Here is a 255,487-nt window from a genome sequence, read left to right on the forward strand (position 1 = left end):
ATTACATACACATTCACACAGACATGTACAAACCGACAAAGTACTATACATTGTCGTAGGTCAGTGTTATCGTGTAATGAACGGAAAGTAAGATTTATCACATTTGTATAATTTACATATTGACTTGGCGTTATATTTTTATACTTTAGTTTGTGTTTTACACGGGTTCACTGACATTAATAAAGATTGGACATTTATGTACATTTCGTACCAATAAAAACAGAATTTGATTAAGAAAAAAGAAAGAGTATTGTTCCATTACACTCACAGTGTGAGGATTTTCCTTCATTTCCGATTCCGTTCTTCTCCACGGGACTTAAAACATAATTGTCACTTTTTAAAAACAGTTCTGTAAATATAACACAATAATTATTTGTATACATGATTTTGAAATTTTGAAGTTAAAATATTTATACATACTTTTTCATACCAAACCAGATATTACACATTTCAGCAATAAAATTAACCATACATAAGTATTAAGTTACGAGCAAAATATTTATTAAATTTGTAAAAATTATTCCAGTATATATATATAAGATTTCTATATATTATATTATATAATACTTTACGATTACTGGTTTTAATACATATACTTTCCATAAAGTAGCACTTTTTGAGTTACGTCAATTTTATTTTACAGCGATAATTTATTGTTTCCCGATTTCCTACTATTATAATTATTAGTAAAAAAATAAAACGAAAAAAGTTTTATAAAAAAATATTGGTTTTTGTATCTTCCAGTTATTACAATATACAAAACAAAAAAAAAATAGTTAATTGCGACGATTATGAAATCACAAAAATTGCATTATCTGTTTTTCTATATTTATTATATTTTATATTTATATCTATATTTATTACATATAAAATTATTTTCTATAATCTATTTTACATTATAATATAACATATAAAATTTATAATATATCGTATGATATATATCACATTATAATTGATTTGTCCAGTATCTAGTGTCTCAAACAGGAATAGTGATCGTAAACAAATCGCAAATCGTCTAGCCTCAGTGATTTGTATTCATTTATTTCTGTCTGTTACGACGATACAACCAAATTGCTATTGTTTGTTAATTCGTCGACAAAGTATATACGAGTACATTTAAGATATAAACGAACAAACTTCTTATATATTAAGTTTAGTTAAAGAGTAAAACGGAGCACTATAGGCGATTGTTCATCCGAATGAATTACAGATCACGTGATCTAAACCGAATAACGAGTTAAAAATTCAATTTCTTGTTCAATTTTGTTTAGTGATCAACCTTCGCTTTTTATTGGAGATTTTATCCATGAAAATAGAAAAAAAAAATACGGAGCTATATGCATATATTACTCATTAGCAAACCGTCGTACCTTGGGGGGAAAGGGATTGTTAGTAATGGAGACTGAGAATCCCATTGCTAGCAATATACCCAACCAGGTCGGCCTCCTCGCGGTTCTCCCTGGAAACTATCATGATTAATACCAGATGAATTCATCATGATTGGCTAACTGGCCTGTTTTCATCCTCATCGATCATCCTTCACTGGTGTCCCGCCAGCGTAACCCGTTAACGCAGGCGGGGTTACCATTCCATTTCATCCAATTAAAAAAAACCCGTCGTACCTGGGGGAAGGGATTATTAGTAATGCAGACTACCCGTCCCATTGCTAGCAATATACTCTATTAGATCGACCTCCACGTGGTTCCCCCTGGAAACCATCGTGCTGGATTCTGTTTGTATTTATCACGATGGGCTAACTGACCTTCTTTTTTATTTTCACTTATCATACCTCATTGGTGCCCCACCAGTGAATACCGTTAGCGTAGGCGGCTTACCATTCCATTATCATTCATTAAAAAAAAACCCATCGTACCTTCACAAAAAAAGATACATGTATCATGAGTAGATAGTATGGGGGGGGGGGGGGGGGGTATTCTCTCATTTTTTTTAAAACAAAATACAGCAACTAGCTGACAATGTGGTCAAAATTTCTCTAAAAGGAATAAATGTTTAAAATTGGTTATATATTTTTTGAGTTAATCACAACAAACAAAAAACGAAACTTTTAAAATATTAGTTTAGAAGTTTAGTGCACTGTAATAATTTATTTTTTTTGTTTTCATTAATAAAAATAATAACACTACTTAAGTGTATTACAGGAAAAAAAAAACTGTAAAGTAGTTTTTTATTTATGATCTAGTAGTTTAGAAATATACAATAATATTTTAAATATCTATAGAATTTTAATCTAAATGTATTGATATACATATATATAATCAACTACATACAGTAAACAGATAGAGCATTTGCGAGATGTAACTCATTAGACAAAAACAGACACCAGGCTTGCTTAAGGCCCGCGCGCAAAGTGGTACAACCGGTATTTTTTCATTTTTCCAACCGGGTTCATTGACCGGCATATAAAGGTACCTATACGTGGGGCAATTCATCAAACTGCAATAATGTGTGTAAACGCACGGGATGGGACCTAGATATTGGACTAGGGGAGCCGTGAACGCTCGCCCCGATAGCGGAGTAGCGCTGCATAGACACACCACTTTAGCTTCAACTTTGGCATATTTATGTTAATTTATAAATCTTGAGTTCATAAAAAAATATTTATTTATAGCTTTAATATATTTTAATTAAAAAAAAAATGGTTTATGGACTTTTTTTATGATTGTTTATTTTTATTATTATTATTGTATATTTTGACCCAACCACTTTTTTGGCATTTAGGTACTTCTTTTTGTTACTTTTTTTTATTATAAATATTAAATCGAAGTTCGATATTATATTTTTTTGCAGATATATGTCCATATGTTGACTTTTATAGAATAAAAGGTATTCCTTTTGTCACAATATTCTCTACATCAAGATACATTTTATTATGACTCAAGAAAAGTTAAGAAGAAAGTTTTTAAAAAAAGCATTACAAATTTTCAAATAAATATTATGAATGTTTCATTCATATATTATAAATTTATTTAGGCATTATAATTAAACTATAACTCACATCTTAAGTAAATATAATATATTAATTATCATTATTCACAGATCGTAAATGTACTTTAAATTAAACAATTGTATAACTAATTAAACCTGTCTTCTATTTTATGAACTCATGTTCATAAATATGTCAGCAAGTTGATACTTTGCCATTGTAAATATACGTTCACACTACTCCTGACATTATATTAATGTTCAACAGAAGTAATTATGACAAAGTACTAAAATAATATTATATATCAATATATGAATTAAATTTACATTCCATTTAAAACTGTAATGTATTCCTAATTATTTTGTAGATATGTAAAATAATGTAAATACATAAGTAGATATCTAATAAAAATAAGTTTCATCTGTTCTGGTAGATAGATATAATAAATATACCTACGATTTGTCATTGGAATATAATATTTCGTTTATGAAAAGAGTAGTTACAAGACTTGCGATAAGTTTTTGATTAACATGAATGTCAGCTCATTAGACTATTCATTAAGAAGTGAGAACCTGTCAGAAATACTTATTGTTTAGTACCTAAGAATACTTACATGAAAATGTTCTGTGCATTTTCATCTTTTTATTGTATAAGTCTGGCAATAATATTGCATTTTGACTGTAAATAATGCGTGCTGGTTTTTAGATAAATATTCCTGAAACAACAATATTTTTTTTAAAATATCTACCTATATTATTCAAACATACTTTGTTAAATAAATATATCTATATCTTTGTATAAATAAAATTTAAAAATACAAAACGACTAGTTCATTACTATTTTTAAAATTAAAATAAAACGGTTTATATTATTATTTTATTTTGTGGCGTAATGTGCTTTTACAAGCGTACCGTTTGTCTATGAAGCGCTTACCGCTTGATTATACAAAATCATCCCCTATCTATCGCTGAGTAGGACGTTGGCTATTGGCTGAGCCCCAACGCCGTTTTCTAACTAAAATCATGGAATACCACCCTTTATGCCAACACTGGTTTTAAACAAAACAATACGGCCATTTTTGTTTTTACGTTGCTAATCTACGAGGGTCCCACTGGGGCAATGACCCATGATTCCTATGAATAGCAATTTGAAATGATGTAGCATTTCATTTCGAATGGTGATTTCAATAATATAGTGAGATTTAACGTTTCTTTATAAGCTTCATGAAAAGTATGTCTTTAGAATTACATTCTTAATAGTGTTTCCCCATAACAATAAAATAAGAGGCTAAAATAGTCTATTTGAATGGAACTTAATGAGAAATTGCGAAGTGTTGTTGTAATTATTCCAAAAATACATCTATATGAAATTAGTAATAAATCGAAGCATTCATTTAATTAATCCATTTTTTATTTATATTGCTGTTGGACATCAATCGATTTTCTTATGCCTGATAAATTATCCGTTTTTTTTCATTATTTTTTCTTGTAGTTCTATTGAAATTGACTATTATAAGTGTCGAGGTGGCTCGATCTGCTATAGATTTTTATTTCAAGTATTCATTTATAGCAGTAGTATATCGTGCTCCTTTTATTGTTACTCTTATGTTCCACTTTCCTTATGTTGCTCTTAAGGACAGTTTAAAGTTAGAAAAAATATAGCCATAGGTAAATGGCAAACAGAATTATCGGGGGATACATTTTCGTTATCGTTTGAAAGAACAAGACGCTGGATGTCGCCGTTTCTTTCTAACTCATACATGTGATATCGAAAAAGAATCTATTGCTATATTCAATCTCGTCTTAACAAGGGAAACAGTAACTATTTTTCCATATAAATATTCTTTAAAGAAATCGTCACTTAACCATAATTTGCTTAATGATAATAACGGAACACTTCACTGCGTGACTTGACAGTGACTTAGCCGGTATTAATTACGAATGTATGCTATTTATACTGACCATTACTGCTCTCGACTACTTCGTCGAACTTGTTTAGCCGAGCCGACGACTGTTTGAAAAGTTATTATCACCAACTGTGATATAATTGCTAAAACCCATTAAAATAACGAATCTATTTTAGCTTAATTAATACTAGTTGAATTATATAGGAATATTCCTAGAAATCTAATAACAAGTTTAAGTCAAATATATTTTGTTTTGCAGTTTCGATTATGAAAAGATTAAGATTGTAAATAATAACTCATTCTCAAAAGAATAGCTTCAATTGCTTTTTATATTTTTTGTTGCCCTTAAACCATTGTAACATCAGTCGATATATTTTAAGAAGAATTCTAAGAAACAACTTCATTTGCGGCAAAATCAGTTATTTTTATTTAAAAACTAAATTACTCAACCGATTTTAATAACATTTCTATTGGACCAATGTGTAAGTATATCCTTTCAGATTAAAAAAAAATCCAAATTGGTTCACAATTGATAAAGCTATGAGGCAACAAACACAAAAAACATTCAACTGAATTGAACATTTCCTTTTGGAAAAAGAATCAATTGAATTGTAGTTGACAAGATACATATGGGTGGTAATTTTTCTGAAATGAACATGGATCGATAAATTATAGAAAACTTTGAGCCTCCCATACTAACTTCACGAACATCTGTAGTTAAGGGAGGCTCAATTTTTTTCGTTCTTCGACCTATTTTTGGGGATTAATATACCGTTTCATTGGGATACTGATGAAAGGATACTGATTTATCCTGACTACAAAAAATATAGTTAAAATAAAAAAAAAAATTAGTTTTCGAAGTTGGCTAATGAAATCCTGTTAATAATAAATGCGAAAGCTTGTAACAATGGATGTTTGTCACTCTGGTAGTACTGGATTCAAATGAAGTTAGGGTGTAACCTACCCGTGTACCAACGGTTAGGTTACGAGTACATCCTAATTTAGCACAGAAAATACTTTATCTACAGATTCACGCAAGCGAGGCCGGGGGATATAGATAGTATAGTATATAAAAATAATTCGAATGCCTATAATGTGTCTAATTCTAAAAATCGTAATCATTAAATCGGCGGACCGGTCCGGGGCGGGGTGGACGGCCGGACCGGGTCGGGCGGCCGCGTTTTTGTGCCGAGCGGCGAGCAGGTGACGGGATATGGGATCTTCTTATTGTAACCCCGGTCAACCACCTTACAGCCGCAATGGTTACACGCATAGATTTTGTTGTTAAATCGATTCTACAAAATTATCACTGATCCATTAATTATTTTTTTCCTAGTTTATATAAAAAAATCTCACATTTTATAAACAGACTTAAAAATAAGGCAGGTCTCATTTCTGCTGTATCTTTTGAGCGATATTTTGTTAACAATGACAACAAAATGGTAACTCCACCTGCGCTGTCAGTATACGTTGGCGAGGCACCAGTGAGTGATTGTAGGTGCGGATGAAAGCAGGTCATTTAGCTCATCTTTGCGACTTCCATGAGAATTAACGGCGATAGTTTCCAGGGAAAATCACGTGGAGATCGACCTGTTGCTAGCAATGGGGATTGAATCCCCGTTATCAACAATCCCTTTTCCTTCTTAAGCAATATTTGTTGGGCTAATTATATGGAAATAACAAAATTGTGTATTTTTTTTTAAATAGAAAGGAATCATCAAAGCTGGAGTTAACATTTTTTCTAAAATAATCAGAAATTATTTATAACCATATATATTTATGGTTTCCTATATTATATTTGTTTTTTATTATTTTCTATTGGGTCTTGCGATTGAGAACGATCTCATGATTATAATTATAATTAATTGCAAAGTTTAGTTTTCAACGATTACTTTTTCACTTTAAAACTACTGAACGGATTTGAGTGAAGTTTTGTACATTGATAGTTTATTCATAGACACAAATACTACAGTATTCCAGTTAGAGCTACTTATTTTTGTTTCTGTGAATTTTGTCACACTCTCTGTACGTATGTTGATGCTAGGTCTGTTATAATGTAGGAAAATAAGTATCAAAACTTCATTTAATTATCTTTATCATCATCATCACATTAAACTTTAACTGTCCACTGTTGAACATAAGCCTTCCCCTTGGGGGGGTTTTGCCAATAGTTGTCATGTTTGGCAGGTTGATTAGCAAATGCAGTTAGGCTTTAAAGATGTTTAAAGAAGGACGCTGCTGCCCATCCCTTGCTCTCCCTTAGTCGCCTCTTACGACACCCGTGGGATAGAAAGGGGTGGCCTATTCTATGCCGGGACTACATTTTGTTCACATTTTGTTCTATTTATGTCCATCGTAATATATCTGATAAGGAAGTGTAAAAATCTATAAATTTAACAAACAAACAGACAAATTCTTCTTTTCATGATATTAGTAAGGATGCAGAATAAATATATATAGCAAAAGTATTATGTTTGTAATGGGTTTTTTATACTACTACTGTTATACTTATCTATACAATCTGGACACTGTAATAGAAAAATTTTAAGATTAGCAAATATTCATTTTAGTAAACTGTAGATTCATAAATTCTTAACTCATGCCCCCCAGAAATAATTATTAGAAGCTTGTAGCACCTGACAATTATTTCTGGGGGCACGAGAGATTGTAAATAATGGGGATCGGTGGCCCCTCTGCTGTCAATACACCAGTATATCAACGTGTACAATTCTAAGTGAATTTATAATGATGGGCTAACTGACCTGCCTTTTCATTCTCACTTATCATCTGATACTGGTGCCCCGTCAGCGTATACCGTTAGCGCAGGCGGGGTTACCATTTCATTATCATCCATAAAAAAATAATGATTTCTGTGTAGGTATACAGTTCTACATGGATAATCGTGTAATCAGATAAGGTGTTTTTATAATGATTTGAACCAATAAATTATGTTAAATTGTTAATCAATACCTTAAGATAGTAAACCTAATTAAGTAGACAACATCTAGCTTCACTATTTTTATTCACAATTTTTTACCCGCGACTTCGTCCGCGCGGCCGGGATATCTTGATTAACTATCTTTTTTATTCAAGTCTGCGTGAATTGGATTACCAGATTAAAAATTATCATTTTAAATTAAGACAAGTAGATATAGGTTACATAAAATATTATTATTGTTATATATCTAATTCTCTATAATATTTAATTTAAATACATTTAAATATTTTATTGTACTTAATTGTTATTATTTATATATTATTATATTCATTGTATTAATATAAAATTATTAAAGCTAATGTTATTTAAAAATTAATATTAATTTATTATCAATTAAACATTGTATAAGTATATATGGGTAGACTGTGTAAATTTCATTCAAGACAATATTAACATTTTGCGAATCATTATAATGTACCTACTCATAAACATCTATTCAAAAATAATACAATGAATTTATATAGTAAAAAATCACCTCATTTGGGAAATTCCGAATCTATTATGAGGATTTTATTTCGGATATTTGTAACACTGAAAAATGGCACTAATTCATTATTGTATAGAACATTGTTTAAAATAAAATTATGTTTTTCAGTCTTGACACTCGATGCTCTATATAAGTAGGTATGTACCTAATCTAAGATCGTGGGAAATTGAACTATCTACTAAATAAGGAAGGATTAGAATCAGTCAGGTTGGTTTATTTCTTAACCTAAGCTTTAAATGTGACAACCCGCTTTGTGAAAAATAATTAACATAATTTATTAGTATCCAGCCTATAAATGATGAGCCATTTGTATTCAGGCTTTTGATAGCCAATAAAAGTGCAAGAGACGTGCAAAAAGAAACAAAAGCAATAACTGCTTCAAACCGGTTACATTGCTACCAAAAATCGTGCGCAAGCGCATCAAGTCCGTTGTCCAGGACCTACCACAATGAAAAAGGCGTTATCAAAAAGGTATTATTAAGTATGTGAATCATTTGATTATTAAACATTGATGTGTGAGTTTTTATTACGAATAAAAAAGTAATGTAATTTCATAGAATTATACCTATTTTTAAACGGCAAACCAAACACATTTACATTCAGGACAAAGCACAAAACAGATAATTTTTGTGTTGACACACACAGAGGTACATACTAACACATACGAAATTTCAAAACGCGAACACGCTGAATGATATAATCGGTATTCATCACGCACACGAAATTGAATGGGGCTAGTTGAGGGTGTGAGGAGGACAGCAGTAGTTGCTTCGTTTCGTTCAGCCAAAATGCGGCCGATATAAGAATGACGCTTCTAAGGCCATTGACCTTCAGGGTGGAGTCAGTTTGGACGACCGTCGAAGCTTTTTTATTTTTATTAATATGTCTTTTAAAATAAGATAGGGCAAGATACCGTATCTGTATACGGTAAAAACGATAAGATTTTATTTTTTATTAATATGTGTATAAACATTTATTACTTATCATGTAGAGAATTTTAGATTTTTATTATATTGTTTTAAGACAGCGAGTTTGTTTGTTACAAAATTAATATAGGAGTAACTTAAATTCTATTTAATGGCAAAAAGAATTACATAAATGCGTTTGAGCTATATACAAGAATGGATCCCAGTTATCTAAAAATAAATAAATAAAAAAAAAATAAAAAAATACAGTTAATATACCTATTGAAAACCTTTTTCTTCCAGAAGTCATTTAGGAGAGAATTCTTTGCAATTTTGTTTCCTTTCTTTATATTGTAAGTAAGCCCTTTCACTGGGATGTAGGTAAGTAGGTAGCACCTGATCTGTTAAAATACAGCGAGTGGTTACTTTACTTATTGTATAGCAGACACAATTTCCGAAGAAACTAAATTGGATACAAATAAAAAAAAATCCTCTAATGCCCGTTTATTTCTAATAAGTAAAATAATATGTGCCAGTCTGTGTTCATCATAGGTTTCATTTTGAAAGTGAGGGATGATAAGTAGGCGAAGATAAAGTCAGGATAGTTTGCGTATTGTGGTTTCCAAGGGATATCGTGTGGAGATTTTTTTTTTATTGGATAATAATGCCATGATAACCCCACCCGCGCTATCGGTATATACCGGCGGGGCACCAGTGAGAGGTGACAGGTGAGGATGAAAAGGCAGGTTAGTTAGCCCATCGCGACGAATTTAACGATAAATTAATCACATTCACATTCGACCTGACAGGGTACATTGATAGCAATGGGGACTAACCTACCCATTACTAACAATCCCTTCCCCCCCATCCCGTGTGGAAGTAAATATGGCAGGATATTTGAGTGGCAGGATAACAGAGCCTATACTAGGTTTTTGTATTCTGTATCACTAGATTCCCGCCGCGTGGTCCCTGCATAGAATAGACCACCCCTTCCATTCCCGTGGGTATCGTAGGAGAGGATTAAGGAATGGTAGAGGGATGGGCAGCAATGTCCCTTTTAAAACATCACTAAAAGCCTAACTGCTGTTGTCAAGCAGCCTGCCAAACGTAATAACTACTGGTAAAACTTCTCTTATGGGGAAGGCTTATGCAATTTTCTTCGATAGATAATAAACTTATGAATAACGATGTGTTAAAAAGCATAATATTTTGCCCAGAAATTCTAATTAATAACTAAAGCACAAGCTATAATGTTTACGCAGACATCGTGGGATACAGTTTGTAAGACCTATGTCAGTAAAACTTAATAAAAACTTAATAAATAAATAATTGAACTGTCTCTAAGACAGTGTACTGATGTTCAATAGTGGTATAAATAAAACATCGATTAATCGATTGAACGTTTCGATTCGAATTAGTAATTTCATTTAGGAAGTGTTTCTGTGGCAATGTTAACATAATTAGGTTATTTACATTAAGTTATATAGCATAATTCGTACAGTGTGTATGTATATATATATTTTTGCGTATGTCAGTCGTGCGATCATTTAACTTTCACGAATAAATGCGCCAGTCGACGACCGGCGTCAAGGCCGAGGCGAATCCGCGACCACTTTGACGCTTATTACAGGCTGATAATATTACCACAGAACTATATAATCTTTTTTGTAAAACTGCAATAATAATATAATATTTATTCGAAGGAGATAAAAAATCACTGTTTTCTAGAAATTGGATTGTACATGCATATGAATAAAAAAATATACAATTGAAAATAGAACCTCCTTTATTTAAGTTGGTTTAAAATTTGAACATCGATAGGCATACAGAAAATGTGTGACAGGTACACTTGATGACACAAAACACTTGACAAGCGCAGTATTTGGTTCTCCTGATATTTTCTTTAAATAGTGCATTTTCACTCATTTCTACTTACCACTAATGTTGCATCCTATGTTTTGTAAATTTAATACATTTTAATTTTAATTTATGATGGTTTCATATGTAACTAAAAATTCTAATTTCTAATTCATTTCTATTCGAATTAGACAATTTTTAGTAAATTAATTAATTATAATAGAAAGGAAAAAGTTCTTTTACTTATTAAAATATCCATAAATAAGTATGCTGCTGCTATGCTGTTAAACTCTTAAAAGATCCTTTTTAATACATAGAGAGAAGTTATACAGATATTTTACGTCCCGTATTTTGTTTCCATTGAAATGGAAGTTAACGGGTTACAAATTTTGTTTTTAATTTTATCAAGACGTTTATTTATATTAGATATACATCTATATTACTAAAACAAATGTACGTTAGAATTGGAAATCTAAAGCTTTTACGCTGAAACTACGCAGTAGATAGAGTATGGAGTAGATTATCAGTTTCAACTCCGTGATTAATAAGAAGTGTTAAAGCTCACGCAGTATCACAGATAGTTATAATTTTTAAGAAAAAATGTACTTTTAAAGAGAACGATGTATATGTACGTATTCATCATGACTTATTATACTATATTAAACGGGAGACTTTGTATGAAAGTCATTTGTACTTCTGTCCCATTCGGTAGTAGTAGGTACACAGTGTTTGCATGGCTGTGTTTCGGTTTAAAGGTTGGAAGATAAAAATTACAGGGTACAGACACAACACCTTAGTTCTCAGGAATGGCAATTTATGAAGGGTATCATGGGCGATACAGTATACTCTATTGTGTCCATGGTACTTTCATTTCAGTTCATGTCTGTAGGCGACGGTTACAACTTTCCATCAGCTAAGCCGTCATCTTGTCTGCCATACTAAGTTGTATAAAAAAAATATAAATATGACAGAATATCTACTTAAAAAAAAACTTAAGTAATTTCGCTGATATTATAAGTAAAATTAAATTTAATAGCAGCCTGCTGTTTAATATAAATTATATCTTGTTTTATCTATCAACTTTAGAAAACTATTAACCGCTTTCCACTGAGACTACCCACTTTACGAAACCACACTCCAAATATCCGGTGAGAACCGGTTTAAACCGCTTTTCCAGAGAATATTTTTCCCTACATGTACAGCTGTAAACGTCTAATCATAGTTCCCTAAAAAGCTTATTAGATACATAGTAATGATGTTAATGTAATTGTTTTCCGATAGGGGGAGCAGTGAAGCGGACAGCTGTTGTAAAAACTTAGCACATGTACAACTTAGCGATGTGCAATAGACGAGTCATTGACGTTATCATTTTCAAGCATACAATTATATTTCACTAGCTGTATCACGCGGCTTCGCTCGTAATCATATTATATTGAATAGTCTATAACTTTCTATAATAATTGAGCTATTAGGTGCGAAAACAATTTTTCAAATTCAAGTGGTAATTTCAGACATTAGCGCGTTCAAACAAACAAATTCATTCACTTTGTTTTATTAATACAGATTAACTGTAATCTAACGGTATACTTATCCCGATCTGTTGGTTTACTGGATTTGACAGTTTATCCACGACATTTCCTCTGTAAGTATAGTATACATATATATTACCAGAGGGAGACTTTGCACAAAAGTCGTTTGCTTGGGTACCTCTGTCCCATTCGTTAAAGCAATTATATATATATATATATATATATATATATATATATATATATATATATATATATATATATATATATATATATAAATAGAATGAATGATAACTTGTTTTATTTAAGTTTCTATAAATGTAAGTATGTTAGATATATTTAAATATGTAATCAATTAGTTATATTTTTTTAATGGCTTAAATTTGACATTTTATTTATTAATGTTTGACATTTTTTTAATTCATTAAAGTTGTTATTTGTAATTTACAGATTTTATAGAATGAAATTGATATTTGTTTATATGTATATAATTTAGCTATTGACTGTCTGTGACGTGTTGAAGTACGTACTCTGTTAACTATACGTATTATTGTATAATAATAATAATTAAATTAAATCTCTTAATAATAAAAAAATATTGAAAACGCACTTTTAACTATAATAGTTTACAACATACGTTAAAAGTTATGTATTGTTATGAATTATGTATTTTAAATAATTATTGTTAACGTGAAATTTAGAATTGTTTGTTACGTCTTTTAATTTATTCATATTCCTCACCATGCCATATATGTGTATATCAAATTTCAAAAGTTCAAAAGTGATCGATTCAGCTATTAAGGTGTTATAATGTAACAAACACACAAAGCCACTTTCACATTTATAATATTAGTAAGGACAAAAATAAATTTAATTATAAATATATTTGCATAGTTATTTTTTTTTATAAATCTACCATCCAGTTCGGTATGCTATTTCAGCTGAGAAGAATGGGCAAGTGGTTCAACTGTGGAGTTTACAAAAAAAATGTAAATGGATAAAATGACTATCACGAACATCATATTGATTGATGTTGCAGTCAAAACTTTTAACCAGTCAAAAGTACTATTGACTAGCAAAATCAGACAAAAGTACTTTTGACTGAACAGGTTGGTCAAAAATGGTTTTGACTGAAAATTATTGGTTATTAGTATTTTTGACTGCAAATTTTGACTGGTTAAGAGTTTTGACTGCAACATTGATATATTGATAAAAACTACAATCATTTACAATATTCTTGCACATACCAGTCTGTACTAGAAACACCTGTTCACGAGTATGACGGATGAGCCAGGCATCGTTGCGTTCAACCATATTGTAAGGAGATCAAAGACACGACCTACCACGCCGCCATCAATCTGCGTGCTATAGTGAGTATTACATGTTTCAAAGTACGCAAATATATCAAAAAATATTGATACCAATTTGCATATGCCGATCAGTATATTAACTATTTACAAAATTAAAACGTAATTTGTATTTTATATAATTAATTCAATAAATTCATATCTGCTAGTGTAGTATTTGAAGAGGAAGAAGGATATTGGCTAATTCTTAATTCATCATTATATACTGGTGACGTGGATAAAGTTAAATGTTCAGCTAGTCATACATAATTATGATCGTTATATAATAATTGTGTATATATAATATAATATGTGTGTATATATAAGACCAAATAAAAAATAATAGAAAATAATTAAAGATTGTGTCTCACAAAAAAAGCGACTTTAATCGTGACAAAACTAGTTGTTTTGATCTAAAAACTATATTACTAAACCGATTTTGATAAAATCTCTAAAGGACCTTTATCTTTAGGTATATCTTTACAGATAAAAAAAATCCAAATTGGTTTAGAACTGGCGGAGATATGAGGTAAGAAACATTAAAAAATATAATAAAATTGAGACCCTCTTTGAAAACCTCTTTGAAGTCGGTTAAAAATTCAAAAGAATTGAGAATCTTTTTCTCTTGTTTTTTTTTTTATGGATGATAATGGAATGGTAACCCCACCAGTGCTATCGCTATACACCGACAGGGCACCAGTGAAAGATGATAGGTGAGGATGAAGTAGGTCAGTTAGCCCATCGTGACGAATTCAACAAGAATAGTTCACGATGGTTTCCAGGGGGAACCACGTGGAGGTCTACCTAATAAGGTATGTTGCTAGCAATAGGGCTGTCAAACTCCACTGCTAACAATCCCTTCCTCTTTGTTTAATTGGTTTTGAAAATTAATACTCAATTATAATTTATGAAGACTTAATTGCTCGCATGTTTGCTCAAGTTCAAGTTAGGCACTTCTAATGCAACCTGCTAACTTGGGCTATATTAAAGTTAGGGTCACCTGGGGCAGGTGCGGGTGTACCAACCAGCTCCTAGTTAGGATAACCTGTTCCGATAACTAATGTTTCAATGTTTAGATCTTTTTTTGCAATAACGTCACTCGAATAAATGTAATGGTATGCAATTTACGTACCATAACTTACACCTTTTATTTTTATTTACATTTGTTAACGAATAACGTATTCATTATTTCTTTTATTTTTTTTTTATATTATTGCAAAACACATATATTCTACAGGCAATAAAAAAAAGTGACATATTATTAAGTAGATAAAATTATTGAAGCTGACAGTTCGACAATTTGTATTCATATGTTTCTAAGGTAGGCATTTTGAAGTAGAGAAAAAAAATGAAAGCTGTTGGCACTTTGGAATTTGAAATTCATAAAAACACTTTATATTAAAAAAATCTTAAAAAATATAATTTTAGTCGTTATCTGTCCATTCCTGAACATAGGTCTTCTCCATAGACAGCCATAAGGAACAGGAGCGTTTCTTATGACAGTCTGCCATTGGGGGGATTTTAAACAATATTACGTGCTATAAACAGAAAAAAAAATTATACTAAATTGTTCTTGGTCTTATTAACAATGGAATGGAACTAGTCGACTTCATAGAACAGAGGGTCTTTTTGTTTCTTCTTATTTTGCTGAGTGTTTCTACGTTTATTCACTTATTGTTCAATAGAATGTTGGTGCAGCGCATTCTATAGATTCACATAGCTTCTGATTGCAAATCGACCGAGTTGATTTTGTAAAGACAATAATGAAATTTTGGTATTTCATTACTTTGTACCAATATAGTATTATATTATCTGTGCCAGTACTAAGCATTATCATCATCGTCATATCAAACATTAATTGTCCACTGTGAACTCAGGCTTCTCCCATTAGTTAGCCATGATTGCATAAAATTATTGCGATACCAAATTTCATTTATATCAGTTCAGCTGTTTGAATAGCAAATAGCTATACATACTAACATCTGAATATCTTTGCAAACTTTCACAGAATAGTAGTAGATTTTGCTCCACAAAAACATTCTTTAAATATATCTTCCTGTTTACTTATGTACTATGGCAATTTATAATAACATGAATATAATATTATTCTTTAAAAGTGATAACTTTATACTTTTAGTATGGTATGGTTTAGAGTAGTTTTAGTCAACGTTATTTACTGTTAATTAATCTAGCAGTATCTTGGAGCGAATTTATGAAGAGTATTATGGTTTACTTACATGGTGGCCGAGCTAATGCTCACACGCGTTTGGGTCGACGTACAGACAGCAGAACAAATTTTCATAATAAGTTAAGTAAACGTAAATATTGTTCAGCAAAATAATAATAATAATAAACGTCATATGATATCATTTTCATAACACAGAGTGTGTTATGAGCAACTAGACAATGAACATCTCGGGATAAATTCTGAACACCCAGATTAAAGTCAATTCAGAAAAGTTTGTTTCCTAAAGTGACCAGATCAGGAATCGAACCCGGGGTCTTATTTACGCAAAGCATCGTGCCCACAGAGCGCAGTGTCAAAGTCATCTAAATATTATTGAAATAATTGTTTTTAGATATAATACTTTAGTGTTAAATTTAATTTTTCGGTTTGTACTGCAATAAAATATCTAGATCTAAAAGATATGTAAATGACGTTGAGTTGCAGGCATAGCAGATAGCCTACAAATACAATACTAATACACTGTAGCAATAATTAGGATCTAAATAAAAAAAAATTGGTTTATAGAATTATATGTATTTCTCTTATTCTAGTTAAATGCAGCTGTTAATCTCTAATCATAATAAAGTCTCTACATTGTTTAGAATAATAATCGGTATTTAGACCAATTTATGAGACGAACATGAATTGAAAAAGGCCATCTACATTTATTTACAATTGATAAAAAAACGCATAGGTACTATAGATAGCAATAATTTTGTCCTACAAACAACAATAAAGCGGTTTCAAAAATTTAGATGAACCCATACCTTTATGGAAACGATAGGATAGTATCACGCACTCAACATGCCGTTGCTGACGGTACAACATTGATGTTCAATGAAATGATACTTTCGATTGGGCAATAACGTCCGCAGTTTGATCATAGTGTTCACTGGCCACTGCGCAGTGTTCATTGCGCTGTTCACTGTTCACCTCACGGTGTTCAGTCCGTTTGAGGTAACGCAGCCAAATTGAGCGTGGCGGATTCGATGTAATGCCTGTTTACGAGAAAGTTGCTTGAAAATTATATGTTTATCATATTTAGGCATTTTAAATTTCTCTCAATTCGTCTCTTTGTTACAATATGTATTGCATCATAGTTGTATTTAGTCATTAAAATGGTGTACTTAGTCCTTAGTTTGTCATTGCAAGATGCTCATTTTAAGTTCGAGCTCCAAATTAAAAAAAAAAAAAACCTTTGGTCACCTTTGGCCGACATAATAGGAACTGATTAACGACTATTGTTTATAACTTAGTCATGAATAATATAATACTAAGGATGTCACAAAAAAGCTGAGTGAACTCAGTCACTGAAAAACATTTATAATATACATATAAAACATAACTAAGCCCTATAAAGTTCTATAAAGTTCTATATATAAAAACAGATCAATTTACAATCGAAACAATAAAAAATAATGCAACAAAAAAGTTTTAGTACCTATTATTTATTTATTGGGGTTTACCTGTGAAGAATAAAAAGTATTTGTCTAGACTAGGGTCCATCTTTGTTTAAATCAAATCCTGACCGTTTTATAAAAGTGATGAAGTAAGAAAGACCCAACTGAAATGAGTCCCATATTGACAAAACAATAACTTTGAAAGGAAAATAATGAAAGTTCTCCGTAATCTAGATTCAGTGAATGCAGGTAGCACAGTACTAGACCAGATTAGCCTAATCTCGAACATAAAGGTGCGACTAGAGATGATTTGGTACAAATTAAAACAAAAGTGCTTCAATATTTTTTATATATACATATTTAATTTGATTTTTATTTTGATTGAATTAAATTTTGGTTTATATGTCTGTAACTAAGACTAAATATGCATCATTACTACTTACTCTAAAATTAGGAATTTTAAAATTTAGGATTCAAACGATATTGGTACTTGATCGAACTTTGTTAAGTATTAAAGAAGTTATCGATCCAATCATTGTTTAAAACACAGCCACTTAATATCATTGAATCGAAAAGAATAGAAAGAATGTATTTTAAACACTTATCTGTGTTTACAGATTTTATCCCAAAAATCTACTGAAGTTTTTGAGTAGATTTTTGGGATTTGCCATTTTAAATTAGATCCCCTGAAAATTTAAAAACGCAATACAATGTAAGTGCTTAACAACATGAATGAAGGTACAGTAAAGATAGGCGCTTGGAGAACTGAATTTGAGTGCTACGTCCAATGCCGCCATGTACAATGCCTTGGTGTTAGCGGCTAGAATTCTTGATATTAGAGGACACCATCATCACATGATAAACAGTTGTAACTAAACAACAAAGACCATATAACAATAGTTTACTTTTCGATTTGTTAATATTTAGTACCTATGTAAACAATCTTGGCAGATGTCCGAATATGTTTTTATTTTTTTAATAGAATAAGTAAAAGTAATGTAAAGTTGTATTCATGTAAGTATACCTGTATTTTATTTTTATGTTGCAGTGTAAATGACGTAAAACTTTTTACTCACACTATAAAACAAATGTTTTGTTATAAATATCTTACTTTATGTAAAATTATATAAACACTTATTCTTACATCAATATCGGCTTACGGATCCTTAATAACTATTATGGATTAAAAAATACTGATCTATTTATTTACTATGAAATTTTAATCGATAAGTACTAAATTATTTTCAAAATGTATGTTCATTTTAAACTGGAATGAGCGAATTTAATGTACTACATTTATCATTGCCAACAACATAGATTTTCTTTAAATTCCGGTTATCTATAAAACATATTTTTTAACGTTTTTTAAGAAGCCCGTATTCATGGCCAGTTCAAACATTTATTAAAAAAAATTATACCAAATCATAGACTTATCTTTTCATATCATTATTATAACTTACCATATTTCTGGACCATTTGGGCGATAATAGTACTGGAGATGATAAGTTATAGTACGGGGGGAGGGGTGGGGGGTAAGGTCGCCTTAGTACGACTGAGCGTTCGCAGTTTATGGTGCCCATAAATACAGAGTGCTCGTAACTGCAGCATTAGCTCTGGGTGTACTACTGTTTGTTTTCGACTAGCATTTAAAGATGAAATGGAGTATATTATAGTTACAAGGTCAGCTTGTCTGTTATTACAAGCTGCCATGACAAAAATAAATAAATAAAAAGAATAAAGCGAAAAAGAAGTAAAAAATAAACGCATTTAGTGAGCTGGCATACTGCGCTTGAGTGCTGCCATTGAGTGTGGGGGGAAAGGGATTGTTAGTAATGGAGACTGAGAATCCCATTGCTAGCAATATATCCAACCAGGTCTACCTCCTCGCGGTTCCCTCTGGAAACTATCATGGTTAATTCCTGATGAATTCATCATGATGGACTAACTGGCCTGTTTTCATTCTCATCTATCACCCTTCACTGGTGCTCCGCCAGCGTATCCCGTTAGCGCAGGCGGAGTTACCATTATATTTTCACCAATCAAAAAAAAAACCATTGAGTGTAGAACAGTCTTTTCTCGGTTGGTCGCATTCATAGACCGCTGGTGTGGGTGATCATGAGCGGCGGTAGTCACTTACCATCAGGTGAGCCACATGCTCGTTTGCCCCCTGTGTAATAAAAAAAAATGTTTTCTGTTTGTTCTTTATTAAAAAGAATTAGACGTGGAATAAAAGAATATATTGAAGTACTTTCATTATGTCAGAATACTTATCTACTTTTTTTGTTGTTGTATATAAGTAATTGAAAACAGAGGTAATATTACTGATGATCGTATTATTTTTTCGTTATATTAATGCCTTGTGTTATAAATTTCTAGTTATGTTTAAAAATAATTAAGACTTTTCTCAAAGGACTTGCTTTCAGGCCAGTAAAGTAAGTACAAAAATAGACAGGTACATATTTAGGTCATTCTGGTTCGCGTTTTACAGGCCAATCCACGAATGTTCGTAGGAGACTGTTAAAACTTAAAGTTTGTGTTCGATTTCTAACAGTTATTTCAGAATTGGTAACAATTGGTAAATAATATGTAATAAACAATTGGTATGCGATCTCTTTTAGTAACGACAACAAGGAGATCAAACTATGCAGTTTTCACTTATCGTAAATCTATGGTAACACTATAAAGTCGTATAGGGGGCGCTGTGCTGTATGGCCAGTGCTAAAATTTTTAACGTCCATTTTAAGGCTTCTACCGAAAGTTCAATTCGAATTTCGATACAGTATAAGTACTTATTCTGTGGTAATAAAAAAGTAATATCCCGGTTTTGATCACAACTTGAGGAGGGGGAGAGAGTCAAATATTATTGAAACCACTTGATTTCTCTTATCATATATTACTTGGTTCTAAATACCTAATTAGTTGGACCACATAGGCTTAATATGCAATTTAAGATATAAGGAACTTTATAAATATTAATTATTATTTAAAAAAAAGGTAAAAAATGTAAAAGTTAAGTCGTAAGTTTAAATTACAAAAAGTACAGTAGTGTGTATTTAAGTCCAAAACCACGTGATTATCTATATGAGTAGGTAGCATTTATAGCACATATAAACAATTATTATTTTTACTAGAAAGTTAGTTGTCGATTTAAATGTAAATTTTATTTTTGGTGTCTAACAGAATCGAACTCACAACCAGTGTCTTTAATACAGTGTACTATTGCAAACTACTATGCTGCAACGTTCTCAGAAATAAATCTAGAAATACAGGAATAACTGCTATTATCCCATAAAGGTATCTGACCTAAATCTATTCCTACCAGTTGCTAGTTGCGTCAAAGCGTTAGAATATCAAAAAATAATAACCATTTATTAGTATGTTGGCATCTGCCGCCCCCTATACTCCACCCCCACGCACGGAAACACACGAAGTTTGCCGACAACATCCGACAGATGGCGATAATGTCTAACTAAATTGTTGCAGCTGAACTGTAACAATGCATTTACAAGGATTAGTAAGCACACTGGATTAGAATATATTAATAGAAATAAAATATAAGAAATAAAAAAAGATCTTAAACATTGTATCTATATTGCATCATCAATATTTTTAATGAGGTGTAGAATAGCAACTTATAAAAAAAACAATCAATTTATTTTAATACATTTATTTATAATATGATTTTAACACAAATATAAGTTGTCCAATATATTTTAATAATTAATTGCAACAATTTAAGCATAGCATCTTTATTTTTAGAAAGTATATAATAAACTTCTAGTGATGAAAATTAACGTTAACAAACCAAATTATCAGATTCAATTAAATACTTGAGTGAAACGAAAGCAAGTCGAATTATTACGTTCACCACAACGCCAAATGCTAATACCGCATTTGATATTACAGGTGTGAACATATTTTTATACATACATATATAAATAAATCACGCTTTATCCAAACTTCTATTATTATTCTTAATAAATAGTAAATTATGTTCTATACATATATTTGAATATTCCCCATATTATGTAGAAATACATATATTGAGTAACTGTAGTACGGATTCGATGCCGCTAATAAGATTTGTCGCACAAAATACTGATAAACACACCGACTGTAGTAGTGCAGTAGTAGAGACGTATTGAAGACAGTACAGGTTCGATTTTTGGGAACAAAATAACGCCTTTATTTGTTAACATATATATTTATATATATGAAAGTGGTTCACATACATTTTATAGATTAATATATAATATGCTTTTAGTCCATGAATCATGTTTACAAAACCAGAAAGAATACAGCTAAGCCCATTAATATTTTGTATTTTGTGTAAGTTTGAAAACTATGCGTTATTAAATAACCATTAAACCTTTGAAAGGATTTTAATGAAATTAGATAATGATGATTTAATGAAAATGATTATATCCCAGATTAACATACAGGGTATTATTATTTGTATTATATTTTTATTCTAATTCATGCCGATAAAATCACGAATTATAGGTAGATAGCTGTAATTGTATTCTTTAATTCTCTTTTTAGAACGAAATAAAAAAAAAAGTAAATAAAAAAACAAACAAGAGAACTCTTACAGAGTTAAGCTCGCCTGTTGTACATCTTTATTTTATATATATTATATGTTGTAATTTTTTCTGTGTACAATAAAGAATAAATAAAATAAATAAAACAAGATAAGAACTACAGCTAAATGTAATACAGAATCAAGTATCATTAAATTAAAGGAACACGGTTTTGATAATGAAACAGTTTTTTTTGGTGCATATGATGGCGAACAATAAAATTATACACGATAAGAGATATTTTGTCAACGGTACATTATGTCTGTTAAAATTGAAATTCAAATGTTCATCATTTAGTAAACCTTGGAATGCTCCAACATTTACGCATGAAGCGATAGACATTTTAATATTACTGCTAACAAAGTATACTTCATTTCATTTCAAAAATTGGATAATTAAGGGGTATAATGACTTCACGCTTCTTCTGAATTCTCTTTAAGTTTAGTTTCACATAACTATTATTAGGGAGTGGTGACCGCCAATCGGCAAGCGTTGTGTGAGCAGTTAGGTGGAGTGACGACATACGTAGAGTTGCGGGTAATAACTGTAATAACCGTAAAAAAAAGCGAATTGCCGAAGATTCTGTCCAGTGGCGTGCCTTGGGAGAGGCCTATGTCTAGCATTGGACAGCAGTAGGCTAATTGTGATGATGATCATCATGATAATTATTAGAGTACAATTTTATGTACATTAATATATATATATATATATATATATATATATATATATATATATATATATATATATATATATGTTATATATATGTTATATGTTATATTTAATAACCTAGTCATGAAAAATTCCTTGATATGTATATCACATAATATGTCAATATATTTTGATTTGTATTGAACTGCACAAGAGTGAAGCTACCATAAGGTTCGGAAGCTCGCGAAATAAATTGACTTAGCGCTGAAACTGAAGCCTGAAAACTGCTAAAGCCGTCGGCAGCGCCCGCTCCTGCTTCAATATGGTTTGCAGTAAACAAACCGTTTGCTTTACCCACAAATACGTGTACGTTTGATTATGTTACAATGGAAAACAAAGGGTAAATTTACTAAGTGATTTGCAAGTATAAATGTAATATAGGTAGGTACTACGGTCTTTTGATAGGTTCTACCTCAAACTTTATACAAGAGGATAGAATAACAGAGTGAATAATTCGGATACAATTTTAGTGTCTTCAAATATTTTGATAAATACCTCATTTATATGCCTAGTTTTTGAATAGAAGTAGGTAATACAGCGGTATGGTAGACTATAGTCAATGTGCTGTTCAAATCTAGTAATTTAGCAGTCTGTTGACTTTTCTTATCATGTGGGCCGTTAACTTGTTTTTAAACTCGTATAAATAATTTAAAAAAAGAAGTGTACCTAATTTTTTTTTTAATTGTGGTCTTCAAATCAGCATTGAAACACCTTCTTCGATTTATTTTTTATAAAAAAAAGCAAATTTTGCTGACTTGACCAAGAATTGTAACAGGGACCTGCTGTACTGAAACTCATATTACTCAGAAATATACTACAAAGGTCGATAAAAGTAGTCTATACCAGTTCTCGAACGTAGAATGCTTATAAAAGGAAGCACCTTGACAGTAGATAATTTCAATTTATCAAATGTTCTCAACTAAAATAATGGCGTGCAGACAGACAATTCCGTGGAATGCGTCTGGCGCCCACACTGGCCTAATAAGCGCGTGGATATCTCAGAATGGCGTTGGTACTTTGAATTTGCTGTTTACTTCACAAATATTATAATTTAAATTGCGGTTTATTGCTAACGTTTGATGGTTCCTCAAAGCAGATTTTTAGTCGAAAGTATCATTTTGGTTGATATTTTTGGTCTTATACAGGTGAAATTATTATTGGTACGTAAAATAAAAATCCGCCATGTGGTCCCGGTATAGAATAGACCACTTCTTCCTTTCCCGTGGGTGTCCTAAGAGGTGACTAAGGGAATTTATAGTCGAGGTATAGGCAGCGTCCTTCTTAAAACATTTCCGAAGCTTAACAGCGGTTTCCAATCTGTTGGTTGGTTGGCCAGTAAAGTAAGTAAGCAGGTATCTTCCTGCCAAGTGTGGCAATTACTGGCAAACGCCCCGAAGAGAAAGAATTATGTTCAGCAATGGACAGTTAAAGACTGATACCATGTTGATGAAAACTAAAAATCGACCCATACTGTAAGACACATTAAAACATAAATTTCTTTCATCAAAAATTTAATAACAACGAAAAATGTTAAGTCTCCCATATTAATTCAACATCTGAACGCACACTATGACGAGTAGATCAACGCGTCAAATTTAGGAAGATGTTACAATGAAAGGTAAGGTACCTTAGTAACAATATATATTAGTCTATCATCAACACGTGTGAGGGTACCGTAATGCGTGGTAGTGTGGAATGCGCGCGGTCGCCGCAACTAATTGGGCGGTTGTCAGGACTTTCACCTGCGTTGTGTAGAGACACCAAGATTTCGGATGCTGCTGAGACATTTATTATACATATAGGATTTTGTTAATGGAGTATTACGTTGTTTTATACTAGTGCATTACATTTGATATAGCATTGTAAATATAAATATTAGCGAAAGAAAAATATATGTATATGATATTTTCGTTATAAACACGCACAATTATTAAAATTATTTGGGTAGGTTACCATTTCGAAATGCGTCCAATGAATACTTTCGAGGAACTGGAAAAATACATTGCATAGTTTTCTATAATATATTTATAGGCCCCTTTTTTCAGACTCAACATATAAAGTTATTATTTATTACTTTTATAATGTTAATTGCCCATTACTATATTCAACTGAATTCAAAGAAGGAGGATCTGTTGTATTTTTATTATGTTTGTTACCTCATAACTCCTTCATTTATAAACTGATTTGGCAAATTCTTTTTTTTTTCTCAGATAGGATATACTTTCAGATTGATTTCATAGACATTTTATCAAAATTTGTTTAGTAGTTTAGTTTTTAACAAAATATCTGGTTTGGTCTCGATTGAAGTTATTAGTTATTCTTAATTATTTAAAGTTTCGTAAGTACACATTATATTACAATATAATAACTACCGGTATAACTTACCTACGTGTAATTAGGTCGAGAATGCTTGACTAGTTTCGTGACCATTCCGGGCCCTTAATCTGGAGCGGCTATGACGTGAGCGGTAGTCTAGGCCCGCTAAGTGCGAGTTGTAAGCATTCGTGTCACTGCCACAGATAAGAAAGATAGCATTTGGAAATCTTCGAGTATGAATGGTTGGGCTCCGTAGTTTTCCTCTACCATTAAAATCTTAATTGGTTGTTTTTACAAGATTTTATAGATATTAGATCAAATTTGATCAGATTTGATCTACAAATATGATCGTACAAATCGTACATCAATCATACAAATCGTTACAAGTCTAAATATCTACACCAGAATAAAGCCACGAAACGAGTGTGTTTTAGTTAGAGGGATATAAAAGCCAGTAAAACTTGCTATCATATACTCGTATAATAAATACTATAAATACAAAACAATTTAATTATTACTTATCTATAATTACTAACGTTTTTTTTTTTAATTTAGAAACCTCAGCCGCATAAGATATTCATAAAATATACTTATTTATGTCTGTTGTAACAAAATAACCTATTAATAATAAAAGCATTATTCAAATAAATATTAATTTGCTACGATAAACTTGTGCTTGTGTAGTAATGAAAAAAATATAATTTTATGATACCATATTTTGTAAGCATAAAGGCATCAATGCTTTTGTATATATATAAATAAAATTGATAGACGACATGATCGATTATTCCTTATCGTCGTCATCATATCAGCCGTTATCTGTCCACTATTGAACATAGGTCTCTCCAACTGACATAAAGAACGGTCCAAAGCTACCTGCATTCTCTGACTTCCTGCAATGCATATAATGTCAATATTATTATTACTTTTATATTATCCTAAAAACGTACAAATCATAGTCACCGTACTATCGACTGTGACACAGTAAACATGACCCCACAACGGGCCCCCGTCATATACATTAACTATTTTCACCAACGTACACTTTCCTAACAAATTAATATTTTAAACATGTTATAAAATATTGTTTACTATCACTAATTCTGGAAACAAGCTAATAAATTATAACCCTCGACAATATTGTATACGCGAAAGTAAACGATTCACACATACCGTGCTTCTCATCCAAATTTAGTTTATAATGAATATCATATTTTATTTGCAGTTCATGTGAAATATTGGTCATTTCCCACAGTTTTGGACATGTGTATTATTAATACAATAAGTACTACAATAAATATATTAATACAATAAATAATAATAAGCTAGTAAGCACAGATAAATGGCAAACGGGTATATTGATAGATATATATATATATACGAAAGCTAAAAAATAAAAAATAATTGTCATAAAAATAAAAAAAATAATTTAGGGGTGGGTTACCCTTATCATTGAGGGGTACGAAAAATAGATGTTGGCCGATTCTCAGACCTACCCAATATGTACACTAAATTTCATAAAAATCGGTAAAGCCGTTTCGGAGGAGTTTGGTAACAAACAACGCGACACGAGAATTTTATATATTAGATATATATATATATATATATATATATATATACGTATACATATATACATATTAAATCTGTTTGCCATTTGTCTACAGAAATAGATTTGTAGAGTATATTAAACTACCAAAACTGAAGGAAAGAGATTGTTAGTAATTGGGTCTAACTCATTGTTACCTATTTATCCCTATCCAGGTAGATTGCTATGCGGTTTCTCCTGAAAACCATTATTGTTTCTTACGAAATTTGTCACAATGGGCTTGATCTGGTTTATCCTCACCTATCACCCCTTACTGATGCCACGCCAGTTTAAATCGATAGCGCAGGCTAATCTGAAAGTGTATCCTTGCAGATAAATAATACGAATTTTCCAAATTGCTTTATACACGAGAGACATATCTGATATGTCGATAAACATATCTGATATAAATATAAATCTGAGGTAATAAACATGGAAAAAAAAATACAACTGAATCGAGAACCTTCTTCTTTTTTTTATGTCTGTTGAAAAACTAGTATTGTTTATAAATATTTGTATCTTCAGTCAACAGCGCAGTCAATTGCATTGAAAAGGTTATAGTCGAAACAGCTGAAACTCAATTTACTCGTTCACTGTACTGTAAAGAAGACAACATAGTGTCCAATTGTCTATGGGGAATCTATAGAAGTACAGGGAATAGTTTAATTTGCTTAAAAGCGTTAGACATGCTGCGAGTTACAAGCTAATAGCGTTAATAATTTATTCAGTACAATTAACAACGTAATTTTTTATGCAAATAAGAATGGTAAATAATTTAACGACCTATTTGACAGAAAATGGTAACCGTCGCTTATAGAAATGAACAGCAATTATCGTCACCATTATATCAGCCGTCAACTGTCCACTGATGAATATAGTCCTTCCATAAGGGGGGTTTTGCCAGTTGTTGCCACGCTTAGCAGATAGGTTGGCAAGCGCAGTTAGGATTTAGAGATGTAGAAAGAGAGACGCTGCTGCCCATCCGTCGATCATTAAGCCCCTTTAGTCGCCTCCTACGACAGCCACGGAAAAGCACGGGGTGGCCTATTCTATGCCGAGAGCTGCAATTAACTGTTGCGTGATACAAACATTTTTAAACAAATTTTTAATTTAATATTTTTAGATATGTGTTAGTAGATATTACCCTGGTGATTCGGTATAGAAGAATGTGTTTAAAAGTGGTTATATGAAAAACAAAAAATTGATGAAATACAGAATCCCTCTTTTGAGAGGCAATTTTAAAAAAATTGGCTAAACAGAGAATTTTTCTATAAGTGACGGTTGCCACGTTCCAACAGGTAGGCGGATAGTTTGTTTGCCATTCTAAGTTGCATAAAAAAAATTACTCGGACGTCATTTATTCTATTAATTTTTTTAAACATAGAAGGCAAACGAGCTTTTGACTCGCCTGATGGTGAGCGACTACCGCCGTTCATGATAGCCCACAACACTAGGGGTAGTGTTTTGCCTGCCTTTTAAAAAGGAATATGTTCTTTTCTTCATAAAATTATGAACATAGTGAGATTTATACGTTCCTATTTACTGTAGTCCGTTCTAGTTACCTCCCACAAATACAGAATGTCCTTAATTAATAATTGCTTCAATTCGGCCAAAATGCAACTGTCCCGACCCACGTTTGTAAACGAGACAAGCAGTGGGCGTCGATGACAAACAGGTGTTTTTAAGCGGCTTTTAATAATTTTGTATTCATATAAAAATACAACTGCATTGAGAACATCCGTGTTTTTTTTACGTCGGTTAAAATGTACGTAACAGCGATACGGAAGTAAATCGATTGTTAATGGAATTATTAAAAACAGTTTAAAATTAATAATGTAATCGCATAACCCAAAAAAATATAATTAAACAAATTGAGAACCTCTTTCTCACTGACCTCTAAAAAAATGGAGATTTCCTATCGATTGTATTTTTTGTGTTTATAACCTCATAACTCCGTCAATTATTATATAAACCGATTTTTTTTATACCTGAAGGGTTTCTTTACAGATTGGTTCCATTGGAATTTTATTAAAATCCGTTCAGTAGTTCAGTTTTTAAACCGAAATAACTGATTTTATTACAATTTAAGACTGTTTTTTTGTGGAATATAATCTTAAATTATGTGCCAATTTAAAACTCTGCGTTTCTTTTTGGAACATTTCTGCTCGTTGCGAAACAAAATCTACACATGATTTTGCGTTAAAATGATTTGAATCTCATTATTTGATATATTGTCGCCTTTATAACTATTAATAAAATAAAAGGAAGAAAAAGTAAGAATGATAGAAAGCATTGTGTTCTTATGGTTCGAATCTAGCTAATATCTAGAACATTAACACTAGATTTTACCATGCAAGTATTTAATATAAGGGCACATTGATGTCCTCAAACACCGAATTCTTTCTCTATCTGACACAGCGTATGTTTTTTAATAATTCTATGCAAGTAAATAGGTATTTAACGTGATACATCTTATGAGTCGAGTGTACCAGTACAGTGTGTACAGTCAGCGACAAATGTGCAACATCACCGAGCGACACTGACGGACGGCGATAATTAGTCTTAAAAATTGCGCCCACTGTACTTACTTACACTGCGAGCTCATGTAAACTATACACCTATGGGTTATTAAAACTTTTATCAAGTTTATGAGGTTATCAGAGAGTAGTGGCAGATTCCTACTTTATACAAATTTAATTCGCTAATTGTTAGGAACCAATAAAATTATAGTCTGTCTTGATAGAATTTAATGAAAAGGTAGGTAACTAAGTTTTCATTATCATCATCATCAACTCAGCCATTATCTGTTCACTGCTTAACATAGACCTTCTCATAGACTGCAATAAGGAAAAATCCTGAGCCATCTACATCCACTGACTCCCTGCAATGCATTTGAAATCGTCACTCCATCTAGTGGGAGTCCGCCTATATTGCATTTGCCCATACGGGGTCGTCGTTCAAGAATCTTTTTTCGCCATTGGTTGTCGGTAGTTAGAGCTACGTGATTAGCTTATTGCCACTACAGCTTATTTATTCTACGGATCCAAGCCGAATTTTGTTAAAAATATTACAGAACATTAAATAAAATTTGTAATAAATCGAAACATTCAATTAGATAATTTTTATTTGTACGAGTACCATAATTCATTCATTTGTTTAAAATTAATTGAAGCAGACAATAACAGTAGGTTCATATATATTCCACTTCGATAATTCGGTATTCGGCTGCTGTTGTATATCGAACCGATCTATTTATTCACAGTATTTGATGAATACATTTTGATAATATACTTGGAAACAAGTCGCCATCGACAGGAAGTTCACCCTCATATCCTACAGTCTAAATGGTTGTGTACAACGTGGTTTCAGAGATGTTTTTACTTTAATTATAAAATGGCCCTTCCCTTCCTATCCTGCGGGTGTCGTGAAAGACGACTAAGGTAACTTAACGGTCGAAGGATGGGCAGCAGTGTCCCGCTTAAAACACCACCAAAAATCTAACTGCGGTTGCCAACTCGTTTGCCAAACGTGGAAATTACTGGCTAATTCCTCTTTACGGGGAGGCCTAAGTTCAGCAATGGTCAGTTAACGACTAATGTGACGTGATCACAGTTTAACTCGCTATAGTAATCATTCAACAAAATCAAAACTTATAATTGAAAACTTACAAAAAGAATAATTAATATAAATTATATTAATACAAAATAATATTGTATGTCTATACTTTTTAGTGGCCACTAGAATGTGTTTTAAAACATCTGCACGTTTCATGTATTGTGTTTATGTCGGAGATGGTGTGCCTCTGTAACTCTGAAAACAACTGTTGGGTTCGAACTTTTGATATTATATAATTCACCAGAGGGAGACTTTGTACAAAAGTCGATTGCTTGGGTACCTCTGTCCCATTCGTGTTTCAACCGTGAAGCAGCTGTGTTTGCATGGTTGTGTTCCGGTTTGAAGGGTGGGATATAGCGTGAATTTACTGGGTAAAGAGGGTGTTCTACGGGGTAAACACCTGAGTCCTCAGGAATGGCAACGCATGGGGGGTATTATGAGCGAAACAGTATACTCTGTTATGTCCATGGTACTGCTCATGTCTATAGGCGACGGTTACCACTTTCCATCAGGTGGGTGGGTGACGGTCCAAAATGGTAACCGTCCATTTTCCATCAGGTGGGTCGTCAGCTTGTTTGCTATTCTAAGTTGTATAAAAAAAATTTAGTAATTGTACGTTGGTTGGTGGTTGACTGGTACGTAAAATTTTAGATAGTAATAAATAAAATAAAAATATATAAATAAATAAATTATAGATAATAATTTTAAGTATTAGATATACACTACGTAAACTATATAAACATACAATTTTCATACTTTTTTGCAAAAAGGTTGACTGTGAGATAATGCCGTAGGTTGGTAGGTATAGCATTAAGTCTGCCTTTTGTACCAAACATTTTTTGTTATCTGGTCATTAAAAAAAACAAATAAAAAAAATACAATTGGTGAAATCTACATATATCTTAAACAACTTTTTAAGATAATTTTTTACAAGATAAACTTAAGAGTTTATAAGAAAATAAAAGACTGAGTCACCTGTATTAACACAGTGCGTCAAGTTATCAAGTTAGTATGGGAGTTTCATAATATAATGTCGTTTTCGACCCAGGCATGTTTCATTAAAAATGTTTTACATTATGACAGAATCCTGCTATAAATTTGTTACTAAAGATTTCACTCTGTATAGATATATTGAGTAAGAGCATAAGTATATGTATGTAATTGGAAATGGAAAGGAAACATACTGCTTTAGGAAGGAATATTTACCTAATCTTGGGATTGTAGATACTTAAGCAGGTAGTAAATACTCTATACCTACAATAGTAAAGATTATCTAATTAAACTATTTTTATAACAACTTGTAATCACTTGTCTAATGCCTATAATATAAATATATAAAATAGATATTATATCTAATACAGTACCTAGTCAAACGGCTGTTCTATGACTAAGTACAATATTAAAATGGTGTTTTATTTACACAATAACATAAAGCAATTAAATATTTATTACACACATAACCACCGAAAACCGATCAATAAATAATTCAACACACAATTCTTGATCCTTCTATTCACTAAATGCTAATGTCACGCACACACTTAAACGTATACAAAAACGCAATACATCATAATGTCTCTCGCACACATGCGCGTTGTCGATTAAAGTTGTTGTAGTGTGCGTCTAACTCGTTTAGAATTGGGCCACTCAAGCGCATCTTCAAATTTGGGTGGCCTCTGATTGGTGGATTTGAAATTAGAAAAAAATAGAAGGTTGTTTTAGGCGCACGTGAATGGCTGAATATATTTGACGTTGATAAATTGTATCTATTTTAGATCAAAGATAAATAGGCAGTTAGGTACAAATGTTATGTTTTTAGAGTTGTATTCTCTAACTGGATATGTTTTTAGTTCAGTATTGAATATAAACTATTGAATTTAGTAGGAAATTGTATATATTGTTAGAATAAAATACGATAGTTTCCAGGGGGAACCACGTCAAATTCGATCTGATAGGGTAGTTATGTTGCTTGCAATGTAAAAATATTTCGAGGTCTGTAGAGTCATCAAAATTTAATAGTTTATTTATATATAGTGATCACTATTTTTGCATCATTTGACATTAATTCATAATAATTGATGCCTATAGATATATATATATTGTTTTTCCATAGATAACGAATGATTTTCTCATAATTCAAAAGTCAAACATCGTGTGTACATTCTATCTATGTACTTACCTATTAACACAAACCCATGGATGTGTGCGTTTCTATTACTCATCCCTACCTACTCCCCACTCGGCCTGCCGAAATTTGAATAGCGTTAGACGATTGGTTACGGCCATTTTGTGAACTTTTTATACTAGAAACCAGTTTCTAAAGTGGCCGAGCTTAGAATTTGGTTGCATTGTATGTTTTATTGTTCATGAGAGTTTGTACTTATAAAGGTAGGGATAATATTGTTTACAGATACAAGATGGTTGCTTATTGTGATTAATGCTATTGTATTGGTATTGAAGTAAAACTTTTACTCGCGTAGTGTACTACCTTCAATTTAATGTTTTACGTCATTCGACTTCTTGAATAATTACCAACATTGCAATTAGGTATTCGTATTTTATGACTCTCGTTATAGGAATTGCGCATTTATCAATGATTAAGAAAGTAGAAATATTATTAAAATAACTGCAATAAATACACAATATTTATGGTTATGATTTAAAAAGGTAATTATTTAATTAATTGTATTTTCGAAGGATAAAAAACTATAAATATTGCTAAATATAAGTGGGTATGTAGTTATCACAGTAAATATCAGTGTCACATCTCGAAATGAAAGATTTCAGTTACTAAGGAAATGTTAAAATAGATATAAGCAAGTTTCTAACTATGTAAATTAATGTCTAAATAGGCAGATGTGCACCTATCTGCAACGGTCGACGACATTTCAATTCGTACGTCAAACCTGATAATGAAGAGTGACAGAACTCTGTGAGTTTTATTGATTGTCAATCGGTCGGTTACATTGATATTTATAAAGATAAAACTTCTATCATAGTACGTAGGCACCTACTATTTCTTTGAATATTTCTGTTGCTTATAGTATACATATATAAAAATTTTAAAATAATACACAATCGGCATGCAACTTCGACCAGGAAGCAACATAAATAACCAGGTGGGCATTTTTAAAATGAATCCGGTCAAGGCAAAGGAGAAACAAGGAACCAGATTTTAAAACAAACAGCTTTTGAACATTCATTGTTTTCCGAGACTTACAATAAATAAAAAATGAAACCCCAAATTGCGTTACGCACACAAAAACGGCATGTAAAACAAAACGAGTTTACGAACACGACGAACGTGTCATTATGTATATGTAGGAACACCAAATCGCACGATTCACGCACACAACAACAAAAGGCCCCAATTCGAATTCCGAACGCGCACAGCACAGTTTCCGCAATGGCGGCGCGGTCGTCGACCCTCTGTTTTGGAGGGCGCCAGTGACGTCACGCCACTGACCTGCCTCACTGCGACCTTGGGCGCGGCGTTACGTTTTCGGCGGGTGGCCAACGACCGAATTTTGGGGTTCGATTCAACAACAACTCAATTTGAATAATACGAGCGCGGAATATTTATAACCGAACTCCACTTTCGTTCGTAACACATTGTTAACTTTAATATGAGTATAATTAAAAATCTTATTTTTAATTTTGGTGTCATAAATCGTATTCAAATATTGGATTTTTTATATTTCTTCACATATTTCATTTCTAAAAAATTTGATACTTTTTATATCAAACTCTACATTCATGCTATCATGAATGTAGAGATTGCCAATAGTAAAAAAAAGCTCTCGAAGTGAATAAATCTCTAATCTCTAAAACAAAATTTGTAAAGTTGATTCATACCATATGTTAAAAAAATTTATGTTTATTCATTTTAACTAACTATACCCACGACTCTGTCTCGTATCACAATTTTTCTTTAAGTGAATCTCCAAACGATAAGGATCTCAATTTGTTGCATTTTTGTGAATCTGTTACGCGATTCTCTTTGATGAGTCCTTTTGAAATCGTTAGTTACTCCCGTCTATGGGTTGATTTGATGGGTTACCTATTTATTTTAATTTCAGGCAAAATCTTGCACATATACTCAATTCCGAGTTCGCAATTCAAATAATTTCTATTCATCGGTGTGTTTTGTCGGGATTGGAGTCGATATTCTTTTTTTACAAAGCAAAATTATTTATTCTTATTATTACTTATATACTCCTATACTATCATTTCATAGACAAGTTTGGTAATGTAATGGTTTAACATATCACATCACATATCTATGGCTGCAGCTTCGTACACCGCACGATACAAATATTTATTGTATCCATGACTATTATTGCAATACAAATTGTTTTAGGTATTTTCTATTTATCATATGTATATATCAACAAAAAAATAAAAAAAAGTAAGTCTATCAGTTGTCTAGTATCCACTGTAAATACAAGCTCTACTTAGTTTGGAACTAGATGGCGCCGTGTCCAGTAATATTTGAAAAAAGAAAACTTAAATATTACACGCGTATATGTATACAGCTGTTAATTCTGAAACAGGCCACCTGAAGCGTTATCAGGGCACGAGGGTTGTTGACCCGGCGACCGGATACCATGTTTTCTGTTGCAGCTCTATGAATTGTTGTTGACTCTACCTGAAATGATTAGCTTGCGCTTTGGGCCCAGGGGTGTTGTGTTTGGCAATGTTTAATTATTTTTGTTTCTGAGAAAAGGTATTCGTTAAATATAGTATGGAATCGCAATCATTGTTATAAGGTATTCTCTAAGTGTGAAACAGATAAGTTCTTAAAGAAAAATTTTAAGCCTCCCATAGTATTATTATCTGTATTTGACATGTTATTATATTAACTGTAAACTGTCTGTAGCTGAACGTAGCCTCTCAATTGAGGGGAGTTTGGCAGGCGGGTTGACAACCGCGATTTGGCTTTTGGTAATGTTAATAAGGATAATCAAAATCAGTATCTTAAGACTGACTTTAATCAAATGTTTTAGAAATAATTACTTACATCCTGGCCACATACATATTATTATATCAAGATTGATTTTTTTAAATGACGTTAATAAAATTTTCTTGTAAATTCACGGCTCAAAACGAAATTGAAATTGACAAAGGCAATACTATTTCACAAATATAAATTTGATACATAATAATTGTAATTTATAACAATCATTTTAAAGTTTAATTATTGTAAAAAGAGTGTATAGAATTATATCTAAATTAATTTATTGATTTACCAAACTGCTGATGCATTTTCAATACCAACAAAACTAAAAGATTTACTTATATTACAAATAACAATTATTACATAATAATAGTCTTAATTATTAATTTCAAATTAAATAATTAATGTAATTGTTTAAACAATTACATTTATTGTATTACATTTCTTGGAAGTTCAGTACATGCTTGAAGCAATGGAATTGTCATGTCTACGAACAGTCAATAAAAAGAATATGACAAAAAGTGCTCTCCCCAATATCCAAACATGAATTTCAAAAGTCAAATTGTTTATGTTGGTATTCGATCTTGAGATCCTCTAACCGCATTCAACCGCTCTTCGACTGAGCTGTCAGCGCTTTCTGTATGTCATACACAATCATAGGTATTTGTGCCTCTTCAATTCCAAATGTGCATCTTACTGTTTCTATTATTTTTTAATGGATGTCAATGGAATGGTTATCCCGCCTGCGCTATCGGTATACACTGGCGGGGTATCAGTGAGGAGTGATTATGATGATGAAGCAGGTCATTTGACTCATCAGGACGAATTCAACAATAATACAATCACAATGGTTTCCAGGGTATAAATCGCGTGGAGGTCGACCTAATGGGTATACTGCTAGCAATAGGATTGCTAATTTCGATTACTAATAATCACTTCTTCGGCCCTATTTCTATTAGGTTCTGATTTATAATCATGTTAGGATAACTTGGAATAAAAGATGTCTTCTTAATTTGATACAATCGAAAATGCACCCGAGAAGAATTTTTGTAACAACTAGAAATATTTAAAAGACAAAGAAACTAAACGCCTTTATAAAAATAACCACAAATATATAATTTGACATTTTACAAAGAGGCCCTGTTCAGTTTCCTCACAGACTTGTTTATAAGTAATCAGTTAGAAGTAGACGGCAAAATACGTGATAAGAAGAGTGCGAAAAGGATAATGTCATACAAATTTCAAATGTGCAGACGTGATTCAGACCGGGTGCAACGAACTTGCGTTTTGATGATGCATCGCTTTATTTGTGTAGCACCTACTTATAAATGGTACTGTACGCAATTAAAAGGGATTTAAAAGAAAAAAAAAAGTAGAACACTGAATGATAAGAGTACGTGATATTAATAGCACATGAGATCATATCAAACAGAACAGTGTTTGCACTAAGAGTTTTTTTATATTCCCAATCCTAAGTAAATAATTCGTTGCGTATAAATTAATGAAGTTAACTGTAACTCTATGAACAGTCATATTTGTAGTATTTTGTAAGTTAATACAGTTAACAAATCCGAAAAATATGTGGTAGAAAAGACGGGGTGTTATCTTTATCATAATGGTAGCAGTTGAAAGTTTTTATTGCTCTTGATTATCTTATCTAGAAATATATTATTACCAGTAAAATAATATATATGTATTATTTTAATATTTGCTTAAAAAAATATAATATTCAGTCAATTAATTTACAGATTTATTTGACAAACATCGACACTAAAAGAGTAGATATAACAATAAAAAATATAATGATTTGTTAGAAAAAGTACACTTTAATAAAAGACGTTATATGGTTACTATTCGTTACGAGATTTAGTGTAGTATTGTTCCAGAAAGACACCAAGTTTTTTTTTCTGGGAAGAATGTCTGTCTATAAAGCAATGTCGTGTATTATTGCATTGTAAATGGAGTTTATGTATGGTATATCTATTTTTAGTAATGTGGTAGATAGATGCTGTTTATAAGATCTAAAATATGTTAAAGTGGTATTTATTTACAATCCCTAAGGAGTTTTAACACAACCTAATCTAGATTCCAGACTTTGAGAAGAATATTTCAGTTTGGAATGCAATTAAACAGGATGTGATTTAAATCATCAACATCCTTTTAAGCTCTCCCAGCTTTGTTTTACAGTTTAAATAAAAATTTTAGCAAAAAGAAATTTTGATCTCTCCAGTTTTTTGTCATTTTTTGAACCATGTTGTGATGGTAAAATTATAGCATCTTTTGATTCCGATTTTGTGATTCATTTCTGATTTTTACCATAATGCTTTACCAATTTCCTGGAAGCCTAAAATTTATCACTATTATTAAATATGTGTAATCAAAAAGGCAAGTCTAAATTGTAGATAAATAATTTAACGATACGATACAATTAGTACCGTGATAATTATCTAGGTGTCATTCATTCAAGACTTATTTATTTTTAATCAATATTCAAGATAGGTAAAAAAAAATTTTAAAATAAAATCTTATCTAGACTCTTTTTTTATATTTTTTTTGCAGAGTTATGGTGTCACATATGTGTGAGACTAGGACGTGTGATTATGGCATAGAATAGGCCACCCCTTTCTTTCCCATGGGTGCCATAAGAGGTAACTAAGGAAACCTAATGGATGAGACATTGGCAACAGCGTCCCTCTTAAAATATCATCAAAGCCTAACAGCGGTTGCCAAGCGTGGCAACTATTGGCAAAACTCCTTTTATGGGGGAGGCCTATGTTCAGCAATGGATAATTAACGGCAGATATAAAAATAATATAATAATATAGAGTTTTATGTTTATTTAAATTTCATTCGCCTAACAACCATTTATTATTTTTTCTATTATCGACCGTGCAACGATTGCGATTCGTTTGAAATTACACCAAAGAATGTTTGAGTTAATATTTCAGACGACAAGAGCATTTTAAGTGCTCTGTAATTTGGCCTCGACTGTATATCAAGTGCGTTGGCATACAAAATATTTTCTAACATTTTTTTCTATATAATATGACAAACTGGGATTTTTTTATTAGGGTTTGGGGAATATAGAATCCAAAGATCATTTAATTTAACAATATTATTAAGCTTCGCTGCTGTAAGTCAAAATTTCGTGCGTCGAATATTAATGTTTCTGTGGTTATACAGAAATGGCAAACTAATGTGGATACTGTAATAAACGTTAAATGTTTTCTTTATTTATCAACCGACTTCAAAAAGAAGGAAGCTCAATTCGGTTACATTTTTTTTATGTTTGTTACCTCATAACTTCGTCAGTTGTGAATCAATTTGGAAAATTTTTTCTTTATCTAAAAGGGTATATTTACAGATTGTTTCCATAGAACTTTTAACAAAATCGATTCAGTAATTTAGTTTAAAAATCAGAACAATTGTTTTTGCCACGCTGAAATCATTTCATTCATCGTACATTTAGTCATTAGGAATCTAAATGAACATCTCAATCGATTTGTGCAATAATATGTACATTTCTGATAGCACTCTGTCTGCTACTAATTTTTATGTTTTTAATAGTTCTGTAATAAAATTATACTGAAGAATTATACTGAAGATTTGTTTTTGTGGAACGCAATATCATATTTTATTTAATACATATAGACATATGAAATGTACACAAATCATTCTTATATTATTATAAAAAAAAAAAAACAAAAATTATGGATGTAACAGCGCATCTGTGATATTCATGAGGCTGTTGATATTTATAGGCGACGATTGCAATCACTTTTCTTGTAAACCAATTCAATAGTTTATACGTAAACGAAGTTACGAAAAGATTTAGACTCCAGACTTCTAAAATATGTTTAGGCATTTTAGATCGTCTGAGCAATTAATTAATATTCTATTTATTGGCACGAGTCTCTTTATATAAAAAAGGAGATATCCTTCAGGACGTAATATAGGATACTAGTTTTAACACGTGACTTCGTCTGTGTGATCGAGATACATTTATTGAGCAGAATGAAAAGTAGCTTTTCATATCCTTTCATATCCCAAACTTCGGAAGAGTTCTTAAGGCACCGTGAACTAATAAATAAACATAAATAAAAAAGTTTGTTTATTAGATTTCACAAGTATAATATTAGTTATTTTCACATTTAAATATTAGTAAGGATGTCATTTTACTTTTTATGACTTTTTTGCAATCCGTACCGACCTAGATTCGCTGAGTCGTTCGGTTGGTCGGTTGGGAACCTTCGAACGTTATCGCGCGGCACTGACCTGCCCAATGACAAACCCAGTGCGCGCACGCAGCGAACAACAAAAATATATTTTCATACTCAAATTACTATTGTAGGTGTTATCAATAACTGTTATTATTAATATTGTTATATAAAGATCATTGCACTGCTAACGGGGTTAAGGATAATGATCTTAGGTTTGAGCAGAAGACAAGTTATCTAGAATGTTGCCAAAATGTTATACAAGATAAAATAAATACATATGTTTAAACAAACATAAACATAATAAATACCTACTTTGTGTATATCTTTAAGCAGAATAAGTTGACCTTATATAAATGTTGCGTAGCAAACAAGCATACTACCAATCTAAGAGTAAACGATTACGGAATATGCTTGCAATTTCAAAACTCTGTAATAGTTATTATCTACGTCTTCTAGAAAGCTTTAGCAAAGTTTTCTAGGTCCCATATTTCTAGTATCTGTAACTACTTAGTGATGGGTCGAGAGATTGGTCGATACAATGATATAACTATTACAATTTACAGACTACGCATGTCTAGGATATGATTCTGGCCATTGCCAAGAAAATTGTGTGTTAATTGAAATTATCAATTAGTTCTCCGATAATGGAAAACATCGATAACAAACTAAATTAATAACAGTGATAGTGATAGGCACGCCTCTTATAATGTTGGATTCAAAATATATGAATATAAAATATGGCGGGAAATATGAACATGTCGAGTGTTATGTATACCACATCAGTAATACACAATAGCATAAATAGCATAACTATAAACAGTAGGGGGGAAAGGGATTGTTAGTGATGAAATTTAACAGCCCCATTGCTAGCAATACACCCCATCAGGTCGACCCCCACGCGGGTCCCCTTGGAAACCATAGTGGTTAATTATTGTTCAATTGGTTACTATGGGCCAACTGATCTGTCTTCATCCTCATTTGTCACCCTTCACTGGTACCCCGCCTGTGTATACCGATAGCGCAGGCAGGGTTACCATTCCATCTTCATCCATTAAAAAAAAAAACTATAAACACTATGGCGTTCTTCATTAAGGTTTCTTTATGGCCGGCAACGCGCACTTGATACCCCTAATGTTTTTTATTGAGTGATAATGGAACCCCACCCGCGCTATCGGTATACACTGGCGGGGCACCAGTGATAAATGATAGGTGAGAATGAATGCAGGTCAGTTGATCTACCATGATGAATTCGACAAAAATTAGCCACGACGGTTTCCAGGGGGAACTGCGTGGAGGTCGACCTAAGAGGGTATATTGCTAGTAATGGGGCTATTAGACATTATTACCTATATAATATAATTTTACCTTTTGCTACTAAATTGGTTACACAGGTTACACTCTGGGTTTGTTGCACGCGTCCGTGTAGCCTTACTTCAGGTTGCAGCTGAAAATCAGTGCTTTGCTTTTAAGCAAAAGTATCACTAAGCTGTAGCCTTTTTGGGTCACTGCGACACACTTGGTGAAAAAATATCTCCAATATTATTTTTTTTTGTTTTATATGTTGTTTTATATTTGAAAAATGTAAATAATCAGATTGTATAATTTTATTTATTAATTTACGTGTGTCATAAATGGCTCAAATAAAGTGTTTATCTATCTATCTATCTTTATCTACTACTAACAATACCTTTCCCCCCGATACCCCTAGTGGTGCAGGCGTCCATAGGCTACAGTGATTATTTATCATCAGAAGGGCTGTATACTTGTTTGATACATTTATTTCTAAATACCCCATTGGAGACTATCATCGTGAATATACATATTTATTTTATTCAGTAATATTTCCTTTTTAATATAACACCTTACGTACTATGTATCTATGGTATTTATTTACTTAACTGACTACGTAAGCTTTACAGTTTCCCAATATGCATGCCTAGAAAAGTATTAGTACAAGAATAAATACTGAAATAAAGATAAAATGTAAACAATAAATAATAAATGAGTATGAAGCAATACATAACAATGTATGCATGTATAGTATATTAAAAATATTTTTATAACAGATAGTTCGAACTGAACAAAAAAATCGTAATAAAATATTGGTGCGTACTATCTACATTCTATCCATAGGTATATGTACTATCTCGTATAAAGTTCACAAAATGTACTAATGACATAATACCAATATTACGTGAGAGCAATTTTTACTAATTCTGAAAGGATTCGGAAAGGATAGGATAGGTTTACTCTCGTATTTGTCTCAAGTTGATTTTCTTACGATTTACGAAAAATAGTTTTTGAGAAAAAGATTTTCAAATGATTCAATATCAATAGTAAATATAATATATGACGTCGTAAATATAGGGGTGGATTAGATTTAAAGTGTTATCATATCAATATAACATAAATATCATTCCTTGATAAAAGACAGACGACACAATGTGTCAATGACCTATATTTTATATATACCTATATTTTATACACGTTTTATCTATATGCAAGTAACCTTGTAGACACTTTTTATTAAATTAAACTTGATACGAATGTTATAATAATTTTCTGCTTTTTAGGGCCCTTTAAAAATGGTAATAATTTTACATGAGGTATTTCAAATTCTTCATATGGTCCCGACACAGAATAGGCCACCACTTCCTATCCCGATGGTGTTATAAGAGGCGACTAAGGGAAGGCGAGGAATAGGCTGCAGCGTTCCTCTTAAAACACCTTCAAAGCTTAACTGCGGTTGCCAACCCGCCTGCCAAGCATAGCAACTACTGGCAAAACTCCCCAAAGAGAAGGCTTATGTTCAGCAGTGGACAGTTAAAAGCTGATATGATGATGTTGATGATTTCAAATTCTGATTCTTATAATCAATGTTATAATGAGAAATGGTCCTATATATATAACACAGAGGTATTTAGTCCCAAATTCTATATTAGGATGAACATACAAGTACATTATATTGTAATTTTTTATGCAACTTATTAAGGCATTTTCTTCCATGCACAATCATTCTTTGGAATCAACTTCCAGCAGCAGTATTTCCGAACCGATACGACAACATACCCTTTAAGAAAAGAGTATATTCCTTTTTAAAAAGCCGGCAGCACACCTGCAATGCTGTTGATATTGTGGGTGATCATGGGCGGCGGTAGTCATTTACCATCAGGTGAGCCGCATGACCGTTTGCCCCTTGTGCTGTAAAAAAAATGCAACTTGGAATTGTAAATACGTTTATGGAAATTGGTGTCCGTTGCCAATACATATGAAGGGCACGTGAACATCACAAAATATACTTTAATTTACATAATCGATTACAATTCTTCATGATTAAGTTATTGTGGGAGGGCAAACGGTTTAAATTTGGAACATAGAAGGTGCCTATGAAAAATTTCATTAGGTATACAGTTTTCTAATTTATTTTATAGATTTATGGGCAATGTGCAACCAAAACCGATGGATATAGAAATACGAAATTTTATATGGGAGTTCCTTACATAATGTACTATACCAGAGGAAGAATGTAAAAAAATTGTTTTCTTGAGTACCTCTGTTTTATTACTATTTCTGTCGATGAATAGTTATGTTCAAATGGTTGTGTGTCGATTTGAATTGTAGCATATGGCAGAGAAGTTATAAGATACGAAGACATAATATGTCATTCCTTGGGAATGTCAACGCGGTTTATGATGGAGGTGTATATTTGGGATGACAGATAAGAATGAAATCGGTCAATCAAGTCAGTTACCCTTTTGCAGGGCCGTAGCTAGACCCAAGTTTAAGGTAGGCAATAAGAACTTTTTGGTGGGACACAAGCCTGATTGTTGAATTTTCTTGGCGCCTTTCATTTTAAGGTAGGGCATTGGGCCTTTTAAGGTAGGGCATTGCCCCTCAATGCCCCCCCCCCCTCCCTCTCCACGGCTATGCACTTCTGTGAAGTATATTCACTAGAAATTAACCATAATGTTTTTCAAAGCTATTTGTATTTCTAGAATCTATACTTATTCCCCTACTCCTCATGGTTGATTTGCAATTCCCTCTGTAGTTGATTGGTCTTTTTATGATAAATATTTAATTATATTATATTTTTCGTAACGAAATCATGTATTTACACAAGAGGTTTCTATGAACACATATTTTGTTTGTTGTTTGTTACAAATAGACGATTTATATTGACCCAGTTGCCAATACGTGTTGGGTGAATGCACTCTTGACTTTCTGTGCTCGGTCGTTTTGGTGGATTTAAGGATTCTATCATAATTTTCTTATAGTTTTTTTTTTACAATTTAAAATGGTAATCAAGTTGATGCGAAGTGGCCATTGTTGTCTATAGACATGAAATAATATCTTATGAGTGGTTAACTGTCCATTGCTGAACATATACCTTCCCCATAATGAGAGTTTTGGTAGTAGATGCCACGCTTAGCAGGCAGGTTAGTAATCACAGTTGAACTTTTAGTGTTGTATTAACGCTGCTGTCCATTCGTTGACCGTTAAGCTCTCTTTGTCACCTCTTATGACACCCAGGGGAAAGGAATGGGTAGCCTATACTATGCCAAGACCACGGCGTCTATAGACATGAAATATTAACTGTAAAATTTAACCATAGATCCAGTGGTCATATTTCACACTGGCATATCCCACCGCCAACCGGATCATATCCAATAACCATAGGTAATTGTGATTGGCAGATTTAGTTTTGATTTTTGACTAAGTGTCAACTGTGACTTTTTTCACTTACCCATACGTAACCACAAAGTGAACGACAAAAAAACCCGTTCCCTACGCTTGTTTTCATTTTACCCTCTGTTTAGAAATAAATTCCTAAAATTTATCCACGCCTATTTCATTTTCACCAATAATTTCATCTCTCTAAAATTTCGGGAACAGAAATTTATTTACCTAAAATTACAGATAACACCTAATCTGGCAACGCTGTTGACGGCAGAAACATGAGTAGGACAAAGGTAGGTACTAGAGGCGTGCAAATGACTTTTGAACAAAGTTTCCCTCATGTTTATAGACGAAATTGGAATGGTAATGATAAATAGTTTACGTTAGCAGATTACTAGTGACTGGAGTATAATGTTGGCCATCACCGACTACATAAATTTTATATTAAGAAGCCTGTGTAGATATCATGTTTTAATAGAATATATCTTATTTCACGCCTGTAATGGCGTACGAATTTATTTAGAAATAATATACATAATTCCTATGTATTTGCTGTTTGAATTTTACAATAGACGGTTCGTCGTAACTCCGACAGGACATAACTACTATGGTTTCTAAGACGAACCGCATGGAGGTCGACCTGACAGACCTGATTACTATCAATGAGATCACTAGTTCTCATTGTTAATTGTTAGAAATGCGAACTACCTGTCTCATTACTAGCAATATATAGTAATAGGGGTTACCATTCTATTATCATCCATTAAAAACAATATACCCTGTCAGTTCGACCTCCAAGTGGTACCCTCTGAAAATCATCGTGCTGAATTCCAGGTATATTCATCACAATGACCTAATTTTACACTCTCATCTATCATCCCTTACTCCTGCCATTTCACTACCATTACATTATCATTCATTAAAAAAAGTTCCCATTACTAACTTTCCTCATTGACGCAATGGTAGGAAAGTTTCTTTGGGTAAATAAAATACTATTCTAATAAAATTCGATTCGATTTTCTGTCGAGCTAATTTAAAAAGTTCGGATATGCACATTTTGAATTACGCTCCCAGATACTCGTGAGTTTAGTTTCTCATAACAGAATGCATATTAGATAGGTATGGTTACTAGTTATTTCTTATTATATGAGATATATAACTATCTAGTTATATTGCTATCTAATCGCAAAATATAGTTAATATTTCAGCAACAAATATGAATTTTAATGTTGTAGGTTTTTATGACTGTTCCTTATCTAAGTTCTATGACCGATTGCTGTGAGTAGTCTGTAGTAGTAGGTCTCGATTTATGTGCATGATTTTTATTAAATTATATATTACGAAATGTGTCTAAGTTCAGTCCTATGGAAATGTAATTTGATATCTTTTCTCTAAGTATATTATTTTACCGGTGCGTATACGAAGCGTATACCGCGCAGGTGAGGCAACCATTTTAATATCATTCATTAAAAAAAAATCACATCACAAGATGTTATAGGGCGAAATGAAGAAAATGGGTTCATAATTAATTAAGACGTTACGTCAAATATAACAGTCGAATTATAAAAACCTTTTCCTTTCCGAGAAGTCGGATAAGAAAAAAACTTTGCCTAATTTGTCACGCAATAAACAATGTGTTTTAACCGAATTTCGTTGCTAACAATTTGCGGTTTGGTAAAATCCATGTTTAAATTAAATAGGTACTAATATAAGGATAATTGAGCTGTTATTATGCCTTAGTTAACTAAAATTTTGGTGCTAAATAATACAATAAGGAAATGTAAATTATGTGGCATGGTTTCCTATACTTTTTTGTAAATGCTCACATTCACACGTTTCAGTTCAATATTGTATAATACCTCGGACATTCAATATAAGTAAACTAGTAAGTAATAACATAGTCTAAAAGGCGATTTACATCAACATGCAGCAAGAAAAAGGGCCAAGATTAAATGTTTCGTAAATAAAGAGTGTGTATGACATGATATATAAATATGGAGGAACCGAAGGAGTTGGAACTGTATTTGTTTAAACTAATTTTCTTCTTTCTACCTACTCCATTGAGATACAGACGTGGTGTGTGTATGTATGTAAAATATATATACATATTTTATAATAAAAATGCATTCGTATCAATTTTGGACAATGCTCAAAAGAATTATCTTTATTCACATGAGAAACGGTCCCCAATTGTGCAAATATAATTTGTGCATTGTTCTATGGAAAGAGATGAATGTATATGGGATCTCCATGTGTAAGATAGAAGGCACGATGCCATGACCTTAGACAATTTACGCCGAATTACTGGTCAGTGATACGATAACAGTTTATCAGTGAAATTCAGATGAATACCGTATTATAATTTGGCAACTTCATATCAGTCTCGTATAAAAATACAGTTATTTAGCAGTGATAGATACGTTATCGGTCAACTGTGTTTGTTTTGTATTTCGTGCACATAAGAATAATAGTTTACTCTCAGAATATGCAAGTTTCAAAGTAATACATGATGCGAATGCATGCAAAATATGTATAATTAAGAATGTAAAAAATCTCAAAGACCTACCTAATCTTCAACAGCTTGAAAGGGATTGTTAATGGAGCATTGCAGTCCTATAACTAGCCATATACCATATCAGGTTGACCTCCACGCGGTCCTACTGGAAACTATTGAGTTTAATTCTTGATAAATTTGTTAATGATTGAGCCAACTGACTTACTTTTATCCTCATCTGTCATACCTTACTGGTGCTTCGCTAGTGTATACCGATAGCGCGGGCGAGGTGGGTTATCATTCCATTTTCACCCATTAAAATATTAAAGTGTTACGGCCGGTGACCGGTCGTCCCTCGAATTAGGGACCGGTAGACAGCAGAGGTCGCCAGTTCGGAGGCCGACCACATACTCATTTGTTGCAGTATCCGGCCGTTCATTTATTTTCCTAATACTCCTCAAATATTGCGTCTAAATTGCGCCCACCAAGTACCCTCTTATATAGGCATTCCGCTACCCGTATCCAATAGCGAGGATGGGATGCCTTAAATACTGTACCGCAAACTATAAAAAAAAATTAAAGTGAATTACCCACATTAATTAGGATAAAAAGTAGATATTTTTATCTTGACTTGATATATAGATAATTAATTTACCTATGGTATTATTTATTTATACCAACTATGTATGTACCAAATTTGATATACACCCATGCAGTAGTTTAAGTGTACTGAGTACCAAACAATCATTTAAACATTTTTATGTTTAAATATATTATATAATATAAGTAAAACTATAAACAAAATTTTAGCCATCTGCAATATTTAACCATGGGCCCGTTATTTCAATGGTAACAGGATGAAACCAGTTACTGTTATAACCGAAAAAAAAAAGCTATTTTAGCCCGAGTGTATGCATTTTTATCGCACGCCGTGTAGCTTTGCATTAATTTAAGTACATATATCGTATGTCCCGCTTTAAAGGCTTTTCATTTATATACTGGTTTGCCACCTGACCACAAAATAACAAAAGATTGTATCCCATAAAAAATCGACTTTAATTGTGACAAAATAAATGTAAAATTGGAAGTTAACACGCTAGGTTTATAACATTGATTTGGCTTTTGCTGTCATGTTGTAATTATTTTTAACAAATAAATAAATAAATAAATAAATAAACAAAAACCATTTACTTTGATTTAATAATTAAACTAATGAACCGATGTTGAAAAATTTTCTATGGGACCAATCTGTAAGTATATAAAAAAATAATTTTTCTAATCGGTTTAGAACTGATAGAATTATGAGGTAACAAACAAAAAAAAATACGACCAAATTGAGAACCTCCTTCTTGAAGTCGGTTAAAAGATACTTTAGATGTAACTATTATTATTTATTTCATATAAGATTCGTAATAATCATTTCAGATCTTATTCAAAAATAATACCTACATCCGAATACATCCTTTTACTTATAGGGTTTCTTAAAATATTTATTTATTTAGGATTACCAATATTAGTTACAATAATATGTTGGGAAAGTCGTTCCATTGCAATTATATCATTAATTGCAGGTATGTTATAAAAATTGCACTAATAATTATTAGTAAATACCACATGTATAAAGGAAAACAAAAATAGGTAGGTACCTATACAAAAAAAAAAAACAAATTTAACAACACTTAAAGGTAAAATTAGAAAAAAAAGAAACACTAATAATAATAATGATATATATATATATATATATGAAAATGGAATAAAAAGCCCGTGTACGCTAATTCATCCGTGAGAATAAAGACGGGTCAATTATCGGCGGCTCATCATAACGAATTCACCAGAACTTAGGTAATCTAACTATACAATAGTGAGGGGAAACGGATTGTTAGCAATGAAGTTTGACAGCCCCATTGCTAGCAATATGCCCTATTAGGTCGACCTCCACGTGGTTTCCCCTGGAAACCATCGTGAACAATTCTTGTTCAATTCGTCACGATGGGCTAACTGACCTGCTTCATCTTTACCTTCACTGGTGCCCCGCCGATGTATAACAATAAAACCCTTCCGGGATTTATCATTCCATTATCACCTTTAAAAAAAAAACTATACAATGGGCTTCAGGAGAGACCACGCGAAGGTAAATAGATAGACATCTGATAAGGAATATTGTTAATAATAATGCCATGAGGTCCCATTACTGTTAATTCCTTTTCTCTGTATAATAGGTAAAGGGTGCGATCTGTATACTACATTTTTTTTATAACACAAAGGTGGCAAACAAGCGCACACGCACAGGCTGTCTGATAGTAAACGGTCACTGTAGTCTATGGACGCCTGCCTATCCTGAAGAAACTTTAATATACCCTTTTTGAAGAACCCCATACTGTATTCTCTAGGAAAAACCTCGACAGGGAGTTCATTGCACAGCCTGAACGTATACGTAGTATATGAGAAATAAGAAATTCATATTGTATTTCATGGTGCTACAGAACTCTCCAACGATGAAAATACCAACACATTGAAAACATAATATACATATAGGTATCTACTTATATTTGGTGCACAGAGTTCAGATTTCACAAAGTACACATAACGAAAGTAAAAGCTTACGCACACATGTAAAAGTCGCACATACACAAACCTGACCTTTCTCAACATAATGGACGTCGACGCCCGAATACTGGGGGTCAATGACACAGAATGCACCAGCCCGAGGCTGAATGTGCAATGCATCCGACAGGAGTTGTTTAAAAAAAATAATAAACGCGCCGAAAGATCACTTTCGCTGAATTTAAATGAGCGTGTTCGATATTCCAGTTTTAAAAATCGTATTGATTTCGGATTTGAATTGTTCATGTGAATAGAATTTGAATTTGTGAATGATATAAATTTTAATATTTGAAGGTCGGTATGTGCATGTAAATTAAATTACATAATACGTATTATATTGTCAGATTTTAATTAATAATTATACATTAATTTGATAAATTATGTAAGATTCAATAGATTAATATTTTGTTATCTAAACATGCAAGTAGGCAATAGGTATACTCGTATAATTCGACAAAATTAAATACAGACCTAATAATAGATAATTTTAAAATTGTGTTTCACAAAATAATACCGATTACAATGATGATGAAATTGATTATTTTAATTTAAAGAATTTTAATGTAGACTTGAAGATTTAAATATTTTGATGTAGACCGATTTTAATAAAAAATATGGGGCCAATCTGAATACCTTTTCAGAAAAAAATTTGCAAATCGGTTTATAGCTGAGCTATCAGGTAATAAACATAAAAAGAAATTTCCTTTTTTTTCTTATATCGTTTGAAAATGAATGTTGGTCCTAATCATTTTTCCCTTACCAGATAAAAAAAAAATAGTTCAAATATTATTATAAATTTCACAACACATAGTATGGCTCAGTTTAAATATTATAAAACAAAAATTGTACCTATCTAGCTAGGTACAATATTATCAATTTCTTGTTTTCGGCAGAAATACAAACGATAAACAACGATATCATTATATAAACATTCACTCTACGACGTAATTCTAAGTATTTGAGCTAATGAAATGTCCTTTAACAAATATATTTTATTCCACAAAAACAATCAGAATACAGCTGAATAATGAAAATTGTAATAATTTTTTTATACCCCACAGGTGACAAACAAGCATACAGTGGGAGACTTTGTACAAAAGTCGATTACTTGGGTACCTCTGTCCCATTCGTGTTTCTACTGTGAAGCAGTTGTGATGCATGGCTGTGTTTCGGTTTGAAGGGCATATCCCATATGGCGTGAAATTAGTGGGTACAGAGGAATAACACCTGAGTCCTCAGGAATGGCAACGCATAGGGGGTATCATGGGCGAAACAGTATACTCTGTTATGTCCATGGTACTGCTCATGTCTATAGGTGACGGTTACCACTTTTCATCAGGTGGGCCGTCTGCTTGTTTCCCATTCTAAGTAGTATAAAAAAAAATACAGCCCGTCTGGTTATAAATGGTTACTGTAGCCTATGGATGCCTGTGACACTAGGGGTGTCACGTGCGTGTTGCAACCATTAAGATCATATAAATTAGGTTGATAATGTTTGAATTTAGAACACGAAATCGTGTGCTTTCACCTAAATTAAGTTTTGCTTCACTTTCATCATCAAATCACTTTTTTCTCTGCGAATATAAACGGTAACATTAATCGCCCTAGTATTAATTTGAGACCAATACGAGATGAGCCTTTATCGTTAGTAAAAATAATTGTCGTATTTAGAATTGGCGATGTAATCACATATAGGCATAAAAACAAAAAAACAAAACAGACGATTTGAAAGACTACGAGAATTTTTTTTCATTTAATAAATTAAGATTTTGGAAATAAGAGGATAGGATTCAGTAGCTAATACACAAATGAGTTCAATTCCAGAGTCTGAGATGTTATTTGGTCGACAGGTTTACCTCACAACTTAACTGTTACAATCTTAAACTAGTTTACATATGTTAGCTTTTAACGCTAAAAATTTGAACTCGGCTTCTAAAGGGGGTTATGTCATATTAATTGAATGACTCAACTGAAATGTTGTCTTTATTTATCCTAAAGCAAAAATTTCTAAGAAGTTGCATGTATATACTATTATAATTCGTTCAATTAAGACTGATTTATCATGCATCAATGTTTATGATGGGATAATACCTATTTGACCAATGATAAAATTTCGTTGTGATTTGTTTCGACATTTTCACTGTGCGCTGTAATAGACAGACTGACATTAATTTTATAAATTGTTAATTTTGTGTTCTTAAGTTTACAAATATTTTATACTTCGTATGCAATTTTTGCGAAAAATATTTATTGTACTAACCTATTTATTATACAAAAATATTTATTTGTTGAAACATTATTATATTATTTTATTTATTACATATAGCGTGTAAATAGGTAAATAAAACTATTAACTAACTAATTATTATTATTTCGGAAACATACTATTTTTGACTGATACATATTTTATTATATACATTTATATTTTATATAAATACGACAGAATTTGTGGTTTGTCTGATAATATTGTTAATTTCATATTATTAGTACTTATACGTAATATGAGTATATTAAAACTAACGTATGTGGTTTATAATATATATAATATATATATATATATATATTACATTTAACAATTATGATAATTATTAACTGAAATATAATACAAATTAACTAATTGTTATAAATCAGTTATATCCTGCTGCATTACCTGTATTTCTATTTATCAATCTAGAATGATTACATGACCGTATCGGATTTCATGCAAATCTATCGAGCAGTTTAAGTGTGATTGAGTAATAAATATACAAATTTTCATACATGTTAGGATTGTATAATTGTAAAATATATAAGAATAAAGTTTCTTCTTGGTCGGCAACAGGCACGTGACACCCCTAGTGTTACAGGCGTCCATTGTCTACAGTCGCCGTTTTTCATCAGACAGGCTGTATGCTTGTTTGTGTACCTGTGTGGTATAAAAAAATTAATATTAAAGTATTATGTATAAATGGTTTTAGTTAGCGATAAGGCCATATAATAGATTAAAATACAGGGAACTTTTATACCTTTCGCTGGTAAAGTTATGGGATACAAATGCATTGAATTAGGATAGTATGAAATTTTGTAAATTATGAATAATTTTTATTCTGCTTATATTTTTGGATAATTATTTTGCAACATTCGCTTTCATTTTATTAAAGTTTTTACTAGAAATAACTTATCACTGAGCTGTATGGGCCATGCTTTTTGACTGTCTAATTTTGAACAAATATTGAAACGACACCAACATGATTACTAAAAAAACTATAACGAGCTTTGTATATCTTTCTTTATATGTTTGATAATGATGAAATAATAATTGTGGGTAAAAAATTTGGAATCATTTGGTGCATTCGATATGTATTTAAAATTTACGTATTAAAAGATACATACGTTCATGTATGTTCATAATATTGATATTAGTATTGAAATTATGAAATGTATGAATGTTACACATTCAGAATTATTTGAGTAAATAACACTTAATTTATATACATATATAAGTATATGGCCCAGAATTTGGTTGTACAATTATTTCTCGTATTTTATATCTCATAAATGAGTAAATAAAGGTACTATGCTAACAATAAACAATTAAATGTATTGTTTCCCTGATATCTCTACGTTTCGTATAAAAACATGTGAGTAAACTACATAATTAAACATACGACACCTGAAGTTTTTGTCTATGATACAATATCTAAAAGTATGAAATTAATTTCAAAGATGACTTTATTTGTAATGAGTCGGTAACCGATATAAAATTACATCGGAGCACTTTACGAACTACGTCGGCCAGTTTATTGACGCCGTATCCGTCTGAACTTGAGTTTAAGCCTCTGTGAATGTCATCTAGCCTCAGTGCAACTGCAGTTCCGTGCACGTATGCACGATCTATGCACCGCGCGTTAACTAAAACTAACCTAAAAGCCACAGCTAATCAGATTTGAAAAAAGAAAACATGACAGTTCCAATTCAAATTCCAAATGTTCCAATTTAGATAAGTAAGAAAAGCTAACTACGTCACAGTGTGAGAGAAAGAGACGACTATGCATCCCCGCGTCTGCTATTTCGGTGACGTCGGCCGGTGCATAGCGAAATAATTTAATGAAAAGTGGCATTCAGTAAATTCGTTGTGTTTACGCGCGTTGCAAGTTTGTTTGGTTAGCGGTGTATTTTTGTGTGCGATCCCGGATCCCGGTACTTTTTCCAGTGTGGGTGGCGCCATCTACTATGTGTCCTATATTCCCGCGGTTGCGTGTTACACATGGTTGTAATTCATGGTGTTTTCAAAACAATAGTAGCGATCTACGTAAACTATTTTATTAGTGACATAAACTTTTATCTTGAGTTTATAAGTGGTGATGTCCGACTACTTGGCTTGTTTTTGGCGCGGTAAAACTGTGCGGGTCCGTAGCGGAAAATTGAGCTAGCGGTGTTTTTTCCAAACTTAACCTACGACAATCTTCAGTTGCGCGCGAGCTCTGTTCGCACACGCTTCGCGTTTATACGCGGAAATTAACGAAAACCCGCCGAATGGACACCGAAAAGGAAACGACAACCACCGAAATCACATTTTGAACTTCGTGTGGATGTGTTCGAAACGTTCCATATTCGAACGCGACGGAATAGTCGCGCCGCGTTCGATGACCTCATAAAGTGAAAACTATTTTTTGATCTTTCACTTTGCTCAATTTTGTGATGTAGACATAGTGCCTTCCCCGTACAAACTAATGGAATATTGTGATGTTAAAGTGCAAAGTTAGAGACTAGGTTATTGTAAAGTGATCGTGAACTATTTTTTTTTTATGTTGAAGGACACACTTATATAGAACTGAGTGCTTATGGACAAATACTGCAACATTCATAGGTAAGTTTAATGTATTGTCGAGTCATAATAAATAATTATAGTCAGTCTACGAAATGCCAATCTTAATCTATGAACTTGATTGAGTCGAGCGAAGTCAGCCGCTAGTCGAGTGCATTGCTGCGTCGGAATTGCAAATTCACTTATGTGTCGTTCGCTAACTTCGCTAGAAAGGGTGGGTTTGCTCACCGGAGATTCGTCCTTATTGTCGAGAGTGTCTAGTTGTTTTCGTATTGACATTTGTTTGATTGTCGAGTTTTTTGGGTTGACGAACTTGCTGGGGTATTTTTGTATCTTAAAACTCACATGAGCGGTTTTGCGTCGTTTTCCCTTGGGCCGAGACCATTGGCCTTCGGGCTATCACTAGTTGTATCTATACCTACTTTGCCTAGTTTATGTTATTACATCGATAATTGATAATGCAATTTGTACCTACTCTATTCGTATTATTAAATTTAATAAAATTATTTTAAATTTTCTTTGTTAACTTTTAATTTGAATTAGTAATTATCATTTAGATTAATTTTGTCTGCGATATTTATGGTAGCTATTTTACTACCAACATTACCAACCATTTATTGGTAAACATTGTTAACACTAAGTTAATTTATTCATGTGAAAGTGGAAGCTCTTTACTGATGCGATACGTGCGTCTTCTAGTGATCATTATCATCATATCATCCGTTTATTATCCACCGATGAACATAAGTCTTCCGCAAAAGGGGGGTTTTGCTAGTAGTTAACACGGTTAGTAGGCGGATTGGTAACTGTAGTTAGGTTTTGGTGATGTTCTAAGAAGGACGCTGTTGCCCATTCCTCGACCATTAAGTTTCCTTAGTCGGTTCTTACGATACGTACGGGAAAGTAAGATTTTCCTCTTCCATACTAGCTCCAGTAATATTGAATTGAAATATGCGAAACTATTCGACGAAATGTAACTAATAAATATATATAAAAAAAAAATTCGCTAATATATCTTAAGTTAATACTGACTACACACACGCTACGATTAGTCGTCACTATCGAACTTTACAATTTGAACTCCAACGTCAAACCGTAATGCGGGCTACACATGCTACGAAAAGTTTTACGAACGTTACGATTTTGTCGAACAGTTTGATGTAACGTCAAATTGTATTGTGTGTAACGGAGAGATGTAAAATGTATATAAATTTTAATACGTTACGACTTATCATTGTAGTTCGACTAGACTGTGCGACAGTAGCGATGTATCGTAGCATGTGTAGTCAGCGTACCGCATTAATTTATACCTACCCTTTATTTTTCTTTGTTTTCTCAATGTTTTCTACCCAAAGGTTGTCTGGAAGAGATTGCTTAGCGATAAGACCGCCTTTTGTATCATTTCTTATTACAGTTAAATGTGTTTACTATTCTATAAATGGTGCAATAAAGTGTACATAAATAATTTAAGTACCTACTAGCTGCGCCCGCTACTTCGTCCACGAGATGTAGATACAGGTATCTATTGATCATATATCTATTTATTTATCGATTGAGATACAGAGGAACCGATTTTTCTTACTATTTGCAAACTTGCAAAATTCACAAGGATTGATTGACCCACTAAGGCACTAAGAGGTATAAAATAGGCAAACTAAAATTAAAATCAGTTTCATTTGCAAAATTAGTAATACAAGTAAGTGGTCGTTTGGTCCCGGCATAGAATGGGCCACCCCTTCCTTTCCCGTGGGTTTCGTAAGAGGCAACTAAGGGAACTTAATGATCGAGGGATGAGCAGCAGCGTCCCTTTAACACATCACCAAAACCTAACTGCGGTTGTCAACCTGTCTGTCAAGCATGGCGATTTATCTTAGCGTGTATGGTTGCTTTATTATTATCACCAATATAGTAACAGATGGCTTTGCTTAGAGACGTCAGAGTATTATTTCTTATTATGTCTTATTCATATAAGAACTTATCAAAATATTTAGTTACCTCTAGTACTTATTTAATTAAAACAAATTTAATATTGCAGTGGCATCCAATTAACAAATGTATATTAATAGGATTACAAGTAAGTGGTCTAATCTTTACATTCTACAGATGATTGTAACTACTGAGGGATCACTGATTAATATCACTTTTATATATGACCCTTTAGAACGTCACAACATGAAATAGCAGAAACAGGATTTAAACAGAACTTTGTACTAAATCTCCCCTGGGTCGGAACCTGTGCACTGTTACTCTTGCCTTTTATTATCTTTAATTAACATTATTAATTATCATCATTATATCGGCCATTATCTGTCCACTGCTGAATGTAGGTATACCCCATAAACTGCCATAAGGAACGGCCCCAAGTCACTACATCCACTGACTCCTTGTAATGCATCTGAGGTCGTCAGTTCATCTAATAGGGGTCGTTTTACTCTGCGTTTGCATACCAGGTCGGTACTCAAGAACCTTTCTTTCACATCGATTATCGGTTCTTTCATCCCCTCCTCTTTACTCATAAAGTAATGGATCACTTATATAATTAATGTTGTATTAAATTAACAGTACTAATAAACTCATAATTTTCGATCACAAGTAATAATCTTGAAATAAATTTAAATACATTTTCAAATATCTATCTTCTTAAGACCAGAGAGACGTAGTGGCTGATCGTAATTATTTTTACTGTGCGTCGATAGATCGCGCATGACATCTGTTATTGTATGATTAGTGAACGTTTTATTGCTTTACAGGAGCACTAACCTCTTGAATAATCTAATATTCTATTCACGTGACGTAATCATACAATCGTATTCATAAACCGATTTGGATGATAATTGGCTATTGGATGTTAGTTTGGTAAGCAAGAAATTGATCGTGTACTATGTAAAGCTCCACATACACGGGGCAATTTAGTTCTTCAATCAATTTTTTAACGAATGATAATGGAATGGTAACTCCGCTTGCCCTAACGGATAACGCTAGCGGAGTACCAGTGAGGTATGATAAGTGAGAATGTAAGGGCAGACCAGTTAGCCCATCGTGATGAATACACCTGGAATTCACCATGATGGTTTCCAGTGGGACCATGACCTGATAGGGTATATTGTTAGCAATAGGACTTGTAGTCCGCATTACTAACAATGCCTCCCCCCCCTCTTCGATCAGTTGAAATGATAAACAATAATCGTGCACCATTGAAGGATTTTAATGAAAGAAAGTATAGCGGAGAAGGCCGAGCATGGGATTGTCATGAGATCGATGTAAACAATCTGTTATTTAATGAAAATAATTTCAAAAATTTGTTAAAAACTTCTAATCGTTGTCTTTGAAATTAATATCCACTACATATCCCGGATACGCGGGGGAAATCTTGAAACAGCTCGGGTGAAAGTGAGTTTGTATGTTTGTTACTTCTTAATGCGTTAAGGGCTTAATCAATTATGAAATTATAGCTTTTTATTCGACTAGTAATGATATAATACACACGTTATGGTATATGTAACACGTATTGATATTTTATTTTTTTATTTAATTATATTATATAAATATAAATAATATATAATGTAATGAATACTTTATTGTACACACCAATTATTTATAAAAATATGACAGAGGTAATCAAATGTATAAAGGCGAGCTTAACTCTAAAAGAATTCTCTTCCAGCAAACCCAAAGTGGAAAGGAATCTATGTCAGTGGATATAGTGGTGTACAATATTGTGAAAATTTTCAAAAAAAGAAATTAGATAAACTATTTATTATAATTCTTAAATGTGGGTAAAGTGATGTAGGTAAAGATAGGTAGAATCTGTTAGATTGTCTCTCGTCCTACATAAATAATCGAAATGTCAAATCTACTTTACATTATAGTCCGATCGACTCCAGTCACAGTATAAGATTAGTTTACACACAGTGTAAGACTGCAATTTTGGTAAAACCTGTTATTTTGATTTAAAAACAAAACTATTGAACACGGTTTTGATAACGTTTCTATGGGTCTTATCTATAAGTATAAATTCTTGAGATGTAAAAAGAATTTTCCAAATCGACTGACCGAGTTATGAGGTAACAAATATAAAAAATGCATACGAATTGAGAACCTCGTTATTTTTGAGGTCAATTAAAAATATCTAAAATTACATGCCATACATGTACACTCAGAAAAAGCTCATCATTTGTGCAAGTCTTAAAGCGATTGCGCGAGAATAAAGTAATATACAACGGTATACATATGTATATGTATATTATTATTATACGAACACGTCCTTAATATTTAGAATAAAATTAATACATTTATCAAATTTAAACATCCGTCCTTTGTTTATGAATAAGTATACATACATTAAGGAAAACAGTCAAAATATTAGATAATGACCGAAAACCACAAAAAAATCACAAATTCGGCTGACAAATAAGGTAAATATAGTTGAAAAACAATTAATTATATACGGATTTTCTAGTAGGTACGTAATTTACTCGTAATCCTATTAAAAACAATTAGTGTTACAAACATTCCAGCTTGCCAAATTTTGGTCGTGTAATTCAATATTTATTTATTTATTTAACTCACTATCACACCAAAAACGTAAAAAGACACAATGGCTATTAGAAAATTTAAGTGAAATATAGTAGTATAAAGTACAGATTAAAATATATAATTCGATTTGTACCTTTATATCTTTATACATAAAGGTAACAATAGGCGGTCTTAACGTTAGGGCAATCTCTTACAGACTACCTTTGATGTTATGTTTTTTTAACTTTAATCGCTTTACTATTTGTGAATAAGAAACATTTATCGGAAGCAGGTATCAATTATTAGATCGAGTTTCATCGTCAATAAATCCTTTCCATAGAACAAGGTTCCTAAAAACGATATATTATATATAGGAGTCTTAATAAGAATAATGGAAGCTAACACTATAATTTTTAGAAATTTTGTCTGTCTGTCTGTATGTCAGTTCCAGCACCACGCAAAAACTATTGCACGAAATAAATGCGGTTTTCATAGGTGTGGTCCTAATGATTTTGATACGTCATCTAGAAGTAGTTACCTAATTCCAAAATCCACGCGTACGGAGTTGCATGCAAAAGCTAGTTTAATAAATTAATGCTTCAATTGTAATCCCTGATGGGATATAGCCTCTTAAACCTCCATCTTATTTGACGAGTTCCGTGGAGCAGTGGTGGATTCGTTGCTTTACGTGGATGAGGGTACGAATCTCGGTCGGGGCAATTTAGGAAACGAACTTATTTCTATTAGATTAGGTCTGAATATTGTGGGTTGTGCTCCTAGATATTCAATGCAAGATATTTATACTAATATTATAAAGATGAAATATTATATTTTATTATTATTATTTTAGCCGTTAATTGTCCACCGCTGGACATAAGCCTTCCCTTTAAGGGGAGTTTTGCTGCTGCAGCCCATCGCTCGCCCTCCCTTAGTCGCCTCTTATGACACCCGCGGGAAAAGAAGAGGTGCTATTCTTTTCCCGCGGGTTGTCCTATTCTATGCCGGGACACACACGGCAATTTATTTATAATATTAGTAAGGATTTATTTACCGACATTTGTAAAACATAACATCCGACATGCTTAAATTACGTTGACTATATTTTAATCCAATATATAGATGAGTATATAAAAATAATTCTACATCAATACAAAGTATGATAAATAAAGGTTTTATATAATGAACAAATGTCGTTGAACACATATACCTATGTCTTTCATCTATTTTTGTCCCCAAAACTATTTTCATATTCGGCCCAACCGCATTTTAGCATACAATAAAACGTAAAAAACATTGCATTTAACACACAATGCAAGGCTGCAATGCACAGTACATGACAGTGGCTAGTTAGTATCGATTGCTGTGGCCGAATTGCGCCGTTTGAAATATTAAAAACCCGTTTGGACATTTTTGTACTGGTCGATATTTTAAGTTGGGTTGACATGACACGGACGTCATGTCATATTTTAGGGGCATTTACCCGATTACTGAAAAAAGGAGGTATAACGTTTTTTGGATATATGGCCGAATATTTAGCTCAAAGTGTACTGTATACGGTTTAAGTATTTTATTCACATACAGCTTTTTCCCCGCTACTTTGTACGTGTGGATTTTAGACTAACTAATGAAAAGGAATATATTTTGGATGGCGCATGAAGATGAAATAAGTACTAGACTTTAAGTTAGACTTCCAGATATACAATTGTGAAACCCGCATTTAATTTAGTGCAGTAGTTTTTGCGTGATGTCGGAACAAATATACAGATAGAAAAAATCAGGTTTCGGCATCAATTTGTCTTTTTAAGACCTGTCATATTAATTTTTATTAAATATTTCCTATGACATAGATATCGTCTAGTTACAATTTTATTATATTACTCATAATAACATTTTGTTATATTTGTTTTATGGGAGAGTTGTATATTTACTACATGACGAAAATATAAAATAACCGGTGACTATAAAATGACACAAAATATTAAACGAATTGTGCCTTTATCACATTCATTTCGTTAAAATTAATATCAATTAATATTAACAATGAAAGGAAAAAAATTGAAATTAGTACTAACAGAACTAAACCCCGTTGATTGTGAAAGGAACAATGAATATCTATTTAAAATTGGCTAAAATACCGCGTGGCGTAAAAAAAAGCTAATTAAAAACTTTTAGGATGTCGCTTGGAACAAAATTACCAATACGAAGACGTCACAGTAATGTATGTTTCGGTTCTTAGACTTCATTTATACGTTATAGTGGTAAAAAGATCGGCCTTAGAAATTTCGCCCCATTAAAGACTTGGGAAAGTTTTTGCAGGTAGGGAGAAGAGGAGTAGGGCAATAAAGGTAGTTGCGGGGTTTATCCCGATGAGATTGGATATTTGTCTACCCTCTAAGGGGCCTAACTTGAAAATATCAAACATATAGTAAATGTGAATACGAATATTTTACAATCTAAACTTCGCTTATTTAGACCCACCCTAATATTATCGCGGGAACGATTTGGGGTAGCCATTGTGTGGTATTTTATTTTTTTTACGCTAATATTGGGCTTTGTCACGGAAGCTAAATGTCTGTATTGTACCCATATAGGTAAGTATATTAAGTTAATAAGTTGGTCAATGTACTTTATGAAATGGTTGTTTTTTATGATTTTGCCATAACAGAAGTTATTATCTGTCATTCTCATAGAAGGTAAATACCAAAAAAAAAAAATATTAAATCCAACTTATTTTTTAAGCCAATTGCCATTGGTCTTGACATAGAATGAGCCATTTCTTCCTCTCCAGTGGGTATCGTAAGAGGCAACTAAAGGAACTTAAATGTCGAGGGATGGGTAGCAGCGTCTCTCTTAAAATATTACTAAAACTTAACTGCGGTTGCCAATCCGCTTGTCAAGGGAGCAACTACTGGCAAACCTCTCATTATGGGGAAGGCATAAGTTCAGCAGTGAACAGTTAACGCCTGTTTATGATGACGATGATGATAAGTTATTAAGTTATGTTATTTAGATCAGGTTATTCAGTATTGTTTAATTTTATCTTTAAATAGTGACCCAGTTCGGCTTCATATGAGTAGATACAATTTTTGAAAATAATATACAGCGAGTAAAATAACTCGCAGTTAATGTATATAGCTAAAGAATTTTCAAAATCGGTTGAGTAGTTTTTGAGTTTATTCGTTACAAACATATAAACTATAATTTTTTTATGCTACTTAGAACGGCAAACAAGCTGACGGCCCACCTGCTGAAAAGTGGCAACTGTCAGATGTGAGCAGTGCCATGGACATAACAGAGTATACTGTTTCGCTCATGATACCCCCCATGCGTTGCCATTCCTGAAGACAAAGGTGTTAATCCTTTGTACCCTGCAAATTCACTACCATATCCCACCTTTCAAACTGAAACACAACCATGCAAACACAACTGCTTCACGGTAGAAATACGAATGGGACAGAGGTGTCCAAGCTAACGACTTTTGTACAGTCTCCCTCTGGTAAAATAAAATTTTACATCTTTAAGTAAGTAATGTACATAGGCGAGTTTAACCCTAAAAAAAGGTTTTCTTCCAACAGGCCCAAAGTGGAAAGAAGCATCAATGTTAGCAGGCAGAGCCATGTATAATATTGTGACAATTATATAATAGTTGAAGATTGACTTGGGTACATTGGTAACCAATGATCGGTGAGATTAGACCTAACAATGGGGACACTAATTTCCGTTATTATAACTCCTTTTTCCCCATTTTATAGCCGTTTGTCATAGTTTGCCCATTGTATTTTATTCACGAACTTATTAAATGGTAAATCATATTTTTTTTCCTTTTTCCTGTTTTTCATCTCGCAGAAAAAAAAATATTCCACTAAAGTTAATATGTTAAAAAATTCTTAATTAGTGTGTTGTTTGTACTGAAATCCAAAATACTTTATTTCAGGAAATACCGAGAAACTATTGTGTCATAATTTTACAATTAAAACTATTATAAATTAAATATTTGACTAAAAAATACGAATAACTATAGTACAGTACAAGTACTGTTCTATACGAATTATAACATTCGTTCCTCACTCCGCGTGCGGTGTTTTTTTTTTATTGATATTTCCATTGTATCCATGTAAATAGCTTTCCAAATTCTTCATATTATGTATAATTTTTTATAACCAAAAAATCCTTTTTTAAAGCATAAATTACATTGTCATTTTGTGCTCTTTAAAAATGTAGAAAATAATAAATACTTATTTAAGCTTTCGAGCAAATATTAATGAAAAAGCAAGAAAGTCGATCATCATACGTGTTCCAAGATGGTCGCCTCCATTTTTTTTTTGTTTATGCGTTAACGGCGGTTGAGCGAATGTTTAGAACCAGTTTTATATACTAACCTCGTCATTAGGCTAGTCAAGTAATTTGTTATTCAATAACGTCTTAAGTGTATTACATGTCTATTTTCAATTACCACCTTGTTGCTTTATTAAGAAAGTTGAATATTAATATCATTTATTAATATTTAATTTAAGGAGGGATGGGATTGCTAGTAATGCGGACTACCAGTTCCATTGCCAGCAACATATCCTATAAGGTCGACCTCCATGTGGTCCCTCCTGGAAACCATTGTGCTGAATTCCAGATGTATTCATTACGATAGGCTAATTGACCTGCCTTTTCATTGTCACTTATCATTTCTTACTGGTGCTCCACCAGTGTAAACCGTTAACGCAGGCGGGGCTACCATTCCATTATCATGTATTAAAATATATTCAAATTTATTAATAATGTTGAAAAAATAAATATAAAAAATTGTAAATACGAAACGTATACGCTGGCGAGGCACCGATGAAGGATGATAGGTGAGTATGAAAATACAGGTCAGTTAGCCCATCGTGATAAATACACCTGGAATTCAGCATGATGGTTTCCAGGGGAAACCACGTGGAGGTCAACCTGATTGGGTATATTGTTAGCAATGGCAATCCAAATTACTAACATTCCCCCTCCCCCCAGGCGTATATCGTTAGCGCAGGCGGGGTTACTATTCTAATGTCATCCATTACAAAAAATCTTTATGTGTAATCTATGTGCAATGATGAGTTGCGTATCTTATTGTAGATACACTAGGAATTCTTAATTCAGTTTACAGAAACTTCCTGGTAATTCGGCATGTATTAAAATAGAATCAAAGCTTTCTGTACTTGTGGTAAATGTTAGGTGGTAGCTTATTTATTATTTATTTTTCGATATTAATAAAAGTATACGTTTGTTTTTTTTTATATATATTTTATGTATTTTTAATTTATTTTATTTTTCGTGATAGTAAAATTGTGTATTATTTTCTGTTTTGTGTTTGCCAAACCTCATTCGGTACCATTATTGCTGGTCAGCCAAGCCTTTTATCTGTGGTTATATTCCGCCACGAAAGTGATATGGCGCAAAACTATGTTCTGTGGTAGAATAGAGACATTTTTTAATTGTAACTATCTATGGCCACGAACATCGCTTGTTTGACTTCCGTTTGTATTGTAGGCTAGGTATTTTATTACTCAGCACTCAGTAAATAAACTATAATGATGCCTAAATGTCTACTTATTGGTTAACCAAAACCTATAGTCTAAATAGAAATTTACAAGTTCCGTCACAGTAATGGTTATATTTCGATAACTCCTTAACGGTTATAACAATTACAAACAGGGTCCCTTCGTCTGTAATTGTTATATAGGGTTTGTTAATAATAAGATTTAACAACCTCATTGTTAGAAATATATCCTAGCATGTCGACCTCCACGCGGTTCGCCCCGGAAACCATAGTGGTTAATTCTTGTTCAATTGATCACTATGGGCCAACTGACCTGCCTTCATCCTCACCTGTCACCTTTCACTGGTACCCTGCCAGCGTATACGGCGAAGAGAGCAGATTTTTATCGCATTTAAATTCAAATTTAAATCATCTTTATTCAAATAGACTTGTTTACAAGCTCTTTTAAATCGTCATTTTTATGAATCTATTGCAAAGGTCGAAATTTTATTATCTGCTGAGAAGAACCAGCAAGAAACTCAATAGTTACTCTTTTAAATCTCGGTTGACATATAGGTATATAAATGGAATTTGAGATTATTATTAGATTTCACTTTTTTGTCGGCTCTCATATAATAAAAGAAGTGAAATATAAAAACGAACTTTATTTCTATAAATATAAAACGCTATTTTAAACGCGATCACAGCATGTTCTCCTTTCTAAGCTCGTCATTTGTACTATACGGATACTAAAATGTGAAATTTTCAATAGATAGATCTATTCGAGGGTTTACGTTTCAAATTTTAAAATAATACGGTATTTGTCCAAATACAAACGAATATTTATTCTAATTAAAAATTTAAATATGTAACCTAAGGCATAATGACCGATATTTATAAAACATAGCTAATCTATCTGATCAAATATGCTTTCAAATACAATATGCAAATAAAATAACCACATTTAAATTGATTCTTATTTTTTTTGGAATCTATAATACTATGACATATATGTGTTAATGAAATGGTAACATAGTCTGCGGTAAACTCGCTTAAATATCACTTTCACTTAATTTAAATATTTCAATTTTCATATTCTGCAAGTTTTGGCAATGAGAAGTGAAGTGAAATGACTATTGAAAAATAAAGTGAATTAAAGACATACTGGTATACACGTACTAAATGGGATGGAGAAGAATACAGGCTACTTTTTATCACAGTCAGTAAACATATCTCGGTCATGCAGACGAAGTCGCGGTAAAAGCTAGTACCATATATAAATCCCTCACTACTGCTAGTGAAATTAGAGTTTGTCTTCACAGTATATCATTACAGTTTACGCTATCTGTTTATCTTTGGGGTCAGTAGGTATGTATACATGATAAAAGTTAGAAAGAAGGATGAGAGATTTTTTTTAATGGGTGATAATGGAAAGGCAAATCCGCCTGCTCTACCGGTATATGCTGGCAAGGAACTAGTGAGGGATGATTAACGAGGATGAAAAGACAAGTCAGTTAATTCATCGTTATGAATTCACCTGGAGTCAAACATGACGGTTTCCAGGGGGGACCGCGAGGAGGTCGATCTGATAAGGTGTATTGCTAGCAATGTGTAAGCTAGATTCCATTACTTACAATCAACAAACTGACAGATAATTGCGACGTTGCAACACTAGCTTGACGAAGCTAAAGTTATGAACGCTCTTAGCATTCAGAGTAGGCTTTCAAATTCTAAGGCATCCTTTTCCACAGGACTGCATACTTCTGACAAAACTATCTAATCTAATATGACTCATAAAATATACTTCTAATGTATCTCACAATGATCTAATACGGTTAGAAGGGGAGACCAAGTTAAATTTGTCACCGAGTGTACGACGAACTATTACGAACTTATCCGAATATAGGTACCCAACTAATATGGCGTCAAGAGTCAAGACTTCACGGTTTTGAGGTTAAGGTTTGACATTTCCAACCGTTCTAAAATAAAACATCCTATCTTGATCTCTCTTTTCACTCTTAACGTAATAATTATTAAGTCTATTATCCTTTGTATCGCGTTTCTCTTTATATTGGTTCTTTTCTAAATGGCGCATAGTCGCTTGTCATTTTCCAACGCAGTAATAGGGGGTCTTGATCTTTACATTGAATTCGCGGGCTCCTGATGTTAGCAGTATTATTTAACTATGAGTTTCGCGCATGCGCCGTTCCCACGGATCCGTTCGTTTTGCTATTAATGCGTTTTAATAATGGACTAATGATGTAGGGGAGTCAAATGTCTTTTTTTCCACCGAAGGTTGATGTACTGACTTTATAAAGACAAAACGCAATAAATAGTAAGCTTAATCTGGAATGCGATGCGATCCGTTTTTGCTTACAATGAACTAAATGTCATTTATGTTTGAACAATTGTGAATTTACTGTTTACATTTCAGTATATACATTTGACATAATAGGTAATACGTATTATTACTTAGGCATTATTTTTTATTTTCAAATATAGTTAATTGATTTATTGTATTTATTAATGGTATGAAATATAGGTAACATCATGGGCGAAACAGTATACTCTATGTCTATAGGCGACGGTGATCACTTTCCATCAGGTGGGCCGTCAGCTTGTTTGCCATTTTAAGTTGTATAAAAAAAAAAATATAGGTTTTAAACAAAATAAGATATAACCGATAATATAACCGAACGGTAGTTCGGTTCTACCTACGAATAATAATGTATTGATTATTTAAGGTTGATTCTAAATTATTTCAAAATACTTAGTCTAATGTTGAATTAGGTATTTTATGTCCTTTTATAATCACTATACAATCACATCTACACACTAGAAACTAGAAATTCTATTTTCGTGTTACCATCCAATTAACTGGAAACAGTTGTGAGATTGCAATCAATAAATCAAAACTCAATTGATCTAAAATCTATTGATCGCGTTCGAGAGCGTTCGAAAATCGAGACGTATTATAAAACAATGCGCTCTTATCACTGTCGATTATAGCCGCAATTTCAGACCGGAGCGGTAAAATCCCACTTTTTGTATTACACATATGCCTTTGATTTTGTTATTATAAAGTTTTGTAGGTAAGTCATTCAAAATAATAAAATAAATGTATAAAACTAATTCCAAATGGGATAGTCAGTAGACTCTTTAAACTTAATAAAGATTATTAAAGCAAAATAGCATTATTAAAGTATCTAAAATGTATACATAACATTGTTTTTTATAGTTATCCGTTATAACCTTCAAGTATGTTATTGACCTATCTTTCTAGAAATAATAGACAATAATTTGAGATAATAATGTAATTATGTATGGTGTACATGTATAATCTTGAGAAAACATTGTTTCTGGAATGTTTTTAATAACTCAATGTGAAAAAGGCCCAAAAATTCAATTGTTTGTTTAACAGTTTATGACTTTTACATTTATTTGAAAATTCGATTAGACATTTAAGCATGATTGAGTAACAATCATACAAACATGGCAGTGAATTTATAAAGGTATAGAGGAATAACACCTAATTCCTCAGGAATGGCAACGCATGGGGAGTCTTATAGGCGAAACAGTTATACTCTGTTATGTCCATTGTACTGCTTGTCTATAGGCTACGGTTACTGCTTTCCATCAGGGGGGCCGTCAGCTTGTACGCCATTCTAAGTTACATAAAAAAAAACATTTTTTGTAAACTTTCATATTAGTGACATGTCGTTTTTTGCCATTACTTCTAAGTAGTGTAAGGTATTAATTAAGTAGGCGGTAATTAAGACATTTGCATCTCTAGTATTTTTTAAACAAGGTCAAGTATAGCAGTTTCACTTTCTAACGACGATGTAGATTATAGACTTATACTACACTGCCAATTAAGCAGCGTGGAATGGTGCAGCAACTTTCTAATAGTATTGGTTTCTGTTTTGGCTGTGTGATCAGTTTACGACTGGTATCTCCATCTGCCATAAATACATAGTGTTAGTTCAATTTGTAAGCATTTTACTGCAATTTAATAATAACTGTCATCTATATATAATAATTGTAAAATAAAGATATATGATTGCATTAACTGTTTATTACCTTCAAATTCTTGTTACAATGAGATTAGATGACGTAACTAAGAATTTTCAGAACTCAAATTATTATTATTTTAGAGATTTATTAATTCCACTTGTTAAAATATTTTATATTTAATACTATCAACTTATTTAAAAAATACGAATTATTAAATACTTTACTATTAAAAATAAAATTAGTTACTATATACTTATTTCTTAGCACCCCCTGTTCCACTGTTAGCGTGACCGCTACCGTGATCAGGAATAGCGGAGCCGCCGGGGACAGGGGGCCGTTTCTTTACGGTGCTTACCATTGGGAGGCTTTGCCAGTAGTTGCTACGCTTGGCAGGCAGGTTGTCAACCACAGTTAACTCTTTTGAGAGATTTTAAAAGGGACGCTGCTGCCCATCTCTCGACCATAAGTTCCCTTAGTCGCCACTTACGACACCCATGGGAAAGAAAGAGGTAGTCCATTCTATCTCGGGACCGACACGGTACATATACTTATTAAAACTTTCAATTTCGTGAATAATTTAAGTATAATTCAGTATAAATTATTTAGGAAAATGTGTACTATTACAATACTATATAGTACAGGTAATGTTTCAATGTTGTTTGTTTTCACCTGCATTGTTCGATTATATAATGAGGTACACGCTAACCGAAACGATTCTTCAAAATTCTTTGGATAGCCTAGATCACCAAGAGCGATATGAAAGGCATGCAACGAACGACAAACACGCAAGAGAAGTCTTGAGTGAAATCTAATCTGTAGAAATAGTGAAATATAAAAAGTCATGTCTGTAGAAGAAAAATCATTAAACGAATAATAATAATGGTTTACTGTTTTTTGTTGCGACGCATTTTTTTTAAATGCATTTCGTAAAATATTGTCTCTGTTACGTTTTTGGTATCGTGAATAAGTTCTCTCTTCTTATACTTTTATGAGTTTATGATAGTTCCAAATTTACTAATTAGTACTTGTTTTTTAAAATTTGACTAAAAGCAACGTGATAATAAGTTTTTACTGAAACACTTGCCAATCCATCACATTGTCCATCGAATTCTAGCAACTTGGCTGCGAACATTAATCCAATGAAAACAAGCTATGTATTAATGTTTTAACAATCAGATTACTAGATTCATTATTATACCAGGACAATCTTTTTGTATCTTCTTCTGTTGGACAGAATCATATTTCTTCTCACGCACTCCTTCATCTCTTATACCATAATTAGAGTAAACATCGTCGGAATGTAGTTCTATGTCCTTTTTTTTATATATATTCCATTCATTTTTTATTTAGAAACTATCTAGCTCAGGGGTTTATATTCAAGAATATACTAAAAACATTACTTTATTGCCCCAGCCTGAAATAAACGATAAATTTCTTCATAATTTCTTGCTCATAGGAGTCACTATCAAATTTAACGACTTATTTCTTACTAAGTATAATATTATTTGTTCTTGTTTGTAAAATGAGAACAATCATTATGTTAATGTCGTTAATATATTCGTTATTATATGTAATATGTAAGTTTTAATTATTATATTTTTTTTAAATTGTACTGACGCAACAAGTACCTACAAACTAAATATGGTTCAACAATACATCAAAAGCGTCATCTTAGCGTTCACAACATTTGTGTTCTCAATTTAAAATCCGTTCGGAGAACACGAAAAGATAACAAAAATTTCCGCGCCAATTCCGGAGAAGGACACTCGAGCTATTGTTTGAATTCAGAACGCTTTCGGCGAACAGTCAGTGCCAACTTACGTTTTGTTACTTAAATTTTTCAGCTCAAACTATTCTGAACCTTACCCGTTAGTATTAAAGTAATGAAATCATCAATTTTCAGTTTTAATAATTTGGTTGATCGAAAAGAAAGCTCGAATTTCTATGAGCTCTACGCTCATTATTTTAATTTTTAAATAGCCCTAAAGTCTTGCCAGAACATATTGCAAGGTGAAACAAATAAAAACTTCAAATAATTTGTAAGCTTTTGGCGGGATTGGTTTCGTGAATCCGACTAAAATGTTGTCGTTGGTACTCATATCTTGCATTCTTTATTTCTGTGTACGTTTTTATATCATTACAATATTATGTAGTTAGAAGGTGCATAATTCAAGGAAATAATCAAACTAAGAATTAAATAAGACTAAATAGCATAGTAACTACTGGCAAAAAAGGAATTGGGTTTCATATCATGTTTATATTTTAGAACATGTATGTATAGATATAACACACGACATAGAATATAGGTGCTTGAAAAAGAAATACAATGTATAAACATTTTGTAAAACCATAATATCGAAGTTGTCAAGTAATATCTAATTAATATGATACTTACTAGTTTTTTTCTGAACAAAAGGATTAAATATCAATTTTATTCTGTTAAATGCGATAGAAAGTTAGGATATTATTCTAAACCGACTAGTATGTACATGGTTGTATTGTACCTATGTACATATTCTAAGGAAAATATTTTAGTTTTTAATGCCTCATTACGCAGGTCAAAAACGGTTGCTATGTTGTCATTTTGAACCTAAAATAATTTTATATGAAATTTTTGCAACCTGTTCATTGAATATGAAGATTTTACAGTACAAATTACACTTTGCTATTCTAAGTTGTATAAAAAAAAAGAAAAGAAATAGTAATAAAGTCTTTTATGACACCTATCTATATCGATATTTTAGATAGAGGTATATTATATATAAATATATTATATTATAATATATATTCATATTTATTTTGTTTTGATACTTCTAGATTGTTACATAGAGTAATTTTCTTGTTTCGTCAAAACAAACCCACTATCGACCCTTAAATATCGCAGTGATGTATCACTACTCACTACAGCAATCGTTTCCCAAAAATGAATCAGGTTTCCAATTTAAAAATTTAAAAATCGAAACCTAGTTCGCGAGAACATCCAACAGCCTGTTGAGTCCGAGGCAAATATAGTCGTGAAATAAACGGAACTTTCATTTCCTAACGCCAGCACTGACACCTGAAGCCAGAACAGTACAGTTTATTTTATAATTTTCAATTTTATTACAATTGTCTGGGCGATGTCTGTGTCAGCTTTGTTTTCATTCCAGTGTCCATTTATAATTAACTGCATATTTTATTCAGTTTCTTTTCTGTATTGATAGGTACTATAGTGCGTTTGTTATTCTGCTATCCTATTTATATTTTACTAATATTATAAATGTGAAAGTTTGTAAAGTTATTTGTGTTTATACAAATTGATCGGTATTAAAAGAAGGTGGAATTTATATTTGGTATCTTTATACTAATTTACGTGAGCGAAACGAATTTTTAGATCTTTGTTTCTCAATAAAGCTGAAACAATTGAATAAATAATGAAATTTGTTTTTTTTTGTTTTGTATGTAGTCCATGTTCATCAAATGCAACTTTAGTGGACCCTTCTGTGCTTTCAATTTTATTCCCCCAGAAAAGCAGATATTCCTGAAATATGGAAGAAAATATTTTATAAATCGATTAGTGGAGAATGCTACTAAGTCTGCCTTTTGTATTATATTTTCTTTAGGTTAATAAAATTATTTACATAAATAAATAAAAAATAAAATACTCTCTGGATATATAAATTTTTTTGAAAACTTGAAATTAAAAAAGTTCATTGAAATTAGATAGAAATCTCATATGCTGAAAATGACGATATAAATGTAATTAATTACAACAGAACAGATTATTTAAAATTCATACTCAGGTTTACATTTTTGCAAGATTGTGGAAATCTATGCAAAAGCCGAAACTATAAAAAGCTTGAATGAATATTGCCTGTAGAAGTTAGCGGCATTGAAACAGGCGTAGACATCGCCGGAAACTGTGGGTATAGTTGGCGAGAAAAGTATTATTATTGCGAACATAACAATATCCCCAATATGTAGTAACAGGTAACTGGAAAAAGGTAACAAAATATAGAAGTACAAGACCGAGGAGTTTTGAACTTACATTGATGTAAGGATTCATTTTGGGCTTACATATTAGGTTAATAGGAAATTCTAGAAAAGGGCAAGGATTTGTTAGTAATGGACACTATTGTTCCTATCATAAAAAAATATTCTTTGTCAGGTCGATTTCTATATAGTCTTTTCTGTATTGAGAATTAACTAGGCATTAATCGTCATGGTTTCTAAAACATCGTGCTTAATTCTCCGTGATGGGCCAACTGGAGCCGCGATTTCATTTTCATCTAACATCCCTCATTGAAACCGTATGAACGTAATTACTGGGTCATTACTGAACTGATAAGGTATTTTTCATTACGTCAAACTTTTAAAATAATATTTATTTATATTGTGTCCTGAATTTTATATATTAATAAGTGGATCTGTAACTATTTACGCAAATGGATATCTAATGACGCTTCAAAAAACATTGATTTAATTACTTCAAATTAGCTCGTTACTTTTATTGCCACTTGTAAAGATTTATTTGAAGGTCTGTGAGTTATTTGACCCTGGACATACTGGTTAAGGTAAACGTTAACATTTTCATAGCAGTTAGTTTTCTAACGATTATTTAAGTACCAATTATATTAGGTATTTACAAATTCAATGTCTATAAATCTCTCGTTTACTGACGGCTTTGAGGTCTAAAATAACTTTGTATTATTATAAATGACAATTTTGTATATGAATTGCAAGTATAAAACACCACAAAAGCCCTTTCAGTTACTATATCTGCATTTAATATCTTTTTAATTTAATAAAGATCAAACTTTGCAGGTCATGATGATAAGATTATTTAATACGGAAGCTTCAGAAATTGCAATGCTTGTGGTATAGATCTATTTTTCTGAATTAATGGTGCTGTTTATGTTTGCAAATAGAGTATATAAATTACCAAGACGAGCCGCATTACTAACAGATTTTTTATATTACTATGGTGACCAACAAACACACGGCTCATCTGATGGTAAATGGGGTTACCGTAAGATAAAACATGTTTAATATAAATGAAAAACAATTTAAGCTTTTATTAAATTAAAAAAATATGAATAAGAAAATTTACTAAGTACTTTTGTATGCGGTTATCCAAGTCGGATAGTGAGCTGGCGCGAAGCGCAGGAACTACAGTACGCTGTCAACGAAATCTGCGATTATACAGAATCGAACCGAAACTACACAACCGTTCACAGAGTAACTGGCATTGATAAGTATACAACAACTTACGAGTAGCTTTGAGAATCCTTAAATTTTTAAATGAAAATGTCGTTTCAACTGTAGTTTGCACCTGAAAATTGTTACCGGTTTGTTTTAAATAATACTCACACTAATACTATTAGTAATAACTATTTAGTCGAATCAAAAGTTTAAAGATCTTTTTAAATTCTGTTTTATTTGCATGACGCATATACTTTTACATAGTAAAATCCGACCTCCTAAACCTAAACCTAAAATCCTTTTGCAACGAAATTTTAGTGGTATGAAAATCGAGCAGCTTCGTGAGGATGCGTCTAGAATTGATTGGACAATCATCAATGAGGCTGACACTATGGACGCAAAAGTTGAAATTTTTAATTCTCTTCTCATACAACTTTATGATGTTCATGCACCAGTTCGTCGAGTCAGACTCAAGCATCTTCCTGCTCCTTGGCTCACTGATGATATTCGCCAGGTTCGAGAAAAAAAGAACCGAGCCAAGGCATGTTATAAAAATGACCCTGCCAATTCAAGAAAACGGGATAGATATCATCGTGTGAGGAATCATTGCAACATGATGTGTAGAGATGCACGGCGGCACCATATTCATCAGTCCGTTGAAAATGAAGACCAAGCTAAAGTTTGGAAATTTCTTAATTCAATGGGAGTTGGCAAATCTCGAAATACAAACATTTCTAATGATCTTGATCTTGACATGATCAACAGTCATTTTTCTTCTTCCTCCTGTCTTGACAATGAAGTCAAAACTAATACTATAAATTATCTTTCTTCTTTATCCACTCCCAGTCACACTCCTTTTGTCTTTAATCGATTTACCGACTGTGATGTTAAGAGAGCTACATTATCTATTACCTCTAATGCTATCGGAGCTGACGGTATTAGCCGTAAAATGATCATTCCTTTGTTAGATCTCCTTATTCCCATTATATCCAGTATCCTTAATTTTTCCATTTCTTCTGGTTCTTTCCCTCAATGTTGGAAAGATGCCCACATCGTCCCCATACCAAAAAAAGCTAACCCATCTTCCTTTAGTGATTATCGACCTATTTCATTACTCCCTTTCCTATCTAAAGTACTTGAACGATTAATTCATTGGCAATTGAGTTCTTTTATTTCAGTAAACAGCCTTCATAACATCCTTCAATCTGGTTTTCGTCCTGGTCATAGCACGGCTACAGCTCTAGTCAAGATTTCTGATGACATCAGATTTGGTATGGAAAATCGGCAACTTACTGTGCTAACATTATTGGACTTCAGTAATGCTTTTAATACTGTCGATTTTGATGTCCTGCTTGGAGTCCTCAGCTCTCTTAACATATCTCCAGCGGTAATTGATTGGTTTCACAATTACCTGTATGGACGTCGGCAACGTATTAAGATTGAACAAAACACTTCATCGTGGTGTGACACTATGGCCGGCGTACCGCAGGGTGGTGTGCTGTCACCTCTTTTATTTGCCATCTTCATCAGCTCGATAACTCTAGAAATATCTTCTTTCTACCACATGTATGCAGATGATTTGCAAATATATTCACAGACTGCTTTTGATAACCTTGCTCAAGCTATAAACCAAACTAACCATGACTTGAGGCGGATTCTGGAATGGAGTAGGTGCTTTGGCATTCGGATTAATCCAGATAAAACGCAAACGATTATTATTGGTAGCCCCGCTTACATATCCAAGTTAGATATATCTAAATTACCTTCAGTGGAGTGTAATGGTGTTTGTGTCCCTTTTAGTGAATCTGTCAAGAATCTTGGTATTTACTTTGATTCCACTCTATCTTGGAGGTACCAAGTGACCGAGGTTAGCAGGAAGATGTTCGCTGCTTCTGCGTCGCTTCGAAGACTTAGAAACTTTCTACCTACAGCCACTAAAATTTCCCTAGCTCAATCCCTCCTACTCCCTATCCTTGACTATGCAGATGTCGCTTATCCAGATCTAAATATTGATATGCTAAATAAATTAGAACGACTTCAAAACCTCTGCATACGATTTGTTTTTGGTCTGCGCAAATTTGATCATGTATCGCACTATCGCTCTCAGCTTAAGTGGCTTCCCATACGCCGGCGAAGAGATTTACATACCCTCTCTTTGTTACATAATATTCTTTTTAACCCTGGTGCACCTGCCTATCTTAAAGAACGTTTTAAATTCATCTCCTCTACCCATACTTTAACATTACGTTCTTCCGAAAACCTTTCCCTTATGACACCTGCTCATTCCACTAAATTTTATCACAATTCCTTCACTGTTTCTAGCATTAGGTTATGGAATTCATTGCCTGTTGTTATTAGAAGTACAAAATCCATTGATTCTTTCAAACGACAAGTGAAAGATTATCTTTTCTCTATCTGATTTTTCTTCATTTAAAAAATTGGCATTCTTTATTTATGTATTTATATAATTATTTATTTTATGATAGTTTGTTTTCCTTGTGCCTATAATTATTAATATGTATCTTAGCATTGGGTACATATTTGATATATATGCATGGGATTATATAATTTTGTTTGATTGATAGGTATATGTATGTGTGTATGTATATATGTATGTGTATGTATATGTATGCGTGTGTATGTGTATGTATATATTTGTATGTGTATATGTATGTGTATATGTATGTATATATGTATATAATTTTTATATATTTTTAATTTGCAAAAGATGCTTTTTTTAATTATAAAGCACTATTATACCTACTTGTACAACAATTAGTCCATTACCTTAAGGTTGTCTTGAAAAGATTGCTCTCAGCAATAAGACCGCCTTACTGTACTTATACAATCGTATCGTTATGTTTGTAAATTGTCTTGTTTATTTCCTATATTGTATAATGCAAATAAAGTATACTCATTCATTCATTATACTCATTCAAAATGACTGCTGATTTGCTTTTCTAAAATATTTCTCTTTTTCATCAACGTCACCACAATTTATTGTGTATATTTAATAAATATTGAGTTTTTCATAAACTTTTTATAATTATAAATATAATTATAATCTTTTTATAAACTATAAAGGGTTAAAAAATGTATTTAAATATTAGCTATATTTATTGTTGAGAATTACTTTATAAAGTATTTTATATATTACGGATATAGTCGTTCGGCATCATTTATCAAATTACCCTCAAAACTGTTCAGTCGTTTAAGCATGATTACGTAGGTATTTGTTTTTATTATGCAACTTAAAACAACCCACTTGTATGTAAGTAGTAAAGACATTCTTTTTTTTTATGTATGTATCTGTATATGTATGTATATGTATATGTACATATGTTGTACATTGATATTACAGAACACTCTGTGATCTCTATTTGTATTGACTATGGTGTTATGCCTCCAGTTCATTGTCATATTCTAATTAACTGCTCCTCGGTGTTAGCATCTTTACATTTAGTATAACAATATTTTATTATATTTGTATCATAATTGTTGTCAAGTGCCACCGTTGCTGATTTGATTTAACTTCCTAATGGTGATTTGTCATTTCCGGAATAATTATTTACCCGCTAAAAATAGTCAACATAAAAACTAGAAGTAACGGCCAACAGTTAACAGTTGTTGATTGAGCATTGACCAATAAAGATGTATAATTTGGCAATAATACAAATGTATTTTAATTGCGAAGTTGTGGAACTGTTAATACATGAGTTGGATTCCCCTATAATGACACGAGTTTTATTTCATAACCACCGACCTCTTAAATTGTTATGAACATGAGTGGACTACTTTTGACTAGTCTAAAGGTTTGACTAGGGTTTTGTCTGTCAAGTATTTGTTAATATAAACATACAAACATAAAAACATCACATTTGCCGTTTGGTCCCGTCATAGAATAGTCTACCCTTTCCTTTCCCGTGGGTGTCGTAAGAGGCGATTAAGGAAGGGCGAAGGACGGGAAACTACGACCCTCCTAAAATATCTCCAAAATCTAACTGTGGTTGCCAATTCACCTGCCAAGCGTGGCAAGCACTGGAAAAACACCCCTAAGGCGGAGGGTTATGTTCAGCAGTGGACAATAAAGACAGTTAATAAACAACACCAACCTTCACATAAGTAGAGTGTGGATAAATATTCCTCGTAGTAAACTATTTCAATTTACGGATATTATTGCTGGATTACGGATTAGTATAGGTTTCCTCTTTACCTTGTGTCCATCTATAAATATTTGAATTATTTTGAATGCTTTCACCTAGACATATAAGTCATATAATACTTTAGTCATTTGCAGTCATTTTTTTCTCATTTCAGAGGGCATTTCCCCTGAAATTTTCAGGGTAATTACGGATAGTGCAATTTCGCAGTTGAGATCGGGACTTAAACGGTCTAGTTTGTCAAAATGAGGCTGAAAATGTTGGAAGAAAGATCTAAAAAATAAAAGGTTTGTGGACCTCGACCCGGCTCGCAATCTAATATGTTTCAGGTTCAAAATAAATGATGTAGTATGTACTCGTAATAGGGACTGTAATAGGGACGGTGCGTCTCGTGGCCTATATGTAAATATATACGGATATAAATTATAGGTTGCTGTGTATTATAATATTGATAGTGAAGAAATGATCGTCACCCATTTCAGTATAACCGATAACATTCACTTATTTATATTCATTTTAATCGAGTTTTTCATTTCTGATATTATGTATTGGATAACCGATTTATAAAATCTTTATTATTAATCTTTGTTACAGATATTGTAACTACAAAATATAGATATTGTTATATGTTACCGATCTATAGTGCGTACTTTTCGAAAACTCGATGAAAATAAGCCCGTCTACTGACTAATAGCTGGAGTAGTATTTAGGGTTGATAGTTGAGGATGAAGTCAAATCAGTTGGAGTATCGTCATTGATTCTACTGATATTATAAAAGAGAGAGTTTTTAAAGATGTTCAAATATTTGGTACTCAATAACGCTTAAACGGTTGAATGTTGTTTATAATATAATATTAAGATATTTTATATAATGTACCACACAACTAAAGCCATGGAAATCAGTTAATGTTAAAATAATTTGCAGTTAAATATCTACGAAATATCTCCGTGTTCGTTAGTGTATTTTGTTATGGTTGAAGTCGCTGTACTTTTTATGTGGATCAAAATGTATATGTTTATATTCGCATCAAGCTCACTAGCTAATTGTTTACTTAGAATTAGACATTTAATACAATTACTAATACTGTAAAAAACATATGTCAACGCCGGCTCTATATCTAGCTCTGTCCGTGACGACTTTTTCACAAATTGACATTTGCACCGCACAATGAATACGTGGAAAAGATCGTTTTCGCAGCCGCATAGAAATCGACGAAAACAAAGCGAAAAAATGTCAACGTTCCATTTACATGTAATTATGGCTGGGTTTTAGCTCTTTGTTTCAGTTCTATTTTTGCCGGCGATTCAAACCGAAAAAGTTATACTGGACTCGAAACGTTCGACATAATTGAATGTATTTGTATTTGAATTTATGAAATCGTAGTATCGATTTCATCCTCGTGATTGGGATATTGATTTAGTGGGATAAAAAGTACCTTGTATCCTTCTTATCCGTCACAAATGATAAGCTAACTAGTTCTATATTATGCTAGTATATACCTGATAGGGGAAGGGGATTATTGATAATAGGGCCATCGACGTCATTGCTAGCAATATACGTTGTCAATTTTACTTCCACGTAAAAGTCAAATTCCTTTGATAGTTATCGTAGTTAATTCTTGATGAATTCGTTAATAGACTAATTGATTTCAGTACCCTGATACGCCTCCGCCATATACCGACAATGCAAGCAGGATAACCATTCCATTTTCATCCTATAATTCTGTGTTGGTTCTATATTAGTTTTCATCCAATTATTGATCAGACGTTTCGGATATTAATAATATTGTTATCCTCGGCTTTAATATTCTACGATATTAATAATATTGCAGAACATTAAGGCCGAGGATAAACTATGAAGTCGGATGTCTGTTAAGAACTTGGAAACGCGTGGAGTCGTGCTGCACGGAATTTTTAATTCCTAAAGAACCCAAAAGAAGAGAATGTAAGCATTATGTTCACTACTTAGGCGGCATTTAGTGCCAGTCAGCGGTTAGGTAACCTAGATAATGCATGCGTGCACTCCGCTACACTGCTCCGAATGTACCGGCCTACATCCCACGTGACCTTGCTCTCGATCCCCCCTCTATATTGTAACCATGTAATTTGATACCTAATATTTTTTTTACATATCTATACGCGACTGCCTATTGTGATTAGATCTTACGTAACTTCTATGCAGACTAAGTTTTTCTTTTTAGTTTTTAAAAATAAAAACAGAAAAAATCTCCGTCTATTACTGACTGAAAACAGCTGTTACAACAGCTGTTTTTAAAACTTTACAATTTTTTTTAATACAAGTTTTAAAAATGTTGTATTTACGTTCATTAATTCATCAAGACTCCTTTTTTACAAACGGCTAAAGTTATCAAGCTAAAAAATATAACAAAGGAAAAAATTTTACTAATGAATAACACTCATACAGTTATGGCTTATACACATAGACAAGGGATATTCTGATCGCTATATCCTATTTCAATTTGCAGTCCTATTTTGAATTTAGAACAATGGACCCCTGGCTAAAATTATATAAAAATGGGTCAATGATAATTAAAACTACTCCATATTTAAATTTGATATTATTAGTGATTACTAAGATGGATTGCGCTGTGACAGACGGATATATAGAAAAGATATCATAAAGAATAATTTTATACCACTTTGATACGGACCTTTGTAAAAAGAGGCATCAACACTTTAATTTTCAACCGACTTCATAAAAGTAAGAAGTTCTCAATTCGATGAGATATTTATATTACCTCATAACTTCATCAATTCTAACCCGATTTGGGAAAAACTTTTATATCTTGAATACTTTATACTTATATACTTTCAGAATGGTTCTATAGATTTTTTTGCGATCGATTTAGTAGCGTAGTTTTAAATCAAAATTGTTTTGCATAAAAATAGTCGGTTTTTTTAACACATATAATAAACAAATCTTATTAAGGTTTGCAATACAAGAGTTCATATCAATTAGCGACAGTTATCATTTGCCAACTAGGTCGTCAGATTATTTACAATTCCCAGCGATGTAAAAATGCAATTAAGTCAAAAATTTAATATTGATGCACACCAGAAAACAACAGGAAATAGCATAATCAGCGTCACTTGTCGACAAAATTCCGCATTATGTGTCCAATTTCACTTAGCTAGGGCTACCGTGTGAATTAAAAGTGAAAATATTTCGCATGTAATAAGAGTAATGAAATAAAATCTTTATGATATAAGACGAACCTAATTCCACAACATACTTGTAGATAGGTATTATAAATAAGCAAAATACACCAGTGTAGGAGAAAGAAAATTCTACTAAGCAGCATAACTAGTGTGTTCTTTTTTATAAGGTAAGAATGAAACGGTAATCTGGTCTGAAGTATTAGTGAATAATGGTAGGTCTGAATGTAGTCAAGTCAATTATTTGATTGTGATGAATTCACCAGAAATTAACGACGATAGATTTTGGGGCAATCGCGCGGAGGTTGACTGGACAAGATTTTTCATCATCTCAGCCATTGTTCGTCCACTGCTAAACATAGGCCTCCCCCATCGATTGCCATAAAGAACGTTTATGAACCACCTGCATCCATCCACTGACTTCCTGCAATGCATTTGAGGTCATCACTCCATTTAGTGGGGAGTTACTATACACTGTGTTTGCACGTACGGGGTCGCCACTCAAGAATCTTTTTTTCTATGATTTGTCGGTTCTTTAAGCTTTGTGACGTCTAGTGTATACTGTTGGCAATGAATTATGAAAAGCGAATTAGTCATGGACAAACTGACTTAATTTCATCCTCACCTATCATAATGAACTGGTATCTGACATTTTAAAAAGAATGAGAATCGAATAGTAATACCGCCTACTAATAGCGACCGCCTTATACTAATAGGGTAGGCGGTATTACTATTTCATCCTTTCCTATAAAAGTAGGTCATCATCCTGGTATTGCTACTGATTTCATCCTGGAGATATAAGGGCAGTGTATTCATATTAAGTTGGATTATTTAAACAAATGTTAAAGCGTCTCTTAAATTGGAAAGATCGTTGAGTCACCAATTTCAAGCAATCCTTAAATTGGTGGCCTGCCAGCTTCGTATTACCGATGATTCAACGTACTGATTGGGCACCAAATGTGATTCATTTGGTTGAAACATCGTTCCAAAGATCTAACAATTTCTAAGACTAATTAATAAGTATTTGATCGATAGCGAATTAATTATTATATAGTAAAATTATATACATAAAGTACATATATATATATATATATATATATATATATATATATATATATATATATATATATATATATATATATATATATATACATGCACCGGTAAACTATATTTTATGGTTTACTTGTATAAATTATTGGTAAATATTTGAATTTAGAATGCAAAAGGTTGTTTACATATATATTTTGCTTGATAACAAGCAACCGTGCTATTGCTCTGTAAAGAAAAATTACAGGACCTAGAATCTCTTTCTTCTAAAATTGTTTGACAACACAGGAGTAAACCCTGCAAAATATAATTAAAAACTATTCTTCTTATGGAAATCACTTAAAAATGGGATTTTTTTTTATTCATTAGTACATGTATGTGTACAAGGTGGAATTAATGGTTTTCGCTTCGACCACTGGCACAATATTAAAGATATTTATTGATACTAAATTCCGTTCTGCATTAAGCTGATGTGTAGATGTCACTTGTAATGCTGTTATATTACTTGCTTAAACTTTTTTTATGTCTACATCTATTTCATCAGAGTCCTCTTTTGGCTAGATTCCAAGATTCTCGCAAAAACTACTGAACGGATTTAAATGTGATTTAGTATTTACATGTGTAGTTTCATCCTAACTTAGCGTACTTATGTACTGATTCACACGGGTAAAGCCACGTGATATAGTTAGCATCCAATGTAGATTTTAACATTTCTATTCACGTGTTAGTCAAGTATGTCTGATTTCATATTTTTGTGTGTCAAGGTGCCGGTCTATTTACCTAGTTAAAATTTGGCTAATCACTTGATTATTTGATCGTTTGATTTCGTCGGCATTATAGATCAAATGCTGATATATAGTCATATTTTTAGCAATTAATAAATAAGCTGAATGTGCAGTTATAGATATACAATTTCATAAGAATCTATACTAATATTATAATGAGAAAAATTCGATTGTTGGTTTGTAAAAGATAAACTCCAAAACTACTAAATCGATGTTAAATTTTTTTCACGTATAGGAAGCTACATTATCGACAAGTAACATTGGCTATATTTTTCGAAAATTATATCTACCTGTGCGAAGCTGGGCCGGATTGCTAGTTTACAATAAAATGCTTCAATAATTATTAATATATCAGAACAAATGTTCTTGGATAAATTAGCGAATTATGATCGAAGGAGCGATGTTCTTCAATATTTTACTATGTGTCGATGTGTGTTAGTCATTTCTGACTTTGTTTTCATAAAAAGTACTTTTCTTTCATCATTATTTCAACCACTTATGGTGTACTAGTAAAGAAAAATCTCTCCCATAGACTGTAGTGCAAAATTATATATACATTAAAAAGAGAAGTACAAATTGCTGCTTCTAAACAGAGTGAAAGTATGATGATGAACAATATTTCGTAGACCTTGGAGTTTAAAAATATTTGAACTTAGAACATGGAATCGTGTTTTTATAAGTGTTCCTCTATGGTTGTAAAAAGTATTATCAAAATCGGTTTAGAATTGGCGATGTAATCTTGTTATATAGCCATAAAAATCATAAATAAAATTGTGACCTCCACCTTTCAAAGATAAGTGTCAGATGATCTTTTAATATTTAAATTACAAACATAGACGGTAACTGGCCAATTCTTAACAATACCTAGTTTAATAATATACAAAACATTATCTATTCACTATTATAATTTATAAGGTCATGACAGACTTTTGTTTTAAAACCTAGCCGCGTGAGAATTGTCTGTCTAGGCTTTGTTTGGAGGGTACCTATCAAAAGTTATGCGATTTAAACCTACTCGTATTATAATGGTTGTTTACAATAGTATGTCCGTTTAGGTTTGATGGGTTAGTTAGGGCTGATGTCATAATAAGTACCTACTGCAAGCGACGACGGCTAAAGTATATACTTAACCAATTATAATTAGTACTATTAGTGTAAGATCCAGCAGCCCCATAGCTAATAATCATCATCATCATATCAGCTTTTTACATTTTACTACTGAACATAAGCCTCCCCCCCCCTCAGTTTTGCATCAAGTTTACCCCAGTTTAACGCTACTGTCCATCCCTTGCCCCCCCTTAGTCGACTCTTACGACACCCACGGCAAAGGAAGGGTGGCTAATTCTATGCCGGGACCATACAACCGATAGCTAACAATAAAATTCGTGAAATCGACCGCCGTGCAGCCCATTTTGTGAACCATAGTGTATTCATGATGAATTCAACACAGTGGGCCAACTGATTTCATATCAACATCGCCTCGCATAAATTGCTATTACACAGTTTCAACGACCATCTGAAGAATTGTAGGTAGGTACCCACTACCTAAATACACTAGCTTACAGTCTTATACGAATATATATGTCATAAATACTTTCCAATATACAGTTTGCGACTTGTTTTGCTAAGGATATTCTTATATTAAATCGTATAAAGATATCCCTATAACATAACGATCAAACACCAATCCAAATATTTATTACAGTGATTCTATCTGCATTTAAATGACATTTCTGACGGTACAACACGTGATACTTTTAATATAATTCCTCACTAGTACTTTGTCAGCAATAGATAGCGCCGATGGCAACATTGAAAAATAAAAGTACTCATACATTAAAAAATTAAATAATAATTCATATTGTTTGCATATGAGCTAAATAGTTTTATTTTTGTTTTAATTAATGAAATAGTAATTCATATTTTTTGCATACGAGGTAAATAGTTTTATTTTTGTTTTAATTAATGAAATAGTAATTCATATTTACTGCATACGAGGTAAATAGTTTTATTTTTGTTTTAATTAATGAAATAGTAATTCATATTTACTGCATACGAGGTAAATAGTTTTATTTTTGTTTTAATTAATGAAATAGTAATTCATATTTACTGCATACGAGGTGAATAATTTTATTTTTGTTTTAATTAATAAAATAGTAATTTATATTTTTTGCATACGAAGTAAATAAATTTGTTTTTGTTTTAATTAATAAGGGTGTAATTGTAATCTTGTGCTATTAGTTGGTTGCTACTTGTGAGGAATTGCAAGTGAGGATAAAGTCAGATCAATTCCTAATCCTAGTAAAGTCCTAGTAGGTATATTCGTCACGATGGACCGTGACGAATATACTAGGTTTCCTGGAGAATTTGTTGCCAAAGGGATATTACTAACAAAGAACTGTTAGTGCTGATTAATGCAGGATAAATAAATAAGAAATTACATATATCTATATGTTGCCTAATACCCAAAAAATAAACTCTGCAAAATGTTCTATGGTAATTGTTAATTAATCGTGTACTAAAATTCATTTAATTTCGTTCAGCGACTAACTGATTGAGTAATAAATATCTAAAAATCTATTCGAATGAAATCTAAAACTCAGAGAGAATATTATTATTTTGGATAAAACCATGGGATACAGCTAGTAAAAGTGAAATTTAATTTTAAAACGTATTACTAGACATTGTTACTAACCTAGGCCACATTTTGAATTTATTATGTGTTTTTTTTTGCCAGTCTGTGGAACTTTATTTATATTTATAATATTCGTCTAGACAAAACTGCATTTCGTCAAGGTCGCTGCATTGTCACACATATCAGCGTTTACGTTATTATGTAGGTGACGCATTCATACATATATATATGTGGATTTTGCTATTAAAAGTTTCTTATGAACTAATTTATATCAGGTAATATCTATTATTTAAAAAACAATAAATCAAAATAATGTTTATAAGATTTTGAGTAATTACCGATATCAAGCATAGTCTAATCGTCAGCCTCCATATTACCAACGATATAACACATATTATAGGATGTAGTTAAATATTTTGAGATAAATATAAAAAATAAAATATCAAGAAAGTTATTTAAATCAACTATTAGACATTTGAAGTAAAAATAATTACACACTGCAATACATTGTGCACAAATCTAAATACTGAATAGATTAATAATTATTAATTAATCTACTAGTAAATTAAAATTTTACATAATACCTAATTAAAACCGAGTATCTACTATAATTTGAACAAACAAGACATAGTTTGCAATTACTAGCTTTTATCCGTGACTTCATCTTCGTGACCAGGATATTTTCATTGACTGGGATTAAAAGTATTCTATGTCCTTCTCCAGTCTATATAGTAGATACATGAATACCAAAATTTATAATAATTGGTTAAGGCGCTAAAAGATAACAAATAAACCCAATTTCACATTATAATATTAGTAAGGATTTATTTATATTTGATAGAAGGAATTTTCCTAAATAACTGCATATGTCTACTACTATTAATGAGTACATAAAACACTGCATGGTTAATTATTAATCTATTTAGAGCGAAGGGTTAGGAAGCCATTTTGTGTAAAAAATCCAATATAGTATTTACGTGTGTGAGTGTTCAGTGTAGTAAACAATGTAAATATTAATATTAGAATTTTGTAATGTGTTTTAGATTTAAAATGAGTTAATTTACGTTTAGTTTTCTAGTTTATAGTCTATTGAATGTTTTCCATATTTTGAAACATTATTATATTATTAAACTATGTATCAAGTTTTTGATAAAAAAATAATTTATTCTGGAATCTTAAATATCTAGTACATTTTTTTAATTGAAATTGGACTGCGAAACTAGCTGATGGTCCACCTGATAGAAAATGATAACCTTCGTCTGTAGACGTGAAGGTAGCATAGACATTACATAATTCACTTTGTGTCTGTAATTTACTTATAAAATATCCTATACCTAATATCATTGCCATTATCACAAATCAAAACACTGTTAATTGCACTAAGACATTGCACGTTGCCAATAAACCTATATTATTTATTTATATCACCTATGTATTACTATTCTCATGGCATATGGTCATTATAGCATCAAAAATCATTAACAACAAACAAAAGTGTGAACAACTTCGTCAGACATAAAGACCGGTGTCCATTCCATATTCGTGGGTGATCCGTTTCACTCACTTAGCCCCCCACCGCCCCCTATCGATTTTGCTCGCTCCACTTTCGCACCCCCTTTAAAATGTCGACTCGCTCCACCGAGACAATGGGAGACTTGACCAAATTTCCATATAATCCGTGTTTGGGTTGTGTTTTTATGTAGGGAAGTCGATTGAGGAAGGCTGTGGTTTTAATTTTCACGTCATATGTATAAGTATCTCTATTATTTTTGACTTTTTAGGAATTTGTGTAATAAGTATAATAGTTACCAGAGGGGGACTGTACAAAAGTTGATTGCTTGGGTACCTCTGTTCCATTCGTGTTTCAACCGTAAAGTAGTTGTGTTTGCATGGCTGCTTCAGCTTGAAGGGTGGGATATGGCGTGAATTTACAGGGTACAGAGAAATAACACCTAAGTCCTCAGAAATGTCAACGCATGGGGAGTATCATGGATGAAACAGTATACTCTGTTATGACCATGGTACTGCTCATGTTTATAGGCGACGGTTACCACTTTCCATCAGGTGGGCCGTCAGTTTGTTTATCATTTTGAGTTGTATAAAAAAAAAAGTCCAATCCATTCATTTGTTATACATTTAGTAAATAACCTGGAGATCGTTTTATCAAAATGAGGAATCTTAAAAAAGATAAAATAATACTAAAAAAACTTATCTACTGTTTTAGATAAATATTTTAGTAATTAATTCAAATAAAAATATTATTTCTAGCAATTTGTACACAACATACATTCGTAAAAATATTTATTACATAATGTGAAATTGGAAAAAACAAACAACTTAATGCCTATTATGCCAAGTACTTACGCCGTAATCGGTATACATAAAATCGCAATGTTTGTTTGTTATTCTCGAATTCTCAGCTTGATCCCCTTATTTCCTATTTGATATTTTTGTTTCAAATGCGAATGAATCGTTAAAAATTTTTAATGTGTAGGTATAAATAATTACGAAAGGTTTTAACTCTACAACTTGAACATGCAAATTGTTTTTGTCTCTTGTTGTTTGTGTACTCTTTCTGTCTTGTTACATGTTAGTCTTAAAATTGAGAAAAATATAATAATATGTAAGTTTCTGCATTTTCATTCAAATATTTAACGCTACTTGCAGCAACGTTCGCTTAATGTACATACGTACGAATGTACATAAGTATATTGGTTATATTAATTACACAGATTTAAATAATTAAAGAGTTTGTTCACTAATTGGTTAAGCTACCTATGCAATTTTCAAACAATAACAAACAAAATTTTACAGAAGACATTGGAATTATCTTAATTTTTCATTTATTCCGAATACAATGAACCTAAAAACTACAACAGTTTTAATATAAATTCTCAATACAATAATATAAAAGATCCTTTTTCTATGTGATATAAAAAGGGGAAAGGTAAGTTAGGAAAAAAATGTCTACGACTATTTGATAAACAATAATATTGGTGCTTCAAAATGTAATCTAGAATTCTAGACACATATGGTGCACTAGTTTAGGAGCTGTGTACAGATGACAATACTCACATACATAATTACAAGCTCATATTTAAATACTACAAACCATGTGAATATTACAATATGATTCAGTGTTTGTGTTGCAACAAACTTACGTCTCACCCGCTTAGGATCGAACAAAATCAATACAATAGAAGTGTTTTTAACGTACGTCTGTCTGTGCTAGCTATATCTACGTAACCGAGGAGCAACAGTTAGTGCACACCCGCTGGTAGTGTTGGGTAGAGCTTAATAGAGGTTTTTTTGTGGAACAAAATCTTTTATCTTAACGCGTACTAGAAATTTACGAATGAGATTTTTCGTACATTTGTTAAGATTTATTAATGTTTATATTTCAAATTGAATGGTGAGACCCTTCAAATCGAAATCTACGTATCCTGTATTCAATGCTATGGCAAACTATCCTTGGGAATGGTAACATAGTACTTACCATAGGCCTCATTATGTATAGCAAAGTCCATGGTGCAGTTCACGTTTATATGCGACGAATACAATTCCAAGTTGAATAAAAAATAGGCTGAAATTGTAATTTAAAATTTTAAATTACCTGATAATAATCTTACTAATACAATAGTTTTTAATAGTTTACAAAGGTATTTAGATATTGGTACGTTGCAATTTCAGTATCTTTCTTCCGAAGAAAGGTTAATTGGCCTTAATGTTGATTTAATTAAATGATACCTTTCATATTACTTTAAAATATATGTACAACTTTGCTGTATTTATTAAAAATAATGTTATATAACTGACATGTTGTTGGCATAATAATATTATTCAAACGGGGACTAGGTCAGTTATCAAATATTTATGCGGCATATATTTACTACTACATCAATAAAAAATTCTAGAATAACAAAAGCAGTATTTACCTCTACCTTTTGACATTGTTCCTAGACAAAATTCTAGTTCACACTGATACTGAAACTGCATAAGTCGCGAATGTATGTATATCGGTCAAGGGATGACGTAACTCTTAAACTGATTAAAGCAGTTGATACACTGGGGGAAAAGTTGCTACAGATTTTGCAATTCGTAATTTCTCCCAGATTAATATTAGTCGAAAGTGGACCAATAAACTAGTTTAATCTATAACAATTACAAATAATATTAATTAATACTATTAATATAATAAACGATACGTAGACTGACTCATGATAGGCTGTTACTATATACAGCTGTGCCTATCTGTATGATCAGAAATGACCCTGAAGAAGTAATTTTAAGAAACTCTGTGCTATAGTAATTCAAAAAATTTTAATAGAAAGTTAAGACTATAGGATTTACAGTAAAGGCGATAGAATGCACAGAGAGAAGGAAAGAAAAAAAGATAAATAGTTAATATATAGATAATTTATGTATAGAAAGACTTTTTTATATAAGTTATGGAGATAGTATTCCTAATTACGAGTAATAATCTTTAATTAATATTTAAGCATATTCTTCATGCACTAATGGAGTAAAAATGTAATGTGTCATATTATTTTCTTCCAAAGGATAAGGCGAATGGGAGGATATTATAGAACACATTAGTATAAGGAAAACTCGAAATAATGCCTTAGACCAAATCACTAGACTAGTGCGATTAGTCAGCACGGCCTCTTACTTATAAGCACTTTTATCATAATTTTTTAATTTACGACCTTCGTGGTAATTATGCCACCATTGGGTGGCATGTGCTTTACATAAATGAGGTCTCAGGCTCAATTCCGGATCGAGTTAATTTAGAAAACAAACTTTTCTGATTTAGCTCGGATTTTTGTGTGCCCCCAAGATGTACACAGTTTTGTTTCTTATAACAAAAGGGCATCTTAGCTTGAGGGTCAGGTAATTATATGGCACTTGGTATTTATCATTTATAGTTCTTAGTACATTGTCTAAGTCTTCCTATACTACTTGTTCTTAAAACTTGACACAAGTTCTTAGTCTGAACACAACCTTAAGCAAATTCCAGCATGAATGCATCTCTCATTGAAATTTAATTAGGCCTAGTTTTGCCCACATTTACATCTCTCCAATGGCGGCGGAGGTGCGAAGGTTGTGCACATAATATTTGAATAATTTTGTCTCATGTACTGCGGAATGTTAGTAATAAAGTCAATGTATTAAGACTTCGTTTTGTTTAACGATATAAGGGGTTTCTTCAGAGTCGGCAACGCGCGCGTAATGTCGCTGGATTTGCTGTCATTCAATCAGGAGGGCCACCTGCTGTTTACCACCCCTATGATACAGAAAATAATTAGGTATTTACAATAAATCAGTAAAAAAAACAAACGAAAATTATAAATTGCATAACAATGCAATATTGTTGCTATAGAGAGACAAAAATAACAAATAACAAGAATTCAGAATGATTAGTAGGTAGGTACTTTAGTTGTAACATACTCGTAGGTATATTGAAACAATCAGACAGTTATTACGAATAATCACCATGAGTACGCTTATTTACCACCTCAGTGGTATAAAAAGAAGAGTACCTATATTTTACGTAAATCTATGTTTTATATGATATTAGTGGCTTAGTGAACACAAATATAGACATGGTACAATCAAAGATGAGCCCAAGTATGAAAACAGCGGAAGAGGTAAGTATACTGCGTCAACCTCAAATAATGAAATTAAAGTAAGGAAATGATGATTATAGGAATAAAAGGTTTTTTCTTATTTTGGTAATATTTTATTTAAAATCTGTCTGTTTTTTTTTCTACTATTTCGTATTATTTGCCTTTTTATACTAGAGCCAACTGATGTCATTGGTGTATGAGACGGGTATACTTACCATGTCTCAACTCAACTGTGGGTACAACAATACAACATATGGATATAGTTAGGTATGGTAATTAAATTTCCAATAAAATATTTTATAGAATATTATAAACATACTAGTATTTTAATATTTAATAACGGTAAAAATGGGTTGGACGCAATTAAACATTTGTCCCGTTCCCATAGAAGTTTTGTATCAAATCAATATGTTGATTATGAATTACTAGTCGTAACAGATTATGTAATTACATGTACTTTTAATGATAGTGTAAATTACACAATATATTATCTTGGTATCAGTTTTTACCCGCGACTTTGCTCGCGTGTATGGAATACATTGATTGATAAAACTGCATATGTTCCTTTCGATTCTAAATATTACGCAATAACTTAATTTTCCCTATGTTATTTCTTAATTTTAGTTTATTAATTAAGTAATCATACATATACAAATATTATAAAAATCGAATTTTTTGCTTCGAGACCAATGTCGCTGTTATACGTATAGAATTATTTCATCTTACAACAATGGCATGAGATCATTAAATGTGTACTCTTAATATCTCGTCTGTCTCCAATATTAGGTCTTGAAATACCTATTATTGAAGAATGACACCACGTATAGATAGATATTTGAGAAGTTAGATAAAAATCAGACTGTCGTTGTTACAACACAAATGTGAGACTTAAAAACTCAAACTTGCGGTAGACAGGCATTTAGTACATGTTTAGTTTTACTATAGAAGCGTGTCTGAATAACAGATGTATTATTAAAAATAAAAGCTGTTTAAAATAATAAATCTTGCTATGATAATACAGATTCTATCACAAGATAATAAATATTATTGCACTAATTAAACAATATTTAATAATTTAGACAGAATTTACTTACAAGTAAGACCGTTAGCGACTAAGTGCGGATAATGGAGTCCTATTACATTGTAAATTTTTAATACAAAGCCTTACGGTAATTGGAAAGTACATCTGTATAAAGGAATTTTATAAGCGTTAGCGACTACCCACCTAACAGGTATGACATAGATTACCTAATAGGTCAGTGTGATGTGTTACGCCCATTGTAAATCGATTGATTGTAACAGAAAATCGTCACTTCAAAGGGAAAATTGAAGGACTGTAACAACGTTGAGTAATTCTTTTTATTATTCAACTGTTCAGGATGTATGAATTTTGCAATTTGTATAAGTAGACATATTATGGTTATATCAATCTGTTTATTAACATTTATTTTTATAAATAGCCTAAGCTATTTGATTTTGGCGTGTAATATGTTAATCTAATGTTATGCCTAAAAGTAAGAATTTTTTTTAATTTTAATTTTTTTCGTAATTTTAATTTATTTTTACATCTTCAATAGTGGACAATACGAGGATTTTTTTAATTAATTCGAGTAGCAAGCGTATTTACATTTATTTATTTCTTGATTTCTTTTCCCGTGGGTGTCGTAAGCAGCGACTAAGGGAACTCAGTAATCGAGGGATAGGTTGTAGTGACAGCTTTTAAAACATCGCCAAAAGCCTAATTGCAGTTGTCAGTTCACCTGTTAAGCGTGGCAACTAATGGTAATTGATTAACAAATATTTAAACATGTTCAGATCAGTAAGATAAAATCTTATAAATTTTTAAAACAACTTGACTACTAAAAATCCTTTTCTATCCAACCAAGATTTATTATTTATCAGGTATAATACCTGCGGTGTACAAATTGTCTCAACGATGATTATTGGAAGTAGAATTGAGGTTTAGTAGGTTACTTGCTATTTTATTTTAAATAAGACACTAGTGGACCCTAATAATTTGAGTGAAGGTATGTATGTATCTTTACTTTTATAGGCACAAGGGACAAGTCTATTGGCGCATTTTTAGTCTTGTGCCAACATCGCCTGCGTCTGTACACGAGGTACACCACCTGTGGCTTCGTAAATTTAGTATATTTTCCTCTCTTTCGTCCTGCTCGAAAGCCCTAGATGTTGTCTCTTTTACTCATGTTTTCACAAATAAGTTGCATCCGAAAACAACATAGAAAACTCAGTCACTACCGTATAGGAATTTAGACTCTAAGATATATGTGTTAAAATATAATTTCGTGTGCTTCTATTCTGGCTGACAATTCTTTGTTAGCTGTACTGAAAGTTTCAGGCTGGTGGCTGGTAGGAAGTGTACCACCGCGTTGTATTCTCTGATTGTAACATAACGCGATTTAAAATAAATAGTGGTGGAGACAATATCGATAGTTGATTATCGATAAATGTCCATTTAATCGTCATTAGATAATATCTTCTCATGTCAACAACATTTCAGGTATCTGAGGAAACCTTATAATTACTAATTAAAGATTGTAAATACATTTTATTCATTTACTTCCTACTGATGATTGTAGACAGGTTTTCCTTCACAGCCTCTCATAAGAAATGACAAGACTATTTTTGTCCCGCTTCCAATTAAATTTCTTCAATAAAAGTTCCTTTACTGTCTTAACTGTTTTATGTCACATTTAATTAAAATCATTTTAATAGCTTATAGTCACAATAAACTAACACATAATCATTTTTGCTGCAAAAAATGATAAATATTTGGAAAGAAACTAAGAAGACCCAGACTCATCTAAGTAAAAAAAACATAAAAATTTCAAATTCTATTCCTAAAATTATATACATCGTAATAAATTTGAATAACTTTATTACACAATGTGCTTACATATATTGTCATTAATTTCTTTCGACGCTTACAATAATTATAGCATCGATACCTTATACTATTCAGTCACTATTCCCTAACGCGACGTATAAAATCTCATGGATCTGGGCACATGAAGAGCAAGGCACCTAGGCGGCTATGTCGATAGTTATTATAATAATACCTATCGATATCGCATCTTATCACTATCCGGTTAACCGGAGCGCATTTTATCCGTGCTAACGTAAACTGAGTCTGCATTTAATCCTTGGACGAGAATTGGCACAAATATGGTGGTGCCATCTGTTAACCAATTTATTGTTTTATTTGAAAATACATTTACGTTTTTGGTTTCAGGGAATGTAGGACAATGGAATTGTAGTTTAATATCAACAATTATAAAATCCACTGACGATTTATAGATTTTCATTATGTTATTTATTAGTAATTGTATACCGAATTATTTTAATATATGTCCTAATAGATTAGTTGAGGCTTACGTGACGAAATATTTAATATTTCGTCACGTAAGTATTTCTCTCTATGTGTGAGTAACAAACATTCAAACATCTTTACAAAACTTTGACATTTATAAATATTTTTTTTTAAAACACATATGTAGATGCAGGTAATATCTAAGTGCAGAGCATCTTTTGTGGAAGAAAACTGCGCTGGAATCTTAACCGACTTTTTAGACTGGTATATTAGCTGATAGAATAATTAAAATTATTTCGGTGGATTATTATTAATATTTATAAATACATATTTGTGAACTGAGTGAAATAAACATCATTACCACCCTGGTAACGATTTTAAGCGAGTATTCTACTTTCTGCTAAAATGTAAATTTTTCACAGAAATATGAGTCACGCCGCGTCTAATTATCATAATTCATACAGAAGATTCAAAATTTTTGTGCCCCATTTTTTTGGAGTAAATATTCAATTTTACTTGTAAATATTGATTAATTAATTAGTATGGTATAATCGATCTTTAACATCAATACTTCAGTTAATAAAACTATGTAATTATAAATACAAAACCTTTTGGCATAATATCAAATGACATGGCGTTATTGTTTACTTTTGTATTTTTTTTTACCTTTAAGTTTGCAACGTACCTACGTTACGATAAATCGTGACGTATTTATATGGGAATATGTACAGTACAATCGTAACTATTTCGCGTAGTGTGCCTTAAATTTTTACATGAACATAGTAACTACAATACCCAATCACGATTTCTAAGGGCAGGGTCAACTTTCCCTTTACAGACGTGTTTGTTTTTGAGTTCAGCCTGGTCAACTCTTGTAGAACAATCCCATCATTATAGTTGAATCGCTAAGCGATTTGCAACTTTCGACCACAAAGGTCAAAATTAGTCGAATCACTTGTAGTAATTTTCGGTATCTATTTATTTATTACTAACAATAAATAAAATTAAAAAATAATGACTAGTTGTTTTTAGTATACATTTAAATGATATAGAGAGTAAAATCCTACTAATACCCTTTTTTTATATAAAAAATATTGCTTATCAATTTAAAAAAAAAAATCTAATAAGTAGTAATCCTGCCCTGGAGTTGTATCAGTGAGAATGAAGTCAGCTGGTTCATTAAAATCAATTCACCAGTAATTAATCGCGGTGGTTGAACTAAGGGTTTTTTTTTAATGTACAAACAGAATGATATGCGGGGCACAGTGAGGAAAGTACTGAGAACAAAGTCAGATCAATTGGCCTATTGTGGCAGATTCTTTAGGAATCAACCACTGTAGAGTCCAGTAGGGACCGTACAGTGGTCAATCTGTTAGGATATATTGATAGCAATGGAGACTACCCCCTTCTCATTACTAATATCCCTTCCCCCTGGATTATAGAGTTCTCATTGTTAGATAATAATAAGTAGGTATACACGTCAGCGTATATTATTAGCAAACAGTAACAGTTGACAGTTCCACTTTCTAGCAGTGGTACCCCTATTACTCAGTGTCAGGTCGGCCTCTACGCGATTCCCCTGGAAACCATCTTAATTGTTTTTTTTTTTTTATAAATTCATAACTGACCTGCTTTCATTCTCACCTATCATCTCTCACTAGTGCCCCGCCAGTGTATACCGTTATCGTAGCGTAGGTGGGGTTACTATTTAATTATCATCTATTAAATAAAAAAGTACTCATAGCAAAGAATCTCTTCCCTTCACAGTAGATAAATATATCATAGACAAATATTAATCTAACAGCATACATAGGTGCATATCACAAGTAATAACAACAGCTAACTTATCAAAGCGATAACAGTTCATATCATAATGAAAACACTGTCAAACTAGTTTATAATAGGTTACTATGGCCTAGACAATTTGCTAGGAAGAGATTACGTTTTGTTTGTGACATTGCGGCCAACCTTGCTGCGCGTGCGTTGATTGGTCTAAAAATCAAAATGGCCGCGACGCCCGCGCTACCAGTGTCATTGTTTCTATTAATTAGATGACCAGTTTTGTATGTTTTTAACCGTTCTATGTAAATTAAGATGTATGGCGGTAATTACTAGTGCGCAATTAGATTTTATACCTAAATACAGTGACGCTAGTAATTATTATAAAGTCATTTTTTTATAAAATTATTTAGTCATTTGTAAATAGAGTTATAGATCTATAGTAGGTACTTTTATATTCAGTTATAAAATAAATCATTTATATAGAATTGAAATCTAAGTCATTAGCATCCTTTTAAGAAAATCTATTTAAAAATGGCTATTAATGTTTCCCTAAAAGCGCAATAGCCGAAATAAGATAAATTTTAAGCCTCGCATACTAACATGGAGCAAGAGTTGGGCACATTTTTTTTAATAAAAATGTGTAATGACAAACATATTTAACAGAATGTTAATGATTTCGATTTGTAATTTCAGTCTGCATAACTTGTAAAATACGCTACATTCGAGAATTGAAAAAAAAGTCAATTTCTGACAAAACTTAAATCTATATCTTTCAGGATACAGGAAAATTACACAGTTTATGTTTTCATACGAATATTTCCGTCAGATTAAAGGGAATAAGGTATAACAAATAATACTATTTAAAAAAGTGGCTGTTCTTAATTCCGCTATATTTTTGTATACACATAAGTTATGCCATCTAGACAATATCTTCGCTGATTATATATTCAATATTTTCTTAAGATTAAAGTTGGTTTGCTAATTTTTTGTAAAAAAAATAAATTTTTAGAGCCATGAGCATAAAACTTGCCAGCATCGGCTTTTATAATATAGCCTCTAAGGATCGTCCAGATTCTAGAAAAAAGAGGAGTCTTAATAATTCGCCACAGAGAGATTTTAATGGCAAAGGAAGGGTGCAAGTGATGGTAAAAGGAAAACATCCACTTTAACTCTCAAAGTGTTTCGAAGGATAGCATAATTCGTAACATCCGTGTACTATACTTTCATATTTATGTATTTGTTTATTACTTTTTCACTGTTAAACGATAAATAGTTTCTAGCAGAATAAATATGTTACTTAAATTATGATATTATATAACAGATACATTGCAAAGAATAAAGCAAACATTCTATACAATATTAAGTAAAGGCCACGAAAGACTTCTAGTGACTTGGCCTTTTAAATATTGGAACGAAAGGAAATGTTAATTATAGTGAAGACTATCTAGAAACTGTTTAATTCCGAATAAAATACACTACGCTGATATACTTTATCGCCATTAAATTCCAGACTGGTCTGCTCTAGATTACTCATGTGATTTCGGCCTAAGTCTGTATAGTAATGTCGTATTAAAAATTAACTAGTCTAAAAAACATTTTTCTGTCAATCTTTCAACTAACTCGTCTAGATAAAGTAATGCGTCCCGAATTGTCATGTAATCTTCCGGTTGTGTTAGTTGCTTTGCATTTCGAGCCACTGGTTCCTGCTTACGCTGTCCTTTCATTATAGGGCAATAATTCTTTTCTTCAGAAACACCTACTGCACTATACATAATTTGATTATAATCTTACGACTAATGGCAAATTGAACAGTGATAAAAATGTGTTACTTTTGTCCTCAGATCCACCCTATATCTGAAAGAGACAAAACTGTACTGACTTATGGGTTCGATTTTCAGAAATGTACAAAGCGAGATCATGTGCTATCATCTAAAATAATTAAAACTCAGGTACCGTATAATAAGGAAAAAGTGAAGCACGAAAAATTGATAAGGGGTGGGCGCCCTCTATTGATCGGAACCCACCACCCCCGCTATATAAGTATAAAAAGCGTAACAAATTTTCGTCTTAAGAAAAGGAAAAGAAAAAATGTATACAGCCACCCCATCGCGGGTGGGGTCGCCCCCTGGATACGGGGTGGCAGATGCATTTTTCTCGTGGCCCTCTCACTCTTTCCTCCGACTTGGACGTAAGATGTTACAAAGGGCCTTTGTTAGCGGTGCACTTAATTACATTTGGGATATGCATTTTTGGCGCTGCTGTTCGTTTGTCCCTGGTGCGGTTATATGATTATAATATACATCTATAGTAGCTGATAGTCTCGACTTTATCTGGGTATCATACATCATCTTTTAGCTAAATTTTACTGTAAATTCATCGCATGTTTTTTAACAATTTTTTTTTTGTTGATTATTTTTGATCAAATGTTTTATTTGTGTGTAATGTTTTTATTAGAAAGTGGGTCGAGAACGGTGAATCCTGGTATGAAGAAACAACTGTCTTTATGCCAAATTTAGAAAAAGGTAGGCTGTAAATGGAAAATATTATGAAAATCAGCGTAGATAATTATTTTATTTTCATTTACTGAGACGTACCCACATGAATATCAACTTAATAATTATTACTAAACAAATTTGATTGTTGATTTAAAAGTAACTCAATTAATAAGAAAGTACTATAGTAATCAAGGCATGCTGTAATAGGTACAGGTTCAAACCCTATCCGGTTAAATTTTTTTTTTCAATGACTTAATATTTATTATAGTACCAGCTTTTACCCGCAACTTTGACCGTGTGACAGGGATATGTTCATAGATTGGGATAAAAAGTAGACTATCTCTTTACCCATTTCATAGAGTACGTTTATATCAAATTTTATAGTAATTCTTAACCTATTAAGGGGTTATAAAGTAACAAATACACTCACTTTTATTCTTATAAAATGAGTTTGGATTATAATGTAATTTTTATATTTTAATATTAACTTTTGAATGTGAAAAATGATAAATACAAAGCAAAAAAACTTTAACTGTACATAAAAACAAATATAACGGGTTCTCGTGTATATCGCAGTGATACAAAATGCACTAAAATACCTCTGTATTGACAAATTAAATCATATTTAATGCGTGTCTACTTTCAAGTTTCCAAGTTGCAAACGGCCCCAGAGCACGTAAACATCCTAAAACTAACTTTTTACCAACTTCAATTCTATTTATTTCAGCTTGAAGGAAATATTTTACTGAAACCTTATTACATGTCGAAATACATTAAGAGCTCTGATGCTTATGCTATATGCTTACAAATATATTTGGAATGGCAACCAAGCTAATGGCCCACCTGATGGGAAAAAGTAACTATTTTGCCTATACATATGCATATTGCCTTATAATAATGTTTTAGGCTTTATAAAAACACTATGCCGCCTTTGATGATCCTCATGCTATTCTTGAGGATTAAGGTATTGCGACTACACTTTCATTATCATATCCTACATTTTAAACCAAATCCCAGCCTAAAATGGACAGAGGTTGGGCAGCAAAAACACGAGTAACTAAGGTAACTAAATGACTAAGATACAGTATAGTCTGTTATATCCATGTTTATGTCTATAGGCGACAGTTACCACTATTCATCAGGTGGTCCGTCAGTTTGTTTACCATTCTAAGTTGCATCAAAAATATTGCTACTTAAAAAGGTCTTAAACTTTTGGAGATAATATTCAAATAATATATTCACTGCTTAGGTGAAATTTTTAAGTCAAGTAACTTGCAGCAGTCTGAATTACATATAATAAAATCTCTAGATTCACATTTCCAGATAAAAGTAATCCAAAATTAAATAAAAAAAATAAGTAGTTACTCTAATTATATATATATATATATATATATATATATATATATATATATATATATATATATATATATATATATATATATATATATATATATATATATATATAGAATAAGTATAGTATATTATATAATAGTTGATTACTATATACATAGTATATAAACATATTTTATACAAAATTGATATGAGAATTTTGGCACAATTGACAAAAACATCCAGTGATGTTTAAAATGAGTGCATAATTTGATCGAATGCACTATATTTTTCATTTCTTTTTTGTCTTAGATTATTATATTTTTTGCGTAGCTTAGGTTATTGATATACAAAAACAAATTACGTAAATATGAGTACTAAAATGTACTTATTAGTAGAAAACATCTGGTTAAATTACACAGCGCCCTCTAGTCCCAAATTAAGCCAAGTTGTTACAATGAGGAAATAATATCACAGACAAACTGAAAATTGTGTTCAGATGTAAATATTTATAGCTTTATTTACCTATGCCCTATAATGGCTCAAATTATATTCCTAAATCAACCTTCTTTTGTCTTTTATTTACTAATTTAAAAGTAATTTTTTTTTGTAAGTGATAATGAATTTTGTGTATGATCTTATTGGTGCTAGATGGAACCAGTGAAAGACGTATGAAGTCGGGTCACTTAATTAACTAACACGTAATGCTTTTAGGTCAAAAGGCACACCCTTGGTGTTAGGTATCCATATCCATAGGTGACGCTAATTGTTTACTATCAAGCGTACTGTACGCTGTATTTTACCTCGCTTTGTAACAATAAAAAAGACTAGTAACAATCTACGTATCGGTATTAATTCATAATTTAGCCATGTTAATCTAGAATAATAATCTAACCAAATTTCATTCAAATCTGTTTAAAACTGATCGAGTAACATACATCCAAACATCTTTAAAAACTTCATGTTTAATATTAGTAGAAATTTAATATTGAATTTGAAGTAAGCTAAAGATCAAGATCCTTTAGAACGGGCGCGCTTACATGAGACGAACTAAAACGTGTACGAAGCATATATGAAAAGTAATAAGGATAGAGTTGGTCGGATTTCTCTACTAACCCCGTAGCGGACTCGGCGTGAAGACGTGCCTAGATATCTAAGACGCAATGTCAATATAACACACTGGTCATGCGTAATTAACAACCCCCACCACCCCCCACAAGCGATGGAGCGCTATCTTCGAAACACACACAAACTAATAATTAATCATCCGGCGTCTTCCTTCACCCTACCCTTTCCCAAGTTTAATTCCTTCCCCCCCATTCCCCCTACTTTTTTCCGAAGCGTGTTTTCATTTTGTCCGTCTACGCGAAGTAGAATTCAGTACAAATTGAATTTTGTGGTCTACGTGAATATTTAAGAAGCAAAACAGAGGATATTGGGTGGTTTTCAAACCCATTTCCACTGTTAATTTAATTTTTTTATAGCCTACAATATGTTTTTCTGTTGTTTCCTTTATGTTTTGCTTTATTTGTACATTTGCTGATTTATTATGTTTATGTTACTTGTTTGTACATTTTAATTAAAATAAAGTTCGCATAAACATATATATATATATATTATTGTAATCATAATAATTATTATCATACGATTAAAAGTACTGTGTTGTTATTACTCCCTTCTGTTCTTAGTACGTTGTAAGACACTACTAAGGGAAAAGTGAACAAAGCAAAATTCACCATTTCAAATGAATAAATAAAAAACTTTACCAAGATGCCACTGTTTAGTAGCCCAATATTCTTTTATAATGAGAAGAATCTTCTCATATTGGTACAGGTAAAGAGACTTGTCCCCAGTACAGTAGTGAACATTAATAAGTCATTAATAAAAATTATGAACCAAGATCGACTTAATGCATTTTCACCTAATTAACCTTTAAGAAATAGGTAATAGACTCCTTGAATGCATACATAATATTTTTTATGTACTAGACAAACACATAAATTAAGCATTTTATGGATCATCGAACTAATAATAGAATACCTTATAAGTATTACCTCTACGGTATTCTATTATTTAGTTCAAGGGCCCATAAATTGTTATAGGAAAATCAAATAATATTCAAAATTAAATTATCTTTATTCAAATAGACTTGTTTACAATCATTTTTAAATAGTTTTTTTAATCTACTGCAGAGTGTTGTTACAATAAGGGCACAACTTAGTTCATCCAGACCTAAGTTAATATGGGATTTTTGTGTTTAATATTGTTCCACCAGATAATCGTGTTCACTGCCTATTTAATGCTACTAGCATTAAATGATGCGAGAATGATCTAAATAAAAAAAGTATAAAGAAGTTTTGATATTTGATTATATAACTATCTAACAAATATTGGATTCATATATGGATAAATTTTTGAGTTCTGAACACTATATTCATTATTTATCTTAAATTAACAAACATCAGAGCAAAGCGCCAATCACCTCTCCTATAAAAATATTAAAAATAGGGTTTTAGCTCATTATTACTATGCTGGCCTTCTAGCCAGCGCTATACCAAACCTTCAGGCTTAGTATTATTTTAATTTTTAGTTACCCTTCTTCCGATTGTCTGTATCGTGCTTTGCTCTTTAGCTGTCAATATTACTTATCTAGCATCAACTATTTTGAACTTTATTCATAATTCCCTTGAATCCTAATTCTACCTATAAATAAGGTTTTTATTCGTACAGTCGGACAAAATTTTCATTTAAAATATAAAAAACAAAACTTTTCGGTTACCGTTAAAAATAATAAAAACATAATTACTTGAATTAGGAATATAATTATACGAATAGAGAATACTATAATTTATAGAATGAGATGTCATACAATGGGTATGGAAATATCCACTTTCTACAGTGAGCCAACAATCAATTTGTACATTCTATGTTTCGGTCTGATAAGTGATAGCTAGTGCAATTTATAAGGCCGCGTTTACATTTGTAAGTTTTACAAAAGGACAATACATAAAAGTTAATCAATTAATCCATTAATTAATTGTAAGTTATTTACAAAACTAACAATTGTAATAAGAACCAGTCTATTAAGTATATTAAGTGTATTTTTATATGATGAATGGCAAATAAGATGACGGTTCACCTGATGGAAAGTGATATAAAGTGGTAACCATGGTCTAAGAACAGCACCTTTACAAAATACACTTCGATGAAGTAATTTAAGTAAGTAAAATCTGCATGTGTAAAAACGGCTTAAAACGTATAAGGATTTAGTCCTCTGAAGCAGCAACAATTAAGGAATGCCAAGGGTGATACAGTTCATGGTATTATCTACATATGAAAATCTGTAATAAATTTTAGTATGGACCAGCAGAATATTTCTCACTTATAGTATAAAAAAACGATGATCAGCAGTGAACTAACGACGGCTAAAGATGATGATGATCCCCGAATGAATCATGAAGATGAATGAGTACTTTCTACATTTCAGTATACAAGAAACACTGTACTTAAAAACACCACGTAGTTGTACATTACGCGAGGCTTTTTTAAAATAGATATCAATTGGTAAAATATGTTTTGATCTATTAGACTATATAGGTATAATATAAACAGCGTCATGACACCGCATTTTGCCTTTCCAAAGGACTAACGTGTTACGCCTCTACGTTGGGTATTTTCATTGCCTTTTTGTTTTTGGATTAAGAAAACAATAGTTATAAGTTTTATTAAAAGTTAATACAAATTAACAATAGACTTATTAATATTCCAACAGTGTGTACTTTGCTCAACTCGCTCGGTGCACACATTTTTGTCTTTTTCACGGCTTCAATTTAAAATTTTATTTCCCGCTTGACCCAAAGGGGAAGGTGGGGCGATGGGGGTGGCCGGGCCGAGGAGAAGACACTCATTATGACCAATTTTACCCCACTGTTTTTCCTACCATTGTTATTATAGTGATGGCTCATTTCTGTCGCCTCATTCAAGTTTTTGTTAAGTTAGTAGCGAGAGAACTTGGGGTAACATTTTCTGGGATATTTTTTGTTGAGGCAACAATTAAAGTGAGTTGAGGTAAATGGGTCGAGATTTTGTTGTAGGCAGTCGGTTATTTAGTGATTTTAGGGTTCAGTACATAATTAGGTTCTTTATTATTTCGGACCTTTGTTATTTTGTCTTTCTATTTCTACCTCTATAATCTCTTGACAAATTCTCATATATACTCGTAATATACTTAAAAGGGATATTTTGTCCTATCTTCTTACTTCCTCCTTTTCTTTCCTTAGTGTGTGGTTCTTAATCGTAAAGATATCGTAAATAATTTTGAATAAATAATAATGAGTCAGAGACTGAATTAAAGAAATCGATTCCTTTAAAAAAATATAATTATCGATTGTGTTATGTTTTGAGAGAAACATTTCAATTAATATATAATATAATATATACATTTACTTAACCGCTGCATAAATTTGATCCACATGATTCTAATCACTTTTAAGTATCTAAATTAAGCTTCATTATTAGGTTTTCTTATTATTTGGAAACCTCTAAAATTGCTGCTTCCATTTCACCTTAATTAATTAATATTTTTCTAATTTGTAATTTTTATTTTTGTAAATAGTACTTATTTACTTATACACTCGTGCAGTGTAAATAAATACGTGTTAGATATTCTTTAATTAAGAAAATAGGTATTTACCAGAAGAATAAGATCAAAGTTCCCATCGACTTTTAAGTTGATAAAATTTTTACATTCTGAAAAGAATTCTGTACTGATTATGTTTTTCATTTTAACTTTATTTCTTGCTTGCTTTCGCTACATTGCGGCTACTAAAATATTTGCGCTGCGATTTTTGCTTATTTTCTGTTACTTAAATATCCAAGTAACGATTTTACTTTGAAAGTATTAAGCACTAACTGTGCCCGCGACTTTGCATGGTACTTGACATTAATTCGTTAAAGTAATAATTATGATTATACTCATTTTACTTTATTGCATTTAATGGATGTTTTTTTTAATAATGTTTTTGGTCCTCATTTTTAATATTTCGCTATTATTTGAAAACGGAGGCCATTGTGATCTATATAACATTCGATATATTCGCTTTTCGCCGAGTATAGCCAACGCCACAGGGAGCGAATCTACTGTAGTCACCTGGATTTCTTTGATTAGTTATCCGTGTTTTCCATAACCCGAGAGACCGGACTTTTTTATATATGCACTTATATAACAATTAATATTTTTATGTAAATACAAATTTATTTTTATGTAACATTGTTATTTTAAAATATTCTCTAAGTATTCAAAAATATCGAAGCACTTGGTGTTCCATTGTTTCTGCCTACCCTAATGAGAGACAGGCGTGATAGATATAATTGTACCTAGGCGTATTCAAGAACATAGCCGTGCCTTATGGCTACCGAGTTATAAGACATACCATCATTGCTATCGTATAAAGAAGATAATTTCCCCCCCGAAATCCCCAAAAAGGGGGTCAAGCGTGTACCCAGGCCAATTTAATGTGCACCGCTGTATTGATTCTCCGGCATTCTTTCACACAGGCGCGGAGGAGCACCCCACCCCACCCAGCCCATCGCCGCCCCCTCGGAACTTGGGATAAACGAGGATAAGACTTTTCGGGGTATCGATATCATATTGAGCTCATTCTGACAATTAACCTCTGAGACTCAGAACGTGGCGGCTGTTACTTATTTTTTAATGAGAATAAACTTATTATTCTATAGAATTAATAAAGTTGTTGTTTACGTATTTTAAATGTTTCATTATTATACTATTTTTTTTTATTATTTAATAAAAATCTGTATTGATCTAAATATCACTGACATATTTAATTTGATTCGATTGTTGAAATAAAAATGTGGTTTGAAACTTGTATATTGCACATTAATATGGTTTTATTTATTATTAATATTGTTCAATTTGTAAAATATTTATTATTATAGGATTTATATGCGTATACAATGATTCGTTTATATGTAATTAAGTGACAAATATCCAAACATCTATATAGTCTTTCAGATATATTAGCTATATAATTTTTGCCTATATTATTGGTTTTCCCAAGAGACTACAGCATCGGGTTCTTCAAAACGGGGGTAAAGATGTTTTTTCAAAGTCGGCAACGCACGCGTGATACCTCTGGTATTGCAGGTGTTCATAGGCTACGGTAACCACTTACCATCATGTGGGCCGAATGCTTGTTTGCCACCTTAGTGGTATAAAAAAAAATGTCTTTCAGATATTATTGCTTGTACATAATAGGTATAAGCAAGTAAGTTAGTTAATATATTATCTCGTATATAAGCAGGCTCGCTTATTCGCTCATAACATAGTACAATTTACATTAAACATTAATACCTACCAACCGTAAGAGTTGTTTATTTTTTTAAATCTATTTTCGTAATCGACTCTTACTCTAGTAAATCGCATCTATTGACCAAATAAAAAAAAGACAGTACATTTTGACCAAAGCAAGTGATACCGGAAAAATGATTGTTTCCGATTAATCGATTGATTCAGCAATAGCTGCCAAATCACTGTTCACGTGACGCACTCGACGATTTGAATTTCGATGAAGCGAACGCTGCGATATTAGATTTAGGTGAGACTGCGATAGTTGGAGCAACACTTCAAAACTACGATCGTGATAAACATAGATATCATAAAATAATGTACTATAGATTATACAGTATTGGCAATAATGAATATATTGTTGATAAAGAATTCATTCGATTTGTGCTTTCATCTGATTATTTTATCGATTGTAAATAATTACTTGAATATTGATCGATAAATCGATTCAATAAGCAAAAATAGGACATTTGAAATAAAAATTAGTGTTATATTATTTGTTGTTAGAGAAATGTTTATTTTTTGTTTATGTAACATAACATGGCAAACAAGCTGACAGTCCACCTAACAAAAAGTGGTAACCATCGTCTATAGACTTTAAAAACACTAGAACATATACACATATACATTATGAGTCTCATAGTATATAAACCTCATTTGTTGCCATTCGTGAGGACCATTGAGGTGAGGGTATTTTCTGTACCCTGTTATCTCAACCCTATATCCCATCTTTCAAACGGAAACACGACCGTGCAATTCATAGCTTAATACAATTGACAAATCATCCGAACCAAAATCTGTATAGGCTATTTATTTCATCAAAACCCATTTTAGCATTCCTTTGTTGTAACTAGGTAGGTACTGGATGTTCTTGAAACGCAGACTGTCTAGACTCGTGTCATTACAATAAACCTCTTAAGATAGATTAAGGCACTTAAACAAGGTCACTGACACTTTATTAAAAATAATTTCATGTTTTTAAAATAATAGTCATAAATGATAGACTATTATACTAATTGCTTGATCTATTTAAGATATTCAGTCTAAGGAAGAAACTAGACAATAAACATATACAATAGGGCAAGTAACAGTAAATTTAATATCAATTTTGAAAAGTATATATGCAATACTGTCTCGACCGGGAATCAAATACGAAACCTCATTAGCGTAAAAAGCAATCTCTTTCCATTTTGCTACGCTTTAATAAAGCTAATTACTATGAATAGTTATAGTAATTATGTATTGAAATAAAGTTCTGCAAATTCGGTGTCTTGATTCTTAGATGATGTCATTATAATTATTTTTGCCAAGTTTCATAAAATTAGGTCTAGTTTTGAAAATAACTGTATAAAATACTGACATTTAACTATAATTAACTGTATTTAAATAGAGCACTAAAAAGTTGGCTTATTAATACCAGGTTATAACATCGCACTGTGTTAAAAATTAGAAAAAAGAAGAAAAAAGCTCACTTCTAAAGCCTACGTACGACTCCACGTGGCTTCATAATAAACTCGTTCAAATCCAAACAGACGGCCAACTCCGAAACTAGCAAACGATCAACAAAAACAAAGGCTCGTGTACCAAGCAACAGGTACCTCCACGTACAACAAATATACAGCCCAGGGCACGTACACACTGAGCGAACAACGTGGCATAGACAAGGTATTATGCACCCAAACATCCCGCAAACTGGCTGTGTAACAAAATCTTTCAGGATATTTATTTAGTCTATGCAAATGAAATTCCACATGACTCATAAGTCACAAGATTCGAAATTCCAAATTTAAATTCAAATACCTAATCCTGCGCGACGAATTTTAGTAACCATGATCGGAATTTAAAATTTAAAAGATTTATGTTGAATTTAAAATTTGTATTCAGAAAAGAATTCCTGTAAATTGTGTTATTGTTTTATTCGATATTGAGGTTTGTAATATTGTCCTTCAACCTTCCAACAATGAGAAGCGGCTTGTGTCGACGAGAATGAACTTCCCGCCTATTGAATTTTCGCTTACAAAGGAAAGTTTTCAGGAAGCGTTCCGGGTCACTAGCTCTGCAGTTTCGTTTTATATTTAAGTGTAACTTTGACGAAATTGTTAAAAGGGAATGGAGTATTCAATTAAAGTTTTAAACCCCTCGATCCGAGCTTTTGTGGATGAATTAACTATTTATAACTTCCCTACGTTAAGTTTGCATTACGTGTGCACTTTTTGTTTAAATGAAACGCATGCATAGTAAATGGGTAGTGTTTTTAACACTCTTAATAAATTAATTTTATGTGTAATTTTATAAAAACGCGATACTGGCCAGCTACGAAAAGCGTTGGAAACTAATTAAAAACATCAATTCCGAGCGCTACGCTACGGGGGAATATTTCAAACTCACACACACACGGTTAACCCCATGCACACATCTGCGCGTAAGACGCACACAACAGTTAAAAATAAGTCCCGGGCCATATCCGCGTGAGAGAATGGTCCCGTTATCATAGAAAGCCAAAACAAAGTATCTGCCAAATTAGGAACTACCTTTGAACAAAACTGAAATATCTGATCCGTTTATTTATTATTATAAATTCGTCAATAAAACTTGATGATCAGACAATTGGTGTGATTATGTGACATTTCATTACTATTGTTCATCCATTTATTTCATATCCACAGTCATTAATAATAAAATTTACATTCTTACAGACATTAATAAAATTCTCGTAATAAATACAATTTTAAAAATTATAATTATTCACTTCATTTTATATCTTATGTTAAAAAATACTATCATTATAAATGAAAATAATTTTCAGTTGAAATTCAAACTTTATATTGATGAATTAAAGAGTAGTGAAGTTATTTATGTTTATAAACAGTAAGTCCCATTATTTTTAACAACTACTGTTATATACGAGTATAACATGATTTTGGAAGAAATCATTTTATATCAGTTATCTGGTTGTTGATGTGAACGGTTGCCCAGTTCTAGAACTTATCCGGGGGGAGACGGGGATAGCTGGGTGTCTTAAGGCGGAGCGGGACGGAATGCTGAAACCGAGTTATCGTAAATTGATCTGGGGCGGGGTGGCGCGCCAGGGTGGCGGCGACGCGGTTCCAAATTTGACAGCGATGGAAATTGGCGGGAAAGATTATTGGTTGCATCGCGTTCAATTTTTTTGTTTTAAAGTTTCGAATTCGCATACATTTGTCTCGACGATACATACTGTTGACTGAATGTGAATTGAAATATCAAAGTTAAATTTGGAATTACAATTACGTAATTCGTATTTCTGTAGAGTAACAAGCATATCTGGGTCATGTAGGTCATGAATAAGGAAAATTTTAATAAATTCATTTTTTCATTACATGACAGTCTTCTAAGACGCTATTGTAGTTTCCAATAGGCTAGATAGCTTTAGATATGTTACATACTTATTTGCGAGTGAACTCCTTTGTGTCTTAGACGTTCCTAGCTCACGTTCGAGCGGTCTCATAAAAGCGTACACACACCAACATCTTAATAACAGAATCCGAACGCTTCGAGCGATTTTAAAATAAGAATATCATAACTGGCCACTGGGAGGTAGGGGGGTGGATTTCGGAAGAACGTTCGCACTCCTCTCAAGTTTTTAAAATAAGAAAATTTCGGTGGAGCGTGATATTTTTAAAATAAGAACCTCTTTCGTGGCATATTCCGTGGAGAGAGATTTTAAAATAAGAATAGTTTTGCAATACCCCCCGCTCCTTCGTCTGGAGTTTGAAATAAGAATTTGGGGGCCAGATTCGGGTGGTTCGGGCATATTCGGTGGGTGTTGGGGTGTTCCTTGATGAGAACGGAGGTTTTTCGTAGAATTTCGTTAGCTCCTTTCGCCGAGGTCATTGACCGTCGGAGTCGATACTTGTTCGATGGATGTTGTACTAATTGGTTTTCAGTTTTTATTTGTAAGATGTTTGTACAGGTTTCGTCTAGTCTCACTGTTGTGTTTCCAGTATCGTTATCAGTTCTAACTAATGAAATTTGTATTTCAGAGACGACGCTTTTCAAAGTGTTGTGTTAGCAAATATAATTTGGTTTCAGCTGTGAAACTCGTTATATGATTATTTTCATGCCGTCCACAGGATGTGCTGAGGTTGCATTTTATTAGATTAGTTCCTTCAAATCTATATCGTAATAGAATAGTTAACTTACCTGAAACTCAAAAAAATATTTTTATAAATAAACTAAGTACAGTCAGAAACAAACTTTGGCTTAATTGAAGTCGTCCCTTGGCATACCTTTCTGGGTATCTTTGTTCCCTTCGTGTTTGTACAGTGATGCTTTTAATTATTTAAGAGTGGGCTATGTTAATGAAATTGTAGGATACAGAGGCGTAGCATCTTAGTCCTGAAGAAGGCTTTAATAATACTATGGGCATTATCATGTATTTATTTATGTAACTTGAATGGCAAATAAACTGACGGACCACCTAATGATAACTGGTAACTATGGCCTACAGAGTATATTATGTCACCCGTGATAACTTTCATGGTCTGTCTTTCGTGAGAACTAGGGTGTTATATCACCGTACCTTGTAATTTCACTGTCATATCCCATCCTTCAAACCGAAATACAGCCATGCAACTGCTTCATGGCAGAATCACGAATCGGACAAAGTTACCCAAGCAGATGACTTTTATACAAAATTTATTTAGTATTCTATCATATCTATTGGGCTTTTAATATTAAATTACATATTATTAAGTGAAAATATAATATTAAATTATTATTATATGCAAAATTAGCGATCCCACTCGGCTTCGTATAAGTAAACAGAATTTTCATAAATCAATACATACACCTAATAAAAAAAGTTTCAGCTCATTGCATGTACAGATAGCGAACAGTTACGAATTTATTATATGTATTGATTGATTGATTATCACTTTATATCATCCCCGGAAGCTTGTTTGCTATTCTAAGTTTAATAAAAAAATAAATCTGAATATACTTTTATGTTGTAGGGTTGCCGCACGTATGCCATGGCGGAGTGCTCGTTCGCACGCTGCCAACAAGAACGTCGCGCGATTCGTAAAGAACTACAGCGTTGGACCAAGAACATGGTCTACATACTCGGTAAGTAATACCGTTGCCTTTCAGCCAAATTGCTTTTCAGAACTCATTTCCGACCTCCATGGTGCAGTTTCAGACGTTTCTTTACGCAGATGAAGTCCCGAGTTGGATCCCTGTTTAGATCAAAAATCGCGTATACTGAGCAGCGTTGCCAGATGTTAATCACCTGGTACACTGTACCATGCACCTTAGATAGAGAGCCAAGCAAATATTCTGATTGTGAGTCACTTACAGCAAAAATTTTAACGGCACAAAAAAGTTGTAGCATGGTAAGTCAGAATGAAGTAAAATCAATTGAACTATCATGAGCAATTTATTATGATCACCATCGCCTATCATAGCCACAACCATGATGTTTTCCAGGAGAGACCGCTTGAATGTCGACTGGATAGAGTATATTGCTACAAATAAGTCCGTTGGTTCCTATTACAATACTAGTGCATACATAGCACATTCAGACTAAACAATATTTGCATTATTCCAAAAAAAGATGAACGCGCTTTAATCTTGACCCAATTAAAGACTCGATGGTGAATTTTGAATTAAGAAAACATCATCACTAACGGTTCTAAATCTGTGAAGATATCATGTATCATACATATAGTGAAACAAAACAAATACGGCTGTATTGAGAAATTTTAAAGTCATTTCAAAAGTTGGTGACCTATCTCCATCTTGATAGGTTTAGGTTGGATACCTATCAAAAGATTTTTTTCATTTGAAGTCCATAAAACATATGCAGCTTGATGCACTCTTGTATTTGTTTGTGTTTACGGCCTTATTGCGTCAGTTTAGGGTTCCGCAGTGAAACGAAACTCCGTCCAGCTCGAGAAGTGTTTATTGCGTAAAGTTTGGTCTGAAAACATTTGGAAGTCTGATAACTTGTTGTTTGTACTGGAAACTCGTATAGGCGGGAGTGTATGTACATGTATATTAAAACTTGCATGATGATAAAATATGTATCTAATGCTATAGTTCTTTTTTGCAAATGAAAATGGCATGGTAGATACACCGTCGGTATTATTTTACGCTGGCCGATAACCAATAGCGCAAGCCGGTGAAATTCCATTTTTAAAAATGTGTCCTTTAATGAAATCTAGTGATCTAGTACTTTTTGTTTGTAAATAAATCACGTAGAATTGCATGGCGTAAACAACCTTAAGGGACTGAAACCACCGTTACAAAAAATTACAAATACTAAACATCCGTATTAAAATATTGACCTTAAGAACTGTATTCTCTAAGGTGAAGCCATTAGATTTGACCATATTGACTACGAAATTAGGATGGTTTTTGTTTTTGATGCTCTTTCACATAGACCGGCTCGAAGAAAAGAATAGATTTTGACCGCGTTTAAAATAGCTTTTGGTTATTGAAATAAAGTTTATTTATTTCATATGAAACGGATTAGGTTGGCTCTTGAGGATTCTTATATAATAAAAGAAATTAAAAGTCAAAATAAACCATATTTTAAATAAGGTTTATTGTTTTTGCAACTAAACTCTGCTCTTCTCTCCGAGCCAGTCTGTGTAAACGAACACTTAACTTTTCATTGTGTGTTATATAATGCAGTTCATAGACTAGTCTAGTACAGTCCAGTTTGAGGGGAAAAATTAATATATCGATCACTGTCTCTCCTCTACAAAATTCTTCATTAGACATTGTACCAAAATCAATAATTTATGAGGTAATTGGATCTACTTTCAATGTAAGTTATAAAAAAGATTAGTCACGGAGTTCATTCAGTGATCACAAACACTATCAAAGTATCAAAAAGACAAGTACAAAAATAATGTCGGAGAATTTGTTACAAACGACGTTTTGTCAGTCGTCACAGTCATTAATGCAGGTTTACATTTGGTTAGTTACTGACTAAAATTCGAAACAGCTTTTGTGTGTCGCAGTAACTTGTAATATCATTATTTGCACTAACCTGCTGGTGGAATTTTAACGCAATTGTGTTGGTAAGATTATAATTAAATCGAAAACCGACTTTCTTTCAAATAAACGTTAAATAGTAAATGTAATATCCAAATAACGTAGACAACTTCTATGGCGCAGTAGTGAGCACGTTTTTTTATGTAAATAAGATCCCGGATTCTAGGTCGGGTCAATTTAGGAAATAAAATTTTCTGAATCCACTCGGATTTGGGCGTTTTGTTGTGGCGCCAGATATTTTTTGCCTGGTTTCTTATATCGCGAACTATTTTACCTTAACTAGAAGGCTTACCATGAAATGTTTTCCAAAATTTCAGAATCAAACAAAACACAAATTATATGTTAAAATCACATGATAAGTACTGTTTAAAAATATTAAAAATGTTAAAATATCATCTTTTATGGTAGGATTTATGATGAACGAAAATTTAAGCTTCTTTTACTGGGTCGCTTTCAGTATAAATAAAAACACGTAATTAAGTCCGAAAATTTGTAATTTCATTTCATTGTTGACCCCCTGGTGATTGGTATGATTATGCACACGTTTGTTCGATGTGATACCAGATTGATTGCGTCAACGTCAGCTAGCTTTCTCCAGTTTGGAACAGGTAACTCTTCCAATGTAAACCTGCACTTGTGAGTGATAAAATTTTTGTATTATCGTAAATACAATTTGGATGTGCAACTGATAAGGCTCTGCGGTGTGGATCGCGTTGCGCCTAATTCCGTACGCTTGGAGGTCGAGAGTTGCAACCTTGCGTTCCACAATGGTTACACTTTAGTTCCGCCTTCTGGAATTTGTACACCATTTATTGTTTATTTAACATTTTGTTGCATATGATAGTTACATGTTAATTGATTGGTAATTCTTTGGCTAATTGTTAATTATTGATTTGAATTAAATTTGTTAGATATATATAAGGAAAACTAGGTGTAGTAAACGGAACTCTCAGATTACAACATTTACCTAAAAATGTCTATGTTACCTTCTTGTCTAGCATTACAGTCATGAGTATATATATTTTTATTAATGTATATTTCTATAACGACGTGGCGTAATGTAGTCATATCTAATTAAAATACTGTAGACGTTTAACTTAGCATTTTACTTGGGTTTACATATTGCACTTTGCATATTACATAGATATACATATAGTATCTTACAAAAGAGCAAATATATTTAAGTGAATTATATTCTTGTAATGCTGAACATATATTTTGAATGCATTACGACTACCATAACAAACATTATAAATATTTATAATCATATGTGATCTAAATTTGAAGATTTCTATGCTAATATCTCTGGTTTGCGTTGCTGCATTTGATCAGTTCTTTACTATTTTACGTTAAATCTTACGATATTTCGTATCTATTACACTACCACCTCTTAAAACCCAAATACAATTATGATCAAAACGGCAGTGCGTAACTTCCGTGGCCACTGTGGCGAGGTGCATCGGTCGGCCGCAACGCGCAAGCGCCCTGCAGCCGCTCCGCCAAACAACCTGTTGCAACTGGGCCGGCGTGCACAAATGCAACTACTCTCGTCCGCAATCAGGAGCAAAATTGTATTATCTAGCCGCGTTTCGGCTCAATTTTGGCATAAACAAATTCCAAATTCAAAATCCAAGTGCAACATTTCAAATTTGAACGTTACAATTATAATTTAAAATTGTAGCCCTATCCGCTAGCTGTTTCTTGCAAATGCGTTCAATGTCTTGAGACTTTTAAGACGCTTTAGTGAAGTGCAGTGAGAATTGATTAAAACAGGTGCTCCAGATTGATTGTATATTTTATAAGTATCTATATTGTTAATGTTTCATTAAGTGCATAGTTGATTGTTTTACGAAGTAACGGTTCCTGTTGACAAACTTCTAAGTACGAAGTTACTGGTTATTATGTTTTACTATAGAAAATAAAACATTGAATTTTAAAAAAAAATCTTAATTAGTGAATCAATTTTGAATATTGAACTGTTAAGTCAAATTAAAAATTCTAATTCGAACAACGGAGTGGAGTAATTGGTCGGCTGGGTGACTATCAGAAGTTTAGCGTCCCCGACGGAGCGAGACTTGGAAGCAACAAGTGGTCGACTGATGCCTTCCCCGGTAAATGTGCCACTGTTATACGACTTTGCATGCCCGCTTTTGCGGGATTATGTTGCGTTTGGTACGTGCTGCCGTCCCGTTTCGAGTAAATTCGGGATATCTGTTTGTTACCGTTTGTTTATTCGGCATTTGGCCGGTGTCGTTGTTGATTTAGTTTGTATTTTCTCGTATAAAGTTTGCTTTGTTTGCTTTTTTAATTTCATGTGTTTTGTACATTCCATATTTGAATTTTGCGTTGGACAGTGCAAAGAGGGTGGGCGGGGCGGGCGATCGGTTTCTTTTGTTTTAAAAGGTTTCCACGCGCCATCTTAGGTCGATGACAAAAAAGTGTCATGGCGGCTCTTGGATACTAGTTTTGTTCCAGTTTCGGAAGAAAATTTAAAATATCAAATATTTCTTTTTAATTAAATATCTGCCAGTACAATTTCCAAATGTTATCATTTTAATAAATTAAAATTAATAACTATAAAGCAATTAAAAAATATCAACTCGAGCAGGTATTGATATTAAGAAAATAAATAAATTAATAATAAATTAGTTTTCTATTGGGTATGTTAATAAACTAAGAATACCATTTTTTAATATTTCTTTTTTTTTTTGTTTCGTATATTGTATTGTATGTATTTTCAACTAGTAGTAATGACAACCTTATTAAAAAATAAATTTTAATATCAATCTATTGATGAAATATATAACACAGAAAAATAATATTTCAACATAATAATAGTAATCATAAAGAATTAGTTTCAATGAAATCCTTTTTTGTTATTTTTATTCAACCCCAATGCAACCTTAATAAGGTATATACGAATAATTCAAAAACATCTGTTTTTGCGTATAATTTTGTGACATTTTCGATTGTGACAAGCCGTCACGGTTCGGTGGGTGACGTGGGCCGGCTGTCGCACGCACGCGTCTTCGATTCCGCTGATAAAATGTATAAAATAGGCAACGCAATATCATTTGGGACTTTGGGAGTTATAGCTGAAATAATATTTTATGGCAAACATTTTAAATGTTTATTTTTGAGTCTGGGTAGCTATAATTTTTTTTATGCTCCTGGAATTTGACGAGTAGAATTGACATAGTAGCAGTGACGGATTTTCTAGCAGGTTAAGTAGGTTGAAGGGTGATAGATTTTAGAGGTAACAAATTTGGGACTAAAATTTTATAACCATAAAGTTACAATTTCAATGACAATTTTTTTAATTAATATGAGTGTGAACTAGAGTATAGAATTAAAGGTCGGTGTGTGCAAGAAAATTTGAAAAGCCTGTTAGCAGCAAATGTATAAATCTGTCTCTGTATACAAGTAATTTAAGATTTTGCATTGTAAAATATAAACTACTGTTATTATAAGACTCGTAATATTGGTGGAAGTAAACCATGTTGATTTTAATAGAAATGATCAAAACTCATTTAGAATTCACGGAGATAAAGCGTAAGGTGAGCAGTACCTGTATATAATTCTGTATTACTTTCGTTAATAATTATAAGTAGTCTATGGTTAACCGGTGTATTAATTGTCATTAAAGTCTATTCAGTCTATTCAGCTGCTTAAGGGTCATTAAGTAATAAACATGCAAACATATATACAAGTAAATTTAGTGAAAATACAATGTTTTTTTATACAACAAAAGTGGCAAACTAGCATGCAGCTGGTCTAATGGTAAACGATCACTGTAGCCTATGAACGCCTGCGACAATAGGGGAGTGTTTAATAATTAATTAATTAAAAAATAATTTATTCAATCATGTTACAATTTTATTTGATTAGTACCAAATATGTCTTGATCACTCGGTGAGTAGTAATTTGCTTTACTTACAAAGGTGAAGAATGAATTTATTCCCTTCAATATTTTTTTGCATTTCGGTATTGCAAACCTCGGACAATTGTTCGGGTACTTATTTTGTGATTTCATTGTTACTATTACATAAACAGATGAAATCTGCATCTACTTATACACACGCAAATGTTAAATACGAAGCGCGGTGTGTTCTTTGCAACAGCAGAAATATTGTAGTCGCAGATGGGAGGCGAGGTCAATTTGAGAGAGGGGCAGACAGTAGCTATACTGAATGTAGTATTATAAGCATCCTTTGTTGCTGTACATATATATTTATTGAGAATTGACAGCCTTCACAGTTTCGTGATGAAACCCATAGACAATCCTAATCGAGATAGAAAAAGCTGTTGTTAACCAATTGGTTATCTCTGACAGGAAAATGGATGTCACCAATTATAATAATTATGAAGATTACGGTACTTGTATAGGATTTAACGATCTACGATTAGATTTTGTTACTGGAAATGACAAAAAGATTAGGATGTTAGTAAGCTCGTTTCCTTTTTATTTATTTTTATACCACGGAGGTGGGAAACAAGTATATAGACCGCTTGATTGTAAACGGTCACTGTAATCTATGGATGCTTGCAACACTAGGGATGTCATGCATGCTGCCGATCCTGAAGAAATCTTATTGTACCCTTTTTGAAGAACCTCATATTGTAGTCTCTAGTAGTAACCCTTGCTACGTATAATTCTAATATGCTTGTATTACATTCTTTATGCGTGAGCAAATTTTTATATTATGTAAACTAATAAGCATACGTTACAGTTTATACTAGATAGCATTAATATTCCTGCAAACCTCGCTATGGTTTGAAAAGTTATTTGATCAATTATGAGAAAATAACAATATTAGTTTTTGGAAGACACTAAGTCTAACATGTTAGAACAAGGGAATATATTGCCTCTCTTTTAATGTAGCAAATTTTAAAATGTTAAACGAAAAGGAAAAAGTGAATAAACGAATGTTGACTGCCGTATCTAGTATCTGATCTGCATGACATATTATTGAAAACGCGGAAGGACGTATTTTAATTCCAAACATTTAATTTATTATAGATAAAAACATGTATATTTTTTGTTCTATTTCTATTGTAATCGGTAAATGAGTTTTATTATTCTAAGATTTTTCTAAGAAATATTAAAAGTAGATAAATCTAATCATATTTACAAGAAGGTGACTATAATAAAGTTATCTGCATGTATCTTATCTCATTCTCATATTTCTAGAAATTATTTCGGTTTGAAAGTCAGTATAAATAATAATTGTAAAATGATCCTTTATTATAAACATATATTTATTATAATATCTTAACCTATAAGTAATACCTTAGTCTTCTGTCAATAACAAAGCATGATGGTTTCTTTAATAGATAAAATTGGTATTGTAACCTCAGCGAGCGATAACGTCAAATTCAACGGGAATCAGACATAATGGTTTCCAAGTCGACCGTGTGGAGGTCGACCGGACAATATTATATATTATCTATATTCTAAATTATAAAAATATTTTTCAGTTTAGATTTTTTCCTATTAAATATCTCGTAATACTAAAAAACGTATTTTTTATTAAGAAGAAAATACGTGTCAATTTTTGCCATTTAAGGTTCTATCTAAAACATGACTTGAATATATATACTTTATATTTTATTTAATTTATGCAACTTAGAATGGCAAACAAGCGGACGGCCCACTTGATGGAAAGTGGTAACCGTCGCCTATAGACATAAGCAGTACCATGGACATAACAGAGTATACTGTTTTGCCCATGATACCCCCAATGCGTTGCCATTCCTAAGGATTTAGGTGTTATTCCTCTGTACCCTGTAAATTCACGTCATTTCCACCCTTCAAACCGAAACAGCCATGCAAACACAACTGCTTCACGGTAGAAACACGAATGGGACAGAGGTACCCAAGCCACATGGACTTAACAGGACATAAGCCTCCTTCTAGAGAGGTTTTGCCAGTAGTTGCCACAATTGGCAGACGGATTGACAATCGCAATTAAGATTGGTGATATTTTATGGAAAGGAAAAAGTGGCCTATTCTATGCCAGAACCACGCGGAAATGCTCATCATATATCATCAATATTAGTATTAGGTTATGCTATGGTATAACTAGTATCTAATAGTAATAGTATAACGCAGCAGCGTCCCTCGCCAAAAGTTAAATACGGTTGCCAACCCGCCGGCCAAGCGTGGTAACCACTAGCAAAACCTAGTCTACTGCTAAAGATATCTCCATTTTGTGGAAGGCTTATGTTCAGCACTGACTATATTTTTTTCTTTAATCCAATTTCTTTAATTCTCCATCTTGCATACTCGTATGGCAACACTAGTTATGAAATACAATCATTTAAGATGTGTTCCGCAAAAAAAAAAAAACAATTTAAATTGTGGCAAACCAGTTATTTTGATTTAAAAACAAAACTACTGAATCGATTTTAATAAAATTTCTCTGGAACCAATCTGTAAGTGTATCCTTTCAGACAAAAAAGAATGTTTTAAATCGTTTTATAACTATGACATAACAAACATTAAAGAAAACACAATCAAATTGAGAATTTCCATCTTTTTGAAGTCGGTTGAAAACGGTTCATGGCACGTGCTTTAATTAAAACAATAAGTTCCGCCCATCGTATCAGACGTACACATCTACTGAATGAAGGTCGGCATCGGATTGCGAGCTCGAGCACTTTGGACCCGAATGTCTGCTTGTCAGCTGTCATTCAATTAATATCGATTCGCGGATTCGATTTTGACGTGACTCGTTTTCAAACAAGCCTTTCAATTTTGCAATCTTAGTAGAATCTTATAGGTAATATTGTCATTCCTGTTCTAAATTTAAAATTTACTATTGGCTGTAGTTGTTTCCAGAGTGTTTCTTTGTTTTTATTTATTTTTCAATGCAACCTAGAAAACAAACTTGGCAAACAAGATGAATGAAGGAATAAATTTAATGTAATGTATAGTACACACTATCTGAAAGAGAACTCTCGAGAAAGGTCTTTGGAATCAAGTTAAATTTACATTTCCAATACTTTAACAGAACGGTAATAAAAATAATTAATGGTTCAGTCCCACAAAAAACCGACTTCAATTGTGACAAAATCAGTTATATTGATTTAAAAAATACTAAATTACTGAACTGATTTTGATAAAATTTCTATGGGACCAATTTGTAAGAGTATATATATCCTTTAAGATAAAAAAGAATTTTTCTGATCTGTTTAGAGCTAAGACAGTTATATAATAATAAACATAAAAAATATTCGACCTTAAAAACTTTTTTTTTAAGTCAGTTAAAAAAAAAACATTATCCCTCGTACAAGCATAATTGAGTAACAAACATTCAATATTAGCAGGATAAAAACTTGAAAAGGATAAAATTCTTTTGTAATCGTCGAAGTACCTATAATTTAATTCAATTTAATGATAAATAGAGTCGACTAGTGTATTATAAGCAATACATAATTTAATTCACACATAGCGTTATAAGACCTTGAATAAATTTAATATAACTAGTCATAAAGGAACACAGCTATTGATAAAATGTTAGTTCTGTAATCTCAAGCACTATTTAAGTGTATGCTATGTTTATCTAATTTGAATCATAATTAATGTTATTCCATCCATATAAAAAACAAATACATCTTTATTACATAAGTAGTAAAGGTCAAAGTATACTGAAAAACACAACCGAAAACAGAACCGACAATAGAATTACGTATGCGAATTGTAAAAATGACTTCAGCACAAAAAATGTTCAAGTTTGTACTGTACAAGCGAATTTAAGTCTTATGGTCTCAAAAATAGTGATAAAAGTAGAAAGTCATCAATCAGAACTAATTTTTGATGGGATGTGCAATGTGCATCATAGTTACAGCGCCATCTCTATGGATTCCTACAAAATTTTTCAACGAACCATTTTCTTACAAGAACTGCTGCACACATGCAATACTCGTGCAATCGCAGCGCACACTGACGCAACACCGAACACAATCGAACGCACCCACACGCCGAAGAAAAAAACGATAAAAAAACCTCCCACACAAACGCCATAGAATTCGCGCGCACACTGTCAAAAGTATTTCTAATTTGATGAAAATATGAAAATAAAAATTTTGAATGTTTCTAAAATTTTATTACGCGTACATAATGTCATTCTGATTATTAGAAAAAGCCAAGATAAGCGAGTAGAACTCAAATGCACAAGGTTCATACAGACGCGGGCACTCACACAAGTGCGCTAGTATGCAGACGACATTGCACTTTATGATAGTAGTGGAGTATACTAGGACTGCGAAATCTTGATATTCGTGAAGCACTTTTTACAGAAAAATTACTTTTTCATTTATTATTATAACACTTCAGAATATTGAGTTAACATCAATATTATATATATAATATATTTCGGGGCTAAAATATTATCATTTTAAAAGTATATATATTTATGAAAATAAATATGTCTATTATTATTCTTTATTTGACATCACATCAACATTTATTATGTCCATACGTTACAGTAACTGTTTACCATCAGACGGGCTGTATGCTTGTTTGCTACCTTCGTGATATAAAAAGTCCTAAAAATTAAAATAGCTTCATGATAAAATAAAGTATTGTAATCACGCATATTAATATAACAAATTAGTATAATCCTTTACAATAAACTGTGTCACCTGCAATCTCTAAGTATAATCTCTATAAAGTTTAAAAAATATTTTCTGTTAAATTCATTGTTTATGTTTTTAAACAGAATTTAATATATGTTTTACATTAATCATACATTTATACAATTTATACACATAAAGTTACTGTTGAATTACTTTTTAAGCGTATTTTTTCAATTTTTTCTCTTAAGTGCGCTAATATCAAGACTGCATAACCCCTCGTTCTCGGTCGCAGTAAATACAAGGTAATGGCTAAGTACGCACGCGGTCTAGTACGGTGTGCGCCGCCGGTGCAGTCCCGCCTATGCACAATCGGTAGAGAGTCGCATTTCCGTTCTCAACACACCACTGGACCACAACACGCGACATAACCGCTAAAAACCTCCGAAAAAAACAGGAACCCAAATTAAATAAAACTATTTTGATCACAGACTATATTTTATAAATAAAAAAATTAATATATTCATATCATTCGCGTAGTGGTTTCGACGAGAGATAAAAACAAAAAGAAAATATTTTGGGATTTAGTGAGTTTTTCCGAATTATTTCGTCGTATACAAGTGCGGTTATAGCGCTCTGCGATGCAAGACACATATCAGATGGAAACTTAGGACCCGAACTATATTTTTAGTTAGTAATAAATATTATAAAAGGAATATTTTTGTGAGTAGTGACTGTCGTGATGTGTTACATTGTTTTATGCTGTGACAGTGTTATCGCGCTCAAATACGGCTGAATGGATTTGTGAGTGTTACATGACGAGGTGACACCGTATTCGAAATTGAAACTTTTTATTTTTTTTTTACAAAATTACCACCGAAGTGTCAAACTGGACCGAAGAAGAACCGGGCCCCTCTGACGCATGTGAGTACATTATAAATATTGCAAGAGCGATGAAATGAGTTTACTATATTATAAATAACATTAATTTAAATAATGATTTTAACATTTAAACAAAGAAGTATTTATTTCTTCATCAAAGTCAATATAATGTGCCCTTAATCTTCTGTTCTCCTTGACTTAACGCGTTTTACATGCGTCCGTGTGTTGCATATGTAAACGCACGCGTGATCGTAGCAGTGTGCGTAGGGTTCACGCACATTTTTTGTATTTTCTTACGAATCCCCTACCATCGCGCCCCTCCTATAGTCGTTATCGTTTATCTGTCCCACTCTTTTTCTATAACTACGCTATTTTACATTGCATCGGTGTTTACGTGTGCGTGTTCAACACGTGTGTGCGTTAATAAATTGCAACCTATATTTTGATCGAAGGCCAATGACGACATAGAGAAACGTTAGATATACTTTTTTATGGTTATTTTCTTTATACACCATATATAAAACGTATGGTGAAACAATGAAATATTTTAATTTTTTTTAATTCGAAGTTAAATTAGGTATATTCATTTTTAATATCATTATTAAAATTAAAAAAAATATTTTCAACATTTTAATTAACAGACGAAGAGAAGAAAATGTTTATTAGTAAATAAATAATCGATAAATTGAAAGAACTTGTAAAACTGTAAGTTTTTGATTTATTAAACAGTTTATGAGTGATGCTACGAGCGTCTACGCGCTATCGTAGGCTAAAATATAGCCGACGGAACTTGTCAACTTTCGGCGGCGTCCATTAATAAACCATTAAAAAATTTAATTAGTTTATTAATTTCGATGTTTCTTTTTTTTAATAAATTCATTGCATTAAGTATATTAACTAATATCCCGTTTTTCTAATCTATAGTACAAAGCAGTCAAATTAAAGGAATAATTAATAAATATCGTATTAAGTAATCTTTAAAATGTGACCTAATATTGACGCAATGATGATATCCTTACTAATATTATAAAATGTGAACACGAGTTTGTTTGTTACTTTAACGCCTTAATAGCTAAACCAATCACTATGAAATTTGGCATACACGTATTATATAGGACGGAGAAGGAAATAGACTACATTTTATCCCGGTCAATGAATGTATCCCGATTATGCGTCAAGTCGCGGTTAAAAGCTTGTTTATTTATATATTATAGTTATTCATATACTGATACAAAAGGAATTATTACTGATGCAATTACAAAAGAGGTACATGAACCTACTAGGAAAACGTTGTGTATAAGTATTTAATTTATATTTAAACATAGCAAGGAAATTCTGAATTAAATGCTACGCAATTAATTAATAAACTTGCGTATAATGTTTGAAATTAACTTGCCATAAGTGGATGAAATTAATTTATTTGGTGAAGTTATTTTTAAACAAAAGGAGGTCATCTGTACACTCAGGAAATGAGATATATGCTCGGATGACTCGTCACACGATCGTCTGAACTTTATTTTTTAGTTTTTGCTGTTCTCGTTTGTTCCTTTTCATTTCAAAAGAACGTTAATATTTTTGAATTAATGAATCGGCGCACATTTTATAATAAAAAAAAACAAAAAGTGTTTTGGTGTAGCGGTTTAACACACTCCTTTGCATTGTGATCGTTGTATATTAGATCTTCGTATAATACCAAAAATACAATATATGTATTAATATGAACATTTTTATCTCCTAGGTATAGTTTTTATACATTAAAAAAAAAATTTAAATATGTCAATTAGCTGTCAAGCAATCGTAGTGGATTCATTTAAGACTAGATGGCGCTGTGCGATATATGTGTATACAGCTATTTATCCATAAGTGTAACTGAGTACCTAGCATTTATTTTTTCTAAATGACAATTTGTAAAATTTTATTAATTAAGTATAAAGTTGTTATCCCAATAAGCTTACCAATTCAAATCTATGTATTTTGTAGTTATAATCATATAAAATGTTATAATACCAAGATTATTTTAGATTAGACCAATTCAAATTGTCAAGTACACACCCTCGAACGTAATACTAATTCTGTTACGGCGACGCCATTACTCGCGCGGAGTCCTTGCGCGCATGCGCTCGGCCAAGGCGAGCGTTTACACAACTCAGGCGACTGTCAATGTTACTACACAACCTACAACCTGTTGGTAGTCACTTCGATCGCGGCCGCCATCTTGCGTTTAGAAGCCGTTTGAAGGCTGCGCACGCGTGTTCGATGTTTAATTTGTCTATGTTACACATGTATGGGGCGTTTGAAAATGTTCGCTAGGTTTTTAGTATCGTGAAAATGCTCTGACGCATCTATTGTAGGTACAGCTTTTGTTTAGATATCTGTATACATGTATATGAGTATCTATTTAATATCAGAATAAGATTTCACTATTATACTAAGTCCACCTTTCTCATTAAAGATGACGTAATTGTAATATTAAATATTATTAATTTTTTTATTAATTTATATAAAATTACTGAAGATATCTTCAATAATTTTGTATACTTAGGCTTAAGTAGGTACTCTTTATACTAAAATATAACACACTTCCTGAGTTATTCCATATATTTTAATTTATAACGTATCAAAGAGAACGATTTAGGTAATTAATTTTTAAATAATTTTTATATAATTTGTTTAGGGTACATTGAGTTCAGTAACCACGGTAGCTACACTTTTCCATTAAAAATTTGATCTTTGTATACTATTTTGATAATTTGAATAATTTAATTTGTTAATATGAAAGTTCATATTTTATTTGTTAATTTTCAACCCATTTTTCTTTTATTTTTTTTTTATTTATTTTTTGTTTTATTTTATTTAACAAAAAACACAAAGTTACAAAAACAAGATACAATGGGCCCCACACTAGGCGAACCTGTATCGTGGGCACCCGACAAAGATTAACAAATCACAAATGTGTCGTAATAAAAAGTACATAGTGGGCGGGTATTAATATAAAAAGGGATATAAAATTGAAACAGTGAAAAAAGTAATAAAATCAACAATATAGATACAGAAGCAATTATAAAACACTAATAATACTTATATGCATGCATGCATGCATGCATCTTTGGGGAAAACATTCAGCTTTACTTGTAGAACACTTGTCTAAAAGGATACCAGTAATTTTGATTTCACTCTATATACCTACAAAAATATATTTAGCGTAATATATAAATAGCTTTAAAAATAAAACCATACTTGATTTCCCTTATATATTGGTGGCTTTTTATTGGTTATATCCAATTTACAATTATAACGTAAATAAAGAAATGATTTCATGATATTCAAACAAAAGAGTTAGTGATGTCACAACCCCTCGTGGGTTACTCACCGCTTTTGAAGATAGGAAATAATGTTTCTCTACTTATACATTGGTGGCTTTTTATTGGTTATATTTAATTTAAAATTACAATGTAAATAAAGAAATGATTTCATAAAATTCAAACAAAAGAGTTAATGATGTTACGACCCCTCGTGGGTTACTCATCACTTTTAAAGATAGGGAACAAGTTTTCTCTACTTGGTTATATTAGTTGTTTCGTTCATAACAATTATTTTTTATAACTTATATAATACTTACAAACAGAGTAGAAAAAGCACTCCGCCTAGTTATATGTGAATCCTAGCGAAAAATCACTCGCTATCTTATGCCTCGATGTGAAGCCATAAGAATAATAAAACAGTTCTTATTTTATAAGACACTAGCGACTCGCCTCGGATCCGCTCAAATGAAATGTAGAAATAATGAGATGTCAGTATGGAGTGATAATATTATATTGTGTTCGTCTAAGTAGCTTTCTAAACTCTACATAATTTGTATAATTTTTTTAAACATCAATATGGCTATAGAAATCTATCTGTATAATATAGAATGTCAACGTTGACTCTTTTATAATCATAATAAAGAGGAACAACTTCATTATACATTATTTGGCTATTATTGCACATTTTCAACGAAAACTTTAATTCGTTTTAATTTCTTCCGACGTCTTAAACAATTATTCGCATATTTTAACAAATTAACACAAAATAATATTAAACTATGCCTACGTAATTTAATTTTAATTTAATTATCTTCCTTGTAAGTTTTTTTATTGATAAAAACTACATTAAAAGTCGTTGCGTAGTTTAAAGGATCTAAGCGTAAAGTCTACGGGAAGCAACTTTGATATATATAGTATATACGTTACGTAGTACGTTCTATACTATGTAGAGATGCAACATTGCCGCTAGCGTTCCAAATTCTACCACCGGTACAGATCTGTCCGACTATTGACTGAAAACGTGATACCTTTCAAACGTTAATCGAAATTAATATACTTAATACTTAGCTATATGTATGATTAGTACCTACTATTACTAGTCGTGTGTGGATGTCGCCCTCTTGGGTCAAAAGTTTCTAGACCACCTTGTTGTAAATGCTTGCCTGTAACATGGTTTACCGTACGGCTTTATGTGCCCTCTGACGTATGAAGCGAGTGACAATTACTTTTAAACAATCTAAACATATATATAAGAGAGAGAATGGAATACCAAAGACCTCTATCTTACAGATATATCTTGTTTCCTGCACTTACATAACTAGCCTTATACATGCATGCCGTTTACGGAGATTCTTGACTTCTTCCTCAGAAAAAACATGGTCCATCTAAGCATAATAGATTAGTCTAGGTCTCCCCAGTTAACTGCATCTATACACATTCGTATTGTATATCTGTTTTGTCAACCTTTCATCTGGTATTCTTTCCACATACCCGAATTACCGTAGCATGTCCTTTCTTATTTTAACACCGACTCTTTTTTTTCAGACCAGCTTTCGTTAGTCTGATTATTTAGGTTTGAATTCGACTTGGGATTCCAAGACCGCAGTCAAGCGCAGTGAGAACTGTAACCGCATATATGTTTTATAACCTACGAATATATCGCTTTTATATCGCCCTGAGGTCCTGGCATAGAATCGGTCACCTCTTCCTTTCCCATGGGTGTCGTAAGAGACGACTAAGGAAAGGCGAGGGATGGTTAGCAGCATCCCTCTTAAAACATCTCCAAAGCCTAACTGTGGTTGCCAAACCACCTGCCAAGCGGGACAACTACTGGCAAAACTCCTCTTCTGGAGGAGACATGTTCAGCAGTAGATAGTTAAACGAATATTTAAAATATGCATTTGCTTAAAAAACCGGACAAGTACAAGTGAGACTCACGCACCGAGAGTTCCGTATAAATTAGGTACGTATGTTTTTCCCCTTTATATATGCTGTACGACATTGCTTCTTGTCTAATTTCATGATTCTAGGTCAATGGGAAATACCCTATAAGTTTTGATTCCCTCGCAAATGTCCCTTGACTTAGAAGTTTGATGGTTTCACAGTTTCAAAAAGTTGCAAGCTGGAGTATTTTATATTAATTTCAGTATGATACCTCCACGTATTATTGAGAAAAAGACGACAAAGTGGTGTTAAAAGGGTCCCCTTTTTTCTTTTGAGGTACAAAGCACTAAAAATAGCTGAATAGACCTTAATACTTTTGTATTATTTCTAGTATGGGTACAAATTATTGAAAAAAGTTCAAAAACATTCTTAATTCAAAATAATTTGAAATATCATTAACACTACAAGGTCTAGTGGAGTGCGGTGTGTGGTTAGTAGTTGGTAACAAAATACGTACTCATAGTCTGCTGCTCTCTGATTACAGTGTAGGAAGTTCGTCTGTGTGGAACGATGCACACGCGTGTACTCATAAAGCGATATACTTATTTTGATCATTTCTATGAAGTTTACGCTCAAATAAAGACCATTTTGTGAATATTGATTACTTGAGCGTAAATTTCTTAGAAGTATGCAACAGTTAAGATTTAATGTTTAGAAATTCTAATTTACTCAATAAGTCACATGTAATATCGTTGCTTAGAAAAAATAAAACAATTTTTTTACTAATTTCATAAATATGAAAGTAAATTTGTTTGTTAACTTTTAGCGTTTTAACGGCCGGATCGATCGCTATGAAATTTGGTATTTTGGTACTAGTGCAGTACTATATGGACTGATAAAGAATAGGGGCTATTTTATCCCGATAATTGAATATGTCCCGGTCACATACATAGATGACGTCATGTGGAAAAGCTAATAAAAAATAATTTTGTATTTTTTTTTTATACAACTGTACTGGTCTTTAGAATAATTACTCAATTGTAACATCAAATTGAAATTTTAATGAATTTCTGAGACACAAAATTGAACTTCGAAGTCAACTAAATATTTTCAATTCCTATTTGTACTGTTTTCTATCAAGTGTGTACAAGGGTACTTATTTGGTTTATATATCAGACACATTAAATTTTGAAATTATTATTAAAAATAAGTAATTTATGTGGTATCTTTTATGATTAAATTCTAATGTTATACAAAGAAATAGAAAATAACCCCCTTATTCACGAAAACTAAAACGTCCTACAAATCTATTTTAACTGTTTTGTCATTGTCTTTCAAATTGAGAAAATAGAGCATAAGAACAAGACAAAACACTTCAATAGCTAAAATAGGTTTATAAGAGGTTTGACATTTTTATAAATAGGGGGGGGGGGGGGGTAATTATATAAGAAGGACATGTAAGATAAATAATCAAATAAAATGAATAATCACACTTTTCATAAAAAGTAATAATTTTTAAATATCTATCAATAGAATGATTAGAACAAATATAGATTTTAAACAGGTTAAAGCTTTTAAATTCAACGTTATTATAATAAACTAAATACATAATATCTTGTTTCGATGTTCTTTTACGCTAATCTGTGAAATCGTTCAACCGATTATAATATAATCTTCTAATTATGTAGGTATTGTTTATAAAAGATTTCATTGTTTTTATTCTGTTAAGAAAGAAAACTGTTTAAAAAAACCGTTATAAAAGGGTCTAACAACGAAAAATAAAATTATAATCTTTAACAGAAAAATAAATCGTCGAAGAAAGAAATAAACTAAAAAATTTAAAAATAAATTTTTTTAGTCTAGGTATGTTCGTACAGTAGGCGATGGCAAGAAGCAAAACAATGGTCGCCACGTCAGTTTGGTATTATATAACAAGATTGCATACCATAAAAAAACCTACTTCAATTGTGGCAAAACCAATTATATCAACTTCAGAACTACTGATTTTGATGAAGTTTCATCAAAATCAGTTCAGTAGTTTGTGACATTCACTTCATATGCGACCAATCACTAAAATATCCGTTCAAATAAAAAAGGAATCTTTCAAATTGGTTTATAATTGACAGAGTTTGACAAATGTAATAAATATATACAACCAAATTGAGAACTTCCTTTTTTTGAAGTTGATTGAAAAGCTCTGTCGGTATACACTATAGAAGTATGTGCAAATAAGTAGAATTAGGGCCTGGAAGATAGCAACAAAAGCACAGTTATAATCACTGATTCTGCGGCAGAATACTATTGTATCTAGGCCTACTAGGTACGCGATATCAATGACGGGGAGCTGTGACTTGGCTGTGATCTCGTTCCGTGCGCGCGAACTGATTGCGCTGCAAACGGTCAATGTCACCCGTCACTAGTTACGGTCGCCATCTTGGATTTGTTCTTCTATGAACTAAGTTGAAGTTTAAAGATATTTTATCATTTGTACCGTTATACAATTTATCATTTACTATATTTTATGTCAACAACAAAATAGATAATGATATATAAATTTCATCTAAGTACTAGTCCTGCCTTACTTATCAATGTTCGGGCTTTTAGGAAATACTCGTGCAGTTTTAAGCCTGTCTAATAACTGAGTATGCTGCATCGCCTCAGGATTAAATTTAAGGAGAATAATAACACTACACTTACAGCTTTTAATTTTAGCGTGAAAGTGATCAAAATACGTTTAAAGGATAATGTCACTGAAGTCGTCTGTTCAATTTGAGTCGAAACATCTGTCCCGTACAGTCTGTGGCCTCCAGACTGCTATAGGGTTGCTACAAATTCTTCTTTTTTTATTTTTTTCTGTCTCTGTAGGTATTTTTTCATAAAACAATATTTATGACTAATAAAGAATGATTTAAGGTTTAGTTTAATAAAAAATCGACTCTAATATTGGTAAAAACAAAATAAGAGAATGATCAAATTTTTTGGTTCTAAATTAAAGAAAAAGTAACATAGTATATTAAAAATATCTGCAGTCAAATTTAAAACTTTATCTTTACTTTATCTTAGGTAACTATTTAATTCATTCTACACTAATACATTATTTAAAACCAAATTACCTTTTTTAAATCGTACCTTACTAGCCCGATTTTTAAAAAACTTATAACATTGATTTGATATATTAATTGGTACGCCTATTTAATTATTTTGGAAAAAAAGAGTTTTTTTTTTATCAGATAAAGATAATAAAATATGTAATACCTTGAGCACCTACTCATAGCTGTTTTACAATATTAAATGGAAGTAATTGACGACACCCCTAAACGAAAGTAATGAGAGAAGCGAAAAAAGCCGATTCGCTTTCGTTGTCGGCCGAAATTGAATGACCTCAATGTTTTTGTTCTGTTTATGTCTGCACTCGGTCAGAGATGACTGGCGGGCTACAAAGAATAACAACTTCCTTTTGGTAACTTTTGTGCCGTTATTGTTACCTAACCACTTTAATTTCTGCCTTCCTACAGCAATGGCAATATTCTTTCGTGCTGTAGGTACTTACATTCAAGAATAATTATGTGTGATACACAGTTTACTTTTATAAATTTCATAATTTGTTTATGCTATACAATAAATAAATTGTGTTGTATCGACTTTCAAATTTGTCAGATAGCCTCTAAGTTTCTAAATAAGACGCTATCTATGCAATTTGTTGGCCAGAAAAGTCAGTTATTTTGGAATGCATAAGAAACAGCTTACAAGGTTGTTACACTATACAAATTATACATATATTACACATAGATAGTGCATTCGAAAATGAAAAATTTTACTAACAACTAAAAGGATATAAGATTGTACTTTTTGTACCTACAGATTTGATATTATATTAAATGTCAGTCAGACTACTGAGTTATTAAACGAATTGTTTAGAAGCGTGACTGTTTGCTGAAAAAAAGGAGGTTCACATGTCGATAGGTATATTTTTTTATTAATTATCATAAATAGTTTTTTGCCGAATCCCAATTTTGATGAATATTTTTTTGATAGATAGATAAGATAAAGATCGTTCGTTCTATTTCAATTTATAGCCGATAGAAAAGAATTTAAAAAAAGAATGAAGTCTAGAATCAGGAAGGCATAAGCGATATCATCTTAATTTAGTTCATAGGATAGAAACACATCATATAAAGATGGCAGTTATTATTTTTTTAAAGGCAAATTATATATGTTTACGTTTCAGCATATAAATACATGAGCATTATCTAAGGTTTCATAAATAAATCTTTATAAATAATGAACGAATATGTTTTGTACTTAACTATATATAAATTTATGTAATGTAATTCATTCTTTAATTTATTACCAAAAATATAGTCATGCCCGACAACCCTACTTTAATAAGCAAATCGCAAAAATTACCGGCTTTCCCTGTCGACTGGCCAAATTGAATGACCCAAATATTTCATTGTTTGTCTGTAAACTCGGGCACTGTATTGTATTTCATAACGAATATCATATTGCAGCTTGTATTTCTTTGTTTTTGTGTTTTTTTTTTCTTATTTTCATTTTTAAACGTAATTACTTATATCCAATCTTATATTTAGCCTTAAGGATTTCTAGAGTGCATTTACTTATGGACGATGCTTTTAGTTTAGGGTCTTATATGTCCTATGAAGCACGCTGCATGTGACAATATTTCTCTAAATAGGTAATGATAAAAATAAAATATTTTAAACCTAAAAGTATTTATGTGTCACATAGTACATTTCATAATCAATTTTGTGTTGTTAGTGGATTTAAGACAAGTTCGAAATTATCTAATTCTTAATGAAGGAAATAATAATAATACGCTTTGAAATTCTTGACAATGGATAGAAATATATGATGATACAGAATTTATGAATATTTGTGTTCATTCAGAAAACCTTTCAGCTACCTTCAATCATTATTAAAATTTATTCACTGAATTATTCCGTAAAGGTATATAAGTATATTTGTATTTATAAATATGATGTGTAACGTTATTACTGTGTTGATGGGCTAGTTCTATGCCATTTGAAAATCTACGACAGTTGGCAAAATATGATATATTGAGTATTACTTTTACCATAATGAGAATAGTGGACAAGTTCCTCTGACTACCCCATGAGGGATTGCAATTGTTAGAATATACTTTTTTTAATATTAGTAATGTAATGAAAGAAATATTTCAGCATATCATTGCCAGAAAATGTAATAAAGGCGATTACGTCATGTAAAAACTTAATAGATGAAAATCTTGTCAAATACTTTAAGAAAGCTATGTTATATTTAATATTAGTAATCCAACCAAAAATGAAATATAACGAAGTAATGATAAGAAAAAAAAACAACGAAAAGAAAAAAAAGTAAGAATTGAAACTCCAATATAATATCTTAAATGACATAATAATTCAAATCAATCCACTAAAGTGCCTGATGAATCTTTATGAGCCAAAAATTGCACAGGAATTATTTAGCAGTTACTTAGCGATTGTCAATAGTGATGTCGAGTAAATAGCAATAAGCAAGTAGATCTTATTACATTTTCAGTTTTCTAAATCATTATTAGCTTTGCATTTACTTTTAAAATTATTGTAGTTACTTTTACTCGATAAATCATCAATAATCATGATAAATCCTTACTAATATATTATAGATATATAAGAAAATGATTTTGTTTGTTTGTTTATTTCCATCTGGACGAGTTAACCGTTCATCATGAAATTAGGAATAGTACGTTTTATATGGCATGAAAAAAGAGATAGGCTACTATTTATGCCTGTTAATCAATATATCAGTCGCAGGTAAAGGCTAGTTTGATACTATGTTTTCGTATATTTTATTTAAGTTACTTGATTCTTAATTATTACAAAATTAAAATTATATCAAGCGCTTGTAAACTGTAATTGCAGAATATTTTCTTAACTACTTTTACACATTATATTTTAATATAATCTTTATACTGTCATTATAAGCGATTTACTTACATTTTATAAGGTATATCATAAGATAGACCACAGGCGTGAATTTAATTATAACTCAGTAACTAACCCACACGACATTATACAATTTCTTAGGTAATATAAAAATTAATTTATAACTTCCATGGAAAGAGTACTGAAAAAGCAATCTTTGAACATAAAAAAAAATCTGTAAACAAGTTCGAACCATCTAAAAACTTAACATCTTCCTGAGAACACTTACAAACAATAGGTCGTATATTGTAACTACGGACTTGGCACTACACTCGGCCTAGAGATGGTCATACGCACGACTAGCAACAGCTTTAGCCCGTATTATCTGCTGCCTAGCCGTTTACGAGTGGTCCACTGGCCTATTGCTCGTTATTTGCTTGTTTCATATATTTATTTAGCTGTAAAATAGATAGAAACTGTATAGGATGTTGTATCTGTATTAGTAATTCTAATCTGACTAAGAAGAAATAGACTATAGAAATTTGGTTCAAAAATTGATGTTCTATGACTTTACAGTCAACTAGCTATTTTCTGCAGCTTTACCGCTCAATAATATTTTGGCCTTAAAACGAACAAATTTTTTTACGCAGTTATTCTTATGTCTACTTTATACTTCAATTTAATATTTTTGACAGTCTCTCTCGTTCAATTCTATTATAAATTTAGTGTACAAAATCAAATACAGTGTTTTTGTAAGGAATCTGAGATAAAGATAAATAAATCGTCCGTATACAGTTATCTTCTCCATATCACATAAAATGTTTCTTCACCTTGGATGACAATTTGTACTCTATTGTTTTGAATTTTTGTGTTATAAACAATCATAAACTATTGTTTACTATTGTTGTATAATAAATTGTAATTGATTTATGTTTGAGTAATATTGTTTTGACAACATTTAAAACAACCGATTGTAACAAATTACCTACTTGTTAATAATGTGTAAATATTCTCTCTACTCTTAGTGTTTTCTATTTATATACAATTTGTTTTTAAAGTTTTAATACATATGAATACGCATAATATAGTGATCTAAATTACTACTAACGGCAACCAAGTATATACTTACTAAGTACTATTATAAATAAATATTTGATGATTTTCTCCCATAATTAGAGACATACCTAAGTTCAACATATTGTTAGAACTTGGAATGGCTTCTTCAGAAGCCGCATGTTGTACTTTAAATAAATTTTAATTATTAAATTACAGAAGTACATATAGTTTAAAATAATTATTATAATATGTCTTGTATATAGCAAACAAATGTATCTACTTAGATGAACTATAAAAATAAAAGTTGTTATAAATATGTAACTATCGTACTCAGGCAGTCATCTTTAAGCAATTTATTTTAAAATATAAAAGCAGCATACGCGAACGCGAGCAATAATTTCTAGTAGCAACTAAAATCAAAATGGCTGCCGCGGGGTAGATCAGGTTATCTATCGTGCAACCGCCATAGAGCAAAACAAATTCAAGTAAAAACTGATGCACCTCATCCTTCTACAATTTAAAACGAGAAATAAGACTTGACAAAAACCTTTGCCGTGTTCCCGACGCGCTATTCTATGTCGACCGATTTATCCCACCATTTTATTTTGTCTATGATTTGTATTTATAACAAGATTTTTTATTTTGTGATTTGTCTATAATGTAATTTATACACAAGTCAAAGACTTGTGTATAAATTACGTTTTATGTTTTTAGACAAAAAATGATACAATATAGTTTTAATAGAGATACGCACAAATTTTTATTTTGTCTTTTTAATATTTACAACAAATAATTTAGAATAATCCAGTGTATACTTAAGTTTATTTATTTGAAATCGTAGGTAATTACATGAGAAATCAAGAATAATTAAAAAAGAAATGCATTATTATTTATTAATTACTTTGTTTACAAATATTGCAGATACGATATAAAACTTGAATGTGAAGATACCAACGAAGTTTAACCAATTTTAAAAATTAAATGAAAACTCAACATTAAAGATAATCGCAGTCTATGGTCAGCCCAAAGCTACCGAACGCAGGAGCGCAAGAATCCAGTTACGAACCAGTTTCAAACGTCAGATACTAGAGTTATGTTTTATATTTATATCTACCACGCACTTATTACGTCTATATACGTGTGCATTTAGTTTGTATGCGGGTAAAAAACAAAATAAATGTCGGGTGAATAACCTTAGCCCGTCGCGGTTGAGGCAGGGCAGGTTTCCGAACGCGTTGTCAGCGCGGGCAGTTTGACAGCTTTTGAGGAGCGTTCTCCTTTTGAATTGTGGGCGTCGGTTGCTTTTTTTTTAAATTTGATTGGTTTAAGTTACCAGTCATATTCGCTTGGCTGCTTCGCATTTCTATTTGTGTTTGTCTTTGATTCTCTGTTCATTTTGTTTTACCTGTCATACTCGTATTTGGTTGATCTTAATTTCTTCAAGATGTATATCAAGTCTTAAAATATTTAAAAAGCAAGATTTGAAACCCATAATCTTTTTTATTAATGAAGATTATAAATCGCAAACTACAGTTCCAGCTACTGGCCGTAATAAACCCTTGGACCTAAGTACTAGGTTTATGAATGAAGTCAATGAAATGTAAGCATAAAGTATAGGTAAAGTTTAAAAGGATGAATATTAAGTTTAAACTGATGTAAATATGAAGTTTTAAATGATAGGATTCTTCTTTGAAATATTAGTAATAGATACTAGTGAGTATAAATTTATTTTTATTTTATGCTACATAAAAGTTGTAAATAATGATTTATTTTATATTATCTCATTTTTGTTTATTATTCTGATCAAATTATAGTCAATAATTGAATTATATCCACATTCTATAATTTACATAACAACGTCTTGACAGTTATAATGTTATTGACTCTGTTATCGATGTACGTATGTTATTTATTCTTTTGTCTCCTCTTATTTGACAGAAAATTAATTTATGTTTTTAAAATTGTTTTAGACTAAGAACTACTTCGCAATGCCATATACGCTAACAATGCTCCAATTATAAATTTCTTTTAATGAAGTGAATAATAAATAAATAAACATGTTTTGTCGTTGATATTGAGTGATTAAGGTCATATCGTCAGTTTTATCAGTTCAATACACTTTTTATGAGTCACATATTATTATATCGTAATGAATAAATTGAACTATTGAAAAATGGCGACGCTGTGCAATTATTGACTGCGTTACTCTTTGAATACGATGTATGTAATATAAATAGAGTTAGAGAGGCTATAAATATTGTGAATCGGAGTATATTACGGCGTACAAGGTGACACTTTTTATTTCATAAGTCAAATTAAAAATTTAATGGTTAGCTGTTATTAAATCCTAACTGCCTTAGAGATACTTTTACAGGTATAACAAAGAACGTCCTAATTCTATATTTATACTAGATTATTATAATAATAAATATCAATATATTGAATTAAAAATTATTTCACTATGTAATATAGAAAAGAAGATACGTAAATTAGAAAAAAAATTATACTATTCTTTAAGTATTTTATACCAATTAGAAAGTCTTAGTGGTTTATCTTCGTTATGGTATTTTAAGTAAATATACCTAATACTAACTATTTTTATATGATTTGTACACACCCTATCATAAAGACTATAGACAGATAATCGAAAATCTTTGTAGTTATATTATAAAACTTTAAATTTTGTAGAGGCATTTATTCGTCAGCGAATGCTACAGAGTAGGGTAGATAAACAGAGAAAATGTTTTTGAATGCAGACACGCGAGAAAAGAAACTTCTCTTTCTTTTTTAATAACTCATTAAACATTTCATTGCTGTTTAATACCTCACCATAAAATCATGATTTTAGACTATTACCATACTGGCCAGGCGATTCAGTGTATAGTTTTTTTTAACAAGTTTTTTTTTCTTTTGAATTCTGTTATTTATGTTTTATTCCTTTATTCGCCTATTATGACATCGTAAGTATTGACTGACTAGACACTGATTCAGAATCAGTGTCTCGCCAGATTCTTAATCCTTACCTTATAAAGATTATATTTAAAATATTATAATTATTAATCTGTAAAATATTATAATTATGTATAATTACATACAATTATTAAAATGAATAAATCAAATATGGATTAAAATTCAAATACTGTAACATCATCATTAATTAGAATAAAAATTTGAAATGAAAACATCATTATTACTCAATAGCTATGGCATTGTAAACAATAACATTTTGTAAATGAGACGCGGAATTCCGGTCTTGACTGTTTAATAATATTTTTATACACATAAATAAACAGTACTAATTTGTTTTTATGAAACAGTCATTATAATTTGATTAGTACACACAGACACAAAGCATTTCTATCAGAAAGCGTTTTTCTACAAAAGTGATCGGCGTTACCATTCCATTGTCATCCTTAAAAAAAACTATAGAAGAATAGCAACGCATGATAAGCATCGTATGCATCACAGTGTATACTGTAATATCCATGGTATCATTTATAGGCGACGGTTATCATTTTTCAACAGGTGGATACATTAGATTTTTTATAAATCATGTTGTCTATAGGCCTAATCGTTAATTATTCTACAAACGATATCGCTACTGTGAAGGATTGTTGCAATTTGGTGCGTTTTCACAATTAAAATTGCTAAATTGATTTTGCGCGAACCCCAGGAGTACCTCTGGCAAGTTGTATAACAATGTTAGTACTCTAACTCTATTAGTATCTACCAAGTTGGTACGTAAGCCAAATAATCTTATACAACAACCGATAATAAGTATCTGAGTCAAATTTTAAAATGTAATAATATTAAGCTATTTCTGAATTTATATTAATAATATTTTTTACAATGGAAAAGAGTTTATTTCTATCTTGATCCCTTATTAATTTTGAGATAAATCCTGTTTATTGCAAAACGAAATCTGTTTGTAGATACCCTCTTAGTCGATGATAAAAATAAAAAATTTCAAGATTTTGTGTAATAGAATAATAAATCATTATAAACATTTATCATTACGTATATTTCTTTATGTGATTGAGTGTAGGCCACGAAATATGCCTGCTTTATAAAAAAATTAACATAATCTTGCAGCTGCTGTTAAGGTCATTTAACATCTTGTTGACAGCCATCAGGCCTATCGCAGTTGAATTATTAATAGTTCGTTAATTATACATTATTAATTAGACACCTGTAAACTCACTTTAGTTTCGTAAAATTTTTTTCTATAACTTGAAATGGCAAACATGTTGACCCCACCCAATGGAATATGGTTACCGTCATATACAGATATGGTAAATACTATAAAAATCCTAGATACCTATGGTGTTTTTCGTGCTTTGCCGTTTTAGAGGACTAAAGTATTATATCTCCCTGCCATACTCAGTCATATCACTGCCATATCTCATCCTTCGAACTGAAACACAGCCATGCAAGTAACTTACTTGTTCAAATTAATTAGAGGTATTTAGTCTCGATAGTCTGAGATTCCGACGATCTCTTCGGGTGGTATGGTCTCAAAAATATTTGTAAATGAGCTAAATAAAAATAAACTATGAATATACATATAATTGTTAAAATTTATTAAAATAAATCATTGTCAGTACCTATTTCAAATTGCTTTACAAAGCAAGCAAGCTTTTTGCTTTCGCAATTAAAACTATCGTCTATGTTCAAAATTCATTTATGAGTATCGAACAAGAGCGAAGGAAATATATCCAAATAAAGCTTTGTGTGATGCAGTTGAGATTTCTCCGAGCAGCATTTTAGTGAGAAAAACTCAGTGAAACTCGTAAGCATCGTTTGAATGGGATCGATAGCGACCGCCGAGTGGACGTTCCGTGCCGACCTATAAAACTGCTAAGACGGAGACGAGTCATGCATTTGTGAATTTATGGAGATGGTACTTCAATATCAGTGCGTGTTGTATTGATGTATAAAAGGAAATATATTCAATGAAATTAACACATACTACTACATACCTGTTGTATCCAGACAATTGACAAAATAATCTATTTGTACATACATACATATGAAATAGAACGAAATGTTATAATCAATGTCTTCTTATCCATTCTCTTGGTTGCTGTAGCGTAAAATTAATTATAAAGAGACTCGTGGCTATTTGTTTAAATGGTTAGAAATTAGGAAGATGTATATTATGGTATGGTCAAGTATTGTACTTATATTCTATATTAATATCAACGTGTAGTAAAGTTTTGTATAACTTGCCTATATACACTACTTTAAAATTATTACAGTTAAGAGACAGAAAAAATAATCAGAAAACAACAAATCAACACACTTTTTTAACAAACTTGTCGTTCAGGTAACAGAAGTAAATAGATATTCTGCTCACACATATATATACACACACACATACATTATAAAAATTTAATCATTTGTTAAACTTAAGTACAATACTTATTTATACATATTTATTTTTTAAGTCCGTGTATTTTTATATGGTCAATGGATTAGTATTAAAAGACAAAATTAAAAACTGTAATTGCCATATCCAAAATAGTAATTTTATGAATCCTAATGCCGTTTCCAGACGCGGTCAAAGATCCCGCCGGGAAATGTGTTCTACAATGTTAGGGCTGGATTGTCAGTGCCGCGCGAAATGTCGATTATATCAAGTTAAATCATTTCAGACGATAGCGCATCCAAAATTTGGGCTTTTACTATCTATATAAATATTTTTTTTATTTTTAACCAATACGAACCATACTTATAGAATATTAGCTATATTCTATAATCTATATATCTCATAATGAAATTTTTGAAACAATTGAAAAAAATTTTTAGAATTAAAATGGAAAAATGTAACGTTTACTTAAAATTAAGTAAGTATATGAAACAAATAAGTTAATTGTATCACCAGTAAGGAGAGGAACTAGATTACAAAGCCAACAAAAATGAAATTCGTCGATACCACATCCATATTGTAAGTTTTCATTAATCCCGTTATATAGACGTTGATAGAGATATGTACAGGAATGTATGTTAATACTGGATTACGAGACAGGTGGGTGGTACAGTCAGCTTCACAAATATCTCTCCACCACAGAAGCTTAAATTGAATATCTCTAATCAATATATATCTATGTTAATACAATAAATGCTTTAAGTTTGTGTAGCTTATGTTTTATATTGAATTAAGAATAAAGTCCTAACTTGAGTAAAAAAAAGAATCAATATTATTAAGCACTACTTTACCAACAAGCTACAAAGATAATAATTATAAATCTGTTAAACTAACTTATTTGACTTTTCGTGTATTTTAGTTGAGAATACCTACTCGATTGTGCCGCTTATGGTTAAGAGTTTTGGATGGTTCCAAAACTAGTTGAGAATTATCGACAAAATACACGTAAGTAAATCCGATTAGTCATATACTTAGTTAAAATTTAATATGTACTTATGTAACTTAATAATAAATGTATAAGTCTAATCGGATATATATTGTGTAATTATCCCCTAACTTCATTTAAGTTCGTTTAATCCTCAAATATAAGTATATGGGTTTACCAATGAATAGACTAATACTATATTCAATAGAGTATTTATTACTTTTCATTCTGAGACACCTTTGATGTATCAAGATAATGAATAGCGTTGATCGCTAGTTCGACGTGTCAATTTGTGTTTCCGTACTTAGAAGCACATTATTCATCGGTTGCTCTAGCTAGATAAATTAATGTAAATCAAGACTGAGACAAAATTTTATACATACATATCTGTCACGCCTGTCTCCCTTTAGGGGTAGGCAAAAACAAAAACAAAATTTTATAACTACAATAAATTGGTTAGCTAACAAATAAACATATGCAATCCATAGTAGGAGTTCGCTTGATGGTTAAAACTCTACGTATTTTATGTACGTATGTATAATTACATATAAAATACTGTCTGTTAAGAATGTATGATTGTATAGACGAAGTGAGTATTTTGCAGTCAAAACTCTTAAATAGTCAAAAGTACTATTGACTAGCAAAATCAGTCAAAATTCCTTTTGACTGAACAGGTTGATCAAAAGTAGTTTTGACTGAAAATTATTGGTTATTAGTAATTTTGACTGCAAATTTGCGGTTAGGTTAGGTACTTTTAACTGTTATTTTAGTCAAAAGTATTACTGACTAAAACATACGATCAAAAGTACTTTTTTGCTAGTCAATAGTACTTTTGACTAATTAAGAGTTTTGACTGCAACCAGTATATAGAATTCACACATTTCAACATAAATAATGTAAGATTGTGTAATGTAAAATTTCTCTAGGACCAATCTAAAAATACTTATATCTTTACAGATAAAAAAGAATTTTCACAATCAGCTTATAAATGATAGAGTTATGAAGTAACAAAGAAAATAAAAAACATTAACGGATTGCCCAACCTTTTTCTTTTTCGATGTTTGTTGAAAACATTTTTTTTTTTTTTGTAATTAAGAGCTACATCGTATGAATAGTAAATCCTTTATTCAAATGGGGATTATAAAAATACTAGTTTATTACCCACTACTTCGCACGCGTGGATTTCAAAAATAGAACCACGAGTGAAACAGACTACTAGATAACGTATTAAGATGAAACATACAGATTTTAAGTTAGACTTTCAGGAACACAAGTGCGAAAAGTGCATCCAGTTTGGTGCAGTGGTTTTTGTGTGATATCGAAACAAACATATAGACAGATAGACAGACACAAAGTTTTAAAACATTATTGTTTTGACATCTGTCAGTCTTATTAAGACCCTTCATATTTTTTTTCTTAAATATCTCCCATGCACAGACATCATTTAGTTACAATTTTATGTTCTTGCATAGAAATTTATTTCATGTCAACAAGTGATGACCTTTACAATGGAAAAATTACATATATATAAATGGTACTTATTAACCATTTTACAATTTACTATCTAGTTTGTTTGAATGTATTAGTACCTTGATAATTTCAATTCTATGTCGATTTCTCTAAAGTTTATATTCAGACATTTGGAGCTATTAATTTTATAGACTCTCACCAGAGGGAGACTTTGTACAAAAGTCGATTGCTTGGGTACCTCTGGCCCATTCGTGTTTCAACCGTGAAGCAGTTGTGTTTGCATGGCTGTGTTTCTATTTGAAGGGTGGGATATGGCGTGAATTTACTAGGTACAGAGGAATAACACCCGAGTCCTCAGGAATGGCAACGCACGGGGAGTATCATGGACGAAACAGTATACTCTGTTATGTCTATGGTACTGCTCATGTCTACGAGTATAGGCGACGGTTACCACTTTCCATCAGATGGGCCGTCAGCTTGTTTGCCATTCTGAGTTGTATAAAAAAAAAACTGTGTTACTGTTAATAAACGTGATCGTTTAAATTGTTAAACACAAAAGTCTCTAATATTAGAACTAGCCACACCTGAGGAACCTAGGTCTATGATAACAGCAAATGTTGACCATTTATTTACTGTTGGTTTTTGCGGTGGTATACTCGTATTATTGATTTTCTTAGAGAGTAGATTTAACCAATAAAACTAGTGCATACTTAATAATAATGATTTTACTTATGCAGTACAATTTTATATAAATATGAAATCAAGTATCATTGTTTAAAGTAATAACCTTTCACCTTCAGATTTCACCTTTAACCTTCAGATCTTGGACCAAAATATCTATGTGGATAATAATTTCACTGTCATATAATATTTCATTTATTGCCGGGTGGTCCCGGCATAGAATGGGCCCTTTCTTTAAGGAAAAGTTCCCCACTAAGGGAACTTAATGGACGAGGGTTTGACAGTAGCGCCCTTCTTAAAATATCATCAAAGTCTAATTGCGGTTGCCAGTCTGCCTGCCAAGCGTGGCAACTACTAGTAAAACCCTTTAATAAGGGGATACTTTTGTTCAGCAGTAAACAGTTAACGGCTGATATGTTGACTCCATATTTGAAGTCAAAATATACGAGTTAGATTTTCTAGAGAGCTACGTTTAGATTTTTTTCAATTTACTTATTTTAAAGAAAGGAATATAGTGAGGTCGATTCTGAGGCGTCAATCCTCTAAACCTATCTCTTATCCTAATATTTTATTTTAGCGAAATCACTGTTTTATGAACTAAAATTACAATAATTTTAACTTAAATCTATAAGAAAATTAGTTCATATTAGTCCTCATAATAAAAACTTTGCTATAATATCAAATTGAAACTTTAATTTTAGAGAAATGGTGCCTCAGAATTGATCCCATTTATTGTAGGTATGCCTTTTTGATACCAAATAATAAATTCTTATAGAGTAACATTGCTTTTGTATTTTTTTTTTATTATTTCTAAAAATATTATAAAATATTGTTTTGCTAATAGTTTAACGTAAGTACCTACCTAAGTACGAGTACCTATTAAGCATAACAACATAATATCACTTAACCTAAATCCACATAGCAAGGCTATTCGAACGATAAAATCCGTCATACATAAAAACATCCAAATTGAACACGCCTTACTGTAATTCATATGAATCACATGTAATTTTATAGATATGACATGCATAATTACACGATTTTGTACGCTACAGCATGGAAATAAGGACAATAATCGATTTTTTAATGCCCGACATAAGTGTTGCTATGTAAGGATTTTATCTATGCTGATAATTTTCGCTTCCATATTTCAACAGTCCCCGGATTTATGTAGGCACGAAATAACGTTTCACGATTGGTTTAAGTCAGAAGCAATTTGTGTTATCTAATTTTTAATACCGACGCCACTCGATTAGATATCGCGTTTTTTGTCTATGACAAATTTATTTAAAAAACTAATGCATTCATGCCTTTAGAAAAAACAAAGGAGCAATAAATCGAATTCCAATTTTAAAATCGGAACGTGTCGTTCTTTATTTAAATGCGAAGTTAATCGAAACAATAACCGTGCGAGTCTAGCGTTGTATAAACAAATAGAGCAGTCGGCCATTTTGGTTCGTTAAAAACATTTTAGAAGGCGGAACTAGGTTGGGGTTTTTGTTCAAATTTCGAACTGCGGCCCTCCAATAGCGTGCGCGGGCGGGGCCTGTCAATTCGACTGACTTGATGTAGACAATGACCTTTTTGTTTTTTTTTGACGTTAGGATGATTCGGAATTCAACGTTAGAGATAACAACGGCTTGCTTCGAAACATGTTCCTTCCGTTTCCGTTCCGTTGGTATCTATAAATGTAATGAATCATTTTTATTACGCATTTTTATTATCTGTGATTGAGTTCTTTGATATTAACGCGATTTAGATCGCTAATAAATTCTGTTTTTATACAGTTAATGTAGCATGAAGTGTTATTGTTGTTTTTAAGAATTCAAAATACATTAAGAGAACAGTTTAACATTATTAAGTGAACTGTAAATTATACAAGAGTTATTTATGGCCTATAAAGTCCTTATTCGAGCGATAAAGAGTGACAAAGTGCTTCTATTTTTATCTAGAATGAACCCCATCTGGTATAGCAAAGCAATACATTATTTTTGTTCGGAAAATAGGTATCGAATTCAATTTATATTTTTGACCATTATTTTTTTATAAATGTTAAAATTAGAATTGTATTTTTTTTCCTACTTTTTTTGCGTGGAATAGTGTTTATATCTAAGTAAATTAAGATTATGTTCCACAGAGAAAACTCAGTTATTTTAATTTAAAAATTAAACTACGTAATTTACAGATGAAATTTCTATGGGACCAATTTGTAAGTTTCAATTCAATCTTAACTGATTGATTTGGGATGGATGTTAGTTCTAGATTAATAATGAACTTCGAATATACTGATTTTTACACAAAAAAAGATTATTAAATTTTCAGCCTTAAAATATTATAGTTAACAGGTAAGCGATGTAACGTTGTTTGAATTCGATCGCAATCGACTCACTGAACACTAGGAGTGGGTAATATATAGCAATATTGCAATTATAATATCTATATATTGACCCAGTAACAAATATATTAAATACCGATTATCCAATATAGAATATTGAAGTAAAGAACTCAATCGTAATTAATATAAATATTGCATTGGCATGGGTGATATTAAAATGGGTGATGACTTTTCTCGCCGTCTATGTCCAGAGAAATCTCAATATTAGAAATGAGTAATACCTGATATCTATATATCGAGTTCTCCTGGACATTAATGACCACCCATTTCGATATCGACAATACTAGTCCGATTTCTATGTTTATTACGAGCAGGTTCTCCTTTTAGATGTTATACCTATATCGGATTTAATACATCTGCTATTGGGCCAATATATGTATAGATATGTAATGACGAAATATAAATATTGCTATACATATATTACCCAGTTTTACTTGCAACATCGTATACAGCAATCAATCAATGGGATTCGTAGGTAACTAGTCAGGTATTTAATAATTGAATATCAGTATTTTCTACTTTAATATAGATAATTAAATATGCTCGTATATATATATATAAAAAAACATGTTTTTTGAACATTTAAAATGAACCGAATAAGTGGGTTGGCACCTTTATTTTGTACTTCCTGTTGACATTATAAAATTTATTTTGACTGCACTGTTGACATTTTCAGATTTTAATCGTGACCAAGGTTTCTTTTTGGTACCGAAACCTTTTTTGAAACCTTGATATCATATTATTATAAATATTACAATCTATCGAAACATTTTATCAATTAGCTGAATAAAAATACTCTGTATTATAAATACCATATGGTTTATCCACGTATCCAATTTAATTCAAACTTGTTTAGCCTTGTGAGCGTGTTTTAATATCGAAACATTGAAAATTTGAAATATCTATACACTTGAACAAACAAACATTTGGACGTAAGATAGTAAGGTTTCGTTTAGCTTTAGACCTATATTTTCAACCGACTTTAAAAGAAGGAGGTTTATACTTTTTTATGTTTTTTACCTTACAACCGTTAGTTCTAAATCGATTTGGACCAATTCTTTTTTATTTAAAAGAAAACATAAACTGAGCCCGTAATAGAAATTTTATTAAAATTCAGTAGTTTAATTTTGTAGATCTAAATACCTGATTTTGTCATAATTAAAGTAGACTTTTTGTGGGACACCATCTTTAATAATTTTATAATATAATATAATACAAACATTTGGTGGTCAGGGTATGACTATATTTCCTGTGACATTATCCTCTCTTACTGATTGTTCTAAAAATATATGCTTGAATATTCATCTCTAATGAACCAAACGGTAAGCTCCAGCTGTGATGTTCCATTTAAATATACTGACAAAATAATGGCAGGTCGGGAGTTACGTTCACAATGGCATCAATAAAAAAAGGCCAAGAACGTTTTGAATACTCATTGTTAAGGTTTCGAAACATATAAAAAGAGATACGGAACTCTAACATGTAATATATGAATGTAATATTATTATTTTATTGATTTAATACTGTGTTACCCAAAATTCTCTTAATAATTTTTTTTTCAAAAACTTCTCCAAGTGACAATTTAGCAACGGAACTAAATATTTTTACCAATATTATAAATATAAATGTGATGTGAAGTAAATATAAATAGCCTTTATCTATACCTATACTATACATTATAATAAAGATAATAATAGAGCCATTAAGATGCCAAGAGACAACAAACAAACAGACATACTTTCATACTTATAATACTGGAATATTTAGTGTCATTGCTAAATTAAATCATTTGAAGAAATTTTAGAGAAAAAATATACTCAGAGAATTTTGGGTATTTTTTTATACAACTTAGAATGGCAAACAAGCTGACAGCCCACCTGATGGTGGTAACCGTCGCCTATAGACATGAGCAGTACCATGGACATAACAGAGTATGTATACTGTTTCGCCAATAATACCCCCTATGCGTTGCCATTCCTGAGGACTCAGATGTTATTCATCTGTACAATGTAAATTCACGTCACATCCCACCCTTCAAACCGGGGGGAAAGAATTGTTAGTAATGAGAAGTTTAGTGCCCATTGCTATCAATATACCCTATCAGGTCGACCTCCACGCGGTTCCCCCTGGAAACTATCGTGACCAATTTATCATTGAATTCGTCACAATAGGCCCCGCTAGCGTATACTGATAGCGCAGGCGAGGTAAACATGCCATTTCCATGCATAAAAAAAACACCCTTCAAACCGATTATAATATTTGTATCCTGGTAATACGGGCAAAGTCGAAGACTAAAAACTAGTATTTTCTTTTTATACAACTTAGAATGGCAAACAAGCAGAAGGCCCACCTGATGGAAAGTGGTAACCGTCGCCTATAGACATGAGCAGTACCATGGACATAACAGAGTATACTGTTTCATCCATGATACCCCCCATGCGTTGCCATTCCTGAGGACTCAGGTGTTATTCTTCCGTACCCTGTAAATTCACACCATATCCCATCCTTAAAACCGATTATGATATTTGTATCCTGGTAAAACGGCAAAATTATAAAACATAATATCATATTTACATTGAACACTTCTATGACTGTAACCATATGCGTCGCCTTTATTTGCCCGCGCTGTTTGCGCTTGGTGAACGCACACCTTTATCCTAATTGGTGTTTAAATAAATTGACGAAGTTTAAATTTTGTTTGTTAATTTACGGTGTAATTTTCTAAAGGCAATAAAGCCTTTTAAGTATAAAATGTTAGCGTACTAAATCCATATGTACAACAGCTCGACAACACGCCCGTAATACCGCTAGTACTGCAGGCGTTCATAGGATACAGTAACCGCTTACTATCAGGTGGGCCGTATGCTTGTTTCCCATCTTAGTGGTATAAAAAAACAGCTCTACTTTACTTTTTCTTTTTATGGATTCCTTATTTCTTTCGACCATTGCCTACTCGTATATGAGATTTGATATAAATATAGCTGCCGAAATTAATTATGGAATATAATTTATGGCTATAGATAACTTTTATACAAAAAACCGGATAAGAGCTGTTCAGACGCTTGTTTAAATTTCATCTTATCGAATTTTATATTGTTATAAGTCATTAGGTACTAAAATATTGCAATGAAGAAAAAAATTTGACGTTGTGGTATTTGCTGAAGGTATACTGATTTTTAAAAGGAAGGTCGTCAAGCAGGCGGCCGGTTGTAAAACCAAAAGCTAATATTTTGTTCAATATAAATAAAAACATACAATTATATTTATTAACATCATTGTGACATCGTTCTTTTATTCTTGCCTGACAATTATTATTTATTTAAATGTATTTAAAATTGGAATGTGATGACGATTAATGGTATAAAATGGACTTGATGTATAATGTGAACTATCTGTGTAACCACATATTTTTGTATGCCGTACAGGCTAAACATGTCGAACGATATTATATTGTCAACAGCTGCATGTATTTATACACAGGTTTTACAAACAAATAAATCTTGAGATAAATACAGGAAGATAGCGATGATTCTTATTTAATTTACTTATTTCAATACACTGAATAAACTAACTTAGTAACGTACCCACGAAAAATAAACAACGTCCATTTAACTCAATTATATTAAATATAACTCATTATGTCATTTCAAGACTTTCCCATCACTAGAACAATTTTAACTTAAAAAAAAAAAAGTAATAACAACCCGTCACCGGCAATTTCGTTTACAATGTACACGGACGTAATGACAAAATTAAGAGTAGAATGCGTAACCTGTGCACACGCAATGCAACTAGTGATGTGCGTGTCCACTCGTGAATCACCACACTGCGAACTAACTGCATCGATCTGATGTAACTCACTCAGAATTTAATTCAAATATTGATTTTCGCATTTCCAGCGAAGTTTTTTTTTATTTCAGCATTTAATGTGATATCATTATAATACTAGTAAGTTATTATAAATTAGGGATCCGCCCCAGTTCCGTATTAGTATATATTGCCATACAAACTTTTTATAGAAAAATACTTGATTGTCAATAAATCCAATATTAAAATCCATCGAATGGTTTAAAAGAAATAAGTGAAGAAAAAACAGACGTGGGCAACGCTATGTTTTATATTATTAGATATACTATTAAAATGTTTTTTTTGTTGTTATTATCTCTTTGCACCTATGGTCTAATGGTCATGGAAATTAGTATGCACGTAGTATTTTTTTAATAGGCGAGGAAATGAAATGGTAACTCCGCTATCTGTTTACATTGGCGGGGCACCAGAGAGATATAGATAGGTGAGGATGAAACAGGTCAACTGGCCCATCGTAACAAAAAAAAATTAACAACGATATTTCTCAAGGAGAATGGCGTTGAGCTTGCCCTGAGGGAGTATATTGCTAGCAATAGGACACCTCATTACCAGTAATCCCTTTTCCCTCTGCACATAGTATTTGGAATGGTCAAGTATGTGCTATTCTATCATGGTTAATTCCTGATGAATTCATCATGATGGGCTACTGGCCTGTTTTCATTCTCATCTATCACCCTTCACTGGTGCTCCGCCAGCTTATTCCGTTAGCACAGGCGGGGTTACCATACCGTTTTCACCCATCAAAAAAAAAAGGTATGTGCTATTTTTCAACTGATTTCAAAAAGGAGATTCTCAATTCGCATGGATTTTTTTGTTTATTATCTTATAGCTCCATCAGTTATACCCAATTTGGAAAAAAAAAAATTATCTAAAAGGATATACCTACTTACAGATTGGTCCTAAAGAGATGTCATCAACTACAGTTCAATAGTTTAGTTTTTAAATTAAAATAACTGGTTTTGTCACAATTAAAGTCCGTTTTTTTGTGGGACACAATTTTTAATTATTATTCTGATCAATTAATATTAGTGTTGCCAGGTGTCCCGATTTGCGCGGGACGTCCCGATTTTCATGGGTCTGGGGACGCGTCCCGATTTGTATCTGATCGGAACGCTAAATGTGCCGATTAATCAAAAAAGGAAAATGTTTTTTTATAGAAAAAATGTATATTTACGCTACGTATCTATTATGTATATTTATACTTAAAGTACGATTTTATTTTATAATTTCTACTAGTCCAGCAAGACTGATTACTTGTTATGTAAGATTAAATACATATTTAATTTAGGTAATTAATATAATAATATACTTACACTAGTAGGTTAAAACTCCATAAATTGAACCCAGAGTTAAAAACCCGTTGTTTTTTTACTGTCCCGATCTGCAACCCTAAATCTCGTTTTTTTTTACCTCATGTACCGATTTAAAGCAAATTGGACCTGGCAACATTACTCAATATATTATTATCCCGGTCATAGCGATGAATTCACGAATAAAAGCTATTGGAACAATATTTTATCTATTTATATTAAAAAAATATAATCTATTTATATTTTCAATTTCATGTCGATCGGTTGAGTCGTTAAGGTATCAAAAGGTAATTAATAGGTATACAAAATTAAATTCATATTTCAGATGTTAGTAAGAATGAAAGTAGATACCTTCAATAGTTTTCTATAGTACATTAATACCATTAAATTGTGTAGGTATATTAATTAATTTCATATTATAATATACTTTGATTATAAAAAAAAAGACAGTCCCTACTCTCTGCAATTGAAAATTGTTTGTATGACAAAATATTTAAACGCGCTAATTTCTTTTTAATCTTTTTTTTTTTATTTAATCTTTGCACGCTACAAACATTTTCCATGTATTATTTGTATAATGCAAAAAAGTATCCATATATTTTGTCCTAATGAATTTAATATTGTCTCAAATTTATGTTAACACTGTTAACAGTATTTTATAATTGTAAAAGTTAATTGAATAGATGTTAATTACTATTAAACTAAATCAAGCTACTATGTCTAAAAGAAAATTATCTAATATTGACACAGTTGGATCAGAAGACAATTTGAACGTTTATTCAAGAACTACTACAACGACATAACACTAACCTAACACAAGCTTTTTTTGCGTGCGTGTGGCGTGTTAACGCACTCAAAAACATCCGTGTTACGCACACAACAAAAAGTGTACGCGAAAAATGCGAACTGTTGACTCTGTGTGACGTACGCACTCACGCACACTGGTAGAGGAACGAAGGACACGCGGCGAGGTCGTTAACCCCCGTTTTTTGCGAGCGAACGCAGCCGCACCGCGTACTGATCTCAGCGTGCATTGGCCGTTGGTTATTTTCCTTTTTTTTCGCGAACTCCGAAAGATCGTTCAGTCGATCGCGTCAGTTGATACTCGAGCTTGCTATTTTTATATGCTGTGGGAATAGGGATATGATGTCAGTATTGTTTTTGTTTTGTCATTTTTTTCGCTATCCACGACCGGTTGCGAGATGCCTCTTTTTATATCCCGTTTGTTTTGATTGTATCTCGGCTTTTGCTCAAAGTTTTGTATATTATATATTTGATTATATTGCTTTTGTTACTTTAATTAGGTTTGAGACGAATATGTGTATCATGGAAATTGAAATTTAGTGGTTCATGATAGGTATTCTGACTAAACCAGAATGAACCGGTAGGTAACAGCGAGATTTTCATTCACTACCGTTAACTTGTATCTATGTAACACGTTCAACGTCTGAATACGAAATAGAATGAAATCGTTCGGGTAACTGAACTTTTGAAAACTATCGGAAAATTGCATCTTATTTTCTCATTTGTAAGATAAAAGCGTATGCACGTACGTTTAACACGTTTACATATAATGAGCACTTATGTGATTCACATCTATTTCAATAAAAATGGATTTCACGATAAAATTTATAAAAAATAATAATTTCAGTAATAATATATTGAACATCTTTAGTTATACACAATAATAAATATGTATGTGAAATTTCAATAGATGTTAAATTTATTCATAGTTCATTTTCAATAAATATGAGTAACAGTAATGCTTTCGCTAAGTAAATTCTAAGCGTACCTAAGACTTATCTATAACCTAGGTACTTGCATTTACAAGAAAAAAGTATGAAAAATATTTTAATAGTCTAAAATATAAATAGGTAAGTATCTGATTTAAAGTATAAATAGGTAAGTATATAATATCATGTAAAAAAGTTTTATCATTGAAATATATTCATGAAAAAACGTTTGTATAAGAAGTAAATTTATAAAAGACTATGAAAACTGAAAACAATCATTCCTTAACACTAGCATTTAACGTGACACAGACTTATAAATCATTTGGTGATGTATTCGAAGCGCGCATTTATTTTATAGCTCTGACTGACAGGTTGTGCATTTATTATCAGAAAAGTATGTGTCACGAAAACGAATAGATACGATAAGAACTATCACTTATGTATAAATATTTAACAATATTTAATTATAAGAAACCTTAAAATAAATAAGTATTTATATGAGTAATATTCATATTCGTTAGTTATATTTATATAATAAATACCTATGTGAAAAATCTAAACTATACAAATTAATAATATAACCATGTGATATAGATAGTTATGTACAATTTTTGTTTTATTATTTTAATATTATTTATAATAACCGTCATTCTATAGAAAATCAAACAACACTCACTTTTTAATTACAAACGATAAATAAGCACTTTTTATAGTAACATAATTAATTTATATTGATTATAATTGACAGAATTCGTTTATTGTATAACTAATAAAGTTATCATAAGAAACCACCAATACGTGCATTCACAGTATATTGTTCAGGACCTAACACAACATTCGGCGAGCAGGCCCCCAATTCCGTCCCTAACCTACCCCAAGTGAAGAACGTCGACAGCGAAGTGTGTGTGTGTGTGCTGTACGCACAAGGAAAGCGTTTTTCTCGTGTATGCGGCCACCTTGCGAATTGAAACATTTGATTTGTCGTAATTTTTAGTACTTGCCTACCTACTAATACTAACATAACTACGTTTAAACTTCACTTCCTAGTTTAAACAATTTGTTCAATATTTAGATAGGTATTAATTATGTTAAGAAAATTTATTAAACTTTATTAATATAAGTACTTAATGCACCAGACTATCGAAATAGAATCCGCCAAATTACAAGTTTGTCGAATTCGTTCGAATTAAAAAATGAGATGAATGATGATGAATCTCTTTTCTAAGTTATTAAAAAAATGGAAAATAAATTGTGCCACGGTTCCAAGTCTATAAATCAGAGATTATACAAAATATGTCAAATTCGTCCTAATAAAGTGTATGTACTTGTTTTTTTTTTTTTAATGGAATGGTAATGCCACTTGCGCTATTGATATGCTTGGCAGGCATCCCTAACCCATCGTGACGAATTTCATAATTGACCGCGATGGTTTTCAAGGAGAACCGTGTGGAGGTCGACCTGATAGAGTATATTGCTAGCAATAGGGCTGTTAGACCAAACAATTACAAACAATCCTTTTCCACGCGCACTTATTCAGTAGGTACGTACTAGTAAATAACTTATATTTACTAGTTCCAGCTGTAACAAAATAACCAAATCGTTATATTTGTAGTATTAGCTATATAACTACAATCAGATATCCAATATAATGAATCACTTCGAATGAAAGACGATGGTCTTATTCTGACCAAACTGTTTACAGGCTACAAAAGTAATTATGTTCTATTCCTTGTCTTTATAGGCAATGAATGACCGAACAATTGTTATATTGTATTGATTGTTAATTACAATACTAAATTAAATGTCTAATGATAATTTTAAGAACATAAGATGGCATAAAACTGCAGCTACCTACTAGGTGCAACATAAGAAAAAAAAATTAAGATACAATATAAAATGCCACATCCATTAGTTATTGTGCTCATGTGATATTAATAGTTTCGCTCATAATCAATACTTTTACATTGAACCTCTGATGTAAACAAACATAGACATAAACATAAATAAACGTCCATTTTAGTGTCGACCTTTTATAAAAATCGCCTTTGTGTTCGTGAATCGACCCATATAACGCGTGCGCGTGTGCGTGCCCCACATAAATACAACAAATTAAATGCCTAATTCGTGTGCGTGTCGTGAACTTGTGTGCGTAGCTTCTTCGCTCGGAATTCCAAGTTTGAAATTGGAATGAATGACGGTTTAGGTCGCTGACCTACGCCAATGGCAATTTCTTTTTAAAATTATAAAGCTTCTCTTTGCAAAGTTTCTTTGATTATACGAAATGAAACATTTTTTCTATAAGAATGCTATTTATTATTTTTCTTTCGTGAATTACCCACACGGGATTGGAAAAATAATTGTCGAATTTCAAAATCGTAATTTGGGAAGTAAACACCTAAGCGCATCTATTTGATTTTATCATTGATAGAAACAATTTGTATGAAAAACAGATTAGTTTATAAGTGTTCATTCTCATGAATTGGCTGTAGATGAAAGTAAATTAAGATTCCGTTTAAAACAGAGTTTTAAGATCAATCAAATGATTAGGTAGGTAGTTTTTTTCTAATGGATGATAATGGAATGGTAACCTCGCCTGAGCTAACGGTATACGCTGGTGGGGCACTAGTGAGGGATAATAGGTAAGAATGAAAAGGCAGGTCATTTAGCCTATCATGATGAACACACCTGGAATTCAGCACGATGCTTTCCAAGGGGAACCGCGTGGTGGTCGACCTGATAGCGTATATTGCTAGCAATAGAACTAGTAGTTCACATTACTAACAATTTCTTCCCCCCCCCCCCCCCCTTAGGTAGGTAGTAGGTATCCTTACATCTCATTTTTTATGTTACATAAGAATACTCGAAAGCCGACAATGGAAAAGTAAAAATCCGCTAACCTCTTTGAACCAGACTTTTAAAAACTTAAACTTTTTGGCCTATAATAATTAAAAAAAAAAACTTTATGATACAAATGAACACATTTGAAATAGCAAAATTACCAAATGGCAGGCTAATCAGGGTGTTGTGGACTACAAGAGTGATAATTACGAAATTTGTTGCAAAATACGTAAATCTTTATGTACCAGGTAGAAATATATATGTATGAAAATAGTTTAGCACCTTAAGGTTGATCATTTAACAAAATTAAACACAAAATACTAAAACTAGATGGCGCTAAAAACGCGACCTATGGTTTTTGTTGATTATTTTGTAATTAAAGACAATTTGGGTAAAATTTCTACATTGGCGAGTGGTTTTATTGATTTTTTGCCGATATAGTTATAATTTATCATGATTTTTATCTTAATTCTCTTGTATTGTATAATTTTGTAAAAAAACATACTAGCAAGAAACATTGTGATTATGTGGGTTATAATTCATTCAGGAAAAGATCACGTATTATCTGTCATTTCACATGCGTACATAATAATAAATATAGTTCACAAATTTAAAAAATGTTACTTCAAATTGTCTTAAATTACTAAACAATTAACAAGGACCACAACACTCGATTCTAGCGCCATCTAGTATTTCTTGCCCAATGTTGTTTATTGACCCCCTTGAACGGCTTAACGAATCACTAGCGTACAAGTATATACTTTCACATTCATAACTTGGTTAGGATTTTTACTGTAAATTACACTTTTAATGTATTTCTTTTTAACCGTTGCATAGTTTTAAATAATTAATCAAAAATACGAAGGGTTTAAAGGGTTAGGTCCTTCGTCAGAAAAATGTAAGTAGATAAATAATCATTTTCAATCAATATCCAATTATGCAAATTTTAAGGTTTTGTCTTATGTTTGATTTGGGGTGAACATTAATAGATAATGAATTCATTTAATTATTCTATTACCCAGAAGCATGTAATCCATGATTAGATTAATGCTTAGCAAAAATTCTTGTCTGTTTGGTCCGTCTATTAGTTGTTAGACTTCTTCATACATTTTGTTATTACATTTTCTGCAAAGACAAATTATAGTGCCTTTTAACACAACATCAGCGCCATCTAGCGAAACTAACCCGGAATTGCACAACAGATCCGAGGCATCTTTTATGAAACAATTGATTTTTAATAATATGCGATAAATACAGAACAGTAGATAAGTTTTGCGTTTATACCCGAAATAAAACACTTTCAAGATAAGACATGGGGTCCAAAATATTCATATTTCAAAATATCAAAGTTACACGATTACGTTGTAAAGTATTGAATCGATTTTTTTCGGCAATCGATAAAGTTCGTTTCCATGTTGATCCCGTTTAAAATTTTGTGAAAGTCGATGCTGCTGTTTTTCTTTATAGACCAAAAATGCTTGTTGCAAAATAAAATCTATGTGTAAACAAACATTTAATATTTACAAGGTATTTTCGAAACATTACGTTGTAGGGTATCTTTTTAATCTCGTTGTGTATTGGTGCGTTCAATATTAAAGTCGCTCTTAGGATTCTGTACCAAAAAGGTACTAAGGAACTCCTATGGTGCAACTTTTTCCGTTTGTCTGTCCGTTCATCCGAACGTACGCCCGTCCATTCGTCTATCTGGCTGACACAGTACGACACTACTACTTCTATTGATTTGAAATTTTGAATAGTTTTGCAACACATATATTGCAATGGAAATAATTGTTTTTTTTTTATTATTTCCTTTGATAGAGGTCTAACAGTGGTAGTAAAAATTAAAAAAAAAAACTTACTAGGCCAATTAGGGTATCATATGAAAGTGCTTCGTTTGTTTATTTTAAAACTGAATTCTAATTGTTTTAATTGGCAATGTAGACTTTTCATAATGTAACTTGATATAAGTTCTGATATATGTGATATTTTGATTACGTTCTGAAATCTGAAATAATTATAGTTTACAAAAGTATATGTGACCATTTTTTTTAAATACTTTTATTCAAATAGACTTGTTTTATCATATCATCATAAAGGTCGTTAACTATCCACTGATGAGCATCAGCTTCCATGTAAAGGGGGTATTTGCTAGTAGATACTACGCTTAGCAGGGGGGTTGACAATCTCATTTGAGAGTTAGAGTTTTAGGTTTGTTTTAAGAGGGAAGCTGCTGGCAATCATTTGATCATGAAAATCCCTTAGTTAGCTCTTAGGACACTCATCGGACAGGAAAGGACAGCCCATTCTACGCCAAGACCTAGTCTTATTTCTGTGCTTATCATTATCTGTTACGATTCTACTGCTAGGTTCAAAATGTTATCTGCTGAAAAGAACCCGCAAAGAACTCAACGCTTTTTCTTTGAAATATTAGTTAACAATATTTGTGTTTATTTAAATGTACTATGTTTAAAATAACATGGTCTTTCAGCCTGTGCATGATAAAATATCATGCACATTTGTCATTCAAGTAACCATTTAGTGTATAATAAGCTTTGCTTAATAAGTGTCTCTTAATGACACTGTTAAATTTATTAAAAGACAGATATAAAATATTCTTCGGTATCTTATCCAAGTATACTGTCTAAACGATACTTCGAAACAACAAGTTTATGTTTGTATTTGTATTTAGTGTTAAGATTATTTATATCGCTGTTTTTAAGAGACAGCTGAAGATAGCCCTGCATTGCGTAGAGACGTTGCGACTCTTTGCGTCTTTTACCGCATACATTATGGGAAGTATTCAGAAGAATTGTTCGGATTAATACTACATGCTGAATTTTATCACTGTGCAAACCGCCACAAGTTTCAATCAGACCATTTTGATAAGTGACGGTCCTTCACCGTGCGTTTGGCAATGGCATTGACATGTACAGACGGGCATTTTCTTCCTCATACAACCAAAGTATGCAATCACCTCCCATTAGTAATATTTCCGAAAAAATATGACACTGAAATCTTAAAGAAAAAGAACATATTCCTTTCTAAAAAGCCGGCAACACACCTGCAATTTCTCAGAAGTAGCGAGGTAGTCATTTACTATCAGGTCAGCCACACGCTTGTTATCCCCGTATCTTATAAAAAAGACTCTTGCGTATATGCAATATGTATTGTGAAGCTGCGGTGAGAATATTTGCTTCTTTAAATTTCTCTCTTAGTAATTCACAACTTTCCATAAAATAAATCGAGAGTATTTCAAGTTTTTGTAATACAAATATGTTTCGGGCGTCGGCTGCTTTACCCCATAATAATATTTCGTAGGACAATACACTAGTAACTAATTGTAATAAATTACTTTGGTAGTTTCAATATTAGTATACAGTTGAATCCTGCATACACCATACACCGCAGAACTTAATTTGGTGGCAAGGTTTTGAATATGACAGTCCCTTTGAGTTTTATTATCAAAAATGATTTCAAGATAGACAGTAGAACGTATAAAATCAAGAGATTCATTATTAAATTTTACAGTAGCGTTGGTGGAATTGTGATTTTTGTTTAATTTGTCAAATCTTTGAGAAATATTAAAAAAATCTCAAAAGCAAACTTAATTATGCAGTCCAGTTTCTTAATTTTCTGTCGAAATAAAAAGTCGAGGTACCAGATATTAAAATCAAATAGCTTGAACTTAATGGAAAAATGTTACTACGAGTACTTATTGGCGAAAGATACAGTTAAATTGAGAACACTTTCGTAAGTCTTAAATTAAAGTTTTATGTTTAGTGAAAATTCCGAATGACATAATCAAATAAAATTACAATTTTATAATATCAAATTTTACTTTTCCTATAACTAGATGGCGTTATGGTAGTTTTAAAATGCGATATCGTGTGAACCTGTAAAAGACTAATAATCAAAATTAAAAAAAGAAGTTTGAGCAGTTCTGCATCCATTTCTGAAAACATCAATCAGTCAACTCTATTTACTATAATTTTTTAATTATTTGTTCTTAATATTTATATCTATTAGATGTTAATTCTAAATATAATAATTTTGTAGATTTATTATATATAATCTTAGGATATTATTGTTTTTTTTTTTAACATTTAACAAATGAAATGATCAGTAAGCAATGCTGATTAGACATAGGTTAATTAAAGAATTAATATTTTCAATCGGTATATAGCACTAAGTATATCTATCGAGTCAATATTTTACCCTAACAAATCAAATTTCGATATTTTTCTACGTTTATTAATGTACCTAAATAGTGCGGTGGAAAATTTTTAACAATCTAAATTTGATAAATGTCTTTTTTATATTTATAGTTAAAGAAAAAAAAACTTTATTAAGAATTATGGTGTGTTTCGTTTTCCATAATTGGAATTCAATTTATATTAATAATATAAACTCCAAACTTTTTTTTTTTAATAATTATGAATAAACGAATCGTCTACAAAGTGGGACATGGCTACAAATGATGAAAGAAATTTAGGTTAAAAAAATATGTGCCTAACTTAAAACTATTTAATATTACCGAAAATCAAAAATCCAAACTTCCGGTTATTAAAAAAAATTGTAAGGCCCTTCCTTTGTAAGGTTCCGTAGGCGTGTTTCCCCATCCGCGTACGAGGGAGACCGATGATATGCGTATTACAGTAATAGAGAGGGATGGGGAGAGGGCGATGACCTCTAAAACAAATCGTTGGTAGAGAGGGTTCGGTTTCAGTACGGTCAGCAAATAAAGTTGACTTTATTATAATTTTTTCGCTTCCCGCCCCCGAGGGAAGTTATCGGATTACTAATCAAAAACTGAGTTATGATCGGGGTACACCCACTTAATATTACGTTAGTATATACATATAGAAATGTCTCTAATACTATTATAATGTAAATAAAATCAACCAAATATAAAATATTTAAAGGGAATTACAACAAATTTTTCAATTAGTTTATTGTTTTGTCATAAGTTGATGGAAATAATTATATTATTTGTTAAGTTCAAAAGTACAATGATATAAAAACTATTTTTATAATTGTTGCATAAATTGAAAATAGTATCTATTACCTATAGACATAAGTAAACAAAATCTTAGATATTATACTTGTGTACCATGCTATCTAGAATACTTTGCACTCCAGAGAACCAAGTGTGTATTGCATTAAGTGTACATCTATTGTTATTCCACCGCATTTTCTACTCAAATGTTTCTGTGCTACTTAGAATGACAAACTAGCTGACGGCTCATTTGTTGAAAAGTATTAACAATTACCTAAAGATATGAAAATCTTCACAGAGAACATATATTATCTGTAACATCTGTGGTATCCCTTATCTATAAATTAGTACAGTTCCATAGGGATCACATGCAAGCAAAGCTGTTTCACAACAGAAATATAAGTAGAGCAGTGGACTCAACAGTTTCCCACTGATGAATAGACCTCTACCTTTAGTAATTGAAATACTATTTCAGCTTTCTATTAGCATCAATATAATTGTTGATAAATTAGTAAATTCACACATAGAGATAAGTCCACCCTTGCTCACAATATTTATAAATGCATTAACAATGTAATTTACAAGTGCAATAAAGAATATATATAAATTCTAGCTAAATATTTTATACTTTTGCATTTGTAATATTAGTATTTCAGGAGGATAGCAATCCTCCTAAAATACCATTATAGAAACACAAAGTATTATTAGTCAAATAATTCTATTACGTGATTATTCGAACAATAAATATTTTTAATTATATACTAAATTACACAGATTATAATATTGAGATTATTCGTGTTGTTGCTGTCTGTACATTATCTAGGCGCACCCTATTCCCTAGGCTCGTTACAAACCTAGACAGGGACCTAGGCGAAAAATTGCTAGGGCGCACCATCACATGCAAATTAACGTCGACACAATCCTTTTAATGTGTGTCATTTGGGGTAAACGACGTATGTGTGCGGAACACTCGCATGTATACCACGACTAAATACTATTACATTTTATATGCAAAGAATATTTTAAATTTGGAGTCGTTTAAATTTATTTATAATACATTAATTGTAGGTGTTAATCTTATAGAGGATTAGCAATAGATAATAATTCCAAAAAATCATAAAACTAGGAAAATTACATATAAAGTAAGTACGATTCGCTAGTCTACAGTATGAAATAATTTATGACAATTGTGTATAAAATTTAATATTTTTTTTTTTTATTATTAGATGTCAATTAAAACAAAATATTCATATTAATAATTCCAATGAACGAATAAGGTATTATTCTCATACTGATAATTAATAAAGAAAACGTATTTCGTCAAATAGCAGTAAATTATTCAACTGCTAACCTGTTTAAATGTCAACAATTTTATTAATGTTTGGGGACCATAAAGCAAGTTAGATTCTTTTTTTAATTGCATGTATAAGTTTTATAACGTTTCCTTTTTTAAAAAATTGCACGTACTAAGTACAAATCCAGTATCGAGATGATACAACACGAACGTTCAACACGTCTGTAAACAATTAATCCTTCATGCTTAATAACCAAACAGTATGGGTAGTTTGTGAAAAATTGGGTCATCATTTAATACCGGTAGGGAAATAAAATGGCAATTTTTTTTAATAACTTCGTATGGTACATTTAATGAAATTGGATGGCCCACTTGATGAAAAGTGGTAAAAGCATATGGGCATGAACAATATCATGGATATCAGGACATACTGTGACCTCAATAGTACGGCTCAAAGATTGTTTTTCCTGAAGACAAGGACGATTTATCTCCTAAATTGTAAATTTCAATTTACAAATAGACAGAGGTTTAGTAGACTTTGTGGCAGGCCCAAAAAACGCAGACTGACCGTCGTGAACGAATACCCAAGCCAATGCTTTGTTCGTGAAAAATGCACAAGATCGGGCAAAGTGGAATAGAAACAGCTGGAAAGCTGACCCTGGCTATAGTCGGGATTAAAGTTAGCACAGAGAAGAAGAGAATTATTGATTTCACATATACTCGTAAACTTTTAATTAAGTTTTAAGTTTAAGTAACTTTGTTCTGAAATAAAACGATGTAATGCCATTCAATACGAATTACGATAAAAAAGGCATTTGTTTATAATTATTGGCACGTAGTAGCACGTGTAGTTTATGGTCTCTATGATGTTATTCATGTAACAGATAATTAAGGTAACTATTAAGGTTTTATTAAGGTTTTATTCCATAAAAAATATTTATTATCATGGGACAAACTCTTTCTAAATAATAAATGTGTATTTACAAATGAAATGACAAATTTCAAGATATGCTTGTTTATGTAATGTATTAAATATAAAAATTTATTATTATATTAATTTATTTATTATATTTATTTTCCACCATTGCCGATGTAGCCAGTACAGACCACTACAAAGAATCGTAAATTCGATTATGTTGATCCTGTATGAATGTATTTTTGTAAAATACTTTCGCTTTCTTTTTCTCTTCCAATTAAACCAACTGCAAAGCATTGTGAGTGGAATACGGGATGAATAGAGATTCCTCCGCTCTCAAAAAATCGTGATATTATTTAATAAGGAATAACTATAGCGGTTTACGAAAAGACATATTAATATTCAGGTATAAGATTTCATTGTAATACTGTCATCAATTAAAATAAAGAAGATAGTTACAGTAAGACAAGGCATGAATAGACTCAAATATTTATCGTAAAATACGAACAAAAAGAAAAAAGATATAAAACATAGGTATAATTCTGAATTGAGTAATGGAACGTGCCAAACATTATAAAACAAAATATTACTTTACATTGTTCACGTTACTATACATTAAATGATTTTTTATTGTGTAATTGTTTTATAATCTTAAAAATAATCATTATTAAAGTTCAACTAATGAGTATCGACTAATCGTAGCATTCAAAATATTTTAATTGAACAAACAGAAAATAGGTCATCTCTACGAATAGCCTTGTTCCAATTCTGTTTACTAAATTGGCATTTGTTAATTAGATGAGAACGATTTATTAATGGAACTAGTGTGCGAGAGGGACCTCTATAGTGTTGGAGTGGGAAATAATTAAAAAATGTTCTAGAACTTATCTACTTAGTAGTTCCATAAATTATAAGACCGGTTTGACTAAGTGGTATGAGTATTGGTTTCCAACACAAAGTTCACCAATTCAATTCTGGTGTCGGTACTAATAATAACTTGCTGCAGATTACAACGAGGTCCTGATGATTTCTCAACATTTAGTATAAAAAACAAATATATTCAAAACCAGCTATATATCGATTAAAATAAAGAATATGTAATTTGCCTTTTGCAGTATAGAATCTACTTAACGGAATCCTATAAGGGTTTTAGTTTTTCCAATCCAACTAAAAATGAAGTCTGCATCGCTGAACGAATGTTGCATCGAAATCGGCTTATTATACGAAATAGATACCGTTCTTTCGATACAACGGACGATTAGCATAATTTTGTATATTTACAAATAAATGTTTAGGACTTAAGTTTGTAGCTAGTCGCTACTATAAACTCATAACTAGTTAAATCCCTTTTTTATTTTTTTGTAATATTTTTATACTTGCTATATCACGAGACTTAACCTGCGTGTTACAGTATATAAAAATTATATATGCTAAATTAGGATATAAGCTATTTGTATAACAAATTTCATTCAAATCTATTTTGTAGTTTTTGCGTGAAAAAGTAAAAGACATTCGTCCTTTCATCGTTATAAACTTTCGCATTTATAATAGTGATTATAAAGTTGGCTCATAATTTTTTGAAGTAAATATTAAAATATATATGTCTCATATTGTATTAAAATCCATCAAAATAAATAAAAGACATCCAAATATATTTACAAATCGTCTCATTTATAATGTAACTGTTTACCATCAGGTTGGCCGTATGCTTGTTTACCACCTTAGTGATATATAGAAAAAAAATGTACAGTGTGAATAATGTTTGTAAGTTTATTATTCTATCTATATTAAGCTTAAATATCTGAAAAGATTTTAATAAAATATGGCACCCACATCTTAGATTAACACAGGCCACTGAAGAGCCGCAGATTAGAAAGGTAGGAGTTATTAAGTCCGAAGATAATTCGAGCTATCAGAGACGTTCGATTTGAAATTTTTACTAAACACCACTGAAATATTTTATTACATTAAAAATCTTTCATATGACATATTATTATTAATATTTAAAACAAAAATCTTTTATGAAAACTTAGAATGGCGAACAAGTTGGCTTTAGGTACATGTAATGCAAAATGGTTACTGTCACCTATAGACTTATCACAAAAATATTCTTATATCCATAAAAACCTTAACAACAACCTTATAAAAACCAAAACGGCCTATAAACCTCTTTTAACCCTTAATGTGTTGTATTAGAGTCTGTCAAATTGAGAAATTAGTGCAAAAAAAAAGAATAAATCATTTGAATAGCTAACATAGGTTTATAAGAGGTTTTATGTCTTATGAATAAGAGAGATAAAGAGCACCATATGTTAGATACACCATGATACTTATAGCTATCCTCATACGTTGCTATTCTTGAGAATTAAAATTATAACTTGATGCTTTGTAATTTCACAATCATCACGCCCAATAGCTTAATTTATATTCTGCTTAAAAATTTAACTTAATTATTATTAAGATTCCACATTTATGAAGAAAAATGCTTTCTCCCCAATCGATTCTTCCAGGCTCAGACAAGAAAGAAGTCACTTTGCAAAACAAAAGACTAAAGTCCAAAGAAAAAGTCCCAATTACGTTTTCTAGACCACCCACTAGCCCCCGCACCACCCCAAAGCGGGGTCCCTTTTACAGCGAGATGCGAGGGTGGGGTCTCTTTAGCGGCGAGCGTATTAATCACGACCCTTTCGCGCGATTTGCATAGCGGTTTGCCGTTTGTAAGGATGATTAAGCAGCAATACGTAGTAACTATAATGCTATTAGTATTTTTTATTGTTAACTAACTTTTTGTCTGTTAATTCGTACGGGTGTTTTCAAAAGTAGCAAAACTAATGAAGTACATCTAGATGCCGTATCCAGTTAAAATATACACCAGATCTAATTTAAAAATACCTTAAAAAATACGATTGGACGATGAAAGTCTCATCCAATTTAATACAATTATTTTTGGGTGACACTGGAACAAACCCACAGACAAATAGATTCTCTCCCACAACAGATTGTTTAGTTACTTTAATAATAATTTAAAAATAATAATTTTATTATATATTTGTAAGTCTACCTGTAAATCGTGACTTTGGACTTATTTCTACGCTCTGTTAGTACCCCAGAATACACTGACCTATCATGTGTTGCTTTTTTGTGTAATTTTACATTTTTGCTCTTCAAACAGAAATGTAGCTATGCAATAAATCAAGATATATTTGCCAGTGTCTTTTAAATGTTTCACATAGAAAGTATTATTATTAAAAATATAGGAACTAGATTCTGCATAAGGTATACAATTTTTTTATGATAGGTCTTTAGAAAATAATCATAAAAATTTTTAATAGTTAAGCATATTTATTTAGGCTTTATTTTGTATTCGAGCACGATTTTTATATGGTTATCATTAGTGGATACGGCACGATTTGCACGCTGTAATTTTTGTTGTCAAGCTTTAGTTTTGAATATAAATCATTGCACGGTTATTTACAACGTACCACCGTATTCTTCGTTCCGTTACAAATTCTACCATTAAAAAATATTATAAATAAGCCATACATTTGTCAACTGACTTCAAAAAGAAGGCGATACAATTTTTTTTTAATAGAAGATAAAGGAATGGTAACTCCGGCTGCGCTATCGGTATACATCGGCAGGTAGTGAAAATGAAAGAGCAAGTCAGTTAGCCCATCATGATAAATACACCTGTAATTCAGCACGATCGTTTACAAAGGGGACCACGTGGAGGTCGACCTGTCGGGGTATATTGCTAGCAATAGGACTGGTAGTCCGCATTACTCGACATTATCCGACCCCCCCCCCCCCCCCGGCGATTCTCAATTAGGTTGTATTGTTTATATATGTTACCTTATTATTTTGCACCTTATTACTTTGTCACTTATAAAACATCTATAATAAAACGTTTATAAAGCATTGTAAAGAGATTAAAGTTGATTTAATTTAATAGCAAATATTTTATTTATTTGTAAAAGATCATAATAGACATAAGGTGATAGAAAACTTAATCGTCAACATCATCATCTTAACTTTCTACATACGTTGACACTTATAAGAGAAAAATATTATATCAATATCAAGGAAGAGAAAATTTCGTACCATACGGAGAAAATAACTTCTCAATCAATTGAAAACTCTTCAATTTAACACAATTATATGTACGCACATATCTAGTAGAAAACATAAAAAGATAGTGTTTAATTGTGGGCTTGTAATTTCTATCCTCTATAAGCTTACAGTAAGACCACACATTTCGCCCAAAGAGTTTTATTGCGCTGTCCGAAGGAAGTAATTTCGTAGGTCCGACTTTTAGTTTTTAAGAAAGTTCATTCTGCAGCCGACATTTTTCCAGCAATATCCCAGCTCTATCCTAATTGAGGTGTTACTGAGTTTACCGAGTTTCTAGTTTGAGAATTGAGTTTTTTAGTTCAGAATCTGTTTTTTAACTGTTTGACAAAGAAAATGTGCTGAGTTTTGCTTTGTATAATACAGATTATTTAAATATACAAGCTAGTGTAATTCTTTTCCATTTTTCTCGAAAACCTACCGACTACTAAAAATTTAATAATAACAAATATATTCCATCAAGCAAATAGTAAGAAAAATATATTGTAAACGAAGTCTTTGAAAATTAATAATTAGCCATAGAAGCCTTATAGGCTGAAAGATTTTCTGGTACACGTAAGCATAAATTGTACCTACATTTAAAGCTGTTCCACCACCATTTGCTTGCAATCGATTAGCTGGTGGCAAGAAGTTTCCCGACCAGCCACCTGAAAAAAATTGTATATTGTAGGCTTTATATAATTCAATAATGGCTTTTTTGTTAACAAAAATAGGTTATTTAGTGATATAAAAAAATTATGTATATGTAAAGGAACTCTATATTATCTAGTTTATTTTTAATATGCATAAAATATCTAATATTGTATCCAAAATTACATTAGTTTATTAATTGATTCACTAATTTAATTTATACATAACGTAGCGCAAACTGTAAATTATAAGTTTGTTTTAGATGGATATATAGTTTGTATTTGTTGCCATACATACATATACTAGCAGAATATTAAATAGGTATAGATAAATTCTAAAATATCTAATGTGCCTAGATATAAAACTAATAACAACTAATTCTGCACTATCTCTATGTGTTAAGTTATAACATCAACATGCTAATATCCCTTATCACCCTCTGATAACAGTTGATAACGTCGATTCAAGTGCATCGTTTAGATTTGTCCATAGTCCGTACCCGAATTGTATACACAGTCTTACACAAACATGCTCAAAAAGTAGGGTAACAACTTTTTCGGTTAGTGCGGGATAAATGTATTTATGTAAATAAATATAACTGAACATATTATATAGCTATTTAATTTCATAATAAGCAAAATTTGTACCATGGATACTAGTTAACTGATAGACATACCTATTTATTTTTTTTATAAAATGTTAACATTCAAAAAGAAAACAAAATATTGCAAAATTAGTAATAATGGTGTATTGATATGAATAGTGTAGTATTTTTCTCAAATTATTTATTAGTGTTTTTTTAATTTATTAAAAACCAAATAATGAATAATAGTGACTTACTGAGTTATTGAATTTGAATTCTAACTCAAAGGCTACAGTTACGAAAAAAATTATGTCAACTGTTACAGGTAAAAAAAGCTGTGTCAGGTAAAAAAAGTTGTATCAATTATAAGCATTAGAATAATATCTTCGTTAGCGATAAACATTGTTAAATAAATGTACGAAAATCATATTAATCAAAATTTCTGTTGATTGATAATAAATAATTGGAATATGATTTTTATATTTAAATAATATTTCTATATAAATTCGTGATTAGAAAATTACCAAATATCTTATTATAATATTATTTAACCATATCAAGTATTTACGACCTTATACAAACATATTTAAAACACTGTTCTAAACTCCACTTAAATGATTAAATATCATTTAGTCCATATAATAATGTTTATTTTGAATTTAGTTACGAACTTAATAAATTTTTAAATTAAAATATTAAGTTTTCAATGCCTGTAATAATTGAAAACTGTATATTTTTACCTAATGCAGTTATCGCTACAGTAGCGCCACCGCTAATTTCGGAGTGTCTCTTATTATAACGAAATGAAATACACTATAGTGATAAGATATCGTAAGTATAGCCAATAGTAGGTAGGTACGTACTACATGGGTCGTAGTAGCAAGGTTCTCGATAAGTATTTAATTTTATTTCATCAAGTATTAATGTATTACCTATATCCGCTATGATGAAATATGGTTACGTACTACCTTATAGTATTACGTACTTATATACATATTTAACGGAATATACACAACGGAATTAGGGATATATTTTAATGTTTAATTTATGTTACAGAATGTTTTGGTGGAATGGAAGGAAAGTGGTAACCGTCGCCTACAGACATGAAATGTAACCATGCTATTGAAAATAATATGCAGCTATCAGTACGTCATCTAAAATATATTTAATACATAACTCTAAACTAAACATCAGTGCCTAACAAGACAAAATCCTTGACGAGTACTTGAGTATATTTTCTCAATAAACAAGCACCAAATGAACTGACATTTTCCTTAGACATCATTCTGTTTGTTTATTAAAGAGATACGACTGAAGGTTGCTGGTAATCGCGTCACGATGCGCCGAACTACGCTTGCAATGTGTGACATTGAACGACAGACAAATAATTTTATTCAAGTAGATAGAACTTAGATTTAAACATATTTGAAAAGTCATTTTTTCATTACAGCCCATTCGGAATGCAATTTCAGCCAAGAAGAACGGGCAAGAAACTCAGCAGTTTCTTTTTTCAAAAAGTTTAACTATATAAATAATAAATTTGTGTTTATACAAACTATTAAGCAGCCTCAGTTCATAAGAATATATATCTAATTAGCTTAATGTTATAGCTTTTGCTACATATCAGAAATAGGGAAATCACATAGGCCTTTTCTAGATAGCCTATCAAGATAAAACATACACCAGATTTTAAGTTAGACTTTCAGGGATATAATCCATATCCAATGATCTTTCCTTCCAGCTGTTGAATTAAAAGTAGGTACATATTATTAATAGATCCTAATTTAAAATACATAATAAGTGGAAATACGTACATTTGGTACTTACAAGTTTGTGTTTGGATGTGTGTGCATACGTTCCATATTGACGCAGTAGATTTTTCTTGATTCCGAAACAAAGAGACAGACAAAATTACTAAAAATTATTATTTTTGCTTCTTGCACAAATATCTAACATGTAAAAACATCTAGTTACAATTTTATTATATCAGTAAAATTGGGGAGTCTACCACAGAATAATAAAAGTTTTATTTCAGCGATTTTCTTCTAAATAGAACGAACTGCATCGGATTTAATCGCTCGGTATATACTTTGCGTTTGATTCGAGTGAATTATGTATGAGGTTTAATATGTCGTAAGCCCTACTCCAGCAAGAAATTTGATGGGACCATCAATTTGCGTTACACAAGGCAATACAATTTTCAATCGAGTATCGTTCGGAACCTAACATTCTGATTTGTAATTTTTGAGTAGACTCCACGTATTTCTACGTGATTTGTGGATTTAATTTTGTTACAACTTTATTTATTTACAATATAGACATATATTTAAGTTACTTTGCTCCCTTAATACTTGTATACTTAGCCCTTGATTACGTATGCCAATCAGTTCGTAACAGTCAAAATTTGCTCAATATTTGCTATCAATCTTAATTTTAACGAATTTTGTATGACTTAACGCTATTAGTGATCGAATAACAATAAAAGTTGGTACTGCGTTTGCAGAACGAACTTTATTTATTTATTTATTAAACTTTAATATACTTAGAATGTGTAAATGGAGGAATTAACACCATATGGCGTTATCTACCTATCGACCATAGACAGGAATAACTAAAAGTATAATTGACGGTGCAATTTAATGAACAATATTAAACAAAAACAGTAAGTAAAAAATGACATACATATAATACCCATATTACCATTACCATTATGAATGATTTCTACACATTGTTCCTTAATCTCTAGTAGTGATGTTTATAAAAGAAACGTCGATAGAAAACTAGTCCGTCTAGCAATTATAAAACAATTATGTTATTATTTCTTCATCATTTCAACCGTTAATTATTCATTGCTGAATATAAGCCTTCCCCATAAGGGGAGTTTTGCCAGTAGTTGCTGCGGTTGGCAGGCGGGTTGGCACCCGCAGTTAGGATTTTGGGACTTTTAAGAGGGATACTGCTGCCCATCCCTCTTCCATTAAATTTCCTTAATCGCCTCTTACGACACCCACAGGAAAAGAAGGGGTGGATAGTCTATGCCGGGACACCATATGGTCAGTCGTGTTATTTATTGCTTTTGTTTTTGACAACTAGCAATAGATATTAAAAAAAACCGCGCAGTGTTTGTTAAATTGCTAATTTAGAAGTTATTAGCCTGCTATGTTTGGCGAATATAGCCTACAATTACTATTTCTAATATTTGATATATCTATAAAAATAAATGATGAAAGAAGGAAGGACTGATACCACATTAGAATGGAGCAAACAAACAAACAATATTTTGTCATTGTTGACAAAGCGTCACCACTGCACGCTTTTGTATCATCAGGCACGCTCTGATTCCTCAGAACTACTCATTGTTAGTGAACAACAGCTGTCAAAGAAAACCTAACGACACAATGCTATAAGCTTACAACCGATTTCACATTTAAGAATTGACGACCCTTAAATTCACACTTAATGCATATCAAGCATTCTGTTACTCCATGCCTATAGCCAGAGACACAAATAGAAATAGATGACGCAAGTAGGTATCTCAATCATATAAAAACTAAGTGTGTCAAATACTGTGATTTGAGTTAAAGTTATAGATTCATATTTACATAAATGCATAGCGTTAACTAAATCATATCTATCTTTTTGTTCACGTTTTACAAATAAAATCGCAAAGAAGTATAAATTGAAGATAAAATAAAATTGTCCTTACTTAATGCGATATGTTATTATGGAAGACTCAAATTTTTATTTTATAAACAATAACCCATATTTCTTTGGTAATATGTTAGTTTCTCTGGTTGTATGCTCCCTTAAAATGATGCAAATATAAGTTTTTTTTTTCATTTGGCTTCGGCATTTTTGTTTGCTATTAATCGATATAAGTAGGTAGTTATTCCATTTTATTATATATTGATATTAATCAATCGATCAACCAAAATCACATCAGTGACCCCAAAAGTTTTTGAAAAAAATTAGCTGTAGCTTTTTTTTCGAAAGGTACTCATATCCATTCTCGAATAATAGACACACACCCAAGTTACTTATTTATATGAAGGTACCTCAATGTTTTTATTTGAGCATTGTGAAGTCACATAGATTTAATATTTTATGCACAAAAGTAACATTCAAAGTAACAAACGTGAAACCGTAGTATAACGTACTTGTGAGTGAAACAGTAAACAAAACAAGCTATGTCAACATCAATTAATTTATTAAAACTTCCATTTAGGCCATGCGACTACCGGCTCGGTAATGACGAACGCACAAAATTATAATGTATTCTTTCTAGTTCACGCAAAACCCGCTATCCGTCTCTGTCGCACGATCGAAATACCGTAAGCGAGAGGCAAGGTGGGCGGGCGCGGTGGGTATTTTTTCACGGTTAGATAACGGCTCAAACGGTTCACATCTAAGCGTTTTCCGCATAACGATGTTCACTTTTGGCGACGATAAAATAAAGAACATGTTTTATTTTTTTTTTTAAATAAAGTTGTTTGGAAATGAACAAATTTTTTACACAACACTGGCCAGTGTTCAGTGATAAACAATTGTTTAGTTAGAATTTAATTATTTGAAAATGTCATTTTGTAGTCCATAAAAAGATTTGTGTATATTGCTACTTTATAATATGAGAAATTGTTTAAATTTCGATTGAAGTTTAGTCAAACTTACATTATTATTTAGGGTATTTATGTTGATAATTACTATTATTAATGAATAATAAATTTAGGGAAAAATATGGATTTTTTTATTACAATTATGCAAATTTATGTAATGTTTAGACCTTTTTAGATAAAGTATTTGTAATTAAGTATTTATTCAAATGGTGTAGTCATCGGAATTATTGAATTGATTCTTTTTTTGAATCTACCTTACTTCTGAATAATAGGTTTATTAACTACAGGTTATTAGATATTTCAGGTAAACTTAAGTTATAAGTTATGCGTAAATTAGAAAATAATTGCATTCTTAATAAATTTATTTACTCGAGAAAAATGACGCGACTTTTTATATTTACCTATTCTAACGCTTCTAATTCTGACGAAAAACGGGTGGAGCGTTGCCTACGTTTTTCTAACTAAATTTCCTTATCCGCCGCCATTTTTGTTAATGCATTAATCATATTAGAGACGTGCCGTTGGTTAACCGCACAAGTGGGATGTTATTAAATTTAATTGGTCACTTTTTAGTCATATTTGTGATTAACAACTGAACTAGCTACATGCAGTTTATATGCATTTATTTTATTCATAAAAAGTATTTAAAATTCGTTTTAAAAGTGAAATATTTTCGTATTTGAAATTTTTTTTTCTTTTGGGATATTATTCATTAAATCTGTCTAAGTATCGTTATATAAATATACTGGTAAGTAGTACGTATTTTTATACTCATAAGGTAAGGTATATATTAAAAAAAAAGGAATTTGCAAATAAACGATTACATTTTTTTTTTAATAAATAATTGATCTACTACGCGCAAACAGATTATTTTAATAAAGTGTATGTACCTACTAAATAATACGTAACATATTTTTTAAATCCTTGTTCAAAAAACTTAATCAATGGATACACTTTTTTTTAATAAAATTATAAGGGCATCAATAAAAGAGTATACATACTCTTTCAATAACTATAAATCTCTGTGAGAGTCAAGCAATTGGAAGAATACAAGTTTTCTCATTTATAAAGATACAGTTAATTAAATTATTCCTATTCGAAATAAACACAACACATAATATTTTGTACAATTACATTTTATTGTAAATGGAAACGACATGACTATTTTTCCTTATAATTATACAAAAACTAGTTAGGCAAGTATTTGCTGCAAAACATACCAATAATATTTTCCGCTTTACCATTTTGCGCTATAAGGTAAGTACTAAGTGCAACATAATGTTTAAAAAAATACATTATTCACTAAAGGTACTTGTTTATTACGATCTAGAAATTTATTAATTATTAATATACAGTAAAAGATTTTTAGAGTTAAATATAGATAGATACTCTTTATTGTTTCCTCCAGAAGATTACAGTAGTAAACTTATTGTAGATATAAATATACATATAGGTATTATTTTTATGCAATTTAGAATGGCAAACAAGCTGACGGCCCACCTGATGGAAAGTGGTAACCGTCGCCTATAGACATGAGCCGTATCATAAACATAACAGAGTATACTGTTTCGCCCATGATACCCCCCATGCATTGCCATTCCTAAGGACTCAGGTGTTATTCCTCTGTACCCAGTAAATTCACTGACAAATATATTGCCTTTCGTGTCAATTGTATGCCTCTTGGATTGAAATAGACACTAATTGACACTGACATAATTTTGTTAAATAGAATTTTTATAAAAAGAAATTACACAATCCCCCATTGCATCGGGGCAATTCAAATTACGAATAAGAACACGCCCGAAGCCGAGTTCGAGTTATTCATAAATATTAAAATATTTAAAATTGTTCTATTATTTTTGAATTTCAACAAGTAATCTAGACGTTGTATCTATTAAGAACCCAGTATAACATAGACTTGGTATCTATTATGTTAAGTACCCAGTACAAAAAATTACCTACAACATACCTAATATGATTAATTGGACGCATGCTACGCTATGTAATTCATCAATCAAATGTCACGGTCGCGACGATTAAACTGGGGTTAAATGATCGATTATCAAATCGATATTTTATAATGTTCAAAGAAACTTTATAAAAAAACCAAAAGGGAATATATAATGCTTTGTAATAAAGAAAACGTTTATTAACAACAATTTATACTTGTACATAAAATTTGATTAAATTAAAAAAGGTCCTAGATACGTTATTACCGAGACGTATGTTATCAATGAGGCGGTAATCAGTATAATTACACAGCGAAGCACACTTTCCTACTTTTCTCTTTTTTCTTTTATTAACTACGTTTAAAAAGTATACTACGTTTAAAAGTATATAAAATATCCATCAAAAATAATTGAGTTTAAAATATAAGAGACTGGTCGCCGGTATTCGTTAGAAGCCAAGTGTAATAAATAGAGCCACGTATAGTATTTATAAAAAAAAAATATTGAATCCAAAACATTGTTATTATTATATTATATTAGTTGTCAACTATCCACTGTTGAATCCCTCTCGGGGGAAGGGGAGAGTTGCCAGTAGTTTCCATGCTTGGCAAGCAGGTTTGCAACCACAATTAGGTTTGGTGATGGTTTAAGAACGATGCTGCTGCCGATTTGGACAATAAAATACCCTTAGTAGCTTCTTACGATACCTATGGGAAAGGAAGGGGTGGCCAATTTTGTGCCGGGATTACACGGCTATAATATATGACAAACAATTTTGTAGTTATTTATATACTCTATACAAATACTCAGTAACCGGTAATGCAATCCAAACAACAAGGTTGTGGCCTTGCTCCAATAGTTGTCTCTATTCTAGCAATCGACAATAATACCTTCAAAAGTATGTAATTACATAGCTAATTGACAATAGAGTAATTAATAATATGAGATAAACTGCCTGTAACCCTGTATTCAAACAAATATTTCGTTGTTAGATCCGTGCAGGTATCTAAAATACGAAGCCATTTTTACTACAAATTTACAAAACAGTTTAAACCCTTAACATATATATTTATTTTATTTTATCTTTGTACCAGAGAAAGACTTTGTACAAAAGTCATTTGCTTGGGTGCCTCTGTCCCATTCGTGTTATTACCGTGAAGCTGTTGTTGGTATGGTTTAAAGGCTGAGATATGGCAGTGAATTTACAGGGTACAGAGGCATGATACCTTAGTCCTCAGGAATAACAATGCATGGGGGGTATCTTGGGCGAAACAGTATTCTCTGTTATGTCCATAGTATATACAGCTCATGTCTATAGGCGATGGATACCACTTTCCATCAGGTGGGCCTTCAGCTTGTTTGCTATTCTAAGTTGCATAGAAAAATTATATAGTAATAATTTTAGCCTCAAAAACTCAATATAACTTCTTGTAACTGTATATGTGTAATAGTATTAATTTTACATAGAATATTTTTTAATAAATACATTTTCTGTTTATTATTTCTTTATACCACAATAATCACAATCAATGTAATAAATCAGTCTCGAAACATCACGGTAAATAGAAAAAGGTTTTCAAATTGAAATTTTTCAGACTACTCGCATGTCTGTGGCATCAGTCATAATATTTGCAGTTACTATTCTGAATCGATGGACTTAAGTTTCTGATATCCCAGCAAATAAAATACAGTATTTATAACTAGATGGCACATGCCATTTAATTATATTGTCAGCTGCTTCCGTTAGCAATATCACCTGTTTTGATGCATATTAGACTAGACACTTCTGTCTTGAAACTATTAATGTAATTACGTAACGTGGAATTGTCGATACAAATATAATGACGAGTTGACAATCTCTAAAATAGTTGCTAGCTCTTTTTCTTATCTAATAATCCATATATTATTCCTAGAATTTAGGAACAGCAAAAAGTGTGTTGCACATTTAAATAATTCCAACTAGTAATTTATTATATTAATTCATTCTTAATATGAATAAATTAGATTTAAAAACATTTTGAAAAGTCGATCAATGCAGATGGTTTAAACCAGTTTTAAGGTGGGTATGTCTACGAAAAATTTTTATTCTTTGGAATAAACGAAATTTGAAATATAATAATGTGTAAGACAAAGAATTAGTGATTTGAATGTTTCTGGTAAATATCTACAAAAATTTGAAACAAATACTGGAACCGAAACAGAATAAAAGAAGAAGAATTCAAAACATAGGTTTTTCCAAAAGTTTACAGCATGGGATTCTTAAAAAAAAAGGTATAAAAAGGATTCTTCAGCATAATGCCCTAGTATTGCAGGCGTTCATAGTCTATGGCAATCACTTACCATCAGATGAGCCGTATGCAGAAGCCACTTCAGTTGTATGAAAAACATAACAAATTTATCTAAATACCATTAAATCTGATTATAATATTCTCCTCTTATGGGAAGAGGCCTTAATCAATAAAGGGTTGTTAATGGGTTGTAATGATAATGGTAATTATAAACGAACAAACTCTTCGCTTCCTTATTATTATCACTATGTACCTATCTTTTATAAATAGATTAGATAGTTTAGATACTTTATAAATTGTATTGATAACCTCGTTTTTTGCCCGTTATATATAGTATTATGTAATTGTTGTGGAGTATGATGGATTCCCCACTTTTATGGTGAATATTAAATAAATAATTGTCTTTTATAATAAATTGATAGAAAATTATGCAATAAAAAAACAAAGGAACATCAGTCAGATAAAATAAAAATATATGCCCATTAAAATAAAAAAGGTTCAACACTAATAAATGACTTTAATATAATTTTGGTTTCATATAATCCTATTATCCTTCATAAAGTGGCCAAAATTAACTCCACAATTTTCCAAATATAAAATTGTCGCCTTTAAAACTTGCACAGTTATATTGCACTCGTGTCAAATGTGCCTACTCAAATTACCTTGTTTTGGAGTAATTAAATTATGACAGTTTAGTGTTTATTACGTATACTCAAGCTGTAACTCAGCCGTGTGACAGCAGTCGTAAAACGTTGTTAAGTTGTAAAAGTGACGTGTCCCTTTTGTTGTTTTATAAACGCAATTTGGATGGTGCACTCTGTAAACGCTCGTTTGGTCGCACCCTACAATACTGTTATCGTATGTAATTTTATCAATTTTCTCTTGAAAGGAGTGGTAGTTTACTTAGTCGTAATCTTTCAATTGTTTTAGGAGTATATGACGATCTTATAGCTTATTGGTGGAATTGTTTTGAATTGTAATAATTCATCGAAACAAAACTGTATGTATTAGTCATACTTATGCATAGATATCTATAGATTGGTTTCCATTTTGAAGTAGCATATGTACTCTGCTGTTATTATATTTCGGTCGTTTCGATTAGAAAACAGTTGAAACAAAAAGACATAATAAAACATATTTTTTTTAATCTTTGAAGCCGTAATTTTTTCTCACTCTCCATTAGTTACATTGCTACCTACCTGTACCTCAGTCAATCAAATTTACTTAATATCTTTTATCACGATATACACTAAGGATATTTCCTTGAATATACAACCCATTGTATTAGCTATTTACTAAAATGTTCTAACATCGGAACACGGAATAGATGACGATACGTTACCTTGTAAAAACAGCCTTTGGAATTTCCTAGACGCAACTCACAATTGCAAAAGTAAAATTATAAAAGTTTTACTGCTAACTATACTTATAAATTTAGTGATTTTGTCGATTTACTAATAACTGGCAATGGTAATAAAACTTAGATATATATTTTAATGTAATAACTAGCGGTTTAACTTACGTGTAATTAGATTAAGAAAGTTCGACTAGTTTAGGCATCAATTCGAGACCTTTAATTATGAGCGGCTGCGACGCGAGCGCGTACCTCACGTCACTCAGCTTAAACTGGTAGTTATCACATTAAAATATTATATGTTCTTACAAAACTTGTAACAAGATATATACTAATATGAACTATATGTATAATAACAATCGCTTATTTCAATTGTCATGCATATTATAATATGATGCATGGTACGCATTATGGTAGATATCTTTAGTCCTTTCTTATACTAGGAAAGTTTAAATATGCTTAGTGTCTCTTGTGTTAGATACTTACAAACTATTGCTAATTTAATAGTGTTATAGCATATATTTGTATATATATACAAACTGAATTCCTGATATCTGATGTAGTGCAAGTAACTTGCATTTTATTGTTGATTAACATTATACGAAATGAGTTTATATTTATAAAATGTGACCATAACAGTATTGCGTCATATAACAGAGTAATGTGTCAAGGTGAGTACTGCGTTTGATGCATGCATCTGTTGCGAACTTTAGATCTCTAGGGTCATTAGCAACCTTAGGACCACTACAGTACTATATTTAAAAGCATAATGCCACTAATTACATAATGCCAGCTTCATTATATTTACTACTAGTCCCGATTTATTGATCGCAAAATTCTAATTAGATCGACATTTAACATTAATAACAATTTCAATTTTTTATTAACTTTCCAATATCAAGTCTAACCAAATTACCTAATCTAAAAATTGTCACCAACTTTACTAGTCACATTGAATTTAAATATAATCGACTAAATCAACAAAGTACAAGGTATATCTTTTTACAACAAAAAATAATGCCACTAAAATAAAATAGTGGGTCACTATTGGCATACACTAGTAGAGCACCAGTAAAGAATGAAGCAGGTCAGTTGAGCCATCGTGACAATTTAATGGCAAGAGAGACATGATAAAATATATTGTTAGCAATGGAACAAGCCGTTGGATCTTATTACTAACAACCTTTTTCTCTCCGCCATTAACTAATTGACTATACATTTAATGTTCAAAAATTCGCGATGATGATGACAGCGCGGGGTGCAGGTGGGCAAAGTTCAGGTGGGTTTGATCATTTCATTCTAATACTGTTATTTTGATTTATCCCAATTTTAAAATCGAATATCAATATTTTTTTTATATGCTTGTAAATCTTTTCTTTGAATTATACTCCTATGGAAATTTAACAACATTAAGGTTTTTATTTTCACGGCCCCTACTCTGAAAAACAAGAATAATGCTTATCTTTATTCCATTGCTAAGTCCATTCAAGCCAAATCGTTATTGCCAATAAAATCTGGACCTAAATACGTCAGCGCGTAGTGTCAACGAGCTTGTTTATCCGTCTATTCAAGTGATAAATGAACACTAATAGCTTGACACCACACAAAACTGAACAAACATTGCCAGTCGCCATATTTTAATAGGTTCAGTTAACAAACTGTATAAATCTAGTCATTTCTATTGAACTTTCCTTTTTTCTTTTAGAAACTCATTAATGACCTATTGATATTGAGGGAAAGGGATTGTTAGTAATGTGAACTACCAATCCAATTACTAGCAATATATCCCATCAGGTCGACCTCTACGTAGTCCCCCCTAAAAACTATCGTGCTGAGTTACAGGTATATTCTTCACGGTGGACTAACTAACCTGCCTTTTCATTCTCACCTATCATCTCTCACTGGTGCCCCGCCAGCGTATACCGTTAGTGCGAGCGGGGTTACCATTCCATTATCATCCATTGAAAAAATAATAAGACCTATTGGTATTTGCATGAACTGCTCGACAGGTTTAAATATTTCCGTTGAAACAGCAAGACATGTGTTATTAAAAACTGGTGGTAGCTGACGATTTCAGTGATCTTTTTTATCTTTCAAAACTAATTTTATATTTATTACATTACAGTTGTAATTACTTGACATTTTTATAATCATTAGTAGTCTAAATAAGTATGACAAGTTGAATTGACACGAATAAGAACCACCTTCAGAAGACTAACATCCAATTCACGTAGTATTTATCAAATTGTTAATCAATTCATATAAATAAACAAAACCAAATTCTATTATAACCTATTATGGCGCAAAATACAACAAAACCTAATAGCGAACATAGTTGCAGCATCCGCGTGTTCGTAACTGGTCTGGGAGCGAGAATCAAATGTGAATCGAGTGTAGGCCGCGCCGGCGCAAGGTCACTGGGGCCACCATGATTTAGTAAAATGTAGGACGAGTCCTAAAGGTTGTACATTTCTATCACTGTATGTAAAAAAATGTATGTATATTTGTGCCATATCTATTATGGGATAGGCAGACAAATTTAATATGATAAAACATCAGTCTCGGAGACTTTTGTGATTATTCCATTATAGATCATTCTTTTATTTAATACAAGAAAGGTCCATTTATATAATTTTATTCGAGTTTATTTTTTTTCCAAGTACAAAAATTTTGGATGCTACCTACTTGTTTGTAATATATGATTGGGTAATTGATCTAAAGTTAAAATTTGAAAAGTTGGTTGGATAATGCTGAATCTTATCTGTTTTCAGAACTATGTAATTAGCTTAGCTTTTCACGTAATATCCAACAATATAATATTAGCATCAACTAAACTAAACCAATTCAATTTATTTCTATCATCGTTAAATAATAAAGTCAAGCATTGGCTGCGATCCATGTCGCCGCAAGGTTATTGTGATCTCATTTTATCGCTTATAGCTGGAAAATCGTGGGATGAATTCTAAAAGTTAGCCCGCACAATCAATAATTCGCAAGGTTACTGTTTTCACGAGTCAAGAGAAGTATATAATGTATAATTTTTTAAAGTCTAACATAAATATTCAATAAAAATCATCATATCAGCCGTTAACTGTTCAGTGGTAAACATGGCCTGTCCCTATTAGATGGTTTTGCCATGCTTGACAGGCAGATTGGCAACCGCAATTAGGCTCCGGTGAAATTTTAAGAGGGACGTTGCTGCTCATCCCCTAACTACGAGTATTAAGTTCCCCAGTCACCTTTCAATACACCCACGGTAAAAGAAGGGGGTGGCCTATCTATACCGGGACCACGCGGTTTCACACATTTAATAATAATACATGATAGTATATTTTAGTAAAATAACAATATGTTGCTTTTTGTATAATATGCAGTAACGAACATTGACTTTAATACGAGTACATTACTTTCTTTAATTTAATCACTGTTTTGCTGTCTGTAACATTTAGTATAGAAAAGAATGTAATAACTAACATAATGTGGTTACCCTAACTGCGCCCGCGCATATTCTAACCTAGAAACAGGCTGGATTTCGTGACATTCGAGGCACGTGTGCATGTGTGCGTATCCATTCACGATTGTGTTTGTTGAGTCAACACAACCGACACGAATCGCAGTTCCCGGCTAGCGAACAACCATTTTATTTAAAGTCTTATTTCCTTGCAATAGAATCTACTGTTTTTTTTATTATACCTAATTAATTTTGTTCGTATTTGACATGGCATTGGTGGGCTTTTGTATGATAAGATGGGCGTAGCTGTTATTTTGTTCAGTTAGACGATTCGTAGTCGCATTTTTAGTGTTAGAAGTTATACCTATCATATAATAGAGTCATATACATATCATGTTGAACACTATATGCTAAAATAAATATAATTTGAGATATGCTGATAAGGATAGTCTTTAGTATAATTTCAAAATGTTTCTAAAGGTTGTGAAATTTAAAATTTTTATCGACTGTATAGTTCAATTCTAATTATGATCGTGATGTGAAAAATATACTATTTATCTGCCTTTCAGTGTTTACCATGAGTAGTAGTAAAAGATAGATTTCTCCCTTTTATTACCTACCTCTCTTGGAAGTACCTGTTTTGGTCTTAGTGTACTCCCAAAATCTTGCAAGTTTTAAATACTTAATAAGTATGTTGAAGGTAAGAATACTGTGATTGCAGATTTTTTCTTTCTTTTATCAATACGAAGTTTGTGATAGTCATTTTATCCAGTCCCCATTTTTTGTAGGTATACTTACTTAACTCTTATTTGAAAAATATATCAATTTTCATTACATATTAAATCACTTTTTAAATAATTTAATCATTCAAAATTATTGAAAAAAAGCAACAGCTGTGTTTCTTTTGATCGTTATTATCACCGGAAATTGCATTCCTCTATTATTATTCATCCATTAATTACCTCTGAATTTCGTCATTTATAAATCGCTTTAGAAAATTCCTTTTTAACTGAAAGCATAATATTTTCAGATGGACCAATATAGTAATATTTTTAAAATCGATTTAATAGTTTGATTTTTAAATCACAGTATTTGGTTTTTCTACGATAAATTCGGTTTTTTTTTGTGGAAAAAAATCTGTTATTGTTGAAACATTTTGAGGCAGGGACTCTATCTAAATATTATTAATCTAAGCGTCACATTTATTGTCACATCTTATTTAATTAAATTCAGAAGTATTTACGACTTATGTACTTATTTAAAAAGTAAACGGTATGCCTACTTCCTCCATTGCCATATTTTACTTATACCAAAATATAACCTATAAAACCTATTTAAATTGTTACAGTGTTTTTTCACTTTTTTCAAATTGAGAATTTAGCACAAAAGAAAGAGACAACACCGTTTAATAGCTAAAAAGGGGTTAATTAGATGTTTAACGTTTTTTAATGAATATAAGCGTAAGGCTATGCTAAAACCTATGACGCCATCTCATGCCTTTATTACCACACCCTAGATACAAATACTCATTTAGGTATTATCAGTTAATTATTGAACCTCTACTTTAAGATGAGGTCAAATCTATTCAATAGATCTTATAAATAATCTATTTCCACTTCTCTCTGTATCGTATAAACAAATGCACGACATGGTGAGATCATGTAATTAAACAAAAATTATTAATTGATCTGAGTAGACATGGAACTACAATAATGTTTCTATAGTTCGATTCTTTTATAATTATGCAGTTTATTTGTTAGTTCTGTATATAATTTACCCCTAGTACATACTTTATTCACATTAATTTACCAACAGACATATAAAACACAACATACATCCAAAAAAAATACACATTGGTACATGCAATTTTAAGTAGTTAAACAATAGTATAGTATAATAATAAAATAAGTACGGTTTATTATATTACTTATAGATATTGTTGTGTTGATAAAATCATAACATACTCAATATCATATTTACACCGTGGATATGAAAATTTATGGAATTTTTGTGTTATCTATACTAATTAATGTATAAAGAGGAAGTTTGTAATGGATAAACTTAAAACTGCTTAACTAACTTTAAAAATTCTTTCACCTACAGAAAACTTCATTAACAGCGAGTAACATAGTTTATTTTATTTTTGAAAATTATATCTACCCGTGCGAAGCCAGGCCGGATCACTAGTTATAAATATTTAAGATTTAAATATTTTTAATATGTACGCATCTAATAAGATATTATCATGTTATGTAATCTACGAGTAGTACCTCCTATAGAATATACAATAATCCTACTATTAGCACTGACTATAACATGTTAATTTGGCGACTGTTTTAAATTTATTTGTGAGTAGTGAAACTAACTGTATCTTGAGGTCTCACATTATCTCGTTGCAAATTATACAAGTATTAATTAAACATAATTTAAATTATATGCAAGAGAAACTAACTGTTTCATTTCCATATCTTTAACTCAAGAAAATCCATGAAGCTTAATGCTATACAGTCGCTGGCATATTTTTTCTAGCTTGAAATTTGCTAAACTAAACTTAACTTTTTCTAACTTATAAAAAAGTTGGTATTAACCATAGACAGCACAGAATCATAGATAATACTTAGATATGACAAAACGAAGACGTTCATTATACTCCTTCTGTGTCGCCAAAATATACATAATTTCTAACTCTCTTCATTCTTTCATAATTCTGTACCTCTAGACCAAGTGCCTAGATTAATAATAATATAACGTTTTTCAAATTTGTCTTTAGTAGAAACAATAAGGCATGATGAAAAATAAAGTAAAAATAATCTTGTCAAAATCGCTAGGTAATTTTGCAAAGAATCTTTCAGGCCTTATTAAAAGCTTGGCAAATGATTCAAAATATTTTTTTATACTACTGAGGTAGCAAACAAGTTTATGGCTCACCTGATGGTAAGTAGTTGCCGTAGCCTATAAATGCCTGCAATACCAGGGGCATTGAGTACGTTTTCCGAACCCTGATGTAATATTTATATATTTATAATTCTTTACCCCTTTTCAACCGACTTTTTTGAAAAACCCCATGCAGTAGTCTTAGCAATGATTCCATAACTTAAGTATATTTAGTAGATCCAATATATTTATCTATACACCCGCAGAATCATTTTAGAGTAAATACATATATGATATTAGGTAGGTATGCACATACATGGTGCATATAGCATATCAGCGCACGTTCGTATTGACCGTGACACACAATTCGCTCGCTGAATAACCATTTGATATAAATAAACATGGCTATATGATATTTTTGCACTTACATGTGAACTCCGCTTTTAGATAACTGAAGGATTTCGTTTTAAATAGGTATCTACCTATCCTATTGTACCTATATTATTTACCTATATTTATTTTTATAAATAAAAATTAAATAGTAAGCCAGTACACCATCTGAGCTGGTATACCAGTAAAAAAAAAGGTGAAGATGAAAGCGACACGCTTAATTTAAAAATCGATATCTAAAAGTCATAAACAATGCGTATCCTTATCATAATAAAAAAATTACAACTACTACTTTTTTTTATATTAAAGTTAAAAAAAATTTTAGTTTTTAAAATATATTTTATTAAAAGACACATTTTCAAATGTATTATATCATAATAGAAAAATCAATCTCATAAACTCCCTTAATGATTATGTTTATAGTATTCTATATTCCTAGAACGAATAGATTTACCACAATATAGACAAAGGTGTAATAAATACGGAAACTGACAACAAATATATGTGTTGGTTTTTCCTTCTAATTGGAGTATAATGTAGCAATAAATGTACATATTTATGATATTAATAGTCTATTTGTTTCATTGTAAAATTATATATTTTCTATTAACCACATATCTTAGAGTTTTATAACAAAATATCGATATTATTCTTTATGAGTTAAGTACAGATCTTATTAGATATTAGCTTCCATCACTTATGACCCTCACTCTTCTACAAATAATACAATTTATAAATGTATATTTGCGAACTTGAAATATCCTATTAATATAATAACTGCGAAAGTTCATAACGATGGATGGATGTATGTCTGTTACTCTTTCATACATAAACTACTGAATAGATTTAAATGAACTGTGGTACAACGACAGGTTGTATCCTAACTTAGCACAAATAATATTTTATGTGCTAATTCACACGGGCGAAGCTGCAGGATACAGCTAGTAGAGAATATATTCATAAACGTAGAATAGCACTTGAAATATAGTCTCTTAATAGCGTTTATATTCATGTGTAATTTTATAATCATTTTAAAATAAAATCAAGTACCTACAATTTTAAATATATCTAAATGATTATTTAAGTACCTACATTATACTAAATTTATGATTTTTTTTTAATGGATGATAATGGAACGGTATCGGTATACGCCGGCGAGGCACCAGTGAAGGATGATAGGTGAGGATGAAGCAGGTCAATTAGCCCATCGTGACGAATTCAACAAGAATTGTTTACGATGGTTTCCAGGGGGAACCACGTGGAGGTCGATCAAATCTATGATTTAAACAGTAATTTGAGTGAATAGAAAACTAAAATTTTGATTATCTGTCACAAAAATATTGAATTGTATATCACAATTCAATATTTTTGTGTGTACAAACGTATTTAGAAATTTTAAAAATATAAAGTATAATAATATATTAACAAAATATACTATTATAGATATTCGTTTGCTATAAAAATACTTTTTAAATAATTGAATAATTCAAGATTATTGAAAATTATTAAGTTATTACCACCCTGACGAGACGACTTATTGCAGCTTTTATTTTGAGTTTAAATTAATATTATAGAGGTATCTACTAAATGCAAAACTACTCAAGCAAATTATCAAATACGTCACTAGCCATTTTCTAATGTCTCTATCCGACAGCCATTTTATCTGGCATCGTTTCCTGTATTTAGGTAGAAAGTTGACCCTCGACATTGGAATCTTTGATATCTTATTATTTTGTATACTCACTAAGATAAATTTCCATGAGAATCTGTTATAATATCTATGTTTTCTAAGTTCTTAGTCTGTCTATAATCATTTTTGTTACTTTCTCTGTAAAACTTGCATAATTATAATTGTGATGAAACATACTAAGCATAATTTATTTTAACAGGAAATAAACAAAAACTGAACTTTGAAAATTTATTACTAAAACACTTAGGTCTCATTATTGCCTAGTTAACTGAAGATTATTAGTAGTTCATAATTTCTCAACATAATCAAGCCATTATCTTACGCAATCTACTCATTGTCTCCGACATATTTTTCCCATCCATCTGCTAATTTAACTCGAAAGACTTCTTTCATTTTACAGGTTTCGACTCAACAAAAGAAGTTAATTTGTGTGATTCGAAACGCGTCATCATTTTGTTGTTTCGTCAGCCATTTTGGATTTTGCGCGCACTTCCAACTGTCATTAGCCAGTAATGCCAACTTTATAAAATTGCTAGCTAAGGCTGCGTTCAGATATTAAATTATGGACTATTACAATGTCAGCAATTCAGTATATGTAGTTATAGTGTACTTAATTATATCGCTTATAAAGTAATCTAAGAATTTTTATTCAGAGCTATTCATTCATAAATCAAGAATAGATACTTCAGCTTTTTACAAGTTATTGCTTTTTTTTATTATTATTGTCATAAAAGTTTTAAATTTTTTAATATAATATATAGAAACTGTAGGTATAAATATGATAATCAATACTTATTTATCAGCTCTTACTGAGTTCGTCTCATTAAGGACTAAGGATAAGATCTACTGTTCTATAGTAGGTACTTATATCGTCATATTTTTTTTATGGAAATAGTTAAGCCAATTATGCAATTTACCGATACAATGTAAGGATTGAGAACACTTAATTGGATTATTTGAATTAATTGAAATGAAATTATCTAAAGGCTTGTTAATAATATTCATGGGGTTAATTATCATCATCACAGAGAGTCTGTAATTTAAGTGTTTTATTTTTGCTAAATTGAGATTATAGATGTCATGAAATTGAATAATGTATTTTGCCTAATATATTTTTGTTGGTTTAGCAAAATGGAAACTATGCCGTCATATAGGATGGTATAATGCATAATTTGTTTAGTTTGAAGAAAATTTTTTATATCATTGTTATTATGCGATCAAGATAAACCAGTTGTTGATAGCAGAAGAGATTGACATGAGTTATATTGTTGATCTGTTTACAAAAAAATATTATCAAAAAGCTTTTATTGCAATAGGTATGCAATTTAAAATTATAACTTATACCAATTAAATATGAATTCTACAAAAACCTCAAATACAATATTATATTTCATGTAATTCATGAATATTTTTTAATGTATAGGACTTACCTAATTACATGTATTTTACAATCAATTGTTAATTCAATATTCAAATAAAATTAATATAGTACATGACTGCAGCGGCCAACAACTGAAGCTGAAGATATGAGTTTACATAGTATTTTATCTGTCCGCAAAACACGACAGATATGGATTTTCATACAACTTTTGCCGGCCGCTGCCCGCATGTATCTGACCAGTACGGCAATTTTGATTTATCTCGAAGAAGATTGTCAAAATAATACTCACATTTCCAAGCATGTTTGAGAAAAAGTATTTAACCAGTTACAGATTCAGATGACTATTAGTAAATATAAAATTAGGTAGATAATATATAATAGAATTTGCCCCTTCATATAAGTAGACAAACCTACAACTAAGTTTCAGAAACAAGATAAAAGCAAATTAACTCCATCTGGCTATTTAATCAACGAAATCGATAAGCTCCAAGCTAAATACCGAAACAATTTCAATGAAAATAGTTCAGTGGTTTTGTTGTCATACCCGCCGGGAATTACATAACCTTGCTTCGACGAACTCGGTACAATGGTTGCTTATATTAAAATAGTTTGACCGGTTACGCAATTTAAGAACACCTGTGTGAACTAGTCATCCATTCAATTAAAATGTTTATGGTTTTTTTGCTCTATGTTGGTAATAATCTTATTATACGTTGTAAATTGAAAAGAGTTGAGTAACATATGTATTCCGGGGACTGAGTCATGTTTTTTTTTTTTTTTAATATAAGTAGTTATCACACACTTGATGTCTATATCACTAAAGCATTAGTAATTATTATAGATTAATAACATTTTAGTTAAATAGACAACATCCAATGTAATTAAATATTTAAACTGTACCTAAGGCAAAGACTCGAGACATGTGGCCAACAAAGGCCATGATGTGTAGGTATACTGCTTAGATACTATATTAAAAATAACGTCATTCAATGCAGCGGTAGTAAACACTATTATACATTATTATATTTTACTTCTCTAGTCATGGAGGTTCTGATCTATTAAATAACCATCTATTGAGTGATTGTTTATTCGGAACGCATCCGATTCACTTAATATCGATTAATAACAACTCGATCGTAACTGTTTTTGTTAGAAATTTAAATTTCTAATTTTAAAATAAAGCTATCTACCTATTTCATCAGACATTTTTCTCGACAGTTTAATTATAGAGACTACTAAGTATTTGTTAACTAAGTACAGTAACAGGTATCTTGTTGCAAATTTAAGAAAAATAAACTGCTATAATGAATAGAAAATTCTTGAATTCAGTTATTTATTTTCTTAAAATTAATGTAATTACTTTACACACATTATTATTATGTAATCATATTAATTAATTATGTACTTATATAGAGCGTAGATTCAAGATAGGTAATTACAATCATATTGTTTAGAATCGTAAGGTAACTGTAATGTGTTGACAGCCGTAAAAGAAACAACACACATAGTTGGTTAGTTCATAAATAATAATCTAACATGTCCCTATAAAGCCTTAAAATCAACATCCAACATTCGTTCTGAAACTATAAATTTTCTTTATATAATAATTGAACACTTAGATACGCTATCTTCAGACAAACGACCGATGCTTTGCTATTACGGAAAAAACTAATCGACTATTACTTACTTCCATCTGCCGATCAATAGGCTAACGACAAAAAATAATTATAATTTAAAACCGTGTACGTGGCCCTTTTCCAGCAAACAGTGACCTTAAATGGAACCTATTCGATGGGAGATGTATTAAAAATTGAAATAACAACTTGCGTGCAACGACCGCGCGATAGATAGTGGAAAAAAAAATAACAGAAGATGCACCCTAAGAATTGCAAATAAGATCTTAACTTTATAAATTTAAAGAACTATTTCGAATAAACATTACCGTAGCAGATGTTGTTCGAAATGAAGATTAGGGGAACTAAGGCATAAAAACTGGTCAGCCAATGACGGACCATCGTGTTTTTCCATCCCTTTCGCACTACGACTGCACTGCTCTTTCTAATGGTCATATTTTTTGCTCTAATATTCTAATTTTCCATTCAAACGACTCATTCGATTCCAGGGGACTATAACCTTTTATATTAAGTACATGATTATTGACTCAGCTTTTATTTAATAAACATTTCTTTAATCAAAAATATACATGCCCATCAAAATTTCTTAGAATAACATGGCGTTACTGATAGTATAGTCAGCTCTTAACAATTACATTTTTTTTTATCATAGATTGTGATCGTCAGTTTTCATTTTTTCCATGGCCATGCGCGTGGTTGCGTGTTGCGATGGGGACTCAGATAAACTAGTTCATGTGCAAGTTTTGTTATTTTTTCGACAATTGTGGCTGTTTCATTGCCTTGTACACATGGTTAATGTGAAATAAACTTCAAAATTAATGTCCTTAAACCATGTAATTTAATTTTTTTCTTTATTTTGCAATTTGCATAAGTAATTATCAACATAAAATTGTTATTTGTAAAGTTTATTGCATTAAAATTCTGATCCCTTGAATTCTTTGATTAAATTAGATTTATTATATTTAATATCATAAATACTAATAGACTACTATCCTGTAATAAAATTTTTGAAACAATATTTCATTTAATATTAATATTCTTTACAATTAATTATACTTAAGTCCATTATATTTATGATTGTTATACAGCGATACTAAGAACAAATAAATTGAAATAATTTCATATCGTAAATACAAAAACCTGTCAAATATCTGTTGAACTCACTCGCCGAGGATACATAATATACCTAGTCTCTAAAAGAGTTTTTATTTTCTTTAGATAAAAAAATTATTTCAATTACGCGTATATAAAATTTATTTATTCATTGCATTTTTTTTTTATTTTTCACTTTTATCAGACAATCGGTTACTGGTGTCCAAGAGCTAGTAGTTACTTTGCGCAAAAAATAAGTTTAACAATCCAAAGAGGCAATGCTGCTAGGTCCTCGGGTACATTTCCTCAATGTGGTGCGTTGGGAGACTATCAGTTTATTTTTATTAATATTATAAATGTTTTAGACTATATAAGATTATTATTTTTTATTTATTATAAGATAGATAGATATATAATTTATTTGCATGACTTACAGCATAAAATTAACATTAGATATTGGTACATACTTAAAAAAAGAAATTAAACAAGAGAATAAGAAATAACATAAAAAAAGGTTACATAATTTTTCGTGAGTGTGCCACAGTTACACAAAATGGTCAGAACTTAGTTTATTGCTTTGCCCTCAAAAGAGAAAAACACTGATATTCTATTGCAGCCAAATGCCAAAAGTTAACAAAAATAAGTATTAATACTATAGTTCATTTCTCGATAGAGAAATCTGTAATAATAGATAGAGGAATGAACGGACGTTCAAAGTCGCACCATAATTTGTATCTTACCTTTGTATCTTTTTGGCACAGAACCCATAAATAATTCTATAAATATATTGATTAATAAAAAATATATTAGATTTTGAGTTCAAAGTTGTAAATTGTAAATAATAAAGAACAGTGATAAAGCCTTCCGCTTTATAATGGACAATTATGACGAAATTAATAACATATAATTTGTTTTTATTTGATAAATTCATTAAACTATGCTGTATAGTCATATTGTCTAGATAAAAAAAATAAAAAGTAGGTAAAAAGTAAACACAAAGTAATAAAAATCGTATAAAAAGTTAAATACCTAGATAAGAATAATTTAAATTGTATTATTGAAATAAAACTTTTTTGTAGAATTAATAGATATAACTATGAAATTATTTTAATTTTTAGCATTAATTCTATCTTGCGCTAGATGCCATGTGATGATATCGTATGAGATAAAATCCTTTTGGATGTAATGTAATTAGTCAGTTACTATGACAAAAAGGGACTACTAAAACTGTTTTTTTTTTCACGTTGACATGAAAATTGTTATATATATTTATTGTTACATATTGTATAATGTAAATAAAGTATACTCATTCATTCATTCATCTATTTTACATTTTAATACTTTTCTATTATCTAATGTAAGTGAATTGGACTCATTTCGAACAAATCGTCATAATTGTAGAATATTGACGGATCTATATATATAATATTTGTCAGATCCGTCAGTATTCTAAGATTATGACGAAATACTCGCTTGATAGAAGATGGTAGTTAATCGACTGGGAAGCGCTATGACTAAAGAAATATAATATCTCGATATCGAGTTAAACGGAGTTGAAATCTATTGCTAAAAGGATATATTCATATCATTGTTATAAAGAATAGGTGGATTATCTAAACGTAGAACAATGATCTGGCTAAGTTAGTGCTACAGAAAGATCACACTGGAGGTCGCGTAAGATGTACTACATCCGGCCTTTCATTGTCTCCAAGATTTAAGCCCTACATCAGATATCATATTTGTTCGACTGCGCCTTTGTTTTTACGATCACTTGTGGTCTATAATTGAATATTGAATGACGATTCAATGCATTGTCTTTTATTTGTAATATACATCGTTTTCTAGGATTGTTTCAGTAATTTATTTGTTTATTTGTTAGTTGATTTATTTTGTAGTAGTTTTTCACGGACGTTTGCAACTCTGAATATTCATTAGTCACAGGCAATACTCATGCAAAAATCAAAACATCATTATAATGAATTAACATTAATTACTTCAGTACATTAGTGCATAGTTAATGTAGTTTTCAATAAAGTTTTCACTTCGTTTTCAAGGTATTTGTTTCAAATTCAAAGTGTTTCTGTAATGAAATAAAATGAATAAATAATAGTGTAAATATTACAGTCTATTTTTTATTGAAAAACAATACCTTCTAATACACCAAAATATTCCTATTTTGTGACTGAAACTAAATTAATAATCCCAAATAAGGTTATATTTATATAATGGTTGGTTATTCCTAAGCTTTACTTATAAACTTAGTCGTGCTAAAAAAGGCTAGTACCATATAAAATATAAATATTTTTTTAGAATTGCAAAAACCTTATCTGACAGCTTCAAGTTCTCAGATGGGAATTATTTAATAATGTTAATTAAGAGCAACTAATGTCAACAATTCCATTCGCATATTCGCGATGTACCAAACAAGGACGTGAACGTTTCCGCGTTGAATCATTAGTCCATGGGACAAATTACAAGTTGATAATGTTTATATTATGATAAACACGTGCATAGGTATATTATTGCTTGTAGGCACGTTGCTTAATTTATTTGACAAGAACACTAAAACTGTATTTAATATACTGTTACTAATATCTAGTATTTATAACTGCTTCCTGCAAATTTAATATATATCTACTTATTTCAATAAAATCTTTAAAAAGCAGTAGAAGCAGTAATGAAACTGTTTTTTGACCAGACAAGCTTTTTATATTTCTCGTCTGTTTTTTTTCTTTCTATTAATGTAAAAAAATGTTCTAATACGACGAAAACAAATACCTATCTATAATTTGAAGTATATGAAATTACGAAGTAATTTTATTTCAATTATACATTTAATTACACATCCAATTAATAATTTATTATTTTAGTTACATTAGTTGGGTAATAAAATTATTTTTATTACTTTTACAATAATTTTCTAAAATCTACATGATCATGTCCATCAGTTAGTATTTTGTCTTATGTATATATAATAATTCTCAATTTTATTAACAACAAACATCTTATCTTAGCAGCTTCCGCCTGTCGCTTAAGTCAGAATTAAAATGCACACACAAATGCAAACTGACTCATGTTGGCCTTGAAATAGACCAGTCTAATCGTAGTTTTAGCCAATCAGTAGTCGACACACGCTTCACAACCATCCTTTGTTTATTATCGTCGGTTTTGTCACGCCATTTTGTTAAAATGACCTTTTGTTGTCATTTATACAATTTATTTTTTTTATTTTTTATAATTGCATTTAGTTATCCCACTATGACATTACTCATTAAAATTTTATTCAGTCAGACCCAAAATCTTAATTAAAATTTGAGCCGGGAGATGTTTAATAAAAGTGTAGGTACTTGTACAAAATGGAAAAAAATTAAATAAGCTGTAAATGCATATGTTTAGACAATTATGTACTGGCAAAACCTCCAAAAGGGGAGGTCTATGTTCCTTATGGACAGTTAACGGCTGACACCATATACTCAGTATGGAAAAAAATCATTATTGAGTTATCGTCTATGGAGAACAAATATACAAAAACAATAAGAAATACCGCTATTTATTATACTTACGTTTTTCTAAAGTAAAACATCGTCATTGAAATATAAATAACATATTCATGTATTACCTACTTATTGTAGCAAACAAATATAAATAATTTATCTATGTATATTTATTTCTTTAAACGTTCAAGGCAAATGATGCTTATAAAATTTATAATTAATTTATTTAATATTTTTTCTATATTTAAAAAAAAAAACATAAAGCCGTAATCATTTTAATAATTGAACAAAAAGAAATCAACAAAAGAACGATGCTGTAGATTTTAAAAGACATTAGCTCCTCCGATTTACTTGAAAGCGGGTGTAATGTGTAATTATTTTTTTATTATTCCCTGCCATGGGAGTTCAACGCCATGCATTAATTACAATATTAACATGTGAGGGTTTCGCTTCAGTTAGCCTTCTTAGTTAGATAATAGACACAGTTTTGTAACGTTTAAAAATTCTTTTATATATACCTCGTTCACGATTTTGTTCTCTTTCGCTGCATTACGCTACGTTACTTTAAAATATATCTTTTGCCTTTAAAAATGGTAAGGTATGCATTCTTGAATTTTATTACAGTGGTGTTCTGAATACAAAAAAAAAATGTTGTTTTTATTTTTTCGTTTATTTGTTATAGATAAGTTCCTTCCTATTGATTTAGAAAAAAAAAGAAATGGTAAAGAATTTTATTTTGTTATATATTTCACCATTAAAAATGTTGACGATCTCTATAAACGGACGCTATAGACAGCTCTTCGTTTTTTCAAAGCCAATGTTTTATGAATGCAATTCAAAACTATGGTTTTTTTATTACTTTTTTTTAACTATTGCGTACGACTTGAACGGTAGTTGATAGCGAGGTAATAAATTATACTTGTTGTAGGTATGCAAATACTTGCACCCATCTCCAGCCTATTTTAAAATGCATATTAACCTATAGATCTAGTTTTTGTAAAGAATTTGATAGGTGCATATTAGAAAACAGGAATAAAAACTGGCCGTAAACTGTAAAATCGATAATTACATTTTTTTAGTACTTATTTGACTCCACCAAACAATATTAGTTATATCAAGTCATGTCATCGGCGAAATTGCAAAGAAGCAATACACGAATATTTATGTGATGCAATCCCCGAATTTCCGAAGGTAGTTTAAAAGAGGTATATATTTTTTTTCGAATCCACAAAAATTTAATTAATTTTGAAATAGATGGTAAGTGAATATAAAAAAAATATATTAAACTTCTGTCGAAGGCCTAACAACATACACGCAACATTCTATATAAAATAAACATCATATGACGTAGGCCGTATGCTTGATTATTACTTTTGTAAAATAATAACACGGAAATGTTCCGTTATGTTGCCCTTAGTACATTCCTGTACCGTGCTACGGTAGCAATACAAAATTTATCTCCGCAATAAACAGCTATAGTGTGTAATTAATATCCTATAATTATTTGCTGGCGAAACGAAAACATCAAACGTGGGTAATAAATTCATACGAATGAAGTTTGTCGACATTTTGTCATGTGAAAGCTGTATTTTTTATAGTTTGAAAGCTATTCATAATTACAAGAGTTAATTAATACTGAGTAATTATTGTTTGGTGATTGTTAATGTTGATTTGGTACTTTTAAATCACGGATATGTCAAGTTACATTCCAGTTATAATGATATGTTAGAAATAATTTATGTATATATTTTCGATTTTTTAAGTAAAAATAAATAATATTATTATTAAAATATTATACATATATTATTAAGAGAATAAATTATAATAAATAAATCTGATGTTACATTTAATAAATAATATTTGGACTACATATTTTTCTTTTGTTAAGAAAATTGATTTTATTTGAAATTATTCTACCTATAGGTATATCTTTTAAGGTTTTTTTTTTCCTTTTGAGCTAGGTAGAGAGCACAAATATAACTTGCTTTAGAGGTTATATTACAAAAGTGTGATTAAACATCTTTTTATTCATTATAAAATGTAAAATTTTTAATAATTGTTTAAATAATTTTGATATATTTGATAAGTTTTCTAAATTAATAAACTGGTTCTCGTAATTATATTGTTTAAGTTTCTTTGTCAAGAATTTTTTATATTGTGTTGTGGTTTTCCCATAATTTTCTCTGTTTAATAGGCTTTTATTTAATTTTGCTTGTTTGTATCTTTAGGTTAATCCTTAGGTACACTTACCTTTTTTATTTAGTTTCCGCTAATGCATTAAAATTTTATACACATTATTCTAATGCGCTGAATTAGATATCCAAGAGCGGATGCCACATTAGACTTGAAAGATTGCTCGTCTTTCAAATCTGGCCACTGATAGAATTACCACTATAGTACCTTTTTTTAACGCGAAGAAATATCCCTAAGACTGTCCCAACTGCCGAAGGAAATTCATGAGTGTGTGGGATTTTTTACCAACTAAATCCTCGTGCGTACATCGAGGCGCAATGCTGGATCCCCAGGGTTCTCGTTTATAGACGATCCAGGAATCACTGCAGCACTAATTTGTATATGTAATGAGTAATTGTAATAAACGAATGCTTAATGACTAGGGTCTGATTCATATAGCTCGAAATTCATCACAAAATATACCTATTTGTAAAAGCTTATGTTGCCAAAATGTTATGTAATTTAGAATAGCAAACAAGATTACGACTCACCAGATGCAAAGCGGTAACCATTGCCTATACTTTGACTTGAACAGCACCATAAACATAACAGAATATAATGTGTCGCACATGATATGCTCCATTCGTTGCCATTCTTGAGGACTACGGTATTATGCTTCTGTACCTACCCTATAATTTTACTACCATATCCCACATTTAAAACCAAAATAGAGCCATGCAAACACAACCGTTTCATGACAGAATCACGGATTTGTATTTTATTAGTGCATTCAAAAAAAAAATTATTCTAAATTTACTTGTACTTTTAGACGCATGCTACTCGTATGTGCAAGATCTTGCATAATTTCTGAACTGTTTTTAATATATTTTTTTTACAATTGATTTGAATTCCTGCTAAATTGTCTTAAATTAATTGTCCCTTGTCAGTTCCAAGTGAATTTACTTACTATATTATAGTCGTGGTTTTATATTAAATTTTTATGTATATCTATTCTAGGTCTAGAACGGGTGGCGGAGGAGTTGATGGGTCGAAGAAAATGGAAACTATATCAGGACGCGTTAGTACCCAAGCGCACCGAGGCCGAACGATCCAGCGACGAAGAATCCATGCCTGCCACCGACCCCCCTCCCGCGCTCAAAATAAAGACTATAGAGCAGATCAACGCGCCAGAAGACGAGAGGCCGAAAGCCGAACCGGAGACAGAAGCCGAGCCGGAGAAGACGAGGCGGCCAGAGACCATTCTAGAGAGTCTGATCAAGCGGCCAGCCACTCAACCCAAATTGGAGGTGCCAGAGGAACCAGCAGATTGGAAGCCACCAGACAAGTGTTATTTTTGTGTGGACGGAGAGAGGGGTGAGGCGACGGCAGCGGAGGGCAGGCAAGCGGGCGGCGCGACGGTAAGTACCGCCCTGTACAATTTTTGGCAACCAATTCGAATTATCGATTAGATTAATTTCGTAGTAATGTGATCACGAATACGACGGTATCTTCCTACCTATAAAAATTCATATTTAGTATTATCAATCGGTAATATCTAGTTTTAAGCCATAGTACTATAAAAAAATAATAATATACTTCACGCTATAATTCCTGATTGAGTCGTTAGATATTTCACAACTATAATTCTTTTTGAAATACGTATGTCTTTATAAGAATAATAATCCTACTTAGATACTGAGTACAAGTAAAACTCCTATATTATAGAGGGAAGAAAGATCGCTAGTAATGAGGACTAGCAGTCCCATTACTAGTAATATACCTTTTCACATCGACCTTCACGCGGCTCCTCCTGGAAACCATCGTGTTGTTGAATTTGTTCAATTCGTCATGATGGGCCAAATGAACTATTTTTGTCTTCACTTATTATCTCTCACTGATGTCCGTGCGCATTTTAATAGCGCAAAAAGGTGTACCATGTTATATTAAAAAAAAATATTTATATGCAATTTCAAATAGCAAACAAATTGGCATATTACCTGTTAGAAAGTGATAACCATCGTCTATACATATGTACAGTAAATTCCTATATTATAAAGAAAAATGCTAAATTGGTTAACGAATCACGAATTTTACAGACATTACTATTTAAAAATAAACTTACTGTTAATGTTTATAGTATTTACTAAAACGCATTACATTAAGTCCCGAAAATAAATATCGATATGTGTAACAAATGGAAAATTTATTAATAATAGCAAATATATCTATATCCAAAAATGTCTCGATTCCAAATATTATGTATATAAACGTAGAAGAAAAATTTATATACGGAATAAATAAAATCCAAAACTGTATAGCAATAAGAGTTCAAGATAAGCCTCCAGTGACTAGAACAAGCGACGAACGACAACGTGCGCGAATTTCCTCAGCTCAATAACCGAGTGGGAACCTTGAACCAGATTGTGGACGATTAGCCGGCCAGATGTTCAGAGAAGGCAGACCAGTGTTACACTTTATCTTATTCCAATGAATGTAAAGTTCAAAATTAGACAAAGAGTTAAAATTAAACGCAACCACATGTATGACAGTAGTACGAGTAGAAATAAAGTCTGAATACAGTCAATGTTATTGGTTATTGGAATCTATGAGTGGAAAAGAGATTGGATTAAAATTAAAAACAAGTGCGTTCTATTGATATAAGTGTGTATATATGTTTACTACTAAACATACACGTTTCAATAAAAAAAAAAGGAAATTGAATTTTAATAATTTAAATACCATACAATATATATATCATCATATCAGCCATTATCTGTCCACTGCTAAACATAGGCCTACCATAGTCTATAGAGACTGCATAAGGAACAGTCTTAAGCCATCTGCATCTACTGTCTTCCTTCAGTGCATTTGAGGTCATCACTCCATTTGGTGAAGTGTCGTCCTACACTACGTTTGCTCGTACGGGTTAGTCACTCAAGAAACTTTCTTTTCCAACCCATTGCAATTACAGCTTGCTTATTCTTCAGTCTATGTCGGCCACTTTAGTTCTTTTGTAGATATACTCATTTCGGATGCGCGCAAAGATTTCTTGAGCATAACATACAATATATATTGCATCTTTTAAATAGACATGGGGAACATCAGTATAATTTCGATGTGTACTGTGTACTTACCTCTAAATATTAATGGAGAAATAAATGTTTATCACCCATTTTGATATCGCTTATACCAATCGGATATACATATTCATTTCGATCAGATACTGAATAACCGATATTTAATATATCCGTTAGTCAGCCAATATACAAATAGTGTAATAAAATATATAGATATTGCTATATACGAGCCCACCACTATTTTTAAGTAGGTATATCTAGGAAGATCTCTACAAGTGCAATAATTTAATACGCAATATATACTAAATAGGTTTAGTTCGTGAGTCAGTGCTGAATTATTCAATGATTACCGCTCTTTGAATGTCAAGGCTACTAAGGTGCAGTCATTTTGAATCATGTGATGTTAAGTTAGATGTAGATGCATGATTATTACTAACTAGATGAACCGGAACTGGACTAGTTTTATAATCTTTGCCATATTAGCTTTAATAATAAGACGTGTCGATAGATTGTCGCGACTCGAGATCTCGTATTGATTATATACGAGTGTTTAATTAAAAAAAAATACTAAGACTCATTATTTTGTAGTTTTTTATTAATATTAATAATTTTTTTCTACACAAGATAAGAACCACTTTACTAATGTTAAAATAAACAAATCGCATTAATATGTTTCTTCTTCAACTCAGTTTAAAGATCCCAATTTTAGAAACTATGATGGTACAAAGTTAGAGATGGCATACATTATTAAATCATATTCTTTCTTTTTGCATTGGGGATTAAAGTAGGTAATATTTTTTTTATATTAAGAAAATTAAGACAAGATCAAAGAGATAAAACAAAATAAATCTTTCAGACAGATACCTACTTATTTTGCCGCTCTGGAAAAAATATTTGTCGCCTTTTTATTTAAATGACCATGTTAATTTCAGTGAACTCATTTTACTCCTCGAACTATTTGCCCAGTGTACGCCCCCTGGATCGGGCCTTGCCTTCAATATTCTAGAAATACTACAAGTACGCTATAGTTTTTGATCACGCGCCATTTACTTTGCAAATATATGCTTCACAGGTATGGAATATAAAGAATGTTGTTTATTACTACATCAATGTCTGCGATCCATAATTTTTTAAACTTCAATGTTTTACAAGATCCATAAATTAATAGCAAAAAAAAATAATTTAATATTTTTTTCTTATTAACCGTTGTAGTTCCTAACTCGGTTCTTATACAAAAATGTCTATTCGTTTGTCCAAAACAGCCCAGTTTTTAGGTTTATTTCTGATGAGTGATTTGTGTGGTGTGTATGGTCTATAACATACGAGTATAGTACTCTCATGCGATTCGTTTTTTATATATGAATGTGAATACATAATGTAAAATATTATAATTATTACTTGCAACACTGAAAGATGGCATGGTTTGTTTTGTTCAAAAACATTATGCGTCAGGGCAAGCGTTATTGGTTGACCGTTTTTGGATCTCGTTTCTAACACTCGACGCTCCATCTAGACTACCAAGTATGAATATTATAAACATGACCTAGGTTTTCACTTTTGTCTTATGGTTTTTGTTAATGTATTCTAAATCCATATACAACCATTCTACAAATACTCGTATAAAATTTCTGTCTCATATTTCCGTTTATTTTCATGGGAACCAACAAATTGACATTTCAACTGCATAGCGTATAAATCTATGCTTGGAGCCAACAAGAAACAGTTTGGGCATACATTTCTTACAATGGGAAGCTACATATGACGAGTTCAACGAGTTATTGTTCCGTATTCCCACACACATGCGCTATTCAAACTGATATTATTGCGTTTTTGTAAAAAAATACGACACAATAACCGTAATGGTTTCTGAATGACTTCGAAATTATGTAGCAATAAACATGCACTCCCGGAACAAACAATATCTTTTCAGTATTTTACTGAACTAGATGTTATTTTGCGGAAGTACATACCACTAGTTAGTCAATTAAGATTATTTGGATTAATTCCGCTACATATTATACGGTATTAGAACCTATGCGTACGACTGCCAACATTTGAGGACTGACTGCTCTTATTATTAGTAGTAAAAGTTCTATGACCTTTCATATTAGTCATCAATTTCTGACCGTTATTCAGTCTAAGAATCTCTAAACGAGGTGTTTCCCAGTAAATGTATATCGCTATCTGGAATTTAGTGACGACCATTGGGCACCCAGACTGCGAAAATTTTTGTGGGTGCCTTAAAGTTAAAATACGTTTCGCAACATATGTGTAGACTGAACAACGGTCAGAAATTGATGACTAATATGGAAGGTCGTAGAATTTCGAAGTATAAGTTTAAGTTATAAGTTTAAGTTTATCTAGTTCCTTTGTTTGAAAATGTTCAAAATATTGTATACCGCTCTACCCGCTGACATTGATGCTCCTTTCCGCTTTGCTGGAAAAGAACTCTTCTAGAGTTAAGCTCGCCTTTGTACATTTGATTACCTTTGTCATATTTTTATGTATAATTAGTGCGTACAATAAAGTATTAAATTAAATTGAATTAGTAAGAACAGTAGTCAGTCTTGAATTTAGTCTCAAGTTGGCAGCTGCATACATACTCGTACTAATGGTAGCAGAATTAAACAAAATAATTTTAATCGATTAAATACTTTTTAGTGTATTTATAACTCTTACTGAAATAAAAACAAACTCCACGTATATAACTTACGTAGGTACCTAATTTTCAAAATTGGTATATTTACTCTTTTCTAATTTTCATTTAAAGCGTTTTAATAGGTCAGAAGTATAATTATAACAAATTGATGGATCTATAAAGACGATTTTTTTTATAATTACCTAACATTCGCAGCTTTTATCCCATAATTTAAGCATAGAGAAAATTTTCTTTACTCATGAGTTAAGATAAAAGGCACTTCGAAAATGGAGTATCTGAATTCACTTGTATATTTTGTATTATAGTATGCGTTATTTTAGTAACTACAGAATTGATTTTGGTAATAATTTTTTGGCAATTGATAAAATTTACTTCTGTGTTAGCTGATGTTATTTCGGTTACGATAGAAGTCTTACTCACTTTTTTGTCATTTAAGCGTGACCCTATTAAGATATTATTGTAAGAATAATGTATATAAACAACGTATTAAGGTTTTAATTATAATTACTGCGTAAAACAATGAATTCATAATTTATTGTGACAAATATCCACTTCAAGTCACGTTGCGCGTACTTATAGATTCTAAATCTTTATTTTTTATGCTTATTGTATTTTTAAATTATGGAATACAAACATGCAATCAACGTAAAGCAGGACTATTACGCTGTACTGTAAGTGTATTTTTCACTTTGTCCTTATAATAATTATGCCGATAAACTTCATATATGTCTATTACTCTGCCCATGACTGTACAATCTACTCGTGATACTTAAATATAAACACGAACACGTGTAAAAATATTTTCCACCTGAGTTTATTTTACAAAATATAATCGTAATTGAACGATGTATTTACATGAAGGATGTTTAAGAAAAATCGTTGTAAAAGGTCTCAATATAAACCTTGTCTATCTGTTTGTCTGTAAGTTTGTTCCGGCATTGCGCAAATCTAGTAGATTACCTACGGTACCTACATCAAATTGGATAGGGTTTTCACTGTTGTGTTTTTAAGGTTTAAAAACTGATGTAAGTACCTACTTATGAGTTGTTGGATACACCATCTAGAAATGCCTATTTAATTGATTTTCCTACTTCTGAAGCCCATTTATTTATTTATTTATTAACTCTTTATTATATTAGAAACATCAAAATAAACAATGACATATTAACAATTCAAGCGAAATACAGTAGTACTCCATGTGTACAAAGCAGGGAAAAAGCTAGTAGGTTTATTAATAAGTAGTAATTGTTTTATAATCGATTTTCACTATGAATAATTATAGCGTTATTACTATTTTTTCTTAAGGTTTACTTTTACCACAAGACGTTATAAGGTTTCCATTACCATTGTGCAGGTTTATATTATACCTATTAAAAAAAAAACCTCTTATAAAGCAAAATATTAATCATATAACAAGATTAATCTATCAATGACATAATGAAAATTTATGTTACAAATGTTAGTTGGATATTTAAAATTTTATTATATTTAATGTGTGTCGCATTTTTTTAGGAATAAATTCTTTTTTTCTTTCTAAAACCAAATTATATTACTATCACACATCCCAGTTATAAAAAATAAATACAATTTATTAATAAAAATGCAAGTATAAAAGATCTAGTTTTAAATTACAAGTAGGTGCCTACCTGATATGAATAATTAAATCTATCCATTGTAATTAATAACAAAAACGATGGTTCCACATTTCTAATCATTGTCAGTTCATAATAACAGTTTATTGTAAACCCTTTAGCCTACAATAGCAATTATGTACCTTGTCTAAACCAAGCTTACATAGACTAGCATATCTAGATCTGTCCGATTCCATAGAAATTGTCCATGGAAACGAGTTTTTCCTAATAACAGGGTGGAGGAAGAGATCTGCTTATCCTGGTTGCTCGACAAACCATAGTTTCAATTTACGAAACAATGCCTTATCCATTTGCTACGATTCCACGTCAAAGTAGAAAACTCGTATTTTGATTAATACGCGGGAAAGAGAAGGGGTGCGTGAGGATTGTATTATTACGGCTTTGGGCTTTATTGTTCGAGAGGTAGGGTCGAATTCACTTTGACGTGAGCATTGCTTCTAAAATACTGAGCGTGTAGGCGTGCAGCGTGAAAAGTAGGCAGTGTTTGGACAACGTTAGGTGAGGAGAGGTCATTATGACTTTATATTTTAATAGCTCTTTTCATTATGGTTTTCAATTTTGTTTTTTTTTTTGATGCAATATTTTTTATCGACGTAATTACGCAATTAGTGTAGAATTGAGGAATAAAAACGTGTATTTATAATAATAAAAAAGAATTTATAATGTTCGAAATATGAATACGAGAATTAGAATATTAAACATTTTGAATAATTGTTTTCTTTTTTTACCGCGGCGTTACTCTTATGTGTTAAAATAGGATATAACCAACCTGTGTACCGAATTCTATTTAAGTTCCGTTCAGCCATTTAAACGTTATTGAATGACAACAACAACAAATATCTTTATAAACTTTTATGTTTATAATATAGGAAATGGTGATATAGAAAAAGTTATAATTTGTGATACATTTTTATAGTTTGAATAAATTCGTATTTAATCAATTTTATGAAATTATATTATTCTTTGCCACTCTTGGTATACATAGGACTCATGCTTTTTTGATCCTAAAAAGTAGGTAAGTACTAATGGTCATTACTGAACTAATATTGACAAAATATTGTCATATGATGAAAAAGTCGTGATATCAACTAACATTTAAAATGTGTACGTAATTATAAGTATATATATATATATATATATATATATATATATATATATATGGTATATAATATATGAGTGTTATTCGTCATTTAAACTAAATTTAGTTTAAATTAATAAGTTTAATTGAAGCAATTTAAGATTATTTAAAGAAAAAGAACATTATACTTAGAGGCAACGAATTATTAAGTGTTATAAAAATTAATAAAAACTTTTTATTTAACAATAAACGTAATTTATATACATTTTTAGTATAATTGTATTACTTTATATGCAATAATATAATCTAAAAGTAAACATTATTACTATTTTACTATCATGTTTTTCTATTAAATATCGTTTATTGCAAATGAATTGCAGTAAACGATATTTAAAAGAAAAACAATTTTTGCTCATTGAACATCATTCAATCTTGAATTAATTGTTGAACAGTTACAAAACTATAAAAGGAGAAATAATTACATGGGAAGCGTGATTGATGCGTAAAATAACTATCCATGCCATTTATTTTATACCGTTTTAATAGTAAGTCTATTCCTATTTTTCAATTTTAAACTAGAAATTTATATGTGATTTTTTAAATAAGATAAAATAATAGTAGGTTGACCATGTACTCGATAATCAATGTAAAATCATAGTTTTTGAGTTGTGAAACGATACAGGCAAATGTAAGGTCAATAACCTCATTAGATTAAGTGATGACCTTAAAGTGTTGCAGGAATTAAAAGAAGTCAGCACATACAGTTGGCTCATAATCGTTTCTATTGATTTAATTGACCCCAGTTAAAGTTTAGGATAAGATCTATAAAAAATAAATTTTAAACATTAGATGTTATTTTTAGAAGAAATGAAGCTACATAAATAGTAAATAACTTGTTAGAGTTTGTAAAAAATATACAAAGAATATCGTATGTGAATAAAATTACGAACATTGTGTTCCATTTAATAATAATTAGAACAAACATGATCGGTTACCACCCAGTTTGATCTAAAAGGCCTGAAAACAGCTTTAAGTTCAATTAGAGAAACATTAATACAATTTATTGCGATACGCACTGTGATCCCAACACTTTTACAATCATTGAAAAAACTTTTATATGAATTTTTAGAAGCAAATTGTTTGTAAAAAGGTTTATCGCATTTGATTTAAATTTTTTATCTGTAGTACTAAGATATGCGTAATGACAGGCTATTTAAAATATTTAATATTTTCAATTACAATAACAAACATATTTTAAAACTACTGACACATCTAATTGAACGTCATTTTGTATTATTAAATGCATAAATATTTCAATTATTTTATATAAATTTCATTGTAATAAGCACGCAATGTTTGTGTAAAAAAATTAATAATTATCATCTAGTTTGGGTACTTAATTTGCACAATCATTAAATTAGATTCTTAGAATTTCACGCATTATTTTATATATAAAAAACAATATCCAGCACATTATAAAATTCATAATAATAATCGAGTTATTAATGTATGATAGTGATTATTTCCTTAATCAGCTTTATTAAAAAAAAGTGAGGCACTGGACAACTCTATGGTTTTCTTTAGCCGATCAGTTAAACAGCATAGGCCGGACAGAAAAGCCTATAGGGGCGGTCCGCAGAGGGTGGAAACCTCGGAAAATTCACGTGCAAGGCCCTCCCCTCACAGAACACGTGCCGCCAAATAGCTTCGCGCTATGAACGCCTTTACTAATCATTGCCGTTCGTAAAAAAAAAAGAAAAAGTAACTTCCACATTTGACGATTCAAATTTCATTTTTGAAAATAGAACGCGGCATTGTCTTTTATACTTTTTGCTTTTAAAATCGTGTGTGCTTTTTGTGCTCGGATATGTTGTAAATGAAAACAACTACTTTGTTGTTTGTGAGTGCTTTATTACTTTTTTTAGTGTGAAATGGAAGGGAACGTAACATGAAGCGATTTCATGGTTAGTTGATCACTGGTTTGAAACATGAAACATCTCTGTATTTTGCTGTTTTAACCTACGTAAATCTGATTACGCATGCATATTTTTACAACTGTTTTAAACTAACGCTAGTCACTAGCTTAACATTTTTACGACAAATATAAAGTCGATAACTCTGGTATTCTAGAGATATATGGATACAATACTCATGAAATAAGAATATAAACAAAAATACACATAATAATAATAATAAAAAAAATTTCGAACTCTTTCTTTCTTTTTCTGTATTATCATTCTCATACAAGGTATCATAAGATATTTATAAGATTTTTAATATATCTATATGCATTTATTTTACATTATATTTTGTGAAATTTCGTTAAAAATTTGAATAAAACATATAAATATTATAATTAAAATTGTCCTCTTAAATGTCAAAACGGAGGTCTCAATTTATGTTACAAATATTAATATGCATAGTTTTAAATACATACATATTAGAAGAATCAAGTTAAACATATCTACATACCTTGGTATGATCCTTACCTACCATTTATTAATGAAATTATTGCTACAATAAATATTAATTCAAATATGCATTAATATTAAAACGTACTTATTTGTTTATTTCTAATAACATATATTTATTTAAGATTAAAAAGCTATAAATATAATAAAAAAAAAACTATTGTAGATATATTATTAAAATTGTTCTATTTATGTCGTTTTTGAATTGATTAACCAATACATAGATAGTTATGTAAGGTGTTATATATTAATGAAAAAATCATCAACTCAAGTGCACGACACTTAGCTAAACCCAGGTACTTATAATGCTGGTTTGTTAATCAACATGCAAATTATTCGAACATTTTTAGACCTTGTCATGCCATTAACTAAGGACAGCATTTATTACGACTAAAAAACATACCGGTGAATTTAAAATACAAATTACAATTATTTAAAACAGCTGCCAACTAAACAATTGAAAACCTACGACCTTATTCAAATTAACCGTCAATTTATTTGTCTATAAGTAGGTGTAATCTATTACTAATCATAGCTGTAATATCTACCTAAATTTAATTTGCCTCTGTGATATTGATAAAATAGTAGGCATAAAATAAAAAAAAGATTGTTTTTATAGGCATTAATAAAAATACTATTCTAAATTCAAACGGCCCATTAACCGGTTCCCACGGCCGCCATGTTGGCTCGTCCTCGGCCGCTATTGGTCGAGGCCGCGAGTTTAGAATTAGAATGTGTTGTGGACCCCACCATTTGGCGAGCGGTAAATTATGTAGCCAGTTTTTTACACAAGTTCAAATAATGGGAGCAGCTGCTCGACGCGCCACTGTCGTCGATAACGAGTTAGAAAAAAAAAAAAATAGATGCAAACTATTGTTAGTTGTTCTGCCAATTAGTGCTGTTATATGAGCTGCGAATATTGTCTTTAATATATCTAAAGGCCAATTAATTGTTTCAATAAGTGAGACTAAGAATTAATCAAAATATTTTACCTATGATAATAATAATATATTTATTTATGTCTCCTTACAAACAAGTTAGATTTACACATGAGGTATTTAGGATAAAATAAAATAAAAATATTATGGAACTCTGCTGTGAGGAGCTGGTGTCAGAAATAAGTTAAAACCGACCACCACTATTGATCTTATTAAAATGCAAAATATATTGTCTTTATAAATTTATCTCTATCTATATTTGCTCTACAATTTTTCATTGTCGTGACAATGAGTTACCTGTATAAAATTCCCTCTTAGCAGATTTCTCAGAGCAGACAAATCAATTTCTATGAAAAAATAAATTCATTGCTGCATAGAGACTATACGTAGATATTTAATCTACGTATAGTTTCTACAAAAATTGGGCTTTCTGTCTTCAGGTTATGAATTGTTATAAAATAAAATACCTAAATAACTTATTCTTGATAACTATTAAGTCTTATACACACACAAAAAACATCCTTTTGACGCAAGCGTAATTAATTAATCACCTTAAGAAAACAATCCATCAATCAAATCAAGGAAAAGGAAACAAAACATCAATATGGCGGCAACCTAATATTTTATGTTGGTAGGTATACGCGTCGTATAGATATGTGCATCGGACGATAGCTAAACAATCTGTTAGTTAGTATTCAAGGTGGACATGATTAGCGAAACGCCAAGGTGAGCCAAACTGGTCGCAAGTACACCAACGCTTGCCACGTAGAACAGTTTTGCGCGTTTTGTTTGCAGTACCATTTCGTTTTATATGCCTAATTCTTGATCCGTGGCCTAAATTACTAAGGGTTTATATTTACTCAATATTTTTTTAATCTGGCCGAAGTGGTAATAAATCTCTTTACTATATAAATACATATGAAACCATTAATATGTTGTTAAACACTCAAGAATGAATAGACAAATTTGGATAGTCTTTTTTTTTATTTTTGTTGAAGTTTGAGAAAATTCTTAGAAAAAGAAAAATTGGCAAAATTGCGAGGAAAAATATAAAAACTCCATTATTCTTTTCCCCATATTCTTCATTTTCCCCATGTTTCCAGCTGCCTACCAAAACTTAATAGCTTTCGACAATACGATGGATTATTTATTAGTTAATTAACCTTTTAAACGAGATTCATTAAATATTTTTGTAAGGTTAGTTAAGTAGGTTTGGTAGGACGTTATAGCTGACGCATGATTTTTTCAAGTTTTATATGTATAAATAGTTGTAGTTTATTATTTAAAATAAATATAAAAATCTTTAAAATATTTAAACACTAGATACCTAATGATTAATAAATTAATTATAAGTTTAAAACAATTTAACTGATTATAATAATGATATCTATTTTGCCTTGTTATAGGAAAAATGTTATAAAAAAGTGTAAAAACAAATCCATTGTCCTATACACGTCACGTGGCACTTTAAACAAAATAGCATTAATCACTAACATTAATTAACGCAATTGACACTGAAACAAGCGGAAAATACGCTTCAGGTCTGACAGCAAAATTATATCGCATCAAAATCGGCCTTCACAAGAACAATAACTACTTAGGTACTATGGTCAACGATTATCAATTTTGCGTAATCGAAAATTCGAATTGAGAAATCAATTGGAAATGAATGTAATCAGTTATACTGCTTGAAGGTACTTTATTGATTAAGTAGAACTTTCAAACACTATATTATTTATCATTCCATGATATGATTTATTTACTTATTTATTCTTTATTGCACAATAAAACTTTGTACAAGTGGCTAGCTTAATGTCATACGGCATTCTCTACCAGCTAACCATTAGGCAAAGAAAGAAAGCGTATGAAGGGCAAATGTGGTAAAAAATATGCGACATAATTATAGTAACATTGATGATAAATATAGTAACATGATTGTATCTTTTTGATTTGTTACTCAGTCACGCTTAAGTAAATAGTAATGAGCGGTTAAACGGATTTGTATGACATTTGATGCAGAGATAGACGATACTATTTGCATATTTATTTAGTATTGTAAATGTACTAGTATTACAAATTAACTATATTTGTTATCATTTTTAGTTCTATTTTGATATTTTAATTGGTGATGATGGAATAGTAACCCCGCCTGCGCTGTCGGTCAACACTGGCGGAGCACCAGTGAGTAATGCTCGATGGTTTCTAGGGGAGAGGGGGGGGGGGAGGAATATGGAGGTCGATCTGGTCGGGTATATTGCTAGCAATGGGGCCCTTAGTCTCCATTATTAACAATAATATAGTATTTGGTTTAACTTTCGATCGTCTAAATTTCACAACCAGCGTAATCTTGATAATAAGAAATATTTAAGCAAAATTAATATGATGGGTTTTAACATATATATTAGAAATTTTATCTGACTATCGTCTGTATGTTTGATTCGTTATCACGCAAAAAGTACTATACAAATTGGATGAGGTTTACACCATTGTATTCCTGAACGTGTAACTTAATCTAAAAATTGTTTATTACATTGGTTTTCGTACTTCTGAAACCACACATATGAAGTAGCTAGCTAATAAATTAAAGTATAGGAAAATTATAGAGTGAAATACTAATTACCTTTTAGCATAAATCAATGGAATATTCTGCCAGTAAAATTGAATAAATTATAATTCCCAAAGAACATGATTGAAAGCTAATAAAAACCTTCGGATACTAAGTTTTTATTTTTGCGGTAAAATTTTTTTATCATTATTTCGACTTCTGTTTGACTGTTGCTTTTTTATTCAGTTTCGCAGATATTTAAAAAAAAAACATATCCTTTAGAATAATGCCAATGATTTCTAATTTACTTGTAGGTAATTACCTACATAACATTCTGTAAATACTATATATTGATTGTCTGATAGTCATGAACTAAAATAATTACTTTCAAATGGATGACCTTTAGAACCTCGGTTATTAGTAAAATAAATACGATGGAAAAAATTTCTCACCACTAACAAAATATAGCACATTGCAAACTTACTGTTCCACTAACAAGTTTCAATATCGATAATATTTCGCCGTCATTTTAATTATAGCTCCTTATAATTAAAACCGAAACATGCGTAAATAAATGTCGCAAATTGATAAATATTAATACGCCATAGAAATATTACTTAATTAACTCCAGTCAATGATAAGAATCATTAAGGAATAATTGAAATACAAACGGTAAGTTAATGCACGCGTAAATTATTGAATTAGTGGAACGTGCCTAAAATAGTAATAATATACTTTATTCTAGTAAACTTAATTTTCAGCATTTTATAATTTTTTTTTGTAAATTTACTGCGCAATTTGGTACGAAATTTTAACTGAGAAAAGTGAGTAAAGAACTCAGCCATTACTTTTTCAAAAGAGAAATTAAATTTTACATGAATGTTATAAATTTCTTTGAATGCAAAATTACCAAATAGCAATAGTTAAATAATTAAATATGTATTTATCTTAGAAATTACTTGTCAGTGCAAGTCTTAGATTCTTATTTGTGTTGATGGTTCGAGTTTTATTCGCGTTAATTTATCAATTTGAACCGGTCAGTACAAGAATTTTCATATACAAGATTGATAATATAGATTCTTAAAGGGTACTCAGACATATATTCAAAATTCCTGAAGGTTTTATACGGAATAGTAACTGTATTATTCAATGAATAATACTATATAAATATGTAACTACTCAAACATGACCTACTTTTATTGGTCGAGCTTCACATGTTTATTTTGCTCTATGATAAAAAAAGTTTATAAGGCTGTGTTGTGTAAAATTTTATTAATATATTGTCGTTTTTATTGTTGACGGGGCATTATTTATCTCCTCCTGTCAAAAAAATAAAAAGTTTTTTTATGGAAGGAAAACGTCTCTACAGACATGACATCACCATGAACATTAGAATACACTGTGACGCCCACGGTGCCCCTATTAATTTGTTAATCCCGAGGACAATGATGTTATGCCTTTAAAGCGAAACACAACCATGCAAGCATAGTGGCTCACGGTAGAAACACGAGTGGAACAAAGGAGTAAAGGACTTGAGTACAAAATCTCCCTGCAATATAGAAGCAAATTGAGTTTGTTACTAAAATAAAATATATATTGTTACAGAGTCCAGCTTCAGAGTCAGACAGCAGCTCAGTTTCGGGTGCAAAGAGCCCGGGAGCTCCTCCCTTACTCCAGCACCTGTTACAGCTGCAGCTTCAAGCGCAGAGTCCACAAGCTATCGCCCAGGTGAGCTGGGAACACTTGCAGAGCTTGGCAGAGCCCAACAACACTATGGGCGCGAAGAGTCCAGGAGCGTCGCCTCTCCTCCAACATCTATTGCAACTACAATTGCAGGAACCAACTTCTCAAAATATAAATCAGGTTAGATTCGAGTAAAAAATATCATAAAATATACAAATTTTATTTAGCAGTTAATACTACATCATAAATATCATATATGTCAAAAAAACGGTAATACAAAAGACTCGCCGTGTAGGCCCCGGCATAGAATGAACCATCCTTTGTGGGTGTCGTAAGAGGCGAATAAGGGAATTTATGGTGGAGGATTGGGCAGCAGCGTCCCTCTTAAAAAAAAAAAACGGTCGTCTTCAGGGTCGGCAACGCTCGCGTAATACCTCTGGTATTGGTATATAAAAATAAACGACAATAAGCGATATTCAGCTACAATTTTAAACTATGTCATCCCTTCGAAGTTCTAAAAGAATTCTTGTCAATTGGAGCTGTCATAGCGGTCATTCATTGTAGTAAATACAGTGGTATTGTAATACGGCAGGGTTACATCGAAATATATGTCCAGTTCCAGCAGATGATAGCAGCGTTGGCGGCGCTGGGCACGGGGCTGGTCCCACCTGCTCTCTCACAAGTCTGGCTGATGCAGAGGCTCGCGCAGAATCGTCCGCAGGCTGATAGGTGAGTTACTTCAATATTTTATATATTCTCGTCGATTTTGGGTTGTTTTATCTAATGGTAAGTTTATTATCTATAGCATTATTCGAGCACTGTTCTATTTGTATTTGTATTGTATTTGTGTATGTAAGTATATGTATACATATATATTTATTTACGGATGTATGTATGTTATTAATATAACATTTATATAATTATATAATATTTATACATATTTTAGTAGTAAATGCACCGCCTACTTAATTTTCTGCTTGCCTCATGGTTGACTGGTAGAGAACGCCATTAGATGTCAAGTCCGCCATATGTTCACTTACTTCTATTATATATAATTATGCATTGAAGTTTAAATAAATATTATTTATTTATATCGAACCCAAAATTCTATATAACTTAGATAATCATCTTAGTAGTCAAAGACAGTTTGGTGCGATTCATTTGGATGGATAGTAGATAAGCATCGTCTTATCTATTTCTAGCGGAAACAGCAATATCAATGATATCGCTTGACATTACTCCCTCTTATTCATTAGAACGTCACACGTCAAACCTACGAGCACTGTTTTATTTTTCCTTTTACGCTAATTGCTCAAAATTTGAGAGCAAACGACAAAATACTCTAATATTTAGGTTTGTAGAAGATTTTAATTTTTATAAATAATAGGACAATACAGAATATATTCCATTTGAAAACTTTCTCTAAGGTCTTTTCTAAAGTCAGCTAAATATAAACTTAGAATAAAATAGGATAGAGATTTATTTTTTGACAAAAACAAAGTTACAATCATAAGATACAATGAGCCCCACAGTAGGTGAACCTGTATCGTGGGTATCCGACAAAGATTACTAAATAATAAACTTACAATAAAAAGTATATATTAGGCAGGTATGAATATAAAAGAAAAGGAATGTAAAATTGACACAATGGCCATTTGCTGATCAGGCAATCCCAAAAAATTGTAACGTTAGTAGAATCAACAAATATAAATAATACACAAGCAATTATAAGACATTACTAATATATGTCCCTAAGAGAAGTGAAGATGTGTAAATGAATGTGGTTATGTTCGTGAATATGCGTGAATTTGTGTTGTATAGACTATGTAGAAAACATACACTCCATAGTGTATGTTATTATTTTCCAAACTACAGTTTTTCAGTTGGTTCGTAATATAATGATAAAAGATAATTATTTTGTATTTCATAATATGTGAACTATGATCTAGAAGCGAACACATTTTATTAATTTTATAGTAAATTGTTGGAAATGTAAATGCACCAAAATTTTGATAATTATTTTTTTATGCCATGAAGTTGGCAAATAATCATACAGCTTACATATATTTACAGAATACAAGAAACATAGTTATTCTATTCGCTATAAATAAAGATGGATCCTTGAAACGTGCGCAGAATATCAAATATATACGGAAATATTTTCGTGGTCTCAAATGGGTATAATGTGTCTTGATGATTGACTTAGGGACTTGATAATTGTTTGCATACTATATAGTCAAGAACATCCTTTTTTTATTATCAAATTACTAGCTTTAACTCCCAACTTCGTCTGCGTGATTGGAATATGTTCACTGACCGGGATAAAAAATAACCGAAATCTTTCAGGATTACATCTATACGTACTATTACGTATCTACTTACAAAATTTACCAAATTTTATAATCAATATTAAGCCGTTTACCAAGAAGTAACAAATTTTCATATTGAATGAAACTTTTTAAGTCACTAATTATGGAATTTTAACTGGAATGATACAAATGGAATGTTTAATACAAATAAAGTGAAAGACAACTAAATCTTTATCTTTATATCTCTCTACATAAAGAATTAAGTGGAATGATTTTTTGTACTATTTGATTAATTATATATCAAATATATACGTATATAGTTATTAGAATATCTAATTATATATAACTATGACATATAAATTTCAAGACTTCAACTGTGACTGCCAATTATCATACTTGTTACTCTTCTTAATTTTTCTTACTTTTATGAATGTTTATATGTATATAAGTAATTACTATCTTATACTAAAATATAAATAATTTTATTTTTTGAACCGTTATCGAGTATCTCTGCACATCCTAAAGGTTGACTGTCTATAGCATTAAGCCCGCCTTTTGTACCATATTTTATTGGTCAATAAAGTTTAATTAAATAAAATTATCACATTAGCACTCTCTAGGAACCGAGTCACAGTCGAGTACCAAAGGTCTTTAATTTTTCAAATACGTTGGTAACAGTAGATAATAGTAGTAGGTAGGTAACGGTACGATTCGCAGCTTTTTTGTTCTGAAATTTAATGAAAGAGAAAAAAAAATAGCCGGTGCATTGTTTGACATATAAATAATACCTATAGGTACCTGGCAAATTAGTCTTCAAGAACGATAACGTGTTTAAACCTAAGAATAAGGTTTAAATGAAGGGATAAGTTAGTTTTTGTTTTTCGTCCTATCGATTCGTGCCGTAAACCTCGTCTGTTATCGTTACCATTTTATGTAGCGCACGTAGTACCGTAAAGCTAGGGTTATCAGAAAAAGTAAAAAAATAAGCAATTTTTATTTTTATAATTAGAACTGACTTCTTTTGAAACTGTGTAAACTAGAGAGTAGCATAATAATGTATTAGAAATATTTTTTATTTTAATTCACAAAAAAATTAGCAACTATCTGTCACATGTGCTGTTCAATAGTTTATTCTAAATAGGGAAAGTGCTAGAACTTCTAACTTTTTGCAGACACTGGCAATAAATACTTTTAATATTATTCATAGTAATTAACCCTACTACATAAGAAAAAACGTTAAAAATATATTATTAGTAAGTCTATTAACAGTGATTTTTATCGACTATTGCTTATTGCCTCATATTTTAACTCCCTTTCTAATATTATTTATACTTATTATTCGACTTCATATAAAAATATTATCTATTGTCCTAACTCTTTTGCCAACCCTAATAGACAGCATCTAGAGGAATACAAACTAAAACGGATTGCTTCGTCCTAATTCTAAACACAAAACCGAAAGGCATAAATGGAAATTAACTACCTGCCTAAGTATAAATGCCGCTCAATATTTTAGCTTTGTTCCCATGTTTTGACCTTATGAATTGACTTTATATTACTTTTCAAATCTGACTGAATGTCTCTACTATCAAAGTATTAAATAATACATACTAAAGTTTTTTAATTACAATAATAATAGATGCCTAATCTCATGGCTTTACTCCCAGATTAATGATGATATATAATTATGATAAATTAATTAGACACTTTTTTTACAATATAAGCCCAGGGCTCCGCGAATCATGTTTCTACTTTTATTCTATTATTAAACAAAATATAGTTGATATATGGTATGACTGATAATATAATTAAGTTGTTATAGCTGTTAACTTAATCCTTAACCAATACTAGTTAAAAGTAGCAAGAAGCTTAAAGTGTAGTTTATACCAACATATAGGGTTGACGATAAAATTCAAGAAAACATTATACTTCTGTAACCATTACATTTATCAAGAGCACAGTATTTTATAACGCATAAAATGTCACGAATTACACAAAAAAAATATTTATTTTACATGTATTTATTTATTAAGTACATTAACAGTCTTTAAACACGAAAATTTTAATATAAATCAATATTCGCATCAATTACAATGGACAGTAATATCTTAAAGCAATCAATAAATCTATATTAATCATGCACTTTGGCAAAAATTTAATTACATTCAAAATACAATTAAATTATTGTTATGTTATGTAACGTCTAATATTAAATTTATTAAAGCACATTAAATTTACTATAATTATATTACTTATAAACATTCTGTTATAAATACAGGATACTGTGATGACCACAGATGTTGTGTATTGCAGGTTGTAGTCGAATGCAGATGAATAATCATTCTCTGTAAAAATCTGCGGGAGGCCTTGTTTCAACTATGAAAAATTAATGATAATTATTGTACACTTTTGGATGATTGAATTAACATGTATCATTTTCATTGCATTACTAAACCATAATAAATGTCTCGGTTATCTTTACGGTATACATATGGTTAATTAAATAGGTATGTAAATTTATTATAAGCTTCGTCAAGGCAGATATATTAAAAGTAATCAGGAATAAATAAGGATACTCTGACAGCCCTAACTGAAAGCATATCAAGGTGCGTACTTATCCAATTTAAAATTATAATGCGATTACATAGAAATTCGTACGTATTGTAGGACTAGCATTTGGGTCGGTAATTAAGTAATCTATAACTTATTCAACTAACTTACATAAATTATTTTAATAGAAAATAGTGACGTGGCTTAAATAGCTATGCCACTTTTATTTGTTCTTTCAACTACTTGGCGTAGTACTTTCGTATTTTTACTTCTGGTTTGAACGTTTTACTCTTCTAGTAAATATGTATGTTGTCTACACTTTTCTGCTCGCATTAAAATAGTTTTCCTAACATATATTTTTTCTAACTTTGATCCTTATTTCCACTTTGGGTTTGCTGCAAGACAACTCTTACAGAATTAGGCTTACCTTTATATATTTGTTTTACACTACTATGTATCTGTATGTATTATAAACATGATGTATGTATTATAAGTATGTACAAACATACAAATATAAGCAATAAAGTACATAAATACAAATACAAAGTGTAGGTTTTCCTAAACTTATTTTATAATAAAAATTGACGTATAAAATATATGCACTACTGAAAATTAATTGTAAACTTTATTTTTGTATATTTCCCTATACAAACGACACGTTAGTGTATTCTTGAAAAATATTTATAAGATAATAATTAAAATTAATATATCTTATCTTTATATCTTTGTATTTTCTTGTATTACGTATATAGAAATATTTAGATGTTTAAATTAAAACCGTTTACCACATTATATAACATTGTTTACGACTAATGACATTGACTAACCATTGGTTGTGTAACACAAGACTTTAAGTCAAATAACTTTTTTTTAGCCTAATCAACCAACTTCCAAAAGAAGAAGGTTCTCAATACGATTGTATTTTTTGTGTTTGTTACATTATAACTCCATCAATTATAAACCGGTTAAGAAAGATCTTTTTTTATCTGAAAGAATGTATTAACAGATTGATAATTTATTTATATTTTATCAAAATCAGTTCATTAGTTTAGTTTTTATATCAAATAAATTGGTTTTGCCAAAACAAAGTCGGTTTTTTTGTGGAATCTTAATTATATTATAACTTGTATTAATTACTAATATTATGGCAACCCCAAATAAATAATTGGAATAAAATTAAAAATGGTATTATGAAGATGGCGACTGCAACGTGTAGTAAAATTGATATAAAGACAAAGTTGTGTTTCAATACTTTCGAATATCGAAGATTGGTCGTGTTCTTGATTCCAGTCCGGATGTTGAGCCGACAATCTCGGTTCCGCCGGATACCCACTGGCGGTTTTGTCTGACTTCTATAGTTTGAAATATTTCGTTTAGTCGCCCGAACTATTTAAATACTTTACATATATATCTACTCTATTTACTTCTATCAATAGATTCACAAAAGATCCATACTCACACACACATACTCACTAAAATTGCAACAAATTTTATTTTTATATATTTTTAATTTGCAAAAGATGCTTTTTTTTAATTATACTGTACTATCATACCTACTTCTACAACAATTAGTCCATTACCTTAAGGTTGTCTTGAAAAGATTGCTCACAGCAATAAGACCGCCTTCCTGTACTTATACAATTGTATCTTTATATTTATTAATTGTCTTGCTTATTTCCTATATTGTATAATTCAAATAAAGTATACTCATTCATTCAAAATGCTCATATAAGTACTTACCTACACTTATGCTTTACGTTTCTTATTTTGCGTCAGTAGCAGCTTATATTTTTTCCACACTAACATGTCAAAACCCTACAAAAACATTGAACTTTTCGTAATAACTTGATAGATGCGCCGTTATAGTACATAAGCTTATATTTTATAAACGAGTGTCTCCATACATATGCTTCGCCTAATAGGCCAACTTTTATATCTATGTGTGCGTGAATAGGGTTACCATAATATATATTTATTACACACTATATGGGAGAAACATGTAGTGTATGTTTAAATTGCAATAAATAATAACGATATAAAATTCTTTCGAATATATTAGAAAAAATAAGACAAACAGTTTATAATGACTTAATAGTAACTGAATACTTAGAATCAAAAATAGTCACGCAATATGTACTAGATTCTGACATTGAATGGAATTTCAAGATGTGTAACAGGGTTTCACGAAATGTGTTTTATAACAGTTGCAGTAATTACCATAAGGCGACCCACATACTCTTGCCTTTTTCATTCTAATAAAAAAAATATGTCTGTTTGTGGATCAAAATCAAACTTACTACCTTAATCTAGTACAGTAGGACAGTAAACCACTAAACCAATAGCTCGCTTTCAAAATATTGTAATGCACAAAACACGACATTATGCATGTATAGAAATAGGTATTTTAAACAACAACAAACATCGATTCCACATGAACTAAATTCCATCGAATAATTTCAATAGGCATCACCTTCAAGATGTATAGACTACAATAACATCACGCGGGTGCTTTTGTTGGGCCGCCACGGTCGAGTATGAATGGGAACAGACGCTTTTCGTATGAACGCCTCTCTGTCAGTTGAGTTGTGAACGATACAGAAACGATATTGGAACGATAATACAAAACGGTATAAATGTTATCCACAACTGGTTCTTTTGTGTGAATTATATAGTTTATAGTATTTGAACTGGACATGTGTGTAACTATTTCGGCGCATTGTGCTTGAATTAATCCGATTATAAATTAGTTAATAATTCAATATATCAATGAATACATACACTAAAATTCTACCACTCAGTAAGTAAGCTTCGCTCCACGAATAAAATATAATTCAATCGTGAGAAATTGGTATAAGACACGGTAAAAATAATTATCCATATCAGTCACTTAGCTCGAATAACCTTTAATATTTAACAATGAAGAAAGCTTCTTGAGTGGTGACTCCTTACGAGCAAACTAAGCGTAGAACGACTTTCCAGTAAATAGAGTGACGACCTGAAGTGCATTGCAGGGAGCCAGTGGTTGGAGGTGGCTCAGGACCGTTCCTTATGGCAGTCTATAAGTGAGTTCTATGTTCAGCAGTAGATGGACAATGGCTGAGATGATAATGATGATGATGATCAGTTCAAAATTGACAGAAATATCGCTTAATATATCATGAAATTTTGTTAGCAATTAATAGCAGTTAAGTGCTATTAATTTACTTATTTATAAACTTAATATTTTGTTGCAAAACCGTAAGAGCAGATAAAGTCATATATTTTTCAATAAATATTAAATTTACTAGTTCATTTATTATTATCCTATTGATGTTTACATGTTTCAATCTGTAACAGATCACGAGAATTCTATATGATTATGACAAAATTTAAGCGATGATTACATATCTGTTGCCATAAAGTGAAATATCAGCTCATTGCCCATTAGAATAGAAAAATAATAAAACCGCAATAGATCGCTATCGTAATGAATACGTTACAATATCGTATCGTTCGAATAGCACCACTCACCTGAACAGTTTGACAATGTTTCCTATTCATTAAATGGCGCGGAGTATAGATGGAGACTGCACATCGATATTAACATAATAATACATTTCAAATAGCTGTAAAGTTAGTAAACACATGTTTTCAGTGGTTTATACTGAGAAAAGTTCATTATGACTAAATCCATTAAATAAATAATACTAATAAAGCACTTAATAAATTGGTGTAACAATAAGTTTGACTATTTGTGATTTAATTTGATGAATTTCGGTTAAGTAAATACAGCCTATATACTTAACCAATTATAGGTATCTATTAATAAAAAATAATCAAACGTTTGTTTGATTTTTGTTTGAGTTTGATTATTTAAATAAAAACATTATATTAACCTAATTTTTATTTTGCTGTTTTATTTTTAATAAATAAACTTAATTTTTTACTTTTAATCAGTATTTGTTATAAAAAATTCTCAAAAACAAAATTAGCTGTTTTGCAAACGTCTATATAAATAAAAATCAATTGCCTAATATAAGCTCATCACTTCAGAATGGGAACACTTACTTTGATATTTTATGCTTTCCCTTCTAATATAGATAGATATCATGCTCGTTATGTTTCTAATTGTCAGAACAAGGTTCGTATGAATGAGACCGTTTGAAAAATCGTACCGGAAAGTGGAAAATTTAGTAAATAAGGTAAAATTTTGTAAAGCAGGACGGGCATCTAGTTCTTAATATTTTCAAACAAAAAAAAAATAGAACAAGGAGACAATACTTTTTAATTATTATAAATTAATAAATTCAAATTACTTCCCATACGATTTGTAGCGAATGAAATCTTTTGAAGTAAAGCCACTCCAATCTCGACACACTTACCTTGATTTCTACGTACAATATTTACTTAGACATCTACCTTCTACAGCACAACTAGATTCACTGACTCTATAATAAATTTAAATTAATTGATTGAAAAGACTGAAAAGATAACAATAGTAAACTTATTATAAATAAGTTCCTCTAGTTTCTTTAATTGTGAAAAAGCATTACCTACATTAGAACTACGCGATATGCAATATGCAAATAACTGTGTAGTTTTAAAGTATATAGTAAAACTCACTAAAACTCCGAAACTGAAACAACACCAGAAATTTAGTTTCAGTCACGAAATGTAGTTTCGGTTGGACACTATTAATTATACAGGCGACCTCAGGCGATATTTTATTTCACTTACACGAGAACCAAGTTTCATTCCCGTTTAGGCAAAGAGCTCTATAATCTCTACTTTTTTCTCTTAGGCTTTGCTATTTCTTTTTTATTGTAAATCCACCTTAATCTAACGTAAATTAAATATATGTATTTGCTTATTATTATGCTTATAATATATACAATTTTGTTAAAATTCAATATTTTTTTAATATATATTTTTTAATAATAAGACCAGCGCAAGGACAAAAGTACGAGCCAAAAACAATTGGTATACAATTTGTCCTAAGTCTAGGTTAAATCAATAACACCGAAACAGACATTACACGTAAGTAAATATTCTTAATCGTAGTCATTGTATATTATATTATAAAACTAAATACAACTCCCGACTTTGCTTTTTTATACATTTTAACTAGAATTATTTTAGTAGTTTAATAAAAAAAAATATGTGAAGACTCTTTTATTACCCTGCTAGCATTTAATTACTTAATTCTTTCACTCTCTATCTTGCTTATCCAATATCTTTGTTCAGGTTTTTACCCGCATTTTACCCCAGGCATGAATCTTTAACATTAGTATAACCTAGAGGGTATTTTTTGTAAATGCGATCAATTAGTTATTTATTAACTTATAAGAAAATTAAAAGATTCTTACAATTTATTTGTGCGAAATGTATTTTAAATTGGGTTAATATCTACTGAACTATTAAATTTCTTTTGAATTTCGTTAACCGTATTTTTTGTAATGATTTAATGAAAAAAAAAAGGACGGGCATTTAGGTCTCTCTTAATTTTTATAAAACAACTACACTAAGAAAAGCTACTCTGGCTTTTTTAATTGTATTGATAATATAATAGATTATTAAAAACTTAATGACGATTTCTAGCTTCAACTACCGATAATGCAGTCGCGATTACACCAGTTTTTGAAGAGAAAAAGCAATTCATTAGACATAGCTTAAAATTCAATATAATAGTCATAAATAAACGTACACAAAGGCACGTACGAAAATTAGCTATTTACAATTATCGACCTGAATTTATAGCATACCTATAATAATTAAAAAAAATATAATAATTCGTCATATTATTCAGCAAAGTCACGAAGTTCATTGAGGTTAAGGTCGTACAAACACCAAAGTACATATTAATCACCGATGATTCGTAAGAAAAGCTGATAAAACAACATTATTTGTACAACTATAAATGAGGACTATTCTGTTATTTTAACCAAAACTATAAGAAAACTATTTTGAAAATAAAATGCTCAAATACTTTTATTTTCATTTAGATTTATTTGGATCATTTATTTAATATTTTTATACCCAATCACGCTTATAGAATTGCATTTTAATTAAATTTGGCACACGGATGTATCATCAATCTCTGGTTTACAACAATTTTTTTCAATGTTTTTAAATTTCGTATATTAACTTTTTTCTTTTTGTTTATTATATGTTTTAGTCGACGAAAGAAACGACGAAGGAAACGCCTTCGTTTTATTTTTAATAAGTTTTGGAGTTTTAGTTGTTACATTTGATCTAGCTTATTATAATCCCTAACAACTCTTTAGGCTATTTTGCTACCAAATATTATATTAACTACCTATAAGTTACAATACTAGCAAAAACAGGCACGCACAAGACCTCTGGTTAATAATATTTAAAAGTAAGAATTACATTAAAACAAAATCGACGAAGAATCGACCTCATTATAACCATTAAAAGTAATGTTGCTTTTGGAAATTTCATAATAAATCAAGCAGTAAGACCGTAATAACATGCGGCAAAATTGTGTGTGTGTATTTTTATTTAATACTCGTGTTTTGAATATGGGACAACTTTACGATTGTATTTGTGACATTATATATTTAACAAGGTAATTAATATATATTTTATTACTGTAAATTGAAAAAAAAGTAAAATACGGGAATAATGTTAAATTCATGCACTTCAGTAGTGTTTGAATACATACATTTGCTTAGTCCTTTATTACTCGTATCATATTTTGTACGAAATGGGTTTCTACACTGATATAGTAAAAAGATAAAAATAATTTACACAATACGTATTAAGTGTCATCAATTACATTTATTTTAAATACATAATTGGGATTTAACGCGATGAAAAACCTTTATAGGTAAATAATATAAGGCAATAAAGAAGCGAGTATGTAGATACTATTTACCTGCAAAAGTTTTTAATCGCGTTGAGTCCTGATTGTGCATTTAAAATATGTGTAAACAACGCGTAAGTTTAAAATTAATTAATTAGATTTAGTTGTTTAAATAATCTTTGAAAGAGCTTTTATTTCACACCTATATAATCCATAGTAGTGACCCTAACCAGACGTTCATAATAACTATTAACATAGGAACACAGTATAGTAACATAAATGATAATCCTAAGAGTACATTCTGATAATACACTAATCAGAAATTACAATATTTAAAATACATAGGAACACAGTATAGTAACATAAATGATAATCCTAAGAGTACATTCTGATAATACACTAATCAGAAATTACAATATTTAAAATACTAGTTCTTAACTGCGACTTCGTCCGCATGACAGTGATATGTTTGCTAACCGAGATAAAAAGTAGCCTATATCCTTTTCTATCCCATATAGTGCGTGTATACTAAACTTCATAGCGATTGTTTAATTCCTTCACATTTATAACATTGGTATGGTTTTTACTTATTTGTTAAGACGTACATAATTTACGTTTACTATAGAATCGTAAAATCAGTACAAATTTTAAATTATCCGTATGTTTAGTTCTATAATAATTAAATATATATCCTCCACAGGCTACCTGATGTGGGAGACAAAGCGCCGACGCCATCATCTCCGACTCTACTGGAACAGCCGCTGGATCTCAGTGCAAAGTCCACATCCAGCACTAGCGGTACGCCGCCCCCTGACTCCAAGATACTGGATAATAGGTAAGCATATTTTTATGCAACTTGCAACGGTAAAAAAATTATCTAACCACAACATAAATCACGTTATGTGCATCACTTAATACACTGTGATGTTACTTACCTCATGCATTATCATTTCTCAGAACTGAGATACACTATACTTATATTTAATTTTATATTTTGATGAACTGTTAATTCATTATCTTTATAGTTCCTATGGAATTGTTTTTCTACAGAATTCCGAATTTGTTTAAATCAATAATTTTAGCGAATTATCGCTCTTTTATATGATCATTATGCCAACATTGCTATACTTATATATACATATTAATAAAATACCAATATTATGTATTAAATTTACAAGTAATAAATATCTAACACATTATACCTATGTATTTAATTGATGTGTTTTGGTTTGAAGGAAGGGATATGGCAGTGAATTTATAGAGTATAAAGGCATAACATCTTACTCTTTAGGAATGGCAACGCATAGAGAGTATCATGGACAAAACAGTATACGAGTACTCTGTTATGTTCATGGTACTGTTCATATCTATAAGCGACGGTTACCGCTCTCCATCAGGTGGACCGTCAGCTTGTTTGCCATTCGAAGTTGCAATAAAAAAAAATTAACCCTAAAACAAGAGACTAATGTCTTTGAAATAAAACGAGAAATAGAAACAACGTTTTTCGTAACAACAACTTATCAATAAATGAATGAATATAATGAATGAACGAATGACAATGAAAACATAAGGGAAAAAATCAAGGAACGAATAAATTTATTTAAGAGATAATAAATGATTAGATTTTCAGTCCAATATCAGGTTAGAATACGGGTCACACCAAAAATTAAAAGCACTAATTGGTTATTGGAATATGTTTGGAATTTAAATCATCGTAAATTCAACACTGTACGGTAACATGTTATAGAGATGAATTTTCTATATGCAGATCATGATATACCTAATAAGCACTATTTACAATTTGGTTGTACTAATAAGCTCATTACGTTATACTAATCTACAATAATCCTCTACTAATAGAACCAAGGTATTTGTATTACTGACTAATCTTTGTTAGGCAATTACCTATCCTATCTTAATTAGTATAGGCTTGTTTAATGAATATATTATATATGTAGGTATGGAATGAGATATATCAAACATTATATTGTTGTTAACATACTAACAAACCCAACAAAAAACCTGACGTTGTTGTTTTATTTCCTCTCGTGTTGTCTAGTGTTTGTGACTGGGAAACAATCGTTATCTTGGTAAATGGTATAATTTTTTAAAACATGTTGAAAGAAATATGAAAAAAATATTAAATTGAATACAAAATCTAAATGTATAAAAAGGCTGGCTAGCCGAGTCGCTAGCAACAGCAATAACATATTGGTATATAGATAGATATAAACGATAGAAATAGACTTGCCATTTCTCAAAGTACAAAGCGCTGACGAAGAAGAGCTTCAGATTTGCAATGTGCGCAGTTATGATACATGTCATGATACCCATGGTTACCAGGTGTTGGCGTCCGGCCGATGCAAACTCCTTACATTTTAATACATAATGTTTTATATAGATTTACTTTTAGTATCTTTTAATTTATAATTTCAAGTTAGTATTTCTTTTTTTACATTCGGCATACAATATATTTTTTCTGCTAAAATCCGTGTCTTCATCATTTATCACCTCATCACACATCCACTGCTCTCTAATAATATATTCAAAAGTGACGTTCTCAGATGTTTTATATAAATCTTTAATTTTATAGATATTAATCTATAAAATTAAAGAGAATAAAATAAAATAAATGTAAACATTGAACTGGCAGTATTGTTTTATATCAAGAAATGTTGCAGCCCTAATACCAGGAATGTAGTCAAGCGTGTGAAATAACGCGAATATAATACTGGTAACCAGAATGTACGAAGTTAAAATATAAAATTGAGGAAAAGGAAAACACCCATTAACGATTTTCTATGGTCACCTGCAGTGGTCATATAGCCCAAGCCATCGAACATTAGAAACGGGTGCGCGCATACAATCCAACTTCCTATTAGACGAGGACTCGGGTTACAAAAACAATAGCAGTGTAAATGCACCCATTAAACCATGAAAACAAAACTGAACGATTGACTCGGGTTCGTTGAACTTTTGACAGTTGACGCCATAATGGATAACGTGAACTATTTCGCCACGTACTGTAATACAATCCAGATACATTATGCTGATCAATTAAAATTGTTTATATTCAGACTGCATCATACGGTGTAACATGATTTCCTATAAAGTACGATAAAGTGAAGAGTTCTCAGACATCTATTTTCCCACACGATCAGTAATAGTCAATACAAAATTCTTCAAAATTCCCTGGAAGTTAGAAACGATGCTAAGTCAAGCGGAAAATAAGACGTAACTCTCACGCTCTCATAGCAGTAATTTTAGATACTAAAATATAACGGAACACAAATTGAAGTTAGCTACAAAGGATTTACATTCAAAATATTTTTCTATCACATCATACTAACATCATTAATGTAAAAGTAATTGTATCTCTGCTTGGTTTTCGCGGTTTTACTTCATTCTTCTGGTTAAACCAGTATTTCTGGTATTACAAGTGTACTAGGTTGTTCTTATTTCATATTTTTTTTAAGTAATATGCCACCTTCATTGTTACACGTAATCTTTGACGTGGCTTATCGAACGATGGTTTACATACCTAAAGCAATTGACAAGTATTTTCCTGACAATTTAAACATGAATTTCAAAGTTCAGAGCTTTAAAATAAGATCCCAAAATGCAAGCAATGAAATATAATTTGGTTCGTATATGATTCATCGATGTGATCGTTTGAATTATTCTAACATACCACAGAAAGACTGTTCAAAAGATCTGCTTAGGTATCTCCTTCCACTGGTGTTTCTACTGCCAAATAAAAGTACTTGCATACTCATGATTCAGATTCGAACCTTTTAACTGAAACAAGACCTGCAAAAGCAGCATAGTAACATTACGCAGTACGGAGGCTTAACTCTTTAGTCCTCAGAAATAGTAATACTTGAGAGAGTGCCATGGGTGTTCTTATGTATTGGGTGTTTATAAACAATAACTACTACTTTTCATCAGATAAGCCATTTGCTTATTTTCTATTTCAAGTTGCAAAAAATACGTTACAATTTAGAGTCAATTCAATTCAAAATTTAAATAATTATCATTAATATCAAAAATACATATCATGTTCTCTTATTAATAAAATTATGAATAAAGGTAGTTTAATAAATATTACATGTTTATTTAAAACATTTACATGCTAAAATTAAGTTTTAAATCAGTAGTAACTATTTATATATCCTGTAATCGCATTATCTAATCAAATTGATAGATAATTTAGTCGTAAAAATGCTAATGAAAATGTACATTTTCCTGTGTGCATATTTAATTAATGAATACAAACCTTGTAGACAGAACAAAGGCAGGCAGAAAAACTAAAATATGTACTTTGTAAAACGGTGTTAACATGATATTTTGTATATTTTTTTAAAAACATTCAAGTATAATCTGTTTGATGGAATAAATATGACCAACTACACGAACTGTTGATACATAAATGTCATAATTATGTAAATCTTACTACTTTGTTACGATGTATATTGTTACCGGAAAAGCAAATGCACTTAAGCTCCAAAAGCAGGAATACAGTTTAATTTTTTTTTTACTTACAGCCACAGTTATAACGTTTTTAGGTCATTAATTTACAAAGTAACTGAAAGTCCAAATATAAATATTGATTTAAATAATTCAAACATTATAAAAAAAATATCCAGAAAAGTTACGAACAAACCGTTTATTTGAACTAAGCAGTTATTAACTATCATATTACTCTTACATTGAAAGCCACATTCTAAAAATAAAACACCATCCGGTCTTATTAAAAGTCAAACCGTAAGATTAAGGAATGACTATCTTGCAAATTCAATAATAGGTAAGCTGCTTGCTAGATGTAGGTAATTCACGCGTTATTGCATATAAAGTTGACCACCAAATTACCGCCACCAAAATACAGGGTATAGAGGAAAGAAAAGTAAATTTTGTTTAGTAGCTTCTAAATCAATTAATAATCCTTGTTCACAAAAGAAAGTAGGTACTACACAGCGATGTCATTTATTATTATGACCAAACAACGAAATAAAGGCCACATAATCCAAAACAAATTAAATAATTTATTTTACTGGACTAGATGTTATGCGGAAGTCAATACCACTAGTTAATTGATTAAAATTATTTTGTTAAATTTCGCAAATGTATGCACTCGTAATGGTAGTGGAATTAAAAATAATATTTTTAACCAATCAACTAGTTAAATACTTGTAATATAACCAGAAGAATAAATTAATCATTGCATTTGAAATCAAAGAGACGTAATGCAGTCAAATCCAGAGGAATCAAGAAGCATAATATCTCAACTCTTAAAAGTGATACATACATTGGCAGCATTTACATATTTGGTTAGATAGTATTGAATAGAGTTATGTGGCGATTGCCATTTTTAATTAGAGACCTTCTGCTTGGTATTTCCATTAAGTATAAACACAATCAGTCTTTATAATTGTCGATAAGCCGTAATAATATAAAATTACTGTATGTACTTGTATGTAGCTACATGTGCGCCAAAGTCAAGGAACCTATATCTGAGCGCAGTGTCAATGCTCCGGTATTTTATGACGAATAACATTGCTAAAGAAAAGTTTATCGGACTGTGTGTACAATGTGCCGTTTACATTGATTCATTGGCCTGATGAAATTTCGCACTTAAAATAGAATTTATACTTCGCTAGGCTTCGTTCCTGATACTACTGTTTTGATATATAATTTTTTTTAATAATATTTTATTACAAATATTTTTCTTGCAGCCTGGTCTAATCTAACTAAACACTCCATCATATTTTTAGGCGTTAATTATCAACTGTTGAATATGAACCGTCTCTGTAGACTGTTATATAGAAAAATCCTAAACCATCTGCATCGATTGACTCCTTACAATATATTTGAGTTTTTCGATTTATTTAATGGAAAATCATCGAAGACTTTTTGGAATTGCACCTGTATTGAGACGGCAACCTGAAATTCCTAAGTATTTTTTAGGATATAGCTCCTCAAAAAAACCGCAGCTACAAACGTGATAATATGTAATATGAAATTAACAGATAAGTTCTATCGATTTCTGAAAGATTTATTAAAATAAATTCGACGTTTGATGACATCAAGTAAAAGAAATTGCTTAAAAATTGTTAACACCAATCCAAATCAACTACAGAGATTAATTATGATTTACAAATGTACTCAGTTATCGTAATATATAAAAATCTCGTATAACGATGATCGTTCACGCTTATCTCCAAAAGCGATCAACAGATTTTAATGAAATTTTATAAATATATGGTATTTGTAATTTAATATAATCTAAGACTAACTGTATCCTGCGGTTACACCCGAGTGAATCAATATATAAAATATCCTATGTGTTAAATTAGGATATAACTTACTATAATGTACGGTGTACCAAATTCCATTCAATTCCGATCAATAATTTTTGTATGAAAAAGTAACAAACATTCATCCATCTATCCATCATTACAAACTTTTGCATTTATAATAATAATAGGATAACAGGACTACAATTACATTGTACAGAGAGACACAATATTTTTTATTCCGATAAGCAAAAATGGACCTGGTAGGTGGTAATAGGAGGCAAAACAACATTTGTCGGTTTATCTTTTGGTGATTTTTAATGTTGTTTTATTTCTATACTCAAACCACTAACTTAAGCAATAAAACGTTGTGAACCGCGGTATAAAATTTGCAACAAAATATTAAATTCCTATGTTTTGAAGAATATAAAACTTATCAAACACGATAATGGTCACAAAATCGATATGCTCCATTGCACAAGAGATGTTTATAGCTGATATCTCGGTTTTAACATCGATATTATACACAATACTCAATCGATAACTGAATAAATTCATTCGTTGGGTCCGCGATCTGGGTCGCATGACTCGCCAAAACAAATAAAAATGCTACGATAGTCTCAGTGCATCGACCTTGCATCCTCGGCACACACGAGAGCTGCATCAAACCGAAATGCAATCTATAATGAGCATTATAAAGTGCAAAATGCTACGCGAATTATATCGAAAAATAAGAAAGCTAGACCAAGATGAAACTGAAGACGTAAAAGTTCGTCAGACGATTCTTAGCTTTAACGTTACGGACTGAAGTAGGAATTCGGTTGATGATATTTTGGAAAATAAAAGGTAGAAGGGAAAGATAAAGATGCATTCATGGCAGTCCGTTATCGCGAGTCAGTAAATATTTCGCATTACTTATCTGGTATTAATACGATTTCGAAATGTTGCATTTAGTTGGTAAATGATTGTAGGTTGTTGACCAGCTGACATCATGTTTTATGGGTGGAGACTATTGAATTAACCCCGATAACACAAAATTACGATATCGAGTTTACTTTTTCCTGTTTAAAATCTCAAGATTATTTAATTATTTCTATATACCATGAATATTGTTTGATTATTGCTTTAAGAATTATTACCTTTATATTAATTTTATTAAATGTTATAGCTTTATTGGCTATATATTTTTGAGTATATTTTATTTATATTGCCCCAAAATTTAAATACAAAAGAAATTAATTAATACGATACAGCTGTGAAATAATACATTTTATATCTACTAACAATCATTATTTTCTTCTTATATAAATACTAGCGGCCCGACCCGGCTTCGCACGGGTGGACATTTTTACAACATTTTAAAAAGTTGTTATTGTGACATAACGATAATAGTTAGATCTATAGTATCGCAAAGTTTTCTGTAGTTATTGATATTTTCTTGAATATTGTAGAACATACTTTTGTTCTATCGCTAATAGTTTCCGAAGCGCATGCGACGAAAGATATTTTATAGCATTTTTTACATCTTGAGTTACGTTACTAAAGTTTTAGTAAGGATTCCTAATGTTTTCTAGCAATAAATATAGCCTATATTACTCAGGGTGAATGTAGCTTTCTAATAGTAAAAGAATTTTTGAAATCGGCAAAGTAGTTTTTAAGTTTATTCATTACAAACATACATACACACAAAAATACAAATATTTCCTTTTTATAATATTATGGTAGTATTATATTATTTATTATCGGTTAGTAATAAATTTTATTTTGTTTCAGGTTAAAACGTGCAGCAATAGAAAGTGCAAGTAATAGCGTAACCAGACGGACATATACTGATGATGAACTTCAATCAGCTATACGGGATATCCAGTCGGGTCGATTGGGTACACGACGCGCAGCAGCCGTCTACGGCATTCCACGGTCCACGCTACGTAACAAAGTTAATAAATACGGACTCAATGTCGATCAACATGACTCCGAACCTGACAGTGAATCTGAGAGACCAGAATCTCCTCCTGTCATCCTAAAAATACCAAACTATCGGCCCGATGAGAAGAGTCCTTCTCCGGCCACTCCTGTGACGACTCCTGTCACACCCATTACGCCTATCATTCCACCGCCACAACCACCCATAAACCCACAGCCACACCTCCCCACGTTTTTTGCAGACCCACCAGCAAACCAGCACTTATTCACGTCCATAAACGACGTAATAGTAAGAAGCATTAGTCAGAAATTCCAGCAGCTTCCCGAAAGAGCTCCTCAAACTACGGATCTGCCGTTTATGAGAGCACCCGACAGACATGTTTCGGTTATAAAAACTCAACCGGAGAATCAGAGGAATTATCCGACACCGAGTAATTCTAGAGCAACAACGAATAATAATGGCCAACCTGCAGCTGGAGGTAAAGGCACGCGACCCAAAAGAGGAAAATATAGGAACTATGATAGAGATAGCCTCGTTGAAGCCGTAAAAGCGGTACAGCGCGGTGAGATGTCTGTACATAGGGCCGGGTCCTATTATGGTGTACCACATTCAACACTGGAATACAAGGTAAAAGAACGGCATTTAATGCGACCAAGAAAACGTGAACCGAAACCACCACAAGATGCAAAGCCGCAACCACCAAAACCACCACCACCCAAACCACCAACAAAATCTTTTACTAACGGGATGAATGGTCCAGAAACTCCAGGTTACCCAACCGGCTATCCGTTTTGGCCTAACCCTGGTTTTCCACCACCACCCACGACCGATTTATATGCATCACACATGATGCGGCGATTACGTGAAGAAGCGCCTCCACCTGCTAACGGTTCGTTCCTCGAAGGTATTATTCGGTCGAGCCTAGAAAGACCGGGTGCTGCGTTATTGCAGCGGCTGACGGCTGAGCCACGACCACCTTTACAAACATCGAGCGAAGCGCCGAGTCTGCTACGAAGGCTGGCTGGATCGCCGGCTGAAGAAGGCCCGCCAGCTCGCAGGCCCCGTATTGACAGCTCGGACCGACAGCTGGCAGCGGAGATGCGAGAGGCGGTGCAGCGGTTACGCGCCGACAAGCTGCAGAAGCCGCGCAACGGTGCCGCATCTCCGCCAACAGCGGGCGCCCCCTCCCCGCCCCCGCCAGCCGCGCCCCCCGACCGCGCCTAGTGCTGCCTGCGGGCTTTCCCGCTACATCCTTTCCAGTGACGTGACTCTAGTGTTAGCTTTTTATCGCCCAGATTCTGAGCCGCGTCGAGATGCTCCGATCTCCTCAGTCTTGTGATAATATTATGTAAAGTACATTCCGTTGGGAGCGGGCCTGTACGCCACCCGATGTCCGTGGTGGCCGGGCGTGGCCCGCATGCGCGCGCGCCGGGGGCAGAACTTTGACAACTTTTTAGTGTGCAATAGAACATTTAAGGGTTCTTCATACAAAACTCACGCGTTATTTGTGTATACTGTTGTAGTGACAATAACGTTAGTTAACAGGCTTTTATTCATATTTTACAGATAGTCTGGGTTGGATACATTACGCATTTAGACATTCATATTTCATACACTACGCTGGTATACATTTATGAAGGAAGTATTTTCCGTTTCCTTTCCGCTTCCGGTCAGCCCAGATCTTTCACACGATTTATATAACTTACATCGACACTATATATCACCAAATATCACAATAGTTACCTAAAAGTCACAACCAGTTCAATGTACCACAGCTTTACTTATGCAATATCACAATATGGTAGTTAAAGCCCCTGATGACTAGATCCTTTGAATGTGGTCGCTCGTGGCAACGGTGTTTGTTCATTTGGTATAGGATAATTGTCATAAGTTTTATGTTAATATTATGGAGTACCTAATAATCGTAAAGAAAGACGCTAATAATACTAATGGGCAAGTCAAACTAATAACACCGTATGCCAAAGCGACGATAGGGTTGTACAAAATTTCCGGAAAAAAAACACAAGAGCCTCGATTTTTGACCTTGTTTTAAGTAAAAGACAACCAAAAGTTAAACGTTAAAAAAATTAAATATTTAAATAATTTTAAGTAAATAAAAACAATGTAACAAATTAAATATAAAGCTAGCTATGCGAGTGTAAATGTTATCGATTTTTAAGTGAACTATTGCAGATTTTGTGCGGTGTTTTTACAATTAGATAGGTAATAATATATTGAATGAAATTATTAGCGCTATTTGCGTGTAGAGTGCGGCTATTGTGCCGTCTTTTTCTAACGCGAGATTAAAGATGGAAAGTGCAGGCTAGGCGTGGATGGGTTCGCCGCGACCTGCAACTGCGACCCGCTCGCGCCTCGGTAAGGACTTATGTGCAATTATTATTTTCTATAAAAAAAATAGTAATTTAAACTGTGTCTAAGCTAACACGTGGGTTTCCATATTACTGAATGTGATATTTAGGTATTACGATGCGAGTGCGGTTTGTTTCAAGACCTACGGGGTACACGCCCCAACCCCCACCATTATACATACACGTACGTTATACATCTAGTGAACTTATATATATTTTATGTACTGTATTAATGTATCCTAAGAAAATATATTCTTATTTTTCAAGGTCCAAGTTTTAAATGTTTTATCGACTATACAAAAGTGTGAATAATCATTATTATATTCTTGTCGACTTTAAAAAAAATATAATTATCCCAAAAATCCTCAAAAAAAAAAATAAAGTAATTGATATCTTCAAATTTGTGAAATTTTTTGGTGTTCAATCAAAAGTATAATATAATTGAAGTACGAGATGAAAAAAAATGTATACGCTCTCCCAAAATAAGTTTAGGTGAAAACTATTTGGATATAAAATTATCGTACGATAGTTATTGTAAGTTATGTGTACATGTGCGCCTCATGGAGATTAAGGAGTCTTTGTATTATGTATGTAATTAAAATATACATATATTATTATACAAGTTATAAATAATAATGTCATACATTTTTCTTCGGAGACCATGAAATGTGCAAAATAGTACCTAAGAGATAGAACTCGACATTTCGACGTCTTTTTAAAAATCCACGGACTGAGAGAAACTTTTTAAAATTTTGTTAATTTTATTCGTGAGAATTTACTATATCCAAATCATGATACATATCCCAAATGCCGAGATGTCGAATACGTTCTCTTTATATAAAAAAAAATGAAACATAAAATTTTTATATTCCAAATTTTGAACTAGTCGATAGCATGTCTTTCACTTATGTTTTCTCTATAAATAATTTTCGATGTCTTTTTAGCATTTAATATAAAAATATCTTATATTAAAATCGTTATGTGCATTTATTCATCTGAGCGATGCCATTTTGTTTTTACGTAGAAAAACAATTAAGTGAGATTTTTCTCGTGTTCACTATAATATAACCCACACCAGACCGCATTTCGGATTGAGTTAAAAAAAAATAGAAATCGAACAATTTTTTTTTTATAATACGTACACAAATCTGTGTGTTACGCCTGACATTTGTTGATAGCTTAAAAAATGGTTATTTTGTGTAAGTTTGTACAGAAATATTAGGATGGGACAATTTGCAAAGAGAACTTAGATATTAATGAACATTCCGTTTAGAATGTTATTAGTTTTTTTTTATTATTATTATATAAAATATTTTTTGACATCGGGAACAAATTATGTTGTTTAATCTTATTTTGTAACGTTAGTTAATTTTAAGTGGCTTTATTTTAGTAACCTTATATATTATAATATTATATTGAGATGTTATACATGTCATTGTTTTTGTGCAAAGTGTTTGGGGTTCTATTCCCGGATTTAAAAGAGAGTTGCGACTGATAAGTAGTAGAAAAATAGGCGAGTGCTCACAAGAATGGGCCGGTCTGTATCTGTACAAATGGTATACGCCGCCTTAACACTTAAAATGTTATTGACAGTGATCTCTCGAAATTAAAACGACCAACTTGAAGCAAAGTAACGTAAAAATAAACCTTCTTACATAAAAGCTAAATCCAAAGCATTTTTTTTTTCTGAACAGTTGGTCATTTTAAGGACTATTAGGCAAAAGACGCGTGTTGGATATTCATTAAAAATAAAAAAAGTTTACAACAAAAAGTTGCAATGCCTTTATTAATTATACCTCAATTCAAATAGCTATTTAGATCGTTCTGTGAAACACTCCTAAAGAGTCTAAAGTCTATAAATAATATAAATAAACAAAATCCCACGTGTCCATATTGAGACAAAGGCAGTGCGGCAATTGGAACCGTGTATATTTTATGAGCCTGACTCTACACATCAAACATCTTTCGTATGAAAGAGATCACTGGTTTATTAGTGAATCATTTTTATTGTATATTGTTCAATCATTTTTCCACATAGTTTAAGAATTTTAGTTATTATAGTAGTGTAATTTTCAATTAATAGGTAGCAGGTAGTATTTCTTTAATATTTTGTTAATTTTTTCGTAAATGTAATAAAATCTGCGTAAGGGTAGGTTAGAGTCTTGAACGGTCCTCGACTGGTCCAGGAACAAAAAGACAATGAAGGGAAGTTGCATTTTTAATAAAACTACGAAATAGGATTCCGCGAGATGTTGTGAATGTATTTTCCTTTTCTTATTATGAATACAGTTTCATAATTCCTTTAACGTTATTATTCTAAAAACAAAATATCGCCTTACAAATAATCTGTACTATTTTTTTTTATTTTGGCAACACTTATGATTTTAGTACTCTTTATCATTACATTTAGCATTTTTTTTTTATTAGCGATTATTAAATTCATAAAGATATTTTTCTTCAATCTATAATTAGTTTAATAATGGATTTTGGTGCCTGAAAAATTTACTAATTAAATTCTAAATAAGATATCAAATTTTATGCAAGAATATAGAATTTGATTTCTTATTTTTTCTTTTGGGTCTCGCGGCTTTATTTTAAAAGACATTGCTAGATCTAATTATCTTCATTCGTGAAAAGCAGTTGTTAATTTATGTGGCTGTATACTTTATGGTACAGTCGAATTTAGTAATAAGCTATGTGTTACATTCACTTTTACATCATTCCCCTTGACTGGCTCAAGTGTCCAGTGAAATAGAATGTGACAAAACGTCAAATTGATAACTATATTTCTGAATTTGACTGTACGAGGCCGTTTTCCGACACACATATAGGAATAAGACGCTATCATGTTTACGTTTTTAATATTGACCACGATTGTCACAGTAAAATTACGTTCCTAGCGTACTTACTTACTGTTTATTAGAAAACGGCCACAAATTTGTGTAAGTATACCTACTTAAATGTAAGTTTCACCTTTATTGTCACTGATTGTTTTCCTTTACATCTATATATGTATTTCTAGAATATTAATTTAAAAAAGATATTATTGTACTATTATTACAATAATTGACTTATTATTATTGACCATTTAGAATTATCGTGGAATAGGATATCGAGATAAAGTTCTTGGGTGTTCGTTTTTTTTTTGTAAAAAAAAATATGTACAACATGAAGCATTTAATTTTAGACATATTAAATATAATGTTATCTTTATAAAAAAAGGCATAGTGTAAATTCAATTTATATTATTTCACGATATTTATTAAAAATGTGACGCTTTTAAACATATTACATCACAATGCTGAGGGTCATTTCTTCTTATTGAGAAGGTTTCTTTGCGACGTCATAGCGACGAAATTAAGTGATTGGAAACTAAATTTGTAATCAGGTATGGACCAATGTATCATATAGACACTGTTATTTCCTAAATAATGGCTCACTTTTTTTTAATATATACGGCTAAAAGAGCTAACAAGATCAAATTATAATATTGTTATTTAATTATTGAGTACAAGTTTTAATGAAATATTTTTTTCAATATTTACCTTACTCGCCTCTATTATTTTTGTTATTTTGTTCCTTTAGTTTTTATTATTATCATTGTTTAACTTTCATAACAAATAAATAGAAGGTTTTGCTTTAATATTAGCAACTCATTAATAATTATTTTTTATTAATAAATTATAATTATTATTATATTATATATTTTTCACTTCCTCAGTAAAAAGTGATGTTTATAGATTTATTATTGTTCTATAGTAACGTTGCTCAGATAAAAAAATATGTTTTGTAAAAACTGTAGATTGGCTAAAAACGCGATTGGCATGCCGCTGTTATATTAAATCTAGTCAAATTTTTAGAGAGGAAAATTTTGAAAAGCTTAGCATTTCGACTGACTTTTTGATAAAAAGTTGAAAAATAACGTCCAAAATAGTCGCAAGGCGACGTAAAAAGTTGATTTGAAATCGTGGAATTGTAGACAATGTTTGTAAAAAGAAAACTGTTTCTTACGTATACTGTAACTTTAAAATTATTTGAAGTGATTTTTTTTTCATATGTAATGTCCTTTATCTATAAGATCTTTATATCTTACGTTAAATATCTTAATGATGTGGCTGGTGAGGCAGGTGTAAGAATGTGCAAGGATATTTAAAACCTGTATACAATAAATTTCTTTCATTTGTTGAAGTTATTTTGTTTTATTTTCTTTTATATATTCAAAATTTTGCCCTACACTATATTGTACGTTTATATACACAAAACAGCTTAATGTGAATGCTTCGTTAAATTTTGTGTGACAAACTTTGAGATTTAACCGCATATAACTCCTGATATTTATAAAATAGTTAACTATTATAAGATACATAAAGTAATAATTTTTACATCAATATATTAAGAGTTTATATTAAAATTAACTACTTCATTTTTAGTTTCTTTGTATTTGGAATAAATTAAAAACTAGGATTTTTTCTGTGCTTTGTATAGCTTTTTTGTCTTTTTTCTGGAATGGCAACTCAGGAGCAATTGGCGGTTAAATATTGTCTTGTAGGATAGTCACACTCTTTTTTCTGCCGTTAAACAGCAATATATGCATTGTGATTTCAATCTTAAAGACAAAAATGCTAGTGCAATCACAAGAGACATGCAAGTACATATATAATGTCTTAAATTTCAGAATATGCAAAGTAAAAATCTTTAGAGAGCGCCAAAATGGATGGTATAGTAATTCTGTAATTTCTATAGTGCACTTTAAATCAAACAAAATGTATCCTCCTCCATTATTCTAAAGCAAAATTTGCAACAATTTTTCATGAGAAAGGGTGGTAATTGACTTCCTAATATAACTTTAAACAGATAGATAGATATTCTTTATTATTTTGTCCAAAAAATTGCAATAGTAAACTTATTATAGATACAAACAAATACAATTACAAAAGATTATTACAGATTCCACACTTTAGTTCAATCTCAGATTGTGTTGAATAAACCAATAAGACTTAGTACATAATTTAAAACGAGTATTTGTCACCCTTAAAACTAATAATACGTGACATTTAATAAAAAGATAGATTTTTTTAGACTTTATTCAAAGCTAGAGAATTCTTTTAATGATCTAAATAAGTAGACAATTTAGATAAAATTATTATACCTAATATTATTATTTCAGCCGTTAACAGTCCACTGCTGGAATTAAGCCTTTCTCATAAGGGAGGTTTTGCTAGTAGTTGCCACGTTTTGCAGGTGGTTTAGCAACCGCAGATAGGCATTTAGAGATTTTTTTATACAACATAGAATGGCAAAAGAGGGACGCTACTGCCCATCCCTTCCCCTCCCTTAGTCGCCTCTTACGACACCCACGGGAAAGGAAGGGATGATCTAATATAGTAGGATATTATTATTATTTCTGTAAAAGTGAAATTACGTTACTCTGTCAATAAAATTATAAAGGTACGTCACATACTCAACATTTATTATTATTATGCACCTACCGTCATCCTAAAGGGTTAATTTTTAACTTAATTTTTGTTCAAAATTTTATTATGAACTACAAAAGTTCATAGAATACACTGCTATTAGGAGATACTTAAATAAGTCTAATGACCTATATAAGCAGGAAAAATAATATAGGCCGACATTGTAGCGGCGCAAAATTAAAAGAAATAATAATACACAACGAAACAACTGATAATTTTACGCACATCAACCAAATGTCACCTCTTGTTCAAAAAAGAAATGAATAAAATATTTCATAAAACGAGAACAGTGGGCCAACAGTAGCACAAACAGAAACCGCAAATAACACTTATTTCAATAAATAATTTCGGTTTTGGTAAAGCATTTTTCGAACGTTTAGCCTGCAGCGCATGCCACTTGGTCTCAAGGACGTAGATTTAAAATAAAAAAAAAAAAAACATAAAATTCAATATGGCTTTCATGGAGAACCAAAATGGTAAAAAAGTGGAACCCGTTCGAAACCAATTTAGCCATTTTTTCTTGTGAAGGCATTGAGACTATAATTTTTTGAGTGCTATTAATGCACATTAAGCAGATATACTTTTTTTTTAATAACATCAAGTCTAGTTAGTGTTGATACTAATATAGTACATAGTAGGTATATGTTATCTGTGCTGCTGTTTATGTTTACAAGCGACGGTTATCACTGTCCATCAAGTGATCCGTTAGCTTTATGCAACTTAGAATGGCAAACAAGCTGACGGCCCACCTGATGGAAAGAGGCAATCGTCGCCTATAGACATGAGCAATACCATGGACATAATAGAATATACTGTTTCGCCTATAATATCTCCCATGTGTTGCCATTCCTGAGGACTCAGGTGTTATTCCTCTGTACCCTGTAAATTCACTGTCATATCCCACCCATTAAACCGTGCAAACACAGCCATGCAAACATAACTGCTTTACGGTAGAAACACGAATGAGACAAAAATGCCCAAACAAACAACTTTTGTACAAAATCTCCCTCTGGTAAACTTACTATTCTCATAAAATATTCTAGTTTAATTGAGAGGCGTTAAGAATATAGACCTATTTTAAGACAGGTAGGTATGTAAACGAATAGGTACTTAAAGTATTAATTCCAAAAAACAAAACACAATTACTTTCAAGTCAGTTATTATTTAACAAATTATTGTTATAAAAACAATTAGGTATTTATGTGTTGGTAGATTGCATGTCAACAGTTAATTTAATCAAAAAATATAATTACTCTACTTACCTTCTTATTTCATGCAGTTTCACCCCCCTATTTTATAGATAAATGGGCGAAAATTGTGATAAAAATTCAAACTAATTAACTGAAATGTTTATAGATTTTGATATCTAGATAGATAGATATAGTTATATACTTACTAACGAGTGCACGCAAAATTAACTACATCATTATAACATTTACAAAAAAATTGCATGGCTTTTAAAAGTTTGTCCATGATTACAGATAAAACTTATCTACCTATATAGAGGAAATAATGTTGGAACGGAAATTTATATAGGTACATAATTATATACTCACTTGACCACTTTATACGGTAAATATACTGAAAATTTAAAAAAATAAACCCTACAATGCGATACAGTTCGATTGTACGTTAGTCTGTTGGTTTTATTTATTTTCAGCAAATTCATTTTATTCACGTATTTCATACGTCATAGTTTTAAGAATATTGTTATTAATAAATATTTAATGGACCACAAAAGTCCCAAATAAAAATTATTAGTTTTTCAGCAAACTCTAAACTAATATCCACTAGTAAAACTAATAAAAATAATAAATTTGTAAAAGTTATCAAAAAATTACGTACGATATTTATTGCAACGCTTGCAACAATAAAATTAATTATTATTATAAATTATTATCTATTATCGTATCTAAATTCAATTTGGATATTAATTCAATTTTCTAACACATAACGTCGCAGAAAATAACTCAAATGTCTAGTAATTACTTCTTTTTATACATTTCTAATACATAAATAAAATTAATTCGTTAATATAGAATAATGACGGATCTGCAATTTATGTAGTTATATTGCAAATAGATCGTTATTCTACAACGCTAAAGCTTAGGTATAATTACTTAAAATATGTTTGGTGAATAAGAATTACCTACATAGGTACAGTACCTACCTATAACGTGTTACTTTAACTTTGAATAAAAAAGAAACTAATAAAACATCGGTGGTTTTAAAAAAGGAATAAATCACAAAACGTGCGCGGGCGCAACGAACGAAAACGAAAACGGCCGAAACAACATGCCAAAAGAGTAACCATGACCTTACTCTCTTGCTCTTGACTTACATAGTATGCATGTGTGTGTGCAATTTGGTACTTTGACTGGCTCATGTTTTTTGCTCGTATTCCGTCAAAGAGTAGGGAGGAAGACCGGATTGGGCAGTGCGGTAGGTAACAAAAAATGTTTAGATTAGTTTGTTATGCTACTCTTTTTTTTCCTTTTATTTCATTGAATGGTTGACTCGTGTTACATATATAATAACAATAATTCTGAGTGTGAGTAAATACTTACCGAAATAAATCAATGTATTGACAGATGTTTAAAAAATATGAAAAAATTCTATACCTATATAAAAATAATAAATTGTGCTGTTATATATTATATATATATATATATATATATATATATATATATATATATATATATATATATATATATATATATACCATTATCTTATAAACATGTTACATCTCCATTTATATCAGCCATTAACTGTCCACTGCTGAACATAACCTCGGTAGACAGCCGGCTTGGAAACCGTAGCTAGGATTTGAGGAACGCTGCTGTCTATCCTACGATCATTAAGTACCCTTAGTCGCCTCTTACATCACCCACGGAAAAGAAAGGAGTAGCCCATTCTACGTCGAGACCACACGCAAACATCTCAATATTGCTACTTAATTACCTAACAATTTTCCATAGGTAGATGTTAGATTTAGATGTAAAATATACTGATATTTAATTGTTAATTAAAAAAATATTGACATTTCATTTATTCACGTATCAATTATTCATTATATTTTAAGTATAAAATATTAAACTTTATATCAAAACACATTTTGAATAAGCAGATTATCCGACTGACTGAAAAAGGCCTCTTTTTTGTATGCCTCTCTTCTCCCCACATTCATAACCAGTTTTATCTGTCTTATACCTATTTTAAATTTTAGAGTATACATACACGATATATTAATTCGAATAGATCAGTATAGGACTTTTCTGATTCCTGAATCTTTTTACTTTCGCATTGTAAATTTCGTCATCCCTTCACCCGATTTCCGAAAGTACTACTTGTAATTCTTTATTTTAATTTCATAAAGCAAGCAGTGATTCTGAAGTATTTCTTTTCAAAGATTGTTACTATAGTTTGAACAATCAAATGTAATTGTCACTCATTGCAATTACTTTATTTTGCAGATCCATCGGGTAGTTCTAGGAGTCCATTATCTGTATAAATATCCCACGTTGTAGAATAAAATGAACGTGATAAATTCAGGAAGAATAATCTAAATTTCCTTACGTTATTATAACCAGAGAAGACTTTTTGATGACAACAAAAAGATTGCCCACGATGACATGGAGTAAAATACATTAAGAGCACTATTTTCATTATGAAAATGTGATCAATATGTCAATACTGTACGCACATTCTTCCCTCAATTCTTCTCTTCTTTGAGATTATTTTTATCTCGGCTATTGTCCAGAGTGAAATTTTCTATTTTTTATTTTTTTATAGAAATTGGTATGCAAATAACTTTACATGGTGGATAGTGGTAACCAAAAGCACAATGGACTTTTCTTTTATTGTTTTTACCTCGAATAAGACATTTTTCGCAAACAGTTTCGTTTCAAAGTTAATCGAAACGGTGGCCTAACAATTGGCACAGTTGCATATATCTAAATTAATACTATAGTGGAATACGTATGTAATTAATACATTTCAAACCATCAGAAGCAATAAGCATCATTTACTTTGTTCAGTCAAATGGAAAACTTGGTAAGAAAATGTTAAATACAATTAAAGTATTTAGTGCTTGCTTGAATGAACGCAAAAATGATAAAAATTCTCAGTACACATTTATAAGTTGAAATACTTATTTCTGCGCGTTCTGGAATACAATTAAGGTACATAACTGAAACAAAAATATTTTTCTTTAACTGTCCAGTATCCAGATATTTAACATCTGCTTTAATCTATGAATGCTGAAAATGACCTATAAATATCTCTGATCCTGATTAAAAGATAAAAACAGGATCTAAAGAACGTTCTCACTAAAACAGCATTTGAATATCTAAGTGGGTACTTTTTGCTTATTGAATTTCTTACTTACGTAATAATATGTTTATTTGCTTAGTATTTATATACTAGATGCAAACCTAATTATTACTAATCGAAGATAAATATTATTTTTTATGCAACTTAAAATGGCAATCAAACTGACGACCTACTTCATGGAAAATGATAAGGGTCATATGAACATAACAGAGTATACCATGTCGCTCATGGTACCCATGATTACGTATCATAATCATAGGATACATATTTAACATGATTTTATCGAAATTATACAAACATTTTTGATATGCTCTTGGATTCCAATTGTTAAAGCCGCTGTTTTTTTTTTCAGATTCTCCGCTGTAGTCATAAAACGAGAAAGCATACACCATGACCAACTGCCACTTGGTTGCAATTAAAGTATTACTCTTTGACTGTCAATTTGGATACTTTTTGCGCGCGGTTCGCGTGCACGCACACACCCACCACCCATTTGCAATTGCGCATGTTTCATGTGTGTGTGAGTGTATTTTTCGCCGCATGAGCATGCAGTCTTTGGGCAATGCACTCACCGATGCACAATGCCACTGACCTTGGCGGTGCAGCTGCATTCGTGGGGGACGATTTTGTTCGGCAATTCGTTTCGCGGTAAATTTCGGCGCGCTTTTTTTTTATAAATAAAACGTAAGTACCTACAGTAATGATATTCGTTAATTATTTACAATACATCTATTCATTACTATAAACTACTCTTAATTATTTCTAGTCTAATATGCATACCACAAAGTAGATTTTGTAATTGTGTAGTTTTTTTGTAACTCAAAAATGTTCTTTGAATTCCATAACATAATTGCCCACAATTCTGTTTATAAAAAGCTAATAATAATAAACATAATTAATCATATTGAATGAATAAATAAATGCGTATACTTTTATTAGCATTATACAATGTAGAGAATTAACGAACACACTTAGACAATTTATGCAAGAAATACACTTGTATAAGTACGATTAGGTGTTCTTACTGCTGACAGCAATCTTTTTCAGATAACCTTAGGATAACGAATTTAATATATATATAATTGTTACTCGACTTATATAATATACATTATATAAGTCGAGTAGCTGATAGTTGAGCTTTTGTCTAAAAAAGTTAAATGCCCAAAACATCACCTGCCAACAATTAACCAGTAGGTTTGCGTGTGCACCTCGAAATGTCATCAAATTTATAGGCCTCGCCTAATTACAGCAAGTTATTTTCATTACTGTTCTGAAGCGTTCGTACCTAATAGTTTTTATAGAGCTGCAGCGTTTAAATGTGAAAATGAGCCTCTATGGAGACGATAATAGAGAGATGGCTAGAGATAAGGATGAGAGTGTAGCCCTAGAAGGTAGGGAAGGGAATTATTAATAAAGCAGACTAAGGGCTCAATTACTAGCAATATACCCACTCAGGTAGACTACCTCGGGATTCTCTCCGGAAACTACGGTGGTTACTACATTACAATGAGCCTATTGACCTTATTTCATCCTCACCTATCAATCATCTCTTACTGGGGGTACGAATATAACCATATATCAATGATATGGCTTGGTGGGTTACCCTTTCATTTTCAACGAGTTTACCTCTCCGTCGTATACTGACAGCACAGGCAGGCAATTTTTATTACTAAAAAATTGATGTCGCTATTTTTATGCTTATTAAATGTTCTGAGCCCAAAATACATTAGCATATTTAAGTTAATTTTCCAAGGAAATTGCCATTCTAAGTTGTATAAAAAAATTATATCTGGCCTAAAAAAGACTTATATGCTTTTTTTAACATGTCTTTATGCATATCTGAAAACTCCGCTCGTATCATGAGGTGGACACCAAAGAATTCTGGAGTGGGTATCCCCGCCCCTCCTTAATATCCTATTAAATATTACTACCAAGACTGTCTTATTTATATAAATTTAGGTGTTTACAATACAAGTAGTATAATGAGAATATATCTATAATCGTCATCTTCATATACTTATCACAATAACCATATAATACATCATTTATAAAATAATAAATACAGTTAATTTTAATGAGAAATGATAAAAAGGCGGCCTTATCGCTAAGCAATCTCTTCCAGACAACCTTTGGGTAGAGGACATTGCTATATATATATATATATATATATATATATATATATATATATATATATATATATATATATATATATATATATATATATATATATATATATATATATATATATATATATATATATATATATAAACATACACAAACTTAAAAGCACATCTACAACAGGAGAGAATGAAACTGGAAGATGAGGAGAACACGGGAAAATAGTACTTAAAGGGAGAAATAATAGGATTTAACAGAGGTTTATATAAACTTCATATATTTTACTCTTCCATTCTTCTCTATTCACAGTCATTTTCACATTCACTCCCAATGTGGACATAGCATTTTTCATGCAATCCATCCATGTCTTTTCAGACCTTCCTCTGCCATTATAGTCATCTACATTTATATTTAATACCTTTCTTAAAACATGCTCCTCATCCCTACGCAACACGTGTCCATATCAGGATAGACGGATACATCTTTTCTATCAGTAGCGGTACTTTCATACATTCTCTGATATACTCATTCTTAATAAATTGTCATCTCAGCTAGATGTGATTTATTAAGAAAAAAAAATTAAAAGGCATGTATAATACTTGAATTAGGTACTAAAAATGACACATGGAACGTGAAAAAGTTATGACTTGTCAATAATATTTAATGAATACTCTCGGAGTTATAACAGAGAGTATGTTTTTAACATATAACTATTTTTCTTAGCTGACTTTGCCCTAATAAGGCAAACGAACGCGGACCAATAAATCTTTGTTCACCAGTCGTGAAAGTAATTGTTATTAAGAAACACAATGATGGATATGCTTCCCGCAAGCTAGCGTCTAGCTGCTACATATGTTATGCGGGTTTTTGTTATAAAGTGAATTACAAAACCGTATATAAATTCCTGTTACCTAAAAAGCGGTCAAGTGCGAATGGACACGCTCACCACGAGTTCCATTACATTTTTTTGCAATAATACGTTTAAGAAAGAGAAATAATTATTTTTGAAAGTAATGAAATTAAGAAAAGAATGTTTGATATACTTAACTATTAATTATTTTAAGACAAGATTTTTTAAGAAGCAATCATAATTTATTTTAAAGTTTAGATAATTTAAAAATTTCGTCCACGAGCTCTTTGTCGAAATTTGCTCTTGAAACTACAGCATAGAGTTCTTCCAAAAAAGATTCATCTCTATCTTACCAGTGTAGGTATATCTATCAATAAGATAAGATTATCATTCCACTTTTATCTCTTAAAACATCTATTACGTCAATAGACTTCAGTAAACGCTTACCATCAAACGTTTATGCTTGTTTACTAAATCAGTAGTATAAAAAAGACTATTTTCATCAAGTTTTCGCTTATATATATTATATAATAAAGACCTGTTATAGGATAACTCCGAATCGCTAAAAATTGACATTCATTTCAAATATCATCGCATGTCCAGGCAGCATAAGTTTGAAATGTGAGCATTTTCGTTGAAAAGCTGCTAATTCGTTCGACTCTTTGTGTTTTTTCGCAGAAATGCACTTTAAGTTGGTGGTGGTATTTGGTGCTCGAATTAAATACGAGTTATTATGTTTTTGTTCACGTTCAGATATAACTATGATATATTTGGTGAATTCGCATGTCATGGGTTTATAAGGCCCCAAATATCTGATATGCTCGTGATTTTATTCGTCTGCTGGAAATTTAAAATTAAAAGAAAATTACCTAATAGTTAACACAGCGGTTATAATAATTTGGATAAGCAACCTTTTATCCCGATTATCTATAACTTTCTTATAAAAGCATTTATACACATTCAATAACACAACATAATTATATAACCTTACCATGCTCTTATGGTTAGTAACAAAACTTAACTAAAAACATCAAGACAATAACGCTGCATATTTTAATCATTATGTCCGCTGTAAGTATATACCGTTGAGGCTTTATGGACAGATCTACTGTACTGTGACGAGTTCGTGCTTGGTCTTATTTCAATAGATCAGTCTGATGGAAGGTAACGGCAAGATCTAAGGTGAGACGTGCTTACCCAGAAGAAGACAAAAAGAGTACAAGATTCTATTTCTCCAAAAATACAGAATCTAGAAAAGCGTTTAACTCCTAGGCAGTTCCCATCAGGAATGATTACGTTTAGTTCCACTACATAAGGAGCCCTGTTTTTGTTGTGTAGAAGGGAGAATACAGGGACAAAACAAAAGTCTACATAAATGTATCATATAAACTAGCAACTCTGCATTAGTGTTTTAGAGTTTGAAATTTAGCCTTTATTAACCTCCGATCAATCTCTTGTCGTCTCCAATCAATCTCCTAGCTTAGCGCTCAGATCAGAATTAAGAACAGCTAGTTGGTACTTGGAAAATCCATCCTACAAATGGCTACATGCATGACTAAAATATTTATGGCCGTGACTTCTGCAAACTAAAAACCCATTGTACTTATCGAATTACAATAACAGTGAAATGTACGAAAATTCATCCAATAAGAAATGTAATTGAAAAAAATAGGCGTTTGAAAAAATAATCAGGTATAAAAATTTCTAAAATATTAAAATATTAAATAAACAAAAAAAGTCAATCAGTATATAAATAACGCAGATATTAAAAGCGAAACTTGACTATCTTGACTATCGTATTAAGCTGTTGTAAGATAGAACACCTTAGCCCAGCCCTTATCTTATGGATGCCGGTGATAACCTTTCAGACATTACTGTTTTGTAAGAAAAATAAATAAAACATACAACACCTATTTAGTGGCGACCTCGTATGCAGTGTAGAATGATCCCAACTAGATGGAGTGACGACCTCAAATGCATTGCAGGGAATCAGTGAAAGCAGGTAGTTCAGAACCGTTCCTTATCCTTATGGGGGAAGCCTATGTTCAGCAGTGGACGGATAATAGCTGAAATAATGATGATCACAACACCTATCTACCTTGGATAGTCGTACAGAACTTTACCATCAGACCTATCTATGAACAACTGTAATTAATTGTGTGTATCCATCCACGATACGCGACTCTTTTTGTCCTTAAAGTAAAAATATTAGTCCACTATTACCATGCTGGTCAAGCGATTTAGTGTAAAAGATTGTATTTTAAATTTTTCTTCTCTTGCACTAGTGTGATTTTTGATATTATATTTCGCAAGATAAATATTAACTTCAATCACGTAAAATTCTATATGAAACAGATACCATCATTAAGAGCAAAATGAAGTGTCAAATTGGTTGACAATTTACGAATATATCGTGTATTTTACGCATGTACAAGAAATATAAGAGAATTTCCTTCTTCTTTAAGACGCTTAAAAACACCATAACTATCAAGCATGGTCTGAAGGCCTAATATATACATATTACAAATAATTACTTTAATAGTGATAAAATTTATATGGGACAAATATATAAGTAAACGTTTCTCGTTATGTTTTTACACGTACCTATTTAATTTTCTTTATAGAAGACGTTTATAGGTTAATAGTACCTACCTACATACTATTACCTAATTTTTACACGTTGACGTTTTTCGTCATGTAATTTATGTTAAATAGTGACAAAAAGAGAACCTCTTCCTTTTTAAAGTGTAAAAAAATGTGGTATTCACCAGGTAGACTGCAGGGTAAACTACTTGTAGTGAATGACACGCGACCTGCCCGTTAGTGACCTGTGCCAGCGACACGAACGTGTCGTATGTTTTTGAACATTAGCTGATTTTAGCACTGATATAAGCAGCCTTTGCAAACAGGCTTGCTATGACAATTTTTAATTTTTATCTAAATGTCAAATATTTTGATTCCAATTGATACGATTTATACACTTTTATTCAGTCACAAACTTACATCGGTTTTTATTATGTTTTGTCATGTAACCACTATGCTAATAGAGAAAAAAATACAAGTAACTTTTCCCCTAATGTTGCTACATATATTAACTATAAATATTTTAAATATACCTATCAATGCAGGTAGCGTAAATAGATAGGCACGTAAATAGATAGATTTACATTTTAAGATTTTCTAAAATACCAAGAAAAATACCCAATTTTTTCCAAGTTCATTTAAGTTTTACCTAAATATTTAATATCTCTAAATTTCGGGATGACAATAACATATATAACCAAAAATGTGAAAAAATATCTTATCTGGCAACGCCGTTGGCAAGCTTACTTCACATTGATTTTAATTATTGGACGCTCCAGTATTGGATGGATTTATAAAAAAAAAATGCTACACATTTTTTTATGTCAGTAATAATAAACTGAGAAATTAAGATTGAAGTGTGCCTCATATTACGAGTGTATATAATAAAAATAGTTACTCTTCTTTTAATTAAATAATGGGGAGATTAATTATATTGGTCTTCCAAAGCAATCCAATTCCAGTGGGTACACCCCCTATGTATGACATAAAGACGTCAGACAGATAGAATTACATGTATTTTAATCTATACGTTATATACCCACTTGTTTATTTATTTATTAAAAATACAAATAACAGAAATACATCGTTATTTCTTACTTACTATTTATTTCTTGGGAGTATAAACATCCAGCGAAAACTTCTTTTTTCTTAGCTAGAACAAAAGAGAAAATGTCTATTTCAGAGATTGCTCATTACGTTAAAATATTTTTTTGCAATAAACTTCAGGAAGCATTGTATACTGTTATAAAAATTATATAGATAGAGTGTCGCCATACAAATGATTCTAGAAAAGCGGGTCAACTTTTTTATACAATTTTGCGCTATAAATAGTTATAAGTGATTCCTTTATAACTTCTATATTTATTTTGTTTTATAATTTTTCCATTTTTTTAATGCGTAAAAATTCATTTTACTTATTAAAAATAGATACGTGAAGATACATTGTGTGGGTAATTACATAGAACGCTGATAAAAAGACGAAAACTAATTTGACAATTAGCTGGCAAAAAGTTAATCCGTATCTATATAATCTAAGACAGCATCAAATCAGCATATGATCGTAATGAAATATACCAAGTTTTATGACGATTAGTTGTTAAAGCGCCATGAGATAATAAATACACAAACAAACTCACTTTTACATTTATAATATTGGTAAGAATTTTACAAAAATACATTCAAAAATATATATTACAAAAAGCGGACGTAATGTTACATTAACATTGTCTATCCAGTCGACCTTTAAGAAAAAATAATTTATTCTATTATTACTGTATATTTTAGTGCAATAAAGAATATTAATTTATATCTATTTATTATTAGGCACATGGTTAGTAAATACCAATTAGTAGGTTCTTCAACTAATTGACACAGGAGTGAAAGAATTGTTAGTACCTAATGGAGACTAAAGGCGCCATTTCTAGCAATATACCCAACTAGTTCGACCTCCCCGTGGTCCTTCTTGGTAACCATCGTGCTAAATTCCAAACGTTTTCATCACGATGAGCTAACTGACCTACCTTTTCATTCTCACCTATCATCATTTAGTGGTGCCCCGCCAGCGTACCTATACCGTTAGCGCAGGCGGGGTTACAGTTTAATTATCATCCAATAAAAAACTAATCACATGAAGAAGTAGATTGATTCAGATGCCTTCATATAAAGAGAAATTGGCCCTACTGATGGAGTACAAAACCGTACCTACTATATTAACTTTTGTGTCATTTATTGTAGTTTATATAACTCGTATACATTGAACATTATAATAAAAGGTAAGGTAGAAGGAAGGAGGAGAAGAAAGAGATCGAGACATAGTTACATCAGGCAGATCAAGGAAGGAGTTTGTGTCGTGTCGTATCAAGAGGTGAAGATACCGATACGACAACATAACCTTCAAAAAAAGAGTATATTCCTTTTTAAAAGGCCGGCAGCACACCTGCAATGCCGCTGGTGTTGTGGGTGATCATGGGCGGCGGTAGTCACTTACCATCAGGTGAGCCGCATGCTCGTTTGGCCCCTGTGTTGTAAAAAAAATGAGACTCGTTTAAAATCGTAGTAAGTGGCAAAAGCTCCACCGACAAGAGCGCAGCTCTTAAATAGGATAGATAGATATATTCGTATGTGATTATATATATGATTGTCGTATCGTCCCAACATAGAATAAGCTACCCCTTCCTTTCTCATGGGTGTCGTAAGAAGCGACTAAAACTAAGATGAAATTCTAGGTATAATGGTCAAGGGTTGAGCAGAAGCTTCCCTTTTAAAACATCATTAAAAGCTTAACTGCGGTTATCAATCCGCCTGCCAAGTGTGGCAACTACTGTAAAGTTTTGTGGGTCTTGTCTTTTTTTTTAATGAATGATTATGAAACATTATGAGACATTAAGTTACGCTGATGGAGTATCTTGAGAGGTGATAAGTGATGATGAAATCAAGTCAGTTGGCCCATCATGATATTTATATCACGAATTAACCACAATAGTTTTCAGGAGGATCGCATTAATATCGATCAAGCAGGGTTTTTTATGAATTAAAATGAAATAGTAACCCCAACTTCACTATTAACACGCTGAAGGGACACCAATGAGGAATAATTGGTGAGGATGAAAGCACGTCAGTTAGCCTATTATAACGAATTCAACAAGAATTAACCACGATGGTTTCCAGGAGGAACCATGAAGCGGTCAGCCTGATAAGATATAATTGCTAGCAATGGAACTTTTATATCCCATTACTAACAATCCCTTTCGATTGAACAGCGTATCTAAATTGTTAGCAATTTGGCTGATTTTGGATCTCCATTATTGAAAAAGGGAACCTCGTTTTTTCAATCAATGAAGGTATAATTAACAATCCACCAGCGCTATCATCATTATTCTGGCAGGGTAAGAGAGAGAGAAGGGATTGTTAGTAATGGGCAGGTTAATAATCATTACTAGCAACATTCCCTCTCCCATCTCTCAACTCTCCCAACTCTCATTTGGCAACTATCGTTCTTAATTCCTTGTGTTACAATGAACCTAACCTTATTTTAATCTTTTCATTCCTTCATTCTCGACTAATGTATGCCGTTATCATATATAGCTGCACCATTCCATCTTCATCCATTTGAAATACACTGAGCTTACCAGTGAAGGATGATAGATAAGGATGAAATCAAATAAGTTGGTTGCCTGGAGAGCTGAATATGAAGGGCAATTCTCGATGAATTTCTTTGTTGTATAAATAGATTAATGAATGTGTTGGAGCCGAAAAATAATTATTTTTTATTTATATCGGAGCATCAAACATTTTTTTTATCTATTTAACGATGTTTATACTTGTTCGTGAGTTGCCAACTTGAAGTTTTATTTTTCAACAAAAAGTGGCTCAGATAGCTATGTAGAAAATGTAGGTTCAAAACCTATTTGATAAATAAATATCGTTAAGTTATTTTTTATTTATTTTAATACTTATTGTTTCTAAAAAAATAAGTTGAAATAATTGAGACTTACGTATCTTCTTTCAAATCTAATTGCGCCGGACAATTTATTCGGCATGCATTCATTGAAACGTCTGTTTATAACTTAAAAAATCGTAAAGACAAGTGAACGATTGACGAATGTTTTATGTGTCTGCCTATTGAAGGAGTATAACCATTTTATAGGTTTTATTATTAGATATTTTTATCAGTTTATTTTGTTGCAAATATAAAATATCTTTGTTAGTAGCGACATCTACTGAATGTATCCAAAACTTAAATTTAAGCTTACACTAAATGCAATAGATGTCGCTAATTTACATATCAATTACAAAATGTGAAATTCTAAATTATTAATCTTATTCACATTTCACAAGCTTATTTTTTTAATAAAATTAAAATTTTTAGTAATTTTTTAATGTTTAACTAATGTTCTCTTGCAAATTAAAGCGATATAGAATTAAATAATACTTCGTAACGGATCAGACATGATCTGGAGTATGCAAGATACAATAAGACGTTGAATATTAATACTATAAGATATCTTATTTTTTATATGGTTTATAATGCTGTTTATTATTCCGAATAATGATTTAACCAAGTTTTATTTTATTAATTGTGAACGCAGCAAAAACATATATTATTTTTTTATTATGGTAACATTCGAATGTCAAAATGCTACTTGCCATCTATGAATACTTTCCCATAAAAATTGAATTAATATATAAATATGACGGGCTCCTTAATTTTGAATTTTTGTTAGGTATATTTGATTTAAAATTAAATATACTATATATAATTTTACTATATAAAAGTACCCGTAACCGGCGAGCGTGTATGACAAGATTGATGAATGTGGAAGAAGCGAAAGAGGTTTGTTTGAATCGAAGCATTTGGCGTTCCATTGTTTCTGCCTACCCTAATGGGAGACAGGTGTGACAGATATGTATGTATGTATAATTTCCCGTTTTTTATATTTAACAATATGTATCGACAAAATATATTTAACCCAAGATCACTACATTTACTTTTTATTAATTTTAATAATTTTATATATATATATATATATATATAATTTTATTTGTCTCTGCTATATGTACTCTGTTACTAATAATTTAATATTTATTTCTTATCGTATTATTTTTGCACCATATATGTTATGCTTTATATACAACCACTATAAATACTTTTTCCTTAAAGGTTTTCAAAGTTGATTGGAAGAAATCCCTTTGTGGGATAAGCCCACTTGTGACCATTTTTGATATAACCTAATATCTATACTAAAAGTGTATGTACAAAAGTATATAAATAAATAAATGATAGTTTATCGTTGGTACTAATTCTGAGAAAAATTTTTTGCTCTAAATTTATTTTTAAACTTAATTAATGAAAATAAATCCTAGGTTAAACGTTGTATTTTCAAATATGCAGACATTTGGATCATTTAAAAATTATTGTCACTTT

At 31.3% G+C, this 255,487-nt stretch overlaps 2 protein-coding genes across 4 annotated transcripts in view; one reads left to right on the forward strand and one right to left on the reverse strand.

The window, feature by feature from the left end:
• LOC113514575 (uncharacterized) overlaps window positions 1–3,643 on the reverse strand; it is a 14,479-nt gene extending 10,836 nt beyond the window's left edge. The window contains exon 1 of the mRNA XM_052895293.1: window positions 3,558–3,643. Coding sequence (XP_052751253.1) covers window positions 3,558–3,582 — 25 coding nt within the window. The 5' untranslated portion in view covers window positions 3,583–3,643. The remainder of the gene's footprint in view (window positions 1–3,557) is intronic.
• A 49,552-nt stretch (window positions 3,644–53,195) lies between these two features.
• Window positions 53,196–238,893, forward strand: LOC113514343 (mushroom body large-type Kenyon cell-specific protein 1). Of its 3 annotated transcripts, none has more exons than XM_026898407.3 (7): window positions 53,196–54,201; window positions 111,105–111,216; window positions 197,370–197,770; window positions 212,378–212,635; window positions 213,072–213,184; window positions 224,820–224,954; window positions 232,186–238,893. In XM_026898407.3, the coding sequence occupies exons 2-7, from the start codon at window positions 111,123–111,125 to the stop codon at window positions 233,558–233,560; spliced, it is 2,376 nt and encodes a 791-aa protein (XP_026754208.2). In that variant the 5' UTR covers window positions 53,196–54,201; window positions 111,105–111,122; the 3' UTR covers window positions 233,561–238,893. The 3 variants fall into 3 exon arrangements, with proteins under 3 accessions (XP_026754208.2, XP_026754210.2, XP_026754209.2); XM_026898409.3 differs by having other exon boundaries at window positions 212,378–212,500; XM_026898408.3 differs by lacking the exons at window positions 53,196–54,201; window positions 111,105–111,216 and adding an exon at window positions 122,019–122,652.
• The last annotated feature ends 16,594 nt before the right edge of the window (window positions 238,894–255,487 follow it).

This window comes from Galleria mellonella, unplaced genomic scaffold, assembly GCF_026898425.1.
Source record: "Galleria mellonella isolate WM207_F2 unplaced genomic scaffold, CSIRO_AGI_GalMel_v1 utg270, whole genome shotgun sequence".
Classification (NCBI taxonomy): domain Eukaryota; kingdom Metazoa; phylum Arthropoda; class Insecta; order Lepidoptera; family Pyralidae; genus Galleria; species Galleria mellonella.

Excerpts from the sequence above, each read along its gene's own strand:
- LOC113514343 (XM_026898407.3), top strand. The coding sequence starts at position 111,123 with ATGGCGGAGTGCTCGTTCGCACGCTGCCAACAAGAACGTCGCGCGATT. Across the intron at positions 111,217-197,369 it reads GAACATGGTCTACATACTCG|GTCTAGAACGGGTGGCGGAG; the intron begins GTAAGTAATACC and ends TATCTATTCTAG. Across the intron at positions 213,185-224,819 it reads AATCGTCCGCAGGCTGATAG|GCTACCTGATGTGGGAGACA; the intron begins GTGAGTTACTTC and ends TATCCTCCACAG.